The 288,358-nt window shown below is 37.9% G+C and overlaps 3 protein-coding genes across 15 annotated transcripts; 2 read left to right on the forward strand and 1 right to left on the reverse strand.

The window, feature by feature from the left end:
* The first annotated feature begins 6,638 nt into the window (after positions 1 to 6,638).
* Positions 6,639 to 208,903, forward strand: RBFOX2 (RNA binding fox-1 homolog 2). Of its 13 annotated transcripts, none has more exons than XM_088141067.1 (16): positions 6,639 to 7,243; positions 48,808 to 48,858; positions 141,058 to 141,282; positions 163,561 to 163,707; positions 169,587 to 169,640; positions 178,259 to 178,351; positions 180,965 to 181,025; positions 184,068 to 184,121; positions 184,245 to 184,337; positions 185,456 to 185,588; positions 187,112 to 187,155; positions 188,849 to 188,888; positions 191,340 to 191,382; positions 201,068 to 201,156; positions 202,918 to 202,990; positions 204,294 to 208,903. In XM_088141067.1, exons 1-16 carry the CDS (start codon positions 7,070 to 7,072, stop codon positions 204,336 to 204,338), a joined length of 1,419 nt encoding a protein of 472 aa, XP_087997193.1. In that variant the 5' UTR covers positions 6,639 to 7,069; the 3' UTR covers positions 204,339 to 208,903. The 13 variants fall into 13 exon arrangements, 12 of the variants coding, with proteins under 12 accessions (XP_087997193.1, XP_087997204.1, XP_087997194.1 ...); XM_088141078.1 differs by lacking the exons at positions 187,112 to 187,155; positions 191,340 to 191,382 and adding exons at positions 191,111 to 191,120; positions 197,434 to 197,500; XM_088141068.1 differs by lacking the exon at positions 191,340 to 191,382.
* Positions 208,904 to 230,544: 21,641 nt separating this feature from the next.
* LOC103066452 (apolipoprotein L3-like) lies at positions 230,545 to 231,412 on the reverse strand. The gene is given in 3 exon segments (XM_025166988.2): positions 230,545 to 230,639; positions 230,642 to 231,110; positions 231,113 to 231,412. Coding segments are annotated over 3 exon segments (840 nt in total). The 3' UTR covers positions 230,545 to 230,568.
* A 10,102-nt stretch (positions 231,413 to 241,514) lies between these two features.
* On the forward strand, positions 241,515 to 251,134 carry MB (myoglobin). The gene is made up of 3 exons (XM_007428782.4): positions 241,515 to 241,732; positions 244,220 to 244,442; positions 247,832 to 251,134. Exons 1-3 carry the CDS (start codon positions 241,638 to 241,640, stop codon positions 247,976 to 247,978), a joined length of 465 nt encoding a protein of 154 aa, XP_007428844.1. The 5' UTR covers positions 241,515 to 241,637; the 3' UTR covers positions 247,979 to 251,134.
* The last annotated feature ends 37,224 nt before the right edge of the window (positions 251,135 to 288,358 follow it).

Consider the following 288,358-nt stretch of genomic DNA (forward strand, 5'->3'; position numbering starts at 1 on the left):
GATCTGAGGGGAGATTTACAGCTTTCCCCGAACACAGGTTAGAGCCGCTGTCAAGGCCTACATTGTGCCAATAAGGGTGGCAAAGCGTCAATACTTCTCCGCCCTTATTGCGTCTGCAGAATGCCGCCTGGCGGCCCTGTTTAGGATCACTAGGTCTCTCCTTGGCAAGGGAGATGTGGGAGTTCATTTGCAGGGCCGTGCGGAGGAATTTTCAGGTCATCTGCAGGACAAAGTCGCTCGGATTCATTCCAAGTTAGACTCCAAGCGTGGGGCAGGGTCTGGGGAGATACCGGGGGACCGTTCTTACCCAGTTATCTGGGAACAGTTCGATCCTGTTGCTCCTGAGGAAGTGGACAGGGTCCTGGGGACTGTGAGGGCCACCACTTGTCATCTTGACCCATGCCCTTCCTGGCTGGTGAAAGCAGCTCGGGAGGTGACATGTGGTTGGATCCAGGCAATGGTTACTACATCCTTGGAGGAGGGAGTGTTTCCGGCTGCCTTTAAGGAGGCGTTGGTGCACCCCCTCCACAAGAAACTCTCCCTGGATCCCACCGTACTGGACAATTTTTGTCCAGTCTCCCACCTCCCCTTTTAGGGAAGGTGATTGAGAAAGTGGTGGCTTCACAGCTCCAAAGGCTCCTGGAGGAAACAGATTATCTGGACCCCTTCCAGTCAGGTTTCAGGCCCGGTTACGGAATGGAAACGGCATTGGTCGCACTTATGGATTATCTCTGGTGGGAGTGGGATGGTGGAAGTGCGACCATCCTTGCTCTCCTTGATCTCTCAGTGGCTTTCGATATCGTCAACCACAGTATCCTGTTGGGACGGCTCAGGGAATTGGGGGTGGGTGGCACAGTATTGTGCTGGTTCACCTCCTTTCTTCAGGGCCGATCCCAATCGGTGTTGATAGGGAGTGAGAGGTCCCATCCTCGGCCCCTCCTTTGTGGGGTGCCGCAGGGTTCGGTTCTCTCCTCACTCCTTTTCAACATCTACATGAAACCACTGGGTGAGATCATCCGTCACCATGGGATGAGGTATCATCAGTACGCTGATGATACGCAATTATACATCTCCATCCCTGGTGAAGTAAGTGATGCTGTGGCCGCCCTTTCTCAGTGCCTGGAGGCTGGAAGGGTCTGGATGGGGAGCAACAGGCTTCAGCTGAACCCTGGTAAGATGAAGTGGCTGTGGGTGAATGGCTCCTCTGTATCCGGGACTTTGTCATCGTTGGTGCTGGATGGGGTAGCACTGCCCCAGACAGACCCAGTGTGTAATCTGGGGGTCCTCCTAGACTCACGGCTCCTGCTTGAAGAGCAGGTGGCAGTCGTGGCAAGGAGGGCCTTTGCACAACTTCGGGTTGTGCATCAGTTACGCCCTTTCCTGGATTGGGATGCCCTTCAAACAGTCACTCATGCCCTTGTAATCTCCCAGACAGACTACTGCAATGCACTCTACATGGGGCTACCCTTGAAGAGTATCTGGAAGCTACAGCTGGTCCAGAATGTGCCTGCACGGGCTATTTTTGGAGCCCCAAGAAGGGCCCATGTAATACCATTGCTCCGCGAGCTGCATTGGGTACCAGTTTGCTTCCAGGTCCAATTCAAGGTGTTGGTTATTACCTTTAACATGGCATGGGGCCAGGTTACCTAAGGGACCGCCTCTCCCCTATGACTTCAACCCATCCCACCCGTTCACACAGAGAGGGCATGCTTCGGACCCCCTCAGTAAAAGAATTCTGTCTAGCGGGGTCCAGAAGGTGGGCCTTCTCTGCGATAGCCCCTGCTCTTTGGAACATTCTGCCCCCGGAGATGCGATTGGCCCCTCACTCCTGGCCTTCTGAAGGACCTTGAAGACCTGGCTGTGTCACTTGGCCTGGGGCGGGGAGGGAATATCTCAAGCAGGGAGATGGCTGCCCCCATAGTGGCTGGCTGTCCCCGGCCCGATTTTCCATCTTCTTGGATTGTCCTTTTTTAGTATTGTTTTAATTCTATATATATTATGTATTTTATATATATTTATAGTTTTAATGTCTTTGTAAGCCGCCCAGAGTCCCCTATTGTGGGGGAGATGGGCGGTGGAGAAATCCAATAAAAAAATAAAATAAAATAAAATAAAATAAAATAAAATAAAATAAAAATGAAGAGGATGCATCTGAAAATAAAGTGTTAAAAGTAATGAGCTGCCAACACTTCTAATTAGTTGTTACCTTAGTTGAGATTATTTTATTTTTATATTGCTTTTCTTAGAGGAGCGTAGAACAATTCAAAAAAGAGTAATAGAAAATAATCTTAAATAAAACCACAGTAAAAACAGCAGCTCCTAAACTATGTTCTGCAACCAGATTAAATCCCAAAATTGTTTTAAAAAGAAAAAGCAATATATTAAGTAGATCACAAGAGTCTAATCCTTGAGTAATCATCCTCTTTCAAATGCTATATTTACAATAACCTGTTATGACCTGAAGAAACATATAACATACTGATATGTAGGGGCAGGGGATGGTAGGAAGGCCTGAGAACAAAACTGAAAGGATTGATTGACATTAGAGACAAGGAATAGGTACCAGGATTATGCCCAGTCCCCCCAAGGGAATATTAACTCACCCACAGATCCCTCCTAGAGCGGAATTGGCTGAATGGTATTTCAAGATGCTTTTTCATCATAGCTTTTCTTCAATTCTCTGAAGGCACAACTGAGATTATGCACTGCATCTTGTGGCCAAACTATATACTGGAGCAGGAGATGGAGTTTGGTTAGGAGTTGCATGACACACTGCAACATAAACTTCTTATACTGGCTGGATTCACACAAGATGCCAGGCTAAAATATGGTTGGCTAGTTTGTGATTCAGCTTGAAATAGAATGGGAATGAAGAGGGAAAGACCTCAAAAGGTGCTGAGAGAAAGGACATCTCACCCAGTTTTCACTAACCCCTGCCTATATTAACTTATTGACTGTCAAGATTATTCCTGTGTTTTACGAAGAAAGATCAAAGGCATGAGGTTTGTTTAGCCTTAAGAAGACTTCAAATATATGAAGGGATGTTTTTATTTTATCACTGAACATATGCAGTAGAGAGATTCAAACCATTCTCAGAGAGTTGGGAAACAAGCTGTAAGAAAAGGACCTTGCTGCACTTATTTATGTGTTAGTCATCTTATAGTAACAGCTGTTAGACAACATACATTAAAAACAAAATGAAAACAAAGTTACTCCTTTAAAAAAAAAATACAAATGCCATAAATGTAAAGCTCCTCTTTGTAAAACACCATTCACTAGCAGAGAAACAAAATTAAAAGGCACAAGAAAATAAAAATATCATAATTTGGTGCTGCAAGGATAACAAAGCAGGCATCATAGAGTCTTCTCTGGAGGGGACTCAGTGGACCACAGCTGATAAAGTCTGCCTCCAAATATTAGCATCTTGATCCTATATAGTTGTTAGAGCAGATTCTGCTACCAGGGAATTATTGGCTCTATTTTGGTAGGTTCATTTCAAATTGGTTATTATTGTAAGTTTTAAGGTAGCATTCACTCCAGTCCAATGCTGCTAGAGTTTTTTCCTTGTTCCAAAGTAATGGAAGTGAGGCAGATGTGGGAGGTCTTATTTCTAGAGAAGCATTCATTCTCTAAAAGATGTACATTTCAGTGTCAGAAATATTCATCCTTTTGAAGGTAGAATGGAACCATACATTCTCAACAACTGGACTGGTTATGGGCAGACAATTCCAAGTTGTATAGGAGGGGAGAAAATTGGAATACTCCAAACAAGAATGATGTAAGGTGATCTAATTAAGTGCCAGAAACATTGAAGCTGCTATATTTATAATTCTGTGATGAAAAGGAACAAATTCATTACCATCTGCCTTGCATTCAGTTGCACTCTCAGGTTTAATCCCTGACACCTCTAGGCAGAGCTTGGGCAGGTCTCTGTCTGAAACTCTGGAGAACTGCAGATCACATTCACTGGAAATTCTGGAAATTACAGTATCAAAACAACTACAGGGGTGACTGGATCAATATTTGGATATGGTCTTTTTATAGTATGTTTTAGCTTGCATGCATGGAAAATGCAAACTGCATGTGTTCAGTAACCATGTATCTCCAGGACAGAAAACAAAAAATACGTTTTTGTATGAAAAAGCTTTCATAATACCCAGGGCCACTATCAAAAACACAATACTGTATTAAGTTTTGTAATCCAATGAAAAAGATTTTCAGCAGGCAAAATGTTAAGTACAGTCCCTTCAAGTATGTACTATTCTACTTATATTTTACAGACACTTGAAACAGTAATCATTTTCTGCCTGGCAGTTTTTCCTAAGACATAACTTCTGGATCAGAAAACATACATGCTGGATTAAAATGTGTGTTAATTAGAATTCAGAACAGAAAATTGGATAATTTTATTCAACAGTTGTTTAAGGCTGAACTAAGAAAAATGTAAAATATCTGGAAGATGAAGCTAAGTATCAACTAAGTTGCCTGTTACATCACTGTCAGTAAAATAATCTCTGATGACTTTCATAAAACAGATCAGATTCCTTTCAAAATCTAGAAATAAAAATGAACTTACAATGATTTCCATCTTCTTCAACTATCACACATTGGTTGGAGATTACGGGACTGTACGCTTCTGCAAACATATTTTGTCTGGGAATGGGATTCATCCACAATTGTATGTGTTACCACTCAGAAAAGTGGAAAACAAAAAGAATTCTATTATAAATACTGTATACAATAAGGGAAAGCAGCATTTCCCATCCTGGTACTTTCTAGATGTGTTGGACTATGATTCCAACATCCTCAGAACCACCATTGATTAATCCACTAGTTTATTTATTCACTGAGATTTACATGCCTCTCCAATCCAGAAACTCTTGAATGCTTTACAAAAAACCAATACAGTGTAGGAGTAAAAACCATAATAAACTAATATAAATACACCATCCATACCAATACATCTACGCCCCAGGGAGTATATTGTTGTCCATTTCAATCCCAAATGACCTCTGGAACAGCCAAGTTTTCAAAGCATTTTGAAAACTTAATGCAGTTAAAATGTCTTTAATATGCAATGCACATTTTTTCTTGCAAAACCTAGGTGTAGGGTTACCATTATTACCTCTGAAATGAATCTACTCTATGAAACTCACTGTGAACTTGGTGATACTTTCAGTTACAGTTTCAATGTTCACATATTTATATTGCAGATTATTAACAAGCGGTCTGGCCTTAAATTTTATATCAAGAAATCCACTGAGAATTAAGGAGGTAGGAACATGCAGTCAAGTGATATGTCACACCTGTCACAGGCACAAAATCTTGACATCATTATGAGGAACAGTGAACAGTTTACCAACAAAGCTGAACATGACTGCCAAAGATATGAAATCTGAAGCAAAACTATGATTGTGTTGTGTTATTCATGCATCAAATGTTTCAAAACTGACTTCAACCACTCAGGAATGGCTGCTCATCAAAGCCCTTGCCTAGAAATATATACTGTAACTTCCTTTTTCTCTCTTAAAGAAAAATGTTGCCATTAAGAAAGTGATGACAGAAAAGTGACAGAAATTTTCTCCAGTGTTTAGGAGACTCTAAATGTACAGGGTGGGACTGGAAGTTATAGGGTTTCGTTTTTTTCCAGTTACAGACTTACCACTCTGCAGTCTTTCCATCTACCCAGACTTCTAGATCTGAAAAAGCCCCAGGAGATGGGTTCTTCCCTAAGGATTTGTGACACCCACCCCCACTTACCAGTCACCTTGTACATCACTACAGTAATAGCTAAGAAGCCACAACTCACCAATGAAAATTTCAGAGAAATGTCTGTTTTTAAAAATCTTTTCATTCAAATTTAACAATGATTAAAAATGCAGAATTTTCAGCACAGCAATAGCCCACCATATCGTTCCTACCACTAGTGCTCAGTCATGTTCAAATGGAAAAGCACAGCAATTATCTCCCTAATTGCTCATCAAACTTTGAAGGAGTTCAAATCACCTGTTGATCACCTGATTTCCTTTTCGACCATTTTATGTCTAATACAAAATTTCAGAAGGGCTTAACCACACACAGAGAATATAAGTGTGTGTGCATAAATAAATAATTAAAAGTGCCTTCCAATACGCACAAAATATAACCCTAAGCAATGCTATCCCCAAATTAAATTCCATAAACTTCGCGGTAAGCTTGCGGGTTTAGTGTCTAAGTATTTATGGTCGCAAACTGGAACCCCAGGAATACTACTCCTTTTACAAAAGAAGCAGGAAGGACGATTACTGTATAAATTTTTATCCTATGACGCAAGCAGCAAAGAAGCCTCGAGGCAGCCCTTTTGAAAAGTGCCTGCCTTGCGCGGTTCCTCCTAGCGCTAAACACAGAGACAGAGAGGAAGCCGATTGTTTATCTGCAGAGAGACCAAACGAGCTTCGCCCACCCCGCATCTCCTTAGCAGAAAACGCCACCGCGCAGCCCCGAGCGCCCGGCTCCCTCCGCCACCGCCCTAGAAAATCAGCAACCTCCGGCGTTCCTCCCCTCGCGCTTCCATCGCACCGCCCTGCCCGGCGAAGGACCAAGCACCGCCAGTAGCTCCGCCCTTCCTCGCAGCTTCACCTCCTCGCCAGTCACGAAGATTGCCGAGCGGAAGGGAGAGTGGGGATCGTGTCGAGCCGTAGCTCCTCTCCGGCCTTTCCGAAGACAGTCGAAGGGCTTCGGCCTCTCTTCCTCCCCTCCACGTCTCTGGCGGCGATTGCTCTTGCTGGGGCCGCCGCGGTCTCCTCGGGGGCTTTCAGCGCTGCTCGGCGGGCCCGAGCCAGTGTCGGGGTCTTTCGGCGGAGGCTTCGGCTGGGGCCGTCCGCTCGCAGGCTCCCCATCGCCCGGGCAGAGACGTTCCCGCCCGCAGCTCTCGGGGGTCCTGGCCGGACCGGGCGGGCTGGGCCTCAGAGCCGCGGCTGAGGTAGCGCGATCGGTGGTCGGCTTGTGGTGACTGTGAGGCGGCGGCGGCGGCGGCGGCGGCTGCAGCGATTCCCCCCAGGGGAAGCGGGGCGGCCGGGGTCCGGCTCGGATGGCGGAGGGCATCCAGCACCAGCAGCTTGTGCCCGGCGTCGGCGTCGCAGCCCCTCGAGGGGTCAAGCGGGAGTCCGAACTGGAGCAGCCGATGCCCGGAGGGGACGGAGCCGAGAGCGGCCAGAGCAAGAGGCTGCGGACGGAGGCTGAGGCGGACGGAGGCGGCATGCAGGTAGCGTTCGCGGCGGCGCCACCCTGGACGGTCCCCCGCGGCCGCGAAGGGCGCGCTTCCTCGCGCACGTTCCCGCGGAGCGCAGGAGCGATGGGCGCCGGGCTCGGAGGAGCCCGGGCAGGATGCTAGTCCCGTGGAAGCCGCCTCGGTGCGCGGGTCGGTGTCGAGGGCGGCAGTGGGTGGGGGAAGGAAGGCAGGCTTTCGCAATAGGAGAGGCCCAGAAGCAAGACCGGTCTTGGTCTTGGAGGAGCGGGAGGAGAGCTGAATATCTCACGGCCTGCCTAAGGTGTAAAAATAATCACAGACCGATGACTCCGTACAGAGCAGTTCTCAGGGTGGGACGTGGAATAGTAGTAGTGTGGAGATTGTCACGACAGTTGCACGTAGACCTGTGTTTTGTTGCACGGCCACGTGCTGAGAAGCCTCATCTATCATGGAATTTTAGAAGGGATGATTAGAATGAGGGGTCTAGGTGGAAAGAGCACAAGATGATTTAACTGGCTGCTCACCGGGGCACAAGGTCATCTTTTCATCTGGGTTAGACTTCCTCAGTGGAGTAACCTGAAGATGTGTTGAATTGCAGCTTCCATCAGCTCTGGATAAGGTGGTTGTAATGGGGATTGTAGTCCAGTACATAGTAAGGATGCTGCACTGAGGATAGCTCATCTAGAATAATGCTCTGTTCCTTAAGAAAGTTTCTTAGGCCTGCCATGCCTTGGTTATTCATGTTCTGGGAGAGCTGTGGCCGGTGTTTTAGGAAGCTGCTTTGATCTTGTTTGTTTCTGTCTAAGACTGCAGCTATATAATGCTCACCTGGGTGTGAGGATGTAATCTTATACATACCTTTCTGGAAATAAGCCTCACAACGGAAGGGCTTGTTTTTGTAACAGACGTGTATAGGAGTGAACTGTTAGCCCTGTTAAACTGTGAATTACTTATTTTTGAGTGGACATACCTAGGATTGTACTTCAAATGAAATTACTTTGAATTGACTGTGAGACATAATACAGATGAATCTGTGGGTTCTTTGGAAAAAGAAACTTTTGTTCACAATAAAGATAGCAAATAGAGTTCATTCACATTATATGTTGGCCAACTCATCTGGCCAAAGAGCAACTGACAGTTCCTACAGAAAGCAAGTACAGATGTGCACCAATTAAAAGCAAAACAAAAAAACAATAAACAGCAACTAAAATCCCTTTGGGGGCATGGGTTGTACAGCATTTATCCCCCCCCCCCTTTTTAAAGGTTTATTTTACCACCATGTTATATATGAAGAGTTCTTGAAGTTTCAAAGGCAGGTATGCCATTTTGTAATCTTGACCTGATAAGGCTGTTGCCTCACTATGGATTTTGGATTCAGTGTTTTAACAGCTCAGATATGACCAAGCTTGCCATAAGAATGGCGACCTCAAGCAGAGCAAAGATTTGCTGTGCAAAAAAAAGCTTGGCATATCTTAATACACAATTATATCTTGAATTACCTTTGGTCTTTGTAACTTTTGACATACAGGCCTGGATCCATATTCTTCAGTGATATGGAAAAAATATTCATGTTAGCTCTTAGAAATTCTGCCAGTTTTGTGTCTGTTTACTGCTGTTGCTAGCTTGAAGCATGGGGTTTGAGTGAAAATAATAGGCAAAGCTACTTAGTTGTGATGACCATAGAAGGGGGATCTGTGGAACAAAACATGTCTTATAAGAAAACATAGGTTCTAGGATAAAGGTTCTTTGACAGCCTTATTCAAGATTCTAGACTTGATTAGAAAATAGAGCAGCACTGAAATAAAATTAATAATAGTCAACTGAGGCAACTGTACGCTTGCAATGGGTTTTCCCATTTCTTTTCATGGAAAGAGAGTGTTATATGCTTATAGCATTCTTTTTGTTATTACCATCAGTGGATTTTACAATAGTATGAAAGAGGGTGTGGTTTGCATCTACCATATTACAGATTGCAAGTAATAAAAGTGGCAGAGAGTAACCAGAAAGTACAGAAGGGATATTGTTGTGTTTTGAGGCAGCTTTTGATAGACCTTAGCTACATATTGCATCATACTAAATACTTCCATGCAGAAGATCCTGGGTTTAGAGAACCATTGTGATGTAGTGGTGAAACTGTTGGATTGGTACTGAGAAGACTTAGGTTGTAGACTATCTTCAACCATGGAAGCTCATGGGTGACTTATTCTCTCTCAGCCCAACCTGCCTTGCAGGGTTATTGTGGGAAAAAATAAGAAGGAATGCTATATATGCTGCCTTGAGCTCCGGAATAAAAGGCTGCATATAAATAATAGCATCCAACATAAAGTGATTAAAAAGTACAAAATTAGTTTTGTTTTCCAGTAGTTTTTCTTTGAAAGATTCTGGCTTAATTAGATAGGAAGCAAAAGATATTTTGCTTCCTATCTAATTAGTTTTATATGGCAAGGCCAGGATTTGTTTAGATGTATATTTTTTTTTTCAGCGTGAAAATGACCTGACATGAGTTACCAAACTCTGAAAAGTTCAGTAATAATGATAGTTATGTAAAATGACTTAACATTTGGATGTTTACTAAAAATGGACAAATGGATGGAAAAATATTACGAGTTGCAAATGCTGTTTGAAAGGTGGTGGATAATATATGATCTGTTGTGAGAAATGAGTGTTTGACAGAAAAAGTAAAATGGCTATTCTGTAAATGTTATATGGAAGTGAAAATTGGAAACGTCAGGAAAAAACTAAAAGTAAGTTGAATGCAGTAGGAATAGATTGCTTAAAAAGTGGGTATGGTAAAGCAAAGAACGGGTCAACAGTGAGTGGGTGATGAGTGAATGTGGATTGAATATAAAAGTGAGAGACAAGGATGAAAGAAGTACCTTGAAATAGTTTGGTCATATAGGAAGAATGAATGAGGTTCAAGTTATAGAACAATATATGAAGGAAAAGTGAATGGATTAAAAGGAAAAGGAAGACTGAGAATATTATGGTTAAATAATTGATGAAATCTTTAAAAAAGTGAGACATTTAAATAACAAAAAGCGATGTATGAATTGGTATATGTGCATGATGGAAGCAAAGATGGTTTGCCTTAATAGAAGGATATGGAAAAATACATTTATATGTAAAACTTTAGGCACCCCTGGTCAAATTGTATGTTTCACTGAATCCCAAAATGAACAGGTTCTGTTCTGTTGTTCTGGTCAGTTTGGGAAACTATTTTAGGAAAGGTTTTTCTTGGTCTTCAAACTAAAGCTGAAAAGAGGTTGGATATTTCAGCAGACAGCAGTCTGAAACATGCTACCAAACTGATGATAAATTACTTACAGGAAAGGAAAAAAAAAAGGCTTTGGAATGGCCTGTATAGTCCCCAGTTGAATACTATTGAAAATTTGTGGGGAGATCTCAAGTATGCAGTGCCTGCAAGAGTCTTAAGATTATTTCTGAGCTAGAAGAGTTCTGTAAGGAAGAGTGGGAAAGAATTCCAAAAGCAGGAACAAAAAGACTTAGCAGTCCACAGAAAAAATCTGGAAGCTCCTATTTCTGCCAAAGGAAAGTTCTGATTCAAAGAATGTCCAAACTTTTGCACCTACCATATTTACTCTTTTCTTATTTTGAATCTGCAAACAACTTCACATATATAATACATATGCATTTCATGCAGAAGTTGTATCAGTTTTTATTCATGTAGAGATTTATTGAAACATGCAATTTGACTAGGGGTACCTGAACTTTTGCATATAACTAGATCTAGTTAAATTTCTTTTCTTTTGTCTTAAATCCTGTCTTTATTTTCTTTTGCTTACCACTATTTACTCTTTTTCTGTACTTTGCATAACATTGCTTACCTTGAAAAGGAGTAGCATGATGGGTATTTTATAGTATTTGAAAATGTCATAATTTTTGTTTGTTTAATAACACCTACACTTATGAAACAGGAGGCTGTGCTATCTTTGATGGTTTAACTGTTTGAAGAGCAGATGAGGTTAGAGTCCTCTTTTAATAATGGGTCTATTTGTGAACAAGTACACTTATTTCTCAAATACACATAATTTTCAAAATTATTTCCTAAATAGTGTAGGCATGTCAGTAAGGATTCTGGAGAGTGGTTTTTAAGAATGGTTTATTTAATCCTTACTTGTTCCATACTTCATAAGTCAGAAACATAAACCAAAGTGTATTATTATCTTATACACCAAGCTTATTTGGAAACAACAAACTAAACTTTCTGGTTTTGATGATACACTAAACAATTGCTGGATGAATAACTGTTTTGCTAGTGTGGAGGAGCCAAGTGGGGGAATGAGGCCTGCATATTATGTTGTAGTCCAAAATTATCTGCAAAGCTCCAGATTTCTCCAAGCAGTGGCATCATTTGCACCCCTATTCATCTTAGAATGGCAGTCTGGGAATCCTGTGGGCTGCACACAGCCCATGGTCTACCATCTTCAAGAATGCAGTAAATGGTACAAACATTAGTCAATGGAGTGGAAGCTTTTAAAATTTAGAGAAAAAGTTGATGAATACTGGTAGGATAAAGTGGCAAGTTATACCATCATTAATGAAGTTTTATAGGATCATTTTATGTATTATGTAGTTTCTAGCTTCTTTGTCTTATCGGTTAATCTGTGAAGTTATATTCCAGCTCCCAAACTGAATTTGGAAGTAAGTTCTTGGCAGAAGGTTCTCTGTGGTAAGTCCAAAAATCTCTTTAGTTTGTGCCAATTAGTCCTGGCAATAAAGGTTAAACTGAGAAACTGCTTCATCCTGATAAATGTCTGGCTATGTGTGACTTCCCCCCACTAACTCTACTAGATGGACTCTTGTAGTTGCACTTTGGGGTCAGATGTTCAGTGGCAACTTGCTGGAACAGGTGATAGACATAGCAAGTGAAATATGAACATAATTTTTGATTATCGTGTGTGCGTATCTTTCCAATTCCTAGTGATGGATCACTAATTCTTGTAATTTTATGACAGGAAAATGGCTACAAGAGATGCATTTCTAAAGTAAAGTAAAGAGAAGAGAGAAATTCTTAGGTGTTTTTTTCTCAATTTGCTTCTATAACTGAGTAAAAAGGGATTTGTAGCTTATATTTTTTGTTTTTAAAAACATAATGATTTTTTAAGTAGTGGGATTTTATTGTAAATGTGCTATAATAAAACTCTTTAGGGATTATGAAGCAAGTTTTTTTAAGAATAATAGTTGTGGATACTTCATTCTGAACTACAAAGCTGGGTTATACTCTGTAGTCAGGAAAATTGCCTAAAACGAAACTATATTTAACAGAAATATAATATGTTGCTAGCTTTTCTTAAGAAGTTGGCCTCAGTACTCTTTCTGCTGCTGACATTGACAGTATAGTAGTATTGCTTTTGAAAACAGTATGTTTTATTTATGTGCATATTCCTTATAAGCTTATTTTTCCATATTTTTTAAAAAGACTGTTTATATCTAGGTATTACGGTTTGCTCACCTTGCAGATTTTAAAATTTTAAAAGTTTGTTTTGTGGCTTTTACATTATGTGTTGTTAATGTATTTTTATTTTTTATTTATATATCAAATTTGTCACTTCCCATCTCATTGAAATGACTCTGGGCAGTTTACAAAACGGTTAAAAACAATTAAAATTACAATATACAATAATCTTAAATAAATAGAAAATAAATAGATCCAAGGATAGATATTAAAATTGGCAGTCACTCAGGGAGCGTCATCAAGGTGCCAACCGCCCCCAGGATTAGGTAAGATTGTTGTCACACCACGCAAGCTGGCAGAGCCAGGTCTTTAATCCTTTCTGGAAAGTTAGAAGGGTAGGGGCCTGCCGCATCTTTGGGGGGAGAATGTTCTAAAGGGCGGGGGCGATGTTGGGCCCCGCCAGCCAACATGCTCTCGCTGATGGGGTCCGCAGCATACTCTCTCTGTCTGACCGAGTGGGACGGGTTGATGTGATGGGGGTGAGACAGTCCCTCAGGTAACCTGGACCCATGCCATGTAGGGCTTTAAAGGTAATAACCAACACTTTGAATTGGACCCGTAAACAGACTGGGACCCAATGCAGCTCGCGCAGTAAAGGTGTTATATGTGCCGTTCTTGGGGCGCCCAAGATAGTCCGTGCGGCCGCATTTTGAACCAGCTGTAGTTTCTGGATACTCTTCAAAGTATTTATTTCCTAAAGTAAGAACAGTTAGTGAAATTGGAAGAAAAATTGAGAAAGAATCTTGATTTCACTGTGATTTTTTATACATGCTTAGTTGACAGATATCCTGTCGGCAGTATTTGCTAGAATAGGGACTATGGTGTGATCTCCTGACCCTCTGGAATTCTTCAGGAAGTTATCTGGAAAATAATAAAGTCATTGGAAGTGGTAGACTGATTTTTAGGCTGATTTTTGGGGAACATTTTTCAACTTTTTATGTTTATTTTTTTTAATGATGGGAATGGGAATAGGTGATTTTTGGGAAACACACTGGTGCTGACCTCATTCCTTTTCCCCAACTCCAAAAACAGCCTGAAATTTTGCTGCTGAAATTCAGCCATTTTGGTAATAACTTTAGAACAGCAGTCTGTGGATTCTGTGAGCTGCATACAACCCATGATCTTCAAGTTGCTCACCCCTGCTTTTTGGCAACAATTTAAAATCAATCTTAATTTCCCCTATCTACCATATATAGAATATATCTTTTATTTTTCCAGCTCAGTTTTGCTGGTGATTCCGAAATACAGATGTTCACTATATAAAAGACTCCCTGGCAGAGCATAAGATTGGTTTATCATGGTGTTGTAGGTTCATGAAATTGTGATTTTATACTGAAGATGTAAAATCTTAGATAGTATGAACCAAAAATGTGTCTAGTGTAAGTGAGAAGTTGTATAAGTCATGCCAGTTTGGCCTTGTGCTAAGTCATAACATGGTTTATTTGTTTTTATTGTTTGTCTTACATCAGCATGGGAAAAAAAACTTTGGCTGAGCTTCCTCTTTCTCCCATGCATGGGCACCATAGGTCTGGTTGGTGATGTTCTAATCACCATTGGAGTGAGCAGTCCTAAAATGTTTGGACCTTATTTTGTATTTTGGACTTTAGATTAAGTTTAAGGGGGGAAATTAGTGCCTTAAGCTTTACAGATGCTTAAAGCACGCATTTTGTCCCTTAAAATACTCCAAAAAAAGAGAAAATTTGCCTACTCGTTGGGTGGAAGTTCAGGATTGCTTAAGGTACCTAATTCACATTGTATTTCTCTCTCAAACAGGAAAAGTAGGTCTGAAATTTTTGCTTTCATCCCCTTTGGGGATTACAGATGGGGTACTGGGAGGCTACCTGTGGCTTTGTAAACCAGATAGTTACAGTTTGTCCAAAAAACCATGTTGGAAAAAAATCTTCCATGCTGCTCTAATAGTCTTCCAGTTTATGATTTGGATCCATTTAATTTCTTGTGTATATAGTGATATGTGACAAATCTTGACTTCCCCAACAACCCCCTCCCCCTTTCCCAAAGGATCCTTTGGGGGTTGGAGAACCTTATTGAATGGCAAGGGTGGTGACATAGAAGATTCAAGAGAGAAGAATTGGATGAAGGCTGGTTGCTTCCTCCCTATTTTCAAATTTTTTTCCCTTCCCCATGCACCTGTGTCCTACGTTCCATATCATTCAGCAAGGTCATCCAGCCCTCAGAATCAGTTTTCATGAGCCTAGTTTCAGATGTGTTGATCCGATCCAATAGCTTGAAAGTGTTCCTGGATATTGTCTTTTTTGCTTATTGGAAGAATTTTGCATATATTAGTTTTCCCAAGTATATTTCTTTATTCTTAATGGTAAACATTTCAGTTATTTATATTACAAATATATAGTTACTTAACTACTGCTCAACCCACATGGTTGAGCCCCCAGATATGTACTGTCAACTTAGGGTTTTGTTTTGCTTTTTTTTTTTTGCAAACAACACTTTCAGTATAATAAGGAAAGTAATGAACCCTGTCATGCATGATAGTATGGTGAACGCTGGTGATAGACTCTCTCTCTGATGATAATGAGATTCCTTATGTGAATTAATATTACCATAAAAAAGAAGTTGGTTGAATATCCCTTACTGCATGCAGCATATGAGCCTTTTTAGTCAGGGAGATTTACTACAAAACAATAGATATGATGACAAGTATAGAATTTAATAGAATTTAATTACCATGATTGTATATCACCTGTTAGACATGTGAAAATACTGTATTTTTTTTTCTTTTTGAGTAACAGCTTCATTCCTCAGCTTTGTGCTGTGCAGATGGATTAGACTAAAACTCCCAAAGTTGATAGCTGGAATTACCAAAATTAAACATATCTGCGTCAATGGATTTTGCTCCTGATACTTTTCAAGTTATTTTACAGTTTAATTGCCATCGTGTTTGTTCTGTATTCCCATTTTTACATAACTCAGTTATTAGAAAGTCAATGTTTTGCATGTGCTATGTAAGAATGAATTGGGTTCAGAAATCACATCCATAAATTATGGGTTACATGCATGCCTGAACTCACACAATAAGCTAGGTAAAAACCAAACACACCTTGCTATGGCTTAGCAAGATGTGTGAACCTAGCCCAGGTTAATGCAGGCTGTTATTTGTACTGCAGAATTACCAAATCTGGGGTGCAGAAATCCATAGATCCACAAATTAGGAGCAAGTAGATGCAAAAAACTAGTATTTGTATGGATTTTTGCACCCCAGATTTGTCAGCCTTATCCTATGTTTTCTATCATTGCTACAAATAGAGATTGATATTGTAGTAATGTTATGGTAATTCAGCACCTAAGCAGACTTAAGCATCTAGTTTGGTTATAACCATGTTTCATGTATGATATTTTAAATTCTAGGCCAAAGAGGAGAGCTGGAAACAATAATTTGATACAACATGCCAGCTTGAGGTATGGGCACTGTGCCATGCATTTCTTTGTGGCATTCTTGATCCCGTTCGGCAGCAGATAGCTTTATGTAGTTGGGTTTCATTATCTAATCCATCTCTGATCAGCCTGGATAAATCCTGTTTAACCTGGCCTGATCTTGTTAGCAGGGTGGCATAAAGCTGCCTGAGCTGGGATTGGGATAAATCGGATCATGATTGCTATATGAATCCAGGCTGTATTTCTTGTAGAGATGAAATAGCTGCAGCAAAATGTTTGACCTAAGTGGTTCCCTTAAATGGCAGATGGCTATGTTTATACTGCAAGATTTGGGTGCTTTTATAAAGAGTCTCAGTAATCCTCTTGCTCTATTTCTCTCTCTGTTATAGCAGTGCTTATGTGGTATCTTAATATATAATCTAGTTTTCTATTGATGTACTGCACTTTCACTGTGCACGCACACAAATATACCTAAATTGTATGACAGGTTATGTTTAGAGCATCACAAATTGTAAAACAGTTTTGATCTACAAATGCATATGAACGAATTTGCAGTGCATCTTGTAGAATTCCTACATGACAGCAGAAGATAGAGAAATGCAGAGTTATTAAAATGTTTAAATGTTCAGTCATTGATACCCTGTAGCTGCTAGTGAACTTAAAATCTTTGCAGTACAGAAATATGTATTGCTATTAAGGAAGGGAAACACTTTCCTAAGATACTTAATATTCTCTACATACCATACATTCTCTTTTTATATTGAACTTGGTAAGAATTTGCTAGTTGTACCTACTTGCAATGCACTCTTGGATTTATTGCTTATCTCTTACACTATCTAGCTGCTGAGCCTTCTTTCCTGCCACATGAAAATGGATCAGCTCTATACCAGAAGTATTTATTTTGTCTTAGAGTGCTCTCCAAATAACTGTTTTGTCTTGAAGGGCTCTCCTAGTCTTAAAATATGTTTAAAAAAAAAAAAAAAAGTTAGTTGCTTTTTAGTAGAGCAGGTTTTCTTAATTAAAATGGGAGGGAGAGAAAGAATGAATTTAAATTCTTTCTTGAATGTATATGCAGTTCTCAACTTCATCTGATGACAAGTGGGGATTTGTAAAATTTATTGATCGGATGGTCTGGAGAATTCTAGAATGTTACATTCCCTCCAGGCAATGCTGATTTTTGCCTGGACCGTGCAGGAGTTAGGTTTCTGAAACAAATGCAATTCAAGGTATTTCAGACATAATGTTCCAGATGAAACAAGCTTGTTTCAGGACTGGTTCACCCCAGAACACTTTGAATTGCTCTGGCTTGGAGGATTTAATTCTGGAAAACCGATGACCCCTGCCTCCCTATTGAAATGGCATGGTCTAGAGGAGATTCAGCATGGTCCAGAGGCAGTGGAGTGTTCTAGAGCAAGTTCTCTGCAGTGGTCTGTTCCCAGATCAGGGAATTTTGCACATACATAATATGAGCTGTGTTCCATGAAAGCTCTAGAACAACTATTAAATGGATCAGTTTTAGGAGTAATAACATTTAATTTGTACTGCCAGTTTTACCACCTTCCTTCAATTAATTTTCTTGCTCCTGTACTTGTGCTTCCCCTAATACATCTGATATTCTAGTTGATAGCAAAGGCATTGTTTCTGCTGACTGTTGAGGCTATTATTAGTTTTATAACACTGTAAAGACTAGCAACTGTATAGTAACTCAGAGTCATTGTTTTACATGTTACATACAATCATTGCCTAGTATGTCTTGAAGTAAAATCATTGATCAATACATTCAATCTTATATTCCTCCTTGAAATAGAAAGTGCATTATCTAAAGCTTGTGAATCCAAAAAGTAATGGAAAGAGAAAAAGTAGACGGAGGACAGCAGATTGCTTTAGATGACTGAGAACAATAATGTGTTATTTTTTTCCAGATATGCATCTATATTTTTATTTCATTATGCAAGCTAATAAAAATATAAATACATACAGCAGCATTATAGGATAACCACAACCACAAAATTAATAAGCATCACTATGAAGAAAAGAGAGGTGGACAAAGGCCTGGAAATTATGTTATAAATCAAACAACTCCAAAACCTTTGACTACATTGTTTGAAAATCATTTTCTTTACCTCTTTGTTGAAAAAAGACTAATTGAAATATTGACAAACAATATTGACAAATATTGACATATCAGCAATTCATTGCTGCAGATCAGCTGTAGTTTTCTGTTTCCATTGTTGTATAATAATTCTTTTAGATTAAACCCATTTCTGAACAAACCCACAATTCTTGATATCTTGCTAGAGTCATATACATAGGATGTTTATTTATTTTACAAAATTGTATGCTAGGCACTTCCAGATGGCTCTAGGCAACTTACATTATAAAAATACAGACATTAAAAACCATACATACAATCCTTTAGAAGCAAGCAACATATAAAATGTCTGAAAAGCCTGGATAAAAAGGTAGGCTTGGGCACTCATGTAAACAGTAAGGAGAGGGTATCCTATATCTCCAGCAGTAGCTTGTTTCACATTGAACAAATACTAAAAGTATTGGAAATGTTATTTGCTGCCCAGAGTCCATATGGATTGGGGCAGCCTATAAAGATTCCACATAAATAAATGAATATCTTAGTTTCTGTAATAACACTTTTTACATCTAAATAGGCTAGAATCTTTTTTTTTAATGAAAACCAATATAATGAAAATGCTGACCTTTCAAAATAGTACACTCCTGTTGGGCATTTTTTAAAATTTCTACCTGATACAGCTATATGGTGCAATCTTATCCATAATCTGTAAGCAAGCTTCTAGAAGCCAGAGGATTGGTATTTTTTGTTAAAGAAAAGAGCATCAGAATTCAGGATAAAACTTTGTGTATAGATTGTGCTGCTCGGCCTTTCATGTTTCAGTTGTTTGTTTAATGGTCACCTTTGTAGGTCATGCCAAATGACTATGTGACTTGCTAGGACTTCATTATAACCATGAATTTATCAACTGTAATATAATGAGTAGTAGATTTTTTTGGTTCCTGTGATGGTGATGATGATGATGATGTCAGAAAAGAGTGATGATAGAAGTGTCAGAAAAATATAAAAAGAATTGGAGCAGAATTAATTCCTGTGATTTATTCAGAGGTTTGCCAAAGTTTGTGCTACTTTTCCTAATAAATCGAAAAAGTTAGGGATATTATTATGTAAATTTTCATGAATGAAATATTTTGAGTGTGTCATTGTTTTAACTTTTAATAGATACTAGCTATGTGGATGTTTAACCATCTGTTTTGAGTAACTGCGCCTAAAGTATAACAGAAGCATCCAGTAATGAACTGAATGAAGCTGTTGGAGACAACTAGCTCCAGTCTGCTGGATCATTTTGCTGAGCAGCATTTTATAATTGCATTAAATGCAATTGTCATGAAGCTACTCTAATTGCACTACTCTAGAATTAGAGCAACTTTGAGGTCTTAAAGCCTAGGTAGTTCTAATATTTGTTTTATAATCTACACTTGGGTATACCACACTGATGGAAAGGAATGTATTTTTCTTGTGATATAATAATTTGATAAAGCAAAGGAATGCATCTAATATTTCTGTAATGAGATCCATGGAGAACCCCCTCGCCCTGTTATTTTTGTAAACTCCTGGTTTAAGATTCAAGAAGTCTCACATTGTTTTTACAATAATAATACTAGTGAGATTAGGAATAGATGTTATTTTCATTTTTCTCAACTTTTGTTTGTTCAGCTTTTAGCTCAGTTGTCTTATTTCTATATCAGAAGGACTTTTAAAAGTTAAAAAAATGGTCAATAGTTGTATATATTTAGTTGTTTTTATATTATATGTTAACGTGTATAGATCATTAATTGTAGTAAAGAATATATGTGTATGTAATATGTGTAAATGTTTCTCCTAAGATGCACATTTTATATGCAATTTTGCCTAATATATACATATTTTGTAAGCAATATTCCCCAAGGCAATCCTTTATGTTGTTGTGCTTTTTTTAATAGAGGTAGCATTTTTGTGTGTAGTTTACCATAATCCCCAGATTTAATGTTACCCTCAGCATTAGAAACTCACTGACACTGAACAGATCACTATCTCTCAGCCCAGCCTACCTCACTGGATTCAATCTGTGGGGGACAATAGAGGCTTTGTCTGGTAGGAGAGGATGGTGGAACGCCAATGAAAAATAAATGGTGTAGACATGTTTGCTATATTTTAATAGGATAATTGCACTGCTAAATTTGGATAAGAGCAGATTGTTTTAAAAATATCTGAATTTTCATGTTTTGAAAATGCAAAATCAGATAAATTAACAGTAATGTGTGAACCAGACAGAGTGATACCCACCATCCTGAAGTAGTAGCTCTAGCAGTATAGCACATTTGCAATTTTGGTGTGATAATTATGGCAGAAATGGAATAGATTTTTATATGACAGAAACTGATTTTCTATTCAGTCTGACTGGAATGTACAAATATGATTTTACTTGGATTTCATATGCAGAATGCCTGTTATTCTGATTACTTCAGTCAAGCTTTGATAGTTTGCTTTCATTGCAAGAAATACCTGGTAGGTTTCTCATAGGGCTATTAAAAGTGTAGAGAATTAAAAAAAAAAATGTTCCTCATTATAGTAATGTCAGTTTCTTCCAGTGGTGCTTGAACTGCAGCAAAGCAAAGCTGCTCTGTGATTCTCTGCTATAAAAAGCATAAAAATAGTTGGAATCCATTTCTGTGTCTCAGCGGATGCTCAGATTCTTTTCCACTTCTAACAGCAGTGAACTAAATAAGCAGTCTTATGTAATGTTTGGCTGTAGTATCAACAAATTCTTGGTCCCTAGAGGGTCTTGAGGTCCTGAGATCTGGGCCCAGCTCAAACTCCTCCTTCAAGCCAAAGATGCAGTAGCCTTCTGGGATGTTTTTGTGGGGTGTGTGCGCGCGTGTGTGTGCTTTTTTAATGTAGCCTTTGCAACTAAAATAGTGCCTTTAGAGGAGGCTAACTTTGATAGAAGGCATATCATTAAATATCAATGATTGCAGTTTTCTTTTAGCAGAGTATGGGGTAGAGTTTTGTTATTGTTAGTTGTATATATAGAAACAGTATCTTAGTTTGCATTAGATTGAGTGATTTAAATTTTTATTCCCTGAGTTTAGTCGGATCAAATAGCTAGGTGCAGAATATTTTTTACTTTTCTGCCACACTAACTACATTTTTTTTTCTTACTGAACAGTAGCAGTGTATCTCTAATTCAGATCTATGTCTGTTGTGTCTGTTTCTTTCAAGAATGTCTGTTACCTTTCTTTTAATTGGATTTTTAAAATCATACAGGGAAGGGAGAGCATTGACAAGTATTGTACTGTAGTTTTCTTATATAGAACCATGTACAAAGTCATGAAATCCTTGTAGCATATTTTAATTTGCAAAGGCTTTGCTTTTCCATGAAAGTAAGGAAGTCCTGACCTGGCGTAATATTATGGCTTTTGAGACTTCCAAACTAGGAAGTGGGTTTTGTATCAACTTGTATGTCTGAAGGAATTGTGCAAAGCATACTAATGTAGTATTTCCTGTGGTTTTCTCTTCCCTTATGAAAACAATTATTATTTCAAGATGCTTCAGGAAGATGAATATCCATAAATCAAGTTATTGAAGTGCTTCAGGTTGGGTGATGATTTATAATGTAATCCTGGATCTAAAGTCCTAATGGATTTTGGTATGGGGCCTGATAATATGCCCAGCTGTAGACATCTGGGTCTTTGCAGTTTGGGTCTAAGAGTACAGGTGCTCCTGGTGTGTCTACTGTACGGTACACATTGCATCTTTAAGACAGCCTGGGCTTGTAGGGTTGTTTATGAGAGAAACAAAAGTGCTTTCATTGCCTTGTTCCCGCTTTGTGCAATAGGACAATTTATGCATGTGCAGGCAGCAATTATCTCAAGGTTTGTTTGTATTCAGAGACCTGTGCTCTTTGCCCTGGATTATGCTCAGCTTCTTTTGAGACTCATAGGTGTAATGTATCCTGGAAAACATGGATTATTTATTTTAGTTCTTTGTATCTAAAAGAGAAGAACCACAGATTTTTGTAAAGTACTTATTCTTGCATAAGCCTTACTCTGATTTATAATACCTTTGTCTAGGGAGGAGATGGCCGTTGTTGAAGGTCTTGAAACAGGGTTTGGATAGATGTTTGTCACGATGTTTTGATTTAAATTTCTGCACTGAATAGGGGTTAGACCTGATGGTAGAAATGGCTCCTTCCAATTCTGTGATTCTATTCTATTCTCGAATTGCTAAGGATATGCGTAGAACAGGAAATGCGTTTTGAGCTTGGGACAAAACAGTCCCATTTGAAATGTTCTGTCAGAATGTGTAGGTTGTATCTGATGAAAGAAAACTTGGTACGCTTCAGAACAAAACCTGAAATATTTTGAGCATTGAAGCTAAGAAAATAAGAACTTGGAACAAGCTCTCTTAATTTTCTTCCCAAAGGAACAAAAGTGTAGAAATCCATGTTGACTGCTATTAATCCAAAACCTACAGAGAAACTAGATAAAGGTTGTTTTTTTTTTAAAAGAAAATCTTAGAAATTCCCATAGCAAACAATAAGAGTAGTGTATTGGTTAGGCTGGAAGTATTGAGTTTGGGGGGGCAACCATAACTTCTAAAACAACATGCTAGTCAGAGTACCTAGAATACCTGGAACATTTGAAACAGTTCTGCTCAAAGTGGACTTTGTTTCAGAGATGTTGTGTGTTTTGTCTCCAGTTTGGAACAAAACCTACAGAACATAAATATTTTGTTTTGTGGTTGGAATATTATGAACTACTATTATGTTTTGTGAATATTTTGAACTACTATTTTGTTTTGTGGTTGGAATATTATGAACAACTGCTAGTTGTTATTCTGACTTGCCACAGGTAAGCTGGCAAGGAGCCATTTTATAAGTCTGTTGTTAATAAATTGAGTTATTCCATTCCCTAGTACCTGTTTGTTTTGTAATTGATGAACAGAATTGCATGCATTTGTTGTTTTTGTTTGCTTGTGTATCACTTTATTTCCTTCTCTGTTAAAAGCATTGGGCTTTAAATGATAGAAGTAAGTCTAACTAGTTGTACTATTCTTACGGTATATTTACAAAACTGTAGTTATCCAGCATCTGCAATAAAGTCTGGCATTATCTTTTCTGCATGTCACTTACATTAGTGCCACCATCAATACTACATTTTCAAGACTTGGATGTGACTTCTGTTTTTTGGGGGGGAGAGGGAGGCTACCCAACTCTTTAGTTTTAAGTGGTTAGCATGATGTTAAAAATGAAATGTAAGCTAGCATATTGGTACAAGTACTGTAAATTACAACTGTGCAGCAATAGTGTATAGGAATTTTAGAAAATGTTACTAATGTGTGTTCTAATTTGGAGCACATTGGTCAGTGTGTACATCCACATGGTACTTCATGGAGTATAAAAGTAGAGGTCAGTCTTCAGATATTTTCAAAGAATTGAAGTTTAATATCTTAATCTTCTGGCAGATGTCTCATGTCCAATAAAATACTTGTTTTAGATGTGACGTGCTAGAAAGCAGGAGACTGTGAGTTCTAGTCCTGCCTTAGGCATGAAAGCTGGCTGGGTGACTTTGGGCCAGTCACTCTCTCTCAGCCAAACTCACCTCACAGGGTTGTTGTTGTGAGGAAAATAGGAGGAGGAAGGATTACTAGGTAGAATAAAAAAAGTGGAGAGAAAAAGCCTGTTGCCACATATAACTTAAGAGATTAAAACAATGAGGCAGATAAGGGTAGGACTTGTAGATCCCTGCCAAGAAGACCTTTTAAATATATTCTGGGCAGGTTGTTGTATAACATCATTATAATTTACTATTTATTTCTAGAGTTAATTGATCTACATCTTTCCTTCTGTTCCAAATTATCTTTTTGCTATTTAATGTAATGTTTATTTATTTATTTTATAATTTTATAAGGCCACCCAACTTTACAATGACTTTGGATGTTTGGTATCCAGTTAAAAGAGCCCATTATGTTTTTTATGTTATAATCTGGAGATTATAGGTGAGATATAATTTTGGAATTGGGTGTGGCCTTTAACACATTTCTTTGAAAAATACTCAATTCATTCCAATCAATTTTGAGGTGGAACAGAAACTCTCTCTCTCTCAATCTTTCATATGGAAGTTGGCCAGAAGCTGCCTTCACCACCATCCCTCTTTTATGTATCCCTCAGCCCATTCAGAAGCCTGTCTTTAAGGTTTTAGGACTGTACTAGGCGACATGAGGGACTGAAAAAGAAGATGAGAATCTTTAAAATAAAGTAAGGCAGCTTGCAGAATTTTAAAGATTCCCACATTCACACTCAAGCAGAATTAGAGAACTATGTTGGAAAAGCCTTTTTACAAGTGGGAAGATAGGAATTACTATGTCCTAGTCTCTCTTCATATTTTCAGTTAATTACATTGAATTGTATGGAAAAATGGCCTCATCTCAATATTTGGATTATGGAAGTAAAAAGTATTTCTAGGTCTCTTTTTTGACTGCTTCTTGTTTAAAAATATTCTACTCCTGTTTTGGATGGCCATATAGCTTAGTATTATTTGTAAATAAAGTAACACTTCAATCACTCTGTGCATTAATGTAGAAGAATGGTTGCATGTAACTTCGATTAAGAGTGCTTAAAACTATTTCCATTTCTGAATTTTGAGTACCAGTTATTTTGGGGGTGCACCTGATTCACTGTGATTGATAGTATAGAATGTTTGTTGTTGCTGCTGCTGCTGCTATGTTGTCTTTCATGTGAGTCTTGACTCCTAGTGACTAAATGGACAGGTCCATTTGGTTTTCTTGGTAACATTTTTGGAAGTACTTTCTTCTGAGATGTTTTTTGACTTTCCAGTCAAGAGCCGAGAGAGTGTGACTGGCCCAAAGTCACCCAGTTGGCTTGTGTGCCTAAGGGAGGATTAGAACTTGGGTCTTCCTGCTCCTGATCCAGCACCTTGAACCACTATACCAGACTGATAGAAGGTTTATGAAGGGTTATTAGTGGCCATAATATTGACCTCATAGCACTCAATTCCTTCTTCAGAGGTTCTATACTCTTTGTAATTCAGACTCCTTGCTTGCTTTACACTTTTATCTTGTAAGTATGTGTGTGTGTGTGTGTGTGTGTGTGTACACACACACACACATATACTTCTATGAAAAAAGAAAGTTATAGAATTGTGATAATAGAATCTAAATCTTTCTAAATTGAGCTTTCTCCTTCCAGGTTAGAAAAGAAAACATTTGTTCTTTTCATGCCTGCCTTGTTTGCCTTTGAATAATAAACCTCTGACCTTGCAAGTTGATGGTAGTTTCCCTTCCCCCTTATGCTATCTAGAGTGATGTCACTGCCGGCATCCATGTGCTGTCCTTGAAAAAGCAGACTGGATTTATTAAAATCATTGCTAGTTGCTATGGCAGCTGTTGTCACAGAGTAATAATGGGAAAAGGCAATTACTGCCACACATCCAAAAAGCTTTCTGAAAATGGAGATATGGAGTATCCTGTGGTGATTAGTGTATGACTGACAGACTGCCTTTTGCAGAAAACATGTGTGTGCAAGAAGTTGAACATGCCATCTGATAATAGGCTTTGGTCCATAGTGCCATATGTTCAATTTCTTGGATAAATCCAAATTAGAAGATTCATGCCCCTCTCTTTCAAGATAGCTTGCTATTAAGTCTAGGTCAGATTTTCATTATATCCTTGACTTGATCACTTCACTTGCCCCTAGATGGGCTTGATATCCAGTCTCAAAAGTTTCATAGTTCAAGATCAATATTTTAAAGAATAATCCATGATAGAATAGTTGGGCTGCATGTGGTCAGTTTGTAGTTTGTGATATATACATATTGCCACAAGAACATGCCATCAACATTCAAGAGCAAAGGGGCCAGTTTTCAATGTTCTTTTTCAGTTTTTCAAAAATAAGTTGTCAATTGGAATAGGAAATCACAATTTCCATTTTTAACATCCCACCCCCCCCCCCCCCATGCTTCAGAGTTGCAGCACTGAAATTAACAATTTTCCTGCCAAACATCAGCTGCATGCCTTTGGGCCATTGGTAGGATAGGAGGGGAGAGATTGGGTTTTAAGAGTTTTGAAGAGTAAGAAAAGAAAAAGAAAACCCCGCTCCAAAAATAGGTCCTATCTTTTCCAGTGACATCACCACTCCTGTGGACTCTGAAAGATTGAGTAGATGAGTTGCATGCCACTCCTGATCTCCAGTGTTCTATAGTGGAAGTCAGGACCTAGAGGACAGAGCAAGCAGTAAGGCATTATTAGGTCCAGGCAAAAGTCAGGCTTTATAGGTTGGCAGGCAAGATGTAGAAGACATAAGAACAGGTTGTAACAGATGATATTCTAGCATTCAAGCCCTCTCAAACAGAAGTTGTATTTAAATATTACTGTAAAAGCTCCCCCCCCCCCGAATACAGCAGGGATCATAATTAGTTACAGAAATTGGCTATCCTCAGTTAGACTTTCACAAGGTAGTACAATTTATCATTTCTCTGATTTTCTGCTTTTTGGGTCTCCGTGGTAGCACTCACACTCTTAGAGGCTGCTGGGAGAGAAAAAGAACCTGATGTAACATCTGCCTGTTAATAGAACAAAGGACAGGTGGAAGCTGGGCCTTCTGCTCAAGAGAGTAGGCCAAGCAGACCATTACATTGTACAGGCAGGAGAACAAGAAGTAAAAGGGTTTGAACATTTATTCTATAAATGGGTCTTGCTCTGAAACACTGCAGTCATTGGAATTCCTTTGTAATGATTTTCTACATTTCCTTCCATAAAAATTATCTCAGAAGTTCTGGATTTTTGTGTACTTGCCTACTTGGTTCCAATCCTGCCTACTATATGTGGCCTAAAATCTGGGTGGCTGAGCCTTTGTATGTCAGTCAGAATCTGTGGGTGCAGAAAAACTTGGCTTGTTTTTGCCATGACTAGGAGCAGAACCAAGCTTGTGTGGGACTTCTTCCAGTTTCTGTTCTTCTTCCTGTTCTTCAGATGAAGAATCCATCTGAGAATGCTATAACATTTAGACATTCATTTTTGAAAATAAAACATTTCTATGTCAAATTAATTATTTTGATCTTCCACTTCTTGCATCTTCTAGTTCTTCTCTTGGCTTCTTTTCTGTTCAGAATATAATGTAGTTGTTAATGAACACTTTCCCTCACTTGTTATGGAACAATAGGTTATGAGGATGAAAATTAGAAAAAATATGTTCTGGGCAGTCGAGCAGATTCCTAATTCTCATTTTCCTTACTTTGGTATGCATAGATACTTTCGACATGATGTCTTGTTATTCAGTAGATAAAGGAGGATGCCCTCTCCATCTGTATTCACAGCCTTATTTGTATAATAAAGGGAAGTTTACAGTTTCCTACCTCTCCAGTGAGATACATATTTTCAGTTCAGTCTGGACATGTAGATAAGTACTACTGTTAGATTCATAGACAAAAGGGAATAAACTAAAAATTTTCTGGGAGAAGTTATCTAGGTATGCTTCACATTGGTTTTGTGATCCTTATTCAGTCTAATGACTTATATTAAAATATTATTTATCCATTCTTTCAATTGTAGGTTTAAAGAAAATTTTGTGGCAGCTCTAGGTTTGGTAGCAGCTGATAGGAAGCAGGGCAGACCAGGCCTGACCTATATAGGAAGGGCCAATTGCTAATGCTAGTATGAACATATTTAGGCCACATTTGGGCCAGAACCTGGTACAGAACTGGGCAGATTCATGAGCGGGAAGGATCAACAGGAGTTGGGTTGAGGTTGTTTGGTTGTTGCTTTGTTTTTTGTTATTTTTGTTTTTTTTCCCTCAGGAAAGTTTAGGCAAGATATTGTTCAAACAGAGGAACTATTCAGAGCTGAACAATATAAAGGAGAGTATAGCCATGGACAAGGAGGGAAGCACTATGGTGACCTGTAAGACATGCATTGCGTGTTCTTGCTTGAGGAGGGCTCCAACTACATGTGCACCAAATGCAGACTTGTTGTGCAGCTGGAAGAGAAAGTGAATAGCTGGAGGAAAGTCTAGCCACACTGAGATTCATCAGGAAAGATGAGCTTCTGGATATGGCAGAAGGATTTCTTCAGAAAGGACAGAGGAAGGAAGAGACTACTACAAAGAAAACAGGTGTCTCAGAGGAGGAAGGCTGTCAGTATGTAACTTCAGAGGACAAAGAGAACCAAGAGATGGTTCCTGTAACTGGAACTGCTCAATCACTTTCAGGTCCTCCCTCTAGAGGAGGAGTCCTAGACTTCTATAGAAGAGTTTTCTTCCAGCATTCCAGGAAGAGAGGAGGAGATGCTCAGTGTTTCATGGAGGTGAGGAATTCCTGTTCCTGGATGAAGTGGTGATGATAGCTGATTTGGTACTAAAAGGAACAGAGTTAGCAATCTGCAGACGATTAAGCGAAGTGTGTTGTCTTCCAGGATCTAGGACATGATTAATCAAACCCTGACCCCTGTCTCTTGTTGCTATGTCATGTTGGGATGAATGACACTGCCAGAAAGAACCTTGAAAAAATATGAGACCCTGTGAAGAGCTAGATAAGCAGGAAAAAGAGTTTGGAACACAGGTGGTATTCTTGTCCATATTTCCAATATCATGGCTGAAAAAAAAAAAAAGAATGGAGGATTCTAGAGGTAAAGTGCTAACTCAAGGGATAGTGTCATCAAGAAAACATTGGAATCCTGGTCCATGGAATGACTTCTGGTGAGAGATAGACTGTACCTCACAAAAACTGGAAAGAATATACTTAGATGTTCAGGTCATCTGACAGACTTTAAATTGAATCTGGAGGGGGAGGGAGACCAATAATCCAACTCAAAGTGTAAGTCCAAAGGCTGTAAATCTTACCACATGGATAGTGTTCTAGAGCTCAAGACTTCAATAAGAGAAAAAGTCAAAAGGATTCCATGGATCGAAATCATGGTGGGAAAAATGTTCAGGAGGATTTTGTTTAAATAGGTACAGTGTTGGTGAGAGAATATCTAGCTCCTTTGAATGAATTTAAGTCTCTGGGACCAGATGAATTACATTCCAGAGTGGTATCTCTCATTTCAGCAGTGAATCTTGCATATTTTAGGAATAAACCATTTTTTAAAGGATCAGCATATTAGACCTTAATAGAAGTACAAATAGGATAGTATAGTTCACTGGCTTAGGTTATGTGCATTCACCAATGGTTAGTTAATTTGAATAGTCCACAGTATGTGTAATGTCTCTGAAGAATTTTTAGCCCAGAGATTTTGTGGGCTGCCTGCATTTGCATAACATGAGGGGAAGAGGCATTATAGTTTATATTTTGTTACACGTGTTGTCTGTACGTATTCTTGCCTTAGCTTGAAAATTCATGGTTTGGAGATTTTAAAGTAGTGTGCTAAGCATATTAGATATGATCGCTAGACTGAGAAAATGAAGATGGTTTATTTTTAAATACTTTAGCTATTTTTATCATTACTGAGTGGAGACAAGAAAGCGGAAAGGATCATGTACTAAAATAGTGTTTGCATCGGCATATTCCAGTTTGGCGTCATGGATTTTAAAAAATAGTCTGTGAAGAGCCACTGAAGATTTGAATGAGTCATTAAAGCAACCCAGAGGGCAAGCTTCACATAGAACTGACATTTGCTGTAAAATTAGCTGAATAAGAAACTTGAAGGCAAAAACCTGAATGTGTGAATTCAAGTCCAGATAGTTTACACAAAAGGTTAATTTATTAGGGAATAAATTTTAAAGATGAGACATGTCACCTCTATTTTTGAAATACAACTAAGTGATTTGCATGTTGAAGAATTGTATATCTAATTTTTATTAATCAAAACCGATAATTGCGAACCAGAATTATTGTTGATTCATAGAGACAGATGTTTACATGGCCAGCTTGTGTCTAGCTATAACTGATTTAGACTAAAGATGGAGGAATCACCTTGTTGAATGTGCCCCTTCTTAAATATATGAACATATAGATGATACATGTACTGTATACAAACATTTTGAACATTTTAAATATGTAATCATGTAGTTTTCTTTCTTGTAGTCTCAGATCCTCAAGTCTGAAGGCTCAGGTCATTGGAACCATTCATATTTCAGATGACTCTTTGAAGAACTTTGTTTCTGGCTACTTTCTATTGTACTTTATCATGCTGCAGAAGGATGGCTCACAGCAATCAAGTATTAGAACTACAAAAATATTAACAATAATTGCAGGAGGCAAAAGCTTAAACATTCAGGTTTAGAGACATGAATAAGTACATTTTTTAAATTCTAAAAACAGGCATATCTTCTTAGAAATGTAATCCTACAACTATCAGATCACTTTTGACTAAAGCCTTTGGCAGTGTGTGAGCATATAAATATAAGCTCTCCCTCTTTAGATGGCAAGGTGCTCACTATAATCAATTTAACTTTGTTTGGCTTATATTTCTTTACGTTCTTCCAATCTATTAATAGTCAAGTAATCAGACTTCATATGGTAGTGAAAAGCAGAAATATAGTTGGTTTTTCTCTGAGTGGTGGCATCTTACAGACTGTAAAGACTTCATCCAGTCATTTCATGTAGACCCTTGAGGACTTCCATCTGAAAAATGCTATTTTCTCACTTCTCTGTCACCCCCATTTTATTCTTTCCAGCCCAATGAAATGCTGGAAAGAAATTATATAAAGGAGTGTTTCAATGCTCATATTGGATTCTGTCTGTCAGTGGGATAAATCCCACAAACGGAACAGAATGGACCAGGTTTGATGTGTAGGGAAAAATGGACAAAAGAAAAATTTGAAAATGGGCCACATCTGGCTGGGGGTGGTAAAGAAAAAAAAGCCAGAAAAATTTCTGTAAGTGCATCCATACAGGAGAGGTAGTTGGGCAGTGGCTTGGAATGCAACCAACTGTTCACTTTTAAACTCCCCCCATCACATAACCCAGAGTGGAGTTGCTATTAAGGGATTGGAAAGAATTCCAGAAGCCATGATCTGCATGCTTTCTTTACCTTGTTTTACATTTTTAGTATCCAGATGAGCATTCTGTATAATCTAGTTCCTGCCATGTTATCATGTCATCTCTCTGCAATGTCAGATGAAGAAAGCAGGATCCTGTCTCGCATGGAAACCTATGTACTACAATTATACACATTAGGCTTTCTCCAAGCAGATATCATTTGAGTGATGTCGTTGAGGAAAAATATTTAGCTGATGTGCTCATGTGATGAGTGCTCCAGTTTTTGAATGCCTGAATGGGGCTTTTCTCTCTCTGATATCATATTCATTTCTCTCCTCTCTGTCTGTCCCTCCCTCCCCCTCTGTGCTAAGTTCTTGCTATGGGAAAGACAGATCATTAACTGATCATTTGCAAAGAATTTTTGAAATTAGGCAGAGGACCACTTCAAGTTTAGACTATAGACTATCCACAAATGTATTTTTCCTAATTGGATGCTCAGGAAACAAATATTAGAAATAAGTAAACCATCTTTCCCCGAAATATAGCTTCGTTATGACTGTCTGAAGTAATCATACTTAAAACAAAATATTTTCTTGGGAAACTTTTTTAAAACAAGAAACATATCTTCATGTTGTTGGTAGTTTCAGCCTTTGGCCATTTATTGACATGGATTAAATTAAATTAATCAATGCTGGTTTTTTATTTGGCTTAAGGATAGTCGTATGTGAATTGAAACATCTGAATTATTCAGTTTACTGTTCCTATCCAGTTTCCACTCTGGAGTTGAGGCATTTTGCCAGGCCATGGCATGATTGATTTCATTTGTTCTTTGGGGACAGTATTTGTTGAATCCTGAGAATGGGGGAAGGTAAAAGGCAAGTCGATCAATTTAATTGCTTCTTTTCTATCCATTAGTTATTTTGAACTTTCATATTTTACAAGAGAACATAAAGCAGACTGTTCAGTGCTTCATGCCAAGCTTTGTGTCTTTTTAGAGGCCTTTTACAGTGTTTCTAACCATATGACTGAATGAGAAAACCCACAAATACATATATACCTGTCATGCTTATTTCCCTTCAAGGTAAGTAGTGCTATGTAAACCACATAGGAGTAAGAAATAGTAAGCCAAAGAAATTAAAGGCAGGAGATAAGAAAAAAGAAAGGGATTCTAACTAGATCTAGTGTACATTGACATCACTTGGTATACTTTTGCAGACTTTTCTATCCTTGCAAACTCTGCTTGTTTCCAGCATCTCCATGCTCTGATTCCTACTATGTTGCCTTTTGTTCTATCAGCCTCTCACCTGTGCCTTTTTCAGGATCTATCAACTTCAACCAGTCACAACTTTCTAGGGCTTCCTCTTAACCTAATCGTCTCCCTCTATATATTTCTTCCTTCAAATATGTGTGTCTGTGATTTGATCCTCATTCATTCTTTTTCTGTGACCAAATCATTCAACGTACTTCATTTAGACTGGTTGTCACTGTTGTAGCGCATCCACATTCATTCAGCCTACTTTAATTGTTGAGCCTTTTTTTTTCTTTTGTTACGTTTCTCCTGATATATTTAATTTTACTTGCATGTAACAATGTGGGCAAAATAACATTCTTATATGCAACTATTTTTTACTTCTTTTGACAACATTTATTGCTCAGAACAAATCATATATTATCCACTACTTTTCTACCAGTAGAAATTTTTTATCCATTTTCCTGCCTTGACTAAATATTTTACCAAGTACACATGTTCTTCAACATGCTCTGTTACTACCTTTTACATAATTGCATAATTGCAGCTGTTCGCTGCACATTCCCTAGTAAAACAAAGCTACCTTGATCTTTGTTTTACATTTACATTAATTTTTGTTGATTGATTGATTCCACATATTTCTATAATGCACAGTTCCCAAGGCTCCAGGTGGTTTGTAGCCTCCTATACAGCTCATTGAGTAATCTATCCATGAGGTAATGAGGGCATGAGTTACTATTGCTAGGGCCTCTTGATTTTGGGGGGCTGCAAGTGGCATGCCAGTTTAAGTTGGGCAAGGGTTCTCCCAGCCCCAACCTCCACCTGCTCTCTGACAGGATCCACAGGTCCAGGAGAATCTCCAAGTTGTGGACCAGCTCCTTCAAAAGAATGGTACCTCATCCAGAGCAATAATCAGATTAAAATTAGATCCCTGGTGCTTCTGGGTGAACAGCAACTTCATCTTACTGGGATTTGGTCTGAACTTGCCTTGACCAATCCAGTCCCTAACAGCATTCAGGCACGGTGTCAAGACTTCTGCAGCATCTCCAAGATATGCTGGGGTGGCAGTGTTGTAAGAGTTTGTTCTCACATAGTCAGTGCAAAACAACATAATTTATTTTACAATATTTACATCTTGTCCCAATCCAAATGGACTTTGGGTGGGGCACAGCAAAGTCAAAAGAAAAATAAGACATTAGAAATCACATATAGATAATACAGTAAATGGAAATTGAATACATAATTGGCATCATTCAGTTAAACTAACCTGAGGGGCAAAACCCAACTGGAACAACACTGTTTTAGCTAGTTTTTCAAATGCTTGTAGAATAAGGCCATCTGAACTTCTAGGAGAAGACCCTTCACTGAAAAGGCCTCTTTTCTGGCCTAGACACCATGAACCCTGTGAACAGGGGGGACCTGCAATAGGTTGTCTCTAGGTGATCAGGCCAGATAAACAGATTTCATTTTGACCTGGCATTTCCTGATGTAGCTTATTTCTGCACCATAAAAGGCTTTGAGGGAATAAGCAATATTTTGAACTGGGCCTGGAAGCATACAGGTAGTTTAAGAACAAGTTCTATTCCCAAAGTGTGTCCTTAAATAGAATTTGTATGTAAGCCAGAACAGTATTATTGTATAATACTGTATAAGTAGTATTGTGTATTTAACTTGAATGTTGCTGCAATAGGCTCTGTTCATAGCTATGGGTCGTCTGTAACTTGGGTGTTCTTAACCTGAGGACTACCTGTATTGACAACCAAATAGATGCTATTCTTGCCTGATGGGCTTGATCCTGCATTTTATACCAAATGTGACTGCATTTTATACCAACTATAGCTTCTGAGTGGTTATCAGGACAAGATTTGCTGTTGCCAAGGCATCTTGCTGCAAGAAGAGTCCTAATTGGCAAGCCAACCAAAGCTGGACAAAGGCTCCCTTCAACCACAGCTTCCTCTTGCAGTTTAGGCAGGAGCTGTGAATCCAGGTGAGCCCCCAGCTCATGAATCAAGTCCATCCAGAGTGAGTATCCTGTATCTCACAGCAGAGAGGGGTGTAGTTGGAATCTTCTGTCAATGACAGAGTTGCCCTGTCATTGATAGAAGATTCCAACACCCCCCGCACTCTGAGCCCCGGAAGGACTACTGCTGGGCAGCAGGGTGGATGTTATGTCACTAGCAGTGGTAACTTGTTCCTATAGTTCAGTCTCACATAGAGGTGTTCGCATAGGGAGCACTTCAGCGGTCATTCTTAAGTCCTTTTAATAAGTTTCACCCCTTGATCTAGCATTGTGGTGTTTGAAAGACCTGAAATCTAGGGAGGCAAATTGGCTGCATCCCGAATTTTACCCAACCAAGTCTCAGTGATGCATGACAGACCCATCCTTCCATCCATCCATCCATCCATCCATCCATCCATCCATCCATCCATCCAATCATATATGGATGTAGACTTTCATTTGCTTTCTATTCATTCTGTTGGGAGATTCATCTGCCTTTTGATACTTTCATACAGCCTATGGGACATTCTCTTTCTTTTGGAAATGTTTTAAACAATAGATATAAGTCTAATATTTTCATGTCAAACAGTGTGGTAGAATGATACTTATGGGAATATAATAAAAATATTTTTCAGTATTAGTTTTCTGTATTTTGTATAGCTAGTATTATATCAATTTGTGATATTTTAGGAAGTGTTATCCTAAAGTGAAAAATCAATTCAGTCATAATTGTTCCCCCTACTTCAACCTGAACAAATCCAGCCTTATTACTTTAAAGCATTTTTAACCTGTATTGGAAATAAACTACATATACAGATATCTGTCTACTGTTCAGAGTACAAGTTAGATGAAAAGCTCTTGGAATATATTTTCAGTATTGTATTTTCTTTTTGAAATACTGATTCCTGCTGGTCCTGCTCAAAATAATTACAGTTGTATTGGATATCTGATTAGAATTTTACACATAACTGATGAATTTATCTAGTATTCTTTATTCATACAGAGCTAGTAAAAGCAGGCATGAGCTGTCTTACTTTCTAATTGTTACTTGTTGTAATCTTAAAAGTTAGATCTCAGACAATGATGCATAGGTTTGTTGACTGAATTTATTTTGAAAGAGACCTCAGTGATCGCTACAGAATTGTCTCCTGGAAGACCACAGGCATTGCAAAGTAGCTATCTTTCAGAAATGTAATAAATGTTGTTCTTTGGGCTTTGAATAGAAGCAGGTGAGTAGATAGTATCTATGATTCACAGAGCATTGACAGAGCATGATTATATTATAGAAACCAGCTTGGTAAATACAGTGCATAGTAGGAAGTGCCCACTGTTCTCATCATCTGCATTTGTTCTTTATAATTCTGAACTGTCTCAATAAGAATAAAAAACAAAAATAATTTACAGCTGAATATTTACAGTTGAGTATTAAAGGCTTATTTCATAGCAATACATTTACAGGTAGCATAATTATCTCTAAAGCTTCTGTTCCTTCCTCGTGACTGTGGAAAATGAGACCTTATGCATTTAGCAGATGCATAAAATAACAAAAAATCTTTAAAAGCCTGTTTTCCATTTTACAAATGTGTAGAGTAATGGAAAACAAGGCCAAAACTGTGGACATACAGTATACAAAGCTTTATGCATACAGTATCCTGAAGTCTGGTCTCGTTCACTGCAAAAATACAGGACCAAGGATATTGAGGGCCTCCTGCATATTCCTTGGTATTGCAGTCATACATACACATACGGAAAATATAATTATAATAAATTCCTTATAACTTATGATGTGTTTTTTATGTTGCTTCCCCTGTTTTTGCAAATCAGTATTGTTTTCTTATGTGAACTGGTTTTAGAATGCTTTTAGTTACAGCTGTACCAAACAGGAATTAACTTATTTTTTGAAGTTGAGTCCCAGAAATATCAGTAAAAGGAAAATTTGTCACATTTTACAAACTAAAGAATCATGGACTGCATTTTTTAATCCTATGATTCCAGTAAAGCTTTTGATTGCTTATTAAGATGACTTAATATCACTTAGCAAGAAATTGATTTCTATGTTCGTAATGATAGCATACTCCAAAGCATTTTTGTAATCAGCGCTTTTTTGATTGATTATGTGCCATCAAGTTGGTGGTTTTTCTCAAGTTTAATAAAATGCCCACTTCGTGGACAAAGCTGCAAAATAGACTTGGAGTAGAGAGAGGACAGTGAAGCACTAATTTGTAATTTTCAAAAACCCTTATTTTTGTTAGCTTTTATGACAAAATCTGTGCAGTGGGGTGTTTGTTCTTTAAATCATCCTAACAAAGTAATTGTGCCAGAGAGCAATTTTAACTCCTGCTTTGTTAAAGGCTCGGGGCAGTTATGATGTCTTGAATGGACGCTCCATCAGTGAGCAGTGCTCATTTCTAGGAGAGAAAACTACTATTTGGAGCCCTGAAATGAGCTCTTCTACAGCTACTAATGGGTGCTAGTGGATGTAAAACTATTTCATTCTCCTGGGAAGTGTCTCATTTTGCCACAAGAAAGTCCCTTGCCATGAGCCACGGGAGGGAAAAATTTAATTGCCTCACTCTGCGAGGGGAAAACTAATGGTCCAGAAAGCACTATGGATGAGATGGTAGATCTGCATCTTGGCTACTTCTTCTTGCCCCAGTTTATTAACCCTCTGTTGTCAGGAAAGAGTCCTTCTTTAGATGAGGAATTTCCTCAAACCTCTGTAGGCTTCAGCTGAAGCAATCCGCTTTGATTCCTGTAGCATTCAGAGCTCCAACTGGGAAGTATTTTTCAAATATTTTCTATGCACGCATGTGGAAGTGAAAGAAAGTAACAATTTGCCTCTGGAAACCCATGGAGAATTGGCAGCATCAATAAATTCTGAATGGTGGTGACTTGGCAACAAACTCCAGAGTGTCCATGGCTTTAATTGATGAAAATGGCTTTTTTTCTTAGTGCACCTGGCCCTGTCACTAATTAACTCTGTGAGGTTAATGGAGAGTGAGTTGACATGATTTAGTTGAGGGCCTGGCTACTGTTGATAAGTCTGGCTTCCTATTTCCTATTTTGTTTGTTTTGCCCTTTTGCTTAGGTGATAATGCATATTTCCAACATAAAGAAAAGTATGAGAAGCCTTGAAACAGACATGGCATATATAGTCCCTTATTCAGAGCTGGAGTGAGGTGCAGCTGCAAGATGAAGTAGGGGACTGTGTGTGTATAGTTTAAAATGTTCTCTAAAGATTAATCTGCTGAAAGTAAATGACTTGAAACATTTTGACCTACACAGTATTGGGGCAGTATTTAGCAAGAACTGTTTCAGGAGGTAGTGTAACAAGAATGAAGAAACAAGAATGCTAATAGGTGAAAGACTGAAATTCCAATAAATTAAATTGTCATAAAAGCAAATAACTATTTTTGTCATAAAGTATTTCTTTTCTTAGCATATTTTGCCACTTTACATTGTATTTAAAATACAGGAGATTACTTTTCTGCATCCTTCAGTAAATATTAGCTGATTCTGGCAGCCAGATGTATGTGTAATACACCTTCCTCAGAAGAAGAAAAGTCTTGTAATTTGCTGTGTTTCTACCTCTGGTAATGGTGGTAAGAATGTTTTTAATATATTAAGCTAAGTGTAAGACCACAGATATTTTCCCCAGCCTCTCTCCTAAGACTTCAGTAAAGAAGATTTGTGAATCTTTGCCATTCTAAAATGCATATGGGGACTTTACTAAGTATATGTAAAATTGTGTTTAATAAATTAACCCTATCTCAATTAAATATAATATACAATTATAGCATCCAGATATAAGAGATAAAATATAACTTAGTCACCCTTGAATCAGGCTCAACCCCTGGTGACTGTATGGCCATATCCATGCAATTTCCTTGCAGCAATACATAAGAAGTTGGCCATTGCTTTCTAGGATTTGTTTTTACTTCCATTTTAGCCTACAACTATAGGGTTTCTTGGTGGTTTACCTTCTATAAGGTAATCTGGGAATCCATAAAAAGCTTGCATTCTGGATTCATTCTGGGTAACAATGACTACTGCTATAAATGTATGTTATGTTTAAGCAACATCCTGAATTATAGACTGATTTTTTTTTATTTAATAGACTTGTCCCCGTCCATCTCCCCACAACGGGGGACTCTGGGCGGCTTACAACAAACTAAAATCAGAAATACATAATTAAAAGTTATAAAAACCAGACATTACAAAGATAAAAAGGCTAAAAATGTATGCTGTCTATGGACAGTGGAAGAAACAAACAGTTGAAATAAAGTTTGATCCCTTACACTTTGAATCGAGCTCTTGGATATTCTTTAAAAATGCAGAACAAATAATTTAAAAGGTAATAATGCTGAGTACTTGTTTAGCAAAGGGTTGGCTATTATGGTCAGCATCATACTTGCTGACTGCCCCAATTGAGTGTACATCTGCTATAAAGTTCACCAAGGGCAGTTACAGATGGCCACTGGCCTTGCCCCTGAAATCCTCAGCAGAATTTATTATTTGCATGACTTTATACCTCCTCAGTTGCCCTCAACTCTGAACAGTAGTTTCATGCAGTTTCACTAGTGTTTCCACTGCTTGCTCTCATCTCTTATAGAGCTGGCCAGTGTTCTTTCAGAAAAAACAATTGCCGCCCCATACCCATACCTCGTGTTCTCTCATTGTGTTTGTTTTTGTGGTAAGGGCAAAATACCCCAGCCCCAAATTGCTTAGCCAGTGTGGACTCGTGGCAACTTGGAGCAGCTGGGATGATGAGGGATTGGGAGCAAGGTATGGTGGTTCCTTGGTTGCAGGAAAGAGCAGGAAATGACAGCAGCAGGACATGTTAGGAGGCAGGAATTTCCGCTAATGGGAAATTCTCTGTTCAATTCAGAGGAAAAACTGCAGACATTTTTGGTAGCATTTCTTCTGAAGTAGGGGCTAAGCATCACAAATTCTATGGCATCATAGAGACATGGGGATGCTTTTTTAAAAAAGATTTTTTACCCCACCTTTCTTATTTTTATAAACTCAAGGTGGTGAACATGCCTAATACTCCTTCCTACTCCTATTTGCCCCACAACAACCACCTTGTGAGGTGGGTTGGACTAAGAAAAAATGACTGGCCCAAAGTCATCCTGCTGGCTTTCATGCCTAAGGCAGGACTAGGACTCACAGTCTCCTGCTTTCTAGCCTGGTGCCTTAACCACTAGACCAAACTGGCTTTTAACCAATAGACCAAACTGTTAGGGAAGAAGCCTGATCTACGTTATGGGAGAGAGGTGTTTACCTTCCTGTAAGAAATTCATAATTACCTGTATACAAAATATGACAAGCTTCCTTTTTCATTGTACTTGAACTATTCCAAGTAAGTAAGTAAGTAAATAAGTTTATTGTTATAAACAGTATAACATATTATAACACAGCTCATAACATAGGAATGCCATAAAATACAATAAATAATAATAAAACAAAATAGTGCAATTATAAAATAGAGTAATAGAAGAAGTGTTAGATGTAAACAGGTTACAACAAAATAAAGCCAAAGCTACAACTAAGAACTTAAGTATTTCTTTCTAAGTTTAAATGACAGCAGAGCAAAAGTAGCAACTGACAGTTGGGAACACATCTGCAAGAAGATAGTTCAGTTTTTCAAGGTTGGAGCCCTTGTTCATCTGTTATGAATAATTTGGCCCTGATCTCATTGTAAATGGGGCAGTGGAGGATATAATGGATAACATCCTCCACTTGATCATCACCAAGAACAGAGGTGTTGTTCGACAGGGAGCTTACAAAATCTCCCTTCAAGATATGCTGAGGGGCATGGTTTGTAGGAGGAGGGATGTTAAAGCCCTTCTCAGTGAAGCCCTGGTTACATCAACCAGTACTGGGAGAGGTTTCTATGTTTTTTATAATGATAATAACCAAGATGAAAATGTGGATGATTGTACTGCAGTGATATCTTTGTTGGCATCCCTTTTAAAAAGCCTATCTCTAATATTTCCTCTATTCCAAGATCTAAGTTCTCCCAAAGGTGGTAGGGAATCCATTTGTAGAATGAATGACAAAAGTTTAGTCCATTGATTCCCAACTGTGTATTGGAGAAAACAGAGTTTGGCAAAATGAAATTCTTGAAGGCTTTCTAGTTTCTTATAGTGCCTCTGCAACGCAAGATGTATTCTAACAGTGATGGAAGGTAGCTCTGTCTTCATCCTTAGATGGGCAGCAGGAGTGCCCTGGTGGAGGACCAAGATCTTCCTTATGAAGTTGTTTTGGACTACTTCCAATTGGGCAATGACCTTCTTTTCCTACCCCCAAATCTCACCCCCATATAGCATCTAGGGTATCATCTTGCCTTGGAATATTTTAAGTGCAGGGGCTACTAATCGCCCTCCTTTAGAATAAAAAAATGTCAGAATAGCACCTAGTGTACACTGGGCAGTTGCCAAGACAGTAGATAAGTGTGCTTTCCATAAAAGGGACTTATGAAAGGTGATATCCAGGCATTTAAAAGAGAGACATTGCTCTATTTTGGGGGGCATTAATTGTCCATCTGTGTTTAATATTACTTTTGCCAAAAAGTACTACCTTTGTTTTATTTTAATTTATCTTCAGTTTTTCCCTTTCACAGTAAGCAGCTAGTCTGGCCAGTAATCTTTTAAGGCCAATCTCGGTACAGGAAATAAGAGCCATGTCATGTTGTGTTGAGTTTGGGCAGCTTGTGAATTTGGCATAGGAAACAATACCTTGCCCTGTAAATACATATTTAATTGTGTGTGATTATTTTTGTAGAAGGTAAGAAATGAGAAAATGCAAATAAGATGATCTATTTTATCTATTCTACTGACCGCCTTTGCAGTGAAAGGAAAGTAAGCTCTCATGATAATCCTGGGGAACTGAAGGCCAATGAACTACTCAAGCTGCATAGGGTGTGGTTCTCTTACAGAACTCTTTGTTTGAGCTGCAAGGAAAGCCGCTTTCTAGGAGGGATGGAAAGGACTAGACATTGTGCTCTTAAAAGAATTAGTGGTTTGGGGGGAAAGACCAAAAAGCTGTTTGGTTTTTAACTGATTCCAGATGTTGCTGCTGGAACACAAAGATTGCCAATGTGTGTAGGGTGGTGCTGACTGAGTGGGCCTCTAGAGTGTTTCCTGTGCAGCCCACAATCAGAGACACTTAATCAAAGCCAGCCGTTGCTGCTGCAGCTCTCATGGAGCTTTCCTTCTTCCTGTGTTTGGAAGAATACAGCACTAATTTCTCTGCAGTGTTTTAGTTTTACGCCCTTTAGTTTAAAAAAAAAATAAAAAAGTCATTATTTATTGAAAATGTTTACTTTGGAAAGACTATTACTTTGGAAAGTTGAATGCATGTAGGCTATTTGGTGAGTGGGATGAGTCATTAAAATAAACCTAAAATGCCATATAGGAGCCGCTTATCTGTGACCAGCTACCACATAGTTTAGAGGAATTTAAAGTGAAAGTCATATAGGCAGGCTGGCTCAATCATAGAGATCTTTTCTCATGAAATTTGCATTGTACCATGAGAGAGACTGATTCCTTGCAAAAGATGCATGTGGCCTGGGCATTTCTGTGTGATTTGTTCGGTTAAACATTCTGTAGTGTGTGGTAGCTGATCAAAAATGGCTCCTAGAAGATAGAGAAAATGTCTAAATTCATTTTTTAGGTTAACCCAAGTCAGAGTGACTATTAGTTGATAAGTGAAAAATATTCCTAATGGATTGTGAACATGATGAGGAGCAGACAAAACATAGATAATACAGCATTGTTTGACTCCTATGCTTTCATGAATGTTAGCTTCATTGAGCTTGCAAATATAGAATTGCACTGTAATAGTATTGAAATAAGCTCCTATTTCTATGCTTATTTGAATATACACTGTAATAGTATATGAAATAAGCAACCAAACTATGCTTATTTGTCTGACTCATTTCCTAATACTTGTTATCCTAGACCACCTTTCACCCCCTAGCTAACTTCCAATTGTGTGAATTTCAGCTTGTAGCATTCACCTGTCACAATAGTCATTGCTGAGAATTCTGGGAACTGAAGTCCACAGATCTGGAAGGCAGCTAGTTCTTAAAGGCTGCCCAAGATCAAAGGCCCCAAAATCACATGCATCACCCCATGAAAGGTTTGGATGGGGCCCCACAGATTTCCAAAATTTTTTCTAGGAAAAGATTTATCTTTGTATTCCATTCATTCAAAAGGGAATAGTTTGCTTTTTAGTGCTAATAATCTGCCAAACATCTGTTTACTTAATTGGATGAGCAAGTGCCATATTCTGGCAGGTAGGTTGAACTGTTGGAGATATCACAGATGACTTCAGAGTTATACTCAGGAAAGTTACAACTGGCAAATGGTTTGGAGGAATTAGCTTCCCATTTTCTTTTAACTTTAAGGAACAATAGGTTGTAGGGTTTGCATATACACTTGATTAAATCTTCCCCCTTTCCTGGATTTTTTTTAAAGTAGAAAGAAATGTAAAGAAAATTAAAGTACAGACATACATACCAGTGCTATATATGGTCTCGAAAGGCAAAATATGATTTGGGAAACTTACAAGCACATACAAAGCATCAGTCTGGAATATGTTAGAGTAGCTGCGTATTTCTGGGCTCATGGTGATGTGCAATCCCAGAAGACACACTTTGAAGATTTACTTAACATTTGCTACAAATTATTCACATTCTCAGCCAACATTGCCTACGTACAAAAATTCATGCACATTCATATCCCCAAACCAACACATCTGTAATGTCAGTACAGGCATTCTCTATACATTTATCAATAAATGCATAAAAAGCTGAAGGGAGATTGTACATACTTGTCTTACTACCTGCTCAATGTTGAACCATTTGCTAAGCACTACGTTTATTCTCTCATGTGTTTTACTTCCATCATAAAACTGCTATTACAGCATTCAGTAACCAGTCTTCTTAGATGTTACCTAGCTGGGTAATGAAACATTTGCAAGAAAACAACCAAGCTCAGAGAACCCCAAGGATGCCACAGTTCAATCCTGAGCCACATATATTCTCTTCTGTTGGTACTTTTAGTAAATCAAGAAACACAAAATAAACTTCCTCTCATTCATACTTTTCTCAGTGACTTGCTGAAGAGCAAAAATTAGGTTCTCAGTTCTCAACATTGATAACATTTACAGCATCTCTATATTGCCAATTCCACAAGGATTCCCAGTGATTTATCAAAAGTTAAGAAAATACAGGGGCATATCTGGACAAACATCACGCTTAACCAATTGTGTGTGGGGGACACTTGCAGATGAATAAGCCAGATAGTTTAGTTCTGCCTGAAGTAGGCAGTCTTACAGATACCTACAGTAGATGCCACACCATAAGGCATTTTACAGGTTAAAACCAGCACTTTGAACTGCATCCAGAAACCTATTGAAAGCTATGCATTGCCCCCAAAACTGTTGTTATATGTTGCTGCTGGTTTTCCCACACCAATAGCACAAACTGCAGCTTCTTGTAGTTTTCAAATATTTTAATTTATTAAATAACCAATTTAACAGTATAAAGGAGTGAGAGAATGTTTGAGATGAAGTATGCATTTTTCAAGCCTGAAATGTACTATCAGCCAGATTTAATCAGTGCCCCCTCCCATTTTTTGGCACTTTGTCCAATGATAAAAACCATTGGGGTTTTTGATTCTTTGTATTACTTACATTATGCAAAGTATTTAACTACTCTGCATGCCTTTGATTTTTATGTGAAAAGAAAACTATTGTGATTAGATCCTCCTGGGTCTTTTGCTATCCAGAACTGGTTTTGTATCTTTTAATTTACTTACATTTTAATCTGCTTCTTTTCTCTTACACACTTTTGTCATTTTTTATCTGTTTTAGTTACAGTTGATGCTTTGACCTTTAGATACATGCATGGTATCCAGGAGCTCAGCTGAATTGATTGTGCATCTAGCTATGTGATTTTTGTGTGGAATATAGTTTCAGCAGCAACTATGTGTCTATACTGGAATTTCAGTGCATCTCTTATATACAGAAATTTCAAAGCAGCCCTTCTGGCTGTATAATTGGATTGGAATATATTAGTGTGCACTATATATTTTGGTTTATTTGGATATTGTTAAAATGGGAATATTCTACCCTCAGTAAGAAGGGATTCCCCCCCCCACTAGGAATTCTTTAAAGATTGTAATCAGAGGAATGCTTGACAATACTATCTAATACTACATACTGATTGTTGGAGAAACTTAAGTAGAAGTTTCTAAAGAAATGGGGTGCGTGAGAGAAGATCACTGTGATTTTGTTCAATTCTGCATTATTCAGGAAGGGATGGCACAGTGGTTTTAATTTAGATTTTTTTTTCATTCTGAGAAAGCTATTAAATATACCCTTGTCAAAGTATTCCATATTTGAAACTCTAAATTTAGTTCTGGTTACTGCTAGCATAATAACTTTCAGATCTTATTTCCTGCTCCTTCCCCCCTCCCACAAAAAGGAGGAGCTCAGGTTGCCATGGGGATTAGAGCTGTGTACCATAGGGAGACAATGTAGATTAGAATACCAGGAAGGAAGAGTGAGTGATGTCACCAGTTCCCTCTATAGTACTGGGGCATTAGTTAGTAGTGGAGTAAGTTCATAGAGAGGAAATTGCAAATATTTCTGAAAAAGTGTTATGGTGTCAATATTAGTATATCAGAACAACACTGTATGAATATTTTAAAATTACAGTTTTGCTTCTTTCTTCTGGAGACTTATACTGGGAATTAAAGTATTGCACCATATAGATACACACACTTTTCAGTGCTTTATTTTAGTAGTAGTCTTCCAACTTCTGAAATAGATTGTTTACCAACTGCTAAGGCCATTTTCATCAACAAGCTAAATTTTCAGATGTTACACTGTACTAAACTTGCAGCCTGGAACTGTAAGTGAGAGTGATACATTGTTAATAAAAATATGTACCATTAAATATGTTTAGCAATTCTTAAGTGGATTACATGGCTTTGCTTAGATGGATTTCACATGGATAGTTAGAGTAATGGATTTTAATGTTTTATCTCATGGAATGGCTGCTGAAAACTCCTGTGGGTTATTAAGGATTCTGGGGCATGTTCTAGGAAGCACTTCCATTCAAACACACCCATGTTATCCATGCCTCCTCCTTGGTGTTCCTTAACAGGACCTAGGGACCATTTAAAATGGTTCCTTGGTCTTGTTCCTAGCCCTTATGTACTTCAGCGAAAGTCAGTAATACTAGACAAGCTGTCTGAGGAACGTCTGTGCTCGATTTCAGATTTTCAGAAGAACTACTTAAGCTTCTGAGAAAACTGAGAGCTCCTAAAAAGTTGGAAAACTAATTAACTTTCTTTAAAATTTATTATTCAACTTTACATATACTGGCCTGCTGTGGATCAAATGAGGGATAATTGCATAGCAAATAAAATGCGTAGCTACTTATGCATGGGATAAGTAGAATACAGTTTACTGTCCCTACTTAGTTTTCAGTGAATATTTTTTTCACAACTAGTCTATCCATATTGAAAAGTACATTCATATATGCATTCATATATGCATAACTGCATGGCAGAAAGATTGCATCCATACCCAGATGCAGATCTGGATCATGATTCTGGAGAAATCTAAATATTTTCTAAAAAAAACCACTTCTGCATATGCACACACACATCTAAGAAGAAGTATGTGTGCATATGCAAAAGTATTTTTTAGTATAATATGCAAATCTCATATGAAAGCTTTTGTGTGAGTGATTTTATACAATGTAAAATTATGTGCGTGTGGCAAATTTGAAATCCCCTTTTTTTTCCTTTCTGTATAAGGGGGTTCAAATATTCATAGATACTGAAACAGTGAAATATCCCAAGGCAACCTATTTTTTTATATTGCCGCTAAGGGCTTTCTGAATTAATTGTTCTATAAATGGCTGCTTGTATGCTTTTAATAGTCAGACATTGACCGTAATGTGCCAGAAGAAAATTGAAATTAAGTGTAGTGTTGTTGAGGTTGGAGGACAACCTATTCTTGCTTTTTGATCTCTTGGAAGAAAGAAAGACAGGTGAATTTTATTGTCTCTTAACCATTTTTCTTCTATGCATATATATAATAAAAGTTTTTTCTATGAAACTTTTATTATATATAAGCAGTGGACTAGATTTTGTTCTGTTTCATTTTTTTAATATAAATTTTATTAAAAGTTTTAAAGAGAACATAAAAACTAACACAGACTAATACAGAATACAGAGAACAAAGAAAGAGGGAAAAAAACAACAACCCCAAAAGTGCAGAAAGAAAGAATAAAAAGAAAGACGCTTCCAATTTCCTTTGCAACAAATATAATTTCAAAATTATCTCTTACTCTGTGATTACAAAAAAGCTCACTTTTTTCTATTATCCAATTTTTTTCTAATCATCAAAATCATAAATGTCATAAGTGCATTTTTTTCCAGACAGGGGTTTCCATTCAGCCATAAATGTAGATATTGTCTTTTCTCTGATCAAGAATGTTAATTTATCTATCTCTGCAAGTTCCACCATCTTCACCAACCATTCCTCCATTGTGGATAGTGTCAAACCTTTCTACTTTTGAGCATATAAAAGTCTTGCTGCAGTTGTCATGTATAAAAACAAAATTCCATGACTTTTTTCTGGTTTCATTAGTCCCAAAAGAAAAGTCTCTGGTTTCAGTTGTACTTTAACCTTTAAAATCTTCTGAATTAATATATGCATTTGTATCTAATTTTTTTTTTAGTTTTTTTACATGTCCACCAAACATGATAAAATGTCCCTTTGTGTTGTTCACATTTCTGATTTTGTTGTTTCAGTTCTTCCATTTTTTCTTTTGGATCCCTTACTGCTAACACAGTTTTCTCTGTATTTCATATAAGAAATATTCTGCTATTGTCCTAGGTGTTTAATTCTTAGTAACAGTTTTTCAGCTTGTTTCTTTGAGTTTTCCACAATAGCAAATCCTGCAGAGAATAATTATTCAATATGAGACACCAGCAAGTTGCTGACCTGTAAAATTGGCAGCAACAGATACCTCTTGGGGAAATGCCACTGCTGCCAGCAAGTTCTCCCCTCCCCCTAGAAAGTGAGATTTAATTATTGTTATGGTACAAAGATTGAGAACTGTGTGGAGGACATCTGTTTAAAGAATTCTTTTTACATTATTCATACTGATGCCTTCCTTTCTTTATGCCTTTAATTCTTCACATAAACATGCTGAATGTTTTATCTTGCTTCTAGTCATTTCCTTGTCATCCAAATGTTTGAGCACGTCAACTGTCTAAAATGAATCATGAACAAGTATTTTCTTTGTGGCTGCAATATCCAGTGATTGCTTGATATTGTCAGTAAACTCAGTGTAGATGTCACTGAACTGATCATCACACTATGGTTTACCAAATGGGAATATAAATTTCCTTTATATAGAAAACTAGTCTTAAAATAAGTGGTGCCTCTTTGCTGCTGCTATTATTATTACTATTATTATTATTATTTACTAAGAAGTGATTTAGAGATAAATATAGGTATTTGAAAGGTTGATGGAGACAACTTCTATAATACTGAGTAATTATAATTATAGTTATTTGTGTTTGTATACTGCTATTTCTTCTAGCGGAGCCCAGAGCAGTGTAGTTTTATTTCTTGTTGTACTGTATTATTAATGAAACTACTGTGATAAAATTGTTAAATTACAAAACGAAAAGAAATAAACCTTATATAAAAATAAATCTGACATCTCGTTCTAATTTAGGAATATGTGCAGTTATCCCTGTTCACTTCCTGAAATAATTAAACAGCACCAGCTTCCAAAATAAGAACCTTTCATTTTTAAATAAGCGATTAGAAAAGCAAAGTGTTAAAAAACGCCACTTTTTCTATATGGCTTTATATGTGAAATGTTACTTGAGAGAGCTGACAAGAATGCAGCATGCTTGCAGAGTACTGTGCCCTAGCTCAAATTAAATATTTAAAGATTCACATGACCTGTTAATTTTTGTAAAATAATACGTTTCAGGCAATGGAACAAATTATGAAATTCTTGAATTAGATAAGATAATGTATTATTTTTTATAATTTCCTACGTATATTTTATAATAAAAATACTTTTTGGTGCTTTACCTTGGCAAAATGCCTTATTATTTGATTTTATTCTCCCCAACCCTGTAAGACCCCAGGTAGGCAACAGCCATTCTTGCAGAATATCACTGAGTATGAATGTGGAAAAGATATTACCTAGAACCCTTGTAACTGAATCAGATGTCCTGTAAATCGACTATGTAATCATTTGTTTGTTTTAGATAAGGAAAAGGTGTTGGATATTTTATTTACCTGTTTTCATTTCAATTAGATTATTTTCAGATATTCTGGATAGATATCCTTTTACATTTTCATAAAGTATAATCTTTGCTTTATTTCAGAATGAGCCTCTGACTTCCAGTTATCATGGATATCCAGGAAGAGATAGCCAGGTAAGAATCATTTTATTATGTGAGTTATTAATACCATTCTTACATGGAGACTTCTATTGTAATGTTTTATTGGGATTTGAAATTATCCTATTGAAAAGGTTTTGCAGCAACTCTCTCCCATGTTGTGGAAGAAAAGAACAGCTGTCCGTCTCCCTCTTGGTGGGTTTTTGAATTACTCTACCTGGAAGGGCTGTTGGAAATAGACTATGGCAGACAGTGTCATTGCAGAGCCTTGCCTGAATGAGGGCAAAAGAGGAAGTAACATGCCAACATGATTGTGGTGATCACAGTGATATAGACTTAGAAAACCCAAGGCATGAATGAGGAAGTGAGTAATTACCCTGTTGCTATGGCAAAGGGGATGTCATCTGCTCCACTTTACAGCCAATTTTGCAAAAAGGTAAAATAAATCAAGAGGCACAAAAAACTTCCAAAGAATATAGTAGGCAGCTGGCCAGTAAGCATTTCTGAGGGAGAAGAATGATTTCTGTTACTTGTTTGGCCAGTGACTGGATGAACCTCAGAACAAGCTTACTATGTACAGTGCTTCATGGTGGCAAGAGTTCCAGGTGAAACAGACCTAATAGTTTTGGGTGATGTGTACAATGCTGAAAATAACATAGACCCTCTTACAAGACTTATGTTAAGAATTTTATGGCTCCCAGATACTTACATTTTAATTGTAAAGCCTAAAGAGAAAGGAGGGAAATGAAATCTTGTAATGAAAGAGATGCTTGGTGTAAAGTATAAATGTGTAATGTAAAGTATAATACCAATTGAGTAAAATCATTTGCAGCTGATTTTTCTTGGGAGAATAACCTAGGTGGCAGTATGCTGCCAAGTTAATGGCAGATGTTTTATTGGCCAAGTGATTGCAGAAAGTTTTATCACATATAATTCATCCTTTTCAGTCTGGATTTATCAAAATAGGCAATCATCAGATAATTTATGTATATTAATAGAAATATGGGCTATAGCTCAAGAATGAACTCTAGTATTAGTATCTTTGGATGTTGAAAAAGCTTCTGATATGGTTCAGATTTTATTCTTTTTTTTCCATTTTATTTTTCATTTTTAATATTCTGTAAGGCAGTATTTCAATTTTATCAATAACTTTTTCCATAAGAGCAAGTGACCATACTCTAGCACACCAATTCAGTGATAGGTTATCTAGAAATTTCCAGTTTTGAGCAATCCTTAATTTTTCAGTCAGGAATAAGAATACAATAAGTTCTTTTTTGTTTATTTGAGAGTTATCTCCCTCAAAAATATGTAACAATCCCAACTCTGGAACACATTCTACTTCTTGTTTAGTTATTATTCTAACTGGAATAATTGGAATGTTGTCTTCCAATAGAATACCACCTTTTCATAATTCCACCACATATGAAAACATATTCCCTTCTCAGCTCTGTCCAACATTTTGGTGAATCTCTAGGGGCTATTTGTACTAGTCTAGTTGGAGATAAATGCCAATGATGTAATATCTTCCACTGCATCTCTTGTATGGAACCTGATAGAAACCCACGTGATTTCCAGAGTGTTTGCTGCTCTGTCTCTTCCATTTGTTTCCCTAAATCTGTATCCTAAGCTTCTTTTAAACCGATAGGAGGGTTGCTCACTTCCAATTCCATTAATAATCTATGAACTTTTAAAATTGTTCCTTTGGATTGGGAAGGGTTATTAATAATAATTAATTTTTCAAAAATAGTTGAACTGCAAGATGCTGACTTCTTTATGTCCTTCTTATTCAAAAAGGATTTAAGTTGGAGCCATGTTAGCCAAGATAGATGGGAACCTATTTGTAACTCTCTTCTTTACTACATAGTGTCTTATAGTAGAAGTTTCTTATTCTATTGTCACTGAAAATTCTCCAGTGCTTCAATTTTGTTCACCTGCCTGATTATGAAATTGAGTAACGGTGTCAGGGGAGATACCTCTCAAATATATCTTTTTTTTCAAACTTGAAATGTAGCTTTTGTGAACATATATCTTTTAGAAGAAAAAAACATATGACATGGATTTATTTACCTCCTGTTTCTTTTCTAGCTGTATCTATTGTCTTGTTGGATCTTCCAATGTGAAAGGAGCAATATGCCCCAAATGTGCTGCCTGATAATAAAATTTTAAAAATGGAACTTCCCAATTCTGAGGTCTATGTATGATCTATTAATTCTTAATTTTTTAGTACTGAAAAAAAAGTTTTTTGTTTGCACTAAGGTTAATATTTTATCCAGTACTTTTCTACTGGAAGTGTTTTGAATTAAAAAAAAAATCATTTTGAAAGAGCCATCATTTTAACTGCCACAATTCAACCCAGAATATTTAAAAAAATTTTTATCCCAGATGTTCCTTTATTTTTATATTTTTTCCACATTGGGATAAAATTATTATTAAATAATTTGTTAATGTTTTTAGTGGTAATGTTTTTAGTGAATCCTTCCTAGATATTTGAAGGATTTCATTTCCGTAGATATATTTAAAATACTAGCTATCTCACTTTGTTAGGATTGACTTTCACTGTTCACTCTGTGACTTCTGCAAATTTATCCAATTCCACCTTAAAGTATTTAGCTGCATTACTAGAATTTGCAGATGTTAATATTATATTGTCTGCAAATAAATTTAATAGATAGTTTTTATCTCCTACTTTTATCCCTTTAATTTCTTCGTTGTTCAGAAGGACTACTGCTTATGTTTCTATAATGAGGTTAAATAATAAGGGGGATAATAGACAACCCTGCTTGGTGTGTCTTGAAACTGAGAATTGCTCAAAATCATAATTATTAATTCTAATTTGGGCATTGGTGATACTACAAATTTGATCTATCATGTTGAAAAAGGAATTGCCAAACTTAAGTCTTTTAAAAGTTTGTTTTAAAAATTGTCCTTCCACACAATCAAAAGCTTTAAAGATATTTAGTAAGGATGCAGATAAAGAAGACATGTTAATTTTACAGAAATGAATAATATGTATCCATTTTCTAATGGGGCTAGATATATTTCTTTTTTGAATAAAGCCTTATTGATCGGGATGAATAATCTTTCCTACAATTAATTTAAAGCAGTTGGTCAGTTTAGCATATAATTCATAATCAAGATTAAGAAGAGAGATAGGCAGAAGAAATTTTTAACCAGTCTTTACCTAGTTTAGGAATTAAAATTATTTTAGAATTGTACCAGGATAAGGAAAAAAGATTTCCCTGATGCAGAGCATTGCTTAATGACAACAATTCTTGTATAAGAATGCCTTATAGAATTTACCTGTTAACCACTCAGGGCCTGGAGATTTCTATTTTTAATGTTTTTACAAACCTCTTCAAGTTGTGATTGTGAAAATGGAGAATTCAACTATTAAGCATCCATTAAAGATAATTCTGGGAAGGTCAGTTTGTCTGGATACTTTTTGATTTTTTTGTGTTGCAGGGTTTTTAGAAGTGTACAGATTCTTTAAAAGTTCTACAAATGTTTTACTAATATTTTGAAACTAAAGAAACCTTTTGTTTCTTTTATTGCCTTTGTATTGCTTTTTAAAGCTTATTTGCCAATAATCTTGAGTTTTTTATTGTAAAAGTTACAGTATTTTTGTTTTAAGAATAAGATTTGGGTTGATACTTTGTTGATTTCTAAAATATCGAGCTCCTGAAGTAATATTAAACAATATCAAACAAGAACCAACATACACGTTACATAAGCTGAAGGATCCTATTGTTATATCTTCTTCTAAAGTTATATGTTTTTTTTAAATCTCAAAGCTTGTTCTTTATTAATTCTTCATGAAGTATTCTTTAGATTTATTAAGACTTTGTTCATCTCTAGGATCCTAGAAATCTCTTTTTCTTGTGGTTAAAATACAATTAGCTTGAAAGGGAACCTCCTTGTACAGGTGAAACTCGAAAAATTAGAATATCATGCAAATGTTCATTTATGTCAGTACGGCAACTCAAAAGGTGAAACCAATATATGAGATAGACACATTACATGCAAAGCGAGATATGTCAAGCCTTACTTTGGTATAATTGTGATGATTATGGCGTACAGCTTATGAAAACCCCAAATTCACAATCTCAGAAAATTAGAATAGTGTGAAAAGGTTCAATATTCTAGGCTCAAAGTGTCCCACTCTAATCAGCTAATGAATCCATAACACCTGCAAAGGGTTCCTGAGCCTTTAAATGGTCTCTCAGGCTGGTTCAGTAGGAATCACAAGCATGGGAAAGACTGCTGACCTGACAGTTGTGCAGAAAACCATCATTGACACCCTGCATAAGGAGGGAAAGCCCCAAAAGGTAATTGCAAAAGAAGTTGGATGTTCCCAAAGTGCTGTATCAAAGCACATCAATAGAAGGTTATGTGGAAGGGAAAAGTGTGGTAGAAAAAGGTGCACAAGCAGCAGGGATGACCGCAGCCTGGAGAGGATTGTCAGGAAAAGGCCATTCAAAAGTGTTGGGGACTTTCACAAGGAGTGGACTGAGGCTGGAGTTAGTGCATCAAGAGTCCAGACGGATCCTGGACATGGGCTTCAAATGTCATATTCCTCTTGTCAAGCCGCTCCTGAACAACAAACAACGTCAGAAGCGTCTTACCTGGGCTACAGAAAAAAAGAACTGGTCTGTTGCCCATTGGTCCAAAGTCCTCTTTTCTGATGAGAGCAACTTTTGCGTCTCATTTGGGAACCAAGGACCCAGAGTCTGGAGGAAGAATGGAGAGGCACACAATGCACGATGCTTGAAGTCCAGTGTGAAGTTTCCACATTCTGTGTTGATTTGGGGAGCCATGTCATCTGCTGGTGTTGGTCCACTGTGCTTCATGAAGGGCAGGGTCAACGCAACTGTCTACCAGGAGATTTTGGAGCACTTCATGCTTCCTTCCGCAGATGAGTTTTATGGGGATGCTGACTTCATTTTCCAGCAGGACCTGGCACCTGCCCACACTGCCAAAAGTACCAAAACCTGGTTCAATGACCATGGGATTACTGTGCTTGATTGGCCAGCAAACTCGCCTGACCTGAACCCCATAGAGAATCTATGGGGCATTGCCAAGAGAAAGATGAGGGACATGAGACCGAACAATGCAGCGGAGCTGAAGGCCGCTATTGAAGCATCCTGGTCTTCCACAACACCTCAGCAGTGCCACAGGCTGATAGCATCCATGCCACACCGCATTGCGGCAGTCATTGCTGCAAAAGGGGCCCAAACCAAGTACTGAGTACATACTGTATGCATGCTTATGCTTTGCAGAGATCCGATATTGTTCTATTTCCAATCCTTGTGTTATTGATGTCATGTAATATTCTAATTTTCTGAGATTGTGAATTTGGGGTTTTCATAAACTGTATGCCATAATCATCACAATTATACCAAAGTAAGGCTTGACATATCTCGCTTTGCATGTAACACGTCTATCTCATATATTGGTTTCACCTTTTGAGTTGCCTTACTGACATAAATGAACATTTGCACGATATTCTAATTTTTCGAGTTTCACCTGTATATCTTGTTTCTCTTTTTAGTAATTCTTTTGTTAGAGGTTTGAAGGCCTTTCTTCTTTGTAGCATGGCAGGACTGATATCTAGAAGATATAACACTTGTGGCAGGATTGATATTTTGAAAATATAACACTTTTATCACCATCTCATTTTATCTCTTTTATTCCACTTTAGTCCATGAGCTTGTTGCAGAATTTTCTTTCACCTGGCTGTTTATAAATCTTATTAGTATATCTGTTGCTTTTGCATCTGACTGACTTTAAGGGAGAATACTGTATGGGTGAGTTTTACATCATTATCTGAAAGCCTTAAATCTGGTAGATTATGTTTCAGTTTTGAGATAAGATATCTAATTAAAGTTGTCTTTCCTGCTTTTCCCCCCGATTCCTTTAATTCTCAAATTATTTGTTCTGTTCTGATCCTGTATATCAGCCAAATCCAATCTAATGTCAGTAATGTCTTTTTGATGACCTTTGCAGTGTCCCTCAGTCATGTGATCACCATTACAGTCAGTACACATTGTCCTGTGCCTGACCTGTGTTTTTTTATTTTTTTTCCCCCTTGCAAAGCAGAGAGATTGGAGAGAAAGGGATGGCAAGAAAGTAAGCTGTTTGCTCTTCTACACATTGAAAGCAATGCAGTTGTGCCAGCAGCCCAGGACTGGAAGCCATGGGCATGCTATGCAAACAGTTTACAGTACTCTCTTGAAGTCTCTTCCGCTCCCATCTCTGCTCTGCAGGCTGAGCGGGGAGAGGGGAGGAAAAAAGTAAGCAATTTCTATGGGAAATCTTTCCTTTGCCTGACCATTCACAATCGCAGAGGAAGAGATTTCAAGAGAGTAAGCTGTTTGCATAGCGTGCCTGCAGCTCCCAACCCTGGGGGTGCAGTGCAATCACATTGCTTTTGATGTGTACAAGATAGTAAGCAGACACTCCAGCAGTTCCAAAGGGCGAGGGAGTAGTTAGGAGGCAAACAAAAGCCAAAAGTGTGAAACTGACTAGTCTTGTCTCTTTCCAGCTAGAAAGCACAGTCGCGATCATATGATTTTCCAATTAGCGACCACTTTGCTTAGCAGCGGAGTTGCCAGTTCCAGTTAGGATCATTAAGCTAGGACTACCTGTAGATTTAAAAAAATATAATAAAGGATCATACATACTGCAAATTACTGAAACAAGTCTCAAGTTTTGAATTATCGTATAGCATAAACAGCCTTCTGTTTAAATAGCAAGGCCCACATTTGTTGATAGGGTAGGCATTCTGAATCTGTTTCTGGTTGATTAAAAAAAAAAGGAAAATAATGAATGCAGCTAGGATTGCAGTTCTATAAAGAAATTTCATCATAACAAGATTTTAGGGATTGTATGGGTGTGTGTAGAAGATAACTGTATTATTCCATAAATATGGTTGCTCAGAAATAGCTTTTAAATTCCAATTACCAGATTGATCTGTTTGGTTCAGAAATAGTTGCTGTGCTTTCTCTGAGTCTGATTTTTTACTGGCTAGAGGGTCTTCACTTTCCTTAAATAAGGTTTCAAAGCTTTTAACTAATTTCATTGGGAACTTCTAATATAAAGTACAGTGGTACTCTAGTTACGAACTTAATCCGTTCCGTGACTCTGGTTGCAACTCGAGTTGGTCTCAAGTCGAGGTAAAGTTTCCCATAAGGTCCAATGTAAATACGGTTAATCCGTTCTGCCCTCCGAATTTGGTCGCACCACGAGGCAAATTTCCCCATAAGGTTCAATGTAAATACAGCTAATCTGCCCTCCGAATTTGGTCGTACCCCGAGGTAAATTTCCCCCATAAGGTTCAATGTAAATACAGCTAAACAGTTCTGAAACATATGCATTTTATTTTTAAACCTCAAAAACATGAAAAAAAGTACAGTACAGCATAGTATGAAGAGGGAGAATGGGGTGGGGAGGCAGTTATTGTTTGGAGGGAGAGTCCCCCTCCAAAGGGACATCGGGGAGATCTCCTTCAGGGGTTTCCTCTCTTCTTTGCCTCTTAGCTGCAGGCTCAGTTCTGGGGAAAAACCTGTCTAAAGTCAGTTGCCAGCCTGCTCTGCATTTTCTTTGGAGCCATGCTAACAAGCACACCAAAAACCTTCCAGACGCCACAAAACACACCACAAGCGTCACCGAACGTCTCCTTGCTACCGCGATCTCGCCCACAGGAAGCCGCGACTGCGTGGCAGCAGGGAAAATGGCCGCGGATCCGGTTCATAATTCGAGGCGGAGTTCGCAAGTTGAGGTAAATTTTTGGGGCCGGAGCTGGTCGTATCTCGAAAAATTCGTAAGGAGGGGCATTCGTAACTAGAGGTACCACTGTATATGTAACCATAAGAGAGATCTGATAGGACATGAGCAACTCTATGTTATCTATCATTAGACTTTGTATTGTGTGTATGGAGTGTTTTAATATTAAACACAAATGTGAGTCAAATTATATTTTTGAAAAATCCCAGTCTCTTCTGTCGCAGACGAACCACAGATATTTTAATATAAATTAGTTAAATAACTAAATAAATTTTGATAATATTTTTATTTTAGTAATTACTTTTTTTGGTTTTATAATGATTGTTTTTTATCTATTTGCTGTTTTATTTAATTGTTGTACGCTGCCCAGAGTTGCTTTGTGTGAGATGGACGGTTATATAAATGTGTCAAATAAATAAATAAATCTGTCATCTAGATTTTCCCATGCGTTATCTGCAAAAATTACAATTTTGAGTCCTACATAGCCTTATCTGATCTAATATGAACTCATTTGAATATATAGGCAATATTAATCAGTATTTGCAAGGCTACTTTATATTTAAATGGTTTAGAATTTCTGTCTGTGTAAATGGCTGAGTAATTAATAGTCTATTCCCAATCTGTAATATTTTACTGTAAAAAGAATTTTACAGAATTGGATTTTTCCAAATTTAATTTGTCAACCTGCCATATCTCAGCGATATGCTTCCTTCTGCCTAGTTTTTAATCCTTTAAGAAAGCAGATATTTTCACATTACTTGAAAGTTGCAACCTGGTATGACTTAGCGTATTTCAATCAATTTTACTTCATTCCTATCAAAAATACATTGAGGTAGACCAGGTCAGGAAACAGCAAGGAGTTCAGGAACGATACTTTCCTGTTTTAGGGTATGGAAACAGAATCTTGAAAGCTTGCTGGAATATCCCTCTGCCCTCTTTCATACCAAACAGAATCAAGGCAGAGTTATTTTGAATTACTTTCTGATGCTTTTTCCTTTACCAGGACTGAATTGTTGTTTACTTTCTCTTAATGGTTGTTGCATTCCTTCATCAAGGTTATCTCATACTCCTCTACACTTTCCTTAAATTCCCAACTGCTGCTATTCCTTGAAATGTCTAGCATATATTAAAAGTCATTCTGAGAGATGCTTGTGTTTCTGTTTTGAGTTTGAGAGTTAGGTAGCAGTTGAACTGTCAATGGTAATATGGGCTATTCCAGAATTGCAGTATTGTTCACATATTCATGGCCTGAAGAGGAACATTCTTTTCTCTGTAATTCTACACAAAGAAATGCAGTGCAATAAAAGTTAATTTGCAGCCAGTGTTTTTGTGAAAGCATTTTAACATAGGAAATAGCAGTTCAAGTTTCAACTATTTCCCCTTGGTTTATATGAATTGACTGCTTACGATATATTTATGCTAGAAATTGGTCTTAAAGACATATTTGAAAGTGAATGCAAATGATGCCTAATCTCAATAAAACAATATTATCCTTGATTATAATCAGTGGTGTAATTAGCTTAATACATCTAACCCAGCCTTAAAGTCCAGAGTGTGGAACTTTAACTTCTCAGAATTCCCAGCTATCCTGGCTGTCTGGATATTCTAGTCCAGTGACGGTGAACCTATGATATGCATGTCAAAGGTGACACGCCACAACATTTTGGGTGACACACCAGCATCCGACAACAACTGTTCTCCCTGTTTGAGTTATCAAAGAAACTGAGTTTGTTTTACTTGTATTTCATTTTTATAATTATTTGACATTTCTTTATATAATGCATAGCACCACACATGATTGGACTCTATTTTTTTTAAATAAAAATATATAAAGAATTGTTTCTCTTTTGCTCAGGGGTGGGTGACATGCCAGCAGAATCAAGTTAGGCATTTTCCAAATTTTTGACATGCCAAGTCCAAAAGGTTCGCCATCACTGTTCTAGTCCAAAGCTTCTCTGGGACATCAGGTTAGAGAAGGCTAGCTTAAGATTTCTAAATTAGAAACAAGAGGATTTCTATATTAGAAGTTTGTAGTTTTAAAAGCATAAAATACGTGTTGTTTCTGAGTAACTTTTTTTTTTTTCTTTTCCTATGTCAGCATCTTAAAAAAAAGGTCTTTTAGGTCTGCCTTTGAATATATGGCAAGAAGAACAAAGGCAGATCCTTCCTTGACATTTTTCCCGAAGTACTTTATGAATGTTGTTTATGTGTGATGCTCCTTCCTGTGTAAGTTCTTCTGGGTGACATCGCTTAAACTTTTGTTAACTAAGCACCCTCTAGTGGAGAAATTTCATATGCTTCTATTACAAAATAAACAACCCCCCCTTTTTTTGTACTGCTTGTACAAAAATATTTTTAAAATTACGGCTCTTCGATAGGGCAGAAAGAGAGGTAACCACTATTAACAAAACTTCCTCAGTTTTTATCAATTTCTGTGATTATAAAGTATATGAATACATATTTGCTTTATTTCACTTCAGATGATTTTTCACAGAAACTTTTTATGAATGAAAATTTGTAGCATTTCTCCTGTTTGCTTCCAGAGTTTTGTCCTAATAAATCTGCACAATATTGATTCAGATTTTCTACAGATTAGATCTTTATTCAGTGTTTCATATTACAGACTTGGCACACATTGATGTATAATGTAGAAAATATAAGCGTGTATAGGATCTAATAGAAATCAGAGGATTTGCTGATAAGTGTCTTACCTGAAAAATCATTTACCTGAAAAATCAGGTAAGACACTTATCAGCAAATAAATATTCCATAAGTTATTATTATTAAAACTATAATTTTATAACGTAATGAAATCCTACAATAAAATATTTTAATTATAGATCTCACTTTTCATGATATATATGATTTTGAACCTTTGTGGAGGAAATAAGTTACATGAAGAAATTGCTATGGATAAGTTGGAAAGACAGCATGAAAATAAATAATTGAACCCTTTATTTACCTTACCTCACCCATGGTGCATGTCCCCGCTTAGCTACTTTGATAAGGAAAAAAAGTGGCCAGTTGTAGGCTAGTACTTAATTAATTTGCACTGTATTTTGGTTTAGATCTTAGTTAGGCAAGAATAGATGCCAGGATCCTACAGGTTGCCAGTTACAGATCCATATTTTGTTCTGTCAGTATTTATATTGCTAGTAAACGCAATTGCTAATATGTATATGTGTGTCTGTGTATTTACTCTGCGTTTTAGGCAGAAATAGCTTTTTCTTTTTCGGAAAAAAACATTTCAAACTTTCTATATATATTGAGTAAATACATAAATAAATAAATGGTATATACAAATAACAAGAGGCAGTCTTGGTAAAATTTTTAATTTATTGAAGATCATAGAGTTGTTCTATAAATTGGGAGATAAGAACTGGCTCTGAGAAAGTTAAGCCTGTGCCTTTGTAACAGCGGCTGTATTTTCGTAATGAATAAGCTTCAATGTGACACCTTTTGGGGAAAAATTCTTGTGGATTTGGTTGCTCTTTGCCATAAGAGGGCACTCATTGCCTAGGAACTACTGAGTATTATTGGGAACAAATTAAACTCTAGAATAGTCTATATTGATTAATGTGAAAGAAAAAACAGCCAACCTAAGACTCATGCCACAGTAGTAATAGCAGCATTCTTCCTGCTGGAGCTATTTTGAAAGCTTATTTTCTGGCTGTTTTCCAGGAAGCCTTGAATATGCTACTAAAGTTGGGGGATTGTTTTTGTGACTTTTCAGAAGGATGTGGAAAAATTGAGGGTTAGGGAACAGAAGGTTCAATTTAGTTCAACTGTCCAATGCGTCTGTCAGAGAAAATGAAAAAAAAAAAAAGGGGGTGTTTCTTTATTTAGTCAACAACTTGATGGTAACTTGTACATCTGTAAATGGCTGTGTACCAACCCATTCCCAGTTTCATTGATCCCTAATCAGATTGTTTTCTAATATATCAGGCACTATCTGAGAAAAATCAAAAGGCTCCCAGCAACAACTTCGTGAGTGCAATAAATATGTGTCACCAGTGACATCCATAGTCAGTTTCTTCTTCCAACTACTCCTGATCAGAACAGTGTTTATATTTTAAATGTTGTTGAAAACACTCTTAAAACAGTGATAGAAACTAATAGTTATAAAACCTTCCCAGTTTGTATTGAAGAGGACAGAAAATATTGTATATAAGGATCAGACTTATAAAAAAACTACACTGTAGAAGTACTTTGAGACACATTTGAAACAAGGAAGCTCATCTCCATGCACCCAGCAGCATACTGTTAAAATAGTTAATTAAGATGAATAGGAAGAAGAAGAAGAAGAACAACAACAACAAAAAGCCTTAACAGTAGTCCTAAAAGTTAGCATAACTACATTGTCATCAAGAGAGTGATTCAAATTTAGGGTGCCACTCAAAGGTACAGCAGCTTTGTGGTAGACCATTCAGAAGAAAATTCAATATTTTTAAAATTCTCAGTGCTAGAAATTAAATTCTATCTTACCTGTCATAATAAAAAAATACATTACTTAGATGTTTAATTTTCTGTAGTAGAAGGTCAAGTGAGTACTGAGGTTTATAAAACAAAAGATGTTAATCTTTTATATAATGGTTATCTTCATACCACCTTAATATAATCTTCCATTTTCTCAAATATTGAACAGGCTTTTTATAAAGATAGAAGTATGAATAGGATTGAATCTCTGAAACTGCAAACTGTAAAACGACAAATAAGATGGTTCCATCTTCAACATTTGACCTCATTGTGAATATATAAAAGAATCCAATGAAAGAAAGAAAGAAAGAAAGAAAGAAAGAAAGAAAGAAAGAAAGAAAGAAAGAAAAGAATAATTGCTTTTATCATCAAACTTATTGTCAGACTTTACTTGATATAACAATTAACTATTCTCCAAAAACTAAAACTCACATTCAGTAATTAGCTAGCAGCAGAAGCTTCACCAACTTGATATGGCTAGCTAAATTGCTTTATTGCAGTACTTGTCTGCAATAAAGCAAGACAAAAGTATATGTAAAGCCATTTTTCTGAGTTTATACTTATCTATAAGTATATTTGTTTTACTTCTCTCTGGTATTCAAGGTGAATAACAGTAATAAAGGACATATTATTAAACACAATTACATCAGAACTAAAATTTAAAATGTAATAAAAGCAGTGTTTCTTCAGTATAATTCTGATTTTAAAAAAATTCTGAGAAATGGGATTGACTAAATTTGATGTGCTATGTTTATTTACTTGTCAATTTTATCCCCCTTTACCTCCAGGAGCTCAAAGTAGTGTGTGGTGTGTGTGTGTGTGATTGATTGATTACGTGCCATCAAGTTGTATTCGACTCCTAGCAACCACATAGATAGATTTTCTCCATGGCAGTCTGTCCCTAACCTGGTCTTTCATGTCTTCCAACACTGCACTCATCACTACTATAACTGAGTCCATCCACCGTGCTGCTGCTTATCCTCTACTTGTGTGTGTGTGTGTGTGTATGTTTATATCCCAACTTTTCTCCAGGAATTCAAGGCGATTTACAAGGAGTTCTCCATTTTATCTCTACAACAGCAATCCTGTGGAGTAGATTGGGCTGAGAGACAGTGACTGGGCTACTGTCATGAAGTAAGCTTCCATGGCTAAGGATCAATTTGAACTTAGGTCTTCCAAGTCCAGTTCTGGTGCCGTAACCACCTCACCATACTGATTGTCAGTATAATCCATTGAGATCTTTTTCATTATGGATGTAGCTGCAATTGGGTAAAAGATGGTTCCTGAAGTAAAGGAATTATGTTACTATTTACCAAACAACGACAGGGTTGCATCCTCTTTGAATACCAAACCAAATCTGTATCTGCATCTGTGAACTTAAGCAATCTCAAGTAAAGGATGTTGGTCTCAAAATTTGGAGTTTTGCGGGGCTACAAGTACCTGTCATGGATGGCTTGTTTTTAAAGCTCATAGTATGGCTTCAGCACCTACCCTGGTACATGAATCTTCAAACTCTTTTATTTTCTACCTAAGCAAATTCATGAAAAAAAGACTATTTACATTAACTTACACAAAGGGAAATTATAGTTGGTACCCTGAAAGTAGCTGGTAGTGGGAATCCCACCAGTGATAAAAATTCTTATGTATAGAGATATCTGAAACTATTAAAAACCAAAGTGAGGATATTATGATAGGCCAAAACATTATTAATTTGTACATCATCCACTTTCATGGGCTCAGAGTGGCTTATAACAAGTAAATTATAAAATAAAATAAGACTGTAACCTAACAAAAACACCTACCAAGGCAGCCCAGGTCCACTGTCTGCATCAAACGCCTATTGAGATAATAGCCTTTGTAAAGGCCCATGAAAGACAAGTGGAACTGGGGGCACCAGAACCTCAGGGCCATAGCATGACGGCTGCAACCAAGATGGTGTCGCTCCTGGCCCCACTTTTTTCCTCTTAAGAAGAGTGGGAACTCTCAGCATGCCAGTTGGGATGTATGTACAGGCCAAGCTAAATCTCAATGGAAGAGATAATCCTGTAACTATCAGGTTGCCAAGCCATGTATAGGTAATCAGTATTGGCTGCCAGTGCAAAGACTGAAGAATAAGTTTTCCAAACTTCCTCCTCCCTGCTAGTAGCCAGGCCATTGTATTTTTGACCAGTTGCAGCAACTGTGTCACTTCCAGCCCAATATTGCAGAGGTCCAAATGTGAGATGAGGACATGAATCACAGTTGTAAGAGCTTCTGAAATAGGTTTTGCCTACAGAAAACTAAAATACCCATGAGGTTCTAACATGATTTTCTATACAAAGAGTGGGGAAAATCACACTAGTTTTCTCTATAGAAATTATGGTTTGACAGTATCTGATTACTTATCTCTTGGAATAAGAAGTGGACAATATGTCATCAATTCATATGAGTATATGTATGTGAGAAATTACAGAACAACAGTTGTAGTAGTAATACTATTGGGAATGGGTCTGAAGTCTTCAATCCTTTCTTGCAAATGTTTTAGTTGTAAGACAGAAGGGATCTAGTAGCTGACATGTATTTGTCCAGGTGCCTGGCAGCTGGCAGGGCACTGAGACATCTTCATGACAGCTGTCTTGTACCATACTGTTTGATGCTTGTCTAATATGAAGCAACATCCTCTCGTTCTATGTCTTTTATGTCTGGAACAAAATTTAACACCTCCCAACTGCTTCTCCCATTCTGTGAGTTTCTTTTATAGCTTTTATTTCAATAAATGTGTCTATCTCTTAATATAGAGAAGTTAGGATCTTACAAATCTTGTTGAACTTGGGGAATGTTAAGGAAAGGAGAAGGTTTTATAGTGTTACTTGTTGCAACTTTAGAGATTTGAATGTTAAATTAAAATGAAACTGTATTAAACTCTAAAGTCTTAGAAGCTACAAAATAAATAGAAATGAGAATTGTGATCATTTGTAAACTAGAAGTGTCATGATTTCAGATGCTGGCAACTAACAATGGAAATGTTCAGTAGCTGTTGAAAAGAAAAATTGACAATCCAATATAATTTTTTTTTAAGTGCCTGGCTAAGCAGAACAGAATTTGGTGGCATTTGCTACAAACCTGCTTTATAATTGTATAGATATAGATGATACTGTAGAATTAATATATCCTTTAAAAATTATATTCTTGAGTTATTTTTAAAGATACATTATAAAATTCCTATTCCTATTGTAAGGTTCCCTGACTATTTATACCATGCCAAGCAACCAATGTTCATGTTACTATACATTTATAAGGCTTTACAATGTGACACAGGTGACACAGAGATCCCTGCTTCCTATGATTTGTAATCTAAAATAGCGACAAAACAACTGGGGCTGTGGAAAAGGTGGATAAATATTATATATTATGTATTTAAACATTAAAGTTGGGAATTGGGACAAAAAAAAAAGGTGCACAGAAAATACCATTTGGAAAGGATTAGCTTATTTAAACATACTCTCATGCAGCAAAAAATTACCACATGGATGGAAATAGCTTGAACAAAATAAGTATTAAGGAAGCAGAAAGCAAGTAGAATTCAGTAAGAAAGGGGTAAAGGAAAGTTGGAATTCAGAAGAAAGGCTAGCATCTGTAGGGTTTTGTTATATTTGTGCCATCCAGTCATACTTTATATATAAAATTCCAAATTTGCTGCCTTCTGCTTCCTCAAAGGATTCAGAGGTACAGGTTACAAGAGGGTGAATTTTGGTTAAACATTACAAGAAGTTTGGTAGTAAAGCCTATTCTGCAGTGGAACCAATTACCTACAGGAACTCTCAATTTCTAGATGATTTTTACAAGAGGCTGAGCCATTGGATTTCCTTGACTGAGCAGGGGGTTGGACTAGGTAGTCTCCTAGTTCTTGCTACCACTAACTTCCAAGGGGTTTCCCTGACATCCTTCCCCTAACCCCAGTGTGTGTGTGTGTAATGGGCAGAAGGAATATTCTTGAAAAACAGGAGGAAGAGCCACAACCAAGACAACAGTCAGATAAAAGAAATTTGAGTCTGGGCCAGGTCGGAACTCGAGTAAGTGTCTCAGACAATACCCTCCCTGGGGGAAGTATATTCATATTTGCAAGATTCTGTTACTATAACTTTATAATAAAAGTAGTATTCACTTGTGTGACTTTGGTTTCCTAGTCCAGTCTACCTTGGAAAATGTACTGTGGTGGTTTTTCCATTGCTTTCCATGCTGCTATTATATTGCCATATGAATGTATTTCATCCTCACAATTTGCCTCACAAATTGTTCTAGATTACACTATTCCATTTGAATTGCTGCTGATAAAGCAGTTGTTCTCCACCAGATCTTTCTTTTGGCAATATTACTTGCTAGGTCATAACACTGTTTTGGGATATATATAGCACTTGGTCAAGTCAGTAATGTTTCCAACATATTACTGTCCTTAAATACTGCTAGTGTTGCCATTAATTGTCCATGGCTACTTATTTAACAAAACATGTATTTTGGCTAAGTATTAAAAGGGCCATTCTCCCATCCACAACATGTGGATGTGTCTGGTAGCTTAAAAATCAGCACCAAATTATCTGTATAATTAAGTATCTCTTACTGTAATTTCTTAATCTTTTCCAACTCAAAACATCCATATTTATTCAAATCCCTTTTTCCTCTTCTTTGGGAAATAATTTTTCACTTAGTATTATGCACATGTTGATGATCAGTTGTATTTCACTTACAATAATTCATCAACTGTTTCTCTATCTATGAAGAAGAGCAGTAACAGTTTTCTGGATTTGGATCTGGAAATGCCCCAAATGTATCCCAGCCAAACTAGTCTAGTCTACTCTTTAATACAAACTATTCCAGCTGTCACAGTATCCTGCTGACGGTCTGGCAGCTTGTTGGCTAATATCACTTCTGTCCTTGGACTCTTGTTAATTAGCTGGACTTGCAAATAGATAATTCTTTTAGACAGACCTTTTTTCATCATGCAGCCTAGCATGTCATTATATAAAAGACAAGTTGTAATTTCTTTATTGTTGTAGCCTACTGTATTTCAGGGATATAGGGCAGTTTTTGATTTACAGAAAGAGCTCGTTTTTATTTCTAGAACCACCTACTTAGAGGTGGTTGGAACCTCTAATTGGAGCTGGATCATGACAAAGGGGAAACAAATATACAGTTATTGAGTTAATTTTCTTCTGTTCTCATTTTTTATTTCTTTCTGATTGAAGCCAGTGCCCTACCTTACCACCCAAGCTCTTTTTCTTAGATGAGAAGCCAAAATTCTGCTCATAAAAGAGCATTTCTTTATGTGTTTTGCTCCTGTTTCACAAATGTTGGCTTCAGTGTGATACTCTTTCTTTTTTGTGAAGAAGTAAAACGTCCAGACTTTCTGCCGGCACAAGGATAAATGTAGAATGTTGGAAGGAATGAGGCAATACACCAACTGCCCAAACCTATTTTAGTTACTTACCTATAGAACAGTAATAGTTGCTGGGTGAAACAGAAGCTAGAATCTTCCTCTGCTTGTAAAGCAGGTCTTGTTCTTTCATAAAGAACACATCTTTTGGAAAACTTGTATTTGTTTAAAATATAAGCTATTCCTTTTTAATTAGAAAGTGTTTCTGATTTCACAAATTGTTTTGTTATGCTGCTTTAGGGTGAAATGAGTGGGTTTTTATTTCATAGAAGGTGGCCTATAATACTAATGTTACGGGCATCAGAACAGTTCTTTCTTTGTGGCTAATATTAATTGCATGCTGGATTGTGTGATGCAGGAAAGATATAATTAGAGGATAACAGCTCTTTCTAACCAAGGTCAAAGTCTGTTTTCTCTGAGTGCCTGCGATAAAAGAAGAGAACCATCTGACAGTCTGAATCAAACCTGAGCAGATGCCATATTGCTATTTACCAAAAAGGGTCTTATGACCTGTATCATCTTCTCCCTTCCTTTTCAGCAGTACATCCAATCATAAGTAAATGACTTTATAGTTTCTGCCACCACCCACACAGAAGATAGCTGTTTTGTTCTTGGCTCAGTTTTATCAGATTTTAACTCTTTGAGACCAGTACTACAACAAACTGCTTTTTGTTGCCTGAAGCCCTGTTTCTGATATTTGACAGAATAATTTATAAGGATGGTGGTTGCTTTCAGGAGCATTACAATAGCAAACTTAAATGTGAGGGCTAGGTTATATCTTCTAGCCTTTTATCTTTTCTTTTCCTTAGTAGAATAAAAGCTTGAGTCACTTCACTTATTTACAGATAAATAATAGGATAATGTTTGTATTTGAATGCTTTGTTGCATCCCTCATTTAAACATTTTAATATATTAAATGTTCAGTTGCTTATTCTGAACAGGTGATTATATATTTCTTCAGAACAGTATTTCAGTTATATTTTCCTAGCAGCAGTATTTTCTGATGGAAAAAAATTCATCTCCACCCCTTACCCCCGTTACAGTTTTTCTCAAGCAATGTAGAATGTGATTGTACAAGTGTTACAGGTACATGGTTGATTTCTGTGATATAATTGATTAAAAGTAGCCCAACCTCTGTCTCAAATCTTGCCATATTTATATATTTGAAATCTAAGCACATTATTGGTATAGCATTTAAATTATAGTTTATTACCTGTTGATAGGCAGAATTATTATATTCACACATGGGCAAAAAAGGGCTGAAAGTAGATACTGTGTATAACTAGCAAGCCAGGAGAATTGGAATGCAGGTGAAAATTGTGCATCTTGAGAGCAGAAATAACTAATTAAAAAGAAAAATCAAAGCTTTTTTTCCACAATTAAAATGCAATTTTTTGCCTTAGAGTCCAAAACCATGCACAGGCTTTAGTGGAAAGACAAGCTTGGAGCTAGTGTTTAAGCCATACCTGCATTAGCCAACAATGGCTGATCTCAAAAAGCTAATCAGGGTTATGCCTGGTTTATACTTGGATGAGAGACCACTAGAAAATAGCAGGGCTGCAGGCTTCACTAGGAAGTTGAAAAAAAATGTCCCAGGAGAAGGAAGTAGCAAAACACTTCTGTATTGTTGCCATGAAAACCAGATGGACTTGACTTGACTTGAAGGATTGCTAAAATCCTTTGAAATGGATTTTATCAAGTACAGAATTGGTGTTAGATAGCTCTAAAGATTCTCCTTAGTGTAGACACGTAGACTTGCTGGAAGAAGGAATCAAATAATCATTGATTTCCTGTATAAAACCCAGCTGTTAAAAATCAAATTTCTTTCTTTCTTTCCTTAGGTGAGATAGGCAGATCCCTTGATAAGAAATAAGGTAGGTAGATAGTCTTTATAGAGGCAAAGCTGGAGATTAATTTATCTTACTAGAAATAAAACACTGGTAGGACTCAAGTCTGGTAAGATTATTTAGTGGTAAGAAGACAAGCATCCTTCCCCCTCAGAAAAATATGCAGCTCTGAGATTTCCAGAGGAGTAATGGTGGACTGAGGAGGATGTTTTCATGGAGCTGATGACTGCGGTGACTTAGAGGAGCTGGCGAAAGGTCCAGCTCTTCGGAACCATCTCCAGGCAAAGGAGATGACTGGATCACCCACAAGTACTCCTTACAGAGGGTCTCTGTGAAGATATTGCATTTTAGCAATCTCCAGTGGGTTGAGCGCTCTGGGAGTCACAGGAAACATTGAGGCCAAGTCATGACTTGGAGCTGTCAAAAGGACACTAGATTTGCTTTCACTTCCTCTTTTAATTACCATCAGAAATTACTTATTAAAAATCTTCTGAAAGGCAAGTTGCTGTACACCTGGAGAATTTCCTTCTATCCTGGAAGAAAGAAGATTTAAGATTAAAGATTAAAAGAAAAATCTTAACTTTTGGAAACAGCGAAAGGGAGTTGAGAATGCTGACTAGGGAGAGTTAAGGGGCCAGATGGATTTGAAAGAATTTTTTTTTTTAATGGACTGTTTTAAATTTCATAAAAATACAGCAGATGATTTTGGACTTAACTGTAAGACAACTTATTGTGGGAAAGTTTTGGCTCTGAAAATAAACAAAAGATAAGACTGGGCTTTGAAGGTTAACTAGAGGGAACCAGAGAGCAATTAAAGGAAAAGATACATCCTAACATAATGGAGGAGCATTGTCTTACTATAGAAGAATTTAAATCTGTTTGGGAACAATGTGTTCAGGACTTATTTTTAAAATTGGATCTAACAGAAGTTATAGAAGAAGAAAAAATTCTATTGAATAAAACAGAAGCTGAGGTTGACTTGAATAAGGAGTTTAAAATGGACTTTAAAGAAATGTCAGATTATTAAAGAGATATGGAAGATATGGAAAAAGATGTTGTGGATCTGAAAATGGACTTAAAGATGTTTGATTACAAGAGTGACGTAGAGTAAGAAGTTGTAATGGATATACAAACTATGCTGGCTGATGTTTTAACAATTAAAGGATATCCAGACTACAAATCAGAAGAGTGAGTTGGAGAGTTATTTTACTTTGGATCCACAGAAGGGAAGTGTTAAATCTCTGAAGTTGCTTCTGAAAACAGTCAGGAAGAAAATGGTAAGAAATCGCTATGTGGGACTTTATTTGAAAAAGTGACTGAAGATCAAGCCTCTTAAAAAGAAGAAAAAGGTGTTCAGAGTGGACTTATTTGACAGATTTAAATTATATAAGTTTTGATTTTGGGTTGTTATTACTGGAATCCTTTTTGTAACCAGGACTGCAAGACGATACAAAGATTTTTTTATATAGGAAATCTTTTATTTCTTATTTGTTAAGGAATGTTAAGGGTTAGTATGTAAACGGGACCTATTGGATTTAGTTTAAAACATATATGTTACTATTATTGATATTCTTTATATTTATGGGATAAATTTTTTAATATTTTCCTTATTAGAGAAAGTTATGAGTCAAAATGTAAAATAAATTTAGTTGTTTAAACTTAAAACATATGGGTTATTATTACTGGTACTCTTAATACTTTTGTAAGACTGATCAATTTTTTTTTAATAATTTGGTTATTGTTTGGTGATGAGAAATGGGAAGAAGAGTTTCTTTTTCTGTAACATCAGAGAAGGTGTTACGTTACTGCAAATGCTTATACAGAGAAGAGAGAGGGATCAGCTTTTATATGTCTTTTTCCTTTTCCTTTTTCTCTTTCTTGTTCTCTTTTGTTTGTATATCTTTTCTAATTATGTACTAGCTTTTAATTATGAAAACTCTAATAAAATATTATGAAAAAAAGAGAAAAATATGCAGGTCCAGCTAAGTCATAATAATTTCTTATTGCCACTGTAGGCTCTTGCTATAGAATGCCAAAATTAGATTTTTCCAAGTCATATAAAAAGCAGTGGTTGTGTATGAAGCCTGGAGCCCATCTGAACCAGGTGCCTTTCCTGTTTTAGTTTTTTTAATAGCTTCACACAATTCCTTTATTGTTATAGGTCCATTCAAAATTTACATGAATTCTGTTTATGTGAATGTTCATCCACTTTTTCCGAGAAAATTTCTTGATCTTTACATAAAATTGAATAGGCCCGATGAAACACTTTTCGCATATTTGCATTACAGGTAGTCCTTGATTTATAACCACCATTTGGACTGGAACTTCCATCCCTAAATGATGTGGTTGTTAAGTGAGTTGTGTCCAATTTTACAACCTTTTTTGTTGTCATTAAGTGAATCACGTGGTTGTTAAGCAAATCCAGTGTCCCCCATTGACTTTGCTTGTTGGAAGCCCCCTGGGAAGGTTGCAGTTGGTGATCTTGTGCCCTTGGATGCTGCAATCTTCATAAATGCATGCTGGTTGCCAAGTGCCCAAATTTTGATCAAGTGACTGCAGGGATGCTGTGACAGTTGTAAGTGTAAGAACCAGCTGTAAGTCACTTTTTTCAGCCCCATTGTAACTTCAAATGGTCATTAAACTAATGATCATAAGTTGAGGACTACCTGTATCTGTTATTACAGTATCTCCTTCTTGAAAATTTAATATCACTTTATTTTCTTTTTCTATTTACAACTTATATGCCAAACATTTCCCCAGTTTATGTGCAAATTCAGAATTTCTTTGTTTTGCATAATTCATTTTTATTTCCATCTCTCTCCCTGTTAACATAGATAGTTGCCTCTGTAAAAGCTTAATTTGATGAGTAATAGTTGTCCCTGGGGATTTTTAAAATTATTCTTCCTTTTTTTAATCTCATCCAAAATCATTTATATTTTCTCTTGCCTTTTCTTTTTAAATTCACTATTACGTTGTATGAAATATCCTCTTACAGAAGTTTTACTTGCACCCCAAAGAAAACTGCTTGTATTCCTGTACATGATTCTTAATGAGGAATTAATCCTTAATACTGAACATAATGAAACTTACAATATGTTCTTTATACTGAAAATGTATTTTTTTTCTCTATAATTGTCCTTGCTTATCAAACTGGATATAGTATAACAGTTTCAAGATATATAATATGCATGTTCTAAAACTTATATAGAATCTGGATAGTTGCATCCAAAAGTAGCTTTTCTTATAGAGACCATTACTTTCGAAGTGGTAATCAATTTTACATGCTACGGACCAGCTAGTGTAGATTAAAGATGGCACTGAAATCCCAGGTACTATCTGAAAGAAGATGTTCCTAGGGTGGTTTCAATAAGAAGTCACCCCTTGTTTGTAAGTAAAAGCTTCCCTCAATGAGGTACCTCCCACTTTTATTACTTTCATTTAACATAATGCCATATCCACACGGCCTGCGGTATTACGATGTTTTGTATTAGTAGCTCACTCTCCTACTGTCTCTGTGATTAGTGTCCTTGATCATTATGGTACTTCTTCCTCTCTTGCTAGTTCTTCTCTGTTTATTTAAAAGGGACTCTGGGACTGTTAATTTTTAAGAAAATGTATCACATTGGGAAGCATCTCTCTGGTTTGGTTTGCTCATCATATTAAGATAGAAGGTCATTTATTTGTATTTGCCTATCATGTTGTTTGAATCCAGATATTGTAGTTTGTAAACACACATGCAGTAAGTGAAGCTAACAAATTATTTATTCTAGAAACCATAGTTAAGCTTTGTAGCATAGTACAGTGTTTGAACTGGGTCACCTTTCTCATGTTCTGTGTTTTGTATCACCGTACAGGCAAACTGTCTCTGCTCTAGAGAAGGACTTTGGCCAAATATTCACTGCTCAGACCCTGCACTGTTCTGCTATAACACTGCTTTTCTACAATCCTATGAGATTTACAGTTGGGAATAAGGAGAAGGTACATAGATACCAGCAAATATATCCTTAAATATCCCCAGACGTTATTATTTTGGTTGTTCTTTCCCTCTTTGTTATGAAGTTGCTGGATCCCATGGATTCCTGGATGTCAAAAAAAATACGCCTGTCCTATAGCACAAAAAAACAAAGCTTAGGTCCTGAGTGAAAAGCAAGAAGCAAGGAGGCAGTTTCTAATTCTGTGCAAGTTAAAAAAACTAACAATGTTATGATGCTCAAAAATAATTGTTGACGTAGCTTATATTATTCTTTGGGCTCTTTGCTATGGTTTTGGTAAAGGATTGATCATAGTATGAAGATAGAATTAATTACTGCTTTACTTTAAAAATTGCTTTCTGTGGTAAGGTTGCTTTTCCTTAACTGAACATAGTCTTGCACTGTTAGCATCCAGAGATTTTTCATTGTTAAACCTTGGTTTACATGAATTGCGCTTAAACTAGCCACCTAGAAGGCTGGGCCTATGACAGAAGGAATAGGATTTACTATAGTGAGCCTCAGAATCAAACGTACTTCTTTCTCAAGAGGGAGCCAAACCTGTTTTCCCAGTTTGCTGGAGCACTAGTTTGAAATGGAATTTATGAGATAAGGTGACACTTATCCTTTGGGGCAGTGAGGACAGGGCCTGTAGGATCTTGTTTTCCAGTCCTGCTATACACTCCAAGAATATTTCCTTTGGGAGATTACCTCTGATGGTGGTGCAATTGAAATTGTGGATTAGGATGTGAATTCATGCACTACTACAAGAGGTAGTTTGCCCTTGTCTTCTTGAAAAGCATGATCCTTGGAACCTGGTGCTTCCTGCAGAATTTACTACTACATCTGCTATTTTCCAGAAAAAGACTAGCACAAAGTAGAAAATGCATCCCCCTCCCTCCCTCCCTCCCTCCCTCCCTCCCTCCCTCCCTCCCTCTCTCTCTCTCTCTCTCTCTCTCTTTCTTTCTTTCTTTCTTTCTTTCTTTCTTTCTTTCTTTCTTTCTTTCTTTCTTTCTTTCTTTCTTTCGCTGGTATTATCCCTCTAACTTTCAGCATATTTTACAAACCGTCTTCCTGGTTCTGGCAGTCTTCTGGCTTGCTCTATACCTTAATCCACTAAGTATTATATTTACAAATACATGTTTAGGTAAAGACATTTGGTAGGCTGACTAATGCTGTTGATGGCTATAGGCTTTGCTAGGGTTTGGCAAGACTGGTAAATGAATTATGTTCTCAGAGTTCTTTCATTTTTTTTACATGTTTCATGTACATTTTTGTACAGAAAAGCAGACTTGGAAAATACTGAAAAGAAGCTATAGCTTTTTTATCCACAGAGAGAGGGGTTTCCATTCACCTTAAAAGAAGCTTTATTTTAATCATGCTATAGCTCTAGGAACTAGCTTGTGTTTATTGCTGACTCCACCCTGCCGTGCCTGTTGCAAGAATCTGAAGAAGCAATTGTGTTTTTAGAAGCAGAATGACGAGAAATTCCCCAGAGGCAAATGCAGAGTGTGAGCTCTATGTACACCAATAGAGACGCGCACACACAAGGGTTGGGAACTCCCAAAGATAGAGAAGGAGAAAAAGAGAAAGAGTAGAAGTGTAAACAGGAGAGCCAAACAAAGTGGAGGTGGAAGAAGAGAGACCACCTTAAAGTGTTTAATTTCTATCTTCCCTTCTGCATTTTTGGTGATCACTTTTTAGTCTGGTCTCTCATTCTGGGATCAACTCCATCAGGTTCTGGGTTGGAATTGCCCAAACTGACATGATGTACATCTGGGTGAGTAGATATCTGTGTGAGCCAACACGCTTTGAACATACAAGGAAGGCGTGGAAAGTTGAAGATTCTCTCTGAAAGTATACAGCTACTCCTTTTGGACTGTATTCTTTTCAGCATTTCCAATATACTAGAAATTTGCCCTTTTGTAAATAAATGAAGGTATGCAATTGAATATTAACTCTTGTTATTGAATTTTTTAAATCCTGTTTGCTACTGAGAATGTGCCAGAGAGGATAGTCAGTTTAGGAGCTGTCATTTCCTGATTGCCTGTAGGTAGGAAGAAGAATTTTCTTTTTCTCAAAAGTGTCAGGTAATAAACTTGTTCTTCTGAGATGGCTATTTTGATATGACTGGAGGACACAACTGGAGGAAGGGGGAAGGAAATAATCAAGGTGGTATAATTGTGTATATGAAGGCACCTGTCTAATACTTTTGCTAAGATTGTCAGAATTGGGTCATGTAACTGTTGTGTAAGCTTTGTTCAGTCACAAATACTGATGTTGAGTTGAATATCCAGACTTGATTTTTGAACTGAGATAAATAACTTTTTGAAATTGGGAAAAGTAGGTAAGTCAATATAAAACATGGCACTGAAAAGGTTCTTAATGTGTAGAGTTTGTTTTGAATTTTAACTTGAATGGCTTTTATATTTTTTGCAGTAAAGTTCAGTAGCCGGGAAAGTAGAAATAAGGGGTGAAGGCCTCAAGCTGTAAGCATGGGTAATACACATATATAGTAGCAAAACTTCCCCACTGGAAAGCTTTCGGATACTGCTGTTAGATATTTTTTTTTTTTTTTTTGGTACTGCTTCTTTGTGTTAAAACCAATGTAATCTGCAGGCTTAAAAATATTCTAATGTTTACCTCTGGGTTGTGAAGTTCATCTACTAGTTTCTGAAGTTTTTATGAACTGGAATGCAAGGCTAACACTTTATCAAACATGATTGCAACTATGAACTATAGAAACACGTATCATTAAAAATTTTGAAATACCTTATATTTTACAATAGTATTTGGAATTTTTAAATTCATTATGAGTAAGTGTGCAGAAAAATAAAATCTCTAATAATTTAGTTTTGACCATTAATAGATTTTTTTCTAGACAAGTGAAGTAGATATGTTTTTTCATGGAAGGGATATGTGAGAGATAAGCATGCAATGCAGAAACCCTTTTGTTTTCATTAAAAAAATCTATACTGGGGCTTATCCTTCTTTCTCTCAAAATTTATATGGGTATTTTACTTACAATGGCCTGTAAAATATTATGTGCATTAATTGTGCGATCTAAATTTTACAATAAAAAATAATGGTCTGTTTCAGTATTCTGGCTCTTCATTGTGGTTTCCACTGCATTTCTTGATGTCTTTATCAATCTTTATTGTTATTTCCAACATCTGCCTGACAATTGCTTAGGTGACTTATTTTCTTTGAATAGAAGATCATTTTATCCTACTAACATCTGGTTTTACAATTTTCCTTAACTTTAAAGTAGCTCTTGATGTAAGGGGCTCCTACCTGAGCTTAAGGCAGCTTTATAAAATTCTGTTATTTTTCTTTATTTTGATCAACTATATTTTATAAATGTACCAGATCCATTAAATAACTTTTCTTCTTCTTGGTCTCTGAGTTATATTTGTGCAGAACAATTTTAAGCTTGTATAAATTGCTCATGCTTTTTCTACCATTCAGTGGAGAGATAGTTTCCTTTTTGTATTGGCCTTCAAAGATGGAAAAACATAATCTTGCATAGTTACCTTTCAGTCTCTCATTGGCACAGAGTTTTCCTACTATTCTTGTTCTGCAAATCAGTATCAGGCCCTTTGTTACTTGTGCTTGTCTGTTTCCTAAATTTCAGATTAAATTCTGCTGGTTTTAAACTATAGAACTTCTTATGGCTTGGCATCTAAGTATCCAATAGAAGAGAGCTTGGTTGTTTGCTTGCAGACATTTCACTACCCAACTAGGTAACATCATCAGTGTTTGTGAGTGTGGGGTTTGCTCCCTGTTTATATACAGTAGCTTGCCCTGCCACTGTTGGTGGGGGTGTGGTTTTCTCCTTGGTAATTCCTTGATTTGGATATTATTTTCTGCTTTATTGTTTATCTGGTGTTAATCTCTGCTTATCTAGGTGTAGACTGCTGGAAAGGATGTGTTTTGGACTTTTTGTTTCCTTGTTAGCTTTCTTATTGTCTCTTTTGAATGGTGCGTAAATGTGGTTTATCTCTATGTGTCTTTTGATAGCTGATTTGTCTGAATGCCAAGCTTCCAGGAATTCCCTACTGTTTTTTTGGATTTAGCTTGGTCTAGGATACTCACAGTTTTCCCAGCTGAAATTATGGTTGAGTCTGTCCATGTGTTGTGAGTTTAAGGAATTTTCATCATGTCTTCTGAATAAGTCCGTCTAGGTATCTTCAGGATTGTCTCCACCAATCAGATTTGACCTGTCTGAAGTGTCTGTCTTAGGAGAATCTGCTAGTAGTGCTGTATTAAGTTTGGACTGGAGTATCATAAGCCTAGTAAAATTAATGTCAAGAAGTAGGTAGTGGTGGTGAAACCCTTGTTTCTCCATGATGGTCCCAGGCTTCTGGAATGACCTCTGCCTGGAGGTTAGATTGGCTCTATCAACAATAGCCTTCCTAGAGCTAGTTAAAACTAAATTATTCTGGAGGGCTTTGGGGTATTAATTTGACATTGCCATGGTTATATTATTATGCAATTTTAATTAGTTGAGTAGTCACTAATTTATGTATATTTTATTGTGAACGTTTAATTGTTGCAAGGAATTAGCTCAGAGTAGAACTCATGAGTTGTGCACAGTTAAAAATCTGAAAGCACCAGTCACCTCAAAACTGACTTATTTTGCAAATCTACCTCACTTCCATGTTATCTCTGTCTGCCTCTTGCCTGGGGCAATAAAAAACTGCCCAAATCAGGGTATCTTAAGTATTACCTACCTTTCCTAAAGCTAAGTGGAGTAATAAACTTGCCTTCATAATAATCTTCAAAAGGACTAGCTAGCAAGGTAGAAGTAGCTTTTCCTTGGCCATAGAGACTGTTGGCATTAGCTCATTAGCATTGATTCTTCCCTGAAGGCAGTTCTTTTCCATGTGGATTGATGCTTTTAGCTGGCCCAACTTTTCTCTCCTGTTCTGTAATTGGCAGTACCATAAGAACACATTTGGAAATGGAAGGAAATTTTGTTGTCAGATATACTCCCCCACATATTCAGTGTTACAGATAACAAAGGTACTGTTCTATCTTTTCCATGAATTCAATAAGGATTATGAAGAACTTAGCTCTTTGTGTATGTATGAGTTCAGACAGTCCCCTAGTTACGAACTTTCGAGATCATCGAGGAAGGTGATTATTTGCCCCACCAAATATTCTAGGTGGGTGAAATGGGGTTTTATTGGAAGAAAATGCTGGACAGAATGCACATCAGTAAGGAGGAGGAGACCGTACAGGCTTTAAAGCTGCGAAGCATAGGCCTTGCTGTTAGGTGGCAACACTTCTGGTGACCTGAGCCTAAAAGTGCTGTTAGTCTACTACTATGAGAACTTGCGAGCTCTCAAGAACATCTCAAAGAGCTCACTTCCTGTTGTGTGGAAGGCTAACAAGAAAGCTTGGGTCACCCTTCTCATCTTTGAAGACTGGTTTTTCTACCACTTCATCCTGGAAGTGGAGAGGTACTGCCACGTGAAAAACATTGACTTCAAGATTTTGCTCATATTGGATAATGCCTCAGGTCATCCACCTTACCTGGATGAGTTCCATCCGAATGTGAAGGTTGTATATCTGCCTCCCAACACCACCTCCCTCCTGCAGCCGATGGACCAGGGAGCGATAGCAGCCTTTAAAAAATATTATCTTTGGTGCACATTTAGGCAAGCAGTACAGGCAACTAAAGTGGACTCTCAGATGACCTTGCACCAGTATTGGAAGTCTTACAACATCTACAAGGCCATCAAGAACATTGATGCAGCCTGGTGCAAGGTTACCTGTGTAAACATCAATGGGGTGCGGAAAGGTCTGTGCCCTCAGTTTGTTCATGATTCTCACAGGCTCGAGGCAGTGGAAAGGGAGTTACAGGCTAATATCAACAACTTGATTGCCCTCAGCAAGTATCTTCAGCTCAACCTGGAGGAGGGGGACTTTGATGAGCTGCTTGCTGAACGGGTGGAGGACCTCTCCAATGAAGACCTCGTGGAGTTGGAGGAGCAGCGAAAACAAGAGGAAGAGGAAGAGATTGCTTCTGCTTATGTAAGGTATAAACTGCGCATGTTTTTCATGCTTGTTGGACTTGTGAACAAAACAGACTTACAAACAGCCTCTCGGAACCCATTCCAAATGCCAACCATTCCAAAGATAACCACCCCAAATAATAACCTACCCACTCAAATAAACATTCCATATCTGAACTCTAAACTATTCACAAATATAAACTAATCCCAACATCCTAATACAAAAGAAGACTAAAATTTAACCTAACAAAAAGAGCTAATTTCTCCTAAAAAATTTTTCAAACAATTAGATGTTAAATATTTAGATATTAAACAATTAGGATACAGAAAACAGCTATAAAGTAAAGAATTTAAACACCAAATAAGCAAATCCAGTATACCACATTTTTCCAGTCAAAATATCAGTAAATCCAGAAAGTACCACCCAGGGTAACAACATGCCCCATTTTAACCCTGGTCGAATAAGCCGATTTTATATTCCTTTTTTAATATATATACAGAACAATCTTTCTCTGTAATCCATTCTAGTAGTTGTTGATCCTTATTACAAATTTCTTCTATTCTTTAAGCAGTCTCTTTTGTAAATCCAACATAAAAGAATTATTCCCATTGCTCTCTGGGATTGTCTTTATTTCCTTCTTAATTTTTAAAACCTCATTCAGTTTTCTCTTTGCATCTGATGCTATGTTCTTATCCAAAGTTTCATTCATGTTATTCTCAAATGGAATTTGTCTTGTTCTATAACATCTTGTTCTGAAGACAGACTGTTCCCAAAAAGACACAACATAGCTGCCATAATTGATTTGAAGTCTTGACAGAGTCCTTGTTGGAGTTCCTCAAAGATATCCCTAAATGCCATGATAATTTATTTCACACAAGCATGCACTTATTCTTTAAAAATAATTTCAGAGTCTTAATATTCAAAGTTCAACCAATGTTTTCTAAGCCCTTAAGCTTTTTAAAACTTTCTGTAGCCAAAACCTTGTCTTGCTTTTTGCTGTTTATTTTAAATTCTTAAAAGGTATAAAAAATACATCTTCATTTTCTTGTATTAAGGTTTAAAAGTACTCACCTGGTATTTTCAGCCTTTACCCTTTGAAGGTATCTAACTTCATTAAAGCCATTAATAAGCAATTTCCAAAGGTAGTTAGCAAGGGTAGTACATGAACTTGGTGTCCTTTGAAGGGCTCTGTTTGCAGCTAGAGCAAATATGGCGAATTCTGCCGTCTCCAGGTTCCCACTCCCCCACCAGAGATCACTGCCTTGCAGTTTCTTCCTGAGGAAAAGGAATGACTGTAAGAAGAAACAGCTGGGGCAATCTTGCATCTCTCTCTTTTATCCAGAGAGGATCAAAGGAGCTGATCTGTTAACCAGACCCTTTAAAAAGTCCACAAATGTCAGCTCTGCTTTTTTGTGGAGTTGTCTTTAGTTGGCCATCTTCCACAGAAGTCCCATTCCAGGAATTCCTCATCTTTCTTGACAATTTGGGAGTTGGACAGTTTTGCTTCTATACCTCACTTTTTCTTTCAAGAAGGCAGTTAGCCTGCACTTGCAGCATGTGTTAATCTTCTTGATTTTAGGGAAGAAAACAGTTTTGGCACCCTTCTAAGTCATAAGAGCAGTCCTCTCAATCTTCATGTTCTTTGGATGGACAGCAAACAAATAAATAAGTGTCTCCACTTAAATTCCTCTGCCAAATTTGTTTGCTCTTTGTATTTTCTCATTCAGTAAATTACAAATAATAGAATATAAAAGTGTGAAATCTTTTTGAATGAAACTGAACTCAAGGGAGTATTTAAATGATTTGTGTTGAATTCCTAATGGTATGTTGATGAGTGGAATTTAAATGAATACTATAAATGAGCATGTCCAAGAAAAAGTGATGAAAAGAAAGCCATTCATTTTATGAGGCTGTTAAAAAAGTTGGTTGCTGAATGTTGCTCAAAGTTGGCTTTGATTGGTACAGCTTATAAACTTTGAAAGTAAATAAATAAGGCATGACTGTATTTATAGATAATGTATATACAGAATGATAAAATATGGATGTAGTTTGATTGTGGAGTAGCTGTGCAACTTGTTTTAAAGTATATGAAGACTACATCTTTTCTGATGATTGATAAAATGCCATTATTGTTCCCCTAAACAAAGTAAAAAGGTAGAAAGAGTGAATTGAATAACTAGAGAAAGATTAGTTTGGGCAGATATTTGGCAAAATTATGATTGAAAGGATACAGGAGATGATATGAATAAAATTTCGGCAATGCTGTATACCAAGACATACCAGATTTTTAAAATCTTCAGTAAATTACTGAGACATATATGAATGTGAGAAAGAAATTTTATTTACTGATTCAGAGAAAACATGATAACTTGAGTTGGTTTGAATTATGGAACATTTTGAATGAATGGTTTTTGAATGGTTACTGAATGTGATCAGAACAGTATGTCATAGTGTAAAGCATATGAAAAGAAAAAGGAACTGCTTAGCAAACAGTCAAGCATTGAATAGGGAGTAAGGCAAGGATGTGTATTGTCCGTTGGTTTTTAAAGTATTTATAGGTAAATGTACAGGTAGATCTTGACTTATAACCACAATAGAGACCAGAAAATTTGTTGTTAAGTATTGTGGTCATGAAGCAAGGTGTCTGATTTTACAACATTTTTGCAGCGGTCCTTAAGCAAATCACTGCAGTAATTAAGTGAATCGTGCAGTTGTTAAGTGAATCACAGAGTTCCCCATTGATTTTGCTTGTTGGAAGCTGGCTGGGAAGGTTGCAAATGGTGATCACGTGACCCCTGGACACTACAACCATCGTAAATACATGCCAGTTGCCAAGCACTCAGATTTTCTCCCATGGGGACACTGCAATGGTTGCAAATGTGAGGACCAGTCGTAAGTCACTTTTTTCAGCACTGTTGTAACTTCAAACAGTCTCTAAACAAATGGTCATAAGTCAAGGACTACCTGTATATGGAGTGCTTGTGGTGACATTAGAGATGTATTGTTTGGCAACATGAATGTGTGTGTATTTATTATGCAGACGATGCTATGTTGCTATGCAAGGACTAGAATGATTTGCAGTGAATGTTAGTTTGTATAACACAGCAAGTAATATAGAACTGAAAATTAATGTGTCAAAGACTAGAGTAGTTCTCTTTGCAGGAAAATGGAGTAAGTGATCAGAGGTAATATATAAATGATGAAAAATTCAGAGTAAACATATGAATGGTAGAATGCTTTGCTAATGCTTTACTAAAGATAGGAAAAGAGATGGAGAAATTTTAAGATGCACAAATGCTGGTAAAAAGATAGTGGGTCTATTTCAAGGAATGAATGTTTGCTGAAGGAAGACAAAATGGTTGTGTATATGATCATGTTTCTACCCACTTTGTGGTCTGCAGTTGAGGGTTGGGTGTGACAGGAGATGCAGAGTACAGAGATAACCTTGAAGAAGGAATGCAGAAACTGTTAAGTAAATGTCAACTTAGCTCTGGGAAGGAAGAGGGGGTGAGAAAGAAACTCAGGATAACCCCACCTTGATTCAGTTTGGTATAAGAAAAGGCAAAGAGAAACTCTTATCAGGCTTTCAAGATTCTGCTATTATACCCTGTATAACAATAAAGTAGAGTTCTAGTAGTCCTTGCATTGTCAGTTCCCTAACTGGGCCTACCTCAAAGAACTTACAGAAGAATCTTAAAATTGAGTAGACTGCAGTAGGATTGGATTACTTAAGAAGTATGCAGAAAACAAGAAGAGATGGGATCAAGAATGAATAGATGATTAATGAATGTAAATTGATTAAAATGTGTAACTACTCTAAAAGAAGTATCTTGAGGTGATTTCGTATTATACTAATGTATAATTATGTAATATACTACATATAATACTATACCTACTACTATATACTCTGTAATATACTGCAGAGAGAATGAATGAAGTTTGAATGGCAGAACAAATATATTGTCAGGTTCAGCCCAAAGAACTCCAAGAGACAATGCAAATACAGTTCTGTTGCATTTATTAGCTTCAACCTCAGGACAGAAATCTCACCAGACTGAACCCTAGTTCCCAAGCCAGCCAGCCACAACACCGTGAATTCCTTAGGGAGGTGCCAGCCTCATCTTCTTGAACTTCCCACACTCCTGTTGGGGGCTAAGAAGATGCTTATCTCCCTGAGCCTGGCCTTCATAAGTCCATTCCATCACATATATGAAGGAAGAGTGAATGAGTTGAGAGGAAGGAAAAGACCCAGAAAGTTGTAATTCGATAGAGTTGATGAGTTTCTGAAAAAGAAAGATGTGGGAAATGTAAAAAACAAAAAGTAGTGTATGAGTTGGTACATGGACATTGTGGTAACGGTGGTGTTGGTGTAAACTAGATTTATCTCCTGGCTTTAATTTATTTTGTGTATTACTAACCCTTGTTTTGGGGAGGTGGAGGTGAAGATGGCATGATCCCATTTGTGATAGGTTAGGGAAATAGAGTACAGTCAGGTAAACCTCTATAGGGGAAGGAGTGTCAATAACTTGGTGATCATTTCCAGTCCTGCCCTGGATGCCCCAATTCTGGGTCCTGTTAGTCAATGGTTGGTAATCTTGTGCTCAAGGTACTGTTCTTAAATGCCAATTCACAATTTGGTTGTGAATGAACAAGCAGACTTGGCATGTATTACCAAGACCTGTCTCCACCCTTAGAGATCTGCCTAGCTGGATGTAAAGTTGTGCAGAAATTGCAAACTTAAGACCAGTGAGGGTTGGTGATGTTGATCTTACGAGATAGCTTGTTTACACACCATCATCCACTGCTCCTGAGGTGGTGGGTGATGAGGTATAAATGTCTACATGCTAATTTGGACTGTAGAAATAAACTGAGTATTCTTCTGAGAGACTGGCCACTATGCTGTCCAGTCAGATCCAAGTTCCTTGATCTGGCCTCTGGGGTGGTGTTGGGTAACTTTAACCTCTGTGTCTTGAGGGCTGAGTCTGTGAAGGCCACAGAATTAAGGACTTCCATGGTGACTATGAGTTTGTCCCAAATAATCTCTGACCAATAACCTCTGAAAGTGTTCATGTGCTAGACCTCGTACAGGTAGTCCTCGCTTACCGATTCCTCATTCAGCTACTATTTGAAGTTATGACAGCACTGAAAAAGGAGATTTATGCTTGATCCTCAAACTTGTGGCCTTCGCAAGCAAAGTCAGTGTGGAAGCCAGCAAGAAGTTGCAAGTTGTGATCATGGGTCATTTGCTTAATAACCATAGCCGAAACTTACATCGTAAGTTGGGTGTGGTTGTGCAATGTTTCACTAAGTGACTGTATCGCTTAGCAATGAAATTGCCAGTCCCAATTGCAGTCAGTAAGTAAGGACTGCCTGCATTTGTCATGCAGTAGTTGTGTGGTGATCTGAAGAGGAAGGACATTATATCTAACCTGTTACTGAGGTCATATCAGTTCCTAATCCATTTAAGATTAACTGCCATTCAGGACCTCTGCAGGGCTGAAACAATCAGGAGAGTCTGCTCCAGTTTTGTTCATGTTTCCAGAAGGTTTCCAGAGGAGTTTTCTAACCATCTAAAAGGAGGCAATCTGGATTATTGATAAAACTTCCCCCAAGCAGCCTTTTTCTGTGCAATGGTTCCAGGGTGCATCTTAGTTTACTGAGGAACTCCAGAAGATGAAGCTTCAGAAACTGCCTAAAGGCTGGTGGAGAAAGACCAAAAGTGATCCTGGTCAACCATAGATACAAACTCAAGTTAAAGTCTACAGATTACAATAAGGAAAAGCAAAGTGTTGTTTTTCTCTCTTATTGTCTCAGCTGGCAATCTTGTTTAACTCCCTCCTTAAGAGGGATGAGTCTGACCACTGTAACCATTTCACTCAGCACATTGCCAACAAAGTTATTGAGATTCCGCAAAGCTTTGATTTCTTATCCTGAGCAGAATTTGATGTGGTGACTGGGCATCATCACACTTTGTGATATTGGACTCCCTTTGGTTTGTAGATTCTGAAGTCGATAGGGTGCTCTTAAGTATGACCCTGAACTCAATCCATGCCCTTCTTGGCTTTTGGAAGATAGTGATGGAAGCAGCTTTGAAGGAGACTGTGGTGCACCCCCTCCTTAAGAGGGCCTCCCTGGTGTTTGACATTGTTGAGCCAGTGTTGGGGATTCAGAGTACTCTAGACGAAATGGATTAAATGGACCCTTTTCACTCAGGGTTCAGGTTTGGGTGTGGGAGGCATGATTGGTTGTTTTAGTGGATGATTTTTGTTGGAGGTTGGTAGAGATAGTGTATCTATCTTGGGCAGATCCCTGAGCAGCTTTCAGTAGCATCAGCCATGGTATCCTCTTGCACCACCTGCAGGGCTGGAAGATTGAGGGCACTGTTCTGTCATATTAGTTGATCCTCTTCCTTTTCCTGTTAACTTCTATCTGAAAGCACTGGGAGAGCTCATCTGCTATTTCAGGAGGCAGTATCATCAATGTGCTAATGATACTCAGCTTTATAGAATCTTGTCCCAGTGTCTGGAATCTAGAATCTAGAAGTTAGGCTGGTCCCCTTAATGGTGGATTGTTGCCAAAGACCAAACTCTTCCAAAGAACCTTCAGGGAATGATAGTTCGCTATTAGTAATTGGTGGTTCCTCCAAAAGGAATACTGTGATGGGTATTTATATGTGTACATATTAAATGTGACAGCATACCTTTTAAAAAGAAATTTAAATACTTACTACTTTATCCTTATCTGTTTTCTATAGGCATTAAGATATATTAGATTCAACAATTTGTCATATCTAACATTTCAAATAAGTGTAACATGCATATTCTGGTGTATTACTTTATAAATGGTGTTGGACTTAGAGCTAGAAGGACTTGAATCCATGAATTCAAATCTTCAGTTAGACCTAAACTCACTGAATGACCACAGGTCTGTTGTTCATTTTTTCATCTCAAGTAACTCATTTCATTGTTCTGAGGATTTTTTTTTTAAAGTGCAAGCTCTGTGTGGGCTACCTTGAGTTATTGAAAGAAAAAGGTTACCTAAAAAATAATACACAGGTAGTCCTCATTTAGCTACCACAATTGGGATCAGCAACTTGGTTGTTAAGCAAAGCAGTTGCTAAGTGAAACTGTGACTGTGCTTATGATTTTACTTCAGCTTTTCTTTGCTTTACAGGCCTGCAAAGGTTATAAATGCGAGGATTAGTCATAAAGTTACTTTTTCATCACCATTGTAACTGCAAATGGTCGCTAAATGAGGACATCGCTAAATGAGGACTACCTGTATTTTAGTGTAACTACCTGTTTTTAAGTGTAACTACACTAAAGATGCATATGTATTCTGCTACTCCCATTCAGTAAAACAGCTTAAGTCAGTTAAAAATAGCACTAAAACATCCATAGTAAAATTAAAATCATCCATACAGTTATATTTAAAAATTCCACATACATAGAAGAGAAAGAACAAACCAGATAATAGCAAAATAATAATAAATTGTAAATAATACAATTTATAGTTTCTCAACTACCAGTAAAGCCAAATCTACTTCAACCACTCTCCAGAAAAGTTCAACTGATTTCCTTATATTTAAAACAGATGAGCAAGCACAGCTTCCAAAGACAGACCATTTCACAAACTTTAAAGCCATGACAGAGAAACAAAAGCTTCTTGCCTCCGCTCTCCAAATTTCAAAAGAGTGGGGGACAATTACAATTTCACCTGGGATGCTTGTATTGGTGGGTTGTTTCCAGCTGGAGGAGGCATTAGGGTGGAGGCTCCTATGTGCCAAGTTATTTAGAGTATTATATGTGAAAACTAGCAATTTAAATTACACTTTGATACCTGCTGGCAATCATTTCAGGGTACACAGTATGTAATATGCTACTGGTAACTATCACCAGTAAATAAATGGGTCAATGCACAATTGGGTATCATACTGAGGATACCATACCTGAAATGATCAGATGAACTTTCCTAGTGGCTTCATGAGAATGTTGAATAGTAGTGGGGAAAAGACCAGTCCCTATGCCACCCTATAGGTGGATATACTGCATGTGAAACAAGCTCAGTGTTGAACTGCTTTGGATAAGCTACAGTATTTTCTGTCTTGTTGCTCTCAGTCTCTCAGCACATCATCACTGCTACCCTAGGGATTGAAAAGACAAACCCAAGTCTTAGCAACATGCTCTCACTCATTTTGCTGTTTCATTTGCCCTTTTGTAGAAGGTACCTTTAGTGAAATGAGTAATGATTATAGGGAGGTGTTTACACAGTGCAATATGTAACCATCTTTGTTTTTAAACTTTGCACAGACTGTGTGTCATGGAATCAAGCTTGAAAAATGTAAAGAGGGCATCTGAATGATGCAGTAACGTAGTTGATAGCCAGGGGTGAATATAATTTGTCTCTTTTGAATAAGTCTTTCAAAATAGGGATGGACATATTCCTACTATACATCAAAACTAAGTAGAAAAAGAAACGGAACTGTTTCCATATTTAGCAGAAGTGTTATTGTTTATGCCTTATATTCTCTCTCAAACCAACAATACTGTGTCACTAAAGCAGTGGAAAGAGTTGCTTTCATGGATTTATCTGCAGCCTACGACACAGTTAATCACAGGAAGCTTCTCTTGAAATTATATAATATCACATATGATCTTGCTCTGACTAAATGTATTGAGGCAATACTTGAAAATCAACGATTTTCAGGTAAAAAAGAGTCAGTGGAGAGCCCAGCGACATGGTCTTCCACAAGGGAGCGTTCTTGCCTCCCTGTTATTTAATATATATACCTATGATCAGCCTCTTGGTCCTGATACATTGTCTTTCATCTATGCTGATGACTTGGCACTTAGTGCTCAGGGAGCCAACTTCAAGGAGGTGGAATTTAGGCTTACTCTGGGTGTTAAGAATATGTCAGAATACTATAACAAGAATGGACTAAAACCTAATCCATCAAAAACTAATGCATTCCATCTTAAAAACAGGCAGGCCAGACATAGGCTTGATATTATCTGGGATGGAGTGAGTCTGGTACATTGTGAGACACCATGTTACTTTGGCGTTGCATTGGATCGAACATTAACTTTTAAAAGACACTGTTGCAATTTAAAGCAAAATATCTCCACCTGTAATAATCTCCTCAGAAAGTTGGCTGGAACTACCTGGGGTGCCCATCCTATTACTCTACAAATGGCTGCCCTTGCATTGTGTTACTCAGCAGCAGAGTACGCCTGCCCCATTTGGGGCCAGTCTGCGCATTCTTTACAAGTGGATAGGGAGCTTAGTGATACATGTTGTGTTGTTACTGAATGTTTGCGCCCCACTACACTTGATAAACTGTATATCTTGGCAGGAATAGCCCTGCCAGGTGTTAGAAGGAGTGTGGCACAAGACGTGGAATATGGAAAGGTATTACATGATCTGGCACATCCATTATTTGGCCAAGTACCTCCCACAAAAAGATTGAAATCAAGGAGGAGCTTTTTAGATTGCTCTGAGGAGATTGCTACCACACCTCAAACAGAACGATTAAAAAGATGGAAATCCCAAGCAAAACATCTTTACAATTGGATAGAACCACTTGAGGAGTTGCCTGGAGGTCCGGAGGAAGAGTGGACAGTTTGGAGATGTTTAAATAGACTGCGCACTGGTTTGGGTAGAAGTAAAGATCAAATGGAAAAATGGGGGTTTCTTCCTGAGTACAAGGATATTTATTGTGAATGTGGCGCTATTCAAACAATTATCCATCTTTTGCAGTGCCCCTTGGGACCGACATGCACACAGAATGACTTGCTGGTCGGAAATACCTTTGCCATCAACATGGCCCAGCATTGGGCAAGAATGATATAAATCTATTTTTTATTGAAGTTTTTAATTTTTTAAAATGTAGATTGTTATCTCCCTTCCAGTTCCTGCATTTCTGACATGAGACGAGATGAGACAAGTGGTTCTCAACTTTTTTTCTTTGCAAAACACTATATCGTCATGAAAACCTATTAGTTCATAAAGATCAACATATAAGTCAGGGATCAGCAACATGGCACCTGTAGACATTATGGCCCATCTAGGCATCATAGCTATTTTGATGCCAGCAACTAAAGGTGCAAATCAGAGCAGAAGCTGAAATACTGTGTAGAGAAATCCAAGATTAAGGAATCAGCTGTGTCTAGTCCTTTACCAATCCTGCATACATTCAGAAAGTTAGGTCCAAGGTTGAAAATTCCTATAATACTCTGCATGTGTGAGGGTTGAGGATCTTTTTCAGCCTGGGCTTTGAATCAAGTTGTCTTGGTCAGCTGCTTTGCAAAAGGTGGCTGATTACCTGACTGTTCCAGAACTGCAGGCTCATCCACTAATAGGTCCAACTCCTTTTTTTTAAATATAATTTTATTAGAGTTTACAAATACAAAGATAAAAGAGTAATACAAACTAAGGAAAATACAAAAAATAAAGAAAAGAAGTGTAAAGAGAGAGAAAAAGGAAAGGAAAGGAAAAAGAAGATATATAAAATATTACTCTTCTTCCCAAATCTCATCCCTATCAATCAAATTGTAAAAACTCATCATTCAATCCTAAACAGCAAAAGTCTATTAAGACCTACCAGAAATAGTAACATATGTACTTTAACCTTACTCAAAGAAATCCATTTTGTAATCCAACATCACTTTCTCTAAGAAGTAAAGCAAAAGAAATTTCTCCCCACTTATAAACAGATCCTTAAAACCTCATTATTCAGTCCTGTTTTTTTTATTTTTAAACTCATTAATAGTTACAGAAACCACAACATATATTTTAACCCTGGTCAAATAAGTTCACTTTGTAAACCTTCTGTTTACTTTTAAAGAGCTTGATCTCTAATCCTGTCAAATAATGTCCCACAAGTTTTCTCTTTGTCTCCTTTCAGGAACAGCTTCATTGGTTTAACACATTTCTTTTGTAAATCCAAGATAAGAAGGCTTTCCAAGTCACTCTTCTGATTTATTAGTTGTATGTCTCCTTTAGTTATTATGACATCATCTGGTTTCATTTGTAGATTCATTTTGACATCTTTCTCCATGTCACTCTTATGCTCTGGCATTTTAAAATACATTTTCAGATCCACAGCATCTTTTTCCATATCAGTTTAAAACTCCAAATCCACATTCAAATCAACCTTAGTCTCTATTTTATACAATAAAATCTGTTCTTGTATATTATCTGCTATAGTATCAGACAATCTTGTAAGTAATTTCTGAGTACATTGTTCCCAAACAGCCTTAATTTCTTCTATGGTCAAATAGTATTGCTCCATTGTATTAATGGGTCTCTTCTCCTTTAATTGTAATTGTTCTCTCTGGTTCCTTCTAGTCAACTTTTAAGTCCCCTCTTATCTGTTTATTTTCCAGTCAACAAAACTTTCCCATGGGAGGGTTTCTTACAATTAATTTCAAAATCTTCATATAAATTTTAAAACACCCCACAGGAAACATTCTTTCAAGTCCATCTAGCCCCTCAACTTTCCAAAATCCACATTCTAGTCTCCTTTTTGCTGTTTTCCAAAAAGTAAATATTTTCTTTTTAATCCTTACACTTACATGGAGCTTCTTTCATCCAGGGTAGAAGGAGATTCTCCCGGCATAATAAAACTTGCCCTTCGGAAGGTTCTTAACCTCTAAGAAATCAGTAAAAAGCAGCTTCCTAAAGTAATTAAGAGAGGAAGTAAGCAAACCCAGTGTGTCTTTGAAAGTTGCTGAATTGTGGCTTAGGCAGGATGGTTCCCTGCCCCCTGGCTCCCAGAACTCTCAGACCCTATTGCTATTTTATGATCTCTTCACAGGGTGATTCTGTATGGAGCAAACTTGTGGGTGATCCTTGTCCTCTCTTTGATCCAGAGAATAGTCCTGAGGAGCTGATCCATTCACCGGCTCCTTTTTCTGCCATGGCAGAGCCAAGTTCAGTCCACCATTGCCGTCCCTGGAAGTCCAGGTCCAAATCTTTCTGAACCTCATCTGCAAATGTTTGAGAACCTGCTGGCTTCTGAGTTGCAAGATCAGAACCTGTCAAGCTCTGCCTGTCCAATTCAGACTGACTTATCAGATGGGCCTATAAACACTATTTTCTATAGGTCTCAGATTAATTTTTTGAAAATCTAAATTGAACAAAATCTTGTATTTGTTTAACATTTCCTGAGCTGTCAAATGAGAACACCTAACTGATTTGGTAATCTGAGATGTTGGATATTTTTTAAATCAGTCAATCAACCTGCCTACTTACCTACCTCTTGGTAGTCCCCAGATCACATTTCACTTAAAAGAGGGCCCACCACCCCTATGGGTAATTGTTAACATTCATTCAGAATTTCTGTTCCTGTAGTTTAAATCTTTTATTCTGTGTTCTCCCTTAATCTCCTCTATTCAGAATGAAATATTACTAGACCCTTCAATCCCTGTAGTTTCTAGTCCCTGATGCCTTTTTCTGAGCCTGTTCTTGTTTGTTCTGAATCTTTCTTAAACTATTAGCCTTTTGCCATGTTCACTGAGTTGCTGGTATGCTTATTATTTTCTATTCCTTTTATTTTGAAAATATCTGAAGAAGATTTTTTGCTGTTTTTAGCAAATACTGATAATAGCTTATTCTGAGCTTTACCCTTTCTATACAGTATTACTCTGTATAATGTTACATTATGAATCCCAGCTAGTCATTATGGAATTTCTTTACTGTTTAACTACAGCGTTGGTAATACAAAAATAAAGCTTCTCTCAATTTAATCCTATTATAGGATGTTGATCTCAGGACTGCTGGACTTTTAGTAGGATTCTGGCTTTAATCCAGTAAAGATCAATTTTTCCCATGGCGCTCTCTATCCTGGTTTTAAATCTCTCTTTAATCTGGTTAATTGTGCCAGGCTGTTTTCCTGTTCACTAACCTAAATGGTCATCCTTCGGTTTTTATGGAGTCTAACATTGTTAGTGCAGTAGTGGTGGTATTGGTAGTGCACTCACCAACTAATTTCCCAGTTTTTATTTCAAATATTTGGGTTGTTGCAATTATTTTATTAGAAATACTGCAGCTTTAATCAAGATACGGAAAGGTAGGATGATTTATCTCTTGGGTTATTCTCATGCTTGGAGAAGGGAATGACCCTGGAATATTAAAGCTGTTGTGGTAAATAATGTCTTGATGAAAGGTAGCAGTAAAGAAAAAGAAGCTACAGAGGAGATAATAGGAAGTTTCCTATATCGATATTGGTAAAGAACAGGGTTCCTGGAATAAAATAGCCCCAAACTGAGGCAAAATTCATTTCCTTAAGTCAGTATCTTTATGTGGACATATATTTAGCAGCGTAAGGTAACCTTGAAAATAATAGCAGATGTGCATTCAAACTTGATGTTCTTTATTTTCTATTTGTACTGTCAACCACAAAAGCCTTTTGCTTCCTTTTATGTACTATTATATGGAGCTAATTTTTTACTTTGACAGATGGCTCCTGGCACAAGAAATACAAGAACCACACAAGACTTAACATATTCATCTAAGGTAATATAAAAATAGGGATGAGAGACTTTAAAAGTAACCCAAGTGTATTTATGCATGGAACACGGAATCAAGTGGAGTATATCTTACCTAATATTTTTGTAATTCAGTAAGAAATTATCAGTTCTAACACCACTTATTCTTGGACCCACACAATTCTTCCAAACTAAATTCTTCTATCTAGATATTTGCTTGATTTGATTTTAAAATAAAGCTGACTTTCTGAGTTACTAATGGACTGTATTGGTGACTTTTAATCCTCTATTAAACAGTGCCCAAAATGAGAGTGAACAATATTGTGTGTGTTTGATTAAAAGGAAGAAAACTTGTTTTGGAATTGCAGCAGACTTTGTTCTGGTTGCACCAACATTTCCTTTGTCCCCAACCTTTAGGAATCAGGCTTTACTTCTTAGGAGAAAGATTGTTATCTACGCTAGCCTTCTCTGATCACAGCAATTCCTGAATTTGGGGAATTGCATTTTGGGCCACAAGGTGACTATTCCAGTCCTTTTTGTCTTGCCCACAGAAAGAGGTGTAGAAAAACTTTGATTTCTAATCCGCTTTATAGGAAGCTCCATATCAGGGCTGCACAGAAACATCCATTCAAGCAGTTTCTTTATCATAAAGGGGATTTTAATTAAAACTGTTCTTGCATCATGAGTGGAGTGAATATCCGTGCCAACCAGCCTTGTATTGGACATTTATCTCCTTCAAACCATATTACCAATAATTGTTACATTAATTCAAAGTCAGAGAGATTAGGGGTCTGAAGTGGGCAGACTGCTGTTACTAGAATAGGGAGCTCCATACTGCTGTGTTGCTGATATGAGGTCTCTTCGTTTAGAGTAGGAATGAAAAACAACTGCTGTAGACCTCAGGTGAATTTAATTCTCTTTTGTATAGGACGGTAGAGTGTTTCATAATCTCGCAAGCTAATAGGCAGAGTCACATATCTGAACATGCGTCTGATCGTTCATTTTGTTTACTTGTCTGCTGAGGTTTACATGTAATACATACAAGTTGGGGTTCTGAGAGGAATGGTATACGGAAGAGTTAAATAATGTTTAAAAAACCCCATTTCATGCAGTAATGCTGAGTTTAAAACTGGAATGGGTAGAGTGATTTGGGGAGGAAGAGATTAAGCACCTTCTAAAACTATATATGAAAGTCTCAGAGAAAGTGGAGTTGGAGAGTATGTGCCTTATGGGTCTCATCTCTGTCCCAAAGTTCTCCCTTTCTGTAATCCTTGAACTGTTTCAGGTTATTCTCTTAGGGAAGAATATTTGTAGAGGTGTTCATGGAACAAGCAACATTGTGGCTCAGGGTATTGCTAGAGTGATTCAGGTAGGATTGTGGTCTGGCCAATTAAAGCCAACACATTTTGGACTAATTGTAATGCAAGTAGAGTGAGGCTGGTGCCTCTCTCCCCTCTTCCATGCCCACTTGTTCCTTTTCTTCATCATCTCAGTGTCAGACATTATTTTTTCCTTAACTTTATTGGTGCCATGCACTGCCCCAAACTTTGCTTTTTCTCTGTTGCACCCCACCTGTGCCCAGAATATACATGTTTTGAGTCAGTATCCAAATTAAACATGTATGGCCTGAATGGATAAGTGTTTTGGTTTGGGTATGGATTGTCCAAACCTCATGTTTTGTCCATGAAATGATCTATGCATGGAACACTTTGTACATTTATAGAAATTTGAATTTGAGGATGTCTTTTGACTTTTGTTTACACTTAATCTGCAGCTAATGGGCTGAATATAGTATGAAAGGAATAGACCCTGATTGTAGACATTCAAATAAAAACCAGCAAATGGTAGGATTGTACTTCATCTACCAAAAATTTCCTTAGGTTAGATTAGAACAAAGATGAACTCATTTAAATTGCCCTGCTAATCTCCCTACTAATCTAAAACCAGGATTCAATTTTTCACTGAAGCCCTGTTGTTGATTATATCCATCTGTTTCTCTCATTTTTTACATGGAATAAAATTTTGCTGATACATTTTTGTTTCTTGCTGGACACTGTGTTATACAGTTACTGGTACATTCAAAAGTTGGAGTTTTCCATATAGTAAGTGCAATTTGTATTTCTGCCCCAGTGAAGAAAAGTCAAACGGAAGCAGGAAATTTCATCTCCAGGCGATGGAATTATTTAAGTATTTCTTGTCTCTTTAAAATGGACCCCAAATATGCTTTGGAGGCACACAATTTCTTGACAGATGTTTTAGGATCTTAATATTTTCTTCTTCTTCCTCTCTATCTGCCACTTCAGAATGTGGAATATGGAAATGTGGAAAGTGTTACCTGTCAAATTTCACTCTGCTCAAAACTTGAACTAGAAAGCTGATAGCTAGCGATTCAGGGACAAGTTCTAAAAAGATACTTTTCAATAGAAGAGAATATATGTAGCTCAGGGTTGAACTGTGGCGTCCTTGGTGCTCTCTGAACTTGGTTGTTTGCTTGCAGATGTTTCATTACCCAGCCAGGTAACATCATCAGTGTTAGTAAGTGTGGGGTTTGCTCCTGTACAGCAATTTGCCCTGCCAGTGTTGGTGGGAGCGTGGTTTTCTCCTTAGTAGTTCCTTGATTAGGGTATTGTTTATTGCTAGATTGTCTGGTTTTAATCCTTGCTTATCTGGGTGTAGGCTGCTGGAGAGGATGTGTTCTGGTCTTTTTGTTTCCTTCTTAGCTTTTTAACTGTTTCTTTTGAATGGTGTGTAAATGTGGTATATCTCTATGTGTCTATTGATGGCTGATTTGTCTGAATGCCAAACTTCTAGGAATTCCCTAGCATTTTTGGATTTAGCTTGGTCTAGGATGCTCACAGTTTCCCAATGGAAACTATGGTTGAGTCTGTCCATGTGTTGTAAGATTAAGGAGGTTTCATCGTGTCTTCCAACTGCTAGTTGGTGTTCATGGCTCTGCTAATAATCTTCTGCCTGTCTGTCCTACATAGTGGCTGTTATAGTCCTTACATTGTATGTTGTAGATGACTCCTGTTTTTTTCTTGGTCTTTTGGTTTACTATAGATGCTTTGGAGGGTTTCAGTTGTAATAGCCTGTTGGTTGTTTCTGAGATGTTTTGATACTGTTATCCTTTTTCATAGCTTGTGTTGGTTGTGCTGTAGTGAGTTGAGCGGTTAAAAGTTTATCAACTTTTTGATAAAGTTGCATGAGTATCCATTTTTTTGGAAGATGTTGTATAGGTGGTCTCTTTCCTTTTTCTGGTGTTCTGGGTTGCTGCAGTGTGTTTGTACTCATCTGAATAGTATTCTTACACAGCTCCTCCTGTGGGAGGTTCAGTTGTTACTTTGGTAATGGAGCACTTGGTTAGTGGGGGTTGTTTTTTGATAGATACTGGTTCCTGCTTTTACTTTTATCAATTAATAATAATTAATTAAAATTAAATTATTATTAAAAATTTAAAATATATTGATTAATGGTAATTTTTACTATTTATTGTTGTTGTTGTTGTTGTTTAGTCGTTAAGTCGTGTCCGACTCTTCGTGACCCCATGAACCATATTGCGCCAGGCCTTCCTGTCCTTCACTGCCTCCCTGAGTTTGCTCAGTTTCATGCTCATACTATTTATTACTTTTATTAAATACTTTTATTGCAGATATTAGAAAAAATAATAAAAAGAAAACCACATACTGTATACTTTAGGATTCAAACCCTATATATAGAAATCCATAGTTTCAAATCTTCTGTCTTTTTCTCTTGCTTTTCCATCATAACTGTGTGAAAGCTGCTCATTTCTTAGAGGAAGAGCTGTCCTAGCCAACGTGACCCCTCACACTAACTTATTTCTGAGTGACATCCAGAGTGAAAATTGCCTTCCTATTAAGATTGGTTTTGGAATTAGAATGTTAAAAAGAGGTTGTAGTTAAATCTAATTAACTGTGTATTCATTTTTTTTTATTATAATTCATTTCCTGCCATCTGTCTTGTCTTGTTCTGGCCTTCTGAGGCAGAGGAATACATTCCTTGGTCTGTGGTCTTTACTGCCAAATCCTGTTCATTAATGGCTTTCCACTCTTAAATATCAGCTTTTGAAAAGGGCTTAAACTTTGAATACAGGAAGTATCTATGTACCTTGAGACTTTTTGATGTAGTGTAACAAGCCGGATTTGCTAATACTTTGAACATTTTTTAGAAATACTGAAATATGAGCTGAATTGTAAGGCAATGGTGGAATTTCATCATAAAAAAAACATTCAAGTATGAAGAAGTCTTCAGCAAAAGTTCTGTGGAATCAAAATGCAGAACCCAAACAATTAATCAAGGTTCACTGCAGTGTTTATTATATATGTTATATGTTGGCTGATTGTTAAGATATCATGTAAATTAGATTTTTTTTAAAAAAAAATGGTTGGTTGTTGTGCCTTGTATTGGTGCTTGCATTTTATTATAATCATTAGGATACCTGTCAATGAAATTTACAGTTCAGAAGTACAAAAATATTTCTGGTTGTTATTAAAAGTGTCCCCTCCTCTAATCAGTCTGAAAAAGAATGAAATGCCAACATCCTGTCTCATGTAAGAGTTTGTTTGGCCTGGTCCTATGTTGGAATCCTGTCCTAATGTAGAAGATAAATTTCATTGCCCATGTTTTCACTAATTGCAAAATTACTCATTTTGAGATTTTTTTGATACTACACAGTATGTCTTGAATAATCACGATGATCAGTTTTCTGATAATCCTGGAAAATTTTGACCCATTTTGACCCATTACAATCTGGATCCTTGTTTTGAAAGACAAGTGTATAAATAGTCTGATTCCATTGTCTTGGTTTATCTTTGTTAACTTGGTGAGAATTACACTAAATATTGATATCCTTGACTGTAGCAAGGCTCAATTGCTAGTTTCTCTCTCTCTCTCTCTCTCTCTCTCTCATTCACTTATAGTTAAGTTTCATAATTGTTCTGAAGGAATTTTAGCGGAATAATGTTTAGGATATAATCTAATCCAGTTAAATTGGATGCATATGCAATGTATTTCTGATGAAAAATGTGACATTTTATTCATTTGAGTAAGCATAATTCATGCTTTAGCCTAGTCTACACCATGAGATAAAGTTCATTTAATATTTGCATGCTTGCTGGCTATGCTGCAGTGAAGTCTTGCCTGGCATAAAAAGGACTTGGCTTTTATATCTCTTGGAGGCCTGTAACAGGGCAGGGAAAGAAAACCATCTCCAGTTGTTCACTCACATACTTAGAGAGATATTGCCTGTGAATCATATAACTATTAAGACTAGTAGCTATTGAGAGTTATCTTTCATGAATTTATCTGAATCCTAACATTTTTCTCTTACTTGCTGTTTGACTCAGTTGTTCACATTTGTCTGAAAATGTTGGTTCAAATATAGATGTCTGCCTTATAACTTCTGCAGTGAAAATTAACGTTAAATTATTATCCAGCATCTTTATAGATTTTTCTGCTACTGGAAATAGTTTTGGATCTCATGCTAATGTTTCCAATCAGTGACTTTTATAGTGCTAGATTAATTGGGACCATTACTGTAATCAACTCAAAACATTTTAATGGTCCATTATTATTGCATTGTATTAAGGACTTAAGACATGATCTCTTACTCCCTATTCCATCTTGAGTTCTGTTTCACACAGATAGTCAGTGTGAACATACAGGTAATCCTCGACTTGCCACCATTTGTTCAGCAACCATTTGAAGTTACAATGGTGCAGAATGGACTTACGACCTGTGCCCGAAGGTACAGCCGTTGCAGTGTCCCCATGGACACATGATCAAAATTCTCTGCCCTTTTGGCCACCCTGCACTCGCCACCTCTGCTGGCCCTGCACTCCACTCGCCATGCCACCATGCACTCCGCTGGCCCTGCCACATGCAATTTGGACAAGGTTGCACGTGGCCTCGGGGAGAAGGCCTGGTGCTACCAGCAGGTGCCTTGCAAAGGGCCAGGCCGGGTGTGCCTCATCAGCAGCGGGAGGAAGAAGACAGCAAAGGCCAGCTGGGGTCAGCAAAGACTGGAATGCAGAGTGGCCAAAAGGGCAGAGATGGAGGGGAGTTGGAGTGCCCCTGCAACCATAAGTGCGGGCAGGCACTGCCTGAATTTTGACCATGTGATGGCAGGGGTGCTGCAACAGCCATAATTTCAAGGTCCAGGTATAACTATCATTTGTTCAGCCCCACCGTAACTTTGAAGGATTGCTGAACGAATGGTTGTTAAGCGAGGACTACTTGTAATGTACAAGTGCAAGATACAATGTAATGTTTTTCGTTTCTTTGCTGTTCATGATACTCTTAAAGGGTTTTCATTATGCTCTGTATAACCAGAGAGAAAAGTATTTAATCAGCTCTACCATGTAGCATTTTTTTATTAGTTTTTTGCTATTTAGGCTACTTTACTCTAAAACTGATTGGTCACATTTGTGTAATCACTACTTTTTAAAACTCTTGGATGTTTTCTTTGGAATTCAGTGTTTTTATTCATGTGCTAGTTGACCATGAAGATTAAAATCATAACTATAAGTAGTGTATCTGTATGTGTATGCACATGTAAACACTGCATTTAAAAAGATTACCTTTCCTTTTTGCTCAGAACATACTCTAATTATACTGATTACAGCCATGATCATTACTCTAGTATTTTAATCTTCATCTTTTTAAAACTCAGTTATGTAGGAAAATTCAATCTATATCTATCTGTACAAACAGCTATTGAGGATCTACTTTTTGTCTTTTTATAAGCTAAGGTTTCTGATTTTATTATTTATGGAATGACACTTATATAAGTGGGAATTTTACTGGTATCACAATTGGCATAAATTGAGACTTACAATACAAAAAAAAGAGCAACAAAATTTTGTTTTCCCACTAGACTGAATATTAAAACTTAAAACATAGTTGAATTAAGTGGCACTGTTGATTCATATATCAGCAAATTAGCATATGTTGGCTGCTAGTCACTGTTCATTTTTTGACAAGGTAAACCATTCTAAAATAACCAAATAATTTTACCATTGGATAGAAAACTGTACACTTACAGCATAGGTGTGAGTATGAGAAAATAAGAGTCCCCTTGGAATAATCAGCAAGCACAGAGCTTAATATTAGATACTCAGGGATACATATCTGATTTTTGTTTGTTTGTTTAAATTGAGCACAATAATAAACTGCATATATGTAGCCTTTTTGCACCTGTTATTCTGGTATTAGTGGCCAGTGAAAAGAACAAGGAACTAGAATGGGCACTGAATCATAACTTTTGATTCTACCTGCTTCAAAGATTTAAGTTAGCCCGGACGTTTGGGGAATCTGGGCATCCAGATTCTTTAAGCCCCACAGTGCAACATGTTTTACCATGGAGTTTTGTGTCACCCAGAACTGCCTAATATTTTTTAAAAAGAGAGAACAAAGAATTTTTAATGCAAGTTGTTATTGCTGTGTACCTCATTATTTCCTTCAAACTGTTTCCAGCCTTCTTAGAAGTACTGGCCTGGTCTCAGATTACGAACAGCACCCATGACATCCATGGCTCTAAATGCAACTCCCGAACCTGCCGGCCTTTCTGTGATTAACATGGCATCTGTTTCTGTCTGTTAGAATTCCAGCATCCTCTTGCAGGAATATATGCATTTGGAATGGCACAAGGAAGTTTTCTAAAAAGGGAAGAGCAGCTGGCTTTTCCAATCCTAGCTCCCTTCTTCACTCTCTCCTGTTCCCCCCCCCCCGCCTGCTGACAGTCAGAATTAATCCTCCTAAGTTTGACTGGAACAGCTGAGAGCTTGTATGGCACATAGCTCAAGGTCTCTCAGTGGATTCAGATTGCCTTCTTCCCGTTCTTTTTCTTTCCCCTTTCAGTTCTGATTCAAGCAGCTGTCTCTGCCTGGGTTAAATGCCAAGAGAGAGGTGTTAAATGATATGAGCTTATATTTGGTTGTGTTTTTTAAAAATCCCTTCACTGCACTTATCAATGTGGCTTCTCTCTCCTCCCTCCCTCTGTATCGTCAAAAGGATTTGCTATACTAATCCCAGCACCTGTCTCTGCCTGGGACAGTTTTTTTCCAAAAGGGTCAGGAGTAGTGGCGGGTGAGATAGTCCCGTGCATGTTTTGCTGTACTAGATGAGAATGGTTCCCCAATGCACCTAATGCCAAGAACATACATCTTTTTTTTTTGGCTTCTCTGTGCTTGGTTGCTTCCTCCCTCTTTGCCCATTACTGCGTTCTCTTCTTCCTGGCTGTCACTCTGTCGCTTCTGAGAACGGCAGGAGAGTTGTTTTCAGCTTTGGCATCCTAATTTAGGAACTTTGGGTATTCCACGCTCATCTCGGCTTAGCAGTGCAGAAAATACTGGGGAAGGGCGATCTGAAACCAGCAAGCAGTCTATGTGTACATTAAACTGAGCACTCTATGCATACCTCTAGAGGCCTGAGCCGAGTGTTGTACTGGATAGCTAGAAACCTGTGCGTGAGACTGTAAGAGAGGAAAAACAGAGTTCCCAGTTCTTTGCTTTGTGTACGACTGAAGAACCCCTTGGCTATGTATGGTGTGTATTGTATGGATTACCAATATCCAGTTGTCCAGGTAAGTAGAAAACATTTGCACATTATTAGCTCTTCATGTTCATAGTTCTTTATATTCTTAGAACTTTGTGTGCTTTGTGGTACTTTTTCAAACTTCAATTCTTTTCATGTGGTCTTTTCAAATTCAGTTCTTTTTTTTCCCAAGTGACAGGGCTTACTTTTAGTTGAAGTTGGGATCTGGGTAGAAGGCCTGAGAAAAAGGGTCTCTGGGAAGATGCTTCATTTTAAGAAATGTATCTCTTTTTATGCCTTTTTTTAAGTAGTGAAAAGTAGCTTTGTCATTGCTAAATTCATATGAAATTCCTTAAGATTCTCTTATTGGTTGATGGAGGCTGCAAAAGTGTGTGATTTTAATATAACTTTTGTCTAGCCCCAGCTACTAGAATTGCCTTTTCATCTAGAGGTCATTCTGCAAGTTCTTACGTCACAAATATTCTGAGCTACTCTAGTACCTAAGTCCAATGTTAATGTCCTAATAGAAACATATGCAATATACAGGAAAACCTTAGATGCTAAAATCTACACTAAATTTTAACAGACCATTCAAGGGATGGGGATGTGCATTAAACCCAAATATCTGTTAAATCCAAACAAAAGTTGTTTGTGTCAGTGTACGTTATTTGTGTGAGTCTATTATAAGAGGAGTTGTCAAATGAAAAATTGTCCCATTTTATTCAAAGTTTGTTACTCTGAGGTCCATTAAATTGCAACAAGTGATTTAAACTATTTAAAGAATAAATACAGTCATAAAGCTGGAGAGTGCTATTCATGTATTTGTTTTACTTTTTGTTTCAGTATAGGGAAGGGTATCCCAAGGGGTGCATATGCTCCAAACCCTTCCAGTCCTAGAGTCTTCCAAAATTGGGCTGCTAGAAACTGCTGAGAAAAAATCCAGCCTCCATCAGAGCAAAGCAGCCTCTCTCATTACAGTTGACAGTGCCACTCCAACCTGCACTACAGTCCTCAGCCTCCTGCATTCGACAGACAGACAGACAGACAGACAGACAGACAGACAGACAGACAGAATTGTGGCATTTGGACGCCAAAAGTTTGCATGTTTCTGGCTTATAAAATCTGGCAAGGAGTGGCAATCCTTTAGCAAGTGTACTCCTTCATGGACTTGGAAAGCTATTTTAGATTATTTCATGAACTATCCTGAGTTTGCCAGTGGCTAAGTTCACATATTGCACTAACTCATTAAATTATTTAGCTTTATTCCAGAGTGGCATGTTATAGAAACCCTTTCATTGCAATATATAAACCATGTTTTATTAGACTAGAACCCAGTTAGTTGTGGATTAGTCAACAAATCATGGTTAAAACAAGCCTGATACTTAGAACCAGTCAGTATATCTTTCCAAGGCTGAATTATGAACCCCACCCTTACCTTTTTCAGTGTCACATTTGAAAGATCTATTTTATTGTAGTGGCTGTTTTTAGGGTCTGCATCCTATCAACCCTTACCCGTTTGTATCTAGGAGCAAACATATATAGCGCAGCACCATAAGTTTTAATTCATTAGAATTATCCTATTTTCACTGTAAAGTAACATTTTTTTATAATAATAAGTTTATCGGCATACAAAGTATAATCATTCTGAAGAATTGCATCTGGAAGACTATACTGTACTTGTAGCAAGAACAAACTTTTATCTAGCATGATCAATTGATACTTTATACTGAAGTGGTAGTGAATGATTTTTGCAATCAGATTGGATTCTGTTTGGGACGGTATTGATTAAAATTGGGCAGTCAATTACTATACATGCTTCTGTTGCAGATTCATCTTTTTATTTCCTTTGAATATATTCATCTTTGTTACATATTTTATTGTTATTGGTAGTACTTACATAGTACTAAATAGCAGTGATAAAACTTAATTTCTGTTTTACGTGTATTTAATCACTTTCCTGTTACATTTCCTTAAAGTTTCTAAACTTTATTAAAAGTTTAGAATATTAAAAATATATTAACTTTATTTTACATTTCTGGCATTATCTATATAATGTTTTGATTTTCCCATTTTTCAAGGTTTTTTTTTATTTTGCAGATATTGGAGCAGTTTGTGAGTATTTGATTGAATGGGAAGACAGGTTACAAATGAAATAAGTACAAAGTATAAAAATAAGACAATTGAAGTATAGAGTTAGGTTTTGATTGGCCTCAAACCCATTACTTAAAGAATTAAATGATAAGATATTCTAAAGGATTTTGGAATGTTGAATTTTTGATATTGGCTTTTTGTTCTTTTAAAAATAACCACTTGATGTGCTTCCATGAAAGTTGTTGCATTTCTTAAAATACTCACCAAGACCCATAAGAATTCATATCCTTCTTAGTAGATTAATTGCAATTGTACCAACTCTTGGAAGGGGGACTTCATAGTTTCTTTTCTTTTGGTAGCAGAGTTTGTTCTAGAAATCATGCAGTACTGCTGTTCAGAACTGAAGTTTGCATTATGAACCCTAAAGCTACATCTCAGGATAAGAAAGAATTGGCAGAAAATCCCTGTAAAGATACTGGTCAATCAATAATATGAAGAGTACAATCATTCTTAAATGACTTAGATGACATAACATAATTTATGCCTTTGTTCAGAAGATAAATGAGTAAATATTATGTTGTTATATTTCTGTGATTCTACATTAAGTGTGTATCTGGTTTGTTATTATTAATTTTGATAATGTTTCTTCAGAGTTTCAGTCTTGTTTCTGCACATGGAGTTGTTTCAGATTTGTTTCACCTCTGTTTGAACCAGTATAATTCAGATAATAAATTAATATCTAGATCTCAAAGTGAAATTTATTGTTTCAGTTCTTCTGCCAAAGACTTTTGATACTGGTAAGACAGATGGTTTCAAAAACAATTAAAACAAGAAAATTCCATTAATCTAAATATTCTAGATATAATTTTGGATAGCAGAAAAATAAATATACTGTTTATACAAAGTGTGCTATAGTTGCCTGTGTAATATGCTATGTAGCAATGTCTTATTTCCCCTCCCAAATAATCCCAAAGAATTAAGACAAGGGGGTTGCTGAATTTGCGCTTTTACACCTATTCTGGTAGGATGCCTGCTAGGCCAGTGATGCTTCAGCCACTCTGGGGTTTCACCAATGAACTCTGCATATTTATTTATAGGCCACCAATTATAAATGGCAATTGATAACTTTTGCTGTTCAACGCATCTCCTGCACATCAAAGGGTTGCCCATCCTTGTTCAATACTGTAAATATATTGCTGTAGCCTAGCAGTTTAGAGACTGGGCTATATGTCAGAAAGTTCCTAGATCACAACTCCATGTCATGAAAATAAAATAGTATTCATCAAGTTCCAACCCCCACCTGCAGTATAGCTGGCAAGGACCATCTGCTGCTGGTCTTCATGCTGCCATCACTACTGTTCCTGGGCTCTCTTTTCTAATACTTGGCTGAGTATGAGGCAACTGTCATTGTAATTATATTCATTGCCTCAGAATGATGCTCCATTGCCTTGTTCCATCAAACAATGGAAGCTTCCCAGTGCTCACTGGAGAACTATTGCTGTTGTCACCACATTAGTAAGCCTATTTAAAGCATTCCCTCAGTGTGTAGAAATATATGAGAAGAGGAGAAACAGCCCGACAATATATGCAGCCAATACAGATCTGTCTTCCAAGGCTGTTTGAAAGATTACAAGGCTATTGTATGTTAACAAGTTGATAAAATTGCTACACTTAAGGATTTGATTTGTACTTGCAGATCAGAAGACTCTCAGCCATTAGCTATACCTTTCATTCCTCACTCATTTTGTCATTGTTTTTGTTTTGATCTCTTTTGGCAAATGCAGGATCTAAGACTGTGACTGGATTCATATGTTGCTATAAGCCAATTGACTTCGGCTTCACACAAAATGCAAATGTGAACCGAGTCTGTGGTTTGTAAATGGAATTTTTTTGCATAGCATTATATGTATGTGTCACCTCAGCTAGACGTTATTAAATTTGGCATTCCAGATGTGGGATTATATTTCACATCTAGCAGTTCCAGTAATTATGGAAGTTGTCATCTAACAGCATCTTGGCCCTGAAACATCAAAAAAAGTTGTCTAGGGCCAGATGGACTGGGCAACTTTTGCTTTTAAATTGAGGGATAACCTTGAGGGTTCCAGGCTGGGTGCATTGAAACAAAGAGTAGAAAAGGACACTCATTCTCTTTTTTCTTCCTATTTCCTTTTCTACTCTGCTTCTCTCTCTCATAACTACTGTAATAAGCTTGGGGGGAAGGGGGGAGTTTGTACCAGAGGTATGAATGATCTGTTGCAAATAGCTTTTGATGTTGGTCTAGAAGCTACATGAAATAGTGATCCTAAGCTTGCAGGCGATTATCCTCTGGTCCAAGGAATAGACAGAGACTAATAAGGGAGAGGTAACTCTCTGGGATAGGGACTAGGGAGGTTGTATGGGTAGGCTGGTCTGTAATGTTTATTGCATGCTAGAAATTTTTATTGTAGAATTTGCACAAAAGGGAATGGGCTTGAACATGTCAATTTCACAAACTAAGTAAGGAAGATTGCCTTGATCCAGCATCTACAGCATGTATTTGTGTGCTTAAAGTCTATATCTGTATGTCTATCAAGTATATGGAAGTGGAGCCCTTGCTTTATGTTTGCTTGGACGTTATTAGTCCCCCGCTTACACAGCATTTTGTGAGTTGTGTTTAAGCTAGAATATAACATTTACTTCTATCTTTTTTTGTTTGTTTTACATTTCTGAATGATCTACCATATTGCTAGAAGCTGCTGTAAAGCTTTTGAACTGTGCTTTGACCAAATTAGTTCTTTTCCACCCTCTAAAAGATAGAGGCTCTATGAACACTTTTTTGCACAGTTCTGTGATTTCAGTTTCTAGTTGGATTTAGCACTGCTTTCAGTTTGATGTTGAGACTGATTAAGCTTGCTTATTAGGCAAGGTTAAAACAAGAATACAGTAAAATTTCAGGATATGTAACTGCTCATTTTTGATTTATAAGGCCCCATCAGTACACATGGCACTTTACAAAACAAAATAAACTAAAAACATGGGCCTGCCTAAAAACTTTAATCTAAATTTATTTAGTTAATTTGTTTTGTTCTTTTACCTGCCACCTGCATTTTAGTCTATATTTGTTTAATGTATACCTCTTAATTCCTATGTGGTATATAGTCTCCTCCTCCCAACACTATTTAGTTCAATATGTTAAATATTCACATCTTGAGAGTAGGCCACACAGCAAAACTAAAAAGATATTTTATGAGCAAGTACCTGATGATATACCTGTGTGAAGTCTAATACCTTGAATGGCTCAGCAAAAGTAACTTCAGGGATCTGTAATGCTTTCTCCATTTTATTCCACTGATACTACAATTTGAGAGCATTTTGCAGGTCTTTTATTCATTTTTATTATTAGTGAAAAAGGCAACAGTGTGATATAGCTTGTTTTTAATGCTAGTCAGTGCATTAGGTGGACTTTTTTTTCATGCTGCTTGATGTGTTCTGTCCTTTTACTCTGCACTGATCTCAAAAAGCTAAACAGAATCAGACCTAGTTAATGTTGGAATGGGAGATCACCATGAAATCCTACAGTGTATGCTAGACTTGGATGATGAAAAGACGTCTGAAAAAAGGCACTGGCAAGCGTCTTCCCATACTGTTGCCCAGAAAACTATGTATATGTGTCCATGACATAACTAGGAGTCAAACTCAAAAGGAGGCTTGATCTTTTATAGATTGAACTCTGGAATCTGCTGTTATAAACTTAAAAAAAAAAAAAAACAGGATTCAAAATTCCTTCTGAGGATGAAACTGCTCTATAGGTCATTTGAGTAACTTGTGCTTTTGAATCTAAAAATCAACATTTTTGCTATGTTCAGTATTTTCATGGGTCAACTAAATGCAGGAAACTAAGTGCAAACTGTACAATGCTCACTCCGTATTTTTACCATGAGAGGTAGCTGGGAAAAAGCAGAGAAGCAGAAGCCAGACCCTGGAATCTGCTAGGCTCATAATATTTCTTATTTTTATTTCTGTAAGCCGACCAAAGTCACTGTGAGTGAGTCGGGCAGCCATATAAATTGCTTTAATAATAATAAAATAAGCTATCAAAATACAGGAGGCAATTCCAGTAGAGAACAGAACTAAATAAAATGAACCAAACCCATCCTTAAGTGAGGTGTAGATTCTTAAGCATTCATTCCTTGAAAAACCTCCATTGCTGGTTTTGTTTCCTCATTTGGGTGGTTCAGGTCACTAGGCTGGAAACTCAGCCCTTGAAAGGTGTGGGGAGGGAAAATAAGCCTTCCTCGTAGACAGGCCAGGGTTAATCTGGAATGGTCAACGTCCACGCCGAGGGAGGAATGACACGTTGGCACGAGGTGGAGATGCTAGCGCAGGTATTCCCTTTGTGCAGGGAAGGACTCCAGCCGCCCTGTGCAAACGCGCTCGGGAAGCCGAAGAGGGCTCTTTTGTTCGAGACGTGCTACCGACGCCCGCCCGCCCCGCCACCCTCTCGGGGTTTTGGCTTACAGCCCTTACCCCACTCCGAGACGAGGAAGCCAATCCCCGGCTGCGCGCACAGTCCGGGAAGAAGATGCCAGCAGCCTCCCAGCAGCCCCTCTGTTTGACTCCGAACTGGCTCTGCACCCGTCCAGGCGGGGACGGAGAGGAGGAGGAGGCGGGCCCCGGCTCTGATTAATTACCTTAGGCATTCGGGGGTGGGGCTTCCATCAGCCATCTGGCCGAGATATGGGAGGGAGCTGCGGAGAAGGCGGGCGGGGGAGAAACGGAGAGGAAGAGAAAAGAAAGGAAGAAACACGAGAGAAAGGAAGGCGAGAAAACCTCGATCAAGGGGAACTCCCCCTCCCTCTCTTGGTCGCCACTCGGGGACGGGGCGAAGAGCAAATAGGCGAGGAGGTTTTGCCACAGCCCCACCTGGCGGAAGGGATTTTCTTCCCCTCTCCTCCACGCCCTCCCGCTTCGGTTTATGGAGAAAAAGAAAATGGTCACTCAGGTAAGGCTGCTCGGGGCTGCTGCCCTGGTCCCGGTCCATCCCCGCGCGGTCCTGGGAAAGGAGACTCGGCCGGGCGCGCGCCGCTTTCGGCTGCCTTGAGGAATAAAGCCGCGGCAGTAAGGCCACTCTGCCGCTGATCAGTGGAAGGAGAGGGCTGCGAGCGTCCTCCCTAAGCTGCAGGGGGATCGCTGTAGGTGGAGCGTGGATGCGCAGCCATCCCTCCTCGCTCTGCTCCATAGATTCCCGTTTCCTGTGCTGTGCAGCTGCAGCTCAGGAAAGACCCTGTGGGGATTTGTCCACCTCTTTGTCTTGATGTGGAGGCAGGCGGGCGGGCGGGCGGGAGGAGGAACTGCAGAGGTAGGAAAGGCTAGCGGTTGCCTTGCCACCGAATGATATTGGCACAAGGGGTTTCCTTCTCCTTGTGCAACCCTTCAGGAGAATCGGGTCCTTTCCGATCTGACTGATCTCAGGCTGGCATTCATTTCTTCCCTATATGAATCCTACTAGGTTTGGGAGGATTGCAATTATTCCTTCTGGCTGTTTAGGTTTCCTTGGAGAAAGAGAGAATGAGATGGAATTCGATAATGTCATATCTGGTGGTGGTAGTGACGTGAGAATCCTTGCAGATCCTGGTATCCTACTCAAGATATCTGGCTTCTCTTAGACACCCTTCTGCATGCCACAGTGTGTGGATGGGCTTTCTTGCAGATTCAGCTGAATCTGCATTTCAATTACTTCCCTGTGACAAACAAAGGTAACCCCCCCTCCCCATTTTTACAGGTGCCTTGTCTGTGCTTGAATGCCCATTGAGCGCAAGGCTCATTGCAGCTATACATAGATACATGAAAGCAGCTGTTTATCATTTCCCAAGGAAGCAGTGAAGCGGTGTTTGGGCTGAATGCAAGGGATGATTTATCAAGGAGTTTACCCACTACTGAGGAAGAGTTATTTTTCCTGGCTCTGTTTTCTGCTAATTGTTTGAAGTCTTTGTTTGGGGCTTTTATTTTTTTTTAAATAGGGAAACCTCCAAGTTGACAGGGGGAAGTCAATAAATAGACAAGGTCAGGAAACAACATCAATCCAGCTAGGTAGCCTTTACTGTTAGTAGTTATATAATGGTCTGCAGTGCCATGCAAGGATAGGTGTCTCTTAGAGAGAGGAGATATTCTTAAGTAAAAAATCATAGAAAACTTTTTACCATCTAAATGAATTTTTTAAACAACCTCTATCATTTGACACAATTTTTACAATGTTGCACGTGCATAATTTTTAGTGGTGAGAGGTATCACATATGTCTCCCTTCAAGGGGCATTATATTCAAGATGAATGTCTTAGGGATGATTGTTACAAGTAGTGGCAGCAGTTTGACTTCCTTAGTCAGCAGACTTGGAGTGAATTCAGTGGCTCAGGGGCAGGGAGGTCTCTATCCATTAATGCAAATTGCAGATTTCCCTCCCTCTGCTGATCAGATTCATTATTTATATATTTCCTTTTTATCTTGGACGCATGTCTTCAGACTGATGGGGCTTCTCTAGGCCATCTAAATGTGAAAGCTTTAAAAGTACTTTTGTAGTCATATTTTTTTTCCTTTTAACCTAACTTGTATAATCATGAGTAACCTTTTTGTATACTTCTACCCTACTACATGGTACACAGTATTGTCTAAAGTTGTTTTCCTATATATAAGTTCAATAACAAGGTATAAGCTGATAGTTCATAGGCAATCTAGCTAAAAATGCCCACATAAAGATGGCATATTTGAGGGCTGCGAAAAAATTCTTCTACTTCAGATGGAAAGTGAAAAGGCTGTCAGCTTATCAAAGAAGGTTGGAGGACTGTATAGGTTGTACTGTACAGAGAATGAAGAAAGTTTCTGCATGATTCTTGAAAGGAGAGAGCTGCTTTTATTCAAAACTGATTTAACTGCCTCTGACCTTCATATGTGGTTTCTAATATATGTGTTGAGTGTATATGTCATTTTTATATTTGTCACAGAAAATGTAATAAATACAAGAATTATTTGAAATACATCAGGAAATCAGTATTTTGATTGGATGAGCTAATAGGACTATAGTTGAGACAAGTACTAGTATGTTCCAGTTCACCCTTAATGTTCCTGTTTTGTGATGGTCTTTGACAGGATATTTTACCAAAATGCACTCATTTTTTTACTTTGGATTTGAGCATTCTGATCAGAATTGCAAGTCATGTGTCAATAAGGCTTTGTACTGGATTTATAAAAAGTGACTATTTAAGATCAGCATGTTAGTACTGTCAAGATTTTCTTTCAGAGAATGTATAAGTGAGCAAACAACATAATAACAGCAGTTGCACTGATCAGTGGAAGTCTGTTTCAGTTTCCAAAAACATCTATGTAGAAACCTTTGGTAGTAAGGAAAATTCTATCATGTATGCAATCTAATAGTGCTCTATGACAGCTAGTATAGCACTATTATGAGGAGCACATTTACAGCTAACATCTTCAGTTAGGAACTAATTGAAAGATGATAAAAATCATTATATATTAAAGGGAGTTATAGCTCCCCACCTTTTTGGGGCGGTGTTTTTCTGTTTTATTCCTGAGTTTATTATGATAATGATAAGAGATGGAGAAGGTTTCCCATTCCTGATTCCATTCACTTTTCTCCCTCAGAATTACTCATAGATGTGAATACATTCGGAAGGAATAGAAAAGTATTAAGGAATTTTCTACATGTAAATGGACTTGCAGTTTGGATTCTATTGCTGCATTTCTGGAATGCTAGAGAAATGTGTTTAAATACATATAACAATGCTTCATCTGTAAGCTATCACTAAAATAGGTATGGGGAGGGTGCTAAAATAGTATTTGGCTCTTGGATGTCTTTAAAAATGAACAAGAAGCCCACATTTGCAATTATTTATGAGACTTCCACAGTGTTAGACAAAATACTGCTCTAATTTTACCCTCTTAGGCTTAATGTGGTAAATGGAAGGAAAACTGCAAGTTTCTGTTGAGCAGGGGGAGGGGGAGAAGTTGGGGAATTATATCTTTTAAAGGAGCTTTTGTTTTTTTGTTTTTTGTTTTGCTATGCTGTAAATTTGCTACCTTCTGGAGGAAGGAAAACCAAATTCTCATATATTCTCATTCTCATTCTCTCTCTCTCTCTCTCTCTCTCTCTCTCTCTCTCTCTCTCTCTCTTTCTTTCTTTCTTTCTTTCTTTCTTTCTTTCTTTCTTTCTTTCTTTCTTGGACAGTGCAGTGCCTTGCTGGCGTTTTACTCAGGATCTGTTTCCAATCAGAGCTGAGAATGTGGGGGAAGGCACTGAGCTTTCACGGAACGGAAAAAAGTGTGCTGCCCCTTTAAGCTGTTCAGCAAGTCCATGTGGCAGTCCTGGAGTGTGTTCCTGTGGAATGAATCACCCCTTCCATTGTCGGCTCCCCTTTGCTCCTTGCTTAGAGGAATGAAGCCCTTCACCTGGGCTGCTGCCTGCTTACCGTTTGCACTTTTAGACAGGGAGGGGAACCGTGGCCGTAATCAAAAGCAGGAGGAGGGGAGCTGTTCCGTTCAAAGCTGTTGTGCTCCTCAGGCTGGGGAGTGGCGCTTGAGCCTTTCCTGGTAGGATATAGGTAATAGTGTTGTAGGAGAATGGGCTGGAGGGTGGAGCAGCTGGCATTCCCTTTTGTGGAAATTCAGAATCTCCTCGCAAGATTATTCATCTCCATTTTGTAAGCCCTCCCAAAGTGACTTGACTCCATTCTGTCAGCACGCCCCTTCTCCTTTCCCCACCCCCTTCTTCTCAAGGGTTCCAGCTAGCAGCATTTATGTTGGCATGCGCTTGACTTGCTGAACTGTGCCCAGAACTCAGAGAGGTGTTGGCTTTATGAATTCAAGACTTGCTAGGGTCGGTTTTTTTATTTTTTTTATTTTTTTGAAAAACAAATCAGCAGCTGCTTCATATTTTCCAACAGCTTTTCTTCTATTATAACCCATTCCTTGCCAGGCTCCTCCACCAGTTTGTGACAAACAACTGGAGCCAGACATGGCAATCTCAGCCTGCTTTTTATAAAAGCTCAAATGCAGGAGTTCCTTAAATGGAGATTTGATTTAAATCAGAGCAGCATTCTGCTTGGCAGTGTTTGTTCTGACTCATTAGAGACTCTGTGTGCTTATACCATCCCCCCATCTTCTCTGTTGCCCATATCTGTTTTCTGATCTTTCCCTGCTCACTCTACAGTAAAGACCAGACCAGATAAATATATCTTTATTAACCTTATAATAGGATTAGTGCAGGTACTATGCTAGACATAGAATGGAGGGAATTGCAAGGGGACTGCAAAGAATAAAATAAAATAAAATGCAACACATTCTATTATATGAAATTACCTTTTTTGTTTATGCTCAGAAGATGCACAGCCAAGACAAACTGCACCCTTCTGTGCCTACCCACCCCCCAAGCAACACATTACAGATTACTTTTTATTCTTTCAAAGACTATCCACCAACAGTATCAAGGACTTCACCATTTTATAAGTCACTCTTTATGGTTGTCACCTGCTCAAAAAGCAAGACCTTTCCTGATGCAGCTTCATTTCTCTCTTCTCTTTTGATTGAAGCATTTACAATTATCTGTCCTCCTCTTTGTAAACATTGTTATTGTCAGATAATCCAATTGTCTGAATTGACCTTCAGGTGTCTTTGCCAATACATCCTTTCATGCCATGGGGCTTATCATAGAAGTTAATTGGTGGTATAGCAAGGGCATGTATTGTTTTGAACCATTTGTTGATATACTTTTTCCATTTCCTGCAGGACTCTGTGGTGTAGGATGATACTGACACTCTCTTCTCTTTTTGTGTCACAATAGTTCATCTTGACTATCACATTACTGTGACCTCTTCTGTTAGAAATATTAGGCCTGCTAGTCTGTGTTTCATTGCAGGTGGCAAGTTATTAAATGAAGTTCAGCTAGTTAATTGATCAATGAAGCGGACATTAAGGCATTTTGGTGACACTAGAAAGAATTATATTTCTAAAGAAAACTAACTGTGACTTCCATGGGACTTCATTATAGCGTGTGGTCCTCCAGAGTGTTTGTTATGATTTCTTCCTGAATCCTAGGGATATATTAAAGCCTTTTAAATTTAGTTTAAAGAAATCTATGTAAAGATGAACAAGACATGGCAGAGTCTAGTAAAAATCCTAGGGATCCTTACTGGATAAACTGCACTAAATTTGAGGAAATAGCTTTAGGTGCTTCAGTAGCCTTTGTAGTAGAAACTCCTTTTAATGAAAGTAAAGGGTACAGCAAATGCCATTTGCTGAAATTCATGTCCCATGTATAAGCTATAGCAATTTCATATGTTTCTTGTTGGGCAGATAAGGTGATTTTATAGATAGAGGATTAGTGTATGGATCACTTTTATCTCTCTTACTAGGACAGTAAGTTGTGATTGTCAAATTAACTGTATTATAAAAATACAAGGTATTGGCTCAATATTATTTGAAGAAGGGGTCCTTACATGATTTATTAACTTAATTGATTATTGGCCATTTACTGAAATGGGATCATTGTAGGCTGCCTGTGGAAGACAGTATTCTGGCTATGCTGATAACAGCATGAGTTCTATATGATGGCTGAAGTTCCTGAGAATTAATATCTGCATCTTCTAATTAAAAGTCTGGTTTATTTGTGAGAATAACAATTTGAGGGCTTGATATCTCTCTGAGTATTTCTGACTAACAGGAAGCTAGTCTATTGACAACTGCTTTTGTTTCTCTTTCCAACTTTTTTTTATTCTGCACAGGCTGACTTTATAAATATTAAAAAACCATGTTGTATTTTGCACCTTTAATATAATATACACATTAAGAAAATGTAGGCTATTGCAATCTCATCCTCAACCATAGAAAATCCTGCCTCTTTCCAGGCTATTGAGATATTATCACACAGTGCATTGACAGTGTCATGATCTTTGCATCTACATGTTTGAAACGCGCTTTTTAAATGAATGCTATGTTTCTTAAGATGTTGAACATATATTGCTACGTTGAATGGAATGAAAGTAAAATCAGAACAGTATATACACTTAAGCTTGGGAAAGTATTGTTCCCCAATACATCAATAGTCCTTTCTTTCAAAATATTTTTTAAGCAAAGTCCATTTTGAATAGCTATCTGTTCTGCATCTTTTGCTACAGACAAATGTTTTCCCCCTTCTCAGTGTTAACCTGTGTCCAAGGTGTACTTCATTTTGTTTAGCTGAGCCACGCGAATACTATTCTTGATGATAGGAGCTGCAAATGGAGAGCAGGGTTATTAGCTCTTTACTAAGAGTGAGTTGCATGAGTTGTTCTCATTATGTGGAATGTGAGACAGGGAGTATGTAACTCTTCCTTGCATACTTTTGTGATGTTTTCTTCCCCTCCCCCCAACTTTCCCTAGGGCCACTTCCTTAGGGACTTTTATTACATCATCTCTCTTCCAACTGATCTGGCTAGTGTTACGTCTGCAGTGAAATCTCTTATTACTGATTTTTTAGTTCCAATTTGTTTCTTGATTTGGGAAAGGTTGTTCTGTCAGTTTCAGAATACTAAATTGCACTAGACAAATTTGGATTAATAATTCCTCAATGTGTTCCATTACATGGTAATCCTCAAATACAATCCTGGGCTTAACATAAGAAGTCTTACGTTAGACTACAACCATAAAATCATACTTCTGCACATGCAGAAACTGTTCAGTTGTTTTAGGCTTCTCTTCCCATCCTATGCATAGATGGAATGCACTTTATTTTAATAACATTAGAATTAATTAGCCTTTATTAATTGAGTATATTAGTCTTTTGAGCTCTTTAAAGGGCTTCTGACAAACCAGGTTAAAAAAAATCAATTATATCTGAAGATAATAGTTAAGTGCTCAAGAAGAGATCAATAATCTATTAGAGAGTGATAGCTTTTTGTTTCAGAGGAACCATAAAATACAGATGTAAAGCTAATTCATTATGCATTGCTGCAGTTATCATTTAGAGAAATATTGGAGCAAACAGTTTTGAAGTTTTTCATTGAAATAATTTCATTTACTGGTAGGGATGTCACATTATTGATTACTAAAACATTTTGATTGATCAAAAAGGTGTCCCATTACTTAAAAGCTTATGCTTGCCAATTTTAATAATTTATTAAATAGTGCAGATAGTAAGTATTGCATCATTTCTGAGACTGTACTACTATGATGTCTGTTGTGTCATTGTTTCATTTAAAAATAGTGTGCCTTTTTCCTTAGAACTGATATTATAATATTTATCAACCAGCATTTCTTTAATCTGATGGCATCCTAAGTTATTTAGATTAGGCAAACTTTAGCTACTTAAATTAGTGATAATACTAATAATTTATTAAACCTGTATGCAGCCCAACTCCCAATGACTCTGTACAGCTCACAACAATCAAACAAAGAAATTACAATAGAATTAATAAAAGGTAAAAGTTGGTAAGCATGACAGACCAGATGGAATGAAGCAAGGGGTCTCCCTCTCCCTCACCAAAGGCCTGGGTGAAGAGCCAGGTCTTCACCGCTCTTCTGAACAACAGCACAGTGGGGGCCATCTGGATCTCGGGGGGGGACCTCATTCTAAAGAGCAGGCAGTGCTACAGAGAAGGCATGCTTCTTGAGTCCCAATAGATGACATAGTTTAAGGATCCTGGACCGTGCCAACCCTGCAAGACCGAAGTGGTCAAGCAGATACTATGGAAGACAGATGGTTCTTCAAGTACCTAGGCCCTGTATCATGTAGAGCTTTATAGATAACAACTAGACCTTGAATCACACTCAAAAGCAAAGTGGCAGCCAGTGTACCTCCCAAAACAGAGGTGTTTCATGGGTATGCTGAGGCATGTCCTTCACTACTTGCACCACTGCATTCTGGATCACTTGAAGCTTCTGGGTGGTCTTCAAGGGCAACCCCATGTAGAGCATGTTGCAGTAGTCAAGCTGTGAGATGATGAGGACATGAGTGACTGTTTAAAGGGTCCCCTGATCTAAGAAAGGGTTCAACTGGTGCACCAGATGAAGTTGTGCAAAGGCCTTCCTGGCCACAACTGCCACCTGATCTTCAACCCCTAGATTGCATGCCAATCTTGAAGGGGGAAGTTCTATCCCATCCAAGGTCAAAGATGAATATCCCCAGAAAAGGAAGTTGGGTAAAATGTTGCCTGGGCAAAAACATTTTTATATAGGGCTTATTCATTATTTATAAAATGTCTCAACCATATTTTGTGTCCAGTGGAACTTAAGGCAGTATGTAGTTACCTCAACTTTGACTTAATTTTGCTAGTTTAGCATAAAACCTCATTTACAAGCCATGTTGATTCTTGTAGGCCACCTAATTTGAATCACTCAGTGCTGAGGGTGGGAGAAGAGAGTACTGGGCATAATCATATAGATACATGGGAGTAAAATGATTACAGAGCAGGCCAAAGAAATCAGAGATACAGTGATAGGAGCTTGAAGGAGATATAATCCTTCTCTAAATCTTTGATATTTTTCTTACATCAGCATAAACAGATGGTGACTTTTCCACAATCACATATGAGAATGCAACCTCATACATAGGTTTCATCTAAAATGGTTTGAGACTTATTCATATGCATGTGCACACATGTATCCACATGCACACACATCTCAGTAATATCTTTCATATTTGAAATCACATATTAGGGCTTGGACACACTTTGGATTTGAAGGCGAAAAGATATTTTGGACCAATGCACAAATCTGTTGCATCTTTTCCTAGAATTGTACAGCTGTCCTCCACAGCTGTAGTATCATCCAAGGGAAATACATGTTCAAGGGAAAATATGCATTTGGTTGAAAGAGCTGCATACAGGAGTTACATGAAGGATCTTTTTGCCTTCAAATACAAAGTGCCATACAATCCTATTGCATAATTGCTGAAACATACATATAACTATGGAATGATCTGCCTGACCAATGATGTGGATCTGATATTCGTATCCATACCCTAATGGCATTGCAGTTTTTTAAAGGGGATCTCAAGAATGTTCTTTTATGAGTCTTCTGTACTATCCTTAGAAGTAATGTCATCAGAGCTCTTTGCTTTCAAAATGTTAAACCGAAAACAAAAATAACAACTCTTTCTTGCAGTGATATCTTCCTTTAGTCTTGAAAACCTATTAATTATTCCCTACACTGATCTTTGCTTTGCCCCATATGGCTGTTGGATGACATTTATATAAATAATTTGGAGAAAACATCTTTCCCATAGGGAAGTATGTCCATATTTTCTCTATTAATACATTTTTAAAGTATTTCAAAGCAGGGAATAAACAGTTAAAAATATAAAGAAGAATCAAGTTATAGCATATCTGCCTTTTTTCTAAATTGATACCATCCTAGTTTTCTAGAAGGTGCATAAATATATATATGCGTGAACACCACTTAAACCGGATTTCATGTGAGTTCTTATGCAAGTTCTCCATTGGGAGATGTGAGGGGAAGAGGAGCAGAGTTGAAAGTGCCCTCTGTGCTGAAAACACTGTGGTGTGTCTGGTCATCGCAAAAATAATCCCTCACAGGAGAAAGGGACATATTGGGTGACCTTTAAAAACAGTGGAATGGGTTGCTTTAAATTTGAATGGAATATATTAACTTTTTTAGCTTGGTGTACTGTAGAGCCAGTTTGGTGTAGTGCCAAGAGACTCTGAGTTCTAATCCTGCCTTAGGCATGAAAACCAGCTGGTGACTTTGGGCCAGTCACTCTCTCTCAGCCCAACCCTCCTCGGAGGGTTCTTGTTATGGGCGAAACAGGAAGCAGGAATATTAGGTATGTATGTACACTGCCTTGAGTTGACCAAAAATAAAGGTGGGATAAAAATCTAATAAATAACAACTTTCTAGCACACATTTTTGACAATTAGACTCCTGGATTTATTTTGCATACTTGTAGTTTCCTATATTTCTCTGTTCCTACTTATTTCTTTTTCTCTTTCTTTATAAATATTTATAAAGTAGCCTGGTAGTCATATGCAGCAAGGAATTTCATGCAGGTGAGTTAGGTACTGCAAAAGGGATGGAGCACTCCGTATCTCCTCTGGGCCTCGCACAGGAATCAATGAAATTAATGGACGAGGGCAGCCGCTCCTTTGCCACCTCTATAAACATGCAGGTCTCCATTTCTGTCAGCATCTAGCAAGCTAATTGGATTTTTTTGTTTGTTTGTTTTTGTTTTATGTTTCATATTTTGCCTACTTCCTGAAGGCAGGTAATTTTTTGTGGCTGTATTTTACTATTGCTGGTACATTGAAATATATTACAGTACTTTGGCATAAAAGGTAAAAGTTGGAAGAAAAGGCTGTTTGGGTAGGCCGGTGTGTTTTGGCTTGCTATGGCACATTTGATTAGAGGACAAGGCAGCAGAGGAGTCTGTATACAGCATACCTCAGGTTCTGTATGCTGTAACCGCAGGCACTGATGTGCCCAGTGATACTTCAGACTCTGCACTGCACTCCATTTTATTTATTTTGTTTAAATTCTCACAGAGTTTAAAGCAAAATGTTTATATTCTTTGTTTGAAAGGGTACGTACTTGGCAAGAAAGTAAGACAAAGAGATGCAGAGGCAGTAGAGGAATATACTGTAGGCTTTTCTGGTTGCTCAGCTCCTTCAAGGGTCTTTTGATCCAAAAAGTCAATTTTTTTCTGTCTTTCACAGCATAATCTCCCCAACCCACCCACCCCCCGGCTTTGGCCACTTTGTTGTGGGTGCTTTGTCCGTCTAGACCTTTCTCTCTTCTCCAACGTTTTTGAGGCAGAGCTCGGGGGAATGCTCTGGGGAAGACCTTTTTGAGTAATGTCTTATTGTCTGGAGCAGCGTTTTTCAACCTTAGCAACTTTAAGATGTATAGACTTCAACTCCTAGAATTCCCCAGCCAGCTCCTTTGAGTTAAGGTCAACTACTGGTAATTTCATAGATGCATCTGGGTAGTTTTCATGTCAACAGTACTGAATGAACATAGGATCATGGGCTTCTCCAAGTTCAGGATATTTCAGCTAGTCTTGTTTCTCCTGCATTTGATGTGAGAACAAGGCCTGCTCATGATACAGAACTCCCTCCCCCATTTGAAATCCAGGGAGTGAATTATTCATCTGAGTTGGGCCCTTTGATTTGTAAATGCTTGCAGTCATATGGATATAAAATTATATATTATGTCCTTTTCATCCTTATTTATTACTTAAAATTTATATGCACGGAGTATAATTATATATAATTCTACAAAAGAAAACACAGTGTTACTATTCTGAGCTTTAGGGAGTGACAAAGAACATAAGGAAAACAAATGGTTTGTAGTGAACATGCGGGTAACCTTATTTCATCTTTTCTTGATATTTGAAATATGCTAGACTTTTAGGAAATTAGAAAGTAATTTACAATATCTTATCAATAGTAATGTAAATGGTTTATTGATTTTGACATTAAATGTATGTGGAAATAATTTTTGGTTCAGGTTAGGATAAAAAAACCTTGGGTAACTAATATTTTCCAGCCTTATTTCAAAAGTGATTTCAAAATAGTATATGTAGCATTGAGTAAATACCCTTTTTTGTGTTTGTGTTCTCCACCCTCACACTCTCCCCCCCACACACTGTGTGTTCACTAATGTTCCAGTGGATGACAATTCTTTTGTTTTGCTTGTGGGTTTTTTTAATTTTTCAGGTGGGGTTGAATGGGAAACCCTATTAGTTTGAACATTTTTTTTAGGGTATCTGATTTGTCTTTATCTCAGTCAAATATTGTTCTGCAATTTCTGTGAATACTATATTTTACGGTGTCATTCATAATTTTAAAAGACAAATTGTAGTTGCTATTTGTAACTTGAAGTGAGACTGCAGTCTCTATACCAGCAAAAGCTCTTAGTTGTCTTAAATTCCCTTCAACTTTAATTTGAAGATGATTTGAAGAATAAGGAGCATGGAATCATTTTTAGATGACTCTGTTTTTTATTTTTAAAATGTTGATCTTTTTATTTTAGTTTTATACTTTGCTCTTCAGGTAATTGAAAGCAGTGTGCCAGTATTAGAGATTCTCACACCATCTTTTGACCATTTGGACAGGTTTTATATTGTGTTATTTCACAGGGGAAAGTCAATGGACATTAACTTTGGAGGCAGAAAAACCATGTTCAAACCTCACTTGGTTATAAGGCTTACTGGGTAGTCCTAAATACTTTACTATTTGTCAAGATGCAAGTGTCTCCCAGACATGATACTTCAAGAACTTACGGTAAGGGACCATTGTAGGGCTATATAGGTCAGGGGGAAAATCTATTAATAACTTGAAGATATAGTATTTTAAAATCTGTGTTTAAAAACTCATCATGTCATGCATTTTTAAAAAATTCTACATCAGTAGTAGCCACTGTTACAGAAACAGTATAGGTAACTTACGAAGATAAAAAGAATTTGATCTCAGATTGCTGTTGTGGCTTGCATCTCATATGAAGTGTGGCAACTAGCTTTACCCTATGACACAAATTGTGAAGATAAAACATTGCTCAGAGGTTTTCTTGGGGAAAAGGGATCATGACAACAGTATGTTTATCTGTCTACTTTGGTCTCATACTTTTCAACATTTTGGTTTTGCTTTTCTCAGATCCCTGAAATGTTAATATAAATCAAAAAGGCTTAATGAGAGTCAGCTCATTCTACAAACTGTGGCACTGGCTTTCCAAACAGACCAATATTTAGTCACTTTTCTGTCTTGTCTTGTTGTGCTTTGATTTTGTTTTTAAATACATGCATGCCCACACACATGCAAACTCTCTCTTCTGTCTAATATACTATTTGCTTGGCGAACTGTAGGTCTTTCACTTTTCATCACCATTGTTTGTGTGATGAGATTAAGATTGTAGAAAGAAATTTCTTCTGATAATAAAGCTTATAAAAGTTGGTGACAATCTAAATGCAGGCATTTTGTTTTCCCAGAATTCATCTTATGCTGCACCTGCATTCTTACAGCTACCTCAGGTTACCTGTCAAGAATTTTAAAAGTAGCCAAGTAACTTCCTAGAAGCAGAGAAATGAAATGTGGATTCCAGTGGTGAAAGGAAGCAGACTTCAGTGTGAATTCAACGTGCATTATGATTTTAGCCTATAATCTGCCTCCCACCTCTCTGCCCTCCCACCAGACATGTTCCAAAAGACTTGTATCTGAAAAGGATAAGTCTGAGAGTAATTGGGCTATGGGAGTACAGCCAAGAGGGAGCCTTCTGGAAGGAGCAGTTCTGCAAAACTTTAGGAAAAGCCTATTTAGGAATAGATACGCAGAAATCTGGTTCTTTCTGATTTTAAAAAAATGAAGGTAGTTTACTTTTTAATCATTGAAGAGGTTAGCATATCTTATCCTGCAGGAGAAAAAGAATTGATGTCAGTTGATGCACACCTAACAACACAGTAGTTACAGAATTGTAGCTACTTATCCACTGCTTTAGAATGTTGATACAAAAAAACTGCACTCAAAATTTTATGCTATTAAAAATAAAAAATAAGCTAATTTGGTACCAAGGCTAAGATGCCTCAATCTTCCTTGTGTACCTTGTCTGTTTTGTTGCTTGGAAAATAATTGAAGCTATCACATCTATAAATTGCTGAATTTCTGAGGTGACCAGTGGAGGTTTCAGGAAAGAAGGATCGGACAAGAAACAATCCCTCCTACTCATATTCGCCTTTGTTTTTATCGTAAGAGAATTCTTATTGGGCTGACTGCATTCTGAAATATTTAGTATCTATTTAAATATTAAATGCCATAAGACTGTACAGCATGGTGATAATTCTGTTAGGATGGATAGTTGGCACATTGGTAATTTTTCCTAGTAATGATAAGCATACTTTGCTGTTTTCTGTTCTTCTTCTTTAGGTTACCAACCAAATAATATCTTCCCCTTCAGGATTTAACTTTACCATCTGCAAATGTGAATGATAGCTAATCTTGCTTTTGAGTTCTATTCTGAGGTGGGTAATTTGTTTTAACCAGATTGAGACCCAGCTCTTGCTTACACAGTGGCAATTATGTAGTGTGGTAAGATCTGAGGAGGAAGATAGTGGTGAAAGCTGAGCAAATCCAAAGCATCAGCAAGGCTTAGATAAGACACTCCTATTTATTGCTCAGGTAGAACTGCAGCTCTATTTATAGGATTCCATGTCATATAACCGTTCCTGCCCCATTAAGTATTTATAGAGGGCTTCTTATGCTTATTAAGAATTTGGAAAGGCTTGCATTCTGGACTATATCTGATTAGACTGGAATCTAAATACTGGATTTTTGCACACAGGATCTATTGGGAGAAGTGGTTTTAACTCAGCCTTGTGGAATCCTCTTGGACCATTAAACTTTCCAGAATAAAATGTTCTGTCATAACATCAGCTCCAAAAAGTGGGGCTTCGCTGGCGGACTAAAGTATTTATTGTAAGAATGCGGCTTCAAATATTGATTTAGCTAGGAAATTCAGGAGAATGTCTTAGGCAAGTGATTCTCTACCTGAATTTATTTTATAAAGTTATTTTAATTGGAAATTCTGGGAGTTATAATGTCAAAATATCTAGAAGGCTCTAGGACTGGCTTTTATAGAACAGTCGGTAAAAATAACAGTATTGTTAAGACAGACACTATAGTATGCCAAATAATCTCGGTGACTCTTTCAAACAAGCATAAATCAACTTTAAAAAATTCTTCCAAATTGAGATTTAATATCAGTTTTATAGGATATTTTGTTACCATTGCAGGGTGGTTTGTTTTTAACCTGGGCAGATACAAGATTTTGAAAGAGGCTGAATAATTTTTCCAATGGAGTTTTTAAAGGAGCCTTTCCCAACTTGTCCTGAGGATATATTTAACTTTTATTTCAATATGCTGGCTGAGAGATTATAGAACCCAGCACATCTGCAGGACCTAGAATATGGTAAGGTGTTTTAAGGCCTCAGCATTGCAATATAAATTATGAACAAAGATGTTCCTCCAGTGGAATAAGCATGCTGATTTTGAGTTTCAGTACCCTTCCCCCCTCTTTTTTTTTGTTTTGTTTTGGCTATAGGTGACTATAGGTTCATACATCAGGCTAAGACTTAAGGGAGGTTGCTTGGTTTGGCTAATCCTGTTGTGTGTACACTGCCATTATTATTAGTGACCTATGGTTTATGGTTTGTCTGTAGTTTATTTAATTAACCTTGGTTAAGCCTTGTCTTAGAACAAGTGCTCTCAGAGCATATGTAAGCTTGTTGGTGTTAGCTACTGTACTTTGAGGGATAAAATACTAGTATACTAGAATATGCCTTCATTGATACTTAATCAGGAAATTTAAAAGGGCTATCGAAGTGTCACTTTCTGAAGTGGGAAGCCAGCATTTAAAAAAAGATATAGAGAAAATCAGTTGGATGGGAGGAAGATTCAGAAGCTTCCACCTTCACCACCTATCTCACCTATTTTTATGTATGTACTTGGTATTAAAGGAAAGCACTCGCCATCCCATTTCTTACTTTGCTTCACGCATGAAAATTCATGTCATATTGTTTCCAATTGTTGACATGTTAGGCCACAGTTGATTATCTTGTCTTTGTGTGATTCAGTCAGCTTAATGTTGTTTGCTTGCTGTGCTGGGATGGTTCTGTACATTATAAATGCCTCTGTATACGTAGCCTGCAGCAACATATCATTGGAATGAAAGATTTAGAGCACAAAATGAAGCTTCCAAGAGGGACAAGACTGTATATGAAATATGTTACATTGCCTGCCCTTCCTCCACAAAGGAAATGGAGCAGCGTCTGGCTTACTACTCTTTCAGGCTCTGCGATCTCTTTCAAGACATTCCACCCTCCCACCAATTGATTCCATATGTTCTTCCCCCCTCCCTTCCAGCATTCTTTCCTTTCCCCATCTCCTGTTTTAGCTGGCTGCTGATCCTGCAGGTTTCTGCTCGCTCTCCTTGGTTTTTTTTTTTTTTTTTTTGGAATCACTGGCTTTTAAAACTTGAGTAAAGAAAAGAAGAGTGTGTGCATGAAAATATATAAATGACTCTTCATTACATAAGGCAAAATTCAAAAAGATTTAACCAGAAATTTCAGTTTTATTTATTTATCGCTAAATAAATAACTAAAGCTCTTGATGGAAGGAATTGCATGACATCTCAGTGCTTGCTGGTTATGCATCTCAGGAAGTGAATTCTGAATCTACAGTAATCAGATATACTGCTGTTACAGTAAACTGGACACAGCTTGAATTGGACAATTTAAATTGGAAAGCCTGCAAACTGATGACAATGCATAATGCATTGCACCCACAAAGTGATGTTGATCGACTATACTTGAAAAATGGGAGGCTGTGATTTACTGCAGGTAAAACAGAGAGTTGAAGAAGACAAACATGGATTAAATGATAACATCAAGGTAAACCAAAAGAAAATGCTCATTGCGGTTTGCAAAGAAAACACCCTGAAAGTAGCAGAAGCAAAAAAATGCTTAAAAATAAATTATTGGAAAACTGTTCAGAAAATTGGAGAAGTAAAACATTACATGGACAAAACTGATGATAAAGTGTAGAAGACCAGGAATTGGCATTGGGTACAAGCAGGCACCATCAAGAAAGAAACCAAAGAATTAATTTTGCAGTTCAAAAATAAGCATTATAAAGAAATATGATGAAATCAGAGATTCAACATGTATCAAACATCAGCAAATACAGATTTTGTAAAGAAAAAGATCAAACCATGGATTGCATAATTAGTGGGTGCAATCAAATTGCTCATATTGACTATAATCAATGTCATGACAGAATAGCTGCTATGATCAATTAGCATCTGTGCAAAAATGGAAAATTCTGAGTATCCCCATGTGGTATAACACAAAATTGAAAATTTGTTGAAAATGATGTTAAATTTTATAAGATTTTTGCATACAAACTCATTGCTGTTTAGAACACAATACATAAGATAATAAAAATTGAAAAGAGTAATTTTTGTAAATGTGTCAATACCCAGGAACAGCAGAATTGAGGAAAAAGAATTAGAAAAATTACAAAATATAGAGAACTAATAATTTAAAATGGGTAGATTATAGAGAAGATCTTGCAAAGTTATCCCTATAGTTATTGACACATTAGATGGAATAACAAAGAGATTAGACTGTTTTTTACAAGAACTGATTATTTCAGCTATATCTTCTATGGATTTACAAACACTACCCCCGCTGCCACCTCTTGCTGGTGTTGTATCTTACAACAGTATTTGGATAATTCCTTTGTTCTGGCTGAAACTTGAATTTCCAAAGAACACAAAGATCTGATTCTTTTTGTTTGTTCTTTGTACTGTGTTATTCCTTGATGAATAAAAGAATAATAATAACGCCACTACCAATGGCCTAATAAATCTGTTTTTCAGTAATATCATCTATTGAAGATACTAGGGTCTAGGAAATTTTGCTTTGAAGTCTTACTTATATGATCCATAACCAGTTTCCAGACCCTGTTCTTCAAATTTTCTCTTGAGGTGATTTCTGTGGGAATTTTGTTTTTAGCTACATCACAAAAAACAGGAATTAATCAGGGTTATGTAGATGACAGACCCCTGATAGGTATTTATATAATGGTAAGATGTTGAACAAGGTCAATGAACTATAGAGTTGAACTGTGGTTGGCCCTCACCACAGTATTGAGTATTTTATAATTTGGCAAGATTATGCAGTACATTCGGAAAGTATTCAGACCCCCTTTACTTTTTTCAATTTTGTTATGTTGCAACCTGATACTACAATCGTTCAAATTCATTTTTTTCTCATTAATCTACACTCAGTACCCCATAATGACAAAGTGAAAACAGAATTTTAGAAATGTCTGTAAATTTATTAAAAAGGAAAAACTGAAATATCACATTGGCATAAGTATTCAGACCCTTTGCGACAACACTTGAAATTTAGCTCAGGTGCCTCCCACTTCTCTTGATGGTTGCTGAGCTGTTTCTACACCTTGATTGGAGTACACCTGTGGTAAATTAAATTGATTGGACATGATTTGGAAAGGCACACACCTCTCTATACAAGGCCTCACAGCTGACAGTGCATACTGTATCAGAGCAAAAGCCATGAGGTCAAAGGAACTACCTGCAGAGCTCAGAGACAGGATTATTGCAAGGCACAGGTCTGGGGAACGCTACAAAAAAAATTTCTGCTGCACTAAAGGTTCCTAAGAACACAGTGGCCTCCATAATTCTCAAATGGAAGAAGTTTGGCACAACCAGGACTCTTCCAAGAGTTGGTTGCCAGGCCAAATTGAGCAGTCAGGGGAGAAGAGCCTTAGGTGTCAGATTCAGCTGGCACGGCACAGCGAAGGCACCACTCAGTTTCGCCTAAGTCAATTTCACCGCCCAGGCGTGAGCAGAGGAAAAGGGGAAGTGAAACCGCGAGCTGATTACGGACAGGTGGCGGTGCTTAGCTCAAAACCGCAAGTGGATACTTTGTATCAGCGCGGCTCCCCTCGGGCGCTGCAAACAAAGGAAAGCGCAGAGGCTCGGAAGTGAAGCAATCAACCAACGATCAAGAACTCCTGGCTTTGTGCGCAAACAGGCAAACCCAACAAAGGCAACAACAGCACAACCCAAAGACTGCAATCAGAAAGACAAAAGCACCGGACTGAATCTGCCATTTGGGCGAGAGGGGATTACTGTGGGTAATCTGCAACTAAACAATGGGGAAGCGTGGGAAACGGGGAAGCTATAAAATGCCATGTAAGCTGTGCCAAGCCAACCCTGGCTTTGTCTGTACTTACTTACATTATGCTTGAGTAAACTTCTTTGCTGAACACACATGTCACGAGAGTTTCTCTGAGACGAACGGGGTAAACCTTACATAAAGCCAGGGTTCCTCCTGAGCACTACCCAGTATCACCGAGGGGCGCTTGCAATTCTATCCGCAGGACAGCCGGGTATTCCAAGATGTCGACTTTGACCGAGATGGCCAGTGATGGAGAAGGCGCAAGCCAGCGGTGCAATGAGGAGCCCAAGCCCGAAGGCACGATGGCAAGACCGGCCCAGAGCGAGGGGCACAGGGACGCAGCCGAGAGGGTGCCGGAGGATGCCAGGTGGTCGTTTGGCATCGGCATGGGGCCCGACGGGTCGGCAGGATGGGGAGTCACAACAAGCCATGGCTCAGGATCCAAAACCCGGGAATTGGAGGAATGCCTAACCTGCTTGGAGGCCAAATTCGAGCAGCGGGTGGAAGCCATCCAGGTGATGCTGCAGGCCATACTTTGTGGGAATGAGGCCCCTGCAGCAGAACCACAGGCGGAGGAGGGTTCGGGTTAGGCCAGCGCTGGTCCTGTGCCCCATCTGGCTCCGAGGACACGCATCGGAGGTGGGGTATCAGGAGACCGACAGGCGGCCGATGCACTGCGACTCCAGGGCCTGAACGGAAACTTCTCAGGGGACCCCGAACAACTACCCTGCTTCCTCACACAGGTGAGGAATTTGATAAAGCGGAGTAGCCACTTTTTCTCCAATGACGGGGAGCGAGTCGCCTATGTGGCCGACTTGTTGGAGGGCCAAGCAGCCGGTTGGGTCGTCTGTCTATATGATGCCAACGCAGCAGAGCTAGAGAGTTTCCCGGAGTTCATGCAGGCACTCCGGGATAGATTCAAGGACATGCTGAGTGCCAGGCGGGCCAGAGACAACATCCAACGCCTGAGACAAAGGGAAAAGTCGGCCGAGTACGCCCTAGAGTTCTGGTGCCTAGCAGAAAAACTCACCGATTGACCAGAATCCCTGAGGGTAGACTATTTCAAGAACGGGCTCAACTCAGAGATCCTAGAGAGGGTGCTCAGTCAGGACGATCCGACCACGCTAAAGGAGTATCTTCTTGGCCGGGACAGCAGAGGCTGCGTGGCAACAGATTAAGCGAAGGACGAGGCATCAGAAGCCGAGCCAAGCCAGGCGAGGCGGCTGCGGAGGAGAAGCGGAGCAGCCGACGGGAAACCGCAGGAGGGCTGGAGACTCAGAAGAAACCAGGTCTCTGTTTCTGGTGCGGAGGACAAGGCGCAATGCCCAATGGAGCAGGACGGCCCCACCCCGCGTAGACAGGCAGGGGCCCTGAAACATCTGGGACAGCGTGCCCCCAACTGACCACAGAAAGGAGTTGGGCCAACTGCAGCAGAGCGCAGTGGGACCGGCTGGTCCACCCCCGAGATGGCGTTGAGGGAAGAGGCGGTGCCAGCAGGAAACGAGTGGCGCCCACACCGAATGGCGTCCCAGTGTGGGCAGAGGGGCCGAAACATGAAGACCCAATGGTGAGCGAGGACTGCCCACCCATGCAGGTGAGGGTCCACAACCGGGGAGTGAGGTCGGGGGCTGAGGCTAACCTGAAGGCATTATTAGACTCTGGGTGCACCCATTGCTTGATATACTCGGCGCTGGTATCGGGACTGGGCCTCCAGGTGCAGCGGCTCCGAGACCCCATAGCCTTCAGCCAACTGGATGGCTCACTTGCGGGGGGGGCGGCTCAGTACTACACTGAGCCGGTCAAGATGACGACTGGGACCCATCACAAGGAGGTACGGTTCGTGGTGGTCCTGATTGCCAACTACGCGCTGGTACTCGGACTGGCATGGTTGAGGCGGCGGAACCCCCTCGTCGACTGGGCATCGGAGGTGGTGCGATTCCGAGACGAGGAAGAGCAGATGAGAGAGAACCGGAGGCGACAACGGGCGATGAAGAAAGGAGCAACTCCAGAGCAGCAATCAGCAGAGGAGGAGCTAGCCACACGGGGAAGCACGCAGACCGCGGCAGAAGCCAGAACGGCGGTGGTGGCAACATCGGGAATCCTGGAGGCGGTGGCGGCCCAGGAGGCAGCAGCAGCGGCCAACCCCGCGCAAGGAGGAGCGGAGGAGCTGGCGGACATCAGGAGCATCCCCCATCCTTACCGCAACCTGATGGCAGCGTTCAGCGAGGCGGAGTCGGACTAACTCCTGCCCCACAGACCCAGTGACTGCTCCATAGAGTTAGAGCCCGGGGCCAAGTTGCCCAAGCCTAAGATGTACTCCCTTTTGGGAAAGGAGATGGGCACCCTACGGGAGTTCGTGGACAAGAACTTGAAGCGGGGATTCATCCAACCCACAAAGTCCCCCTGGGCGGCCCCGGTGTTGTTCTGGGAAAAGGACAGCTTGCTAAGGCTATGCATGGACTACCGGGGGCTGAACAGCATAAGTACTTAATACCACTACCCCCTTCCCCTGATGAAGGACCTTCTGTCCCACCTATCCAAGGGGAAGGTGTTCACAAAACTGGACTTGTGAGGCGTACTTCAGGGTCTGGATATGCACGGGGCATGAATGGAAAACCGCTTTCAATTGCCCACTTGGAAGTTTACAGTTCCACGTGATGCCATTTGGGTTAAAAGGGTCTCCGGGGGTGTTCATGCAATTAATAAATGAGCTGCATGATCTACTATACCGGGGTGTCCTTGTCTACCTGGACGACATCCTAATATACTCTGAGACCCTGACTGAGCACATGAGACTAGTGCACACTGTGCTCCAAAGACTGTTAAAAGCGCGGCTGTATGCCAAGCTCTTGAAGTGCGAGTTCCATCGAGAGCAACTGGACTACCTTGAGTATAGAATATCCAGCAGGGGTGTTGAGATGGACCTGGCAAAAGTGAAGGATGTACTGGGGTGGGGAGCGCCGCGGACCCGGAGGAAGCTCCAAATCTTCTTGGGATTTGCTAACTTCTACTGGCAGTTTATTCTGAACTTCGCTCAAGTCACCCTGCCACTAACGGACTTACTTAAGACTCGGGGCAGTGGTAAAACCCCCAAGCCTAGCATGCCCCTCGCATGGACCCCGGAATGTCAAGAGGCGTTCGAGCACCTAAAACGAAGGTTCACCGCAGAATCCATCCTGCGCCACCCCGATCCCAACCGGTGGTTCATAATCCAGGTGGATGCCTCCGACGTGGCGACAGGAGCAGTCCTTCTACAGCATGGACCAAAGGAAGCCCTCCACCCATGCGCCTACGCCTCACGAAAGTTCACCAAGACGGAAAGGTAGTGGATGGTGTGGGAGAAGGAGGCATTTGCTATAAAGTGGGCCCTATCCACCTGGAGACACCTACTGGAGGGAGCGAGCCAGTCATTCAAGGTGTGGACAGACCACAAGAACCTTGAGGCACTTAGGACCCCGTGGAAGCTTTCGCCCAAGCAAGCGCGCTGGTCCCAATACTTCAGACGGTTTAATTTTGACCTCAAACACATCCTGGGGAAAAAGAACTTCTTAGCAGACGGACTGTCCCGCATGCCCCAACATGCAAGCCAGTGGGAGAAGGTTGTGGACTCAATCGTCCTCGCAACCCGGCTGGCTGCAAAAGCTATAACGTACAGCCAAACGAGGAAGCGGGCAAGCGACACCGAACCGGGACTCCAGCGAACTTTCTGAGAAGCCGGTGAGCAAGACTCTTGGGTGGCAGAGAACAAAGACTCTTTAACGGGACATGGGGGGTTGTGGTGGCACAAGGGCAAGTTGTATGTACCTAGGGGTTGCCGAAGGGAGGTGATGGAAAGAGCCCATGATAATAAAAACATGGGCCACTACGGGTTTGTGAAAGCCCTCCAGCTAATACAGATGTAGTTCTGGTGGCCGAGCCTTCGAAAGGATGTGGGAGTGTACACAGCAAGCTGCCTGATTTGTGCAATGGCCAAAGGGAGCAAGGGGAAGCCCCGGGGTCTCCTCCAGCCTATAGTGACACTGGATGGCCCTTGGCAAGAAATCGCCATGGACTTTATTGTGGAGCTACCCGAGAGCAAGGGGAAGACGGCTGTTTGGGTAGTGACGGACTTGTTTTCAAAACAAGTGCACTTCATGGCTTGTTGGCGAGTCCCCATCGCGGAGAAGCTGGCACAGATGTTCGTGCAGCACGTGTATCGATTGCACAGTGCCCCCCAGCGAGTCTTGAGCGACCGGGGGGGACTTCATCGCGTGGTTTTGGCGGGAGTTCCTGAAGCGAGTGGGGACTCAGCAAGCCCTTTCCTCGGCGGCGCATCCGCAGACGGACGGGGCCACGGAACGTCTTAATGGGGGGCTGGAGCAGTACCTATGGTGCTATGTGGATTACTAGCAAGACGACTGAGCAGAGCTGCTGCCATTTGCAGAGGTAGCATATAACAATGTAGTTCACAAAAGCACCGGCTTCACCCCGTTCAAGGCAACCAGGTAAGATTTCGTTGCCATGCCCAAGCTACCCCAATCAGCGTCCCGGATCGGCTCATTGGACACTTGGTTCACCCAGATAGACGCCACAAGGCAGGCGGTCCGAATGGTGCTGCAGGAAGCCAGAGCGGACTATAAAAAATACGCCGACCGCAAGCGACTCCCCAAGTGGTAGTGGAAAGTAGGGGACCAGGTGTACCTGTCCACAAAGAACCTGAAGACACATCAAGCGTCTAAAAAACTTAGCCCGAAGTTTGTGGGTCCTTTCCCTATTGTCGAGATAATAAACCTGGTGACCGTCAAGCTGAAGCTCCCAAAAGCACTCAGAAAGGTCCATCTGATCTTCCATTGCAGCCTGCTGAAGCCGTACCGACTGTCCAACGACTGGCATAGAGATGAGCCAGCCCTGGCACCGATCATGGTCAACGGGGAGAGTCACTTTGAAGTAAAATCCTAGACACCAGGAAACACAAAGACCAGATCCAACTGCTAGTACAATGGAAACATTTCCCGAGAGCGTACAGTGAGTGGGTAAACAAGTCCCACGTTAGGGCGCCTGAACTGGTCAAGGACTTTTACAAGAAGCAACCCAGGAAACCAAGGTAAAAGGGGGGTTTCTCTTCAGGGGAGCAGTATGTCACATTCAGCTGGCACGGTGAAGGCACTGCTCCGCTTCGCCTAAGTCAATTTCACCGTCCATGTGCGAGCAGAGGAAAAGGGGAAGTGAAACCGCGAGCTGATTACAGACAGGTGGCGGTGGTTAACTCAAAACTGCAAGCGGATACTTTGTATCAGCGCGGCTCCCCTCGGGCGTTGCAAACAAAGGAAAGCGCAGAGGCTCGGAAGTGAAGCAATCAGCGAACGATCGAGAACTCCCAGCTTTGCGCGCAAACAGGCAAACCCAACAAAGGCAACAACAGCACAACCCAAAGACTGCAATCAGAAAGACAAAAGCACCGGACTGAATCTGCCATTTGGGCGAGGGGGGATTACTGTGGGTAATCTGCAACTAAACAATGGGGAAGCGTGGGAAACGGGGAAGCTATAAAATACCATATAAGCTATGCCAAGCCAACCCTGGCTTTGTCTGTATTTATTTACATTACGCTTGAGTAAACTTCTTTGCTGAACACACATGTCATGAGAGTTTCTCTGAGACGAATGGGGTAAAACCTACATTAGGAAGAGAGGTGACCAAGAACTCAATGGTCGCTCTGACTGAGCTCCAGAGATCCTGTGTGGCGATGGGACAAAGTTCCAGAAGGACAACCATCACTGCAGCCTTCCACTGATCTGGGCTTTCTGGCAGAGTGGCTAGACAGAAGCCTCTCCTCAGTGCAAAACACATGAAAGCCCACTTGGAGTTTGCAAAAAAGTACCTGAAGGACTCTCAGATTGTGAGGAAAGAGATTCTCTGGTCTGATGAAACCAAGATTGAATTGTTTAGCCTCAATTCTAAACGTTATGTCTGGAGGAAACCAGGCACCGCTCATCACCTGCTCAATATCATCCCAACAGTGAACCATGGTGGTGGCAGCATCATGCTGTGGGGGTGTTTTTTAGCAGCAGGGACTGGGAGACTGGTCAGGGTTGAGGGAGAGCTGAATGGAGCAAAGGACAGAGATCTCCTCAATGAAAACCTGTTCCACAGGGCTCAGGACCTCAGACTGGCTGAAGGTTCACCTTCCAACATGACAGCGATCCTAAGTACACAGCTAAGACAACACAGGAATGGCTTAGGGACAACTCTGTGAATGTCCTAGAGTCCCCCAGCCAGAGCCCTGACTTGAACCCTATTGAGCATCTCTGGAGAGACCTGGAAATGGCTGTCCACCGATGGTCCCCATCTAGTCTGACTGAACTTGAGAGGATTTGCAAAGAATGGCAGAAAACTGCCCAATCCAGGTGTGCAAAGCTTGTCGCCTCATACCGAAAAAGACTCGAGGCTGTAATTGCTGCCAAAGGTGCTTCAACAAAGTACTGAGTAAAGGATCTGAATACTTATGCTAATGTGATATTTCAGTTTTTCCTTTTTAATAAATTTACAGACATTTCTAAAATTCTGTTTTTACTTTGTCATTATGGGGTACTGAGAAAAAAATGAATTTGAATGATTGTAGTATCAGGCTGCAACATAACAAAATTGAAAAAAGTGAAGAGGGTCTGAATACTTTCTGAATGTACTGTATTTCTATGAATCCCAGAGTTTGAAGGACCCATATATTTAAAAATGTACGTGTTCTTCCAATTTAAAATAGGCCCTGGCTTTACAGTTGGAATATGAGTAGAAATGTTGGGCATAATGTTAAGAAAAAGTCTACTCTTCTTTATTCTTACTCTAATAGTATCTTCCCTAAACTGTTAGAAAATACTTTAAGAAGTAAAATATTTTACTTCTTAAATAATACTTTAAGAAGACAACTTTTACTAGATAAGCTTTTGCAAATGGTGCCATGGAGTCATGGAAGACATAAAATTCCATGGATCAACTATGAAACTCCCTATGCTGATTGCATTTACTTGTAGGTTATTATGAAAGTGACCATTGAGCAAAGTGTCTACTGGTAAGAACCAGAAACAGTAGTCCTGCATTTTGCAGTAACTAGTATCTCAGACACATTGATGTGCTTCCAAATTTGCTTGGAAAATTCCTGAAGGAAGATAGTGTACCTCATTTCACAGAATAGCTTTTATCTTTCATTTCTCTGTTAAAATAGTTTGCACATCTGCTCTCCGGGGTACGTGTTTTTTCTAAAAATATAGTAACCTCCAAAATATATAAGATGCAACATTAGTGAATTAGTTTAAAGGACCTATCTTGGAATTCTAAGCATATGTGATCACTGGAAATATTGGTGAGAAGACAGTGTTAATGACATTTTTCAATTATGTAAAAAGCAGTGGTAAATCTAGTCAGGTATAGTAACCATGTACTAGATTTCTTAATTATTTCAGCAGTCCATTGCAATTTTGAGGTAGGAGAAGTGTTTTAATATTTAGTATTTTTATATGGCACATGCTTATAAAATAGATAGATACAATATTTTATTGGCCAAGTATAAGACATAAAAGGAATTTGACTTCGGTGTTTGCATAGCATCAGGAACTAAATGTAACTAAATGTAATTTTCACCCAATTCACCCTCCCAGTAACAACTCTGTGAGGTAGCTTGGCCCAAAGTCAACCAGTGAACTTCCATGGGTGAGGGTGGACTAGAAACTGAGTCTCCTATGCTGGTCTATGATTGTAATAAAGATTTCATTTGATTAAACCTGAGTCTCCCTGTTCTTAGTCCAACACCTTAACCATTACAACTCACCGGCTCTCACATTGTCATAATTTTTCTTTGTCAGGTGATTAAGGAAAACTAAAATTCCATTTAGTAATATAAAAAGGTATATGAAATAAAGTCAGTTCTGCTAGGAACATAAGTACTTCTAAAATTATTTGTCATAATTTGATTCCTGAGCAATTTCCTTACCTTTGTAACTAAAGCTATATGTTCCATACAAGCCTTGTATTTCAAGAGCTGGGGATTAGGAAATGAAGCCACTGAACAGTAAACCTTCTGTGCCCTCCACCACTCCCACAAAGTATGCAGAAATTAGATTAGCCATGCCATGTTTCCCAAAATTCTCTAGGATGTGTTAGTAGTTCTAACATTAAATGCTTTTTGTACATGATGATTTAATACCAAGTCATTATTGGTATTCCCAGTATACACAAACCCAAACACCATTCTTTTTCTTTCTCTTGCTTTTCCCCTGCTCTCCATACACTCATAAACACTTTTCCTAAATTTATTTATTTTTTGTTTGTTTGTTTTGGTTTTTACCATTTAAAAATCATATCTAATGTAAAAAATCAATAAAACTAGAAAGAATAAGTTTTGCATAAGTGTGCTTTTGTAATATTCTATACAAATCTCACAATTGGCAACACCTGTCCTTTTAATAGTATAAGTGTACAACAAAACAAGATGTTGCTTAGATTGCATAGAGTTAATATTCCAATGATATTTTTCTGTTGTACATTCACTTTTAAATTTAGTGCAATCACGTTACCTATTCATTTCATAATCCATTTCCTCTCATCATGGTACCTAAATGTTGACCTTAACTTTCAAATCATATTACTCTTCTCTGCCTGTTCTTTAGTATCCTATATTGACTTGCAAAGAACAACGGTTTTTATTTTCCCTATTCCTTTCATTTCTTCTACCATCCCACTATACATACTTTTTGGTGCTGTTTTTCCTTGTTTACTTTTTATGTCTTCATCCTTTCCTTGATATCACAGAGCTAGGTCTTGATCTGTGTGCTAATAAAATTTTATAAATTATAATACAAGGCTTAAAACTATCAACACTATTAAACTTATCAACACTATTAAACTTAAAACTGTCAACACTATTAAAGACAAAAACCAAGGTTTAAAAGATCAAAAGAAGTTATAGTACCAAGTTAAAACTAACAAGATGAAAATCAGCAGAACTTGGTTTCACACGAAGTCATTGGTTCAATAAATAATTTACTATTGTATATTCTTTGGTTTCCTGCATTTTCTCTTGAAGTCCTAACTTTTTATAGATATACTAAAGCAAAATCTATTCTAGATCCAGTGACAGTGGTAATAGTAGAACAGGGGTACATGTCTTAAGCTGAACAAATTACCATAGTTGTTTCAAACCATAGTTAATTTAGTAGTCAGCATACCTGATTTTGATATGTATAATGATGAAAGCATTAGACTAAGTTGAGAGAGAGCCAGTGTGGTAGTTCTCACACTGTCAACAGAAAGTAGCATAATAGCAAATAGGACAGTTACAAAAACTGATGAGCAGTGGAAATAAGCCAGTCTGCTCAAATGAGGGGTTCAAGTAGTGAGGTAAGTAGAAGGGGAAAGAGAAAGGCACACAAAAAGTTTTGGACATTGTTTCTCTCTATAAAACGTGTTCTTGAAACACAACAATTGCTGGAATTATTTGGTTGTAGCTTCCTATTTTTTCAGTAAATATTATGTATCTTACATTTTTGAATTTACTGTAAGCTTGCCTAAGCGGCTCATTCTTGCCTAAAGGGTAAAGCCTGACACCTTGGTTCAAGTCCATGGAAAGTATCTGGATAATTTGGAGCCAGTCACTCGCCCTCTGCTTAACCTAGCTCACAGGGTTGCTTGTGTAGGGATAAAATGGAGAACTCCATGTAAATGGTCTTGGGCTTTGAGAGGACAGGTGAGATAAATAAATCTAACATAAGTAAATGCTGAAAACTATATGCATGCAATGGCTTGCTCTTCTCCCTGAATTTGTAGTCTATTGACAAATCACATTTGCAAGGCAATCCTGACCTTGGAGGCTCTGAGTTACCTTATGCCATCCAGTAACAGGCTGGCAAAGAGACATTTGCAGCTCCCTATACCTTTCTGGCAATAATTTCTCTCCTCCCCTGCAAGCAGCCATAAGAAATCAGATGTGGGCTTCTATAAAGATGTTACTAATTGGGTGTATTCTTTTGTTTCTTTCACTGCTTGGTGCTTTCTCATTTAATCTTTAGTCATATTCCTTTCCTTGCAAAAAGAACCCCAGTGTATGGTGGATGCACCTATACTTAAAATGATTAAATGCTATTTACTACCTTGAGCTTCAGTGGCAAATACAGTGGCAAATGCCAGTACATAGAACTGGAATATTATGTTGGATAATAGCAAGGGCTCATAAATTCCTGCAGTTGTTTTAATGTAATGAAAATTTAAGCATGTGACAGAAATTGACTATAGAAAGAAAAATCCATTGTAATAAAGTATAATTGTTGACTGATTAGCACAACTGAACTAAAAAATAGAAACCATTTCCCTTTCAACATTTTGGTTATTGTAGGATCAGTCATTTTTAAATCTTGAATACTTACTTTATAATTGAGTTAAAAATGAGAAAAAGCTTTATTTATTATTCTGGAATAGAATATAATCTCTGTGCTTTTCCATCTATGTCTGAATTATTTTTTAAAGCATGTACAGTTGAAAAGAATGGTGGGGGGGGACCTGATTTCAATTGTATAACACTGTATACTGTTAGAACTGAACATTACAAAGCAATGCTTTTGGTATAGACATGTAGAAACAGCACCTTTAACAGTAGTAATAATTATGTGTTTGCTTGTAGTATTTGGAATTCAGGAAATAAATTGTTGCCATTCTTTCATCTCCCAGTATGTATATATCTGTATATTACCTTCTTTCACCTCTTTGGTATAGACATACATCATCCTGGGAGACACTGTCCAGGTATGCTAGTATCAGAACAAATTTGGGTTCCAGCCAATATCTGAATGACCTGGCATTAGCTAGAATTCAATTTAACATTTTATTTGCCAAAAGATAGAAGAGAGTTGAAGGCCTATTGATAAAGGGTGGGAAAGATTTATTTAATTTGTTTCAAGTCTCATTGCTCAGTGATTTTTTTTTTTTTTTGAGAAATTCAACAGTGATCTCTTGATACTTCTTTATTTCAAGGCACTGTTTCTTAAATTAAGTATTCCCTGACAGACTTGATGTTGTATCAGCTGGTGAGAAGATCCAGAAGAAAGTGTTTTGCAGGCTTGGATACATTCAGTTTCATTACCCCAAAATATAGCCTAACTATGAATCAGGATGATCTGTTGAAAAATCTACTACTAGAATACCTTTGTCTGAAAATTCATGAAGTACTGTATATGAACTTTTAAAGGAAAAAACTTTCAAAGTCCTACTACCTTTTCCTTCGACTTACATTTTTTCCAAGGGGATTTTCAGTACTCACTATAACAAAGACGAAATGTTGAAATAATGTTATGCAGGTACTTTCTATAACAAATCTTACTTCAGATATTGTTGAAATATGCTATCAAATTCCATCTCATGCATTCCATTAAGATTCATATTCAGTGTGTTAAATATGTGGGAAAACAAAGAGTATTTTTAAAGTACACTTTTATTTCAACATTTTTTCTTTTTATTTCATTAAAAAGTCATCAGTGTTCAGTGGACTTGAAAAATGTAAGAAATGCTATGCCTAAAGTACTGTTTTAACATGCTTTAAATGTACTAGTATGACAACATTTCATGTTGATATGTAGGCATTTATTTGCACGTCCATTGAGAATACTTTATACAGTATGTTCTCTGATGCCAAACTTGTGAGAGAGCAGGGAGATAACTTATATGCAAATTTATTTACATTGTAGATAAGAATGAGGAAACTTTTATGTCAGTTCCTTCATTCCTTTTTCTTGCACTATTAAGAATTCATCTCATCTTGATTGCTTCAGTGAGGGACTTAAATCTTTGGATTAACTGGAGTGTTATATATGGAAAAGTAGAGTTAATTTAGAATGTTTGGAGACATTATAAAATGTAAAAGAGGCCTTTTTGAAGATGACCCCCCCTCCTCCGTTGTCAGAGGTATGTTTATTGAGTGTATGGGAAAGAGGCTGTTCCTGGTTGCTGCATCAGGAATTTAATTTGGCCCCCATTCTCCCTACCTTTCAAAGAGTAGCTAAAATGCAAGTCTTTACCTGGGCTTTTAAATGTGGAAGATTTTAGTAATTGTGGTTTTAATTGCCTTGTTTTTATATTTTATTCTATTTTCTTTTATTTTGTGCTTTTAGCCACCTTTAATGTTTAATCTAAAGTACTTTCGGACATACAGTAATCCTCTACCAGTGTTGTATAGTGGTATAAATTCAGAAGCCTGTACATATTCTGTGATACAGTATTTATCTTTTGCTCAAGTGTCTGTTTGTTATTGCCAATTAAAAACATGTGAATTGGGACTTCCGCTGAGGATTCATGGCAAACTGGAAGTCCCTGAAGGAGCAGGGAGGGCATTGCGGCGAAGATTGGTGGCCAGGCAGTGTTTCCTAGCAGGCAAAGTCTCTCTGGAAAAAGGAGAGATTATGAGATGACCCACATGTACTCCGGACAGCTACTTCTCATGAGTAGACTGCAGGAACTGAGGGTTTGTGGTTGACTTGTGAGTTGAGCGGTTGGGAGTCAAGGGATTTCAACCAAGCTCACAGGCACAATGAAGCCTATATGGACATAAGGTTCACCAAGCCTTATTTCTTAATCACTTTTGGAAATTGCTTCTTAACTGCTTTTTAGCTATTAGGAACCTTTGTAATGGTTGAGTTTCTTCCAGTTCTTAGTGAAAGAAGTTTCAAATACAAGTTTAAGGACTTTAAAAAATCCTTTTTTTTTTTTTTTTAATAAACAGCAAAAGAGTGATTAGAACTATCTAATCCAAACTGATTTTGGAAAGTTAGAAATGGAGTAAAGGACCAGATGGATTTGAAATAAGATTTTGGAATTAATTATAAGAATCCTTCCCGTGGGAAAATTCTGTTGTTTTGAATTCTTAAAAAAAAAAATGATAGGATGGGACTTTGAAGATTGGACACTAGAGGGAACCAGAAAAAACTAAAATTTACAATTAAAGGAGAAGAATGCTTAAATTTGACTTACTAATACAGAATGGAGCAAAATACTCTAACAATAGATGTATTGAAGGATATTTGTGAACAATGCACCCAGAAGTTAATTTTAAAAGGGTCTGCCATTATAGATAGACTGTGTCTAAAATATGGTATGGAAGAGAAACAAATTTTACTGGACAAGATTGAGACTGATTTGAAAGTGGATTTAAAAGTGACAGGCCACAAGAATGATATGGAAAAAGATGCTACACTGGATATACAAATGAAACTGGCTGATGTCTTAATAGTTAAAAGGATATACAGATAACAAACCAAAAGAGGGACCTGAATAGCTTTCTTATATTGGATTTATAAAAGAGACTTGTTAAAGTTTTGAAGGATTTTGTGAGACGGGCAAAGAAAAAATGAAAAGAAATCAAGTTCTAGAGCAGTATTTGAAGGGATTAAAGATCAAGATTGATTAAAGTAAAAGGAAGGAATATAAAATTGGTTTATTTGATCAAGATTAAAATAGATATGTTGTTATCTCTGGTAACCCTTAATGGACTTTTGCTTAATGGCTTTAAAGATTTTTTTATAGATAAGAGATAAGATTGGGAAGAAGAGATCATTTGTTGGAATATGTGAATTGGGTGGTTAAGTCAATATGTGTAAATGTATCTTTCATGTGTGGGCTTATATTCTCATTATATTCTCATTATTCTCATTATAGCGAACTCTGCATTCTGCTGTTAGGTACTTGTCATAAACAAATGAACCATAATTTGAATTTTGTGTTCCCTCAGTTCTTTTGGTATCTGAAACTTTATTTTGATTTATGATTGTTATGTGAAACATGGCTTGTGTTCTCCTAGCAATAAAATGGAAAGATAAAGCCTGAGTGATCTGAGTTTGGTAAGGGACCTTAAGTGACCTAAAATCCATTTTGTATCTTCTCCAAGAAGATTTGTCAGGTCTCCCCTTGGCCAGCAAGATTATGGTCACTTTCTCATTCTTAGTTTCTGTGATTCACAGAACTAACAAAGACATTAACCAACTGCAGTTTTAGTTTAAACCTTTTTTAAGGTGTTCTGTGTAGCATAGAATTAAACTAATTAAACTGTCCTCCAAAGTTCTCACGTTGCTAGCATTTATTCTGTCTTTTAAACAGATGCTTCTGTAATATCAGTTAGTGGCTTCTTTCCTCTATATGGGTAACTTTGGGAAATATTTTCAGCATGCAGTGATTTATTCTGGAATAGAAGACTTTTAGGATTGATTCTTGAGAAGCGTAATCACAAGTTTGGGGCAGGGGAAATTATTTGTCCAGACACTGAGTGTTGGGCAGTGCAGTACAGGTGGAGTTTCATTGACTGTATCCATCTTTTCAAAAAGCTTTGTTCTGATACAGCATCAGAGAACTTGGAATCTAAGCTTAATTGACTCTTCCTCTGCAGTTATGTAAATAGGATTGTAGGTGCCTTTAACTTGAAACCTTTATTTGAACCTTTATTTTTTTTATGCTAAACATGCTAAAGAAGTGTACGTGGATCTTTTCTTGGAGACAAGAGATTTTGCTTCTCCTGGAGTTTGCTAAACAATGGATTAGATAGCCTATCTGTAGTAGAGAGAGAGAATGAATTGCCCCTTAGCCACAGAAACCATCTGGGTGACTTTGAGCCAGTTACTCTCACCCAGTCCTAAACTGGAGAGTCAAAAAACATATCTACCAACCTGCATTGGATCAGCATGGTAGATTACAGTCCATAACCTTCAATGAAGAATCCTGCAATATTTTGATTCAGGCTAATTTTATCTATTTCTATCTCCAACCATCATTGACAATATTTGTGATGCATTCTGTCTGTTTCCTTCCTTCCTCCCTCCCTCCCTCCCTCCCTTCCTGTATTTAATGCTGTTTCCCTTTTTTCTCCCCAGGGTAACCAGGAGCCAACAGCTACTCCTGATACAATGGTCCAGCCATTCACCACAATCCCATTCCCACCTCCCCCACAGAATGGGATCCCCACAGAGTATGGTGTTCCCCACACTCAGGACTATGCAGGCCAGACCAGCGAACACAATCTGACAATCTACGGAAGTACACAAGCGCATGGAGAACAGAATACGAATACAGCCACCACACAGAATGGATCTCTTACGGTATGTTCAGTAAGATTTAAAGCTGAGAATGAATTATATTTATTTGATTGGTTGTCTGGCATTTATATTTTTCAGATGATAAAGTATTGTGCATCTGAAGTTGTGGTTTCAGGTTTTCTCCTTATTTTGGGGGCAAAAGCTAAGGAAGAGAATTCACAATTACTGCAAAGAGAAATGGAACGATCAGATTTACCTGAATGAGGTTGTTTATTATTAAAACAGGTGCTAGTGAAATAACTTGTGATGTTATGGATATCTAACTGTATTTTCTTCTAGGTTCATTTGTATGTTCAGTGTGCTCTTGGGCTTTGCTATGTTCAGTGTCCTTTTCTGAATAGCAGTACTTCCTATGACTTAACTAAGGCAGGAATAAATAACTTGAATCAGGCAGAATTAGAGTTGCATCAGGCTCTTATCCTATCAAAATGGATAGATATCATGGGATGTTGATCCACAGTCACCTAAGATGTATTACTCACATATAAAGATACTGATGCATATCTGTGCTCTGCTGAATGTTGGGCTCTCACAGAGACATAGATTAGATGACCACTTCCAGGTCCTTAATTCTAACCCACTGCTCAGTACAGGACCTACTAGAGTATCTGTGACAGATGATCATTCAGCCTCTGTTTGAAGACCTCTAGAGATATAAACTCACCATATCCTGTGGCAGCCTGTTCTACTACCTGACAGCTCATACAGTGAGGAGTTTCCTCCTAATGTGTAGCCTGAATATCCTTCTTTGTAATTTAATCCATTAGTTCTGGTCCTGCCCTCTGAGGCAATAGAGAATAAGCCCTCTCCTTCTGTGTGACAACCTATGTAATATACTTTGGTCTCTATTTTTTTTTTAATCTGTAAACTGCCCAGAGTTGCTGTAGAATCAGGCAGCCTTGAAACTGAAAGAATGAATGCATACACACGTACCTTTCAGATATTTGGAGATTGCTATCATATCTCCTGGCTAGGAGAGCCAGTTTGGTGTAGTAGTTAAAAGTGTCAGGCTTGAAACAGGGAGAACATGACTTCTAGTCCTTTCTTAGGCACGAAGCCAGCTAGGTGATCTTGGGCCAGTCATTTCTCTCAGCCCTAGGAAATAGGCAATGAAAAACCACTTCTGAAAATGTTGCCAAGCAAGCTACGTGAATTTGTCCAGATGGTCATCTGGAGTTGACACTGATTTGAACCAGATCCTTTAATCATTCCTCATAGGGCTTTATTTTCAGACTCTTAACTGTCTTACTAGCTATCCTCTGAACCTGCTCAAATTTGTCACTGTCATATTTGAACTATGATGCCCAGAACTGGACACTAATACTCGAAATGGGGTCTGACCAGGGCAGAGTAGAGTGAAATTATTATTTCCTGTAACCTGGACACTATTCTCCTGGACAAATCCAATAGCATTTGTCATTTCAGCATGTGCATCACACTGCTTAACTTGTGATTGACAAAATCACCCAGCTCTCTTTCACATGTACTATTGCCAAGCCAGGTCTTCCCCCATCCTATACTTGTGCCTTTCATTTTTCCTACCTGGATGTAAAACTTTACATTTTTCCGTATTAAATTTCATCATTTTCAGTTCAGTTCACTGCTCAAGTGGATCTAGATATTTTTCAGGTTTCTCTGTTTCCTCTAGTTAGCCACTGCTCCCACTTTTGTGTCATCTGCTGTCAGCCCTTCAAGGTAGCCTAGACAAGAAGCACAAACCATGAGTACTAACACTACCTTTATTGTAAGGTTACAGTAACAGAATCTTGCAAGTCTGAAAGCATTTGTTCCCTCCCTTACTTTTATTTTCCATAAAACTAGGGAGGGTCCTAGAGATTCTTCCAATGCCTCCTTTCCTTTTGTGGGCTAAGATATCTTTTGCATGACAGTTGTCTAGGCTGCAGCTCTTCCTCCTATTTCTCAAGGTTATTCTCATAGATCATCACATCTGCAAACTTGCCAAGTGTCCTTTCAACTCCATCATCCAAATCATTGATAAAAATGTTGAATAATTCCCAATCCAGAACAGAGCTCTGTGGCATTCCATTTGATGCTTCCCTCCAAGCTGAAGTGAATCCATTACTGGCCACTCTTTGAGTGCAGTTGTTCACCCAGCAGTGAATCCATCTAACAGTAATATCTAGCTCATATTTTACCATTTATGAAGGAGAATATCATGAGGCAATTAGTCAAAGGCCTTATTGAGTTCCAAGCATACTTTGTCTGTAGTATTGCCCTGATCTATTAAGCTAGTCGCTCTATCAAAGAAGAAGGTAAGGTTACTCTGGCACGATTTGTTTCCAATAAACTCATGGAATCTGTTGGTTGTAGCATGCCTATCCAAAAGTTCACAAGCATGCTGTTTTATAATCTGCTTGAGGACTTTGCCTGGTATAGATGTCAAGTTGACAAGTCTAATAGTTTCCCAAGTCCTCCTCCTCCTCCTTTAAGATGGGGATGACTATTCCTCCAGAAGTTCTCAGAGATTACTAGGAGTGATTCTGTGATCACCTCCACTAGTTCTTTCAGTATCTTGGGATGTAATACATCTGGCTCTTGAGAATTTAAATTTAAATTAAATTTAAATTAATTTAAATTAGTTAAGGTTTCTCTTATACTCTCCTTAAATATTCTAAGCTGCAATTTTCTCCTTCCCCCAGTGGCATAATAATGATGCAGCTAAGGCTCCATTTTCTGCCTGAGAGAAGGCAAACTCAAAATAGGAATTAAGAAAATTCCACCACCTAATACTGATTCACCATTTTCTCCTCACAAATGGACCCATACTGTACTCTCTTTTGCTTTCCTTTTATTTTTAACATACAAAAATAACTTTTTTTGTTATTTTTTTAATCTCTTACAAGCCTCAATACATTCTGAGCTTTAGCTTTTCTGACAGAGTTTCTATAGTTTCTGTAAGCTACCTTGTATTCTTTGGCTATGTTCTCCTCTTTCCCTTTTGTATAAATGTCACTTTTTCTCTTCAGTATTTTAAAGAGTTCTGCCATTTTTCCATCTTTTGTGGAGTGTTTGCACCTTCAGTATCTCTTTTCATAGAATTTCTTATCCTTCCTGGACAATTTTCTCCTTCATGATTTCTAGCAATTGGATCCATTATGCAAGTGTGACTCTTTTGACTTTCTCCTTCTCTAGATCTCACAGAGAACCATTATATTGAGCACCACAGATTCAGGATGGAGATACTGAGATCCATCATGGAACACCTCCAGAAAAGGGATATCCCAGTCTGTCGGACCTTTAGGAGGTCCATTTCCACATTCCAATCCATCTATTTCACAGGAGGTTCCTAAAATTTGTATATCAGGGTACCAATTACAGATAGCAAACCACAACATATAGTACACCGAACACTTGGGTGTAAGAGACAGGCCTGATCTCTCTTCCAAACATGAGAAAGGATACTATGTAGCAACTAATCAGTTAGCTCTTTGACTGATGACTCTTGCCAGTCTTATGGACAGATGATTGCCTGTATAGACTCAATGACATGGGTAGGTCTCCACTTATACCCCTCCAATGGATGCTTTCCTGCTTCCAGAATTTGGTAGTCCAGAGTATTTAAATACCACTGAAGTGAAGACCTCCCTCAAACAATGGTTCTCTGAAAGTCTCCTAAGAGAGGAAATGCGGCATGATTATACAGGAATAAAATTCAGTATCTCTGAAAAGGCCATTAGTGCTAAAGCACACCTTTAAAAAAAGATGGAAGCAGCAGATCAAGTCATCCAATGAAGCTCTTTTCATCACAGCAGAACGTGTCCAGAAACTTCACAGCATGGTGAACTTGCTCAGCTGCAAGTTCCTGGGCCCAAACAAATGGTCCTCAGTTATATGGTAGTCAAACAGGTTACTTCTGTCTTTAGGAGATCTGGACATCCTAGCAACAGTAGCCAGTCACAAGATGTAATTCATTTCTCTTTCCCCAATTCAGAGAGCAGAAGCAACAAATGTCACCCATCCAAACTGGCCTCAAGCCCTATTGTATACCTTGTCTTTATTCTCCTAATCCCCAGTGCTGAGGATGGCATGAGTCCAAGGAACAGGACTGATCTTAATATCTCCCATCTGCCACAGAAGACCTAGTACTTGGACATAGTCAACCTGACAATATCCCATCCATTAAGTTTCCCTACATCACCAGTTCTGCTAAGCCAAGGGGATCCAACCACCTGGACTCTATCTGATTACAACTGCACGGATGGAGATTGAGTAGGACAGCTCAATGGACTAGGATTAGTTTTACAATCAGTGGTCAATAATAAGTCTAGAATATGACAACAAATTCATACCTACCATCCTAATATCCTGCAGAACCTCTACCAGCCCCATATATGAGCTGACATGGTGAGCCTTCTGCAGATGGATCAGAAAGAAGAGGACCTCACCAATGTCATCTGCCATCATTTATGTCCTAGCCTTCCTATGGATGGGCCTTGACAGGGACCTAGAACCAATCACTCTTTGTAGAGAAGTATCAGCCCTCTCCTCAGTCCAAACATTAAAGAACACCAAATCCTTTTGGCCCATCATCATATCCTTAGTAAGATGTCCTTACTAAGACTACCCATCATTGGATCTCCAGTTAGTGCTTCAAGTCCTATCTAAGTTCTATTTGAGCCCCTGCACACACCATTCTTAGAGCATGTAATTGGGAAATTGGCATTCCTGATAGCCATAACATTATCCAGAAAAATGTGTGAGAGAGGAGGGCTCTCTGCCAAGATCTGTGTCATTCAGCTAGATAACTTTGCACTGCATAGAGACCAATTTTTTAAAACTACTGAACACAGAATTCCAAAGTAGACATCAGGTGGATTGTCAAGATCTACTTGAGTAGAATGCATATTCAGAACCTTGGATAGCTTCTTTGTATCCTTCCAATAACCTAACCTAGAGTGTAAAGCTTTGCCTGGCACGGTGTCAAGACGCATTAAGGCATGTATTAAATTAACATACAAAGTACAGAGTAAAACTGCCCCTGAAGGAATAGTGGCCCATCCTAACAGAAAAACAGGGACCTTGGCTACCTCTGACATTAACGCCTCCTGTGGGACAATTGTAGGGCTTCCATGTGGTTCTCCATCAGCCATTACAGATTTGACTTACATGTCTGGCTAAATTGTCTTTTGGCAGGAAAGTGCTACAGAGTTAGTCTACAACAAGAATTAGATACCTGGTTGTTAAAAGATTCCATCTCCAGGGATAGCTCTGATATGTTCCACTCCTGGATGCCTTTGGTCTATTGTACAAGAAAGACTTTCATGGCAAGTCCAATGTATCCTTCCCCTGTAACTAGAATAATGCCTTCTAACCTGACACCCAAATTTGTCTATCTTCATATAGTTTTCTTGTCAACAATACAAAAGTGGTTTGGCATTGCCTTCTTCTAGACTCTAACTTCTCCTAAGTGGATTTGCTTTCCTCATACTTACAGAAGTCCACCTCCCCTCATCCCCATTGTGAATCATCCTTAGCTTTACCTCTTCCATTTTGACCTTACTAATATTGGTAACCCTATCAGAAGCTCATGCTCCCATCAGCATCACTCTCAGAGTCATTCAAGCTACTCAGCCCTCCTATCATAGCTGGGTGCTGATTCTCTGGGGTATGTAGCCAGATATATACAGCAATGTGCAGATAAACCTGGATTTTTAAAACATTTTTTTTTCTCTGAAGACTGAGTTGCAGGGGATCCAATTATGGATAACTTCTTCTTTGTTGACATCGTCTTACAGTCTCAAATTGGGCAACATGCTGACAGATTATCAAACTCAAAGCTTTATCTACCTGTTAAGCTCTTGTTAGCTCTTAACTTCCTAATAAAGGACATTATAGTGAATGCACATGGTGGATTTAATCTTTTAACACTTTCAGTTTTCTTGTAGTGAGGCTGGCTAATGATAGCCTTTTTTAGTTTGATAATTCCTGCAGGAGTGCTGTGATTTTGATTTCAGAAACTTGAAACTGAGTCCAGAAGAATAAGGATCTTTAGCATGGTGCAGTTTTGTCTGTAATAAACATCTGACTTCATGAGTTAGGAGGACTTTTTTAAAAAATCACAAATAAAATGATGTGACTGTCATTTAAAAAAAAAAAAGATTTGTTTCTAAAATGATAAAAAGACAGTGGAACAACTCATATAGCCTAATGCTTGAGTCCAGTATCAAAAGCCAAATACAGTAATAGCAGAGTAAAGTGTCATTGGTAGGTATGACAAGTCCTATGAAATAATATGCAAAACAGTAGTATCAGTTCCATGTTATCAGGTGGAACAAGGTTTAAGTTTTTCTGGCATGGAAATACATGAGGTCTGTAGCTTTACAGTGAAAGACAAATCCTGGAAATGAAACTGGATCTTTTATATGGCAGTACTAAGCTTCTTGTATATTTTTAAGTTGGTTTCATTTCAACCAGGCTTGTTTTATTTAAGAAAATGAGGAGGGGATGAATAATATGAGCCTTGACCTTAGTTACCAGCTGCTGCCAAACCTCCCTTTCCTCTTCCATATTAGGAGGCATCTTCAAGTATACTTCATGAAAGAGCACTGTTTTTCATCAGCTAATAGGACTGTAATGTGAAGAGGAGCTTCATATGTCAGCTTGTAGACTGAGTTAGTGGATTGCCTATTTATTGCCCAGCTACATGTTGGAAATAAATTGGGAGTCAATTTACTTGGGTGCCCATAAAGATACGGAATTTTTAAAAAAAAGACCAACATGAGGAAATATCATTGATAAATGGGCAAATATCCCCAAGGAATCATAGAATCGTAGAATATAAAGTTTGGAAAGGTTGTTGGAGAACATCTAATCCAGTGTCCTGCCCATGCCGGAAGACAAAACTATAACATCCCTGACAGATGGCCATCCCAGCCTCTGTTTATATACCTCCACAGTTAAGGAGAGCCTACCACTCAAGACAATCTGTTTCACTATTGAACAGCTGTTACTGTTAGGGTTGTTTTCTTATGTTCAACTTAACATTTAATTCCTTGTAACTTAAACCCATTGTTTCTTATCTTCTTTTCTGGAACAACTCAGAATAATTCTGCTTCATCTTGTACTTGTCAGCCTTTCATATACTGCAATTTTCTGTTCTCCAGGCTAAACATCAGACACTTTCAACTGTTTCTCATAGTTTTTCCTTCTAGCCTTTTTATTAACTTGGTTGCTGTCCTCTAGACATGACCCTGTCTATTTGTCTTATCAAATTTATATCCTACCTTTTGTCAGCAGGTCAAGATGGTATATGGGGTGCTCCCCATGTACTTTTCCTTGGAACATGAAACTTGTGAGATAGATTTGGATGAAAGAAGATAATTGGCCCAAAGTCACCCAGTGACCTTTCATGGCTAATGATGATTAGAAACTGCCCACTCCAGTCATAGTTCAACATCTTAACCACTATGTCACAATGGTTCTCAGTGCCCTTCCTAAAATGTTGTACCTAGAACTGGTCACAATATTCTAGGTGCAGTCTGACCAACACAGAATAGAGACAATTGATGACTTGTCTTGATCTTGACATTATACTTCTGCTGATGTGGTCTAGTACTGCATTTGCTTTATTTTGCAGCTGCATTGTACTGTTGGCTCAGATTTAGCTTCACCAACACATCCAGATTATTTTCACTTGTACTGCTGCCCAGTGTGGTTTTTCCCCATCCTGCTTTTTTCCTACCCAGAAGCAGGATTTTCATTTGTCTCTGTTAAAATTAATCGTTCTGGATTTTTTCCCTATGTTCCAGTTTGTCAAGATCCTCCTGAAACTCAATTCTGTTCTCTAAGGTGTTTGCTACCCTCTTTGTTTCATCTGTAGATGTGATAAGCTTATTTTATAACCCCTTCTCCAAGTCATTTATAAATGTATGGAACAGCACAGGGCCTAAAGCAGAGACTTTGGGAATGAGCAGAAAACAAACAAGCCCTGAGGCACATTCCTTGGCGCTTTCCTCCGGCCTCATACAGGCCACTGACATATATTTGTTGGATATAGTTATTCAGCCAAGTCTGTAGCATAGTCTAGCCCACATTTTGCCATCCTGTCTACTAGAATCTTACAGGAGACTTTGTTGCATGCTTTGCTGAAGTCAAGATACACTATGTTCACACATTTCCATGGTCAACTAAGCTATCACCATCAGAAAAGGAAATCAGATTGGTTTGACATGATTTATTCTTGACTACTTCCAAACTGGCTGATAATTTGTTCCAAAATTTTGCTTAGTATCAGCGTATCACTGGGTAGAATCAGTCTTACCCAGATCCTCTTTTTTCACCTTTTTGAAGATAGGAAGAACCTTTTCCCTTCTCCAGAGCTCTAGTACTATACCCATCATCCATTATTTCTTGCAGATCATGGAATGTGACTCCAAAATTACCTTTGAAATTTCTTCCAAGTACTACTCTGGTCCTGGAGACTTAAACTCATTCATGGTAACCAGGTACACCCTAACCATCTCTACTTACCTTAAGTTGCCACTGAAAAGTCAGCAAGACCACTAAGGAATTTTGGGGATTTTGCCATCTTGGTCAGTGGTACCGTATTAATACCACTACATTTACAAATCTAGCCTGCCTTGCATAATCTCTAGCCAGAAAAAAAAGGCATTTGTTTACTTTCTGCTTTCTCCACAGAAATATACTCTCTTTTCTAGGCTAAACATCCAATACTTGTGGAAGAGCAGGTAGGAGATTAAAGTATTAGCTAGATTCTCTTCTCTTCTATTGGATTTGTCTTCTCCATATTTGTCTCCAGCTTTACCACACTTCTATATTCATGCTTATTCTGTTACCCATTTTTTGGGATTTTATTTTTGTATTTTGATGCATGATGAGCCCTTGTCCTTCTCAAAATAATAAAAGGGAGAGTATGAGTAAGCAGTATGGAGTGGCTCCAAAGAAAACAAGCATCAAGAAAAGTATAGTTTCTAGATCAGAGAAATAGTTCTAGTCTGTGGTATGTTGGTCAGGTCCCAGCTTGTCTGCTGTGTCCAATTCTGGGCACTGCATTTTTAAAAATATACAGAGAAAGTGGAACAGATGTAGAGAAGGGTAATCAGGTAGATCAGAAAACTAGGTACTATGACAGGCTCCCCCCCCCCTTTTTTTTTGGTTCCTTTGAGTTAGATTTGACACCTGGCAACTCTATGGGCAAGTCCCTGCAGTTTTCTTGAACGTGATTTGCCATTGCCTTCATCCTAGAGCTGAGAGTGAGTGACTGACCCGAAGTTACCCATCTGGCTTCATTCATAAGGCAAGACTAGAACTCACAGTCTCTGGGTTTCTGACCTGGTGCCTTTAACCATTCAGGCTCCCTGGGCATATTTAGTCCTGAGAAAAAAGCAACTGAAGGGATATCCCAGAAGAACGTCAAAAATTATTCTCTATCATCCTCTAGTGCAGTGCAAGGAATAATGGTCTTAAGTTGTTAAAGGAAAGCAGATTCTAACTGAATGTTAGGACAAAGTTCCTAACACTAAAAGCAAATCAAGTGAAATATTTATTATGGCCACAGACCAAGATAAAACACTAAGAGCAGTTCAGGAGCCAGTTAATTAAAACAGCACTAGGCTTACCTTCGTTGGATGTATTCAGACAGGATCTGACAGCCATTTGTCATGGATGCTTTAATTTGGATATTTGTATGAAATGGGTTGGTGGACTCAGTGGTCTAAATGGGCCCTTCAAACTATGATTCTGTGATCTTCTTACCTAGACCTTATTCTTTACTGCAAAAGATACTTCCCAGCACCTTCCTTCCTTACTATTAGCTGCTCCTACTGTTACCACTGCCAATGACCTACTTGGTAATATCCCACCATTTTCCCAGCCTGCACTTTCCTCCCTCCATTGCCTGTCTCCCCTTAGCTGCCATGTCCTTGGCTTTTTCACCACCCTCTTCCCCCCAAGCCACTATTGACTGGAACAAAATATCCCTATCTGATTCCATGCATGGACAAAAACATCTGAATCATTTGTGTTTTGGTTCAGAAATGGACCACCCAAAACTAATTATTTTTTGAATGGAACAATTCATGCACAGAATGCTTTGCACATCTATAACTTTTCTCCACCTTTCTGTCTTTGTATGCACCTTCAGATTGTGGCTGTGCAAGAAAATTAACAGAGAAATCCAACATGATATTTAGGGATGATATATATAGCCTGCCAATATTTACTGATTAATAAATCAAGACTGGAGAAAGAATATTGCTAGGACCATTATATCTTAGCATGTTCCTGGACTTGGAAGATACACCAAGCTATTTTATAAAGGACAGAGAAGGAAGTTGAATAAGCAAACCCCTTCCAGCCATATGCAGAGTTTGAAAAAGGCAAGTTTGCCATTTTTGTGGTTAAGTTGGGGAACAAATGTATGCATGCTTACTCCTCTTAGGGGCGTTTTGGGCAAACAATATGGAGGTAAGCACAAGTCTTATAAGTCTTTTGACAGTTGCAGATTGTACTGGGAAATACTCTTCTAAAAGCTCAAAAAACTGTTCCTCAGCTACTTAGTCATTTCAGCAGAAAGATAAGGAGAGTAATGGGGATATATGATGAATCCCATAACTTCATAAATACTTGAATCTTGCATGGATTAAGAGTCAGAACCCATATTTTCCTCCAGAAGGATTGTTTATATGCAAATCTAAATTTCATTCACTGGAAGCAGAGCAGAGCTTAATGTGACTTCTCAGTTCATCCTTCTAAGCCTTGATATAGGGTTGAGGCTTTAAAATTTAATGCCTCCTCAACATTCTTTTCTTTGAAAGTGCTGTCAATACCACATTATGCTTAGTTTTAGATTCTTTTAAGAATGTGCAGAAAGTTATCCTTATTGGTAGAATAAACTTTGAATTACTACATCCTGATTTCCTTTGTGAAGTTGAAAAATCATGAGAAGAAAATAACTTGTTTCCTTTAATCAGCCATGTATTTTCCTAATCTTGGGAATGAGTTTAAATATCCCAAAAATCTTTACAAGAAAGAATTCTCTTGGTTTAAAATTTAACTTGGAATTCTGTTATGGCATATCAATGGCTATTTAAAAGCCATCTCAACATAGATTTAGAAAATCAGTTGAATTGTCCAGTAGTTTCTTTGATTATCCATAGAAGGCCTAAGCTATCCAGCCCTGAAGAACTGAAGCCGCTAAGTAGGAAAAGTATTCTGTGTTTGTTTCCTAGTAACAGTCACTGTGCCTGTATAATTTCTGTGTTTTTTCCAGTAGTAGTTAATTTGACACAGACATATTTGGGAGAGAGCTGAATATGGTAACATTGATCTTTGCTGAAATGCAAGTTCCATCCTTAGTATTATGATCTGCAAAGCATCTGTTTTGGCACTAGCTGTCACATTTAATCCCAGTATTTAATAACAATTAAATATCATTTCTATCATTATATGCGTACATCATTACTGTAGTGTACATTTGCTGTTCAGATAAGCCTACAGACACTGGAGGAGACTTTTGAGAATCCCAAAAAATCCTTCAAAATGTTGGTCACATTCTCCACCACTGCATCACCAGTTTACTGATACATATCAGGCTTGTACATCCTCTTGATCAGCATCTTGGGCTAAACCAGAACTGACGTTACAATCCTCTTTAATGTAAACGAGAGAGCTCTTGATCTACTTTAATGGGCCTAAATTTTTTTGTAATTTGGAATTATAATTGTTATGGAGGTTCATGCAGTAGGAAACCTGACACACTGAACTACTTTTTGTTTTATGATTGAATCATCCAACATAGAACTATTCATTCACATACAAACAGGACAAAAGACTTTGTGGATAGTAGGACTAAGCTTTATTCTCCCAGGTGCCTATTGAAAATTTCTGATGTTCTTCATGTAGATGAGAAAGTTCCAGGTACAGTCAGTCTTCTACTTACTAATAGGTTATGTTCCAAGAGGTTGTTCATAAGTCCATTTTGTTCGTAAGTCTAATCAAGTGTACTTATGCTGTGTGCCACAAACCTCTGGGAATATGTATGCGGCATGCTGTAAATTTCCAGGCGTATGTATGCTACACACAATAAACTTCCAGGTGTACATATACAGTGCACCATAAACCTCTGGGTATACATATGGGGTGCACTGTAAACCTCTGGGATCTTCCTTCTGGGACCTTCATTGTTGGAGTTGTGGACAGGTTTGTTCGTATCGGTGAAAGTTAGTAAGTCGAAAGTTCGTAAATAGAGAGCTGTCTGTGTATCTTAAATGGAACGATACCTGAATAATTGAAAAAGGTAGTTGTGGAATTCACTTAAAACTTTGAGTCAGATAGCATGACTTGCAAGAGGCTTTTAAATTCTAGGTAAGATTTGCATCTGGAAAATTACAATACAATTACAATTGTAATTTAATCACAATTTTATTCTATAAAGCAAAATAAAATTTGGTAGCAGGGAATAAATTCCTTCATTGCAATTAACTACATCTTGCAAATTACAAATATTTATTTTTAAAAGTTCTCACTAATTTTAATAAGTAAATAGTTTATTGAATAAGTCTGCAGATCATTTCAAGTATACTGAACAATCAAGTTTAAATAATTCAGTCAAAAATTTGGAGCACAGCAACTTGTTTCTAGCTTTATGTACAGATTCCCTCCCTTCTAACCATAGTTTGTCTGTATGTCAAAATTAGAGTTAATTAATTTAGGATCCTTCAAACCAAGTTTGCCTCCAATGTTGGTAATTCACACAGGCACATCTACATTTTGAATCTCCAGATACTTAACATTGTATTCAGGACTTGCATAACACAGAAGCTCACAGATATAAGTTACTGCTAGACAAGTTGTTTTGTTGCAGACAAGGTAGAAGGTATAATATATGCACAATATAGAAATCAAGCCTGATATTTCTTTCCTTCCAAACTTGTTCCAATCTGTAAATCTGGATGGAATACAATTGAGTAAAAATATTGAATAAAAATAACAGTAGAAATCCCCCAGAAACATTCAGTCCTGGTTAAAATCTTGGTGGAATAATGTTGTTTTAACAGCTTTGTGAAATGTCACAAGGAAAGGGCTGCTTCCCATAGTTCAGGAGCTACAACAGGGAAGGCCCACTATACCCTCACATCACATAGAATGGGGACTCTAGGCAGGCCTTCTCATGATGTTCTTACCATAATGACAAATTCAGTCCTGGCGAGGCTGTACCTAGTATAACCTTATGTTCTACCATATAGGTCTTTGTAAGTCATCACTACCAGTTTGAACTGGACTTGGAAGACCACTGGTAATCAGTGCAGTGACTTTAGTAGTAATGTTTCCTTCTATGACAGGATAATCCCATCAGCAATCTAGCCACTGCATTTTGGATCAGCTACAGCTTTCAGATTATCTCCAAAGGTATTGATAGCATAAATTATTGCTGTCAAAGCATCCTGAGCTAAGGAGGATCATAAGTGGTACACAACTGAAGTTGAGCAAAGGTCCCCCTGGCCATGGCCTCCATTTGCTGCTAAAGCAATAGTTTTAAGTCCAAGAGGACCGCCCCCCCCCCCAAGACCACAAACCAACTCCTTCAGAGGAAGTAGTTCCCTGTCCAGAATAACTACTGGCTTATTCACTGTTAGCTTATTTTGTTCTGTGTAGGCCCTGACATACTTCAGGTGATCAAGCTTTCCATGGCATCCCTGGTCCCCCTGGGTTGGCAGTTTACAACTGGATGTCATCCGCATAGCAGTTAACCTCACCCCAAATTGCCAGATGATCTCTCCAAGTGGCTTCAAATATATGTTAAATAACATGAGAGGAGTACCAAACCCTATGGTACCCTACATTGGAGAGTCCATGGCCTTGAGCATTGCTTCCTCATGATTATAAACTTTAGGCCCTTGTAGGCAGTTCAGCATAGTATGGTATCAAATGCTGCAAAGAGATCTCATAGGACCAAGAGGGGCATATAAAGAATCAGAAGGTGAAGGTCATCCACCAAGACAACCAGTGCTGTTTCTATCCCATCACTGAGTCTGAATCCTGGCTGGAGGAATCCAGATAATCTCTTTCTTCTAGCACTCTCCATAGCTGATCCACTAGCACCTTATCAGTAAACTTTCCTAAAAAGAGAAGGTTGGAGACTAAGCAAAAATTGTCAAAAACAATGAGTCAAAGGAGGATTTCTGCAAAAGATAGCACACAACCACCTCTTCTAAAACAGATGGTATGGCCCTTTCTCTCAAAGAAGAATTGACAGTCTCCTCCAGATTTTATGTCTCCATATATGTCTCCTCCAGATTTTAAATTTTAGGTCTTTCCTCCTGCCTTTTTGAATCAATGTTCAAAATGTTCCATGCACAGAACAGCCAGTTTTGGATGGTCTGTGTCTGGACTGAAATGTGTCTTCCAGGCAGAGGGAAGGGGAAGCCAAGGACATGTGGGAAGTAGGGAAAGAATATGCCAAGAAGATTTACAGAAGGTGCAGCACACAAGCCATACGGAAGGTGGGGGGAGAGGGATGAGGAGCATCAGCCTTGCCCTAGTTGCTCTCTAAAACCCCTTTGGATATTGTTTTAGCTGGTATCCAGAACAACTAATCAAAATGTTCCAAGTTTCAGTTCTGCCAAACTGGGTCCCACCCAGAATAATTTGGTAGAAGTTTTGAGAAACAGTGTGTTTGTGCATGTTCCTAGTCAGTGGAAATTTGGCTGTTTTCTTCCTTGTCTTGAGATTGGGAAATGTCTATCCACTGTTTATATACAGTGTCTAGCCTGACTGCTGCCAGTTCCTGCCTTACCAGCTTCAGTTCTTACAGTAATCTGCCTCAAATCATCCTTGCAGGCAAACCTAATTTTTACTGTACATACTTGACTCCCTTTCAGTTATCATAATAAGCCAGAGGGGACAAAATCCCTGCTCTCCAGTCTAATTTGAACTTTGGATTTTGTCTGAATTGAGCTGTTGTTCTGATACTAGAAATTCAAGATTAGCAATGGAAATTTTTCTATTCTCAATGGTTATCACATGAATAATTTCTCCTTTAATAAACTCTGGCCTGTCTGTGACTAAAATTCCTCAGTAAAACTCATTTACATATATATTTCTGTAATTTAACATAGAAGATCTCAGGAGGGCAAGAGTTGGCCGTGGTTGTAATATTCTGTTGCTGGTTTGTTAGGATTATGAATTGTACAGATGCCATGAAAACATCTGATCCAGACATGTCATCTGTTTAAGTCAGCTGTATTCAAAATCCATCAGTTGATCTGTTATGTTGCTTTATCTTCTGAGAACAAAGTTAGCAAGAAAATAAAATTGTATATGTATGTTTATTATTTATTCTTCCCAACCCAACAGAATGTTGAAATAAATTATATGAAAAACCTTTGGGCTCTTTCTGTCCGTCTGTCAGCAGGATAACACTCTGAATACAGAATGGAATAGGACCAAATATGATGTGGTAGGAGAAGCTAGCAGTCAAAAATGGGTTGGATCCAGCTGGGGGGGGTACAAAGAAAAAAATTCAGAAAGTCCCCCTTAGATATCCTTTAGGGGGTGGGCTACAATTAAGAATGTTAGTAACTGATCCATTTTAAGCCCACTCCCTCCCTCCTTGTCATCTGGCCCACAGCACAGCATATACAACCCATCCTGCCCTTCCCAGTATACAGAAACACACAAACAAGCATTAGGGGTGATCAGAAATGCACAAAAGCAACACATATGCACCCACTCTGATTAGACTCTTACAGAAACACAGTAACACATGCACACACCCCAATTAATCTCTGTGGAGAAAGTGCAACTGTGTGCATGCACACAACATGTTACTTCATTACATAAAAGAAAATATAGATGCCTTCTGTGGCCATAGTTGGTAAAGGGGTTGGAAAGAATTCCAGAAGCTATGCTTTTCCTACCTTGCTTAGTACAAGGCATTCCTTTAGTACAGAAAAAAAAAAAGTTACGGAAAGCCCCTACGTTTTTGTTTTGCTTGGTGTACTTACATGGAGAGATAGATTTTCTGGTCACATTGTCCCTCTTTGCCAGCACAATAATATTCCAGGCCTGCATGTTCTAATAAATACTGTTTATATCAAATTATATGAGGGAATTATGATGAATTATACACGGAGTAGACTTAATATGCAAAATTTAATTGGTGATCTACAGTGATGTGTCGTAAGGGATCTTTATGTACAATAGACTTACTTTGCTTCTTTCCACCTTATCATTCTTTCTTTTCAGCTTTGTATATTATGGAGCATCCATAAAATGTGAATATATTCTCAGTGTAGGAACATGAAGTTCAAAACAGCACTTACATAAAAGTCAGAATTTTGCATTGGACTCTAGTGGGGGAGACTACTTGAGGCAGAACTCCATCTGATCTTCCATATTATGTACACTTAGCGATCAATACCACCATTTTTCTTTATTTTAATTTTTTCCCTGTAATTTAAAGAAAAAGGGGAAAGGAAAGGGGAAAAGAAAAAAAAAACATTCTCTCTCCCCGGTTTTGACACCTTTCTTCATATTTTCTATGAAATCATTTAAATGTTGTCTCAGATGTCATGGGGAGGTAACAAAGGTGAGACAATTTGTAATAGATGCTGAAGATGCCAATTGCTCATGAAAAACAAACACAATTATGTATTGTCGAAGGCTTTCACGGCCGGCATACGATGGCTGGTGTGGGTCTTCCGGGCTGTGTGGCCGTGTTCTTGAAGTTCTGTTTCCTAATGTTTCGCCAGCACCTGTGACCGGCATCTTCAGAGTGCAGGAGCACAGACAGGAGCAGTTCTCTCTGTGCCCAGGGTGATGTGACCCTTTTGTGGGTATTTATAGAGATCTGAGGGGGAGCGGGCAAGTATACATCAGGACCACAAAACGCAGCATCCATACCAGGATAAAAGAACACGAAAGACACTGCAGACTACAGCAACCAGAAAAATCTGCAGTAGCTGAACATGCTCTCAAGCACACTGGACACAAAATCCTATTTGAAAACACAGAGATACTAGACAACACCAACAGCCACTATACCAGGCTATACCGGGAAGCCATTGAGATTCACAAACACCAGCAGTTTCAATAAAAAAGAGGAGAGTCTAAAAATCATCAAAACCTGGCTACCAATCCTGAAAAATACAGCCTGCAAAAGGTCAACGAACTCAGCTCAACCACCAGGACATGTGAACAGTTCACACAATGAACTTGCTAATCACCCCCAGCAGCCCCTCGTTAACAATTCAATAGAAGAAAAAACCCTGCCTAATCCCCAGGAAGATACACACAGATGCTGACACCAAAACAAGCAGCCACTCAGTAACCCAACCCCCCACACCCCCAATCCCCCCTCCCCCCCTCAGATCTCTATAAATACCCACAAAAGGGTCACATCACCCTGGGCACAGAGAGAACTGCTCCTGTCTGTGCTCCTGCACTCTGAAGATGCCGGTCACAGGTGCTGGCGAAACGTTAGGAAACAAAACTTCAAGAACATGGCCACACAACCCGGAAGACCCACACCAGCCATCAAACACAATTATGTTTGTCTTTCTAGTGCAATGGTAGTTAGCACATTATTACATGATGCCACTAGTATTTTTAGTGGCATCAGGTAAGATTTTTAGAAATGTCATTAGATGAAGAAAAACAGCAACTTAAGCTTTATTTGGCAAAAAAGAAAAAAGAAAAGAAATCCTAGTGTTTTCTACTATGTTTTCTCTTTTTAGTCATTGCTTAAATGAGATATTCCAGGACTCCAGCTTAAATGGAAATAATTGCTTCTGACTTTAAAACTCATACTCTAGATTACTGCAGAGAAGAACGTTCTGCATAATGCTTATAACCACTGTCATTTTTAATAGGTTCTACCAATTTGAGATGTGTGACAAAACTTTTTCTTCTCAAGCGCATGCTCTGAGGAATGAGTGATGAGATTTTGCTATTTTCTTTTTTAAACAAAAAATTATTTCCAGTTTGATAGTGGTATTAGTTTTTTTATGTAGGGTTTTTTTTTTGTCTTTTTGCTGACCTGATTTTGGTATACCAGATGTATTTTTAGAAATGACACGTATATGGTAGACATAACTTTTGCCTTGAGAAGAGCTCTTGCTGCTTAGATTTCAGTAAGGAGGCATGTCTTAATTACTTTTCCAGATTTTATTCCTGGTACTTCATTGAGCCAAAGAAACATGAGAGGACTATGATTTACCTTAAATATCCAAGAGAAAAATGTCATTTCATTGCAGATTTAGATACTATCTGACAGACTACGCAAAGCAAAATAGACATCTAAATCCTGAAAGATATATGTTTACTCATCTTTCAGATTTTCAGTAAATGTCGTTTCAGGAAGGCCCTATTCTTGCCATCTCCAGTAAGAGCCTCATTACAGTAAAGCTGTGGTCTCTAATGTATGAAGGACCACCTACTCACAAGTCTCTGTAAAATGTCATACAATTTTAATGAAGATGTTTTCAGAGTCTACAATTTATTTGTGGCTTTGTTTTTTCATTGGCTGCAGCCAGTAGAGGTCAATTCCTGCAGAACTGGTTTTTAATTTTTGTGTAATACTATCTAGAACAAGGTTGATGAAACCTTTCAGTAATAAGCCTTCTTCAGTCATGAAGCCAGCTCAGTGGTTAGGACAAAACAGGTACAACCTGGAAAGTCAAATTTATTATTTGTTTGTTTTAGGGGGAAAAAATCTGTCCTTTCACTCACATTTTCATGTCAGAAAGTGCCTAACATAGCAAACAATCCAAAAACAATTGCAATAATTAATAATCTTTATACATCAGTAAAAACAACAGAATTACAACAAGACAGCAGATAAAGACAAGGAGTCATGCACAATTTGCATCGATTTTGAGGAATAACTAGTGAATGAAGATCTGCCTGGCACAATAAAGATGCCTGTGGAAGAGGTCAAGAGGAGTAGACACATCCCTGGCAATTATTCATATTACCCTAGGGAGGCCTGTTGTACTGAACACCACCAGTTTTTACATTTTCCCAGTTTCCTCCCTCTGTCTGCTCCATTTGTGATCAAGAATGAGGATGATGGGCAGAATGTCCGAGGCCATCTGGAAGACTCTATCAGCTTGCCAATTTTACCATCTGTTGTAAAGTGCTCACAATTTGGAAATTTGCATTAGCCATGCTTCAGAGTGTGAAAAAAAGCCGTTTGAGGAGAGAAACTCCTTGGACTACAAAAGTTAAATAACATCCATGGGTTGTTTTAGGAAACTATTTCCTAGTTATTATCTGCACAGATGATGGATGAGATGTCGTGCATTCTGTCCTTCCTGGTGAATAATTTTACCCTGGAGAATAAAGGGCTCTGACAGAGTTATAAAAATAAAACTGCCAAGCAATATGATGTCATTTAATCACAAGCCAGCCTCATTGATTCTCCCTTTAGGATGCACTGCGCATTTGTTTGGAGATAATTTTGTCAGTGTTATGAGGAGGGAAGTAGAAAGCAGCTGTAAATAGTATCTTTGTGATGTGATCAGATGTACCTTTGTCAGGAAACTTTTATGTGTTTTGTATTTGGGGCTGGTTGAAATTGATTCTTGGTTGAACAGAATTAGTTTATCCCAGCTGTTTGGTGTCTTGTTTTGCAGTGCGTGGCTACAGATGGTAAGACAGAGTTAGTGTTACATTCATTGCTTGATTGAAGCAAAGCCGAAAGCCACTCTTGCTGCGCTCAGCACACTGCCTTGTGAACGTTGCTGCTAAAGGGCTTTTGTGAGTTCTGAAAAGCTCATAGACAAGTCCAAGGTCATGTCTGGAAGAGGGAATGCAGTGCTACTTGCAGTGCCTGGAGAAACCATTTTTCCTCCTCTTGGATATTTCATAGTCCCTTATATTCAGTGTCCTTAAATTAAATCAAGGGAAAACATCAGGTTGCTATTTCAGTGAACAGAATTCTTAATTGTTAGAACAAATATAAATATTTTGCTGCGTCAGGTTATTTAAAATAGAAATTGACTCCTAAAGTAAAAGAAATGATAACTTTTCCATTTTGTATTTTTTCCTTCCTTGAGTTAGCTGTGACTATATAACAATCCACTGCACTTTTGGGAAAAAATAATCCTTATAGCAGTGTTGTGATGTAGATACGCTGAAAGACCCTAATAAACCTTAAACTTGCAAGCACAGCAGGGACTTTGAATTCTATTTTCCCTGTTTAAATCCACTATAAAGTACAGCTCTTTTTAAATCAATCATTCAGCATTAATTATTTTAAATACATTTAACTAAAAAATAGTTAATTGTGCAAATTAATTGGAATGGCTGAACTACAACATTCTTGAATTAATATTACAATTATTAGAATCAGGTATCTAATGTATTCTTTAGATTTCAACTAAATAAAACCTTTTCAAGTTTGTTTATATTAAGAAAAAAAGTTAAACTGGCATATAAATAAGAATCAAGCTTTGAAACTTAATATCATGTGAATAAAACACTTAATTTTATAAGTTTCCAAGAAAAGCACTAAAAGATGGTGATGCCAACAAGTATTTCATTGTGCTTTCCTTTGCTGTAACTGCATTAAAGACTGATCTAGTTCTTATTGATTTCACTTTACTGCTGCCAGCAATCATTAATCAGTGGACATATTTTTCAGACCGTACCAAAAATAGATTTCTTAATACTGTGGATTTCTGGGTCATAACAGGATTTACACAAATCTTCTGGAGGAAATACTGAAATAATAATTAAATTACAGTTTTTGTCTCTCACCATATTTAGAACTATCTTCCCAAACCTGATTCTCTAGGTTTTTGGTTTTTTATGGCATCAGATAGGGAAGGTAATTTTCTTTCAGCAAGACACTTCAGCCCCAATGTCAAAAATAATGCATAATATATGTAGGCAAGATATCTGTGTATGTGCACACATAAGGATCTAACACCCAATTAAATTATTTTAAGTCATTGTTAAACTCTTCCACTAACAGAGCTCTCACAATGACTGGTGTAAGTTTGTTTAGAACAATAATTTGTAATTAAAACAGTAGACTATCTAAAGAGTTGATATTACTGACAATTGCTTTCTGTACCTTATCCACTTACCAGGAATTGCTCCTAATAGCCTCTGTGTGGGTGGGGGGCCGTTCTTATTTTGGTGAAACAACAACAAATAGAGAAGGCAATGAGGCAACGCGTTTTATTGACCTCTTTTTTACGTTAGATATAGTAGAGAGGAGAAGAAAGGAGAGAGTACCAGCTTGCACTGTGAAATGGTAGGATTGTCCCCATGAAATTAACTGAAGTCTTTGATGTCTAATTGATGTATTTGGTTTGGAGCTTGATCTTGTTTGCTTGTTTGTGCTCTGGCATTAGTGGCATCCCACATCCAAATGTAGTAGCATTTTTCTTGGTGAAATAGAGATCTATAACTAGCTTGGTTTCCACCATCCTTCTGCTCCCTGAGTTGGGTGGGTGAGTGGGAATAGTGGGAGGAATCTGAATAGATGTTGAGGTGGTGACATAAGAGTTCTTTTGGAGGGTCATTTATTGGAAGTAATGGGGGATGAGAATGAGTTGCCCCCAAGGAGTTGGTGTCATTTCACAGACTGCTTCCCAGTCCATAAAATTGCAGTACTTGTGTATGACAGCATTGGGTTAGAGAGACATATTTTACTTATATGTGGTTGTAATTGTACACTATGCCAGGAGCAAATTATGAAACAATGACAGGATTTCATTACTGCCATGGATGTAAGCAGGCCAAACTGTCTCAGCTTTAACCTCATTTTTAATTTGCAAATAAAATAATATAGGGGTTGTTTGAAGTATTGCAACAAGATAACGCCAGTGAAATATTTAAAATACCCTAAATGCTATGTAATAACGGATATAATTGAAAACTTTTAGCACTGGAATGTTAAAAGTTAAAAGATAATGGAAGCATGCCAGTAGCGTTTTAAATTTAATAATCAGGGCAAGCTTAACTTCACCATAGACCAATTTACTTAAACTGGTAGAAACTGAATATGTTGTTTCAAGGAAAAAGTCAGTTTAAATTTACTAATTTATTTTACATGAAGTGCATTGAGAATTTTAGATAATTGCTTTATGGAAATTGTTTTACTGTTTGTTCTCTCCATCTTTCACATCAGCAGAAGATTACTGTTTATTTGTACTGCTTTTAAGAAAATTTACTCAAATGCCAAATTGATACAGATATTTTAAATGTGTAAAACATGGATTGATTAATGGATGAATCATGGCTGATTTTTTGTGATTTTTTTTTCTTCCACTTTTTAAAAAATTGCAGCAGACAGAAGGAGGGGCACAGACAGATGGCCAGCAGTCGCAGACACAAAGCAGTGAGAATACTGAGAGCAAGTCTACCCCAAAACGGCTGCATGTGTCCAACATTCCCTTCCGTTTTCGGGATCCTGACCTCCGGCAGATGTTTGGGGTATGTTAACAGTATCTTTTGAAGAGGAATCAAGTTGTTTTATGCTTCTCCCCTTTTCATTATTATATACTCTCCGCAACTAGAAATGTAATCTTTACCTCCAAATGAAGAGAGTTCTTAGATGCTGCCCTGTGTCCAATGCTTCTGTATGGTCTCCTCAGGTCTGCAGGCCTTTTCCCACACTAGCAATGAAGTCCACTTATATTCAGGTGCATTCCACCAGCAGGTAAATGTTGTCTGGTGCACAGCGCATTCCATTCACCTCCAAACTCTGGATCTAGGTGCTAATGTGTGAGTGGGAATTAATTATCCTTAATGGTATTTATTTTCTGAAAATTGTGTTGATCCTTAAGATGTTCTTTACGCTACTAAAAAGAGTGTCAGTATAGTTTTGTTTTTCCATCACTCAGGTAGGAGTGGGGGTGAGATTCACTCTTTAAGCATGTTTCAACTGTGTCTGTTTTAAGCTGCCTTTTGATCATTAACCAAAACAAATAGAGAAGGATTTCTGAGAAAAAGCATGTGCAAGAATATGCTATATTAAAGAGCTGTGTGAAAGAGATTTCCTTGAGTTATATCTCATACTTGGATTTTCATACCTTTTACAGAAACCTAAATAAAGTTCTTGGGAAAAGAGAGAAATTAGCAGCTATGACAGGCACATCCTTCTAAGGACTGAAAACAGCAAATAAAAAGCTACTATAATTCAATAATTTTATTTGTTTTGTTCATTGGACTACTACTCTACCATTTCCCTGAGGAAATTCATATAGTTTCTGTGGTTGTCCTGTTTCCCCCAACACATTTTGTTATCTTCGCAACAGTAGATTAGTTTGATAGTAACTGACCCAAGATTATCCACAGGTTTTCTGACAGTATAGTTATTTCAACCTGGATTTTGCCAATAGTGTACCACACTGGCTGTCATTTTATAATAGAAGTAAGATGCAGAAGTGATTGGTTCTTGATCCTGAAGCACTTATTGTCTCCAGAGTGAGTAACCATATTCCTGCATTAAAGAAAATGACACACACTTGATGAGGCTCAGCACGGTTGAGTCAGAGCAGTAATCTGTCATGCCATAGAGTGTAATAAACAAAGCACAATGGTCTGGTTTTAGTTCATATAATTTTATATTTGGGTGTGTATTGTTTGTAACCCATTAGCGTTGAGGAGACATTGATTGGGAAAGATATTGTTTGCCTCTGCCAAGAATAATAGAAAGGCAACATCTTTAACAGCTGTGTTTTTGCAGTCCCCCGATATTCTCTCCTATTTGCCTCATGGCTAGCACCTTGCAATCTGGCAGCTGAAGCTTTTCGAATACATATACAGCTATCAGCTGTAGCCAGACTTATAACAAGGACCCCATCCCATCCCATTCCCTCTTGCTTAGAGCATCAGTGATATAGAATAGTAGATGTTTGCAGCATTGTGGCTTATTTTCCAACTATCCAATTTTGTTTATGGTCATGGACGAGATTTCTGGGTAAAATACCAAATAGCAACAATGTAATAAAACCTAAAACATTAAAATATATGGAATAATCTTTCAGAACATAATTATACCCAGTTTTCTTCCTTTCAGTGATCATGACTTTGCTGCCTTTTTTGAGTTTTCTAAGGATTTATCAGCTAATAGAAAATAGTATTCTTTTCTGTGGTACTGTTGGATTGATATACAAGGAGGAGTGATAATAATTCAGAGCACTGTGTATGATACATTGTACAACCACAGAACATGTGGTGTTGATTCAACAACACCCTCTATGCAGGGACAAACTCAGTCCTAAAAAGGAAGGTTGCTATACTTTCCTTCCAGAACCACTGATGGCAAGGCATTGAGCCTGCAAGAATACAATAAAAGCTCTTCTGTGAGGGACAGAGAGAAAATTATGTAAATATTTCATTTTATTAAGTCATACAGCAGTATCTGTCATGCGCATGGTTTAGTTTTTGCCCTTTCTTAACAAGTTGTTTTGGTTTTCTGTTTCTGGTATCACCCTAACAGCTACTGCCTGCCAGAATGGCTTTTATTTTTGGGGCACTTTGCAAGATCATATGCCATTTCAGGGCTCAAGGTAGCACTGCAGTTAGAACAAAGAAGTGATCGATAATTCAGTCCTTAATTCCTGCCAGTACAGCATTTTTGAACAGGATAATTTCAGCCTGACACTATAACATTTGGACAAAGTGTTTATTCAAATACATATTAGCATTTTTTTTTTTTTTTTGAACAAGAGAGCTTTCCTTTGGATGAGTCACGTTGAAAGCAGTTTCCCTAACGCTGTATGGCTTAAGTCTTCCCCACCCCACTTTCTCCTAATGTTAGGTTTGATAGTTTCAGTGTCATTTGTGTATTTGCCTAAAGTAGATTTCAAGAAATACTGTGAATATAGGAAAACTATATACTTAGCTAGAAAAAGAATCATGAGAGAATAATATAACGCAGAAGGAGTGAAGAAGGATGAAGAGTGGCAACCTGGAAGCCAAAGTATCTACTGATGTTATCTTGTAATCCAGAAAAGAGACTCAGAAGAAGCAGTGTTGGTTTAATATATGATCAGTCATTATTACTATCATTAGGTATGAGAGAGTTTTACAGTGAGCACTATCAAGACTTATTAGTCTTTAACAGCCTTCAGTCTGGGATACTTATCATGCTATTTCCCAGGTTCCCAGCTCTTGATTTCTTGACACGACACAATATCTGAGGTAACTTTTGTTCTAATATAAGTGTTCTAATTAAAACTTGTGAAATTCTGACCTCAGTGGTATGTGTGGAGTCTTCTGTTGTAGTTCTTTCTAGGCAAATAGCCCTGATTGCTCACATTTTAAAATTTTCTTAATTGTATTTAGAACCCATCTTTTTTCCAAGAGCTTAAGAGCTATACAGTCTAGTACTAGGCTAAACAGGCTTTCTGGAAGAATAAGCTTGTGATGTAAATACAGAAGTCATCCAGTCTCTACCTTCTGGATACTATATTGTTGGTCTTTAGATGAACATCTTAGAATCATGTTTTTAGCAGATTGAGATTATACTTCACGTAGTGTGCAGAATACCAATTTTTTCCATGAGCAAGTTAGTTAAAAAACAATTGTGCAGGAATAATGGAGATGGAAAACATTTAATCCCCAAAATAATGGCTAAATTCCTAACCCTAGTTCGTCAAGATAGAAAGCAAATCAAAACCTGGATTTTAAAAATAATTTCAATTATATTAAAGTCCACTTTTAAATGATTTCATTTAAAATGAAGTATAATTGTATTTGCAAAAGCAAGCTTGTCAACTGCTCTTTCCCAATATTTATATATTTATTTAAATATTTTATATAGCCGCCCATTTAAATGCATAGCTCTGAGCAGCAAACAATCCATACAAAAACAGTTAAAATAATACAAGGAAAAATACAAGGAAAAAAACTGAGTAATAACTAATATCACTAGGGTTTTACAGAGGACAAGAAGTTTGGAGAAGGCTAGTCTAAATACACATATACTAAAAAATTAAATTTATGAACTTTTATCAATACACTGAATTAATGCTTCCTTTTGTTTAAAGTAATGAATTATCTTATTTTTAAAATCTAAAAGTATAAATTATACAGTAAGTTATATCTTTATTATTCTGCAAACTGTGTTAGTCATAAGGCATACCAGTCCTTAGTTCTTTGAATTGTGTGGGTTTGTTTCTTTCTGTTCCTGGCCAGTTTTTTGTCATCCTTGCCATGTTTACTCTTCATTTTTGTCTATTGTATTTTTTAAATTGTTTTTAATTTTTTTATTTGTAACTGCCCAGATTTGGAGTTTGACTATGAAGCAGACTAGAAATGGCACAGTTACAGAAAGGAGCTTCTGATTACAGGGAATAACATGCAACTGCTTTGTAGTAATCTGTATGGGAATGTGCTAAGAATTCCATGCTATATGGCAGTGATGAATTAATTTATTTCTAAATTTTTATTTACAGTACTAATATGTATTGTGGAATAATGATAGGGATTGGGGGGGGCATTTGTTTTACAAATCATTTAAAATGTATAATACATTTATGAGGTTAACAAATAAAACCAACACCACAAAATTAGGCAAAGGAGTCTGTAACCCATTGTTTCTCAACCTTGTCAAGTTTAAGACATGTGGACTTCAGCTCCCAGAATTCCCCAGCCAGCATGGCTGGCTGGGGAATTCTGGGAGCTGAAGTCCACATGTCTTACTTAAACTTGCCAAAGTTGAGAAACACTGCTCTAACCACTAAGCCCAAACCGCTATTTATTGCTCATTGAATAGCTTGAGCCAGTTGCTATCAGGCCAATCTACTCAAAAGATTATTGTAAGGAAAAAGCTTGGGTAGAAGTATGTTTGTATTTAAACATAAATAAAATAATACAAATAATTTAGGAAGTATTAACAGATTTTAAGATGGAAAAGCTTGGGGAAATAAAACAACTATATGATATATCCACCTCCTGAGCATGGTATTCTACAACTGAAGTTCCATGACTAAAATAAGTTAGCTGTTTTAAGACGTCATTTGATAGAGACAGCCCAAGAAAAGGGTTCAATAAATGATCTTACAGAATGGGTAATATGTAAGAAAAAGTGATATTCTGGCTCACCTGGCTCTAAGCCACTAAGAGCTTCAAAGGTTGATGTCTGCATTTCACTAAAGAATTTACTTGGTTGAGCACATCTCATTAAATTCAGAAACATTCCTTTCCCTGAAGAACTTCTTGGTCATGGATTGTTCAAATCAATATAACTTTGTTCTCTGAATGCTATTGTTTATTTAGCCAAAACAGCAACTAGTGAACTATTGAGTGGTATGAGTTGATTCAGGGTTGTAAAAGCAAAGAAAAGTAAGGGGGGGGGGGTCGGGTCAGCTCTATGATGGCTGACTGAAGAAAGAATTCCTCTCAAAAAGTTCGAAGTGGAGAGTAAAACAGAATGAGCAGAAAAGGAGAATAGAGGAAATTACACTTAAGTATTCGAAAAGGTGGCTTCTGGTCCACTTACTTTGTTGCCAACCAGTACACCCACTGTGGGCAGCCTCCTGCTTAAAAAAAAGCTTTTTCGTTATTGTCCCCCATCTGTACATGTGCAGCATTCTATTTAGCTCTAATTGTGTAATCAAATCCACTACCATGAAGAAGAGAGAGGTTCAGTAGATTTGGAGAAACCTTGAAGTTTGCAGAACAATAACAATAAATAGAAAAAGCCGAAGAGACATAATGAAACCCAAGAGAACAGCCTGGAGAAGACTGAGTATGAGAATATTAAGTGGGTGTGGAAAATGGGTAGAAGGTTAAAACCATGTAAATGGGAAATGGCATGAATATCCTGGAAGAGAGCTGACTGGAATACTCTATCCTGTAAAAAAACATGAAAATTATGGAACCATACACTTTATTGTCTAGTTAACCAGCCACTGTACCGTATTGCAATTGTGAATAGTCAATTTTGTTACTCCAGTAGAGAAGAATGTATGTAGCTCAGGGTTGAATTGTGGAGTCCTTGGTGCTCTCTGACATCTTGCAGACAATGTTTGTTTGCAGACATGTCATTACCCAACTAGGTAACATCATCATACGAGTTGGGTAATGAAATGTCTGCAAGCAAACAGCCCAGCTCAGAAAGCACCAAGGACTCCACTTTCATTACTTTATATTTTGCATAGAATTTATCATAGACTGTGAAGTTTATAAAACTGACAACCAGGATTAATTCAACAAATAAACAGGAATTATTAAATTTTAATTCATTATAAAATATCAACTGTGCATTCAAAAGCATTTCTTTCTCAGTTAGCCATGAAAGATTGTCATTATAAAGGATGCTGAATTAACTAACCAGAATAAATCTTTTTTTTTTTTAATAGCAATTTGGCAAAATCCTTGATGTAGAGATAATCTTCAATGAACGTGGGTCCAAGGTAAGTTTTGTTTCTTTATCCAGCCTCTACCTGTTTCTCTCCCTTACCACTCTACCCTTCCAGTTGTCAAGATAAGGCAGCTTCCTTCCTAGATAATATTCTGTGTAGACAGAAAAGGAACTAGGCACTGGGTTACCTAAAGCTGCCACTCCACATAATTATAGGTGTTGCATATAACCAATAAGTATCTTCGCTAATAATTTTATAATTTTCCCTTTGAAATATCAGACTTCTCCAAACCTCTGAGAGTAAAAAGGATCACTGAAGCTATCAGAGGCAATTTTTCTTCTAATTTCTGTTAATTTAAAGTGTTTGGGAAAAAAAACACTATAAAAAAACACTAAAAATATTTTATATATGGGATAAGAGTTATCTTGTGTGAAAGAAAAATTATCTGCCCATCTGATGTAATAATCCCCCAATGTTGCAAGTATGCTGGCCCATCCTCTCACAGTGTCTGCAAAAGCTTTCAGCTTTTTAGAAAAGTGTAGTTGTTCAAAATGCAAGCTGTTCAGAATGATGTAAGGTTTTTTTAATAGTTAACTTTCTGGAGAGCAAATGGCAAACCTTATAGTCCTAAGTGTAGCAATTTTAAGTGATGCTTGTCCTAACCGGTTCTCATCATGAAACCAATGTCCCCTCACTGAAGAATTGATGTGATTCTCTCTCTGCCCGGTAGGTCCAGCACTGGAATAGCAGGGAGTGTTTCAGGTCAGGAGCAAGGTGCATTGGCAGAGCTCTGTGGGGGAAGCTTGCACAGTGCATGTCTCTACTATGCTTGACTTAATCAATGCTAAGTTTTCCACTTTTTATTAAAAATGAACATCTGTCCCACACCCTCACCCCATCACATCATAGTTTAAGGCATAGTTAGTATTTTATTTTTATATCCTGTCTTTAGGATGTTCAGATTCATAATCTGCACAGAGTAGCTCCAATAATCAATGTTTATATACAAGATTACCGCGTTAGTTAGCATATTGGATTTCCTATGTATTACCTGAAAACCAGAAAAGCAGTGGTATTTAATACTTGTATGTTATACAATACATTTAGTATTCGGGCTAATTTATCTTTTGAAAAAGTAGATGGGTCTTATAGCTTAGTTTATGAACATGTAGGATAACATTATTGCAGCACAGAATTATTTAATTTGTGAAGAGCTGCAAACTGCAGTGAACTGCATGCTTCTTATTAGTCATATATCCCTTATATATGTTTGAATGATGAAGTGAAAAGGATACTATGTTTGACCACTACCCTTCAATATACCTAGGCTTTTGCAAGTAGCTGTATGGGGAAGTAAGCCAGAGATGTAAATTGCTTTTTGGATTAGCAGGAGACTGGTTAAAGTACTATAGGCAGGCCATTTGAACTATGCAACCATTAACAAGTTGAGGATCTTACATTTACTGTCTTTCACAGAATGAAAGCAATCTGCTATATTTGAATCTCTAAATAGCATACTGTCCTCTGCACAGTTTAGATGGTTGCAGGGTACCTTTACATTATGTTTGCTTTCATTATTTTATCAGCCATAGGGAAACACTCTTGCACACAATCTATTTTCTTTTAAACATGTAAAAAAAATGCAAAAGCAAAAGACCTGGAATGTACTTTTGTGTGCATTCATATGCATCTGTAATTTTATGTTGGGTACATCTGTGTGCTCATATGTGCTTCTTATTTTAATACATACTCAGATATACTGGGCTGGTTCATGTGTCATTCTTAATTAAGGATGAGCAGCAGACTAGTGCCTCTTCTGAGATTACATTCGCTAACTTCTCCCATGAGTAAGCATGGCTAACACATTATGTAAATTCTTTCTATGACTTGTTTAGCATGTTGTGTGAGTCAGAGACTTTGGCTCAAAAGGAGTCAAAAAGCTAAAACAAAATGTGGCTTCTTTCTTGTTTGCGCACTGCTAAACAAACCATGGACAATGTTTTCTGTTAATTCATTATCTACAGCTGCTCTCAAGAGGAGCCAGTGCATATGATCTGAGTAGTATGCTACTTGTTCACTGCTAAGCCATAATAAACAGGTCACTTTGTCCTTATGTTTGGAATCTTCCATAAAGCACAGTATTTTAATAACTATTTAACTGTGAAAGTAAATAAACCAAAACTTCTGGTTTTCAGCTAAAACAAGAGTGATTAAGATTAATGTATAGCCATTTGCCCCTTTTCTTTTATCTAGTAAATATTTAGCTCATAAAGACATTGATCAAGTTCTTTTATATTTGGTGGTAGAATTTTAAACACCTGCCTGTCAAATTTACAGCAATCTTTTAAAGTGATTCAAATGAGGGTTGCTGTTTTAAAGCAGGATTCCCAAAGAGTGTTTGTGTTTACGGCATTTTATATTGAATTGGGACATTTAAAAAAAAAAAAAAGCATAGGTTCCCAGAGGAGAAGCACAATTCTTTCTAGGGACCCTTCACTTATCACTCACTTCTTCTGCAAAAAAAAGTATGCCAAAACTTGAATGCTTGTATCCTACCCTGTGGTTTCTATTCTAACCTAATGATATGGAACCTTTCTCCTCCTCCTCCTCTTTCTTGGGAATCGGAAAGCAGATGCTCCCCGCTGCCTGCCTTGTGCTGTGTTCTCAGTATTACCCTTCCCCTCCCTGGGTTTCTAAAGGGTATATTCTTCAATATGTGAATGTTTAAAAGGTGAAAATGTAAAATCCAAATTGCTCTGGGTATGTCTACACCCATTCCCTGTATGGAATGAGCAGATCTTTATCCTTTCATAACTGTGGCAAAGGCCCTCTGCCAGATTGTTCCAGTGTTGGAAAATTTGAGAGTTTCAAATTACCTTTTAATCCATCTGAGATGTGATGATATATTTTTGTCCTATTGTTGACATGGGGAAGGATTTTTGAGTGTACAGTGTGTTTGTGCCCATATGTTGGCTCTCTTCAATTTTCTTGTGAAAATCATTTCGAATGAATGAAAAAGTTAAGAGTAAGAGGTTTTGATTATATAGACTTAATGCTTTTTATGAGCATCTCACCTTTGAATATATATCTTAGGCACAATTTTAGATAACTAGCAGTAATTAGGAAAACTAAAAAAAAAAAAAGGTTTTGAGTAATTTACATAACAGTCTCAGTTTTGTTCAGACCTACCTTCTGGTTTTTAAGTAATTTTCATTGGCCTTTCTTGTTTCATTAGCAATGCCTAGCGAAAGGAGCTGTTAATGCTGATTTCTTCCAGTTTTGCTTGAGGATTGCTTACTTTCTGTTAGGAATAGTTTGGTTTCCATGAAAATACCAGCTTAAGCTCCTATAGTATTTATTTCAGGAGCACTCCTATTTTAACAAATGAGCCTATTTTTCAATAGAGCAATGACTGAACCAAGCAAGTAGTTGTTATGATAGTAGTAATAGTAGTTGTTATTTTTATTATTTCTTCTATTTAGGCACTGTCTTAAGGCAGTGTACACAGTTGTCCTTCTGATTTTATCCTCCCAACAACAACCCTGGAAGATCATGACTAGTCCAAAATTACCACTGAACTTGAATATCAACTAGAATATTGGTCTCTGCAGTCTTAGTCCAACACATTAACTCAGCTCAGTCATCCATATTTAATTGAAAGCTTGTTCTTGTGGTTGTTGTTCTCTTCCTCTATAGACAGCTTGTGTGGAACAATGTGAAAGACTGAAATGTTAGAATGTATGAATGAGTGCTTTTCTGCTATCCGCTGTTGGCATGTTCTTGCAGAATTCTTTAGGAGCCACTCAGGTAAGCAGAGCTAACAGTGAGTGTGGGAAAGGTATGTGTGCCATGATAACAACTTATGCACATACACCTTTATTCAGCTTCCTCTCTGTTTTCTCTGTTAAGATACTGATAAGCTGTGGGGAATCAGTGGTCTTGCATGTCTGTATCAGTGGAACATCAGCCTCACTTCCCTCCCAGTGAGGCTGATGTTTTTCCTGTTGCAAGTAGCAGTGAGAAAACAGCTGTCTGTTCTCACTACCCAGTTGATACAGTGGGGAAAAATAGAATAGTGCCTAAAGCTGCATAGAAAACTGCTAAGGGCTATATGTTCCCACTCAACTATAAAATGCAGTAGCTTTTATAGATAAGTATTCTAAGAAATGAGAGATTGCATGCGAAGACTTTAATTTAACTGGTCTAGTTACAAAATCCTAATAACAAAATCTTATTTCATTACTCTAGATTGCATTTAACATTGATTACTCTGATCTCTTAACAGATGCAATTCTATATGTACCCACTTTTTAAAAAATTATTTTGAATTTACTTCAAACAGCAAAAGTACTTTACTTTGAAAAGCACTTTTCTTTATTTTTTTCATATTATCTTAAACAACTCCATCTTGAATTCCAGCATATACACATAAAATTGCTTTGATCAGTCTAATTAAATAGCTGTAAAATATGCATCCTTAAGTTCAACCTATGCAAAGTAATTCTAGACAAAAATTCCACAATTATCTTTGCAGATCTTGAAGAATAGTGTCCTCACTTTAAACAGCAGTAGGATATTTTTCCTGGGACTTTATTCCAATCACTCATCTCAGATGGATTATGAAGGATGGCCAAAAAATTGTATATTGACTTTGAAAGCAAATAACCTGAAAGCCTGGATTTTTATGTTTATTTATTTATTTTTTTTGTTCTTGTTCCATTTGTCCAGGCTTCTGGCTGTTGACTGAGTTTTTTAAAAAATGCCTCTTTGTATATGCGTGTATATATATATATATATATTAACAATTGAAATTATGGAAAGTTTTTCCCAATACCTTGAGATAAAGATGCTGCTTCTGAAGTCAATGTTCTAAACACAGTGGGAAAAAAGTGTTAACAATGCATGGATTTCAAGGGGCTCCTTTTAGTTTCCTTTGAATTTATTTCATTTATTTGTTTTTGTTTTGTTTTGTTTTTATTATTTTTCCCTTAATTTCTGTGTTCTGGCCACACCCAGGAGAATCGTCTGCTTTTGATTTCTCCCTTTACGGTTACATGGTAAATTTTCTTTCTCATTCTTCAGAGATGGAAACATTTTAAAAAACTCTGTACAATTATTATTTTTACACTGCTCATCCTGTTGCTTGTTATTTATTGCAGAATCTGAGGCCAGACTAAAAAGGTGACAGTTACTCGGTCTCTTCAGGGTCCTTGAACAGCTCCGTAAAGAAAACAGGGTCCCCTTGGGCTGCAGGTTGTTCTGCAAGTTTTTGAGGATTTAGTACAGTTAGAAGTTAAATGGACTGGGTAATATTTTCAAATTTAAATGAAATAAAAGTTGCGCTGTAAAAATAGTTCAAAACTATCAGCAGATCCCATTAAAACAGGCTAGCAGGAATGGTTATAAAATTACATACCATTCTTGAGCTAGTTACATTCTTTTCCTTTTTTCCTTCTGAACTGCGAGATATTGAAAATTTTAATCCAGTATTAAAATATTGCTCAGTATGAAGGGGTTTGTTTAGGGAGGATAAAATCAAATTTACCTTTAAAGGAAAGAGTGTATTTTGTGTGATACATACTCCCTTTCCAATACTAGAGAATATATGTAGCTCAGGGATGATTTGTTGGGTTCTTGGTATTCCCTGGATTTGGTTGTTGTCCTGCAAATGTTTCAGGAAAAGAACGAAGTTCAGAGAACACCAAGAAACCAGTACTTATTTTTTATTATTTGAGACTTCCTCCAAACATTAAGTAAAATCCGAAGAAGTTCATATAGCTTTATGGTCCAAAGTTCTATATCATTTTTTTAGGTGAAGGTGTAAAAATGTTTAGAAGTGTAGTAAAATAAATGTGTACTCACGGAAGAGATAAGAGTGCATTTATTTATCATCTTTGTATCTTGGCTGTTCTGCAAGGAATTCAGTTAGCTCTGTAAAAGGCTATATACCCTTATATCTTCATAAGAACCCTGTGAAACAAATTATACTAAAGGTCTTTTGCACTGTACATTTGATTTTTGCTGCAGTGGTAATACTGGAATCATATCCATTAAGACAGACTTCATGTTGTTCACAGATTTGTCTCATCTGATGCAAAATGAAATGTGCTTAAAAATACGTAGAGATGTTAAAGGACGTAGCTCACTTTGCAGTTCCATTTCATAATCCATGTAAGCCTGGGAAGGAGGAGCTTTTAAGGCAATTATTTCAATTTGCAGAGAACATGCATTTGCTAAATTCTTGGTGTATGAGTCTATCAGTTCTAATGGAATCTCATTTTCCTAATCATGAGGTAGCAAAAACCCATAAAATTCCTCAGTAATTATAATTTTCACCCAATTGTTGTAGTAGGAAGACTTACAACAGTGGAAGGTGGCATTTTTCTCCCTGATCTTCCAGAGAATGCAAAAGTCTGCATTTTGGGGAGGAAAAAAAGGGGGGAAATGTTATAGTGGCCATCAGCAATAAAGATTTTTATCCTGTTCCTTGGATGTTAATTCTACAGTAATGAACTTTACAAATATAAATAGCTTAACAGAGGAAACCCAGCTGAAAATCAAGTATATGTAGCACCATTGATAATGGCGAATATCTTGAGCCCAGGTAAATTCTTGTTACAATACCTTCAAGATTAATTTAAAAACCATGATCTACTTACTACTTTTTCCTGTAGTTGAAGAACTTTCTCCAGCTACTGCGTATTTTTATTGCATGAAGCATGCATACTTTTTATACTTCTGTTTCCTGAAAATAAATATAGGGTTAGGTCTTACATGTCCTACTATAGTACAGTTTTGTGAATGTCTGCCCGCTAGTAAATCCAATTGAATTTATTTGTACTTACTTTTGGAAAAAAGGTTTATGTAGATTGGAACTTCGGTTATTATATGAATGCTGCTCTTCCTGTCTTCATAGTGATAATATTAGCAAAGATTAAGATAAACTGATTATGTTTCAAATGTAGCTGGTGGCATTTTATCTCAACCTTGTTAAGCTCAATCTGTACATTTTTGTGAGTGACAACTACTGCTATAACATTTTTGAAGTTCAATAGGAGTGGATTGTTTATTGCCTGGACAGGAGCCCTCTAGACCCTTAACTAAATCCCAAGCTTTCAAAAACAAGCTGAACAAAGAAGTAATCATTCCATCTTTACACTCAATTGTTAGACTGCATCGTTTTATGATGTACTATATTTAATTAAGTTTGTTCTCTTCCATTAGAAAGTGTTGTTCAACCTCATTAAAGTACTAATTCCAGAATATACAGCGGGGTTTTCGGAGTGAAGAAATCAAGCATAGAAACAGTTGATTAGATATAAAGTGGCTATGCTTTCCTGTGTTGAAATAGAAAATAGCTTAAGGATTTTTTTCTGAGCTACAGTGAGCTACAGTGTCCATTCCTAGCTATATATTATAGTATCATTAATATCTACTGTTAATAAGGATAGGCAACCTAGTGCTTATGATCACCAGTGTGACCTGTATATCCTGCATGATATCTTTAAGTCTCCCTGCCCCACCTGATCTTTTTTTTTTAAGGATACTTTTAGTCTAAATTTAAAAAATAAACAGGAAACAAAAGTGAAGATGCCCACGTTATTGTCAAAATTCTAAATATAATGTACACACACACACACACAGGCACACACAAGCACACTTTTTTTTGCCTCCTATATATTTATCTATTGTCATTCATATATTCATTCATTCATATATATATATGACAATAGATAAATATATAAGAGGCAAAAAAAGTGTACTTGTGTGTGCCTGTGTGTGTGTGTTTGTGTGCCTGTATAATATATAATATATATATATTAATACCATCCAGAAAAATAATGAGGCCGGTTACCTAAAGCACATTAGTCTTCAGGTAATGGATTGCATTCCCAACACAAGGTAGATTGTTATTTCTTTGTCTAAATCAAAAGAAATGGTGGAAGATGAAGAAAACATGGAATTATGGAAAGGCAAACACAATTATGTGAGTTTCATAATGCTAGTTGAATTTAAAAACATGGTTTCAGGTTTGAAAAGTTGAAGGCCACTATCAGAGGGATAATAATTGATTTTCACCACTGGGGATATAATAGTTCCTAGTGTACCTGAAGCTAAAAGCATTGTTTTTGGATGGGTGAGTGAGAGCTGGAAAAAAAAATGAGGCCAAAAGCTGCTAAAGAGGATATGGCTTTCTGATCAACATTAAAATATAGGGGACTGATATGACACCTCCTTTTGGTAGGTTTTCTTCAAAGCATCTGCCTGTGTATCCTTGTCATATAAAAGGAAATTATTGAAAATGCAGTAAAGGAGAGCATTTGAATGGTAATTTATAGCAAGATTTCTTTCCTGGTTTTAATATATTTTATTTGATCAATCTTGGAGCTAGTTTATTTTTTAGACTGTGTCTCGAGTAACTATGCTTTTTTTGGTCTGGCCTCAATTGCTTTTATGTTTTATTATTTTCAATCTGATTAAAGTTATTTTTTTTAATTGAAATTCTTTCATGAAACATGCATGAACCAAAAATGTGACTCTAGGAGAGTATTGCTAAGTTGTGCTGATGTCAATTTCATACTGTGATATTTTTTTCTCTATTTATCTAGATATCAGTATTTCAATATATAACGATGTGCATGTTTTCCCCCTTCTCCCGCTGCATGCAGGGATTCGGGTTCGTAACTTTCGAGAATAGTGCTGATGCAGACAGGGCCAGGGAGAAATTACACGGCACCGTGGTAGAGGGCCGTAAAATCGAGGTGCATGTCTTCAGTAATTCAATTTCTTCTTTATATTTCTTCTTTGGTTTCCTTTTTGTGTCTTGCCTCACTGATTTCACATTGGGATTCCTGTCTAGTGCGTGTGTGTGTGTTTGTGTCCCGTGTTTTTCACTCCCGTCCCCTGCACTGAAGTGTATAAAATAACCTCCCAATATATATATATATCTATATATTTTTGTTATTTTAGGTATTTTTCTTTGTCTTTTTTTTTCCTTTCTCTTAAGTTTGTTTCCAACACACTCCAAATTTTTTGCCCTTCTGCTATCTTGATTTTCCTTTGCTTCAGTTAATGAGGCTCCGACTTTCTATTTCCAAGCCAGATCAAAACTAACAAAATGAGCATAGTCCCATTTGTAACTTGGTATCTAACAAGAAAGAAGGGGGGGGCAGCCAGTATCTGCCCTTGACTCAGAGGCCAGTTCTCCTCCATATGAGTGTGAAACTAATATTGGGATGGGGTAGATGGCGAGATCAGGAAGAACTTGAGCTACTGAAATTCTATGTAAATGTGATTTCAAATTAAGAAATATGCATTCATAATTAATTTCAGCAATGAGTGTAGACTGTGATAAGCACAAGCAGCTTGTGTTACCTAGATGAGAGGTAACTCCTTAGTGATGAATTTTCTGTTCCCTCATATAGAAGGCTAACTGGCCCCTTTTTGTTCTTTCTTTTTAAAGGAAAAAAATTACTAAATATAAGGAAAAAATTAAAGCCGCCGTTTTGAGTAAGATGTCTGCATATTTTGCTTTTTTGTTTTGTTTTGTTTTTTTGTTTTTGTTTTTGTTTTATTTCCCTTTTCAATGGTTTAGTGTTTAGGGCCCTTCACTTGACTCACTCTTTCCATGGTAACTATACACAATGCTGGCGATGGTACGAGTTGGCGGTAAGTGAAATCAAAGTGCTAGAGGAGAAGCTTACTTCTTTTATTTTCTTTTATGCAAAACAAAAAATTTAAGAAAGAAAAAAAATCCATCTGCCATTTCACATTAACACTACAAAATGTGATTTGACTTGTTGTCCCCCCCTTTCCTTTTTCTTCCCTCCCACCCTTTTATTTTCAATGCTGTTAAGTAATGCCACCTGGATTTTGGATGTACATACCATTTTGTTTAAGTCTGAGCTGTTTGGTTACTGACTTCCCAGTAATTTTCCTTGCACATCTTACTCAGAGTTACTGAACTCCAGTTTTGGCTGGTTTTATTAATGCACCCATACACTTTTCATTTTTGCCTATCCATCTCCCCCTGCCCCCAATTTCTTTTCTGCACTCCCTCTCTTTGGACCTATGATTGTTCTCCTTTCCTCACTTGCCATTTTTCTTTACTTGGTTAAATATAGCTGTTGGTCTTTGCTGATTGGTGGTTTCTGATTGGTTTTGCCCATTTTTCCTTTAAGTGCTTGTATTGCATTCTGCTGTAGCAGTTGATTTCAGGCACTTGCTCCATCTTAATGATTGTCTGTGAGACTTCTCTTCCCATCCCTATCCCCGTTAATCAATTGTTGTTGTTGTTGTTTTTCTTTTTTATGTGTGTTTTAACAGCATGCTATCAGTCTCATTGTTGTTGTTTCCCATTCTTTTTTTAATGTGTAATGTTTATATGGGGGGTGGGGGGGCTAAAACAAGAGTGATGAGATTCCAGGCTCCCTTCTTCCCTGCCCAAGCTCACTTTTGTTTTAAAGTTCAGAGGGCATTTCAACCATCCTACTTTATTTTCTTGATCTTGAAATTAGAATGAGGCTTTTTCTTCATTTGGATCTAGAGTTTTGAAAAGTCACTGATTCTATCTCTGCTTTCACCCTCTGCAAGAACTCTGTGACTGTGTTTGGCACATGGTTGCAATAGTTTGGCTTTATCCACACTGCCAATGTTTTACTAGCATCATCTGTGCTGTAACATTCATTTGCTGCAGTGCTTAGAAAGCTTGAGCAATGAACAGCTCAGTAGTGAGAGTGGAGGACACTTACAAAAAAAATCAGGAGACACTTCATACATTTCTTATGCTGTTCGTTTTTCTCCTGACAAGTCAGCAACTGGCGAAAATTGGGGTTGATGGCCTCTCAGAGTACTCCAAAACTGAGATACAGGCCAAGCAGTGCTGCTCTGGAATGCAAAGTCCTTTAGAAGAAGAGCAGCTTAATCCAAGACACCTGGGAATTCAAGCTCTTCTGCCCAAATAGCAGCAGATCTTTTCTGTAATATTAGTAGACAACTGCAGTTCAGTGAAAGGCTACTAACGGACAAGACAAGGTTGTTTTTGTTTCTGTTTCATGCCAGTCAAGCTGGGCACAAAAAATAGCAATGGGGGAATTTTTGCCCTTGAACCAGTGAGCATTAAATAGTGCAGTCAAACCTGGCAGGGATGCCTGAGAAAATCTACTCTTTTTAGCCTTTTCTTCAATGCATAATTAAAATACAAAAATTAGATATGCTTATAATTGTAATATTTAGGGACAATCTGTAAAAGTAAATTTCAATGTGCTGATTTTTAAAAGCTTTTTTGTCTAAAAAATATTCTGAAAGGTTTCCACCATTTTCTCTAAAGTGTTGTGCTTCCTTCCCTCTCTTCCCTTTTCCCTTTTAATTTTTAGGTTAATAATGCCACTGCACGAGTAATGACTAATAAGAAGATGGTCACACCATATGCAAATGGTAAGACAAAGTGCTGGTGCTGAGGAATGGAGGAGCACTTACAGGCATAAGAATTAAGTTTTTCGTTTGATATTTCAGAAGAATTTGAAAAGCTTGGTACTTTATATATAGATATTGAACTATTTAAGAGGTTGTCAGGAGGTAGAAGAGCGTTCCTTGAAAATATGTTGAGAAGAAGGGCGCTTATTTGAGCCCTCAAACATGGATAAAGTATTCTAGCTTTAGGAAATCACTTTAGATGTTTGGTCCTGTTCACTGATGAATTGGTGAGAACATAAGTCTCTGTTATTATTGATACATAGCAACTGCACTCTAACTGATATGCATGTACAAATGATAGAGGGTTATTGGGTGGTTGCTGGTTCAGCATCTTTACCAGCCTCCATATAGCTTTTAAAAATTGGAAGTGATTGGAAGAGATAGGCAAAGGATGTATATATATGTTCATTGACATTGGTCTTGCATTTATAGGGAGGCTGCATCCTACCTTCTGAACCATAGGGAAAAGAATAGTCAGTCTGTGATTTAAAAACAAACAAAACAATCTGCATAATTTGCTTTTCTATATGCATACATACCTATCATGCTATTCTCCTTTAGGGTAGCAACATCATATAAAGTACAGAAAAAGAAGAAAAATAGGCAAAATAAATTAAAGCCAGAAGTTAATTGTAAAAGGAAATTAAAACACCACTCACTATATCTTTCTATATTCGCAAACCATCCTTGTTTCTGTCATGTCCTTTCACCAATTCATATATTGCCTCTATTCTTTCCATTTCTCAGTTCTTCCTTTTTTGAGGCTCTTCTTGACAACATCCAACCATATCTTTCTTGGGCTTCCTCTTCCTCTCAACACATTCATTCTTCTTTCATATATTTGTTTTGTGATTCAATCCTCATTCATTCTCTCCCCAAGGCCAAATAACCTCAGAGTTCTTTTTTGCACTATTCACTCACTTTTGTACTCATTCCACATTCATTCATTACTTGTTCATTCTTGACTGACTCTGCTTCATCACAGAGCTTACTGCACATGTTTTCTAAGTAACCCTTTCCCACTGCATTCAGTTTAATTTGTTTCTCCTTGTGTACCCAACCCTCATTTCCACATAATAAGTGTGCAGAAGATTACTCCCACACACAGCCATTTTCACTTATTTTTACAAATTTCATTCCCTTCAGCAGACCATGTGCTATCCACCATCTGTCAGCATTTGTACATCTTAAAATTTCTCCATCCATTTCCCCATCTTTAGTAAACATGCTTCAAGGTACATTCATTCCTCTACTTGCTCTAATTTTTGTAATTATTCATTCCATTTTCCCTGTCAAACAGAACTGCTTTGTTCATTGTTCAGGATTTTCAAATCTGTACACCTCTCTGCCTCATACATTTGATCTAACATTTACTGCAAATCATTTGGGTTCTTGACTAACAATATGGCATTAGCTGCATACTAAAGTACACACATGCATGTCCCCAATCAACCCAACTTTAACTTCATAAGTGTAATTTATCTATTAAAACATTAAAAACCAAGGAGATGGCACACCCCATTTTACACTCTACTTGATGATGAACCATTTGCTATGCAATTCATTTATTTTCAGGCCTGCTCTTCTTTCATTATATACTACTCTTAACTGCATTAACCAACCAATCATCAACTTCATCACACAAAAATATTCCATTATTTAAGCCTATTCACTTTGTCACATGATTTCTCTAAATCAGTAAATATATTATAAATGTTCTCCATTCATACATTTCTGAATGATCTGTTGAAGAACAAAAATTTGGTGCATACACTGCCTGCCCAGCATAAAGCCATGCTGTACTTCCCAAATTTTGTTCCTTGTCAATTCTAGTTCCCTTTCAATGAGAATTCTGCCAAACACCTTCCCATTCCAAGGCACATGTAGCAAACTACTCTTGTCATTTTTGTTATTCACTCTCCTTACCTTTTCCTCTGTATAGGGAAATAATAATAACATTCTTCCAATTGTCAGGTGCACATGCAATCTTCACAAACACATTAAAACAACTTGCCCAGCTACTCTATAAGTAAGCCACATCCCAATTTTAACATTTGTCTAGTTTCACAATCTACACCTGCAGTTTTAAGATTTTTTAATATTCTCAGGATATTTATGACTTTCTTTTCATCATTTTTGGACAATAACATTTATAGCATTCATTTCAATTCCATTATCATACTCATGTTATAAAATCTCTAAAATATTCCTTCCAGTATTCATTCATCCCAGTTGCAACTCAGATCATTTCATCACTTTTATTTTTAACTCCATTCACATTGCAGGAGGCTCTTTGTTGAGTCCTATTGACTTGATTAGCTACTGTTTTTTTTTATAGGTTTCATTGTCTTGATAGAGAAAGTAATAGGAAGTGTCTCTTGATTAGTATATGCATTTGCATTACCCAGGGTCAAATCTGGGCAAATTGTAATAATCACACATCATATACCCCACAAAGTTTATACTGTGTTCTTTGGTTGTAGTCCTTTCACAGTTGGTTTTATGTATGAGGACTTCTAAGATAGGCATCCCTCTCATTCCCTTCAGATGCTCACCAATATGCTCAGTATTGTGGAATCTCTCCTTAACTGATGTTCAAAGATCAGTTCAAAGATCTCAAGCTCTAATTTCATAAATAACATGGGCATTCCTACTGGATACTTTTGATATGGTTTCAAAATTTTCATTTGATCCTTCACTACAACCACAGCCTTTAAAAAGAAAAAGAAGAAAAACACAATGCAATACAAGCTTTGTTTTCAGACTGTAGGAAGGAATTGACATGGACTTGTCAGAAAGCATTAGTGATATGTACTTCCTCCTCTATTTATGTCCAGAACACAAGAAATCAGGAAAATGTAGCCTGTTTTTATGCATAGGAACCATCTGTATGGAAGTAAGGTAATAATTACTAGAAGTTAGGCTACATACTGTACATACTTCGTTGTTTGCTGTCTCACTGATGGAAGGTCTAGCTGCTCACATGTGCCTTTATTTTTTCAGGTTGGAAGTTGAGCCCTGTGGTTGGAGCAGTATATGGTCCTGAATTATATGCAGGTAGAATTTAATATTGATTCTTCCATTTCTGCCATTTGACTGCAGTGGTGTTTGTTTATGTTCTCAATCTACTGTTTCTTTATAACCTTTTTACATTTTTTATTCTTTTTAAAACTAAATTAGCATCCAGTTTTCAAGCAGATGTCTCGCTGGGCAATGACGCTGCAGTGCCCCTGTCAGGAAGGGGGGGTATTAACACTTACATTCCTTTAATCAGTAAGTAGCCCCTATTGGCCCCTGTATTGTTACTGTGCTTGAGTAAACAGTGATCTGTTTGCCCTCTACTTTCCAGTTTGTATAATATGTACTTGAAAGGATGGGCCTTGACAGAAAGAAATGCCACTTCTTTGGGCAGTGGTGGTGACCCATTCCATCTTGCAATGTGTTTTACAAGCCTGTTTATGGCTAGGGTTTCTCCAGGTGATAAGGCTGCTATAAATCTATAAGGGAGGGAGCATATGTGGAAGGTCCAGTTGTCCTGGTTTTAGCAATGTAACAGGCCGCATTCCAAAGTACATGTTATTCATGCTACTAAACTGTGGGTCCACTGCAGGCCCCCTTGTGGCATGCTCCTAGAAGCACCTTGGGTTCATTTTGCCTTGTGACTGACTGGTGCCATCTAAATATCCCTTTATTGCGTTGTGTTCCCAGCCACCTTCTGAGGTTTCAATATCATTTTGCCCTGAGCCAGTTTACTCCAGCATGATGTGTAATAAAACAGGGCCCAATATAGATGGAACCACTTAATGGTCACCTTTGCCAGAAGGTAGGCTCTTGGTAAACTGGCACCTCATCATTGATTATGGCTGCCTTCATTAGGATGTTTTGATTGCTTTATATTTAAATTACATGTGATAGAAAAGACTGAGTTGGAAGGAGAAAGACATAATACACATATTCTTAGTTCACAAGTTTAAGCATATCATGACAGAGCACTTTAAGCATTCCCATTCCAAGTAAATGGAAGAGTTACCTTCCTGTATTAGTAGTAACTCTCTGCGCTTCTCAGACTGTTTCTAACCAGACTGCATGGCATTATCAAAATGGGGTGGAGGACAAGGGGAAATAGTTTGCAGTTTGTGATGAAGAAGGCATGACACTGCATTAATCCCTTGCATGCCAGGCCTCTCTGCAACCCTACCTTTCCTTCAGGGCCATGTATGTGCAAGAGGTATGTGAGGTCATCAGAGCTCTAAGCATGCTCCTTTGCAGGACAGGTGCGGAACATTCCACATCTCTGGAGTTGTGTATAAGTCTAGTTAAATATGATTGTAATAGACTGGGCAGAGGAACTGATTCTTCTCATATTTTTCCTTGTCTGTCTGTCTTCACAGTACCCAGCTTCCCTTACCCAACTGCAGCCACCACAGCAGCAGCATTTAGGGGAGCCCATCTGAGGGGACGAGGAAGGACAGTGTATGGTGCAGTACGAGCAGTACCTCCAGCAGCCATCCCAGCCTACCCAGGGTAAGAATGGAAAGCCACCAGCAGTGATCTTCAGAACAGGACATTCAATGGATTGAAAATAGGGACAGGAGGTGCCAACACTATAACACTCTGCACTCCGTCATACTTGGGAAAGGCAATCTAAAAACTTACATTTATGACCAGAAAGAACTTTACATTAAATTGGCAACCCAACAGTGAAAAAAAATGTTCAAAAATAATATGCCAATTGTTCTAGCTTGTAATAACATTTTGGCAGCACAAAATAATCTGGAATTAGTGGAGGAATATTCTTAAAAAGAGAGTTACCTAAAAGGTGTAGAGTCTGTGGAGTGAAGCCACTTCTTGTTCTCTGAAGTCCAATTTCATTGAGTTACCCAGGATTGACAAATATTGCTTGTTAGCTTCATCATACATTGTCTGTAAATTGGCCAGAATAGAACAGACAGCTACCCACAATGGTTTTGCTTTCTTGATTAGAGATATTTTGAGAAGGGTTAAAACAAAGATTGAGCAGATATGTAATAAAGAGTAGTTTTTGTTTAAACTAGAATAAAAAACCAAAACCAGGATAGCACTATATCATATGTAGAGTTGCTTCCTTAGATTATGACTGTTTCAGTAGCATGGAAGCTGCTCTTATTTCAAAGGTGTTGGTTGTTTTATTTTTTAAGCATGTTTTCAAGACTGACAAGATTCCAGTACCTCAGTTGCCAGTTTCAGTTCTAAGATTTCATTTGCATCTAAAAATGCACCTTATTTCTTAGAGTCCAGTCTTTCTTGGAAGAAATCTAAGCAGAAAGGAAGATACCAAGAGACAGTTGGATTCTGGTTCTCTTCTCTTTTAATTAGAAGTACACATTAATAGGGGGGATTATTTACTGAAATACTCCAGATCATGATAGATCAGTTGTAACATCTTAATAACTGAACAGCCTACCATTTAAGACTACAAACACTGTGCAGTTACTGGATACTTATTTTCTTTACACCCCCCCCCCTTCTCCCATGGTTTGTATAAACATATTTTATGGTTCTACCATATAAAGCAACAAGTATCTTCGTGCAGCATCCTCCATGATTTGTATAGGGAGAATTGCTGTGATAGTTCATTAGAATAGCTTCCATGAATCACATAGCATTTGTGGAATACCATTTTATATCTAATGGTTGATACCCAGATATAATAAGTTATAAAGACATCATTCTGTTGTAATTATCCCTAATAGTAACAGCTAACATATTTCTAGAAAAAAAACCTAGTTCACTGGAGGTGCATTTTTTAGAATCCCAATGAGATTTCAATTGAACATTTCAGTTGAGGACAGTTTCATGATCTCCTCTCAAAAATGGTCCTCAGGATAACCCTTTACCTTTACACAGTCAAGTTAAATATGTAGTTCAGAGATGAGGAAATAACTGAAAGCAACCTGTACCCTTGTATGCTATGTATCTTATGTCATAACTGGACCATTTAGAGCAGAAGATTTTTGGATTCGTTGTGGTCTAGTACCAATTTGGTTTGGTGGTTCATGCTTTTTTAGTACATGCTATAGAGGAAGCTTCATTGCAAAGCAAGAAAATACAAGTAAGTGTTTATATCTTCTCCAAGTGATCAGTGGCAAGAAAGGAGATATTTATGTAAACTGCAAAATCTCTGAAATTCATCTTACAAACTTACCAAATTAACAAGATGGGGTTGATAAACTCAAAACACCAATGAAGAAAGATCCCTATTTTTGCCTCCCCACTGTAATCAGTCTTATATATGGCATACCTCTCCCTGCTGAATTGACATCACTTTCCTGTAGTAAAGTGTCACTGAGTATACTTATGCTTATCAGCTATGTTTTTGTAGTTCAAAATTGAAGTGGAGTGTGATGCTGCATGATTAGTTTAATAACATAAGCCTGCATCACTGTAGAAATTTGATTATTATAAAGCAAATTTACAGCCAAGCTATCCTAGCCTTGTTGTTTGTAACTTCCTATAGGTGGGTGTGTTCTGATCAGTGTGAGAGAAGCTTGGCATCATTTTGCACTCCAGTTGGCATATGGAAAAAAAAATACAAGTAATATTGTCTCCTAGCCTGTGATAACATTAACTGGTAAGCCAGATACATACACACAAGGCTCTCATATATGGGGAACTAATGCTTTTTAATATGAGTGATTTAGCATTCATCTATCAAATGAATAAAGTTACCGAAAGCTGTGCAAAGCATGCATTCATAACCAGGGCTGTGGCAAGCTCTCTTTTCCTTTCTTATCTTTCCCTGATCTTTTGCCCTATCAACACAACAGCCCTATTACTCTATGAAATAAGTTGTAATTTCACAGTTCATTTCTTTCTGGATGTGCTAGAACAAGCTATTTAGTAGCTGTTAGATTCAAAAGAGAGCTAGGTGCTGGTCTCTCTGTAGAATGTATCATTACTGTCCACCCAGGGAACCCACTTTCTTATTTTCCAGTTCTGCAGCCTTGATCAGTTACCTAACCGTTTTAGCTCATGATCTCTGCTTGTGAAAGCAATGCATTGTGGGTATTTTTATTACATTTATTTTTGGTTACTTTGATCAGAATTGAATGATTTTTGGATTTTTACTCTGAATCAATACTTTTAGATGCTAAATAATAATACTTTGCATGCTTGTGTGATCAGCCAAAACTTATTGCATGTCTAATGTTAAAAAAAAAAAAAAAAGCAAAATGGGTGATGTATGGATATCAGAAGTGATCACACAAGGCTGCAAGATGCAGACGAATACAGAACTTTTGGTGTGTTTTTGATCTAGGTGGACTACAGCACTGGATGAACTACTCCCAATGACCTTGCTTGTTCTACTTGGAGCCCGTTACATGAAAACCAGTTGATTCATTTGTTTAGAGGGTTAATTAAAGCCTTTCCAGGTTAATGACTAGAGTCGAGGTTTCTCAAGTCGTACTTCTCTTCTTCAAGGCATTATTTAAAAAAAAAAACACTCTATTGTACAGCATAAAGGTTGTTTTCTCCCCATCCCCCCTTTGCATACTGTCTCCCCTTCTGCCCTGCCCACCTGCATGCCATGAAGAATGACATGGAGCTGTCTAGTGTGCGTGCACAAACACAAACTCTGCTGATTTGCTCCTGCCCGAAAGCCCAGGTTATGGATTCATACATCACCTGCCTGTGTAAAATGCATGTGCATGCTGCCGTCCTCAATAACCGGAATGTGTTTTCTGTTCTTTTTGTTTTTGTTTTGTTTTTTTGTTTTGTTTTGTTTTTGTGTGGATTTTCTGCAGTGTGGTTTACCAGGACGGATTTTACGGTGCTGACCTCTATGTAAGTACATACACTGGAGACTTCTCATCTCCAACCCATGACAAGCCAGCCTTTTTTTTTGTTGTTGTTGTTGATGATGATGATGATGATGATGTTTTTGGTTTAGTTTTGTGTTTCCAAATATAATTTTCTTTAATTTTCTTCTTCCCTGTGGATATATATACATATTATATATTAAAGAATGCAAGCATGTTTCTCTGTTATTGCACTTGACCCTGGGTGCAGACCTGAGCTGGGTTTTCTGACCATTGCCAGGTTCAAAATACTGAGTGTTCTTTTCACAAAGGTACGGTGTAGTACTAATCAGCCTGAGATACAATTAACAAATTAAAATTTCCATCATTACCCTTTTAATTGGCATAATTGGATACTCAAAACGAGAAGGCTGATCTTGCCTCAGATCCTTCCTTTCCTTTATCCCTTTCCTTTCTCCTCTTGAGATCTTTTGAAAGCTTAATTTATGTAAGGAATGAAGTCTAAGGAACTCAAGGTCCACAAACATATAAAGGTGAATTTGTAGGCCTCTTGCAGCATGTTAAATATTTTACCCAAGAGTAAATGAATAAATAATAAATAATTATTTTTTTAGCATTTTGACACTTTATCTCCTAAATGGGACCATACATATTTCATGTCCTTACTTTGTTCTCCACAATTGCCTTGAGTCAAAAAATTTAGTTTAAAAGGGTATTTTCTTGTACTTTCTGAATCAGCTGGTCTAGTTCACAGCAGTCCTTATACCAGGCTTCCCCTGATTGATGTCTTCCAGATTGGACTGACTTTGGCCATGCCCATGCTGGCTGGCATTTATGGGAATTGCAGTCCAACACATCTGAAAGGCATCAAATTAGGCAAGATCTAGAATTTAACACATGTAAGCTCTAAGTCAGCACATGGACACTGAAGAACTATTTGCTTACTGCCCAGCCATCGGTGGTTATTTGGTGGTCAAAAGCACAGTAAATAAAGAATATCTTATATATTTCCTAGATAAGCTAAAATACCAGCTGACAATAAAACTTTTCATTAAATTAATTTAACATATAATTCTTATTGTGAAGTCAGTGGACAGAGATAGCAGAGACAGAATCTTTGTGGTGATATTATAGTGAATGTCATATACTGACTATTAGAGAAAGTAATTTCATTTTAAAAGGCATATAATTATTGAAATTCATTCTAGATAATAAGTGGGGCAACCTTCACTTGCTTCTAGTCTTTATCAGTTTTTATGAGCCTTAAAAAGATGTTTCCCTTGCAGAAGCTAGATACAGCAAGTTAGGAAGATATTCTGCCTATAAACAGAACTATTACTATTCTATTTCAAGTTGTAAGAATTGTTTGTGCACTTTTCTACCTTGTTCAGATTTCATTATGTAATTTGTGTAGAAAAACAGAAAAATGGCTACGCTTCCCCCTTCCCCCCGCACTGCCGAATTATTATCTCATACAGAGGAGATGCAATGAGAATATAAGCAAATGGATGACATCCTTTGTGCTGCATTTTAATGCAATATAATAAGAGAAGTGTCCAGCTGGGTAATTCCCCAACTTACTCCTCTAGTATGAAGGAGTAATATGGGGAGTGTGGCATCATCACATCATCACCTATTGCAAAATACTCTTGATATTTTCTTAAGGTCTAGAATTATATTGCTTTTAATATTCAAATGGATATGTCATTCTTTGAGACTGGTGAGAATAAATTCATCTCTCAAAGCAGATGAACCAAACTTTCTCCATTGCTTTTCGTTGCTAACGGAAATGAACTGTAGTGGTGACATCTCAATCATAACTTCTAAGCCATCTGCTTTCTGCTGTTTTAATTGGCATGAATCAAATGGGTGCTGTTTCTCCATAATAATTCACCAGCAATTCATTTTGCTGCCTCTGTGGGAAAATCACTATTGTGGGAGGAATGAAGAAAGCCTCAGCTATGTGTAGCTATGCTAGAAATAGAGGAAGGTTTCTTAAAAACTGGAATGAAGGAAGGTTTAAACAAAGTCATTCTCATGAAACCAAGTTAATGGCAATCTATGGAACTGAGAGTATATGAAGCTAGAAAGAGAAAATAGTGGTCTCAGATTCCTCTTACATCTTTTGCTTTTCTATTTTTTTTTCCTATCCTTGTCTCCTTTTTCTTTTCTGGGGCAAACATCCCTAGCTACTTTATTTCCATGCTAAAGATTTATTGCTCTCTGGCATTAAAAATGCAGCCCCAGGGTGCAGAGGGTAGGTGTGGGGAGTAACAGCTTTGATCACAGGTTCTTCTAGTGTGGTTTATTTATTTCACAAAAGCAGCTATCCTAAAGGACCAAACCTTTCTGTGAAACATGTGCTTGCATCCTAAGGAAAGAAAAGGCTGGTAAGCCCTTCGCTGGGCTTTTTTGTGTCTGATGGTTTCCCTCCACAGCTGTGTTTTTGAATTGCTCTTCCTGTGTTCTGTTATAGAATAGTCTTACAGGAACCAATCATTAGCGCTAAAATACCTCAGGTAGGAGTGCCAGTGTGACCTGCCAACCAATCAGATTGTGGATTGCAGTGGGATAAAGAAAAAAATTGAATTAATACTAACAGTTCCAATTAGAGATGGGAACAGAGTCTTTTTAAAAAGAAAAATAAAAGGCCAACATATGTTTGCGAGCATGCGATCAGAACTCCCATTTGTCTCAGTGCTGCACAAATCCCATAACATATAGGATTTTTCTTCTAAACATAGGAAGCAAACTAGGAAAAACTTTTGTGTACATGACAAGCGTAATACAAGCATGTGGGTTTTTTTTTTCTTTTGTGTTCCTTATCCATACTTTCTAAGGAGCATATATGCTAGCCATCTTAAAAGAAAGCTTGGGAATCCTGTTGCTATGCATTCTGCTTTTAAAAATAAATCATCTGTTGTAGAGAAGCACAGAAGTGAACACTTTTAATTGCAGAGTTTTAAAAAAATACCAAAACCATTCACTCACAACTATTTTCTGAAATAAATTCTCAACAATAATAAGTAATGTCAAGATAGTACCCTCTAGACAAGGCAGACTATACAGTGTCATGATAATGTCTCATGGATGTGAGGCAGCATGGCCCAGAACAAAACTACAGGTCTTTACAAGTTACTCTGTATGAGTATATTAGATTACTTTTGAAACAATGCTGCAGACTTTGAGACAGCGTCCTAAGGGTCACTAGACACTTTGAAGTCAGACATTGGACCTCAGCCTTGAAGGGAGAACTCTGATTCTGGATCCATTTTTCTCTCCAGCTTGCAAGTCCAGCTGTTTCTGAGTTTCCAGCATAGAAAGCCCCTAAAGGAAGCCAACTAGTATGTGGAGAAGCTCAGTTCTGTGAGATTCCAAGCCTTGCTCTCCCCAACTCTCCACCATATCGCTAAACCAGGGGGGAAATTTAGACCACATCTTGGCTTCTCCCAATCTTCTTTTCCCCCCTACCTTGCTTGCGATAGAAGAAAAACCATCTGTGGAGTCCCTAGTGCTCTTTGAGCTTGTTTGCTTGCAGACATTTCATTACCCAACTCTACCAAGTTTGAAATACCCAACTCTTTATCCGACTCTGCCAAGTCGGAACTACCAAGGAGAAAACCACACCTCCATCAACATTGGCAGGGCAAGCTACTGTATATAAACAGGGAGAAAACCCCACCCTCACTAGTACAGATGATGTTACCTAGTCAGGTAATGAAATGTCTGCAAGCAAACAACCAAACTCAGAGAGCACCAAGGACTTCACAGTACAACCCTGAGCTACATATATTCTGTTCTATTGGAAACACTATCTAGGACATCTCCCCTACTTCATTTCTCCTCTGCTAAGATTCAGCCACTAGGGTAGTGGATATTTTGGAGTGTTTTCACAATATAATAAGAATGCTCTGGCAATTTTCATACACTGTGGCAGAATATTTTTGTCAACTTAATACTGGGGCTTTGATTTGTCAGGGTTGCAGCTCAAAAATGTATCAATCTGAAGAAAAAGCCTCATAAATGAAATTTAGTCTCCCAGAAGAGTTTAAATGCTGCATATAAATATGGCTTAAGCTAGTTCTCTCAGAACATTTTTCTCTGTGACCTGGTCTTCCCTGGACAAAAACTGACAGATCAGAAACATGATCAGTAGCAATAATTGTGACCGCAGGATAATTTTCTAGTTGCTACAATAAGAGGAATTCTTGCTGTTATTTATAGATATAGAAATATAATCTTCAGTTTATTCTCAAGAATTTTACTTTTTCATGCTTTACGAACTTTCAATCCATGTTCTATTATTGGAAAATAGATGAGATCCTCCCCCCCCTCCCTCTCCCTCTCCCTCTCCCTCTCCCTCTCCCTCTCCCTCTCCCTCTCCCTCTTTCTTTCTTTCTTTCTTTCTTTCTTTCTTTCTTTCTTTCTTTCTTTCTTTCTTTCTTTCTTTCTTTCTTTCTTTCTTTCTTTCTTTCTTTCTTTCTTTCTAATTTTGAACCTACTGTCCCAAACCCTACAATTTGGTGGTATACTTAAAAATTCCTAAACATATATCTTATGGTGTTAAAAGTATGTATTTGGGATTAATGTTCACTCAGTACTTTGGAGGAAAAACTTCCAAACATGTTAGGATTTATAATAGTTTTTAAAAATTCATACATTGAAGCAGAAACAAGTTTATGAATCAGCACCTGCAAATAAAGTAGAAATTCATCCTTTCCAGCATTATATATTTGTCACTCAGGAGCAAATGTTCTGGCAAGGTCAGGACTACGTGTATGGAAAAGCAAACATATTTTGTCCAACTTGCATCTTGGAATGAAGCTCTGGCCATTATTTAAGAGCAAAAAGAGAAACTCTCAGCAAGGTCCTTTTATGTATGAAGTTTCAACTCCCCTAATTCCCTGCTGGCTGAGGGATTATTTAAATTGAAATCCAATATATTGGCATGCCTCGAAAAGCAGAAGGCTTGTTTAAAGTATCACTGTAAAGAAAGCTAGTAATATAGAATATAAGGAAGGGAACTGAGTTTTTATTCTTCAAGTTAATTCTATAAAAGTAATCTTATGAATTCTATAAACTTTTAATTGTCTATATATTTCCCTATGATGATAGGAATATAAGTATAAAAACAATTCTGGAGCCATGTAATTTGATTGAACCTAGAATCTTTCCATTTGTATCCATAAATGTTGATCTTTGTTTTAGCAGATGATTATTCAATTTTAAAGTTTTGGTACTGGGATTTGGAAGCTGTGTCTTCCACAAGTTACTACAATACAACTCGCCATTGACCGTATTTCCTGGACTGGTGAAGTTTTCACCAACTTCTTGAAGGCCACAGGATCCCCACGTTATATAAAATAAACTCTCTAATTTACTGGCATTTCTATAATTACCATTTGACATATATATTTCTAAAGTTTAGTTTATTTTATCAATTTATAAGCTACCTCAATTGCTGTAGCAACTCTAGGTGATATTCAGTGTTATAATAGATACATATTGTAAGATGGGAGGAGATAGTCAGAGAAGGACAATTCCTTAGTTGTCTAGGCCCTGAGTCACAAAGAGCCTTATATGTGACAATCAACACCTCAAATTACATCTAGAAGCCAACTGATAACCAGTGCAGCACACAGGCAAAGCAGTTTATACCACATTCTGGACCAGCTGTTTCTTCCAAATCATCTTCAAAAGCAGCTCCATGTAGAACTCATGGCAGTAATCCAGACTGGAGGTGACTGAGGTTTGAGTGACCAAGAGAAAAACCTTTCAACCCAAGAAAGGGTGAAATTAGCATACCAGATGAATCTGCAAAGCCCCTCAAGGCCATGGCTGCCATTTGCTCCTTAAGCAAGAGCTATGAGTCCAAGAGGATCCTCAAATTTATGCACCAATTCTTCCTGGGAAAATGTAATCCTATCTGGAACTAAACATGGACATTCCCAGGAAATGGAGGGTTCCTGAATTCACAACCATTCAGTTAAGCCTAAACCTCTTCCTCTCCCTCTCCATCCAGACCCTAACAGCCTCCAGGCACAGAGAGAGAACCTTGACAATATCGCATTATTATTAGGTCAAGATTTGCAACTGGATATCATCTGCATATTAATGGTGCCTGACCCTCATGCTTGCCCAGCAGCTTCATGTAAATGTTAAAGAGGAGTTGGAAAGTGTTGAACCTTAAGGTACCCTGTAAAACAGGAACCTTGGGATCAAACTTTCCCCCTTCACAAACACCAACTAGAACAGATCCTGGAAAAAGGAGTATTACAGCTTTAACACCCTCCCACCTCTGCAAATCCTTGGAGACTCTCCAGAAAGATAAAACGATCAGGTGTCAAAAACTGCTGAGAGGTCAAGTAGAAGCAGAACAGTCGCAACACACCTATCCCAATTCTGCCAATTTGCTATTCACAAATGTAATCAATGCTGTCTCAGTACTGTACTCAGGCCTGAAACCCAACTGAAAAGGTTCCTGATAATCTACTTCATCCTAGGCCCTTGGGAGCTGAAGACCTACCATCTTTTCCACAACCTTATCCCAAAAGGGAAGGTTGGAGACCAAAAATTATCCAACAGTAGTGTCCAGCAATGGCTTCTTGAGGAGAAGATATTCTTCTGTCTCCTTCAAGGCAAGTAGGACCATCCCCCAGTAAAGAATGAATTTACTGAACACAAGTCATCTTGCAGATGGCCTTAGCCAACCAGGGGATGCATTAATCTAACATACAGGTGGCAGCACCTGTAACTTAGAAGATACAAGTTAACATGACAAAAAATGCAGCACCCTCTCCATTGAAAATGTGTTGCTCCTCAACAAGGAACATATCTGTTAAGCTTGTGCATTATTGAAAAAAACAGTTAAGCCATGATCCATTTATTGGAATATATAAAAATCAGATATGTTTTGCTGTATTTTTGTTTATAGTTTATCTTGATACCTACTATTTCCATTGTCTTGCGGGGCCTGGGAAGAGCAGTAGGTTTCACTTTAGTGCTTGTCTAACATTGTGCTCAGAATACAAATAGGAAACCTGTCGCATATTGTAGGTCTCTTCTTGTCTACATATGATGGGGAGAGGTTAATAAAAGACACTTATAGCAGCACTTGAGACACATCAAGCTTAAATGAATTCCAGACAAAATGAATGAAACTAATCTCCATCTTCCCCTGTGGCTAGAGCAGCACTTGGACAGTCCTTGTTCTAATTTATTGCCCTGCACTGAAGTAGACAGCTATACAGTGAAGAGCTCTTCCCTTTATCTTGCCATTGCTGATAACTTGATCACTGCCACATTGCAGTAACCTCTTCCTCCTACCTGTTTGCAAGAGATGCTCAGGTTTGCCTTGCCTGTATGTTGCTTTTGAAGGTGAAAAATGAAAGTCTGAATAATTGAAATTTGGGGCATCTGGCACAAATATGATATGATTTGAAATGTAGGTTTTATTGTCCAGCTACAGATAAATATGAAACAGTTGGTCATGATCTGTCTCTTACTGATTGACAAGAGCATGCTAAATTCTAGAATAGTCTGTAGTGAATTAAATACTATTTGATTGGATACAGAGAAATATAAAACAGATGGGAGGCAGGAAAGGGGAGAAAAAACGTGCGAGTTAGTAGGAAAATCAATTCTGCCAAAGCTGTGGGAATTGTAGACATTATAAGTCGCTATATATCTGTTTCATGTACGTCTAAAGCTCGTGTAGGTTGGGGAAGAAATGAGCATACATTATGCTTTTTGTTAGCCTAGCTGAAGTTGACCTGCTAAATTTTCAAGCAGGCATCATCCATTCATATAATTAAATGTCCATGTTGTTTTGTCAGGGGTGTGTTTTGATCCCATCTCTTGGTTTAATTTATTGCACATCTAATGGACATGTTCAGGTGACATGGTGCTGAAGTCAGCTGCTCCCCTTAACTGACTCATCCCATGTGCCAGCAGTGCATAATTGCCAGTGCCTGGGAATAATCATTTTATAAGTTCGCTTAGCCACCTGATATTATATGCTTCTCTCTCTCTCTCCCTCTCCCTCTCCTCTCCCTCTCTTTTCTTTTTACTGAAAAGGGGAGAAAGCCCACACAGTATCTTGATGGAGATTGGCATTATGATAGACACAGGAACCATTCCATCCCAATCTCTTTCTGCTCCCTTTTCATCCCTGTGTGGTTGTGACGGCCAAACAGTAAAAAGATGAGAGGTCATAGAAAAAGAAGGAATAGGTGATCCAACTGGCTTGATTGTTGGCAATTAGTTTAGCCTCAGGCTTAACCCTAACCCCACTGAGTTCATTTCCATAGTTAGTTGCCTGGGTTAAGGTATTTGTACAGCTCTCCCTTGACCCAGTTAAACATGTTCTGTGAACAGATCCAAAAAACATTGCAAGGTTCACATCCCATAGATGCAATCATTCATGTATAAGCAGCATCCATTTTTATTAACAATTTCACATCTGTATCCGTGCATGCTTACCCCAAAATACACATCAGCTATTTTTAACTTCATTTTTCCAATGAATTATTTTTCCTTTGTTGTTGTTGCTTATTGTGCAGCCAGCTGAGAAATGTTAACATCTTGCTCTAAATCTCTCAGTGGAGTCTCTGTTCCCTTCTCTGATATAACAGATGGGTTATTGCTTGTTATAATTATTAACATTTGTGGTGTGGGACAGGGCTAGGGTGGGAGGTTTCTTTTTTATTCTGGGGTACATGGGAATTGTTTAAGATTTGGAATGTTAACTCCAGTGGTGACTGACTGTTTATGTAATAGCAGGTCGTTGTGGCTGCACGCTCTAGTAATTGAGGCTGTGTACTTCACTGAGCTTGTGGTAGAGCCTAGGGCAGACTGCTGTCCCAAGAGAATGCTGGGATAGATAGAACTAGCCAATATGAGTCTGAACGTGGTGACTTTGCTGGTTGTTTTTTAGTTCCAAATGTCAGCATGCTTAGTTTTGTTTTCATTTTAATTTAATTAATAAATGTGACACCATTTCCCACCCCAATTCCAGTCCTTTTTTTTCTTTACAAGAAATGCAAGTTAAAAAGACTTAAATGGGAAAAACATCTTTAGTTTCAAACTGCATCTTGTCCTCATATTCACAGTTGGGCTGAACTCAGCTGATTATCTCAAATGTCAAATTTAAAAAATTATGTTGGGAATGGAGCACACTGGGCACGTTATGAGACAAGCTGCTCAGCAATCAATGTTGCCAAAGACAAAGATGAATATGCCTGAATATCAGATGTGTTGAAAGTTCTGCAATCTGGATTTTTTTTTAATCAAGAAAAGGGATGCCAGTATGTCTGAAGCTTTGCTGTAGCAAAGCTCCTTGCTATAAAATTCTTTTTCAGTTACTAATAATCAGTAGAATGAGATTAATAAAATGCTAAACAAAGTCAGAATAGAGACAGTCACAAGGAGAAGCAACAGAACAGTTCTTCGTTTTGTGACAGGAGGGCGTTTGAAATGGTGGCTAATTTCAGAACCCTGTAAGTCTACCATTGCTAAGTAAATCTGAAAAAATCTGGGGAAAGTTCCCCTTCCTCCTCTCTAAAAAAACCTCTTAAGGTTAAACATTTTAAGATCTCTTTCCTTTAAAAAAGAAAAGAAAAGGAACCTCTATATTCTATAGTAATTGCTATAGATTTCCCTGTCATGTAATAGCTGGATAGAGAGAAGATAACACTGTGTTCATACTTAGTTTACATTCATGGAAAATCTGTTCCATACCATGAACACATCTGCATTTTAATTCCCAGTTCCTCCTCTACAGAACTCAGTAAAGCAAATAAAAGCCAGACACTTGAAATGGTAATTACAATTACTTGATACAACAACTATTAATGGTTGATACAAGTATTAAGGAAGGAGAAAATCACTTCTCTGGATTTTATACCCTTATGGCTGATTCCAGTGCTTGATAATTCCACTTGGGTCTGAAATAATAGAAAATACAAAGAAGGTAAAACAGTATATTTCAGTGAGCCAACCTAGACTGGCTCACTGAATGAGTATGAGTCTTTTTTGAGTTTCAGAGGAATCTTTATTCATCGTCACTAAGAGATTGTTTTACAGGTTTTGTATTTTTTGCTGATTGTCATAACATTCAGTCTTCTAAGGTTTAACACTATTTTTAAAGCTAATTGTTAACTGTTAAAATTTCAAGACTAATTATTTGCTGCCATGACTTCCAGTCTGTGAAGGCCTTTTATTATGTTATGTGAGATGAAATTTCCTGAAGAGAGAAATTTCCATGCACAGGATTTTTATAGTTTAAAGCTTTGTTATTGTTACATCAGTTATCTTAAATACACTATTTCTGCATTGAAATTACAATGAAATGTGCAGCTATCTGCTTTCGTTTCATAATGATTGCTCTGGTCACCTATTGCAATCTTGTGTTCTTAAAGATTATTTTTAATTCCCCAAGCAGTGGTATAATTGATACAGCACCAAAACTAGATTGTTTCATAAATTCATTCTTCCAGCATCCAACTGAACTACAGATTAAAAGGAAACATCATGTTTCTGAATAGTAATGATAAAATAGCCAATAGCATGCTGGGTACTCTGTAATATGAAGAACTGAACACTCCCTTCTGAGAGAATTTCTTTTTAAGACAGACCCACTAAAGTTAGTTCTATGCAAGACTGAGGAAATGAGCACATTTGTAATTTTGAGAACATGTCATGAACGTTCTCACAAAATGGCTATTTTGAAAGCTTGCACATTTACTAAATGGCTGTCATGGTGGACATGGACCAAGTAAAATAAGTAAGTATACACATATATATTTATGTTTACCAGAAGACAAACCCCTCTAGCCATTCCCCCCTCCCAGATGCTCTGTGTGTCCAAAATATCTTTTTCCTAGGGGCAGGTGGATATGTGCACATTTTCAAAAAAAAAAAAATACTGGGCTATAATCTAAGAAATTTCTGATTTATTAGATTACCCTTTGAGCTTATTTTAGGCCCAGATACATTCTTATAAAGACAGATCCAGTTGCTTTGTACCATACTAACTTCTTATTTTTTAAAAAAAATATGATAGATATGAAATAATTAAAATCGGAAGGAGCAACAAGCAGCCTCCCCCCTTGTAGGAAATGTAAGAAACAAGACTGATTTTTACTGAGACAGGATTTTGATATCCCAGGCACAGGACAAAATAAAAGGAAGGGCATTTGTAGCTAAATGAAAACTCTTAAAGGTTAAACATTAAAACCTGATTTTACAAAACCAAGCAAGTGCCATTACAGAGACTTTGACAGAAAAAAAGATCATGATATAACAGTGAATTTAGAGCCATTAAGTTCTAAATTAAGTGAAGGAATTGGCAAGGAAGGGATTGCAGGAGAGAAGATTATCAGGAATATGTTGCTTAAGTTATTGGAGATATATAGAGCTTCATCTAGACAGTATTTATTTAATTTCTATAGCCACCCATCTCAACCAAGTGACTCTTCTGTTCAGAGGTCATTTTAATATGCCTGCCTTATATGGAATTCCTTTCCTACTTTATGTTTAGCTTGTGTAGATCTTTGATTTTAATTTATAGCCCTGGAAACCTCTTAGAAGATCTATTATGGACAACTCTTCTTATGCATGACTATGCAAAAAATAGTAACTTACTTTGGGCATGGTGACATTAGTTGCTTTGTTTTTCACTTATCACCATTCTTGGTTTAGCTAACCCAAACAATGACTAAGAAGCCAATAACCTCTGTTAATGATTTGGACAAATACTGGAATGTTTTGTCACAAATAATTAACAATCAAATTGTACAATCTCTTGAGAGGTTTATGTTATAAAATAAGTTCTGATTAAAATTATAATTGTGGGTAACAATGTTTTCCTCCCATAGGCATTATTTTATATTAACTATGGTCAGGGTGGGCTGAAGAGATGCATCAGCATCTTCATTTTTTATATTCTTGTTGATAAATTGACCTACAAGTACTATGTTAGGACAGCCTTTTCCATTTGATTTGCTTACTGATACAGGACTTTTCATCAGGTACTGTGTTGGGGAGATAGCAAAATATAGGTGGATCAGGGAATGCTTTCATAATGAATTGTGACATGGGAGTTGATGCAGTTTGAAACAGTTCCTCTGTACATGTGTTGTATATATCACTCCACTTTGTTTAAGGAGAAAGGTATCTATAAAATCAGTTCTTTTTTTCCTGCAGGGTGGATACGCAGCCTACAGATATGCGCAGCCCGCTACTGCAACAGCAGCCACTGCTGCTGCAGCTGCTGCAGCAGCTTACAGTGATGGGTATGTAAGGAAAGGCATGGTGTTGATGTATCTGGAACGTTTTCCATTTCAACAGTACAGTACATTTCCTCATGTTCCTCAGTATTCATCCTAGCTGCAAATGCCAAAAGCATTACCTCAAGTTTTATAGCTAGCAATTGTTAAGTGAAAATAAATGTTATAAGCCTACGGTTTTATGTATTTCCAAGTGAGGTACTTGGGTTTTGCAATCATGCAGCAAGTCAACCTTGTTCTTGTTTCTGGGCAAGGCAGAGTAGATTGTCTTTAGGGTTGCAGTCTATAGTCCTGTTGGCATTTGTGCTGTTTTAGAGTGCAACCAACAACCCCAATCATAGCTTTTTTTCTCCAGCCCCCTGCTCTGGATCTGATGATGGAAAGTGGCTTACAAATTGAGAGAAGGTAATGTATTGGAGATGAATTATACTATGCTGCCATACTTGTGAAATAATCTGTGGCCACACAAATCAGGCATTATTGACTTATACCACATTGGTCACCACAAGTTATGTAGCTCAGCATAATTGTTCTCTAGAATCACAATCATTAAGCCAATCTGAAAATGGGACCATTTGAAAAGGCTATATACACTTTTTTAAAATTAATTTTTATTTTTTTTAATTACCAAAAAAAGGAAAAAAATACATAAATGTGCTTTAACATAAAAGTGAAAAAATACAGCAACAAAAAAGTTAATATATCATTATAATGGTACACAGTTCCAATTCTATATAGGCTTATCTAATACAAATATTATTCAAGTACATATATATTTGTAATAGAGTTATATGACTATCCTGTTGTTTTTTTTTTATTCAGTGTATTTTGTATAAATGAGTCTCATATTTCATTATATTTGTCCATACAAAGTCTGTGTCTGTAGGCAATCCACTCATAAGTAGCAAGTGTAATCAGGTCTTCAATCCATTGACTAAATGGGACCATACATTTATCTTTCCAATATTGTAATATCAGTCTTTTGGCCATAGTAAAGGCATGGAGAATCCATTTACGTTGTCCAGTTGTACGTATACTTCCTAAGCAATTAAAAATACTTTCGATGGCAATCCCTATGTTTGAGGGCAGGTGGCTGTTATTAGTAGGAATGACTTAATAAAGCCTTTGCATGAAAGTACAATACATATTGCTTTCATTCTTGTACTGCACTTTTGTCTTCAGACACCTTCCAGTGTCTTGTTTGGTGTTATTGCCATAACAATAATAGATACTTCTGTTCTTGCACCTAAAAGGACTCTGGATGCTGTGAGAGCACTTTTTCAAGTGGAGAGCTTGATCAGTGGCTCATTTTTCTGCAAGGGCCAGTCACACTTATTTCTTATTTCCATGGGATGATCAGTTACAGCTGTTTCAACGTTAATGGAAGTCTTGTAGGTTTATGAGTTGTTCAATATAAAATTGTGAAATTCTGTGAAACAAAAAGTATTCTTTTCAGAATAAGACTCAAAACATGTTTACGGTAAGCCAACCTTTCCCACACCCAAGCACTTCCACCATAATGTGGAATGTGCTTCTTTTAAAAAGAATCCTTTTTGTTTTAAAGTATGAAATTATGAGCACTTGAGGTTGGCACCCTTGAATATTGATCCAATAATTCCTTTTTGAATTAAACAAGTTCTTTAGATATGGAGGAAGAGAAATCAGAGGTGGGGTAGAAGCGGGAAGTTCATACGTTTCCATTTCTTCTGATGACAAAGGCCTTTATTAACATTTTTTTCTTGCTATCTCACCCCCTTTTTCTTTTAGTTATGGCAGGGTGTACACAGCAGACCCTTACCATGCCCTTGCCCCTGCTGCTAGCTATGGAGTTGGCGCTGTGGTGAGTATGGTTTTTCCTCTTCTTTGGTGATTTTGTACTTTTACCAAGAGGTATAGGTAGTTCTTGCTTAGCAATGCTAATTGGGACCGGAAACTCCATCATTAAGCAACACGGTCGTAAGTCAAAAACCATGCAACTGCACCACTTAGCAATGATAGTTCCGGAAGTCTCAGTTGCCATTGTTAAGTGAGGACTGTGCAGATCGTTAAGCGAGGACCTCACATGACTTTCAGTTCCTGCCAGCTTCCCCATTGACTTTGCTCATTGGAAGCTGGCAAGGAAGGTTGCAAATCATGATCACATGACACTGGGACACTGTGGTGGCTGTAAGTATGAGGACCAGTCATAACTACCACTTGTTGATAGCCATCATAAATTCGAATGGTCACTGAATGAGTGGTTGTTAAATCAAGACCACCTGTATTGTCTACAATATTGTTGGTTGAGTAGTCTCAGGAGTTGTGTAATAATGCATCCAGCATATTGGTTAATTGCTAAACAATGCTAATGGAGTATTGTAAGAATAGAAAAGTAAGACAAGGATATGAGAAAGTTAATGCCAACCACCAGTCCCATTGTAAAGGGAATGCTATGGTCAAATCACCAAATGGGAAGTGAAATCTGTACATAGTATGATTCCCAGACAAAGGAATGCCATGTACGTTGGCATTCTAACATCAAAGGGACTAATTTATTCTTTTGTTTGTATCCAGAGCCATTGTTCTAGTTTTCGTTTTAAAGAATTACAGATTAAACTAATGAAGCCAATAATTGATTTTAACCTTGGTAATGAGTGTACTGGAACTGAAGGACTTGGAGTTCATTATTTGCAATTGATTTTGTTAGGAAGCTGAGCAATACGACCTGGACCTGGCTACTTTTCTTTTCAGAGTTAAATATTCTCAGATGTTATCATCATCATAGAGCAGTCTGTCTGCAGGTTTTCTGATTTGCATTTAAATAATCTTAGGATAACTCACAGGAGGTTCATGCTTTTTAGTTCGAAGAAACTGGCTAGGAAGAAGAACAGCAAGAACTACAGAGCAGGGACAAAGAGAATTTCTGTTCAAGGAAAACATAGTGAAAAATTGTCATAGTCTAGGATTAATGTTCTTGATCCAGAAGACAAATATGGGACCAGGCTTTCATGTCAGTTGGTGTCTGAGGAAACATTTTTTTAAAAAGATATTCTACAGCTTCTTTAATCATATAGGAGTTTGCATGGGAAAATGGTCTTGCAAGCATCATTCTTTCTTTTAAAAATCTCTAAATTTCCTCTTTTTTTTTGTATTAATTTCTGCAGGCGAGTTTATACCGAGGTGGCTACAGCCGATTTGCCCCTTACTGAAGTGACATGAGCCCCCCCTGCAAGTGGGACAGCCCCCTCCCCCCAGTTCATGAGGCCTGGCTATTGCAATATTTACTAGTAGAGGAACTCTATAGCAAGAAGAGGAGGAAAACAAAAGAAAAAAACAAGAGAAATACTTTTTTATACCTCACTATGTTCTTTAAATATGTATTTTTCCTTTAAATTTCTGCCTTTAATTCTTTTGTTCCAAAGATTGTGCATTTTTTTGATCTTTTTTTTTCAATCGTTTGTTTTTAACTGTGGTAAACATAATGCATTTTTGTGTCTATATATGCATAGTTTATCCTACCAATCACAAAAAAAGAGAGAAATAGTGCTAAGGAGTACTGTTAGGAACCAGTATCATGGAACGTAGTCAGGAATATGTAGATGTTTATTTTTCCTGGGTCTGACACCCAAGAGCCAGGATAGTGAGGAAGACCCCTCTACTTGGGGGCAATGTTGATTGCCTGCAGCTGGAACCTGCATGCTGGTTGGAAACACAGACACCCTCCTCTTTTATCACCAGCTGGCACTCGTGGGCTCAGGACAGCTCCAGAAGCGTCAAGATTTTTATAATTTTCAAGACAAAACTGCTCAAAGCTGCCCAAAGACTTCATCAAATAATGGTTTTAGGGGACAAGACTTGAAATGAATACATACTCCTATCTTTAATTATTATGATCCACTCTACCATGGCTTTACTTTAATCATTCCGTTGCTATGGTTTTCCTCTCTTCCCATCCTCCCCTATTTTCTGGTAGAGTAGCAAGTTTGGGGCAATAACTATAGAATTTGGAGCCATGACGGAAATAATTTTTTTCTTCAGAAAACCAAGAGTTTAAGTGCAAAGTTCTACATATTCTGAGGTTCTGGACTATGATTATGTTGGTTCTGATTATGGGAAAAGCTTGCACCACTGCTACTCTGAGCTCCTGAGCTACAGCTCCACTGTACAAGATCCTCCTTTTTCACCCTGAGGCAGTTAACTTTGCTACAAGTATGTTGTCAAAAAGAAAATGCATGAAAAGAGAAAAATGCATTCCAGACCAGAAAAGTAGGGCAAGCAGTGGGGAGGATGATTTTTTTTTCCTTTTGTCATAACACTAATTTGGAAGCCATGCTTGTTACCATTGGCATCTGGAAACAAAGTATTTCTAAACATAACATAAAAGCAGAATTAATGTTTACTCTGATTTGCAACCAGAGTCTTAACAGTTGCTTGTCTGAAGACAAACTGCTCAGTTGGGTCAATACTGCCAGTTTGGAATTGAGAAAGGGCATCAAGAAAACTGACCCTGGAGATTGTCCCAAGCTGGAATACCTGCCTGGAATACTCTTTCTTGTTCTACAGTTGGGAGTCTCATAAATTGATAATGTATGCAATTTGATGACAAGCAAATAATTTGCCACTAATTATAGAAATCAGAATAGCCGAAGGAATCCTTTTTTTTTCATTCTTTTTTCAACACCTGTAGATGCTCCACAGAATTAACTTAAAGTCCATCGCCTCTTGGACTTTTGGCTAAGATCAGGTGTACCATCCTCTGTATAGTATAAGTTTAAAACCATACCTGTTACAGAAGCACAATTCCCTTTTGTTCCTTAGTCTCCCCAAACTAATGTTGGAGGACTTTTCAACTAGAAATAGGCAGTTGGGTAGATAAAGCCCTCTCTGCTCCTGTTATCTTTTGCTCCACAGTGATGTCAAAATGGGAAAGGAGATCTGAAAACCTTCAGTGATATCAAGTAAGTGCACTGATCCAGTCATACACAACCCATACATCTTTGCTTCCACTGCCATTGTGTTCTCTTGTGGCTTACCAGAGAGCACCTGGATTGCTAGAGAGGGTGCCTGAAGAGGAGATATTAATTAAGGGAGAGAATCTAATAATTCTGCTTATCTGAGCAAGAGGGCACCAAACTATTAGACTGTTGGCCACTTTTTTGCTGTTGTAGTCTTGTTTTTAAGCCAAGCTGCTACAACAGTTTTGTTTTTGTATATGCATATGTGCATATCCAGCTTAAAATGAGGAGAAGAGAACAGGAATATTATTGGTGTCACAAAATTGTGGAAATGAGGAAGGAAGAATGGATTTTCCAGCTGCTTTCATCCCAAGGAGGATGGGATTTGACCTCTGCCTGTGGAACGAGACACATCAGAGTTCCACAGTGAATAACAGCTATGAGAGAAGAGTCTTGTGTTGACATTATGGAAAAAAAGATACAATCTTCAGAGCTCTAACACAGTTCTTTGGTCATTTTTTTTTTTTACAGTTAAAAGATTGAACACTGGATATTGATGAATCTTCCAAGCTGTATAATTTTATCAATTTTTTTTTTTTTGTGAGTGCTGCTCATAAAAGACAAAGGTAGAGTCCTTTTGCAGATTGTTCCTGGACTCAGTCACCCTGGCTGTCACCGAATTTATATCGCTAGCCTTCCAAGTCATCCTTAGCCAAGACATGTCTCTAGTCTAGTTCCTTAGCTGTAAAATGGAAGAACAAAGCATTGCCTCTTTTGTGAAACACAAATATGTGATGAAGTACACTATTCCCATTAATGCCTTCTCATCTCTCAATTTTTCCAAAGCCTGAACCAACTTTGCGACAAAGCAAAATTTTAGCAAGCTAATGTTTACCTTCTGATTTCTAGAACAGTTGAAACATCTTCACAGGTGGTAATACAAAGTTAAGGCTTTATAAATCCTCTTCCAGACATCTCCAATTACAGATGTCTAGTAGATATGTAGCAGGACACTTCAGCTTTCAAGAATAGAAACCAAATTGGGGTGGATGTGTCTTTTGCTGCAACCCACAGAGCATGCAGGCAGCCTGGGAAATAGAATCTGCCTGTCATTCTCCAGCATGCTGGCATCTGAGGGATCCATGGCAGTGGGGGCTGGGGTGGGGTGGGGTGGGGTAGGGAAGAGGCCTAGGGGTGTGTTGACTGTGTGAACGGGTTTTACAATAGGAAGCAAAAATCCTGACGGACAAGGTGAAGAACCAATGTAACATTTTGTGTGTTTTTATTCTGATATTCTCCTGAGAATTTCAAACATGGTTGTAGTATACACCAGTATACTTGATTTTTTTTGTTGTTGTTGCATTGTTGCATAAAACACTATTTGGGTGATGTTATTGTCTGATCAACCCAACCTTTTCTGCTCCATTTCTACCCACCCACCCACCCCTACTCCTATTTTGAGGTTTTTATTTGCAGTCTAATGAAACTAAATCTCCAGTTAATGAGGCAAGCTGTCTTCTGGTAGTCAGAGTGAAACTAATATTTTCAGGGTATTTTCTGAGTGTGCTGTTTTCCCCACCTGCTTTGGTTAGATAACCTTAAGATTTGAAGTGTACTCCTGGCACCCCTTCTGAGAAGCAAACTTTCATAAGCACTCAATTTGCAGAACTTACTGCCATGATATGATGGTGGAGAAACAATGCAACATTGTAGTCCTCTGCAGTTATTTTGTTCAGATGATACTTCAAGGCCTTGGACAATTAGAAGCTTCTTGTGAGGCTTTCTAGATATGTAGAACCTAAACACTGCCTGTTAACAAAGATGAAAACTGAGTAAAGGCCTGCTCCTTAGCAATAGCAAATTTGCTGCCAATTTTTTTTTTCGTAAAGCCGTCCACTGAAGTATTCATTTTGGCTTGTAGTCTGCCTCATGTCAATTAATTATTGACTTTTTAAAAGGAAAATCAGAAGCCTCTTACTTGGTTTTCTCTCTTTCGGAGCAGAATATTCAAGTGCATTTTGCAGTTGCTTTGAGAAGCAACTGTCAAGGAATTTAGTCTATATATTCAGTAGAGTAATATGTCACAGTTTTGGCAGCTCTTTTTGCCTGGAATTTAATAAGTGATAAAGTAATCTTTTTGGGTTTTAATTTGGTGGTTTTTATTTTGTTTTGTTTTAGTTCTGTTTGTAAATACCTGGGGCATGACCCTGGCATGATGACAAAAGTTGAGGCAGAACTGTAGGGCAGTCCCAAGATGACAGTTTACTGACCACCCAAGCTGACTTGGTAATACTTGGAGCTTGTCAGAAGAAGACCTAATATGCCCTGAACTGGCTTGACTCTTGGTGCAGTGTCTCCTGCACTTCTTCCTTGCCAGGTACCTTTGGGACATAGGATGCATTGTAATTAGATGCTCTCCCCTCCTCTGGATCATTCCCCAGGATGCCCAAGCTGCTTGACCAGGATCCTGTTTCCTGACTGACTCTGGAAAAGTAGTATCTGCATCCCAAGACTTTGTGGCAATCTCTAACATCCCTATTCCCTCCCCTTCCCCCTGTTCAAGTATCATATTGTACAGTAGCTTTCAAACCATACAGTATTCATTGGGTTACTCTTATTATTATCAAGTAGCTGGAATTGTGAAGGTCAGAGTAGTTAGCTCTTTAGCTTTTATTCTTTTTTTTTTTTTGTATTATCCATGTGTATAAATTATTGATCATGTTGCTGGCTTTTATAAACTCTAAGCAAGGGAAGAGGAGTCTTTCTTCATCCTTTGCAAATGGTATGAAGCACTGTTTTTAAATAAAAGAGAAACACCATCTACTGGACTCTGTGTTTTCATTCCAAGCCTGTAAAATTTGGATGGATGGATGGATGGATGGATGGATGGATGGATGGATGGATGTCCCCATCATTGTTACTCTGTTTTATTATGGGAAACAAATCTAATAGATTTAAAGCATAATTGTGAGACTCAGGAAACCAGCCCTGCAGAGATGGATAAGATTCTGTTGTGCCCAAAGTCTAGGCAAAATAATAGGTTATACAATCAGCCCAAAATATATTTTGTGTAATGATTCTGCTTGAAAATATGGACATTTTGTAATTCTCTTTTTCTGTTTACTGGATTTGTATGTTGCTTTTTGAAACCAGCATCTTTCCACAGCAAGTCAACCAGAAGTTAAAAATAATGCCATAAACAATATTCATTCACTGCAATGAATTGTATGAGAAGTAGTATTATTGGCTTTGCAAAGAACTGTTGGTAAGTTGTGTTTTTTCTTTCCTGCTCTCGGAGAAATAGTGTCATATAAAAGTTCAAGACTTAAGCCACTAGATAGGCATATGATAGAGAGATGGCAATTATAGTATTTGAAAGAGATTCTAGCCCAAGTCAGGTAGTATAGTAAAACGGATGCCTGATAACTGATGATATCCCCACCCCAAACATCAGATTTATTCAGCATAGATTTTTGAAAAGGAAGAGTTTGACATTGCATGGAAACTTTTGCACATAGAAGTCCAAGCCTTGTTTCCAAAGATGGGCAGTAGGTGAAAAGGAGAGAGTGAGTGATGCAGACTTGCTTTCCATTTATCAAATGGGACAATCTTCTATATTTTGAGGATCTCTGGATGCATTAGATTGCAACTCTCATCATCCCTTGTCAGCATGGAGTTGGTTAATGCTGGCTGAGAATGTTGGGAGGTGCAGTTCAACATACCTGCTTGGCTTTAGGTTGAGGAAGGCTGTATGGAATCTTATTACATATAAGTGATCTCTAAGAACATTTGTGTTAATTTCTGGATTTTTTAAATTTGTGTTTTGCCAGATTCTTGTTGCTTTGATAGAACTATAATCTCTTGATCTGAGTTGATCATTGGCAGCAAAATTAGGTTAGTATTAGGAAAGGTCTGTCTCTGACTGAGACCTTGTGTAGCTACATCTAGTCTAAGTCAACATTACTGGGTCACACAAATCAATATGCCTAATCATACATCCATCACTCCATAATAAAACAGAAATATGGGCTGCTAGGGGTTCGGTATGTATTAGCTATGAGACAAATAGCTAATGCTCTACATTCCTTAAAGTTGCTCGTTGAGCTGATTAGCAGCAATTAAGGCTTTAAAGTTGTTCCTATACCTCCATCTATAGTAATGTATGCACAGTACATAGAGATCAGCAATTCTAAAGAGATTTTCTTAATGGGCAGAACTTTCAAGAACATGCTGAGTGAAGAGTCTGGGGATCGCAATCCCAACATGTTCGAAGGGTGCCAATTTGGAGAAGTCTGTACTAAAGCCCTGGAGTTAATCAATATTCATGTGCAATTGTTTACATATTCAGAATAAGAAAACAGTGAATGTGGTAGGTGCAAATGTTTGGACACCCTTTCAGTCAATACTTTCCAACACCACCTTTGGCAGAAATAACAGCTACTAAATATTTCCTGTACCTTAGAAATCAACCATGATGTACATACAGGAAAGAAATACAAAGGTTTGGAATGGTTTTACAGTTGCCAGATTAGAATACAGGTAGTCCCCGGTTTAAGATGAGTTCCATTCCCAAGGTCTGTCCTTAAGTCAAATTTGTATGTAAACTGGAACAGTGTTGTTGTATAATACTGTGTACTGAAAGTAGTATTGTGTCATGAACTTGAACCATTGTGTATTTAACTTGAATCATTGTGTATTTAACTCAAATTTTGTTACAATAGGCTCCTTAACTATGTAACCCAGGCATTCTTAACCTGGGGATTACCTCTATTATTGAGGAACTGTGGGTAGTTTCCAAACATGCAGCACGTGCAAGAAAATCTAAGAAAATTTCTGAGTAGAAGACTTTTTCATCAAAGAGTGGTGGTGATGGTGGATTTCAGAAGCAAGGAATAGGAAGACTTTTAGCTAACTAAGAAAACATTTGAAAGCTGTTTTCTGCCAAAGGAGATGTTGCAAAGTACTGACTGAAAGAATGCCCAGTGTTTGGTACATGGCATATTCAGTGTTTTCTTCTTTTGAATCTGTAAACAATTGTCAATAAACTGTAAGTATGCAATCAGATTTGCAGAAAGATGTAATCTTTACTTTTGTACTATCTAGAAGTTGTGTCAGCTTTTGATTACTTAATGGTCCATGGAAACAGACAATTTGACCAGGAACATTTAAACAGTTGCATGCAATTGTATATCCTTGAAGTAAGTAGATGGAAGTTGGTTTTGCTTCTAAATTTTTAGTCACTGAATCATTATTGTTTCAAGGAGATGGGCTCAATAGCTAATAACTACAGCAAATTAGTACCATTGGAAACTGCTTTTAGATCAATATTTTTCTCCTGATTGGCAGGCCTGAAACTTCACTATATGCTCTGAATATTTGTAACAGTGTCATGTAGTAGTCGATTAGATGTAAATAGAATGTTCCTCTACAGTTAATAATTCAAGGGGAAGGAAAGGAGTGTGACAAAGTTAGGATAGAACAATCATTGGTTGATTTGTCTAATTTATGTTGTTGAAGGTAAATTACATTTCATCAAGTGTAAAGCATATATCTAAAGACATTTATATTTTTTATTTCACTTTTATCCAAGGAGCTTATAGGTACTGCCTGTGATCATACTCCAGATTTCATATTTACAGCAGACCTGTGAAGTACATTAGGCTAAGAGAGCTGGCTGTATCTAATGTTACCTTGGACAAAATTACTTACCTCAGAAAAAAGCTGTATATATGTATTTGTCTTGGATAAAGTCCTGCATTCAGTCCAGAAACAAACTATCTCACTCAGACACACAAGTCTGCTAAAAATTCTTTGATGCATCCACATTAAGATACTGATCAGGTCTTTGTTTGCATGTTGAGGGAGCTAAATTAAGCATCCCTTACAGGGTGGGAAAATGTATAATTAAAAGTGTAGTATGAATTTATTGAGTCTTGATCTGCTTTCACAGCATTGTCTTCATTGTTCCTGAACTTGTGAATATTGTTGATGTGGCTTTTGCCTCGTTTCAGGACAATTTCATATGTATAAAGTCACAAGTTCAATTCTTGACTTCTCCAAGTACCACGTGAAAGACATTCTTGTCTGAAGCTACTCCCAGTCCATTGACAAAAGTGGGCTCACTTGCTCAAAAGTGTAATTCAATGACTGGATTCATAGATTGAACTGAACCACAATGTTTGTGCTTGATTTTACTTTAGACGTTGTGAAAGAAAAAACAAAAAGCAAACAAAAAGAAGAAAATGTTTATTGTGCTGCTTCAGTTAACACAGGACTCTGAGCAGCTTAAAATATAATACAAACATTAAAAAACAATCTCAGTGACAAAAAAACAACCACAAAACAACAGCATCCTGAGGGATGAGGAACAACATCTAAAGCCATAATAGGAGGCCCTCCCTCATCACAAATCTATTCCCAAGGCACTCTGGAAGAACCAGGTCTTTCTGAAAAACCAGGTACATTTGCTGCTAAAAAATGCCCTTTGTTCTATAGCACAGCTTATTTAGGACTAAGTAGGTAAGGAGGAATATAAAAATCTATGCTATAAATGTATGTATAAATTGAATGGATAACATAGTTGCATACTAAAGTTTTTTTTTTAATTATACAATATGCTCATACATGTTCCATACACAGCTTCATATAGTACAAATAAATACACTGAGATTTACTTATATAAATTAAGTTAATGCAACTTCTTATTAAATCTAGAACTAATATGCACCAATTTAATACTCCTAATGTAATAAAAACTATTTTTTAAGTATCATAGAAAGGTGAAACATTTTGAGTTCTATTACTGTACCTGTAGTCTAACTCAACCACATGCAGGCTTCCAAGCAAAAAAAAAAAAATCCCATTGTTACAAATACTATAATAGCAATCTAGAGATAAAAGATGTTAGCTGTTATGCAACTTAAATGGAAAGAACTACAGATAATAGCTTATTGTGAAACCAGTCGATTGTTAAAACCAAAGTATAGTGGAGTCTGCAAATTACCTCAGTATAAGGTAGTTTCTAAGAGGCTAGCAACTGCCTTAAAAATTAGCTAATTGGGGTAACATTTGAAAACAGTGGGTGTAAAGCTTCTGAGACACCAAATGTATGAACCTTTGAGACAAGGAAGGTGTATTAACATGATACGATAAAGTGCAAATTAGCAAGCCATTGTAGCCTAGCATGATATGTAAAACCCAGCCCATGATTGGCGGTTAGCTTATGGTTCAGTGTGTTGTACAAATCCATAAAAGTGGATGAATGGAGTGAGCCATCTTACTTAATGTATCATGGGAACATAGCAAGGATGTTTGAAGCATATTTTGTTCTCTTGACACTAGCTTCTCTCCTTGCATATAAACTTCTCCAAGTTTGGTGTACTCTACATGTTTGCAAATTGTTCAGGGCCCAGCATCTGTTGCCAATTCTGCTTGTCTGAGTTGCTGTTAATTTCCCAGCACAACAGTATCTTCTGCTTTCTCCATGGGCACTAAGAGAAGATGTATTATGTTGCTATAGAAGCACAATGAAGTTGCCTAACTCCTAAAAATACTAGGAGAGCTGCTTTTTTTCTTGCCAAATTGATGGAGAAGCCAGCTTCTCTTCCACCCTGAGTAGCACTGCCAGTTTCTCAATCTGTACCGTAGCAGAAGGCAGAATTCAACCTTTCCCTGTGAGAGCCCCAGTGACAGTTGGTTCTCTTGCTGCTGAGAGCAAATCATGCTTGAAATCATTGGGAGTGCATCTTCCTCCCAGTGGGAGCCAAGACCAGCTGTCCTGTTTAGTGTCACTTTCCCTCCTACCACCACCACCACTTCGTTTAATTTGCTTAAGGGCATGCTGAGTGCTATGCTCTTTGCTTAGCATGCCAGGATAGATGGAATCAGTGTATTAATGGATATAAAAGTCCATCAAATCCATTTTGTTCTTTTCCTAAGAAATAGCTAGAGACTACTTTTTGATATTTATATCTATTGTGTGCTTTGAGTACGTGATCCCAATTGCATTTAAAACATCCAGTAACCCATATATTGCAGTACTTATTTATTTATTTGAAAACATTCCTACCCTGAATTATGAGTTAAAACAATTTAAAAGGAGCTACATCAACTAAAGCAGCTAAATTAAAGAGCAGAAAAAAGAAAGAAAGCAATGAAATGGCAGTATCCAACAAGAAATATCAAAAGAAGCATGTTAATATCGCCTACGGAAAGGTATGAATGAAATCGCCTTCATCTGGTGTCTAAAAGCTACGAAAGCAGGTGCCTGTAGAGTGTCCTTGAGGAGGGCATCCTATAGACATGAGACTGCTATAGCAAACTGCTATTGCTGTTCGTTCTTTAAACTTACCACTTCTCTGTTTTTGAGGATCTCACCCACTCCATCTTATTTCATTTCCCAGTCTTCCTCTTGCTCTCAACCTGTTCGCTATTCCTTCATACATACATTTTGCAATTCAATCCTCTTCCATTTTCTTTCTATGGAGAGAAGCCAGGCAATGGATTAGGATGAGTGCTGAGTCCCTGTAGCATGCTGTTAATTACATTTTTTTCATAGATGTGCATGGGGTCTTTTTTATTGTTTCATTGTTTACCCTGTATTGTTCTTAATGTAGCTACCCAGAGTCTTATGAAGTTGGGCAGCGTCTAAATCTCACAACCAAACAAGCCACTTCAGTATACTTCTTTCATATTGCTCATTCACTTTTGTATTCAATCCACATTTATACATCACCCATGACCCATTCATTCTTCTTGTGTATCTTTTCTTTTTTAACCAACATCCTTGCAAGAGATTAGTACCTTTTTCCAAGCATTTGTTCATCTTCACATTTCTCCACCCATTTTTTTCTTTTTGTAAGAATCCAACCGAAGTGCAGAAATTCATTCTGGTTCCCATTCAACAACATGGGATCGTCTTCATTTTTTACATACTTCTTCATAAATACATTAAATACAAGTAGACCTCAGCAACTGTCTGGCAACTCTGTTGCTAAATGATGCAATCGTAAAGCAAAAAAATCACGTGACTGCTCCACGATGGCATTTATGGCAGTTCTGGTTGCGGTTGTTAAGCAAATCACCCATGGTCACTAAGCACAACATATCATGACCATGTCTTGCAACTTCCTGCCAGCTTCCTCATTGACTTTGCTTGTCGGAAGCCAGCAGTGAAGGTTACAGATGGCAATCATGTCACCACAGGACGCTGCGACTATCATAATTGCACTCCTGTTGCCAAGTGCCTGAATTGCCCAAATCACAATCACATGACTGCAGGGATGCTGTGATGGCTGCAACTTCAAGGACTGGTCATAAGTTTCATCGTTCAGCAGCATCATAACTTCAGACGGTTGCTGAACAAGTCACTAAGTGAGGACTACCTGTAATCAAAGGAACAAAAGGCAATATACAGGCTTTGCTATAGCAGTCATGTTTATCTATCTATCTATCTATCTATCTATCTATCTATCTATCTATCTATCTATCTATCTATCTATCAAATTTATATGGCCACCCATCTCATGAGAAGTGACCCTGGGCAGCATACAGCAAAACAGTATAAAACGATAAACACACACACACGAGATTCAGTCCACAATGGAGCCACCTCAAGATCTCACTGGTCCCCTGAGACTCTCAGGCCTGATGACATAGCCAGGTCTTGAGGGTTTTCCAGAAAATAAGGAAGGATGAAGCTGACCTCACTTTGTGGGGGTGAATGTTCTATAAGGTGGGTGCCACAGCAGAGAAGGCCCGCCCCCTTGGGCCCGCCAAGTGTAAGTTCTCTGAGAGACGGGACCCACTGCATGCCTCTCTTCCCAGATTTGATGGGACATGTCCTTGTCATATTCCCTTATGTTTCACTCTCCTAACTTGCATGATTTCCTCTGGGTTGCACCCACACCATTTTTAAGTTAAAAGGGAAAAAGAGAGAACATTTACCCTGTTGCTGTAAGGAAAGACAGGAGAGGAGAATTGAGGAACAATGGAGGGACAAAAACTGGCTTCTTGACCCTTGTAGTGCCTTTATCACAGTTCACCTAATTTCTAACAGCGGGTATGCTTGATAACTCAGTTGTGGTTCAAAACCAATTCCTTGTTCATAGTATATGGTTTTCTTCACATTGTAGAGGTTCTCCAGTTTTCCAGGACACTTCCAGCCTGATCTTTGTTCCATTCCCAGATCTGCTTTGCATCCATGTATTCCCGTTTTGACATCTCTGTTTAGCAGCTGAGGTATCTATTTTTGGCATAGCCATGCCGCATTCAGAATCAAGTTGAAGCCGGTTTTCTGTGGCAGATGCTGGAGTTCTGTGGCAGGCCTTGGGGATGGGCCATTTTGCCATTGATGAGAACATTGCATTTCTATGTCTTCTAGCTTCTGGATGCTCCTCACTCCCCACAGAGGTTAAGTTGCCACAGCTGAATATTGTTCCTTCACAGTGTTTCAAACTAAAGTCACATCAGGTCTCACATTCTTCAGAATTGGAATGGGGTGGGGAGGACATCAGTAATAGCAATCTTCTCCAGTGATTGTAAATATTTGATTGTTTCCACATCTGCAGCAAAACCTCTCATAACACTGATGTTTCGTTGTTTATTATTACACTAGACGAAGGCCATGCATCTGGGCCATCTCCCCAAAAACGTGAAGGAACAGAATCTATCTGGAATTCAGGAATGCACTTTGTTACTATATTATTATGTATATACTCTAATAAGGTGGATCACACATTATTTATGTTACAAAATGCTATAGGACTACCAGATCTGAACTGCAAAAATCCAAATGATCATGACAAGGCACAGAGTAAGAATCTTTTGTATCTCTTTGCTACCATGTAGTAGTTACATTTCTGTAGCCTAGAACTGGTAGCCCTACTAAAAGTAGATTGTAGCTTAATGAAGCCCATTGCAATTTTCTTTGAAACTGATTAAAATTAGTGCCTGATAAAATAGATACCAATCCTAAATGGTTGCTTACAGTACTATGAGTAACAGCCATTGAAATAAATGTTCTTCTCCATGGATACTAAGACACATGATTCAAATGTGAATGGTTAACTGGACTGACTATCTAGGAAATTCTAGCAAGCATGTCAAGAATTGAGGATGATGAATGTTAGATGGCATAACCAGTTTGTATGTCTGAAGTTCCAGTGGCTTTACTGGAACTTCAGACATAAGCATATAAGATGCTTTACTTTCAGATGCATGTTTTTTTCTCACATGGAGTTGTGCTGTCCTAGACATTGTGTATCACACATGACATTCTTGCATTGGTAGGAAATCATCACGACAAGCACATATTTCACTCTGTAGAACTCTATTTAATCTTCCATCCCTACATCTGGGCAGCACACATATCTTTCTATATAAAGAGAAAAGTTACCACTAACAGATGCATTTAAACAATTATTCAGCCACTGCGCAAAGATAATTCTAATAAAATTAGCTGAGTCTTCCAGATCTTTTCATTGGTCAAATGAAGATCTTCAGGTCATAATTCTCAACATTTCTAGAATCTCCTGAGACATTATCTGAGTTGGAACTGCTTTTTCATAATTTCAACAACTACAATTATAAGCAGTATTCTAAGAAACCATTTGCAGCATATTTTGAATAAGTGTATGATTAATATGTAAGAGAGAACATGCTGGATCATAATGTCTTTATCTTTCTTACTTAATCCTGTTTATTCATTTAAAGTTTATTGGCTACACTTCAGTTGAAGAGCTGAGACTGACATACAGAATCAAGATAATAAATAAAGTTCAAGATGTACTGAACCACCTGAAAACTAAGTCACATAACAACTACCTAAAAACAAAAGGGTGTTACAGTAACTTGATGCCAAAAAGAAAGTTACAAAGGTGTAAACAGATAAAGCAGGAAATGGATGCCATAATAGAACCTGTCTTCTGTCATGTCTATCTAATTTTAGACAGTGGGGGGATCTGTGTAAATAAGCATTTTCTTGTTGGGCATGGAACCAAAGCCCATAGGGCTTGAAGCAATGCTGAATTATGAGTGGGGAAAATACATTCAGACATACGTAGGCAGAGTAGAGAAGGTCACACCTCTTTTTTGCCCCAGCAAGAAGAAACTAGTAGGTCTGCCTCTGGTGGATCTGGGCCTAGGATTAGTTGGGGGTTGGGAACTCAAAGGTTTTCCTCTCTTCCCTTCAGGATCCAATGATGATAGCTGTCTCATCTGCTTTTTCTCTCCTGTCCAGTTGTAATGGGTAGGCTTGTCTGAACTCTATAGAAAAGAAACTGCTGAAAGAGTTACTAAGTTGGAGACCAGATATTAGTTCATGGCTAGCACCAATATGTTTATAACTGCTAAAACTTCCTCAATCCTCCTACTGCAGTAGTCAGAACACCTGTTGAAATCAACAGGATGACCCCATGTTTTATGTAGAAAACCAGAACAATACAGCTCTATACTAAAGCCAAAGAATAAGGTATACCAAGAACTGCTTAGTAGCTGTTTCTCCACAACATCTCAGAATTCCCATGCTGGATGGAATTTCTTGATGCTTTCTCAGAACATAGGGTCGGCTGAATTAATGAATGAGCCCATCTCGTCTCTAGTTTCTGGGGCTGAAAACTTTTACAGCCCTTTGAGAAAAAGCATGAGCTTAGCCTTGGGGAAGTGGGGGTGGGAAGCCTTTCTGCCTGGCTGCAGCTGCTACCCCTTGACCAAGCCCAGGGCTAAAGCAATGGTCAACACACCAGCAAGGGTACCTCCTGACTTGGCAGTAATTTTGGCAACTGTACAGTCCTTACAGGTCTTGTACTATTTCCTGGAGAGTTCTGATGCTCGCTCCAAATTTTTCTTTCAGGGCAGAGAATTCTTTCAGAAAGTTAGCAAGGTTGCCACTAGCGACTTCATCTTCCTTTCTGTGAAAATGAAAGCAACATATATTTCAAGAGTTTGAACTAATAGGTAGTAGGTTTGAAGTGGGGAAAAAACCTCTTCCCATAGAAAGTTGAAATACTGTACTGAATGAATGAATGGATCTGTGTAACACATATAGAATCAAACAGAATTCAGAATAACACATTATCCAAAGCATGTAAGCAGAAGAAACAACTGGAGTTTTAAGTGGGTGGTATGTTGTGGCTTGAGGCTCCTTGACATTTACCAAATACCTCTGAATTCTGCTTGGTTTGTAGTTTAGTGGGTTCTAATTTCTTTTTCAAGCTACTGCCATGTATTCTGACACAGTAAAGTAACTGCTTTGAGTTGCAAACCAGGCAAGTGATGAATTGAGATCAAGCTTCCTCTGCCGTCTTCCTGATTAACTGCCCAGAGGAGTCATTTCATTGTGACAATGATTCCTTTGCCCAGTGAGCCTAGCAACTCTATTGGCCATCACATAAGCATCTCTATAAGGGAGTCAGCCCACTGTATGGTCCTTACCTGATTGTGTTTCACTGAGGACCATTTGAGAATGATGGTTATAAGGCAAGCACTGGGCTATGACAGGAGAATAAGTGGTGGCAGTGCCATTATCAAGCAGAGAGTTTAATTTGAAAGAGTGATGGAGAGGCTGGGGGAGAGTATGATGGGCAGGTACTATGGCTACTTAGACGGCCACTTCCTTACACATGGTTCATCTTGGGAGTGGGGATGGACATGACCTTTGCTGTACAGACAGTCACTGAGGTAGGTTCAGGTGGGGTGAGCAGCTACACAGTGGCTGGGTTCACACAATGCACTTAATCCTAAACTTAGTTAAATAAAATCCTCCTTCAGTGTTTTAGTGGTCTGGTTTACTTGTGGGGTGTTCTGCTGCCACAGTTCATATGGGTCCCACTCCTAGTGCTAATCTTGAATTATCGGAAGAGCTTTAGCCTTTCACACAAGTGACAATGTGAGATGTGATGTAAAGCAGTTTGATTGTATATATGCACACATAGAAGGGACAATGCTGCATTCCAGGCATGAATCTAGAAAGAAAAAGGAGACATTAAAAAGTAAAAACCCAACATCTTGAGCTTTACCTTAATATTTATCCATTCATTATTTATTTATCTTATTCTCAAGTAGGTGGATGAAAATATAAGCCATGCTGATAAAAAGGCCTGAAGCCAATTAATTTGGCCACCTTATTTATTAACATCATACTCTGATAGAGCCACATATATGGGGATTGAGAAGGTGCTGCTGTTGAAAACTGAGAGCTTTGGGTTAGATTCTCTGAATGCTGATTGGTTATGTTTGAACAGCTTAGTGAAGTTGCTTTCCAGCTGTCTCTCTTCCTTCCTACCACCTGCTCTTGATTAAAAAGCAAGAGGCTGGTGCCCAGTCAGTTCAGCCATCCTTAATGCGTAGCAGTTGCATATATATGGTCAGAGGCATGAATTTGCTACTAAAAAAGGAAGGGTCATGTTGAATTCTTCTGTGTTGACTTAGTCAGCTGCCTGCCTTGCCTCGCCTCTCAGTTTGTCCACTCCTCATCGCTTGCTGCTGCTCAGTGAGAATAAGAAAATGATACAGGTAATGTCTATCTAAATAAGTCAAGGGAAAGAATGACTTATTCATACCTAACTCAACTGTTCTTTTTCAATCAGCAATTGGCCTCACTGCCTTGCTGGATTATGCCAAGAGCAACATATAAGTCATTCTGAAAATCAGCTTTATTGAGCAAATGTGATATCTAGTACTATGTGCAGGGCATGCAAAATCTATTATGGGCTTCCTTAATTAGGCCAATATTTACAAAACAGTTACAAGCATTTGCATTTCCAAGAACACTTCAGTATTAAAGATGGTTAAAAATCTAGGAAATGGGTGGCTAGGAGGGAAATGGGCTTGCTATTTAGGCCAGATCTATTCCAGATTGCAATTTCAGTTGGGAAGAAGGGAAAAATCTGCAAACATACAAACCGGATCCTATCAGGTTGTACCAAGATTTTTCTCAAAGCCTGTGGAGAAAAAGAAGCAAGCAAATAATGATTGATCCTCCATTGTTGGCAACATAAAATACTCGATTACCCACATCTTTATCACCTTCTTTCACAGAGAAGCACACCATTTCCCACTGTGTAATCCTGTTGCAAACAGGGACCTGAACTCTATAGGTTATTAAACAAGCTTGTACATTCCAGAAGTCCCCAGATGAAAATAAATAATATAATTAATTTTTCAGACAAATGGTATAAGGCCAATCAAATAATGAGTTTTCAATCTATGGTGAATATAGCACAAAGAATATTTAAAGCTAATATGTAAAACATCAAATAAAGAGCAATGATGATCTGTGATAATTTAGCACATTACAGTATTCAATTCTGTGAGGAAAGCAAAGGGTTCAGAGAGCAGAATGTTCAATTCAGGGAGAGAACGATAAAGCAGGATTTCAGAGAATAGCAGAAGTTCATTTCACTCAGGGTTTAGTTATAAGAGAAGCAGAAAGAAAACAGACACTTGCCACAACAAAGCCAGAATTTTGGAGGTTTCCTGCCATACCAAAGAGGGGGAGACATACATATTTACACACAAATGTGTGTAGAGGAACATCTTTTACCCGGGCTTTGTGAATGGAGTATAAAACAGGAAAAATATTTCTGGGTTGAAGAGAGAGAGGGAGAAAGGAATCATCATGCCTTTGCAGCTTATGCAGAGTTCTGGTCCTTGAAGGACAATGTCAGATGGATCCTACAACAGTTGGAAAGGACAGAAGATGGGGGAGTGCGCAGTGGCTACCAAGAGCTTTTTTGCAAGGGGAAAAAAAGTTCTTTGGCTGGGTCTGCCCAATGTGCTTCTAGGCTTCCTGAAATCACAGCTTTTCTGGAGCCAGGGCATCAGACTCAAGGGCACTGTATTGATATATTGCTCCTTTGTTTGATTCTGGATCTAGCTGGTCAGGTGAAGCCCACTAGCTCTTCCAGGCTGTGAAATCTCACATAGTGTGGCTGATCTGGGGACCCAGAAAGATGGTGTTTCTAAAGTCGAAGAAGGCACCATACCAGAAGGGTTTGCTTTAGCTACAGTAAGGCCCACCAATTCTCCTCGGGCTGTACTACAAGGCCAACTCAGTGGAGGACACTGACAGGCCTCAGCCTGTTTGAGGATCACTTAGGGTGGACTGAAGTCCAAAGTTCAAAAGGTTTTCTGGTTCACAGAAAATATTCTGTTAAAATGTAGTTAGCTAATTTATGGTTCATTGTGACATGCAAATCCAAAAAATATGCATGTCTGTCAATCATAGCATCCATCACAAGCTTCACCCTTTTCATATGTGTGGATAATATCGTGACACATGTACAATAGGGGTAGGGTTTGCATTGTGATGCCACAATGCTGCTTTTGTCATTGTGTACCACTACCACTCCACCCCACCCCTGTGGATGCCACCACTATCAATTATTGCTACAGCTGTTGATGTTGTGGAGGTTAAGACGTTCTTTGTGTGTGAACATTCTTGAGAGCAGGAATCTGACCTAAGCAATGACTAGTGATGCTGGTTTTGTAACTATAGCAGAAAGGAGAATTATTTACAGGTATACCCTATACACATAGGCAAAGCCTAGCACCTAGCTAACTATATCCTAGAGTCAAGGAGAACATGCTCCCTGGGTATATGCCTGGAAAGAAAGGCAGAAGAATGTGACCTCAGATTACCAATCTCTCAGGGAGCAGGAAGATGGCTGAATGATAGACAAAGAGAACACGGAATAAATCCTTAACTTTCTATCAACATCCTACTGCCCCCTTGTGATCAGTAGGTCATGAGGTGCTGAAGAGTTAGTGCCACTGGATTTGGACTTCCAACAGATATACTGTTTAAAAACACTGAAAAGCGGAGGAAGGATTTTTTTTTTCTTTTTAGAAAAGATGGAGTATTTAATCAAAAGGAAGATAATCCCAAATGTATCACAATCCCTCCAAAAGAGAAAAATTAGACAGAACGAACAAATCTACTTTCATTATGTGTGTTCTGGGCAAAGTGAGCCTCCTGTATTGATGTTATTTTTTTTATGGAAAACATTTATTTCCTTTCCGGTAAACACAGTATATTTTTGTTTCATATTTCAACTTCTAGAAGGTCTAGGGACGAACTCTTCTTTTTTTCAGTGAAACTTGGGAATTTTGGAAGAGGCACTGCTCCTCATGCTCGTGTTGCAAATGTCCATAATGGTGTCAATTTTTCCAAAACATACATGCATTTAAAAATAGGCCTAGATATACAATTCCCAGTTGTATATCTTATCTAGCCTCCTCTACTTCCCTGGCCATTAACATGGAGTTGCTGTTAAAATAGGAAACATTATATTGAATTGTCATAAGCAGATTTAGCCAACATCTGTCTCTTTCTCCATCTCTTATCCATGTCGCTGGTTCCTACTGAAGGGAAGCAAAGAAACAGCACAAGACAGTGTACATAAAGCCATAGAAGTAATGTCCTGTATCACAACCAATTCAACTTTTGCGTGGCTATGGCTTTTCCATTAGCAATGATTTCCATGCTTATTAGATTAGTCCAAGACTAATGTATTTGGGTCATGTACTTGGAAGAATTAGTTTTACTGAGTGGGTACAAGTTCTAGGTTTTATTTGGTTGTGGTTTTGTGTCTCTCACTCTCTGTGTTTGTATATAAAGCCCTCTTATGGCGATATCTTGATTATATCAATTGGATATTTTCAAAATAGTTGCAGCCACAATGATTAATTGGACATTTTTTAAATAGTTGCAACTATAATGATTAAATTAGTAAAATCTAGGAGAAAAGTGGGGATGATACAGCTGTTATTAGGCTAAATCCACATTAAGATTCAGTCAGATTAATCAGATAATATGGCCCTATTTCCCCACTAGCAGATTCTCCCTTTAAGAATAGAAGTGACATTAATGTTACAGCAAGGAGTCTCTCTGTTTCCTGGGAAGAAACAAGCAAATAATTGTTAGTCCTCTGTTTGTTTTTTTTAAATAGAAAATCTGTTTTATAAAAGTGGTTCTATTCTTTGAGATACACAGACCCCCTGGTAGGTGCAAGACAGAAAATGTTTTCTACAATAACCAGTTCCATATTTTTCAAGAGTTAAGAGATCTTAGCACTCTTCTATGCTCTCTCCATATGCTAAAAATGCCCATCTCTGAATCCTTCACTCTTGGGAAAACAATTTTAATGAGCTGGCCTTTTCTACAAACCACTTCCCATCCCATCATCATCTCAAGGCAAATCCCACATCTGTTTGCTGTGTGCTTGTTTGGTGAGAGCAAACGCTCCAAAAGCTCCAGTTTAAAAATAGAAGCTGCCATTTTATTGGGTTTGCCTTTCTGTACTTTGCTTGCTTTGCTAACTTTTGCCATGCCAGACTTGTCCAGGAACACAGAGACATCCTTCCTGTTAACATGCGCTCTTCATGGAGGGGAAAAAAGAGGTGGAAATACATTGCTTTCGGGAGAAAAGAAATTGGTCATGAGACGCTATCAACTCAAGACTATAAAAATCATTGTCCAAAAGAGCAAGAGCACAAAAGAGCAGAAGCAAGAAAGGGAATATTATAATGAGGCCTGTAATGTGCTTAAATATTTAGATCAACTTTCCCAAACTGCCGTTTTCAAATATGTTGGAATGCATATCCCATCACATCAGGCAATTAGCCGCGTATGATACAGGTGATGGAAGTCATCGTCCAAGACATCTGAAGACTGCTGGGAAAGACTGATACAAATCTCTCTCAGATCCCTGCTTTCTTCAGATTTTCTCAGTGAATGGCACATTTCCAAGACAGGGATCTTGAAAGAGAAAAACGGGAGTTTTGAATGGACAAGGATAATTGGGAGTGTGTTTACGCTGTAGATATATATACACAAACACACCCATCACCAGGCATGGTGTTAGGCTGAGGCCAACTAGGCTCTGGACTGGGGGACCTTGAAACTGGATGACAAGATGAGCTTCCACAGATTTTGGTACCTGTATGTTATTAATCAGTTTTGCAATTTGCTGGAATATACCGAGGACAGAAGTACAACCTTGCAATGATTCAGCTTTATCTCTTGGTATTTCTCCAAGACCACTAATATTTGTTAGGCTTTTTGTTCACTTTTGTGCATCAGTTATTTCGCCTTTTTTTGTTCAGATTAAGAAAGTATTCTGTAAAATCACCAGTAATGTCAGTCACATTCGCTGCTGTCATCAAAACAGACTTGCTTGTCTTACCTTACCTACAGGGACCAAGGACAGACCCAGATGCAGAAGCAGTTGGCGGCCATGCTGGCAATAGTGCATTCCTTATGGGTTTTGTCAATCTTACTGCCAGTTTCCTGAGGCATTTGATGTAATTTTGTATCCTCCTTTTCTGGTCTGGAAATACTTTTAGAAAGATGCTGGAACACATAAGGACAATTTCCTCTGTTTCCTCTTTATCCTTGTTTTCTTTTATTCCTCTAAAACAATCAGTATAAACTGTTTTTTTAACAAATATTTAATTTTATTTACAATTCAGTGAAAAGAATATAAAAGCAAAATAAATATAACCTTATCTAATTAAATGACCTAGAACCTGGAACTGGGTAGTAAACAATCACTATGCAGGTGGGATAAAAATCTTCTGGATTATTGTAATATTGATGTCTTTTTCTGGTTATTGTTAATAACTTGCCCATTATGGTGGTTATCCAGTGTATTTGCCATCATATAGAAATCTTCAACCCCTTTTGTGTTTTCCAAGATCTTGCCACTAAATGTCTTGCTGCAACCAACAAAAAATCCCTATCAATTCTTTATGCTCTACAGTATCATTTCAATTATTTATAAATACAAATATACAGTGGTACCTCGGTTCACGAACTTAATTTGTTCCGCGACTCTGGTCGCGACCCACAAAAATATGACACAAAATACAGTACGAAGAGAGAGAACGCTAACCTTGCTCGGCACGACTTCTGGCGTGGAGGACAGGAAGGCGGGTGGGGAGGCGGTTATTGCTTGGAGGGAGAGTCCCCCTCCCTACAGGAAGCCACGACCATGTGTCACGGCAGGGAAAATGGCCACAGATCCTGTTCGTCACCCGATCTGGCATTCGCAAACGGAAGCAAAATTTTGCGAATGGTGCTGTTCGTGACCCGAATTGGTCGTGAACAGAAGCGTTCATGACCCGAGGTACCACTGTATATATAAAACTTTAGAAGGTTAATTTAGGGTCTATTATAATAGCCTGAGCTGAAAGATTTGTCCTATTTTAATAAAAAAAATTCAGTCCAAAGAATTTTACAATACCACCATGTGTGATAATATGTAACGATTTCTTTACATTTCATCCAACACATGGGACTTACACTAGAATTTATCAGAAAATGCCTAACCTGATTCTGCTGGCATGTCATACCCCCCCCACCCCGAATAAAAGAAACAATTCTTTACATATTCGTTTATTTAAAAAAAATACAGTCCAATCATGTGTGGTGCTATGTATTATATAAAGAAATGTCAAATAATTACAAAAATGAAATACAAGTAAAACAAACTCAGTTTCTTTGGTAACTCAAAGGGAGAATAGTTGTCGGGTGTTGGTGAATGTTGGCGTGTCACCCAAAATGTGGTATGTCACCTTTGACACGTGTCATAGGTTTGCCATCACTAATTTAGAATTTCTATTGCATACATGGCATTAATAGGCCATTACAATACAAAACAAATCTTCAAAATGGAAATATGACGAAGCCATTTTCCTACTTTCAGAATTATTTTTTTTAACAAGTTAATATCATCACCTCCTTAAAAAGGCCCATATTCACAGTGAGACTTGTATGATTGGGAACTTTTGAATTATTCAGATCGGAAGATAGTTCATCCAACTGTTTCCACTTGTTGCAGTAGGACAAAAATCTGCCAGTCCAGGCATGTATTTATTTTATTTATTCATTTTACATCCTGCATTTCTACCAGTACAGCCTTTAAACAGCAACTGTGACGCATGAAGACTGTGTTGCAAAGCAATAAAAGAATGCCAATTATACAAGGAAAGTTTAGCTTTTGCAGCAATCCAAACAATATAAACGAGTAATAAGAAATGAAAGCATTTTGAAAAATCAAATCAAAAGATTCATAATTTTTACAGTGTAAACCTATGTTAAAACCAAAGTCCCACTGACACGTTGATTTCAGTGGGGCTATCTCCCAAACAAATAAATCCAGTTTAACTGATAAAGCTAGTAAACCAAAGAAACACAAAACTTGGATAAAGGAGATGGATTATAGCAGTGTTCCCCAGCATGCTGGCTGGGGAATTCTGGGAGTTGAAGTCCACACATCTTCAAGTTGCCAAGGTTGAGAAACACTGGATTATAGCCTTGTGGTTTAGAAACAATAACAAAGGCACTAGGCAAAAGAACCTTGGAGGGGGAGAGTTGCAATAACTAGGGGTGGGGCACAACATTGTTGGACTAGCTAACCTTAAGCAATTTAGGACCTTTGTCCCCAGTAGGCACACCAACCACAGAAGCAACAGGAGGTGTTTCAACAGTTGTATAGGTTTATTGATGCAAAGGTCCATATAAATCCCTGTTTAATAGACTTCTTAATTCCAGCACAAACTACTTAGAGATAGCCAGACCTACCTTATCGCTAAGGTAAATAGAGAGATACTATTTTTAGTTATATAGCTACCAAAAAATATGACCCATTGCTCCTTACTTTCAGATATATTCATGCCTTCAGATCAGCAGAAAAAAAGATAAAACAGGAAAGGTGAAATGAAAGAACAACATGGTGTAAGACAGAAATGCATTAAACTGAGCTGAATCAATTAACCTTTTTTTCCCTCTTAATACTATCTGGCAAAACAATGTGTTGGATTCTGACCAGCAATTTTCAGTTAGTACAGATCTGGAGAATACTGTGTTACTCCCTTTTTGGAAGGTAGACATTGGGATACATTTTCTTCTGATCTCTGGAATGATATCTTCAGATACCAATATTCCATAATTTATCTCTCAGAATGAGCACTTTGGTTTTTGATCTTGTTTCTCATGGTTTGGGTTGTGGTCTCATATCCTCCCAACCATTCCATGCCCACTTTTGATACAATATCACTGATCTGGAATGAATGTCTTCCTGGTCATTCTGTAATTTTTCATTCATCACCCATGCAGCAAACAATTATGGTATTAAATATGTTCAGATAAGCTACTGATTAAAACATGAAGTTATATTATTTCCTTTCACATATTGTCTCAGAGCAGTCCAGGTCCCACCCTAGCAAACTACAGAGAAGTCCTTATATATACTTAGCCACTGAATGTAGGGGTATCTGAAGAAAAGCTGCTAATGGTGATAGCAGGAAGCAGGTTGGTACAGGCAGTGCAAGACTGCTTTGCAGTAACCCAAGTCCCAATATTTACAACAGAAATATACACCTGATGATCTCAGATCTGATGGTGCCCCCTCCAAACCTTGGGGACACTTTCCAGAGCCAAACCAAAAGTTGTCACCAAATTTAGATACACAGGCAGTATTTACATTCAATATATTTCACTGATTTCAATTATATAACATCACATTTCATTTTTATCCCGGCTTTGCTCACCTTTTGAAATGTGGTCCATGGCATGCCTAATGTGGTCTTGTGCCAAATAAAAATTACACATTCCTGGTTTAGGGATTTAGAGATTAGAACCTGGAAATATAGGTCAACATCTTTAAAATATGTCTGTGATGGGAGGTGCATATTTGTTTCCAATTTTCTGAAAAAAAGAAATTAGTGAAATATGGCAACACCAGAATCAGTGATAATACAGCAAGAAACTATACACATATTACAATGAATAAATTAAACATGGAGTAAAAAAAAAAACAAGAAAAATATAAAATCCATATAATACCATTAGAAAATTACTTCAGTCCTTAAATTTATTATTAAGGGTACGCTATATGGAAACAAAGTGTTCTATCTTCTTGTTTTTTAGAATACAAAGACATTTTAAAAATTGATAAACATTATATATCTTAAATCTACTCCTTAATAAGATATACATTTCTTTCTTTTTAAGCAAAATAATTCTCTTTCCTGAGCCCCAGGCTTGATAAAGCCAGAGGTCTTCATGAATGGTCAAATTCCATATTTTAGGAGCATAATTCAATGTTACATTTATATTTTTAACTCCTATATTTTTTTTATCAAGATTATGTTAACGTGCATTGTAAAATGAAGCCAAGCAGGGGCCATGAGTGGACAGGGCCAAATCATATGAGTCAAAGAGCCCTCAATTTCTTATAAAACATATCCTATTTTTTAAAAAAAGTATATATATATTCAAGAAATCCAGTAAATATGAAATAATATTTTTGATGGATTAGTTTCATTCTCAAATAATATATTTTACATTGCTTAGAGCTTGAATGCATTAATTTTCTAAAGTTGGATATTCTAATTTCTCATTCCTCATTTTTATATATTGCTCATGCTAATCTTTATCCTATTTCTTTCAAATCCATACAGTACTGAATTGTAGTTTCACTTCAAACACAGCATTTCTTATAGAACCTACAATTCGAGATACCTTTAAAGCTGCTAAAGCATCAGGACTATACTGTTTTGTCAATACATGTTTAGTTGTATAGACTGTTTAGCAGATGCTGCAAGTAAGTTATAGTCAGAGCATAATCTCTCAAAATCCTTAAAACAATAATTATGACTCGACTGATTTAAGGTGTTTATCACTTGTTTGGCCCAAGCCTTCCAATGAAACATCTTCCTTGATATCTTCAAATTACATCAACTTCTCTTGTTACTCTAGTTCAGAACTTAACCACTTACCTTTCAATGGCCAAATGGGTCTAGCTGTGTTCAAAGCTTGAAAAGACAGTCCCCGTTTACCATAAATTGATCCTAAAACTTGCCAAGATTTCAGAGGGGTCACACATTTACTTTCTAGCTGAGACCAAAGTAGCTATAGTCCAAAAAGTTCTCATTCTATAGAAATACATACGTTAAAATAAAGGCCCAATAATAAAGCTAAAAATCTGGTCAATTAAGCCATTATCATCATAGGACCTCTATTTGGCTCCACCCCGAGAGAGAGAGAGAGAGTCTCAGCTTGCCATACAAATATTTTCAATAGTTTATATATTTGTGTAAAATATCTAATAGGAATTAACACTGGAATCTCTCCTAAAATATATTTTAGTCTAGATGCAAAATGATGGAAGATATATACAAAAATGCATAAGAGTTTTCATGAAGAATTATCTGTTGTGAGATTTTGCAATGTGATGTGACTTTATGGAGCAAAACAAACTTCTGATCAGGAAATGAAAAACTGAGTAAATCCTAAGACTGTGGCTAGCCCTGTAGGTGGGCCATATACTGTCTGCTAAATAAAAGTCTGAAGTGGTCTTTAGATTATTATAAGCAAAACCAAAATGTTGTCTTCATGACTGTCAGCCCCCCAAAGTACTGTAAACTAAATACACTTTGTATGTGGTATGTATAGGAAGTGGTTCTTGGCTCTTTCCTTAGTTTACACCAAGTCTTTCAGTTCATCGTAGAGTTTGCTGAGGTTCTTCAGTTCCTCTTCAAGTTTGTTTGCCTGTCTTCTATCTCTGCAGCCAGTTCTGCTTTGGCTCCCTTCATCAAATGCTTGGCATCTTGGACAAGGCCATAGGCATCAACCAGGAGAAACACCCCGGCTGACAGAGCACTTAGCATCCTGGCTCCTTTAGTCATTGCAAGGGTAGATCCTCTGAAAGCTTTTTTAATATCTTTTGAGTTCCTAAACATGCTCCAGTAGCTGCTTCTTGCATTAGGTGCTTGCTTTGCTAAAGCCTTCAAGTGTGCTTGAACCATCTTCCACGCCTTTACATTTGTCTTAATCCTCTTTGCGGCCACGTACATGTCAGGAACTTGGCCGGAAATATTAGAGACAAGGTGTCTGACATTCTCCCCCAACACTCCATTATTTGGGGTCAGTTCAGTGCCGAAACCTATTGTATTAGGATGCGCCGACTTTCTTAGGCTTCTCTCACATTCCTTCATCAGCCCTTCAGCTTCCTTCCTTCCTTCCTTCCTTTTGAATTGATAATATTCTCATACAAAACTGCAGAAAGGCCTATCACTGTGGCTCCGGCCCCCAAGCCAATCCCGGTGGCTGTTAAGATTAAGCTCCCACCTGCTGTAATAGGAGCCAAGGTCAGTCCCAGGATGGTCAGAATGCCAGAAGTGGCACTTGTTGAGTTGGAAACAAGGCTGGCGGTGGTACAGCCCTTGTGGATCCTGTCAATGTCATTTGTCATTTCCTGAAGGCAATTGATGCACTTTTCAATCTCTTTTTTCCGGGCAGGAAATTCTTTCACAAAGTATTCCATGGCTGTTTCTTCCCAACCTTTCCTCCGTTCGTGTCAAAAATCAGAGTAATATATTTGTTTTCTTAAACATCAACGTGTTAGACTTTGTGGACTTTTGCCACGCTTTTCTAAATCATAACTCTTGTCCAAGACCTAGATTTAAAAAAAAAAACAACAGATTGAAAGCAAAACAATATTTTAACTGTGTTTTTGTTTATTTTTAATTAGAATTCAAGTCCATGCCTTCTGGGACAGTTCCTCAGTCATAAGACTGTTCTGATTCCCTTCTCTGAAACTGGAAGAATTCCAATGTTATAGAGATTTGACACTGGATTCCTTCTCTTGCCATCTCATCAATCCTTCTGACATCAGGATATCCCAGTGTTAAAAAGACTTAAAATGAGTCATGTCAGAGAAACAAAGGGTTTTTTAGGTTTTTTAAGGAAAAAAAAAAATCCCTGACAGTATTGGGCTAAGAGCTGCTCCCCTTCACTGCCTTGCTCATGGAAAAATAGTAGGCAGAGAGAATCAGAGTGCCTCATTTTCAGAGAGTTCCAAAGAACCAAAGTACTAAAGATAAGGTTGGTTTCTTATTTGTCGCCCTTGCATTTTAATCCATGACCTCAAGCAAGGTCTCCAACTCAAATATACCACCTTCAACAAATTAACTTACTTATCATCAAATAACACATACAATACTGAGTACTACCATATATATATCTCCACCTTGCTCCCATCAATGTTTAACTAATATCTAAGAAAACAAGTATTTAAGAAAAAAAGACATGAAACTAAAAAAGGGTAGGAAGAATAGAAGAGTGGAAGGAGAAATGCAACTATTTGAATAATCACTTTTAATCCTAGTGCAGACCTGGAATAACCATCTTGCCTTTTATCAATTAAACACTAAGTATTTCTGTATTTTGCCAAGTTATATAATGAAAAGTTGTCTGAAACATGTGCAGGTATATTTAAAAAGCAATCTGCATTGTGCTTTTTTATTTTAAATTTTGAAAGAGAGCTTCTCATTGAAATGATGCTTGGTCTGTAATGAAATCAACTAGTTTGTACCCCAACCCTGGCAATTATGAAAACTGCCTACGGCCCAGTCTACAGAAGCTGATAAAGGCACAACTTTCATTTCCATTACTTAAAGTGATCATTGGAGAGGATAAAATATTTCCAAAGATGCTACAAATCTGGATGGTTAATGGTGCACTATGGGATATTAATAAAGGATTTTATTCTGGCAGAATCTTTATCACTGGCAAATTAAAATTAGTTCACAGGAAGTCAAAATTCAAAGCTACATTCAGAGAAGTTAATCAGTTGATATTAATTAAGATCTAAGGGTAGACTCCAAAATCTGCTTTAAATCTTTAAACTTTTTGTTTATAATCACCTTTGCCATCTTAGCATCTTCTAGATATATTGTTCATTTACCAGAATTCAGGGAATTGCAGTTCCATCATAACTGGTGGCTATCAGGTTGGGTAAGGCTGATTTTGGGATAGATCTCTTTTCATACATGCTTGTGTACATTTTTAATCCATATGTGAGTGGGACTGTATTAGAAGTTGGACTGTTTTCCATCTATCCATCATACTTACTGTATATATTGATGCAAATAATTTTCCTTCCTTCTTTCCAACATTTTATTTATTAAAGTGGATGCTTTTAAGAAACAGGTGACCTTTTTTTTTTTTTTTTTACTTCTGAGCTTAAATATCATACCATTTGCTTTACTAACCAATTGGAATTCCTGCTGCAGAATGTCAGTGTCTTTCTTTGTCTGCAGAACAAAATGGAAAATCTGAGGCATGTATTTTTCTTATTTCATAACAATCATTTACATGCAGCCGTTATCTGTCTGCTGCTTAAACCTCCCCTTTGGTGGTTCTTTAATACACATTTTCTATTAGTGGAGATTAATAGCTATGCTCCAGGGGAAAAGCAGCTAATCTGGGGCCAGCCAAAATTAAGATGCAGAGCAAATTGATAGTAAATTATATATATTCACTTGCAATCAGTGCCAAATTGAAGTGCATGCATATAACTCTGGCTAACTCTGTCAACTTTCTATAACTCCGTAGATTGAATGGTTAAAGCTGCTGTGTCATAAACAGATGTTTATGTTTGGTTTTAAAGTGTCACACATTCAAGATGTGTCACATATGCACAAATTCCATAGCATTTCTTCTGAACCATTTTCAGAATATACACAGCTGTCCTCTTTAACACGTATCTCTGAAAAGAATGATTGCCAACTGTTTGTTGGATCATTAAAATGAGATGTGTTTGTGCTGCCCTGGTAACGGTAATCACTGAAAATTGCAACAGTAATAATTACGTGCTTTTTTTCTCTCTCGCCTCCCCTCCTTCTACTCCCTTTCAAGACCACTGAAAGCAGCACATCCATAAATGTATTTTTTTGTAAAGGACTCGTATGGCAGTGATTGTTGCTGAATCGGTTGGTATGACTCAACTTCCCTTTCCTGCCAGAACTATTAACATCCAGCCACCCTCCCTCTATAACTTTGGTTCCTTGAAAAAAGTATGAAGATAGAAAAAAAAAAATAGTGGAGTTTCGAGTATCTCGGGCATATCCATGAGTAAATAGTCTGCATTCAGGGATATAATAAGGAAGGACATGCTGGCAAAATTGTTACATTCAACAAACCATGACTGACAACATTTTAAAGGAAAGTTAAAGCCACATAGCTGATATCAGTTGGAAAAAAAACACAAGAAAATATTTGCCACTGCCATGTAGCAAAAGATCATTTCGCTGTATCTTTTTTTCTTCTTGGAATGGAGGGCAATGAGAATCAAGATTATCTTTAAATACCATTTAGAGAGAAGTAGCATCTTTCCCCTGATCGTTATTCTTCCTGCTTTGCATATATTTGCATCCATTCTTGGTTAATCTGAAATTAATTCTATAATCCTTTCTGAAGTGGGGTAACAACTAGGTCAAAACACAAATGAGAACATAACAAATATGAAAGGTGATACAGGTTCTGGGTACTACTAAGAATAAGGCTTTCTCCAAAACCCCACATGAAGAGCTTTTGCTGATTTCTTTTTTGAGGCCTTTAGACCAAACTGAAGGGAGGAGGGAGAGAAAGTAACTGAATGGAGTGTTCTATGTACTCAAACACCCAAAGGGACAGTGTACATGCAACAAAACAGATGATCAGCTGAGCATATGTCTTTGGCTACAACCCCCAAATATATTGAAACTGAGATGGTTTTGAGCATCCTATGCAGACCAAAAAGTATGCTTCAGATCAGGTTTCCTTGTACGTTCTGCAGAGGTGGCTTAAAGGGAAGTCAGAAGATCTGAAGATGGTCTATATTTGAAAGGCAGTCTATCTCAAGACCACTTTGAAGAGAAAGTACTCTAAGAATCTCTTGAATGGGAATTCATGGGATGATCCTTGAAATTGCCCATCTGCAGTGAATGCCTGCACAGCCGACCAAGCAGGAAATAGGATGAGGAACAAATTTGGCTTCTACCAATTTTATATATGGCAATATTATGTTGCTTCTGTCCTGCTTCAAATAGTGTATGCAAATTTTAAAAAGTACCATAAGCTCATTACAAGCTTCAGAATTGGCTTTTTATTCATTTTTTTAAAAAAAAATCAGTATTGCATTTCTGCATTGCTAGAAAATGCGGTTTCTGCACATTGAAACTGAGTGTGCAAGTTGTCAAGGAACAATGGGGCTCATTTTCCCAAGGAACTTGCTATTAGATGGGAAAAGAATAAATACATTGCCTGCCTGCCTGCCTGCCTGCCTGCCTGCCTGCCTGCCTGCCTGCCTGCCTTCCTTTGAATGGATGGGATCCATTCTCCCTAGAACACTTGAAAGGAACAGCAAATGACACACCTTTGCCCCACAACTTTATGGCAAGTTTTAAAACAAATAATTAAATGGATTCCAATTAGTTCTAAAATCACCTTTTCAATAGTGTATGTATGTGTGTGTGTGTGTGTGTGTGTGTGTGTATAAAAGAACATTTTTATTGAGGGGAAAAATCTGAAAGGTTTTTGGATTGTTGTGGTGGTTAAATCAGTAACTAGAATTAGAGACAATGGAGTCATTTGCAGAGCAGCCAGAGCCCTCTATAATATCAGAATGATAGCTCCCAGAATTCCCATGCTGACTGAGACTTTGGGAACTAGTAAAACTGCTGGAGGGTATCAGATTGGAGAAGGCTGGTCTAGGGGTTCCTATAAAATGGGATCCAGAAATTGTTATGCACCAAAGCGAAACCCAATTATACTTATCTCCCCAATTTCCAGTCCTAGATTCAAAGGTGGGTGCAAATCTTTGATAACTAGATGTGACAGCAAACCATGTAGTCATGTGTGAAAGAGGGAGCCTTGCCTCCATTTCTACCCTCTTTCCAACAATAGCTATTTGTCCAAAAGAAGCTATTGTTTAGGGCCATAAGCAAAAGCAAGACTTTGCTTCTTAAATTGCATGCTGGAAATGATTATCTCCTGTCCACCTCATGGCTGGAAATAGCCATGGTTTATCTTCTTGTATTTATAGATGTTTCTATTAAATGTAGTTATTTCTATTCTATCAGTGATGGCCCATGATTGACACTCTGAAGAATAGCAAGAAGAATTCTTCTTTAAGAAGTCTTATCTTGGTAACCTTGCAAGTTCAGTTGCATTTTGCAGGCTTAGCTGCTGTTCACAGTTTGGTTTGTTCACCAAAAGCTCTGAGATTCCCAAAATGCCATAATTCTCTAATTCTAAATCAGAACAAATCAGACATTAATCTTGATATACAAGGAATCCTTAATACTTGATCAGAACTCAAAAAAGATAGCAATAATGCTTCAGGTTTGTTATCGTTTTTAAATTGACTCAGCCATGAATCAGTTTTTATTCCCAAGCTCAGTGCTGGAACATGAATCAACAATTACAAGAGGCCTCTGAGCATGGCAAAGACATTTCCATCACCAGGAGTAATTTGTCCACCTGAAATGTCTGGGATAAAGACATACAGATCCCTGGTTTTAGGCAGGCTTAGTTAAAAAACAAACAAAAGCTACTACAGTTATTATGAGCATCATTATATCATTAAACATATAGTTTGGAGAGTGGCAAATAGAAATATTTGGAGCTTTCTGAAAACTCAGAATCATATGATACTATATAATTGGATTATTTATTTATTAATTTTTTATCCTGCTGCAATCAGAAACAACTCTTGTTGGTTTACATGATTTAAGACAACACTGAAGCATCCATAGTATAGTTTAAAATTTCTAAAACTATCATTAAAAAGAAGTTTACACACATTCACACACTTACACACACTATGATAGCAGTAGATGATTAGGTTTCAGACATCCGGTGGTGTAAGTGGACATGTTTGGAATTTTGAAAGCATGCCATGGTTGTCACAGAGCATTGCAACTATAGGTTTGCTCATGCACAGTATGAATAAAACACTTGTTTAAAATAAAACACTCAAAAGTCAATAAATTGTCTAGCAGAAACAAAACATGACAAATATATCTGTAGATCACATACGAAAAATCACTAGGCTTCCATCACACACGATAATCCCATCCAAGAAAGAAGACATCATGCTAAATAGTTAAAAATATGAAACATCCCCACTAACCTAATATCCCTCTGATCCCTCAGGATACTCATTCCTACTCCTATGATTCCCATCTTTTTTCTGGGTAGATGGACACAGTTTATAACAAAGCATTGACCAGCAGTCACCCACTCTTTTTATTTTCTAAGGACTCTTCTGGGGCTCAGGATTGTCCTTGAAGATAAAATTGGTTTGGCAGGTTAATTCTTTCCTTTGCAGCATGTCAGTTAATGTAATTTAAAATGTCTTTAAAACTTTTTTTTTTTTAAATCCTAGGACATAGATCTTAGCAGGCAGCAAGGCAAGTAAGTACTGTGTTTGCTGGGGCCACATTGGAGACCTTAAGCCTAAGCAATAAACTGGGGAAAAAAACAACCCTGTACGTGGTAACACTGAAACACATTTAGCTGGTCTGTTCCAGGCCCTATCTTATGGGCAAGTAATGATGGAGAAAAATAAAATAAGGTAGCCAGATATAGGTAAGTCTGCCTGAATTATGCAGAGAGAGAGAGACTTGCCATTTTTGGTCAGGAGTCTCATGCCAAACTTAACATCTATCCCTACCCATCGTTGAGCGGGTTATTTCTAAGCAAGACCTGGAGAAAGGTTTGTTGCCTTCAAGAGAAGATTTGGAGTGTCACCAAACCGAGCAGTAATGTTACCACAATCAGTCTGGAGTACATTTATTCTCTTCTCTTCTTGTCTGGGATATTTAATAATAATAATAATAATAATAATAATAATAATAATAATAATAATAATAATAATAATAATAGATGGTATTAAATATTTTGACAGTCTCTGAAATCAGAGGGGGAAAATTCTTCTTCATTGGAGGCATTTAAGTGGTGACGACTTGTTATAACAAATAAATTTCTGCACTAGCAGAAATTTGAGTTTGATGACTTTTGAGGTCCCTTTCAACTCATAATTTTAAGACTACCAATTCATGATATTTTGTTCAGAGAGCTTGTATTTTCGCTTGTCTTCAGTCTATTCCAATTCAAGTCTACCCAATGATTATGTTTACTAGGGATTTTCTAGACTACTCAAACTATTACACACTTATATTGTCCCCCATTTCTCTGTTACTTAGGACAACAATCCAAAATACATTTACTTATGAGTAAGCCCTGCTGAGTTTGTAAAAACTTACTTCTAAATAATAAAAAAATAACTACATTATTACCTGCCTTGTTTTAATAAATTTAAAAAACAAAAGAAACCAAACCCCTCCCTTCATTCAGATCCCTGATGAATTTGGCCAGTGTTTTCTTATTTTACTTATAGAACATAAAAGTAAATTCCGCATCTCTTTACTGTTTGACAAGATGAAAAGGATTAATCAAATCTCTAATGCTTACCTTTCTAACTTGCCTGGATGTTGATCCTCTAAAATGCATTGCAAAGCTGTCTGGGAGTGGCTGGAAGTTCTGATGAATGACTAACAGAGAGAATAGAAGCTGGGCTTATAAAGAGATTCTGGGTTTGCCCAAGCAACACACAAGCTCATTGTGTCATCTCCGTGTTTGTTCTCCCTCCCTCCCTGGATATAGAATTGTCAAATTCCAACTGGACAAGGAAATATCCAGGGATTGCAGAACTACAGCTCCCAGCTGTCCCAGCCAGAGTGGCTAATGTAGAGGAATGCTGGAAGTTTTACTTTAGTAAAGTTTGGAGAGCTGTGCTGAGCCAGAAATCTCTGGTCATTTCTATTTACATAGAGAATTAGGATTCTGTAGCCCCCTTAAGAAAATGCATAGGAATTTTGTAATAAGTGTGGATTCAGCTACACCTATTTGCTTACCTGTAGCACAGGCATGGCCCATTTTTAGAACCTCTGGAGCTCTTTAAGAGGAACATTTTATTTCTTTTCTAAGAAAAAGAAGCAAAATGGATGCTCTTAACCTCAGAGAAGCTTATCCATTTTATTTACCTATCCATTAAAGCCCATTGTAGACTTGGCTACGCCTTGAGGGTGAGTGTTGAGTTCCAGCAAAAGAAAATGTGTAGCAGTCCTAATAACTACTGGGTAATTAATGCAAATAGGGGTCACAATAGCAAAAGGTGCCTTTGTGCAGGCTGGCCCTGTAATAACAGGAATCTTGTCATTTTTATGAATAAGTTTAGAAGGCTTAATGCCGGTTAAATCAGAGTAGTAAAAATAGCCACCGCTTACTTTTAATTGCTCCCAATGTGTACCAACCTGGGTGAAGGTCTCCACACCCCATCTCATTTGACATGCATACATTTTCCTCATGGGTAATTGAGGTTCAAGGTTATAGCAATTCCAATCCTGTTAATCAAATGTTAATTACTCCACCTGGCACCTTCTTCTTGTTGACTTTCTGAAAATCGAGACAACTTTGCCCTTCTTAGCCCATAGAAGCCGATGAAAAAAGAAGATCCATCTCCTTTCATCACACTGCATGGCCCAACACTATAACAGGGTCATAAATTATTCCTGAGTAATTTTGCAATGAACATGATAGTTTCATTGGCTGTTCTTTTCTTTTAGAGCCACTAGATGGCATAGATTATGTACGAGAAATCCAAGCCTGGGTGAAGCAGCACTAAAGTAATCTGTTGAAGTCTTCTTGTATGATGGACCAGCATGCTTTCACCTTTTTTTATGAGTTAGGGCTGCATGGGTACTTCGCAATCACATCACTTGGGAGGATGGTGTTTGAATTCATCTCCTTTCCCTTTTGAGGGGGCTTGAAGTTTTTAATTTCTTTTTTTAATGATAGCTTAACATACCTATTTTACTTCTTGGGTATCAAGCCCCATAAAACTTTATTCGTTTGCCACTGGATTTTGGCCGTGTGCTCTTGGAGTGGTGGAGTTCCAAGAGAAGTTAACAATGAATTGAACATCCCCACATTCCCGCATCAGTTCCCATAATGACGGACTTCAGAACTAGCCTCCTGTTGAAGGACATTTTCCCCCACCAGGCAGGCATTGAAAAGGGTAGTGAAAAAGCTGGCAACCATGCCATGTACACAGCCTGCTTTTGAACTCCATGGGGGCTTGACCAGAGGATACACTATAAGCCATTCTTGGGGCATATATAAGACAAACAGATCTTGTATAACAACAAGGCTGTAAGGGGGGGGGGGTGTTTAAAAAAAAGGAAGTGGTGGATTTTGGACCTAGAAATGCATTAGGGAGAAGAAGGAGAGCTAAGCAAGATCTGGTCCTGAAAAAGATGACAGGAAATGTATGGTGGCAATGTAGGAGTGGGAAGCTAGACATGAAGCTCAAGAAATGTCCAAATATATAGGGATGATCAGGAGTGTCTGCCAAGTGTGGTCAAAAAAATCAAGATGGCAGCTTTGTAGCACATTAAAAAATGGGCAGAGCACAGTATCATGGCTGCTATCTTGACTTGATCACGCCCTGCAGGCAGCTCCGGGGGTGATTGTCTACTGGTTTTCCACTGTTTTTTTTTTTTTTTAAAGAAGTAAGATTTGGTAGGTTAGTCTGAAAAACAATCTGAATGTATGTGCATAGAGGGCTAAGCAAAAAACAAAATACCCCCCACCCCCACTGAATGAATACCCTCAACTTGTCGTGGTTTTGAATGAGGAGTAGTTGCCATTTTCAGTTTACAGATTCCAGTATCTGCAGTTGTTGTAAATTAAAATACCAGTTTCTATAAACCCCAGATGGCAGCTGCTCCAAGTCTGAGCAACAAGATAAGCCATGTTAACGAGCCATATGTGACGAAAGGTAAAATGGCAACTTTTTGGCTTTAATGTTCCATGTAAACACCGGCATAATGGCTGAAAGTGCATAAGGTCAGATATAAGTGAGTATAAAACCGAATTGGAGTCTGTTGATTAACATAAGATGGGAACCCTTGATTCTGTCACTCTGAAGGTCAGATTGCACATCGTGCTAGAGGTCCAAGTCTAATGTGATTTTTAATTGAACTGGGGGAAAGGGTCTGCACATTTTATTAGCACTGGGAGGTGGGAGTATCTAATTACATTCCCTCCCTGGTCACCTACCTACCTACCTTTCTTTCCTTCCTTCCTTCCTTCTGAAGGAACTATTTTCAGCTGCTCCTAGGGTTTAAAAAAGTTATCTGTATTTTCCGCACCCCTGTCCACAGCAGTCTACTTAGGATGCAGCTCAGGTTCATAAACTGGTGGGGCTGAGTGTTTGTGGAGGGATTCAGGTTATTATGCATTCCATAGTGCTATTGATCACTGATCTCCCTTCCCATGTGTTTTTTGGCTCTCAAAGATAAAATGAAAAATTGGAATGTCTTCTGTGTTCTTGGGATGGGTGCTGAATACCAAATTCCTGGCACTGAGGCTTGGCAGTGTCCTTTCTGTTGGGCTTGGGACCTGTGCCAGTCCGATACCACAGTCAGCAATTATTTCATCTGGGTCTGCCACAATAGCACCTGACTCAAAATAGCTTTCCACTGAGAGGGAGTTCGACCAGAGTGACCTAGAGTGGAGTTGTCAAGTGATAGGTGCCAATCTATAGTCAGCTTATTAAGCCAACAGGTCTCTCTGCTCAACCTTCACTCAAGGAAGAACACGCAGGCTGTTTGCGTCTCTTTAGCTAGAAGGCTTTTCATTGTTTCTGCTGTTGTGACGTTATGGGGCTCACTGAGCAGGAATGGCAGAAGGTCATGGACATCTGGGCTAAAGTGGAACCAGATCTCTCTTTGCATGGACAGGAAGTTATCATCAGGTAAGGAGAAACTAGGGATGGAAACCTGAGCAGCAGCATTCCCGAGAAGCTGGCATGGTGGTGCTTTAAGAATCTGCTTGGTGTGTGGCTCAGAGCTAAACATTACAGAGGCAGAAGAGAAAGAGATGCAAACTTGCCAATAAACTGGAAACTATTTTAATTTTGTTTTCCTCAATTTTCATTAACTTCTTTATTAGATAAGCCCTTGGAATAAAGTCTTCCAAAGGAGTTTGATCTGTGGTTGAATGAATGATTAATAAATGATAAAAGAGAGGTAAGCGCTTTTCCTTCTTGCTGAATTAAAGTACTCTCCATCCACCCCTGAGTGGGCACAAAACTATGCTGACCTAAAACTTGCTGCCCCTCTGGCCACGTCTTGTCCTGCCTTTTCTTTTGAGTTCCTGCCAAATGGGGTTTGCTGATAATGATTCCGGTCATTATAGGCAAGGTGTCTTTTCCTCTTTGTTTGTTTGTTTGTTTTCAAGCCCCTTCAGTGCATCTCCAGCCAGCAAGGAAAACACCAACTGATGAGGGTGCTGCTGCAGGAAATGTGTGTGTGTGTGTGTCTGACTTCAGGACTCTGCCTGGGTTTATCTGCCATCCCTAATGTTTGGATATGTCACAATTTAAAATAATGTGAAATAAAAAGCCATAATGGAAGATAACAGGGCAGAAATAGCTCCCAAAAGGAAAGGAGACAGTCCATGTCATGACCATGCAACTAACTGGGCAACCAACTTCTTACTTCAGTTGCTGGAAGAGAGACTGAAAATGGCAAATATGGGAACACTAACCCTAACAAGTAACAAATGCCCAGTTAACATTATTATTCTCTGGACAATACAGCAAGACAAAAATGAGTCTGCTCTACCTAAAGGAAAAGGTATGTTTCAAAATGCTGTTAACATAAATTAAGGCAAACATGCCTCCTCTTTTTCCCCAAATAAAAGAGCAGCGGTCTGTTCTGCTATCCTCTCCATCTTTTGGGAAACCTAGAGAGATGTTGGTGTCAAAAATAAGGAAGATAGGAAATGATGGGCATGAAAGGAACCTAGGAAACATACACAATGCTAATGGAGAGGGCAAAACTTGGGAGAGAAAAGATTGTATCTTGAAACTGGCTTGTGCTCAGATGGGAACCCACCCATGATTCTCAGTATTTCCAAACGACACCTCTGCTCAGCTGACCTCACTTTCAGATTTCTCCTTCTCCTGTACAATTTGGAACAACAGTAGCAGCACAGATAGGCAAGATTTGGGGTAACAGCAATAACAGTTGGAGGAAATCAGTAGCAGTGGTAAACACCAGGTGTTGGGTCAGAAAAAAATCTCAACACACAACATCACAACATCTGGCTTGTGTGTTTTTCTACCCCCTGGCTTAAAGTGACACAAGTCAGGGAGATCAGATATGAAATAGAATAGGATGGACACGTTTGGCTTTTCCATTGATGGATGTGGCTCAATCCACCAAACCTCTGATTCTTCACCAGCTCCACAGTGGTTGTAAGCCTGACCATATCATTGTTCATAGTTGACTCCATATCACAAATTCCAATACATTATAAAATTTGTTAGCAGCTCTTCATTTGTCTATTTATAGCTACCTTCTGTTTCCTCATCTTTAATCACCCACTGATCCATAAGAAATTAATATCTGACATTTATTTTAGATATTATTTACAAGACAGCTTAGATATGGTGACAATATAGCTAACTCTCTGCCTAGGAGATTGCTGCGTCCCTCTAATGAAAGGAAATATTGAAAGGAAAAAAATAGAATGCATGTATATGAGGCCAGGCAAAAATTACCAGCATGATACAATAAGTAGGACACTTTTCTCCAATCTGGGTGATCTCCAAATGCATAGACTTCAATTCCCTAAATTTTCAACAATAATCTCTGACTGGAGAATTCTTGAAGTCTATATTTCTGCACAGCACCCAGGCTGGGAGAGACTATGATGAGTTGTACATAAGTATATAATCTAACATATTTAGGCATGATCACATATATTGATTTTGATGGTCTCAAGCATGCTTAACATTATAGTTTTAATCAAAATTATGTGCAAAAGTTACTCTCTGCTCTGATCCATAATCCTACTGAAATTGCTTTTCAAATCTATGCAGCTGCTCTCTTTTAATTTTTGTTGAGGTCTGAAATAAGTTGTAGACTGAAAAGGTGAACATTTCTCTTTTAATACTTAGGGGCTGAGATCATTTTAAGTTGCAGGAGAGTCACATAGTTCTGTTTGAATGAGTTTCTAAAGATGGAAATCCCATCCTCTAAGGATCCAGTGAAAGGGTAACTCATAACTTTTGCCAACTTACTATACTACCTAAGTAATTTGATACTTATGTAAGCAGGCACTATATAACTATCTAAAATGAGTTTATAGGCTTAATTGATATAGTGACTATAGGTGGTTGAGGACTCAGCATCACTGACTTGCTTCTTCCTGAGTTTCTCAATGTAATTCACAGGATGTTCCAGAACCATCCTGAAACTCAAGAACGCTTTGTCAAGTTCAAAAATTTCAAGACTCTGGATGAGATGAAGAACTCAGAAGAACTCAAGAAACACGGAACCACTGTCCTCAATGCTTTAGGTAAAATCCTGAAACAGAAAGGATCCCATGAAGCAGAATTGGCACCACTGGCACAGACTCATGCCAACAAGCATAAAATTCCGGTCAAGTATCTAGAAGTAAGTATGCACTTGGCATGGGTGATGGTGCAACCTTGTACACCCAAAGAGCTAATTAGCAAGCAGAAAAGGAAAGGCTTGTATTCTGAGTATGTGTAGGCCTGCTTGCTAAATTTTAGAATGGATATAGGAAGTTTTGGTGTAATAAAAGGGCAATTTAGAAGAATAATGTTCCTCTGCTACTGTTGCTGGTCAAAAAATCTAATTGCAAATAATGCAAAGGTAATCTTTTAAGGGAAAGGTAATCTTTTAAGGGAAAGCAATTAATTCTTTTTTTGTCACCAGTCTATGATATTACAGCAGGTGGCAGCATCCAGTTGTCCTTGGTTGATCTCAAGGCAGTGTTGTCCAAACTTGGCCACTTTAAGATGAGTGGACTTCAACTCCCAGAATGGCTGGCTGGGGAATTCTGGGAGTTGAAGTCCACTCATCTTAAAGTGGCCAAGTTTGGACAACACTGCCTTAAGTGAAGCAGGCTCCTACTGGGTTAGCACCTAGATGGGGCAGCTCCAGAAAATCACAGGGTAGAAGACTAGACTGGGAAGTCCCAGAAGAAGGCAATGATAAATGCCTTCTTTCTGCATCATTGCCATTCAAGAAAGCTATATGAACATACCTATAAAGTCAACAGGAGTCAAAGGAGACTTTACCTTTTAAAATATTGTAGGTCCAAAGTTTACTGCTAAGGCAAAGAATCTGTGCATTATTTGCAATTAGACTTTTTGACCAGCAACGTTAGCCCAGCTATGACTCTATAAAATTGAAAGAGAAGTAAATATGTCAGGCCAGCTGCTACACCATATAACCTAGTAGTGGCTGCCCGTACCCTGAAGCCTTGTCCCCAGGAAGATAACATTTATATGGGTTTTCCAAGCCTCAGAAAGATTTTGGCAAAATTTGTTGAGAAATCATTGCATGATCTCAGCTGCCAGTAGCTATTGCCAAATAAATGCTAACTATAGATTACCCAATTAGAGAATGGACAATGCAGCCCCTCTCTTGATTGAAGTTGCTGCCCTTTGATTAATAAAAGAAGAGAAGAAACAAAAAAGAGGAAGGGCCAAGGAAGGGACATATAGCTCTAGTTTCTAGTAATTGAGTAGCAGAGGAACATTCATCCTTGTCCAACAGAAGGCAGAGTAGTTCCAATTTGCTGCATAAAGGAAGCAGACCCCATCTGGTCGAACTGGCTCAATGCACATTTTGGGGGTTCAGCTAGCATGGTGTAGGGGTTAAATATTGGATTATAATCAAGGAGACCTGGGTTCAAGGCCACCATGAACCATAGAAGCTCCATTTTGGAGGGAAAAATAGAAGAGGGACTGTAGATTGGCTTTTGCTTCTGGAAAAAAGTCAGGATTTAAATCTAACAAATAAATAATAAACATATAGTGACACTACTTGAAAGATGCAATTCATTGTGAATATATTAAAAATTTGCCCTTGGATCATGTCCTTCACTGAAAATTATTGGCCCTTCCTGGAGGAATTTGCCAGAGGAAGAATTTAATTGATTTTGAGCATCACCTTTCTTTCCAATAGAATATGTAAAATATTAATACACGCATAGACATAAAATGCCCAATTAAAATCACCATAAAACTGCTAAAATGTTATGAAAACTAAGTCTTACTCCTACATTTCTTTCCCATACTGGATTAATGCAGGCTGTGTGAAAGCAACGTCAATAGGAAGGGTTTGCAATCTTTTGGAAAACTGTTCCAAAAGATAATAAAATATGGAAGCCTTTATTTTTCTTTTTTCTTTGACAAGGTTCAGTGGGCACTTCTTAGCTACCAGATTAGGAAGGAAGATCAGAGAGAGGAGGAATGTATGGCTCAGGCAGATGATATATTTTACAAAGCTAATTTAACTTCTGGAATAAAATTAATCACAACTCTAGTTAAGAAGAAATTTTTTTGCAGAAGTGTGAGCACTATGTCATGTATTATTCCCACTACAGAAAAAGGAAGAAGATACATATCTATTACTCTGCTTGAAAAACATTCTTAATGTGTTTCTACCTTTGAGTACATGGTGCAAATAAAAACAAATTTCTCCTAGCTCTGCAAATTCTCAAATGCCCAAGAGGTTCCAGAAGAATAGATACTTTGAGATACATACTCAAAATGACAAAAGACATTATTTTAATTGTGCTGGAAGACTTTCATTTTGGAGAAGAAAAGCCACAGAGGATCCCATCTGGGAAATGCTTCTAGCTGGATTAGGGATCTGTGCCAGTTTCTTCTTCTCATGGCTTCAATAGATAGCTCAGGCATAGTGTATGTATTTTAAGAAGTGTGAATACTTGTAGCATGCCCCTTATTTTGAAATGAATTCCACAGGACATAGAAGGGCTCCTAGACCTTGTTCTGGTGACCCCAATGGGGAAATTGCATGTATGAATGTCCTGCTGTAACTAAACCACTAAAAGGAGAATTAGGCTATGAAGCCACAAGGAACCTCTGAAGAAACATTTTAGACCCTGTCTCTTGGTCAAATGAATAATCCTTCCAGGTCCACTCTAATTGAACCTCATTGTAAGATATTATCTGTTACCTTAGATATGAATTATGCCACAGCTTCTCAACTCAGATATAGTGCACATATTCGAATACCTAATAATGATAATCAACAGGATACATTAATTGTTCTGGGGAATGGATATTGTGCCCTTGGCAGCCAAGAAGAGGCAGTGAAGCTGCTGTAGTATCACCACTGACCACAGAGGATGCAGCTGAAGGAAATGCATATTTCCTCATTCTTTCACACTAGAAAGAAAGAACTTTTCTCTATTTACCAATAAGCAGCCCTGGGACAGCAGTAACGTTAGTGGCTCTTGGCCAGTGAAGCAAAGCCTTCTGGATAGTGTTTGGTTTGGTTTTAATGTACCCTTTAATGTACCTACTCTTTAGAGATCATTTAATTCAAATGCAAAGAATGCATGAGGTTACAACATGCATCTCTTCAGTTGTTAATTAACTACAAATCCCAGCAACTTTCATATCTCCTGGGAATTGTAGTTTAGCCCATCCTCCACTATGATACCCAAGAGTAGAGGAGGTGTATCGCTGCAGTATCTAGAGGGCCTTGTACCTCCCTCCCACCAGTATTAAAATATTTTAAAGTATGGATGAGTCAACCTTTGAACTAGATCTGGGACACTTACAAGTTAAGAGAAGAAATGTTAAGTATTTATTATTTATATTTGCTCCTTTCTTGCCCTGACCAAGGTTAACATAAAACTATCATGTTTCCTGCTTTGATATTTGACATTTACTTGACATTTTTAGCACTCTCTCACTTTCTTTCTCTCTCTCTCTCTCTTCCCCCCCCTTTCCTATCCCTGCCCTTATTTCTCTGTGCCACCATCAATTCTTCTTGTATAGTTTATTTCTGAAGTCATCATTGGTGTCATTGCTGAAAAACATTCTGCAGATTTTGGGGCTGATTCTCAAGAGGCAATGAGGAAAGCCTTGGAGCTGTTCCGGAATGATATGGCCAGCAAATACAAGGAGCTTGGGTTCCAGGGCTAGTAAGGAAAGATGTTACCACTGAGAATACTTAGTGTGCTTAGGTGTGTGGTCAGTTTAGGAAAATATTTTCATCTCGTCACCAGAATAGCTTGAATAAGTTGAATAATGCTAATGCTACGCTTGAGGGAGGCAAGGTATGTTGTTCAAAATCTCTCTACCTTCTGCTGTGGCCACACTGGCTGGTAATTATGGGAATTAAAACCAATACTTCTGGAGGGCATCAATTTGGGGAAGGGTGTCTTAGGGAAAGAGAGTGGTTTAAAGAGCCAGAAAGGTGTAGGTGGAGGGAGTGGATATATAATAATTATGCCATTTTTTAGTTCAGTGGCATGTCCCTCAAAATCCTCACCTGCAGCCAGGTTCTGATACCAGAAAAATAGGAAGGGGAGCAGAACTGGGGAGCAGATTCCATACCCATATTCATGGCTCATTGATTTAAATCAGACCTCTCTTGGGGTGGATAGCCATCAGCTCCAGTGTTGCATGCACCCCAGCAAAGGATTGGATGTGGCATCCATATCCCCACCAAAGTTAGCTACTAATTATAATTTTTTTATATGAAAGAAGGAAAAAATATTAAATATACAGGGACTAATTGTTCTCTGTGTAATTAATTGAATTAAAATTGTATTAAATTTAGAGTTGCTCACTTTTGGGAGTATGGTTCTGGTACTACTGAAAGATCAAGTACATTCTTTCATCTAAAAACAATTCTATGCTCCTGCTGCAGCTTTAAATAGGATGGAAAGCTTGCCAACTTCATGTGTAGCCTGGGTTATCAACTGAGATTCCTTTTGATCTTCAGCACAAGTCCTCATAAATGTTGTCTTAAATAAATATTAATTATGTATAATAAAAATTTAGACAGCTGCATGCACTCTTTACATATTGCCTAGTCCATGAATGGCTCCATGATGACATATTAGTAGTCAGAAACAGATAAGAAAAATGAAAAAGTTATTCAGAAAGGTGAACGAAGATGAGGTTGCTAGTTCCTGACTGGGATATAGCATAACGTACTGTTCAAATTATTCTTGAATAGCAAGTCATATCTGATTATTCCTGTGTCGACTTTACAAGGTAATGATTTTCCTCTCACCTGTACAAGCAAAGGTGGGTGAGGCATGTGAGTGTTTCTATTGGCTATGGCCAAGGTAAAACTGCCAATGATTTCATGAAATCAAAATCTAACAAACCCATAAATCAGTAATTTTCAGAGTGTAGTTTATGGATGAATGGTCCATGGAGATTCACCTGGTGATCCACCACAACCTTCCCATGTTCATAGAGCAGAGCCAACTCATTGCTTCAGTTTCACTTTTCCCGAACACCAAGGGATAACTGGTGAGAACCCACTTCCCCCCTCAGCCCCTGACTCTCTGTGCCAACAGTCAGATGGTTAAGGTGTTAGACTAGGAGCAGGAAGCCTCAGGGTCTAGTCCATCCTGAGCCATGGAAACTCTCTCAGCCTATCTCACAGGGTTACTGTTGTGAGGAAAATAGGAGGAGGGAGAACTATATATATTACCTTGAACACCCATAGAAAAGGTGGTACTTAATAAATGTAAGTACTAAAATTCAGAAACTGACAAGAATGAACAGGTCCCAAGTCCAACTACTAATTGCTTCTTGAATAAGCAACCTCTGTCTCCAAAATGCAAACAGGAAATATTATGATGAATACCTAAAAATGGAATTGCATTGAACTGAATATCCCCTTGTCCCTAAAACTCATTACTATTTTATGTTTGGTGGATACTAAAACTAAGAAAATGTCCAACTACACCTCTTGGAGAAAGGAGTCAGGTACAAGTAGGTATGTTCCACTCTGATCCATGCTTGGATTAATATGTCATGTGAAGGCCTCAGAAACCAGAGGAAGAAAATGGTGTCTGCATTGGAATCTTTGACTAAACAACTCTTCCTATTGCTTTGTGATAGACTTGCCTGTTGGATCATAGTTAGAAATGTGAAAGCTTAGCAAACAAAGAACAACCAACAACAATGAAGGTTTTTTTTTTATATACATACATATATAAAAGAGGTTTGTGGATGTCCCCTTCACAAAAATGGTTTTGTTTTTCAAAACAAAATAGTTTTGTTTTCTCCATTTTATACCTCTAAGAATGTCATGTTTTAATGGGCATTATTTAATAAAAATGGCTGTGGAAGGGCTAGAACCCATGTAATGTCAGTTGTCATGCATATATTTTAATGAAAGCAAAATAATACAAAATTAATTAGAGTAGCTGAAGATGATGGGCCTTTGGTCCCAATAGTAACTTGGGTGAGCTACCTTTTGAAAGAGGTCTCTAAGGCTTTCAGATATTTTGTAGTAATTGCAATTATTTAAAAAAAAGTATGATGAACATAGATGGAAGCACAACTTAACAGTCTACCAGATAGCTATAGTTCAGTGATCCCATATCAGATTCTTTAGGGAAACATCCAGAACTCTTAAGATGCTCACATTTCATATTCTCACTTCAGGAAAGACTTTGGAGGTTTCATAGATCTCCAAGAGCCTCATAGGGCTGTTGTGAAGAAGAGTATGGGGTGAAACATCAACATAAACTGCAGAATGGTTCCAAAACTTCAAACTATTGTTACAGGGGTTTTGGTAGTACACCTTTCATCATTTCTAATTATTCCAAAATCCTTGGCATTTCACACAGAAGGCCATTCATATTATTAAGAGTTCATGTCTTACCCTTGAAGGTGTTGGAGGGGAGATTCAGTAATAGTCTATATTCTGAGAGCCTCTATCCATGTTTGGATAAAGCCATCAAGACAGTTTTGCATATCTTGTCCTGCTGACCCTTGTACCATTCTTGATACTGTGTTAATATTCACCTCCTTTTGAATATGGCCTGAAATAGAGCTTGTCAGCTCTCCTAGTGGTTTGCTCTACTGAAATTTCTATGAATGTTGTTGAATTCTGCTCAATTGTGACTGCTTTCAGAAAGTGCTAGGTTAATTATGCTTAGGCTTGGAAGGTTTGGTTACCTATGTGAAGGCCTAGAAGGTCAATAATTGTTAATGTTTGCCACCATCTCCATCTCCCCACCATATTAATCCCCCCTTAATATATATTATTATATCTGTGTTTTCTTTTGATTGTTGACTACAAACTCAATAAAAAACTTCAAGAAATAAGTATTTGTTTCCCATGTCAGTCCTGGATTCTAATATCTGTAACTGTTTGCCATGCTGGCTGAATATACTTGGAGGGTACCAGATTAAAAAAAGGCTCTGCTAGGCCTCTGTCGCACAGTTTCTTTCCACTTTTTAAACTGGCAAGAGTGGCCTATGCAAGTTTTGTTAATTTTATTGCTATTCTTGGAAATATTTGTACCACCAGTAGCCATTCAATCAATACACTCATGTGAATGACTGCAAAATGACTGATTCTGTCATTTAAACCATTTAAACTATAAGAAGTTTAAACCTCTCAACCTCTTAAAAACCTCCAGAGATGTGCAAGACTATTACATGACCAAAAATGGGAAGACTCTGAAATACCCACAATGGAGGATGGTTGGTGAAGTTGATGGAATTAGCAGAGATGGCAAAATTGACTTGTTTGATTAGGGAAAGGACAATAACTACATTTATTAGTGACTGGAAACCCCTTCTGAACTTTTTGTTGAAGAAAGAAAAAAATGAACTTGTGATTTTTGGGTTTGAGATTAGAAAGGGTAGACTATGGAAGGAAGGAAATTATGATGTGATCTTAGAAAGGGTAAATTATAAATGCATTTATAACTGCTGTTAAGATCAGAAGCCACTTCTTTATAACTTTTTCTTTCTTTTCTCTTTTCTCTTTCCTTTCTTATCTATTCACTATTTTTCTTTCTTTCTTTTCTAAAATTTTACTGTTTTCATCTTATTAAAAATGTCTTTGATTATAATAAAAAAATCTCCAGAGATGGAGAACTCCAGTTCCCACAGGAAAACTATTCCACCGTTTGAAGGTTTTCTTCATATGTAAACGAAATCTAGGTAGCTGCAACTTCTACAGTATCTGTTATTCTGGTCCTAGTTTCTGTGGTCATAGAAAATAGTTCTTTACTATCTTCCTTGTAGCTTTTCTTTATATACCTGAATATCACTACCAAGTTGCCCCTCCGTTGTCTTTTTCCATACTGAACATCCCAAGTTCCCTCAGCCTGTCCTCATAGGACACGTCTTTAAGTCTCTGTTGCCTCTAACCTGTCAGTATCCTTCTGAAAATGTGGTGCCCAGAATTATACACAGTACTCTAGGTATGGTCTCACCAGTGCAGAGTAGAGAGGAATAAGGACTACTTATTTCTTCATTTGTTTGTTCATTTGATTTATATAGCTGCCCATCTCACTTTTACGTGGCTCTAGGCAGCTTCCTGTATCTTTGACACAATGCTTCTTCTACTGCTGTCTAAAACTGTGTTAGTTCTTCTAGCAACTGTCTCACATTTACACAAGCGTCCTGATTGTCTTCTGGGACTAGCTACTAGTGCCATCTGCAGGGGGAGGCAGGTGGGCAGAATGAAAGAAGCAGAGCAATGCCATCATGACACAAACCCCACTCTTTTGTACATGTGTTGTGATACACAAACGTGTATGAAGGGGGCAGAGCTTGCGGCATGCCGGCATGAAGCTGCTTCTGTGGTTGTGACAAAAGCAGTATGGTCCTGCACATGCCCCCACTGACTGCTGTTGTCTCTTAGAGAGTCTTTGGTCTACCTGTTCTCTTCAAGGTCAAAATGGTGTGTGCTTGTATGTCTAGATCACAGTTTACTTTTAATCACAACATTACCTTAATAGTTGCCTTTTTGCAGGAAGTACTAGAATGAAGACCACAGAAGGCTTGAATATTAGAGCTTAGGCTGGTTTATAAACTTTGAAGATGCTATACTCTTTACAGGCAGGCAGGCAGGCAGGCTTTACATCTCTCTGAATACTTGCATTCTGGAACAGTTTATGTTGGTTAGATTTTGTGGTTTCCCATTGATCAACACTGATTTAAATTTGTTCAGAGTATAATCTATTATTCCAGATTTCTATGACTGCTGAGAAATTATGGGGTTTTATCTCCACCCTAGGTTGTATGTGTTTCTTGAGTCGTACCAGTTGCTAGAGAAACATTGCCTGACATAAAAGCTCACCATTGCCTGCCCAGCGTAATACTGCTCCTGCACGAAAGGACAACGGCTGCCATGGAAGCAGGACTGGGCTTGCAAGTGAGCTAAATTCTGCACCAGCAGCAGTTGCTCTTGTCAGTCTCAGCTGAATAGTAGCCATGTATAGAAAGTACAGTACATTAAGAATACTTTATAATATTATTGCAGGCAGGTTTGCTTCTGGTTTTCCTGTTGCGTAATAGGGAGATTGGCAGCTGGTTAGTCTATTCTTTGTCCCTCACACCTGCAAACCCAGGGCTGAACAAACTATTATGTTATTTCAAGCTATTTTTTTCAGGCCATCCAACATTTTTGGAGAGCTGAAGACCATAAAGGGAGTATAGCTGGATCACACCTGTCTATGGGGCCAGAAGTTTCAATGTTTCCCCCTTCTGAGCTTGGTGAGAGAAACAAAGCATTCTCTTTGTTTTTAAAACTGCTGTGCTTACTTGATACTAGTTTTGGGGCTTTTTCTACCTTCAAATGTGGAGGTGCCATGTAGATCTGGAACTACTGTTTGTCTACCTGCAGTACAAGTAGTCAAATAAGCCTTCAAATCCAGTAATGTTTTATAAGCAAAGGCTCCTTACCTTTAGATAAGATATATTCATGACTATTGAATATATGACCAGCTCATGTCATTCTAATTAGCATTAGAATTATCCATTAACTTATGCTAGGGTTAGCAAAATGTGATCCAAGCAATTTTATAAATAAATAGCTGCAACGTTGGGGAATTATATAAACCATGGAACTGTTGGAATCTTGAACTTTCCAGCAGGAGTAGAAGACAGAAGAGTTAAAACCCTGCCCCTGTAGTACTGTTCAATTCCAAACCTCTCCCCACCCCCAGTTGCTATTTAATGTTTTGATAAAAAAAAAAAGATAAATGTATTATCTTGGTTGGCCTGGAGAGATTTGGTGACCTTCTCCATCTTCCAAGGGGTGGGTGGTTGCAACACCACTTGGAATGTGAGCTTGAGGAAGGCTAGGATCAAATAAATGCCCCATTCCAAAACTATTTCCCCCTCCCCGCTCTGTAGAAAACAAAGTTGTTGAGTAAAAATAAATTTAATAATCTGCAGCTGTTTTGGCAGTAACCATTTGTAAAGCAGGAGTTAGAGATGAAAGATTAGTGATCAGATCCACTGTAGGGTGCCAAACTTTTCTATGTGACAAGCAAATGCGGCAGATGAAACTTGGTCTGGTGTGCAGCTGATATAGAGGCTTGTCACAGGAGTCTTGGCAGAAAATAAAAACAAATACTCGCCTAGAAGGTTGATTCCCCTGAGAAATGTGATACTGTGTACAGTGTATCAAAACTGGAGTAAAAGGCAGAGGTGAAGGATGCTCCAGAGGGAGCAAAGGATCCTTGAGGGGGATCCCAAAAGGCAAGAGGGCAGCTTCGATTGCATGGTCCCAGGTGCCCTCTTGACTTTTTTGGCAGCTCCTTGTGCCTCCCCCCGAGCCAATGGAGAATTTATTGTCTCTTGCTGAAGAATCAACGACCTGATTTTCCCTCAGATATGTTGGAACTACACCTTCCAGAATTTCTAATCAGCATGGCTGTTGACTTTTTTTGTTGGGAATTCTGGAAATTATACTTCCAACATATCTTAAAAGCACCAGAACTGGGTTTTTTATACAATTGTTGTCTGTTGCCTCATCTGATGATTCTGACTGAGGGAAACTGCACGTTTTCAACACACTGTGAAAAGATCTGACTCTCTTGACAGTTCTGGAATGCTGGGAAAGGAAAGAGAAAAAGAGGATAAGCAGTGGCAAGGTGGATGGACTTAGTTACTGCAGTGATGGGTGCACTGTTGGAAGACCTGAAGGACCAGATTGAGGACAGATCATCCTGGAGAAAATCTATTTATGTGGTCATTAAATGTTGACACTGACTTGATGGCACATCATAATTGATTGGCGTAGAATCATAATATGAGATTATGGAAAAGTAAAGTTTTACTTACTTAGATGATTTATATGGCTGCCCAAATTGCAACTCTGGGTCACTAATAGAAGTTTAAAGCCAGGAGCAAAATGAAAATAAAAAGCAACAAAAACAATACCACTGAGGTCAAACCACAGTCACATCCACATTCCCAAAATCTGTGCAAGTTGGGTTCATCCAACACTCTGTTAGCCTTCCATAAGGCCAAGTCTTCAAGGGTCTTATGGAAGGCTAACAGAGTTGGGGCCATCCAAATCTCAGGGGGTGTGCTATCCCAAAAGGCAAGTGCCACACAGTAAGGTGTTCTCTTCTCCACTTTAGTTGTGTTTTAGAGTGTGATCACATGACAAAGTGTGAAGGGATAAAGAGTTTGATTTCACAAGGTCTACGGACTTGACGTTTTGTGCAAATTTCAAAGCCTGAAATGTCAACCAATAATAGAATTCACCTTCATGCTGCCTAAACAAGTCTTAAAGGCCAATTTTCACATTAGTCTCTGCCACAGGAATTAAGGAGAACTCACTCAAAAACATGTTAGTAAAGAGAAGTGAAGTTCAGTTAGTGAGGAATAAATGAGGTTTGCTTCATTTAGAGAAAAGTAAATGCGTAATATAGATTTAATATAGATCAAATAAGGAGCTGACATCAAAAACAGAGGCTCAGAGTTTCCCAAGTATTGGCTTAATTTGATGACCATTCTCTCTCCTTGATGCTTGTTTTGGTGCTGCAAGATAACCACTTCCTTCCTGCAGCTTTGTTCACTCTTTGTTCTGAACTGATCCTTGAAAACATGCTAGGAGGGATTCATCCAATCTATGACCAGTTTGTGAGAACAGATGAATGAGTTAACTGGGTAAACAGATGTTATTTCAGAGTTGCAAAAAAAGGACGGAAGTACATGGATGAGGGATACATGTGAGCTGTGAATGGGGTTCAAAATGGATGCACATAACCATAAACCCCAATGTTTTTATCATGTTAGGGTCCTTTAATGAAGTAAAAACTTATATGAGTCTATGCTCTTAGGTCCCTGGATTATATTTTCAAGCGACCAGCATTCCAAATTTATACTTTATAGTGATTAGTGCTCTGTCTGAAGGGCACCTTCTTTTGTCCTCCATAGTGTTTCTCTAGGAGTGATTTGTAAGCAGCATCCATAATGACAAATTTATCCCTGGACTGTGCTACTGCAGACACAAATATTAGAGATTTGGGTCTGTGTCATAATATTCATAGGCAGAACTTGGTGATAACAGATATTCCTTACTGATTATACCCAGCATCCTACATATATGAAGTAAGATGCACATGAAGGTCCATTTGGCATCCATTTAACAACTTTGGATAGACCTGCCAAATCAGAGTACGTTGGAAGTCTTTTAAATGCAATTATTATAATTTGAGATTAAGAGTTCATAAATTCTTAACTTCCATATTTGACTTTACTCAACACTGCACTGGATAACTACCAGCTCTCTGCTGTAGCATCTATTTGCCATTGCCCCTGAGCTGTACTACATTAGGATATCATCAAAAGTGCAAATTAGGCTAAAGGATCACCCTCACAGTGAAGTGGAAAATTACTAGGACCATATCCATGAAGCAACAGTCTCTCTTCACTGCCTACGTGAGAGCAATCCCATCTCTCAGCTCATGTGAGCTCTTGGGTTATCTTAAGAATGGCTGATATGCTAGAGTAGCTCTGTTTTTTCTCATACTCTAGCTGCATCAGAGCTATACAGATATGACTAGTCATCATGAATTTGGTCAATGAAGAAACCAATGTCCAGAGCTGCAGCAAAAGAAAATGACATCCAGTGTAGTTACATGATGTTCTTTGATCAAGAAGATCCAAGGGTCAATTCTCACTCAGCCACAAAGTTCATTGGATGATCTTGGGCCAGTTCTTTTTTAGCTTCTCCAGTAGGATTGCTTTGGGTAAATAATAAAAGGAAAGAACATGAACTTTCTGTAGAAACTAAATAAGGGCATGCTATAATGGAGTAGTAAGAAGTAACATGTATGTAAAACTGCTGGAGTAGTGCAAAGAACATATTTGATTATCTTTCTCACAGACTGTCAGAATAAGAAGTATAATGCAATTTGGACAAACGAATTGGTTCCTTCTCTTTAGTAGCATCACTGGTCCCCAAAAAAAGAACTGTCATGGAAATTCCTTTGAACCATATAGTTCCCTGCTACAAATGTTGATTGGGCAAGGACCTTTAAAGCAGCCTTCCCCGGCCTTGGGTCTCTAGATACTGTTGGATTAAAACTCCTCTGTCCATATGGCTAGTGGAGTAGTTCAGAACTATATGGCATTGGGAATGTCAGAATGCTTTGACCCTGAGGATAGGATTGCTCTAAGTTGCCCATTCAGTCCACTAAAATGTGTGCCTCTCTCCACCATTTCTTTTGGACCATCCCACCTCGATGTATTCTAATTTTTTGAAGATTAAAAAAAACAGAGATATTTGTTTGCGTGTTATTTGAATGATATATTATCAGTCTAGTTAACTACTAAAATTAGCTGCTCTAAAACTGTCAATTTTAAAAAATTAAGCTAGTCACTATAAGAACATTATAAAGTATTGACATGAAATACACATGATCTCTCTGTTTCTCTCCTCTTTGTACTTTTGAGGCTTTGCATAGCCATGCTTAGAAGCTGTTATCTAAAAGGATAGACTGACATAGTAGGAAGACAGACTGATTCAGAGCAGGAAGATAGTGAAGGCACCACACAGAGATGCAGAAAGGCTGCAAGACAAGTGTGTTTGTACTGCCATCCAGTGGAGGGAAAGGGAAAGTGTAAGTAAAGAAATGAAAAGAATTTGCAGAGAAAAGGTGATGGGAGAAGTCAACCATTTCTCCTCCAATAATACCTTCCAAGCTCCACTAGAAATAACTTTCTACCAGTGCTTTTCCCTAGGAATCTAGTCCATCAGTCATTAAGATTTTAATACCCCTGTGAATTCCATCAGAAAAAACATGACAGCCCTTCTGTGTGAATGGACTGGATCCTGGTTAGGCGTGCACATGGCTGAATTAGATGTGCTCCTGCTTTCACACTGTTTATGGACAATTCAAACATAATCTTTGCTTACTTTCCTATTTAGCTGAGCTATAAATAAATACGGAACGAATAAGGCAACCGTTTCTCCATGTGCTAAGTTTGACTTGAATCCCTCCTCACCCCCCTTTAAAAAAAAAAAAATCTTTGTCTTAAACCTTGAACACACCAACCAAGGAAAACACCATTTCTCAACGAAAGCTCTATCTGCTATCCTTAGGTCTCTTAAACTGGTATTTGGGTTAGGGTATACCATAATCAAGGCAAAATAATCAAGAGGCACAATGCCAGTAAAAATAAAACCAGTAATAAGTAAATAATCTAAAAAATGTAGAATGTGGCTCTCACAATTTTGTTTGTTTTTCTGAGAAGCAGTTTAGGAGGTTGTGGTTAGGAGCAGAAGAGCAAACTGGCAGGAGGGCCAACCGGGTCTAATCCTTCTGGTCCTGCCAAAATGCTAAATTCCTGACTCGCTGTCCCTTTTCCAGCTTCAGGGGAAAAGTTACGGGGCACAATATCTTTCTTGAAAGAGAGAACAACAACTTGAAGAAGCAATTTTCAGTGAACAAATGGGGGAAAGCCCCTCGCGCTGTAATCGTTAAGCTAAACTGAACCTAAGCTTCCAGTAAGATCCATTGTTGGGTAGACCTTACTGCCTTTTTTTGGTCCTTTCCTACTACTTTCTTATGCCAGTCATCAGTATTTAATTAGCTATAAGATGGTAACTTACAATATATAATATGAAATACAGAGGAATAAACAAGTTGCCCATGAGCTGTTATCCAAAAATGGATACACATTTCTATTTGGCATCACCACATCTGGTTTGCAAATGTCTTCTTTTCTGGATTTGATGGTCTACAGCAGGGTTCCTCAACCTTGGCGACTTGAAGATGTGTGGACTTCAACTCCCAGAATTCCCCAGCCAGCCAAGCTGGCTGGGGAATTCTGGGAGTTGTAGTCCACACATCTTCAAGTCGCCAAGGTTGAGGAACCTGGTCTACAGGTCGTAATAAGCATCAGCCCCAAGTCCAAGTGTCATGACGGCCAGATAAAGCCCTGATCTTACAGCAGTTCCAGCAGCTGTATTCTGAAAGCCACAGTTGGTCCTCAGACAATTACCTGAGAAGGAAAAGGACAGTGTACAGGTGTCTCTCCTTGTGTGTGTATTTGACTGTGGGTTCATTCACACTACAAGAAAGGAGGTATCCATCTGATACGCAGCAGCTTTAAATCTTCAAAAGATCCCTTCTAACTTCTGTGATTGATGCAAAAGGCAAACCGGTTTAAAGATTCTACTAAGGACACTCATAGGAGAGGGTTTCCATTTTTCTTTCCAGGCACTCAAATCTTTACAGCTAGATTTGTGAGAAAAGCAGCTTCTCTCTTCTTGTTAAGCCATATCAAGACTTCCTGCTTGTAGAAGAAAGAACAGTGATGTCCATCGAATAGGATAAAAAATGGTCAAGGTGGCAGCTACAATGATGCAATTGAAGCTCCACCTTTTTAAATGTGTGATGTACATAAACAACAGGCAGAGCTTTGATAGCACTGTTGTGGCTGCCATGTTGACCTTCCTTGACCTAAACCCTATGGATACTTCTAAGAGAGGGGAAGAAAAGAAATCTTGTGTATTATCAGTTGAAATAAAGAGAGCTGAAATAAATATTGCCTTGACAGTGACAGTGCAGGCAGGCAATTCAATATGGTTGAATAATTTCCCATTGCTTGTTTTCCTATTTAGAAGAACAAACTCCTGTAGCATCCAGTGCGTAGTGGATGTTAAGGATTCAGGAACCCTAGAAGAACAAAAAAAGATGGTATCAGTTTAGGCATAAGCATTCGAAACACCTTCAAAGAGTTGGGGAGACTGTATAAACCCTGGGTTCAAATCTTCCCTCAGCCATAAAAGCTGTCATTGGAACAATGACCATTTATTTATTTATTATTTATTTATTTTTAAAAGATTTGTATGGCCGCCCATCAAAGCACAACTCTGGGGGTGGGGGAGCAGGGCTCCCCACCACAATAAAACCAAAGAACTATAAAAACATAAAACCATAAATCAAAGAACAAAACCCAGCGCCTTAGCCATCTTCCAGGGATGCCTCAATGACCAACTCCAACCACCCTCACGCTACCCAATGCTGGGTAAAAAGGCAGGTCTTGACGGCCTTGCAGAAGGCTAAAAGGAAGGCTAATAGTCACTGATCGGGTTCATACCCTGCACTCAGCAACAACATGATTTGGAGGGTTTTGGCCTAATGAAAATGGGGATAAATTACTAAATCATGGCTTGTTTTTAGATTGTAAGCTGCAGTTGAAACCTAAGGTTTATGTGCTTCACTGATTGCAAGTGTGCATAAGTATGATGTGGAAACAAGGCTGTGTAGTTGATTGATGATTCCCTGGGTTGTTTTGGGGCCCAGTCTAAACTCCTAAGCATTGCATAAAAGCACAAAGGAGGAACAGCCAGAATAGGAGGGGAATGAAGCAGAGATGTACCAAATAAACCGTGAGTACTTGGCCTGCCTTGTTTGATTCTGGCTATGGTAACAGCAAGCTAGCACTCAGTGACAGACAACCTCTCTTTTTTCCAATCTTCAGTCAGATCTCTGCAGAATGGTGACAGCAACATTTCACAGCAAAGGGCTCTCTGTGTGGGTGAGTTGCTTCGTGATGAGAATACATAGGAACCATACATCATCCTTGCCCCTCCCTACCATGTCAAAATATGGCAGAATGTCACTCCTACGTCGCCCCCACCAGAAATAATGCCCTTAATATCCAAAAAAGGTGAAAAATCTCTGATTAACCTAAAGGGGGAAAACAATTAGTCTCCAGAGATTCCAAGCATGAAAGGTGTTTGCTTGTTTGCCTACCTGAGAATTTCTCTGTTGTAAGAGTGGACAGCAGTCAAGAGCTCACTTGTTTTTAATTAGCCCATCTTCCTTCCTTCCTTCCTTCCAAAAATTTTTATTCACAATCTATTTCCAAGAGTTTCTCCTCAAATATATACATATACCCATCCCAGATAAGTACAGCAGGCTGGGCTTGCCTGACCCAATGAATTACAGCCTAGACAACCACATTTTATAGCCCAGCATATTGTGTGAAGCCAGAAAATGGGCTCAATTCAATAAACGGCATTACATAAGTATAGCTATCCTTGGTAGTTTCCTGGCTTGATTCCTGTAACTTGTTCTGTGTGGAGCTATGAGGAAATATAGTCCAGGATCTACAGTGAATACAAATTATAACTCCCTAGCTATTGACTGGGAAGCAGCTGGTGGGAACCTGCTGCACTGACTGTGCACTCCACTTAGTGGAGATTACCTAGGATCAATTCTATCGTTGGTTCATTTTTTAAGCATTTAAAGGCCTTGGGTTCAGATATATTAAGGCAGTGTTTCTTGACCTTGACAACTTTAAAATCTGTGGACTTCAATTCCCAGAATTCCCCAGCCAGCATGTGCATTGTCCTTAGCAGTCTTCTTCATTCACTCTGTTTCACTCTGTTGACCCATGTGCAAAAGGAGGCAGCACAAGGAAGCCCCCTGCTCATTGATTTGCCTGGGGAGACTCTCTGGGTCCTTTCTCTGGGCAAGGAAGAGAGATGCAGCTGTGTCAGACGAGTGGTGGACAGAGAATAGATCTTTTCCTCCCAGTTTTGATTCATTCTGATGAAAAACTGCTTTAGACAATTATTCAAAGGACAAGAGAATTTTGGAAAAATTCTCATGGATGGAGCATACTGCTTTTGCACATTTTTTTTTTTTTTTTGGTGCCTTCAAGTCTGTTTTTGACTCTTGGCAGCTGCCTGAACAGGTTGCTGCAGTTTTCTTGGCAAGGATTCTTGGAAGTGGCTTGCCATTGCCTTTTTCCTAGGGCTGAGAGAGAATGACCGGCCCAAGATCACCCAGCTGGTTTTGTGCCCAAGGCAGGACTAGAACTTGTGGTCTCCCAGTGTCTAGTCTGATGCCTTAACCACTACACCAAACTGGCTCTCACTTACTTATTTGTGAGATGGCTTTTAAGGGGGCTTGACTGTCCACATATATTGTAAATTAGGAAATGGATAAAAAAGGAGGAGTCAGAAACCAATAATTCTTTTTATTATTATTATTATTTTCCTTTTTTTTTCTTTGTCATTTCTTAGGTGTTTTAACTTTTGTTAAATTTGCTTCGTCTTTTTTTCCCTTTTATCTCTGTCTGTCTGTCTGTCTGTCTGTCTGTCTGTCTGTCTATCTATCTATCTATCTATCTATCTATCTATCTATCTATCTATCTAGTAACAATACAATGGAGATTTTAATATTAAGTAATTAGCTTAAGATCGAAACCATTATCATACAACCAGTATTTATCTAATGTATTTAACATGCTCTGCAACAAACTGAACATCAATAGAATAGAGTGTCTTGCCCTTCCTCATGTTCCTGTTTGGCTTTCATTTATCTTGTAAAGGAACTGCATAGACAGCATTTCAGTTAAATTACATCTAAGCCCATTTTCTTTAAAAGAAAAACTCACTTTAAAAAATTGGAAAATCTTTAGGGAGCAAGTTGATATTTAGCCAGCTGGTTCTGGGGATTGTGGGCTCCTGTTGTCATTATCCAAATCATCCCATTTCTCCTGAGCTTGATCAGGAAGAAAAGTTTGCATAGGTTAATAAAATGATTATGTTTTTACTAAAGGTTTGCATCTCAGTGGTGGAAAGCTATATGTTTCAAGTGGAAGATTTTACCCTCTGTTAATGGCAAATCATGAATTATAGGAAATCTGTCTATGTCCCAAAATAACTGTCCGCCAGGTGGTACCCTTGTGCTTCCTATCCAAGATGGTCAGTTTCATTTTAAAGATGAGTTTGAAAACTAAAGGGAAACAGAATATCTTAATGCTGTAATATTTATTTGCCGGAAGGCAATAAAATTTATAGCTGGGTCAATTTTGTGAAATAAACAATGTGTAACATGTTCTACAGCAACCTGTTGCTATTCAGATATTTTTGAATTTCAACTTTACTCAGCCTTGGCATGTATGCTTTTGTCAAAGGATTGTGGAAATCGTTGAAAACTCCTGGACTGCAGCAGGTGGTTTACATCTGTTATAAAATAAAGGACATTTCTTCCAGAATATGTTGGTTAAGGAACCAGCTAGCATGTACCACTTACTGGTGGGTTCATATCCCAGACTCAGTGTGCTGAACTTGGTAGTCATTAATGAAGTCCCAGAAGACACTCTTGGCCATTAGAAAACAACTGTCCAGACTTGATATGGTTCTAATAAACAATAGATTAATTTGTGAGTTTCTCTTTCCTCCTCATTTGATTTTTTTTCACCATTTAACATTTTTTTCACCCCATTTATAAAGAAATGTGTGCATTGGGATAAATTCTTTTAAAAATGGACTAAACAGAATTCTCACTCATGTCTAGTTTTAATTCAGCTTATCCCTAATTTTGTGCTGTTCAGTTGTATTAGAACTAGAATTCCCCCAATTTTAGGTAGCTATCCTTACACACCAGGAGAATACTAAATTAGGGAAGGCCATAATAACTTAGCATTTGGGCAATTAGTGTGCTCAGGATAATGGTTAAAATAAATTCCTGATCAACACAATCATTTTGAGGACTGGTGTTCTGTCCTGACACAATTTTCCTCCACTCCTCTTCTGTTCAGAATGGACAAGCCTATAAAATAATAAATAATTGGTCACATCCCTCAGCAATCTGCTGAATATTAGTTACTGGACTGTGCATGAATCATTGCAGAGATAATTTCCATTAGCACTCTTCAAATACATAAATGGATGGCACATAGGAGGTCATGATCTGTGCTCTATAGTGCTGGAGTGAGGGACAGAAAATAATGGAATCAAATTAAAAAATGACAGATTTGTACTGAATGTTAGAAGAAGCTTCCTAACAATAAGGGCTGTTGGATGGTATAACCCAGTGTTTCTCAACCTCAGCAACTTGAAGATGTGTGGACTTCAATTCCCAGAATTCCCCAGCCAGCATGCACACATCTTCAAGTTGATAAGGTTGAGAAACACTGGTATAACCAGTTACCCAAGGGACATGGTAGGATTCATCATATGTGGTCAATATAGGTTTCATTCGGATTCATGCACTAAGCAGGGTATTGGACTCAGTGGGCTAAATAGGCCATTCCAACTTTAAAGTTCTCTCTACACTGTTCATCCTCAGCTTGAATTATGGTAAGGAAGCAGAAAGCTGATAAATCCCATCTAGTTTTTCCTCCAATTTTAGCCAAATCTTTCCTTTTCCAGCAGTCTTCAAAGTCAGTAACTACACTATAATACACAAGGGAAACTTATCAGAGCTAAATAGAGCCTCTAGCTGTTCTGTATTGTATTGCATTTTATTATGTAATATGGTTATTCTTCAGAAAATCATCCATGAGTGGCTTGCAATAAAACTGCAAAGCATGATGAAAATAATAGACTGTAAATCTTTATGAAACACTTGATAAAAAGATAATGTCTCTTTTGTCTCAAGTTTGAGTCTGGTGACTTCATAGATATGTCTAGATAATTTTATATACAGAAATGTTTTTTTCCATTGCCTTCTTCCAGGGAAGTAAAGTAATATAATGAAATATCAGCAAAGAGCAATGATATCATAAACGTGGCCTATGAAGAAAACACATTTTTAATCTGGTCCTGAAAAGAAAGCAAAGAGGACACCAACAGAAACTCTGAGGACAGGTTGCCCTGTCCACCTCTTTTTAGAATGAAATAAGAGTCAATAGGGCTTCAAGAGCTAGACATGATTCATGGAGATCAGACAGTCCTCAGGTATACTAGTTCCAAGTTCAAGCCTAGATGGTCAAAACAAACACTGTGGATTGGGAGCAAAAATATTAGATGCCAATGGAAGGAATGCCAAGAAGTGCTCCATTTTATATCACTATTACTACTAATAATAGTAGTAACAATTTATTAAATATATATATTTGTGACCCCTTATTAAGCCACAGCTTTCTGAATTATTATAATTTACAATGTATATTCTGAAAGAGAATGACCATTTTGCCAGAATGTCCAGCTTTGTTGAAAAATTTCATCTTGTGGATTTAACATTCATTGTCCTGGGTTCTCTTTTTGCTGAGACTGATTATATGGCCCATGCCTGGAAAACAAAGATTTCTGTTGAACTAGTGTTACACTGTTGCCCGTGCATTATTACTAGGAAAAGAGAGACAGAGAAAAATCTACTGGTGCGTTGTCTAAAGTGGATCAATTGGCTGATGAACCAGTTAGTTAATGACCTACTAAAAACTCCAAGTGTCTTGCCCTAAATAACCAGGATTACCAAACACTGAACATGAGCTACAATTCTGTGTGATTCATTTGCAGTAATGATATCCCTAGCTCATCAAGAAGCAAGAAAACACAGCTAACAGGCTTGGATGACATTAATAACTGTTTACATTGGAGTCTTATAAACAACTCTGGATAGCATTATGACAATGACTTAGACAGATGTCATTTTGGCAGAACTTATGAAAGGCCAGTAGTTTTACTAGTTAAATACTAAAGAGCAGAAATGCTGTTTTCTCATGTCTAGAAGAACAGAATTTATATATAGATCCCCTAAAGAAAGAATGGGCAGATGTTACATCTGAACTGATTGATAGACCTTTGTCTGCCGTACATGACCCAAGATGTCAAATTCCCAGTTGTTTAGCAATGTCAGAAACAAAAGGGCTCAGAATGTTTTTTCCATTGTAAGTATATGCCTTTTGTAACAGGTTTTGATTCATGGTTATCACAATGCTAATAAAAACTAGAGTTGGAAACACATGGTTTTCTGAAATTCACCACAATATCTGCAGGGAGAGAAATTGAACAGATGACTTCTCAGTTTTTTTCCAGGCCTTGAGAAATTATCCCAAAATTTCTAAAAGGTATGACCACCCCCACCCCCCCTTAGCAAGCACTGCTACTGAAAAAGCCCAGTGGAAAAAGTTCCCTCATGGTGGTACCTCCTGGGGTTTGATTGAAGTATAGGAAGCCAGGGAGGCTGCAGATGAATGGAGGAATGATCTTAAATGAAAGGCAAGACATTCACACACGAACTTTGGCTTCAGCTCATGGCACCCATAGGAATTCTTCTAACGTTCTTTTCTTTGGTGTAACTTTTTTTTATCTAACTGAATAAAAAGTAGTAGGAAAACTTTTTTTTTTCCTGTTTGGTGTGTTCTCACAGGAAATAGCAACAAAAGTGTAATGCATATAACCTAGAGCTAGACTTCAGTAAGGCATCTGATAAGGTTGACTATAGTTGTCTTCTTGATAAAATGGAACAATGTTAGATGGATAGTCCCACAACCACATGGATTTGCAGTTGGTTGAACAACCATACCCAATGCATAGATCTAGGTCTACATGAAGAAAGGTATGCAGTGAGGTATTTCAAGGTTCTGTTGTGGGCCTTGTGCTCTTCAACATTTCTATAAATGACTTACATGAGAGAATAGAAGGGATGCTCATCAAATTTTCAAACAACAAAAAGAGGGAGGGGGATTGTTAACACCTCAGAAGATAGGCTCAAAGTTCAAAAGGATCTTGATAGACTTGAAAATTGGGCCCTAATCACCAAAATACTATTCAATGGCAAGAAATGTAAGATTCTGCACTTAGGTAGGAAAAGCAAATGCATAAGTACAAGAGGCAGTTCCTGGCTAGCAGTGGTACTTGTGAGAAGGATCTTGGTGGAATGGTAGACCACAGCTTAAGCATGAGCCAGCAGTGTGCTGACATTGCAAAAGAGTCAATACAGTCTTGGGCAGCATCAACAGAGGTATAATTATGAGATCATGGGAAGCGATAGTCCTATTCTGTGCTGGACTGGTCAGACTGAACTTGGAATACTGTGTCCAGTTCTATGTTGCCACAATACAAGAAGAATCTTAGGAAACTGGAAAGAGTGCAGAGGAGAGCAACAGGTATGGTAAGGGGCTTGGAGGCCAAAATATTCAAGAACAAAGACATGAACAGGGTATTTTTAGCCTCAAGAAGAAAAGTCTAAGGGGAGGCATGCTAGCAGTCTTCCAGTACATGATGGGATGTCACAGGAAAGAAGTTGTGAATTTATTCTTTATAGTGCCTGAGGATATGGCAAGAACCAATGAGTAGAAGCTTTACAGAGAGAGATCAAAACTTGAAATAGGAAGGGATGTCCTGTCTGTGAGAACTATTAAACTTCTGTCTTCTGGAGTTGTGGGTGCTTTTTCTCTAGATGTTTTCAAGTAAAAGTTGACAAAAGTTTGTTTGGGATGGTTTGAGGATTCCTGTCCTGGGCAGAGGGTTAGACTAGAAAACCTCCAAGGCCTCCTTCAACCCTATGATTCTATGATTTATTATTCCAGGGAGCCAAATGAACAACAATACAGAGTTGTGCCAGACATGGCAGGATGGGGGATTATCTAGACAAAATTGAGGGTGGGAAAGTGCAAGGAGAAATCACCACTTCCATTCTGTCAGCAGACACATGCAACTGGAATTAATCTGATGTTGAAGCTTTCCGATGTCATATGGCTCATTGGTCTACCAATTCTAAGAGTCATTTCATTCATTCATTCATTCATTCATTCATTCATTTATTTAGCATTATTTATATAGCTACCCATCTCACCAAAAGTGACTCTGGGTGGTGTACAACAATCAGATAAAAGCAAATATAAAAACAACATAAAAATATAAAAACCACATTAACAAATATCAAAAAACCCAAGATACAAACCAAAATTATGCTATTTATAGTATCTGCTTTAGGTATTTTGTTTCCTTTTCATAGACATTTCCAGGAAGAATATCTATACCTGGAAAACCAGCTGAGAAGATTGTGGCCTACTAAACACTTTTGTTATGGCATACTCCTTCATATTTTCCTGTCTGCTTCATCTGGTGCATGAAATCCAGGAGGTTTGACAGTTCTTTCTTTACCCTGTAACCTATTTTTAAAATATTGGTTTTTTATTGTGCAAAGTTTAGAATAGCTTTCTTCTGTCTGGTGCCCTGCAGATTAGTGACCACACTGTCTAGGAATCCTAGCAGTTGAAGTTCCAACTTGGACAGTTGGTTTGAGAAGGTTATGGTGGATGGTATAGAAATATTTCACAGGCATTGCAATATTCCTCTCATTATCATCTTTCTACATAAAAGATAGGCAACCATTTCAATAACTCTTGTTATCATTTCTAGGTTTACTGCTGCTGAAATACCTTTTATTTGTAATAATGACTTGTTTTAGCTCTTTAAGTTCTACCAAGAATCACCTTCTATATGGTGATTGTTAGGATGACCATGATTTTGTTCTGAATTATGCAGTGTTAATTTTTCCTGGCTGTAATGACATGTGAGAAAGACCTTGAGAAATGGAGTGAAGAGATGCTGCCTAGGGAATGGTCAGATAAGTGAGGGCATAGCCCGCAGCGGCATAATGAGGGTCCTGAGTCTCTTTCTCCATCCATTATGCAGCTGTGGGCTATGCTGTCTCTTATCTGACCCTTTGTAGTGGCAATGTGGAAGACGATTGTTATTTTGAGGAGTTCAGGTGACGTAGTTTGTTTTCTCCTGCACATGTTAAGAAAGCTCACTTTGAAGCATAATAACGTTTAGCTGGCTTGTTTTTCATTTTTACTTAGAAGTGGGGGGGGCGGAGGGAAACCCTCAGGATCGCTTAGGTTAAGCACTAGCTTATCTACACAGTTCTCAGGTTCTTGATTCACATGATGAGCAGGTATAACATCTGGTCAAGGTTGCTCTCATAGCCCCTGACTCCATAGAAACAGAGTCATGGGATTGCAGTGCCATACTTTGATAAAAATCCCTGCCATTGCCCCTGGAGTTTGAAGCATGGACACAGGCCTTGGGACTAGGCACTGTGTTATCTAAGCCATCTTGGGGTCTCTTCTCTGTCATCTTATGGTAGCTCCTGACAGGAGGGGAAGAATTTTATCATCTTGCTTGGTATGTTATGTTTTTATACTGTGCTTTTGATTTTCTGTTTAATGCTATCTGCTAATTCTTACATTCCTGTTTAAATCTGTTTGCTAGAGTTAACAAGAAAGCTTAAAATCTCCTTACCTTCTGGTATGTTCATTGTCTCTGGATCTAAAAGAACTAAAAGAACCACTTGTCTTGCACCTGGTCAGCGCTTTGACAATTGGCAAAACACCGTTCCCTAGGCAGCATCTCTTTGCCCCGTTTCTCAAGGTCTTTCTCACATACCATTACATCAATGGAGATGCAGCATCTAAGCCTAATAAACAGTAGTCGTTTATTGCAGTAACTAGATGTATTTCTAATGTGTCACTTCTCCCACAGGATTGCATTTTCTGATCAATTATAACTTTGCTTCGTGAACTTGGTCTTTACAGCCATCATCAATTACAATAATGCAATAATCACAAAGATAAAAGGAGCAGATCAACCTCTTCTCTTTAAGAAACAAAGGAGCATTAGGAACTGCTTTATATTGAATTACACTACCCATATTTATAGCTTATAATGTTCATATGAAGACCAGACTGGAGTGTACATGAGACTTCCAAAAGCCTTGGATTCAGACCTTCTCCAAAAGTTGCTACCAGAGTATTATTTTTTAATTTGACAATAGGTAACACTTATTAAATGAATATGGAGCAATAGGCTAACTATATTTTATTCATTACAATCATAAATAAACATAAATTAAATTAAGTTTTTGTTCAAGCCTCACCTGTGTTTTGGAGGAAGAATGCAACGTGCCATGAAAAGGCTAAGCATGTCCTTGAGATCCCAGAAAGCCTATAAAAACTGACAACAGCTCCCTAGGTTTCAGACAGATGTTTTTCTACCACTGCCTGGAGATGCTGAGGATTGAATTTGGGATTTCCATATGCAAAGCAAATATGTGACCCCTAAGCTACAATCCTAAACTTCTACCTGCTCACCCACCAGCCTTCCATAATTTCCAGCTGTGTTGGGCTACAGTGTGTTTTCTAAAGTCAGTTGTAGCATGACTTCCCGCTTGTTAGTTTAAAACACATAACTAAAAAAGAAAAAATGTTTTAAAATGGATAAAATATGTTTATTTTTTGATGAATGGAAATATCTTTTTCCCTCAATTGAGCAAAATATTCAGACTAGAATACATTTTTAAAATGTACTCCACATTTATGGCTTTAGTTAGAAAGCTTACATTATATAATATGCAGACACTGATGAGGCATCATTATTGTCAATCAAAAAGGCAGTGGCCTTTCCAACCTGCTTTTCTGAGCTGTGCTAGAGGACAAATATGTGTCCCTATCTTTGGAATAAAAATTGCACTGGGGGTTGTAAATTGTAGAAGAGATTCAGCAGCTGATGATTTTCTTGCCTACCTTCTTCTGCCCATTAATTTCTCTATCAAAAGATCCAACAGGGTTGTTTCCTCTTTCTAGCTTTATTTCAGATCATGAAAATGTCTAATTCTGATCTCATGATATATGCTGATGTCTAGAATCTTATTTACTGGACAGTAGTAAATTCTACCATTGAGAGCGTTTTCTTACAGTCCAAAATTAAAACAGTAAGGACAAGCTTAAAGATTGTCTTATAGTACAGTAGAAATTCAAATGAAGACATTGTTAATTTAAAGCAAATGCTAGTTACAAAGGTAGAAGAGATGGTGAAATGATAAGAAATCATAAGGAATGTAAGGAATTGTTGTTGTTTTTTTTAAGTTAGCCTAACTGCCGTAGAGAGTTTTTCATGTCTGGTCATCACATCTTAATAAAGGAGGATCTTAGAATGACTAGTACAACAAGAACTTTCAGAGATCTTCTAGGTCAGTTTGTTCTAAGGCTTTGCTAAGAGGATTTTAAATTTAAGTAGCTGTGAACTTACAGCCATTAACATAAATAGGGCATGAATTGGAGGATCTGAAGTTCAAAGCCTTTGGGCTGTCTAATTGCTGATACTGTATTACAATGCAGAAAAAGAGCTGGAACATAAAAAGCGCAAATGTGGGAAAGTTGAACACAGTTAAAGATGAAATGAATCAACTATACAATGACATGCAAATTGAAATGAACGGGAATTGGACACGTTCAGTCAGAAGATTTACTATGTAGGACATGAAAAGCAAAGAAGAAATTATGTTTCTTTCATAGTGAGGAAAGATAGCAAGGACAATACTTGGATACAATGCAGTCAATGAACAAATAATACCAATTAGATTTTGCAGACAGCCCTTTAATATGATTATTCAAGTTTATGCTTCAACCACTGGTGCAGAAAAAAAGGTTGATGAGTTTTATGTCAAGTACAATTCGAAACTGACAGAACTTGCAAGCAAAAGGTGCTGCTTGTGGTTGGAGACTGGAATGACAAAGCTGAAAATGGTAAGGAGAAAAACATACTTGGACTGTATGCCCCAGGAAACAGAAATGAAGCAGAACAACAACTTTTTGCCCATCTAGTGATTTCCTCATTGCTGTCTTCAACAACCAAAAAACAACTGTATACATGGAGTACACAGAAAGCAAATTGATTCTTTATTGTAACAAAGTGGTGGAATTATCAGTTATAAAAACAAAGACATGGCTAGGTGCTGACTATGGAACAGTTCACAAACTGCTCATAAGCAAGTTCCAAGACAAGCTAAACTGGAAGAATGAAGCCAACCAGTTTCCACAATACGATGTTGAACATATACCACTATTTTCAAGAGTAATCACTTTGAACCTCTGAGCCTTATTGATAGGGAACCAGAGGAACTGTGGAGTGAAATCAAAGAGGTTGTTAAGGATGAATGTGAAAAGAGACTGCCAAAGACCAAGATACAGAAGAAAGCAAATTGGATGTCAGAACACATGGTGGAAATGCCCAAAGGAGAAGAGAAGCAAATGCCAAGAAAGCAAAAGATCTTGGGAAGGAACTTAAAGAACGATTACAACTGTTACAATTGTGAAGACATCAACACAAAAAAACAAGGAAAGTCTTCCAAGTGATCTCCAAACTGAAAAGGAAGGACCAGTCTTGAACTGGCATGCTAAAGGATGCCAAGTCAGATAGCAACTGATTTAAACAAGATCGAAGATGGAAGGAATATAGTGAAATTCTGTACAGCAAAGATATAAACATCTAAGACATCTTAGAAGATGTTCCCTGTTTACAAGACTCTCCAGTACTAGAAAATAAATTTAGATAAGCACTCTGGCTATTACCAAGTTGGAAGACTACAGTAATTGATGAAATATCATGTAAATGGTTTTTAAAAAATAAGTTAGTATTTTAGTAAAAATAAGGGGTAGTCGTGTATAGAACAGAAAATAGCACTATTTAGAACTGAGTGACAAATAAACATCACTTATGGCTGGTGTGGGTCTTCCAGGCTGTGTGGCCGTGTTCTGGAAGTTTTGTTTCCTAACGTTTTGCCAGCACCTGTGACCAGCATCTTCAGAGTGCAGGAGCACAGACAGGAGCAGTTCTCTCTGTGCCCAGGGTGATGTGACCCTTTTGTGGGTATTTGAAGATGCCGGTCACAGGTTCTGGCGAAACGTTAGGAAACAACACTTCCAGAACACAGCCACACAGCCCGGAAGACCCACATCAGCCATCGTATGCCGGCTGTGAAAGCCTTCGACAAAACATCACTTAGTTTCTCTGCACTTTGGACATGCAAGCTGCTTCTACGACCGCAATTCCCATAATTTGCACTGCTTGTTGGGGATGATAGAAGTTAGAATCCAACAACTTGTCTATTTCTGCTATACCATAAAATTATGATGATGTGAGGCATTAACTTTCCATTTGTGGGTGTTTGTTCTGTAATGGCTAATTTCCATGGGGAAGGCACCATATAACCTTCCTGTTTGTGAATCAACCAGTAGTTATTCAGTCCATGGTCCTCTCCCTTCCAAAACCCCTTGTCAGAGTATATGTGGGAACAATCCTTTTGTTTTAAGAAATGCCCATTTATTCTGATATTTAAATTTTGCTATGGTGGTTTGGTCATGTGTGGTGCAGACATGCTTCATTTATTTCTTAATTTCTTATCGAACCACACTAGCTAGGACCCAGTCACCCGGCAAGTCACCCATATTGAATCCCACAACCCCAATGTTCAGCCATTTTTCTTCACTGCATTTTATGAAGGCCATAACTTGTCCTCCAAACAACAATAGGACCTTCAGAGTCTTTGTGGGAAATGTTCTCAATGCCTGTGCTGTCTTTCTCTTCCACCTACAAAGTATTTCTTAGTTTGCCTATTCCACATTAACATCCCCTGCCATGCTGCAATTCTTACTGTTTCTGCCTCCGCACATGGCTTGAGTGACACTAATTAGCTACGTGGGAGGAAGAATATTAGTTCAGTAACTGACAAAGCTCACTCATAGCTGGGAAGAACCACCTTAGCAGATAAAGGAAAGATTTAACAAGTATTTATACAAGGTCTGTTTTAATAGCACAACACAACAGCAGTAACAAAAAAATGACTCATTGCCTGCAGAACCTGAAGATACAAGTGGGACAACCTGTCTCAAGAAGAAAAAAAGCCGGTGCTATTTTTTTTCTTTCATTGAGAATTTAATTACACCATGTATAATCAATGGCAGACAAATGGAAATTGATTATAGGAAAAAGAAAAGAGAAAAAAGAACCTGATAAACTTTGAATGATTTCCATTAGGAAATTTGCTTCCATTCTGTTTGCTTCGTTGTTTTTATTATTGATTTTAAGACAGTGCAGCTATGAACTGGAATGTTTGGGTCTTGATTAATTTATTTCAAGAAGGCAGATATTGTGCGAAAGGAACTTGTACCACAGAACAAGAATTTAAATATGGGAGGGAACTATCTCCAGTAATTAGTCTGGACAGAAGTGAATTTCGTAACATTTAGTGGGTGCTAGTGTTAGCTGCTTTTCCTTCCTGAGGCAAAATGGCTAACATTTACTCTGAATTCTTATTCTTTATATCACAGTTTACAGCTGGACAAGGTTCACATATGACCCCAAGCCAGGGTTTGTTTAATCATGATTCACTAAATTATGTTTTATTTGAGTTCATATAACACTCTCTTGCAAACCATGGTTTACCACTCAAAAGGGCTGAATTCACATTATGAGTCTGTGAATTCCTTTTTATTATATCCATTTTATTAAAGTTTTTTTTTAAAGGAAGAGAAAAACTAATACAAACTAATATAAAGTAAGAAAAAGAAAAGAAAAAGAAAGAAATTGAGAAAGCTAAAAGTGCAAGAAAGTGGGGTGGGGGGGGGAGTAAAAGAAAAATAAACTGGCGTATCTAACTCACAGGCCTTGAGCAAACATACTTTCTCCACAGCAATGTCCCAGTCACTCATATCATCTATGACAACATGTGTCCCAGTTGGAGTCTTGCAAGAAACACTCTGTTTTGGCTTCCTAACACATCTCTGGTAGCCCAGATCAAGCCAAGCTGTATTTGCAAGCACTCCTGATGGAATACCTGCAGACATGGCTGATCTTGCTTCTCTGAATTTTCCTGAAGGCTGTGGAAGCTGAGATTGCTAGACCTACCTATACTTGCAGGCATTCCAGCTGAGCACCCTGCATGAAAACTCAGCTCCAGAGCAGGATGATATCTTGACTTAAGCACTGGCCCTGCATGATACCAAATACCAAAGAAAGGAGATTTAACAGAATGTGAGAACTATCACACAATATCCTTAATATCACATGCTGGCAAAATGCTTAGGACTATCCAATGCAGACTAGAGCCAGTGGCGTACTGCTTAATGGTTTAAGAACCACCTCTGCCAGCTCCATTGCCACTGCTATGCCACTAGCTGCAGAACAGCTGACTGGCATGCTTGGAATTGTGGCTTAGCTCTGGTCTCAACCAACTCTCAGAATTCCAGAAAATTCAACAACTGGTTCTTGCAACCTGATGCGAGCCAGCTCTAGCACACCATTGATTAGAGCCTACATGGCAAAGGAGATGCCAGGTGTTCAAGCTGGAGTCAGAAAAGGCTAAGGAGCAAGAGACATTATTGCTGATGCATGCTAGATAATTGAGAAAGCCAAAGAATACAAAAAAGAAATAAATATGTGCTTCAAGGTCTTTCATTGTGTCAACCATGTTAAGCTGTGGATTGTCCTTAGGAAAATGGGAATCCCAGAAAATCCCATTGTTCTCATGTGAAACCTACAGTCTACAAGAACAACCTACAGGAAATCACAGTCTGGATGGAACATGGCAAAATGGACTCCTTTGCTCCAGATCAGCAAAGGAGTGAGTCAAGATTGTATACTCTTTTCTTATTTATTCAAGCTATATGCTGAATATACATTGAGGGAAGCTGGATTGGAAGGAGTGTTTTAAAACTGGAAGATCAATTATCAGCAATAAAGAAACCAGCAGTCAAGAGATATGCCACAAAGTAGCACTTGGCAGGATAGCAGTGAATGAAATAAAAGATAATCAGGTGCTCTGATGTAGGTATAGACAGGATCAGAATCATGAAGACAGTGGTTTTCCCTGTGATACTCTATGGAAGCAACAGTTGCATTTTGAAGAAGCAGGAGAGAAAGAGTACTGATGATGATTTTTGTGTGGCCTACTGGCATTTTTTGAAAAATAACCAGCCCAAAAGTGCCACCAAAAGTTGCCACTGCCAGGAAGGATCCACCACCACCTAGGTTTTCACAGCCACCTCCACCCCAAAAGACATACTGCCAAGCATCTCCAATGCCCCCAGGCCTCATAGACACTGCCAGCTGCACTGCTGCCACTGTGTCACTGGCCATCAAACAGCTAATTGGCGTACCAGCCTTTGTGGCCCACTATTATTTTTAAGGTATTAATCTGGCCCTTTCCTTTTCTACAAGTTCTGCAAGCCTGTACTAGTCCATGAGTTCCAGCCTTGCCTTAGGCCCAAAGCCAGCTGGGTGACCTTGAGCTACTCACTCTCTCTTGGCTCTGGGTAGAAGACAATGGCAAAGCACTTCTGAAAGTCTTGCCAAGAACACGGCAGGGACTGGCCTAGGCATGCACCAGGGGTCAAGACTGACTCAAAGGTAGTAAAAAAAAGTGAGTATTTTTTTCAGTGAAAAATTCTTTCCTTCCATTGTATAGTCGTCTCTTTAGAAGTTTACAGCCTTCCTGGCTTTTCTTAAATCCCAAAGGAAGCAAATCCTGCAACTTGGCTTTCTCAGTAAAGGTGTCCTTGCCATTACTAAGGGGGAGTCCTTCCCCTGAACAATTGTTGGATCCCCCCCCCCTGAAATTTTGGAAATTATCCATCCACCCAATTTGGAGGCAAACATTTGATGGGAAATTTTGAAAGATTATTTGTCCTCAGCTATAGTTATCAGAGAGGGCGAATTACCATTTTCTGTGAAAATATACTCCATATCTTGTCACTTTCTTTTTCTATGCTGCTTCTCTGAATCTTCAAACATTAAACTAACCCTACATCTCAGACAATCACATTGTTGATTCTTCTTATTTTGCTGTTGGATTTTGTTGGCATGATTGGAACTTTTTCTGAGGACTATAAAAAGTGGCTTTGGAGCTGCGTGCTGGCCTTGGACTTTCAGTTGCCCACCTCTGAGCTGGGGAGCTACTTGTGCTTTTAGAAGTCATCAGAATTTTTGTAAATTATGATTTCAGTGGTCCTTACACCAGCCTTCTCCAATCTCATGATTCCGAAATTCTTTGGGAATTCCACCCCCATAATCTGCAGCCAACAGGCCTGAAAGTATGTGTATTAAGTGCAACAAATCTAGAAGGTGCCATGTTGGAGAAGACTGCCAGATATCAGTTAGCAATTTCATCTGTGATCTATTTGCACAACTGCTAACACACTTCTCTTTGATAGAGCTGAAACTAAGGATGAAACAAAGAGATTCATTTATTCATTATTTATCCTTAGTAATAGAACAACAGAAGAAGCAAAAACAAAACAGTCTCTGGCCCACACACGTACAATGTAACCAAACAAAATAATGTTAACATTAGGAAAACCCTGAAAGAAAGGTTAAAAAATATTTATAATTTATTATTTTTAAAGAGACCATCATTTATTTGATTTTATGTTCTAATGTATAACTTCTTATACATTTCTTATAATTTGTAATTCCACATATGCCAGCCTAACGTACCTGATTTGTCTCCTTTTTCGGTGTTTTCATAGCCAGTCTGGAGATGCTATAATGTTTCTTCCCGTTCAGACACTGTGGAGGCAAGTTGTACATATTTAGCTCTTTTTAGTACCTCCTCAGAAAGAAACTGTTTCTCTGATTCCACAGTATTATTTCTGTTGCCTTTCCTGTGTTCTTTGCCAGCCTTCAAGCTTAGTAAAGTGATGTACAGGACCCAAGGCAATATTCCAATGTTACTGTTATGAACTCAGCTGACATGGTTATTGTGAAGGGATCTATTACTGCGTCACTGAGGAAGACTCAAAAGCTCAGCCAAGGAGATGCCAACTCTGTGCAATAGAAACAAAAGTAAGGTAAATTACTTGTTAAGTATCCTTTGGAAAAGGGCATGAAAATAAAATGTCCATTATCATACTGCCTTTATATAAATCAATTACATTGTTGTATTTAGAATGCTTCATGTAATTCTAGCCACCTCTTTCAAAATGTAGTTTACAATTCTTGGGAACCCTAGTACTTTTTTAGCTTGGAAAGAACAAATGTGGCATATATAGAAGAAAAAAACCTAGAATACAACAACTGCTGTAAAGATGTTTGTTTTCTTGTGGAGCCAGGATAGAGCCTGAAACAATGAATGTTTAACAATATTATGATTTGGTGAGCAGAGGGAGCAGCCTACTGTTGGGGGCCACCTCAGTTCTACCACATCTAATGCTAGGCTTCCTCGATTACCCTCCAAATCAAATGCTTCATATACACTTTCCTAGAACTAGTATAGGTAGTTTACTCCAACTGATAGAATGTGAAGAGGAAATTTAAAAATCAAGGATCACTGGGAGATGATGGAAGACCCAGCCCCACAACCTAACATGATTACAGTGAACTAGCAAAGCTCCCCACTTCTTGTTAGCAGATATGTTTACTCTATGAGAAAGAACATTTGATAGAAATACTTAAAATTAGGCATATAGCAGATAATATATGTTGGGATATGTGTGTTTTGTCTATCTGTCCAGGTGTTCCATAATACTAGAACTTGGGGTTGCTCAATGAAACAGAAGCACTTCCATATAGCCCCTCAACCCCTCAAAAGCAGCTTGAAGTTGACCTGCAATCATTTTTATTTTTGCCAGCCCCAAAATGCTGAGAACAAAGAGCAAAGGACATAATTTAATTAGCTGCAGTAACAAAAATCCTCTCATGTCTCATTCCACCCAAAAGGGAAATAAAATAAATTTCTTGTATTACACCCATCTGTGTTCTTACTTCCTGCTGTGTGCGTTTATCTGTTCCACAAAGTTTCAGAGAAAAGACCAGTTTTACTGTGGTTGGCTATCTACTGCAGAACCAGAAGTAGATTTACAGAAGTCTGAAGCTGCTGAACTCCAGGCTCATTTATTATTTATCTATTTATCTATTTATCTATTTATCTATTTATCTATTTATCTATTTATCTATTTATCTATTTATCTATTTATCTATTTATCTATTTATCTATTTATCTATTTATCTATTTATTTATCTATCACATTTATATAGCCGCCCATCTCACTAAAAGTGACTCTGGGTGGCATGCAACAATAAAACCACAGATACATAAAACAATCACTATAAAAATATAAAATGTATATTTTTTATAAATATTAAAAATATTTATACAGTGGAAACAAGTAGCTGAACATTATGGGAAATAAGATGCTCGACTTGATGGGCACTTCTCTTGTATTGGTCTTTCCTGAGAATGTTTCCTAACTGAATTCTCTCTTTAGATCTTTGGAAGCTGATATTCTTCAGAAAGGTGAAGGGACATATTTGGAAAATTTTTGCATTTGGACACGATCAGAGACACAAGCTCCTTGGTGATGGTATAGGTGGCAGGAGGTGGCTCACATTGTTTGGGGGAAACTCATAGCAGATTCATGTCTGTCCTGCAAGAACTTCTAAGCATAACAAAAATAAAGTTTCTTCTTCAACTTCCAGTACTCTCCCATTAAAAATGTACTTTGGCAATAAGTTATAGTAGAGATTATTGGTTCATCCTGCTTTACAAGGCATGCACCACTTGTCCTAATCTGCTGCTCTTCATTTGTTTTGAACAATAAATCTTATTGGATATATGGACATGGAATATATGGGTATATGGACTTAGAAAAAAATATGGGAAGTTAATATTGTATATGGGGGCTACAGAAAGAGTATTGTATGTACAAAGATAGAAAAGTAATGAAATGGCTTCTGGTGAGGATTCATGATGAACTAGACATCCCTGAAGAGCAGGGATGGCATTGCGGCAGAGATCAGCAGCCAGATGGTGAATTGTGGCCAGCACAGTCTCTCTGGAAAAAGGAGAGAACATGAAATCGCCTACTTGCACTCCAGACAAATGGCGAGTAGACTGCAGGTTGTGGTTGGCTCATGAGTTGAGCAGCTGGGAGTTGAGGGATTTTAAACAAGCTCACAGCCATAATGCAGCCTATATGGACATAAGGTTTGCACAAGCCTCATTTCTTAAACACTTTAGGATGTAACTAATTTACAGCTAAAGAAATTTTCTGAGCAGCAGAGTAAGAAAATTTACCTGGTGAGTTTAACGTTCTTTCTGGATTACAAAGGAAAAAAAGTTTTTAAAGGTTTAGAAACTTTTGGCAAAAAGCTTAACAAGGAGTGGATGTAAGAAAGTTTAAAACAGATAAAGGGTATAGTTATTTTGAAAGATTTTTTTTTTTTTGATGAAAGTGCTTTTGAACAAATTGGAATTAAAATAGACAAACAAACCAGATCTTCATGACAATGTTTGTTGTCTACTATTAAAGAGTGGATTTTACAAAATAAAAGGTAATATAAGCCAGACTGTGATGCTGACTGTAACTATGGTGTGCCATTTGAGATGAAAGTATTAAGGGCATAGGAAGACAAAACAGGAAAAAAAAAAGGGGGGGGGAGCTTGCCTTTTCTCTTTCCCTTGCTTGCAACACTTTCATTTTTGGATTATAATATCATAATGGCAACTACCAGAAAAGCGACAAAAATAACAGAGGGAAGGAGAGGATTGCTAGAGCAACCTCCAGAGAGAGGAATTATACCAGATTTGCTTCTGAAAACGTTTGAGCAACTGACCAATAAGTTAGCTGAATCACTTTATAACTAAATTGACAGCTTTTGAAAAAAGAATGAATGAAAGACTTGTAAAGATGTAAGAGGAGATAAAAGAAGAAGTTAAGGATATGGAAGGCTCTATAAAACAAGTGTCTGGAGATGTAAAACAAATTAATGACAAAGTGGAAATTTTGGAGAGTAAGTCAGAAGTTGTCGACAGAGAGTTAGAAAGAGAACTAGATAATCTGGGTCTAGTGGAATTGAGAGAGAAGGAATTTTGTTTGAGATTTAGAGCAATCCCAGAGGATTCTGGTGAAGATATTAGAGAAAAGGTTATTAAAGCTTTAGCAATTTTTTTGGATTTTTCCAAATTTTTGGCTTGATTATGGATTACAAATGCTTAATGTGAAATATAAATGGAGCAAATGCTCCTCAAAAGAGAAAAAAACCCATGTCACTATTTGAAAAAAATAAAATAAGATATAATTTGCTTATAAGAGACACATATTAGAAAAAAGGACATAAAATATTTGATTTATAACAAATTGGGTGAAGAATTTATTTCGGCAGGGAAAGAAGAAGAAGAAGAAGAAGAAGAAGAAGAAGAAGAAGAAGAAGAAGAAGAAGAAGAAGAAGAAGAAGAAGAAGAGAAGAGAAGAGAAAAGAGAAGAGAAGAGGAAAGAAAGAAAGAAAGAAAGAAAGAAAGAAAGAAAGAAAGAAAGAAAGAAAGTTGTTTTGTATATAAATCCCCAGCTAAAACCAGAACTTGTACTGACTGATGAGCATGGTGGATTTGTTGGAGTGGAAGTTAATTTGCATGGGACTTTGATACTGGGAATTTATGCCCCAGATGAGGATAAAGTACTGTTCTATAAAGAACTTATGAAAAGTTTAATAGGTTTGTCTTATGAAAATTGGTGTTTGAAGGGGGATTGGAATGGAGTCATCTCCCCACAACTGCATAGGACTTCTGACAAAAATATTAAAATCACTCAAGGCAAATTATCAAAAGTTTTCTTTGATTTGATGGACAATTGAGGCCTGGATGATATATGGAGACAGAAAAAGGGCAATTCAAGAGAGTACACCTACTTTTCTGAAAGACAGATCTTTTTCAAGAATAGACATCGTTTGAGTTTCAAAGAACTTGGCTAGTAAGGTTTCTAAAGTAGAGATATTACCAAAGACTTTTTTGGATCATAATCCTGTGAGTTTGGTTTATAAAAGAAAATCTAGTTCTTTTAGATGGAGACTAAACGAAATGTTGCTACAGAAAGAAGCAACAGTGGAGGATTGTAAAAAGAAATTAAAATATTTTTTTGAAAATAATTTAAATAAAGGCACTGATTTAAGAATGGTTTGGGATGCAAGTAAAGCTTTTATTAGAGGTTGTTTTATACAATATAATAGTGAATTTAAAAAGAAGAGTCAAGAGAAAACACAAGCTATTTTGGATGAAATAAAGAGAAAAGAAAAAGAATTAAATTTCCAGAGAAAATAAGTATTTCTCAATAAATTAATCTTTTACAACAACAGGTATGTAAACAGTAAGAGAAATGGAAATAAAAATGAATTATGTAAAGCAAAAAAAAAAAGAGTTTGGAAATAAACCAGGGAAGTAGCTGGCATATAAATTAGGAAAAGAAAAAGAACATTATATTGAAATTACAGGAGGGAGATACTGTATTAATGGACAACATGGCCATACAAAAAGCATTTCATCAATATTATTCCAGCTTGTATAAAGGAAGTGACATCTCTCTAGAGAAAATAGATGAATATCTAAAGAAACAAAATTTGCTGAGGATTACAGAGGAACAGAGACAGATTATGAATGGAAGGGAAGTTTCTGAAGCTATAAAAAAGATTAAACCAGCAAAGGTGCCTGGACCAGATAGATTATCCAGTTCATATTATAAAAGTTTTGAGGATGAACTTTTACAACCTTTACAAACACACTGAACTCTCTTACAGGGAGGAAAGATGCCACAGAGTTGGAAAGAGGCCCATAGAGCACTAATACCTAAAGAGGGACAAGATTAGACTTGAAGAACAAGAAACTATAGGCTGATATTATTATCAAATAATGACTACAAGTTATTCACAACAATTTTAGCTGATAGATGGAAAATAATTTTGCAAGGATTTATTCATGAGGATCAATGTTTGTTTTTACCTAAAAGACAGTTAAAGGATCATCTTAGAAATGTGTTGGATATTTTGGAATATTTGGAGCAACATAAGCCACATCGGTTTTCTTAGATGTGGTGAAGGCCTTTGACAATTTGAACTGGGCTTTCCTAGTCAAAGTTTTGGAAGATATGAACTTTGGAGAGAATTTTATAAAATTTATACCTCACAAAAGGCACAAACAATTGTTAATGGAGACTTAACAAAGCCTTGTGAGATACAAAAAGGAACAAGACAAAGTCTTGTCTCCTCCCTTATTTATTTGGTTCTTGAAGTACAGAATAGAGATATAACACAAGGTGAGAGGATTGTGGAAATAACTATTAGAAAAGAAACATATAAGTTAAGGGCTTTTGCAGATGACTTGGTGTTGGTTTTGGAAGATCCATTGAAACTGAAACATTAATGGGCAAATTAAAATAATTTGGTGCTTTAGTAGGTTTCAAGATTAATAAACAGAAGACGAAGATGTTAACAAAAAATATGAAAATAGAATTTATTTATTTATTTAAAATAGAATAGAATAAAATGGGTTTTAAGATTGAGAAGAAGGTAAAATATCTGGGTATCACTATGACATGTATGAACTGTATGTTATTTCAAAATAACTATGTTAAGACATGGAATGAAGTTAAAAAAGACATGTTAAGATGGGAAAAACTGTAACAGTCATTGCTGGGAAGAATTTCTGTGATAAAAATGAATGTTTTGCCTAGAATAATGTTTTTATTTTAGACAATACCTTTTTTGACAACTGATGCACCATTTAAACAGTGGCAGAAGGATATATCTAAATTTGTGTGGCAGGGGAAAAAACCACAAATTTAATATAAGGTTTTACAAGATGCAAAGGAAAGAGGAGGGTTGGGTCTACCTGATTTGAAATTGCATTTTGAAGCTTGCTGTTTGGTTTGGATGAAAGAGTGGGTGACGCTGAGAAATAGAAGGCTTTTGGAATTTAGAAGAACACGACCTGAGATTTGGGTGGCATGGATATTTGTGGTATGACAAAGTCCAAGGTTAATGTGGATTTTAAAAAGCATTATGTTAGATGTGCCATACTGAGAATATGGAATAGATACAAACCCAGGTTGTGCCCAAATACACCTTTGGGCCTCTCAGCATAAGAAGCATTTTATAGACGAGAAATAATAGGCAAACGCAAATGGCTAACTTTTGTGAGATAGTAGGATTTTGTCAAGGGGTATGTAAAATAAAATCAAGAGAAGAACTGGTGGTAGAGAGATATATTTGTCAATGGTTTTCTTGTCTGCAGGTATTAGAAAGATTTAAAGTAGACAAAAGAGGTTATGGTTTTGAACATTGTAAGACTGAATTTGAAATAGAATTGTGTACAAACAATGAACATGTAATTGCTAAAATGTACAAACTTTTATTGAAATTTGAAACAGAAATACAAGTGAAAGAATGCATGATAAAATGGGCTAAAAATTTTGGTTATAATATACAGATGGAACAATGAGAAAATATGTGGTTGAAAGGGTTGAAATTTACACTACGTTATAATCTTAAAGAGAATTTTTATTAAATGATGTACTGTTGGTATATGTCACCAAAGAAATTGTCTAAAATGTATAAATGCACTTCAAATTTATGTTGGAAATGTGAACAAGAAGGAATATTTTATCGTGTTTGGTGGACGTGTAAAAAAGCCAGTGAATTCTGGATTCAAATACACACACTGATTCAGAGGATTTTAAAGATTAATATACAATTGCGACCAGAGGTTTTTCTTTTGGGATTGACAGATAAACAGTTGGGAAAAGTCATGGAAGTTTATTTTATATATGATAACTGCAGCGAGATTATTGTATGCAGAAAGATAGAAAGATTTGGCACTACCCACAATGGAGGAATGGTTGGTGAAGATGATGGAACTTGCTGAGATGGCTAAATTGACTTTTTGATCAGAGGAAAGACAATCTACGTTTATTGCTGACTGGAAACCTCTTATGGACTTTTTGCATAAAACAGAAAAAAGTGAACTTATGATTTATGGTTTTGATGATTAGATAGGATAGATTTAAGAGGTAAATTTATAATTGTACTTATAACTGCTGTAAAGAAGTTTGGAAGCTACTTCTTTGTATCTTTTTCTTTCTTTTCTATTTTTCTTCTACTTCCCCCTCCCCCCATTTCTTGCACTTTTAGCTTTCTCTTTCTCTGATTTCTTTCTTTTTCTTTTCTTTTTCTTATTTTATATTACTTTATATTGGTTTTTACCTTCCTTTTTAAAAATCTTTAATAAAATTATATAAAGAAAAGTAATGAAACACCCACAGTGGAAGATTGGATTATAAAATTAACTGAACTTGTGGAAATGGTGAAGCTGAACAGTGTGGTCAGGGAAAAAACAGTAAAGACTTTTTTGAAATTCTGGAAACATATATGGATTTTTTGTTGAAAGAAGAAAAGACTGTATTGATGGTTTCTGGATTTGGGGATTAAAAAGGGTGAAAGAGTATGGGAAAAAGAATAAGATAGAAAGAAGGGTGGAAGGATAACTATATATATTTTTTCTTTTTTAATTTCTCTCCTTTTTTGTTTTCCTTATCTTTTCTATCTTCTTTTTGGTTTGAAAAATTCTAATAAAAAATTTAAAAAGAACAATAAAACTTGTTCTCCAACATCTTCAAAGGGCAATTGCTTTGAGAATCTGGATGTACACAGGCTGGCTATGGTTCTCCAGGTATCAGACAATTTTCCCAGCCCTATCTGATAGTGTGGGATTGAATTTCGACCTTCCAGGTACAAAGCAGGTGTACTTCTTCAGAGATGCTCTAGACATTTCATTGCTTGGATGAATACTTAACAATAGTATGATTTGGTAAGTATGATGAATACTTAATAATAGTATGATTTGGTAAGTATGATGAATACTTAATAATAGTATGATTTGGTGAGAAAAATAGAGCAGAGGTAACAAGGGAAGAAAGTCTGACTCTTTAACAGAATTTGGCACATAAAGCCAAATTTCTACCCAGGGATAAAGATATTTTTAACCCATTTCACAGAGAATTTTTACCTGTTAACACTGTTCATTTTGTGCATGATTTTTAATAACAGAATACAGATGCAAGCAGAAGTTGTGTGAGTTCAGATATTTCAGTGCTAAATTGGCTGAGATGAGGCTCAGATTAATTCCATCTTGGCATTATGTTTCAAAGATCTGGTGAGGTCTAAGTGCTTGTGAAATTGTTATGACTGCTGGCACTGAACTTATAAAATAAACTTAAGAGCTAATAAGGAGGCATGGATAATATAATTACAGTCTTGGAAACAGTCCCAAGAAAGTCATGTATAAATACCCAGAAAATAATAGGACTAGAGTACAGTTAAGATAGAGCCTTCAACGAGGTTTCCTAGTAAGATCATGGAGAGAACTGTATACTTCTTTATAACTGTCTTTTAACATTCATCGCTCTTCCTCTACCCAGTACTTTTTAATGTGCATAGTTCTTAAGCTATCTATCAGAGAAAGAGGAGAAATTCGTCTGCCTTGCCTTTTAATGCAAAGTTAGCAATTTTTTAACAGATGCACTAACCAAAACTCAGTTTTTCTTTGAAATTCAGTGCTCTTCCAGTTTTGTGATACAACACTTCAGTATAAAAAACAAGCCTAAAGAAAGAGCATATTAGGATAAGTAAAAAAACTTTAAAAAAAATCTTTCAAATCAAGCTTGACTCCTGGTGACTTCATGGACACATCCATCTAGTTTTCTTGGTAGGAACTGGTTTGGAAAGTTACTGTGGGTAATTTCCAGTTTGCACCCAGCACATTCCCAGTTTATCCAGATCCGAGCAAGTACACATACCACTAAGTGCAGCTAGCAAAAAAATGTAGGTTTAAGTTGTTTATTAAACATCATAAACCTCAGTGAACATCAAAAATATTTAACTGGCAAAAATGGGTAAAAGGCAGGCAAAGCCTGGCGAGAGAGACATCAACAACAGATGAGAACTAAAAAAGAGGAGCGGACTTAATTAGTCCATCTACATTATTTATGTATCAATGCATATATCTCTATACTGAAAACACATCACTTTTTAGAGCCACTGGAAACAATCTTGTGGGTAATTAGCATAGACAGTCCCAAAGAAAGCGGCCTTTGGTTATTCCAGCTTTAACCTTTTTATGTGCAGAACAGCAACAGAATAGAGATTGAAAGTAGGATACCAGGTGGTCTCTCTCTATTATGCACCATGAAAAAAAAATGGTGAGCAGGGATGATATATCCAACATAAGGAAATGGTTTGCTATTGCCTTCTGGGATGTTTTCCAACTTTCCAGTTTATACTCCAGCCCCAGTACTCCGTGGAGGTCTCTCCTCTGTCTATCAAACAAGACTCAATCCCACTTAGTTTCCAAGCCCAGCTAAATTTGGCCAGGCACTGCCACCTGCTGAGGGGCACAGTGAAAAAAAAGTTTTATAAACAAAAACACCCTCATGAAAAAACATACAGTACAAGTATGCAAAACATTAGGGGGACTTGCTTACAGAGGTTATGTATTAGCCGAAATAAGTTTAAAATACATATATTAAGAGATATGTTAATTTTCTTAGAAAAATTCTCAGACGAATGTGCAGTAAGCAAGCACAAATGAGCAAATGAGAAATAAGAAAGCGTGGAAAATGTGATTCACCCCTGCAAGTAAAGGATCTTTATTTACTGCCTGAAAGATATATTTATTTTATCTCACCCTTCTTCTGGGGATCTCAGGTCATTGCACAAGTTATATCTCTGTGAAATCCTCATATGAAGCCTATGGAGTATATTAATTATGTGTTAGCTGAAAGATACCCAGCTTCATAGCTGACTGTGAATCTGAACTCAAATCCTTTTGCTCCTTGACTGACACCCTCCTCATGTAAGTGGGCATGGCCATTATCTGGACAAACCAATGTTTAATACTTTGAAATAAATAAAGAAAACAAGACGTCCATTCTCGTCGCCCCCGATTTCATCACTTTTGTAGCCTCTTAGGCTCTGTAGATTCTGTTTCATGTAACTCCTGCTAATAGAATTACAGAGAGAAATCAGTTGATGGATCATGTTAATTAAGAATTTCAGTAATAATTGCAAGCCACTCATAGTAAGAATAGCTTCAGGTGATAATGACGTAAGAGCAGCAAGGAAGGGAAAGGAAGTAAACATTATTTATCCTTTCTCTTCCTCCGTAAATGTAAGATGTCTGAAGTCATTCTACTGGGCAGTAGATAAAAGACGTGGGGCAGATTTCAAATTTCTGCTTTTCATCTCCTGCAAAAGTGACTGACGGCGTAGTCATCATTGTGGTGTTAGCTTAGGAGAAAGATGGTTGCTACAGAAACCAGGGCAAGGTATCTATTGTGAATATCGTCTCTCATTTCAGAGCTGTCTCAATTTTTTTTACCAGTTCTCCAAAAGCAAAATTCCTTTCTATTCCAAAGCTATCCTTCAATCAGGATCACCTTAGTTGGGTTTGACTGAAACTCCCAACACCTTTGGCCAGCATTGATTCATGTGGTGGTGAATGATTGGCATTGTGGTCCAACATATTCAGAAAGCACCAAGATGGATTAATCAATATAGGCATTAAAAATGTGTAATTGTCATTAATTTGTATTTGCATGAAAGTGGACATCTTTCCTTAAGGAAGTGTTTCTACACTATTTGGAAGATATGACTCTCCCTCCCTCCTTTCCTCATTGTTGATTGGAAAATATCATTCATTGCAATTTAGATTATGTAGA

This window comes from Python bivittatus, unplaced genomic scaffold (genome assembly GCF_059951505.1).
Source record: "Python bivittatus isolate LINGU-HERP-01145 unplaced genomic scaffold, Pbiv_v1 ctg000330_np1212, whole genome shotgun sequence".
Lineage (NCBI taxonomy): Eukaryota > Metazoa > Chordata > Lepidosauria > Squamata > Pythonidae > Python > Python bivittatus.

Excerpts from the sequence above, each read along its gene's own strand:
- RBFOX2 (XM_088141067.1), top strand. The coding sequence starts at position 7,070 with ATGGCGGAGGGCATCCAGCACCAGCAGCTTGTGCCCGGCGTCGGCGTC. Across the intron at positions 191,383-201,067 it reads TTAGCGCTAAAATACCTCAG|GGTGGATACGCAGCCTACAG; the intron begins GTAGGAGTGCCA and ends TTTTTCCTGCAG. Across the intron at positions 202,991-204,293 it reads GCTATGGAGTTGGCGCTGTG|GCGAGTTTATACCGAGGTGG; the intron begins GTGAGTATGGTT and ends TAATTTCTGCAG.
- MB (XM_007428782.4), top strand. The coding sequence starts at position 241,638 with ATGGGGCTCACTGAGCAGGAATGGCAGAAGGTCATGGACATCTGGGCT. Across the intron at positions 241,733-244,219 it reads GGACAGGAAGTTATCATCAG|GATGTTCCAGAACCATCCTG; the intron begins GTAAGGAGAAAC and ends TGTAATTCACAG. Across the intron at positions 244,443-247,831 it reads TTCCGGTCAAGTATCTAGAA|TTTATTTCTGAAGTCATCAT; the intron begins GTAAGTATGCAC and ends CTTCTTGTATAG.